The sequence below is a fragment of the Lissotriton vulgaris genome, chromosome 11, assembly GCF_964263255.1.
Source record: "Lissotriton vulgaris chromosome 11, aLisVul1.2, whole genome shotgun sequence".
NCBI classification, from domain to species: Eukaryota; Metazoa; Chordata; class Amphibia; order Caudata; family Salamandridae; genus Lissotriton; species Lissotriton vulgaris.
In genome coordinates this window covers 1,111,752,211-1,112,040,568 of record NC_141699.1, presented here as the reverse complement: position 1 = coordinate 1,112,040,568, position 288,358 = coordinate 1,111,752,211, and the positions used below count along the sequence as shown (strand labels likewise).

General features: G+C 46.1%; 2 protein-coding genes across 2 annotated transcripts in view; one reads left to right on the top strand and one right to left on the bottom strand.

Moving 5' to 3' along the window:
• LOC147684265 (putative cation-transporting ATPase 13A4) overlaps positions 1 to 89,368 on the top strand; it is a 164,376-nt gene extending 75,008 nt beyond the window's left edge. Inside the window, exons 17-28 of the mRNA XM_086942618.1 lie at positions 2,077 to 2,240; positions 8,546 to 8,665; positions 15,540 to 15,619; positions 27,231 to 27,273; positions 28,492 to 28,601; positions 35,495 to 35,591; positions 44,973 to 45,045; positions 51,653 to 51,827; positions 58,541 to 58,728; positions 80,791 to 80,879; positions 86,772 to 86,852; positions 88,710 to 89,368. Of these exons, the coding sequence (XP_086798744.1) occupies positions 2,077 to 2,240; positions 8,546 to 8,665; positions 15,540 to 15,619; positions 27,231 to 27,273; positions 28,492 to 28,601; positions 35,495 to 35,591; positions 44,973 to 45,045; positions 51,653 to 51,827; positions 58,541 to 58,728; positions 80,791 to 80,879; positions 86,772 to 86,852; positions 88,710 to 88,943 (1,454 nt within the window). The 3' untranslated portion in view covers positions 88,944 to 89,368. The remainder of the gene's footprint in view (positions 1 to 2,076; positions 2,241 to 8,545; positions 8,666 to 15,539; positions 15,620 to 27,230; positions 27,274 to 28,491; positions 28,602 to 35,494; positions 35,592 to 44,972; positions 45,046 to 51,652; positions 51,828 to 58,540; positions 58,729 to 80,790; positions 80,880 to 86,771; positions 86,853 to 88,709) is intronic.
• Positions 89,369 to 100,535: 11,167 nt separating this feature from the next.
• On the bottom strand, positions 100,536 to 264,554 carry LOC147684264 (putative cation-transporting ATPase 13A4). The gene is made up of 31 exons (XM_086944658.1): positions 264,435 to 264,554; positions 245,052 to 245,225; positions 243,026 to 243,166; positions 218,024 to 218,094; positions 217,859 to 217,939; positions 211,274 to 211,343; positions 206,589 to 206,723; positions 204,172 to 204,244; positions 202,029 to 202,160; positions 194,145 to 194,315; positions 189,126 to 189,283; positions 185,175 to 185,363; positions 181,629 to 181,690; positions 172,037 to 172,187; positions 169,368 to 169,454; positions 167,730 to 167,886; positions 161,905 to 162,022; positions 149,963 to 150,087; positions 144,409 to 144,575; positions 138,036 to 138,155; positions 136,103 to 136,182; positions 133,566 to 133,608; positions 130,696 to 130,805; positions 129,156 to 129,252; positions 126,821 to 126,893; positions 121,577 to 121,751; positions 117,408 to 117,595; positions 115,275 to 115,363; positions 107,894 to 107,974; positions 102,364 to 103,217; positions 100,536 to 101,960 (listed from the first exon to the last, which is right to left on the bottom strand). The coding sequence occupies exons 1-30, from the start codon at positions 264,489 to 264,491 to the stop codon at positions 102,960 to 102,962; spliced, it is 3,633 nt and encodes a 1,210-aa protein (XP_086800784.1). The 5' UTR covers positions 264,492 to 264,554; the 3' UTR covers positions 100,536 to 101,960; positions 102,364 to 102,959.
• Positions 264,555 to 288,358: the final 23,804 nt, after the last annotated feature.

The following is a 288,358-nucleotide window of genomic DNA, read 5'->3' as shown; positions in this document are numbered from 1 at the left end:
GCCCTTTAAAACATATTTCAGGGCTGCCATTACTGCGTTTGTGGCAGCTTTGAGCTGCCATTTCGACTTGGCAAGATAAAACTTTTGCCAGGCCATACCTTCCTTTTTAATACATATGTTACACCCAGGGTAAGCCATAGCTTAATGTATTTAAAAAGTAGGACATGTACTTTTAATTTTTAAATGTCCTGGTAGTGAAAAACGTACCTTATTTCGTTCATGCCGTATTTATGTAATTTCCAAATGAGAAGATATAACTGGGTTGAGTTTGGTGCCTCTGGAATCACACTTTAAAATCCTAACTGATGGTGAAGTCAGATTTTAAATTGTAATTCTGAAAATGCCACTTTTAGAAATTTGGCATTTCTTGCCTTACCCATTTAGTCCCTACTGCCTGTCTCTGATCACCTGACAGGGTGTAGTTGGCAGTTGGGCTTTGTATATTCCTTCTACTCAGCCACATTCAATGGGAGCTTAGGTGTGACTGAGTGGGCCATCAATGGCAGGATGGGAGGTAGGAGCTGGACCCAGCCTCACTTACACCTGAATAGGCGGTGTCCTGTCCACCGCCAAAGGGCTGCATACCCCCTGTATTTAGTCTGGATCCAGTGCGGAAAGGGAGGACATCTGTGCCCTTCAAGGTCATGACGCTAGGAGCTTCTCCCCACTTCAAAGGCACATCTCTTTGTAAAAGAAGGATCTCCGACACCACCACTTCATTACCCTTCTGGACCTGTGGATACTCTGCTAGGTAGAAGGACTGTGGTGCTGCTGAAGGACTGGCACGCTGCTGGACTACTGCTCTGCTCTGCTGTGCTGCCCTGCTACCTGCTGCCCTCTTGTCTGGGTGAGAAGGACTGGAACTGCATCTCTTGAAACCAGAACTCAGAGTGACTCCAAGGGCTAGCTGGCTGGCCTCCTGAGCTAGAATATATTATTTTTTAATTAGATTTTAGTCTGATGTTTTGAGAGAAGCATGGTGCGTGATTTGTTAAGGAGGGAAGGGGAAGAAAGGTCTCACATAAACACATTGACTGTAGAATACAACTTATTGGAATACCCTCTTGAAACACTAATTCATTTTGTCAATTTTAAATGCAATACAAGTGAAACATTAGAATGATTCTCTGTGCACCGTCAGTTGAATAGCCACATATAATGTGTTAGTTTCTTCATATTTTTCACAGCCACCAGCTAAAATGGCATTACAGATTAAACAAAACCCGCAGGGAATCCTATCAAAAAGCTGAACAACCCGTATAATGGTCTGGAATGAGGTCCAGACAAAGGGCTTATTTGGAGCTGTGCAGATGTGTACTCGGTCACAGTTGTGACTAATGCCCCCCGTGCGCCCTATGACAATCGCATTATGCCCAATTGCTGTTGAAATGAGAGAGTCAGGTCTTCTGTCATGTGTTGCAGAGCAGTCATCTCTTCAAACTCAAGGGCTGACTCTTCAGTTTGAGCAAGTTCTTCCGTCACTTTGTGCTCTTCTCATGTCTTCAGCCACCGCATGTTTATTTTAAATACATTTAATTTAAAGGAGTGAGGAGTACCATGGCAGAGGTGGGGTAGGATGGCAAGTTTCTTTATATTTTTAGTCTGTGTATTCATAGTTGTAAGATAAGCAAGTTGGTGCTGTGACAGAATCAACACCACAGAAGGGCTTTCCCTCTGGGTTCCAATTTAAGGCCAAAAAGTATTTTCTGTGATGTCACTTGGAACCCCTTGGCAGTAATCATCCCTGTTATTGGTGCTACCTACAAATCTATTTGTTTCATGATACATGCACCGTAAAAACTCATCATTTTCTGATCCTGCAAATACAAATAGGATAAATGTTAATTCTCTTGTTGGAATATTAAAACTGCTAACTTTGCAAACTTTGACCATTAATATCTTTCAAAGAATTTATAGGAATAAAAGTGAAATACACCACTTTCCCAGGCACAAGATTTGAACTGAAGCTGATCAGCCAAGTTGGCAGTAAGATAGTAGGAACAGGAGGCTGTCGGTGATAGGATGCTATGGGGATGTGGAGATGCAGTACTTTGTGTCTACTTATGTTTTACTCAGGTGACAACATTCAGACAGCGACCACCGTTGCAAGGAAGTGCGGCATGATCATGAAGCGCAGTCGGGTAATTCTCCTTGAAGCGCACGCCCCAGAAGGATCCACCCCCGCGTCAGTGTCCTGGCAACCAATTGAATATCCCGTGGGGACGGATGACGACACAGATGTGAGTACCGTCTAACTACTTTTCCAAAGGGAAATGTGCAAGCACAAGGTTCACTTCAGTAAAATATCCTCTTTCAGAGAAATGTATAATTGCTATTAGTGTGTATCATCAACTATATTACTATGTATATTTCACCTGTGACAACATACTGGATTCTCGGTCAGATATCTGGCAGGCTAGCTCCTAGAATCAAGTAAAATGTTGATCCAGTTGTCTCATGCTTGTTTCATTGTCCATTTTGTTTTATTTTTTATTTGTGGAGTTTTATATAGCGCTGACCTGACCGGGGGGAATCAGAGCGCTTTACAACAGTGTTTCATAAAAGTTACATAGTAGGGCAGTCTTAAAAGCATAAAGAGTGGCAGTCCAAGAGTGCAGAGGCTTCTTGAGGCATAGGTTTCTTGAGGTAGTGATTGAGTCCTGAGGTAACCTCGTTGAATGCTTTATTGAGGTAGTCCGAGGTCTTGAGGCAGCTCAATTGTTTGTACATTTGCCTAGGAGCGGGCTGAGGTGGATCTGAGTGATGTAGAGTCAGAGAGCATCAGCATCAGGGATAGCGTGCTGGCGGCAGCTATGCATTCGGGAGAGAGCGGTTGAGGAGGAGGGCTTTTAGGTGTTTTTTAAATTTTGGCAAGGAGAGGATAGTTCTGATATCTGTTGAGATGGAGTTCCAGATTTTTGGTGCGTTTCCAGCAAATGACCTTGCGGCTGTTTTGTGTTTGCATGTTCTCAAGGGTATGAGAAGGAGGGAGTTCAAGCTCCTGAGGTTTCTTGTCTGCCCGGGCTTCTTGAGTTTGGCGCCCAGATAATCCGGTTTTCCAGTGTGAAGGACTTTGTGTGTGAGGCAGACTGTTCTGAAGTTAGCTCGCTGTTCGACTGGAAGCCATTTTAGTTCTTTTAGTGCTGGAGAAATGTGATTCCGGGGACCATTCTGGCTGCTGCGTTGAGGGTTGTTTTGAGGGGAGCCAGGTGGGTTTTTGTGGTGCAGGTTAAGGTTGCGTTGCCATAGTCGAGTCTGGATAGCACCAGTTCTTGGGTGGCTTGTTTGATGTCTTTAGCCGGGATGAATGGTTTAATTTTGTAGAGAAGCTTTAGGTTGAGGAAGGCACTCTTTGCAGAGTTTTTGATGTGTTTGGTCATGTCCAGTTTAGGGTCTAGGGTGATTACTAGGGATTTTACGGAGTTAGCCAGGGTGAGATTGCCATTTAGGGCATCCATAGCTTTAAGCCATTCTGCGATTTGTGGGTTCTTTTCTTTGGTGGAGATGAGGAGGATCTCCGTTTTGTCTTGGTTGAGTTTAAGGTGATTTAGGGTGAGTCACTGTTGAATTTCTTTTAGGGTGTTGTTTAGTCTGAGGATGTCGGCTGGGGAGGAAGTTTCCAGATAGATCTGGGTGTCATCAGTGTATAGGTGGAAGGGGATATTCGCCTTTTTGAGTATGGTGGTGAGGGGTTCCATGTATATGTTGAACAGTTGTGGTGAGAGCACTGAGCCTTGGGGTACACCTCTGCTGACGGGGTGGAGGTCAGAGGTGACGTTTTTCATTTTTATCCTTTGCAAGCGGTTCTGGAGGAAGGAGGTGAACCAGCAGAGGACCTTCTCATCAGCACCTACCCTTTCTTGTAGGGCCTTGATGAGAATTTGGTGGTCTACCATGTCAAAAGCTGCCGATAGGTCGAGAAGAATGAGAAGGCAGCAGTGATCGGAGTACAGTGACTTGTGGATGTCATCTGTGATATTGAGGATCGCCGTCTCAGTGCTGTAACCTTTTCTGAATCCTGATTGGTGGGGGTCAAGAAGGTTGATGTTGTCCATGTGTTGAGTCATCATCTCTATACTTATATTTGTATATTTAATAACATATTATTTGGAAAATCAAACATCCAGATGGAGTTCACAGACTACATTATTTTTCTTCAAACAAAGTAATGGCCCTGCCCGCCTTTGCTCTTAGATGCTTCTTCTGGTCTGTGGTTTAATTTCAATATTGAAATATGTACGTTGCCCTTTTTTGATCTGGCCTGATTGAGAAACTGTGTGCAGTACACGGAGAGGACTGTGGTTCTGTCCCAGGGGAGTATTTTCCTCTCGCCTGATGTTATTGCCTCTCAAACCTTGATTGCAATGTCGAATGGACTATTTTACACATATAGATTTATCTCCATCATTGCAAATTAGATTCTTTATGTCAAGGGTGTATTATATACGTAAAGTGATCCTTTTTTATTGTTATAGAAATAAAAACAAGACTGTAAAAAAGGCTTCCTTGCAATCCAGCCTTCAACGGCTCTATTTAGGACTACAATGATGGGGTATAAGGCTTCAATATAATCCAGATATTGTCTCTTTGTGAAACAAAGATCTAAAAAACATTTCACAAGCCTGCCTTTAATATACAAATTCTACAAGCAAAGACCTGTACGACTGTACATGCCTCTTTTTGCACATGTTCCAAATTAAGGCTAGACTGATTGGTTTTGCCAATGCTTGTTCGATACAAGTAACTCAGTACAAGTTAAATTGATTAATCTTAATAACCAGTCGTCAGGGGTAGTAGGCAGTATATAAATGCAATTTTACTATTTCCGATCACTGACAAATTGACGCTTCCTTTGTACGTCATATCCTCCATCAAGGATGCTCAACTTTAAACTATTCTCATAAGAGGTGTATCTGTGAGATTTAACACACTGAAGGCAATCTAAAAAGGAGGTACATGGCAAAATGCGTCCGCATTATAGCATGTCGAAAGAAATGTTTACGTTGGTTTGTTAAATTGGTGCCTGTACTCTCAACCCCAAATCTAGCTTTGTAGCATATTTACAATCTCTTGTGGACAAACACCAGTGATGCTCACAGAGAGGCCTGTTCACAAACTGCAAGTTGTAGTATCTTTTATTGTACCACGTTAGTAGACCTCTTGAGCCACAGAATGCTGTTCACAGACCTCAGCTTCCTCCTCTCTTATCATTTTTGTGTGCGGAAGTCTCCGACATGTGTCCGGCATGTGTCCGGCAGATCCGAATACACCGGTGCACAAGTTACTAATAAATGTGGAGGAATTAGAGAGGGGGGAAGGAGGGGCTTAAGAAGGGACATGCAAACATAAACCCCACCTATAAAACATGGTGCCCATTGCTATTCATAAAATGCACTTCTAAAATTACTACACCCAAAAACAACCCAAAACAGTAGTAAATATACTTCAGTCAAGCCCTAGAGTAAGCCCAGCACTATACATGATCACTCAGACACTACAATACACTCCCATGGAAAATGATTGAGGCAGGGACTTAAACTAACACCCCATAGTAAATATTTTTAAACAAAATGTATTATTTAATTTTCAATTATATATACATATAAAGTGTTAGACATTATATTTAATGCAAAATTAGTTTTACATTTATAGTTAAATTGTTTACAAATAATTAAATATAACTTTAAAACTTTTAATACAAAATAAAATTAATTAAACAAGATAGTGGATTTTTTTTAAATCATCCTAAATAATATGAGTTTGATATATTGCTTGAGGATGCATTATGTGTGTCCCGGGTTGTGCTCTATATCCCTTCCCAACCCAGATTTCAGCTGAGATGTACAGATTAAAAGAAACCTTCCACCATTGCCTTGAGTTCTACAGAAGATAGTCCCAGCCATCAGTTGTGATGCCGTGTTGCGGTGACCATGGCGCTTTGGGTGGTGGTGATGGACCTGGGAACATTCTTAGATAGTGGTGTAAATTGTCCTCTAAGATGCGCCTCCAGCCGGCACCTGGTCCTTCCGTTGCACGGGCTCTTCTCCTTTGTCTGGCATCACTGTTTTTCTTCTCTTGTCTTTGTTGAGACACATTGGTGCCACTGGTGTGGTATCTGGTCTGGTATCTGTGTCACAATTGTCACACAGGAGGTCTACAGAGGCACACTGGGTTGTGCGGTGGAGGGTGTTGCAATAAATACGTAAAAAGTTATATGTTGCCTACACAAAGTCTTCGGTGTGTTCTACACATGCCTTGTTAATGCCTTGTTAATGGTCCGCTTTAATCTCTCAACCTGCCTTTTGGATTGTGTCCAGAGAGTAGAGATTTTGTAATGCATGATTCTTTGTCACTCGAGGTATGACTGAAACTCGAGCATATTTATTGACTGTGTGATAGGGAAAGGACAGGATGCCCCATTGTATGGCACATTCCTGTTGTTTCCAAGCACGTGTGCACAATGTGCTGCCTAGCGCCAAAGCTTATATTAACAACAGGGTTGACCCTGTGTCAATCAGAACCTGGGTAAGTGGTAGTTCAACATAAATTGGTTCTGTCGGGTGCGAACAACAATTACTTTTCTAAGAATATATCTTCTACTATGATTTACAAAACAAAAACAAAAACAAAATACAAAATTCAGACCCCCTCTGAAAAGAAAAAAAATAAGTAGCTCCTTACAATCAATGACAAGAAAGCTTGTGTGTGACTCAATGTTCTCTTTATATATTCATGTCGGTCACACTTTTGCAAAAAATTTCATTTGTATAAACGTGACTGTCAATATCTACAATATAGTGCAAAACACGGTGAAAACAGTGAATGGTGATCATGTGACGAAGACGATATGTACAAGGTTAATAAATTCACAAACGGTCTGTACATATATACATAAAACTAAAAATTCTTGTCTTGCAAAGGCCAAACCACTAACATAAACTTCCTGAACCCTTCTAAATTTCTTTTGAGTCGATGGAGTTCTGGAGTTATGGGGCCAGTAGGAAGATGTCGACGTTTCGACCCTGTTAAGCACCAACTTGTTGGTCGCAGCGGGTCTTTCTCAAGACGGAAAATGCATGACAGTCCTCGGTATCAAGTACACAGATGTCACTTGGATTTGTGATGAGTTACAATCCTCTAATCGATTGTATCTGCACGCTACGGAGTGGTCCTTACGTGGGTGCGTCTGCTCATGAAATCGCTGTTTAACAGGCTGGGTGTCCGTTCGCCAGCCCTGTGAATTCAGGAAGGGTTTCCTGCCGTCATGCCAAAGCAGCATTCTTGTTAGTGGTCCAGTGCTCGTTTCCGGTCCAGTGAAGACCTGGCTTGGCAGTTCGGGCTGGACTGCTCCCATAAAGAACAGGGTCAAGACTGATTCGCATATAGCTGGGTCTGAACTGCGGTGGCAAAGTAAGATAAAGAACGATGATGGAATCAACCCAGATCTGTGACTCGGGGTGAGTGTCTGAAAAGTTTCAGCGCTCCGTCCATCATCTCTTTGTGTTCACCATATTAGAATGGTCAGAGTCTAGAACCAGCAGCCAGAGGCTCTGTGGTGGTGGCAGCCATGTTAGAATGGTCAGAGTCTAGAACCAGCAGCCAGAGGCTCTGTGGTGGTGGCAGCCATGTTAGAATGGTCAGAGTCTAGAACCAGCAGCCAGAGGCTCTGTGGTGGTGGTAGCCATGTTAGAATGGTCAGAGTCTAGAACCAGCAGCCAGGGGCTCTGTGGTGGTGGCAGCCATGTTAGAATGGTCAGAGTCTAGAACCAGCTGCCAGGGGCTCTGCGGTGGTGGCAGCCATGTTAGAATGGTCAGAGTCTAAAACCAGCAGCCAGAGGCTCTGTGGTGGTGGCAGCCATGTTAGAATGGTCAGAGTCTAGAACCAGCAGCCAGAGGCTCTGTGGTGGTGGCAGCCATGTTAGAATGGTCAGAGTCTAGAACCAGCAGCCAGAGGCTTTGTGGTGGTGGCAGCCATGTTAGAATGGTCAGAGTCTAGAACCAGCAGCCAGGGGCTCTGTGGCGGTGGCAGCCATGTTAGAATGGTCAGAGTCTAGAACCAGCAGCCAGGGGCTCTGTGGTGGTGGCAGCCATGTTAGAATGGTCAGAGTCTAGAACCAGCAGCCAGGGGCTCTGTGGTGGTGGCAGCCATGTTAGAATGGGCAGAGTCTAGAACCAGCAGCCATAGGCTCTCTTATGGTGGCAGCCATTGTGGGGAGAAGGAAAGAGTAGCACCTTGGACAGAAGGGGGCAGTAGCACTCTAGCAGCCCTCCCAAAGAAGGCTCCCTTTTAAAAAAGAAGTACACATCCACGATATGCTGTTGACTCTACCAGAATATCGTGGACAACCCAATGAGCTAATATTTAACAAGTCTTGGCCAAAGTAGCGGTGGAACAAAAGGGTGCTCTTTCCTCTATATGTGATATATTTACGTGTGTGAATAGGTCCTTCGAGACACCTAAAGACCTAGAATGCACTTCATAATACTGCAGCCTGAGACATTCATTACCTGCAGCATGTTATCTTTGGTGATCCTTGTTTTACAGGAAGTACTCATTAAAGCGGAGGACGGCTGCACAGTTCACAATGAAAATTATTTCCATTTTGTCCTGAGTGGAAAAACCTACGCAAACTTAGAGAAGTATTTCTACAGTTTGCTGCCAAAGGTAAGTGTGGATAAAGGGTATGCACACCCATACACAGGAAATATTTGCTAAGGAAAATATTGAAATAATTCTGTTTTGACCATGTAAAAATGTCTCCTCTTGCAAATATCAAACATTTCCCCACATTTCTGAATTATTTACATGTAATTGTGATTACTCCAGTATCCCTCCCGCTCACATTATTTACATAGGGGGCTAGGGGCACTTCCACCAGACACCTTGTCACTCAAGAACAGAAAGAACTTTTCTCCCATTGCTGTTGCCTTCCTTCAGACATGCTCCATCACAGGGATGGTGCCATAGTAGCAAGCCACACTCCCACAAGTGCCTGTCATCCACCAGCAAGGAAGGGTCAGGGCAGACAACTCACAATGGTAGTAGGGTAGTAAGTTCTGGGGAGAGGAAAGGATGTCTTATAAATGGGGATTGCCAGTAAGTTGTGAGCCCTTCCTGGTCCCATGTTCTCTGCAATGAGGATTCACCTGAGCAGGATGGCCCCACTCTGTCTCTGAAGAAGCAAGTCACTAAAACCACCCACTTACTGATGGAAAAGAGGGTTCTGACCAAGACGAAGCAGACCTAACTTGACATACAAGTCCACAAACCTCTGATGAACACTGGATTGAAAAGGGAAGTATGCACTTCTGGGTGAGTTCAAATAGATACCGTCCCTTTCCTTGTAGGAAAGAGGTTTTTCAGTGGATGAATGGAGGCATGAAGCCACCACAAACCACTTCTGAGGAACAAAGCACACAAAGCAGGGGAAAGTGCTGGATACAGAACCCTTCACTCTTGTCCAATCTTTGGCAGAAACAAAAGCCACCAAGAAATGTAAAAAGCTCTGACTAGGATAAACTTGAGGGACACCTCTGACAAAGGCCAAACCACAACATCGTCAGGTGGAGATGGCAAAGGTAGAACTTGTCAGTGGCCTGATGCCAAGCAAGAATAATGAAGTATCGTAAGAGATGCAGTACCATCGTTCCAAAAGAAAGTCCATTCTGGAGACTATATCACTAGCCCTGCCCCTAACGTGAGGAACAGTGTCATCCCAGCGACCCTTAAAGGAATTCCATCCTAATACCAGAAGGCAGGCGGCAAAACACAAATTAAGACTCAATCGTAGGAGCTTGTCCACCAAGCGGTCAAGCTGACAGGGGCACGTGCCTGACAAAAGGGACGTACAGGAGCCAATCAGGTTCTCCCTCCAAAAGAAGGCCAGAAATTTACACCACATCATCCCTAAGACAACCCACTTCAGTAATCAGGACATCCAAAGGAGGGCGGCGAATGCAAAGAGCTTAACCAGGAGAACATAGCAACTTTAAAGGAGGCCTGGACCACTGGTCAGCAGGTTCACAGGAACATCCCCCTGCAGCTTCCTGATAGTTTGTTAGCTCCCAAATATGGATTACTGGGGCTGGACTAAAAGTATTCTAATTACCAGTCCATGTTTGTGGTGCCCCTTCATCTGGCAACAAAGAGATGAGAAGTGAGGGGAAGGATGTCTGGCCCGCTAGGTACCAAACTTCCCACAGAACGGATCACTGACAAAATTTCGACCTCTAAAATATCGACCTACAGAAATATCGAGTCTAAAATATCGAGGGCAAGAATATCGACATCCTATCTACAACATGGTAAGTACAAAAATATCGAAAAAATAATATAGATGTTAAAAATATCGATGTTAAAAATATCGATTTTTTTTCTTTTAAAATATAATTGTAAAATAAATTAAATAACACTAATAAATATAATATACATAGTTATAAGTATCTAATAATGTTTAAACTTAATAAATAATACATATATAATAATAATATATTAATTAAATATATACTGTAAATATATAATATATATGTTCTGAACAATATGTTGTACTAATTATTTTAATAACTTATAAATTATTAAAATATATTCTATTTTACTAATACTTTTACAAACATAAAACAATAACATAAATAAATTGTACAAAACATAAAAAATTAAATATACATTTAATATTTTTACAATTAATTATATAAAATGTTGGATAGCGTAGGGGTAAAAATTACTATTCCCACTCCAGATAATGCAACAGTAGGGAAAGCGTTGGATAGCGTAGTGGTCAAAATTACTATTCCCACTCCAGAGAGTGCAACAGTAGGGAAAGCATTGGATAGCGTAGGAGTAAAAATTACTATTCCCACTCCAGAGAGTGCAACAGTAGGGAAAGCATTGGATAGCGTAGGAGTAAAAATTACTATTCCCACTCCAGAGAGTGCAACAGTAGGGAAAGCATTGGATAGCATAGGGGTAAAAATTACTATTCCCACTCCAGAGAGTGCAACAGTAGGGAAAGCGTTGGATAGCGTAGGGGTAAAAATTACTATTCCCACTCCAGAGAGTGCAACAGTAGGGAAAGCGCTGGATAGGGTAGAGGTAAAAATTACTATTCCCACTTCAGAGAGTGCAACAGTAGGGAAAGCGTTGGATAGCGTAGGAGTATAAATTACTATTCCCACTCCAGAGAATGCAACGGTAGGGAAAGCGCTGGATAGGGTAGAGGTAAAAATTACTATTCCCACTTCAGAGAGTGCAACAGTAGGGAAAGCGTTGGATAGCGTAGGAGTATAAATTACTATTCCCACTCCAGAGAGTGCATCAATAGGGAAAGCGTTGGAAAGCGTAGGGGTAAAAATTACTATTCCCACTCCAGAGAGTGCAACAGTAGGGAAAGCATTGGATAGCGTAGGGGTAAAAATTACTATTCCCATTCCAGACAGTGCAACAGTAGGGAAAGCGTTGGATAGCGTAGGGGTAACAATTAGTATTCCAACTCCAGAGAATGCAACAGTAGGGAAAATGTTGGATAGCGTAGGGGTTAAAATTACAGACTTATAAATAAAATCTTTTTATTAAAATAATGATATTAAGTATTGAATAAATTTAAACCATATACAATACCTATACATAATTATAAAAAACATGATTACCTAAATATATTTAAGCAAAAATAAATAATTAAAAATACCATTTTATAATATTTAATTACCAATTACTAATTATTTAACAATTATATTATTTACAAAATAATCATTTAAATTTTTTTTTAACTTAATTACATTTACATTACTTCCACCATATTCCTCCCTAAACCCACTACCCACAACAGAACACATTTATCTATTCATGAATTAATTGAAATTATTTACCAATCAATTGAAATTAATTACCGATTAATTATAAATAATTACCAATTATTTAAATTTAATTTATAATTCCTACTAATGAATAATTAATTTTACATAATTAAATAACTTCGCTCCCTATTCCCCTATAAACCCACAACCCGCTATAAAACATATTTATCAATTAATCAATTAATTAAAATGATTAACCAATTAATTAAATTTAATTACCAATTATTTATAATAATTAATATTAACTACTAATTATTAATCAATTTAACATAGTTAAATTACTTCCCACCCTATTCCCCTATAAACCCACAACCCGCTATAAAACATATTTATCAATTAATCAATTAATTAAAATGATTAACCAATTAATTAAATTTATTTACCAAATATTTATAATTAATTAATATTAACTACTAATTATTAATCAATTTCACATAATTAAATTACTTCCCACCCTATTCCCCTATAAACCCACAACCCGCTCAGGTACTAAAACATATATTTAACTTATAAATACATTTATTAATATATATATATAATACACATATAATAGTACTTATTTTAATTACTTAAGTAAAACATATCACATACATAATAAAAAACAACAGAAATAATACATATATCGATATTAGTGTAATCGACATTAGTAACATCGATATATATGCTATCGATATTACTAACTTCGATATTACTTACATCACTATTAAGTATTTTGATATTACTTACCTTAGGGTCGATATTCTGTCCAACGATATTCTTGTCTTCGATATTCTGCACCTTCGATATTAATGACACGATATTTTGGTACATCGATATTTCCAACTCGATATTTTGACTGTGTACCCCACAGAACACCACAAAGGCCACTGAGGACCGAAGAAAAACATGAATGGAAGGAAGAAATTTGCCAACCAGACCACTCTTCAAGTCACAACCCCTGGTTGGAAATGACAGTGGTAAGCTTAAGATGCGCTGTCGGCCAGCTTCGAATCTGAAAATGAGGACAGCACAAGCTTGTGGCTGTTTTCAGTAAAAACACCAGGAAGGAAATATCATTCCAGTATCCACTGTCTGCCCTAAAATGAGGGCCAAGAATAGAAGTGTCACATATCTCAACAACTAAGAATAGTGTGGACTCGAGGTATCAGATGCTCACAAAGAGAGGGCACTACAAACCCACGGGCGACGTAGAATGAGAACCACACACCTCGAGGTAGACAAAAAGGGACCCCCAGATGAGGTGAGGGACATTTCGTTTAAATCAATCTCCATGGAGCCACTATGATCCCTTCAACTGGAGCCACACAGGGCAGCATGTTTGCATTCATGGGTCAGTCACTGACTAAAAGGCAACCACAGGGGAGAACAGAAGTGCTACCAAATAAAATCCAGGACACAAGAAGATTGCTAACAGGACTGTGGATGTCAAAGTAGGATACACAGCATTCCACAAACAGCTCCTGAGAACATGGCCGTCAGCTCTGGAGTTAGAACATTATGCAGCAATCGTCCAGAAATTTGAGCAGCAGGATACTGGGCCATGGAGACCTGAAACAACCAGAACCTGATTGAATAATTTAAAGAATTATATCAGGCAACCCATGGCAAGGTCAATGAACAGCTTCACTAAGGTGGCTGCATAGTATTAGTCCCTCTCTGCCAGCGGAAGCCAGGACATGGCCTGCATACAGAACTACAGACAGAGACAAAAATACTGAATTTGTGATAGAGCTGCTGCATCCTGATTTTGAGAGAACGCCATAAAAAAGAACTCCCCCTTATGATCGGCCTGAACCAATACAACCTCAAACGTGGAACCGCCAGGAATGGCCAGCCAACCTGGACAACAGAGGATCCCTGACTGGAGACAGAGTAGGTGCTAACATCGCGGCACAGTGGGACACTGACGTGCCAGAAGCCCAGCAAAGGTGCTGCATCAAGATCCTTTTAAGTCTACAGCACCAGCCCTGCCTCCCGCCCATTGGGCAGCCTCGAAGAGCAAGAATACAGCATACTGGAAAACATTGCCCTAAGGCTCAGCTGTACATATCCTACATAAAGCCACCAGCCAATCAATGAGAAGGAAACAGCAGTAGGGCCATCTCCAAGATGAGAGACAACAGAGAGGCAACATGGCTGAAAATTACCAAGTGGAACTATGAAACATCTGCCAGTGTCTCTCTCTCTCTATGAAACATCTGCCAGTATCTCTCTCTATGAAACATCTGCCAGTGACTCCCTCTATAAAACACCTGTCAGTGTCTCTCCATGAAACATCTGCCAGTATCTCTCTCTATGAAACATCTGCCAGTGACTCTCTCTGTGAAACATCTGCCAGTGACACTCTGTGAAACATCTGCCAGTGACTCTTTATGAAACATCTGCCAGTAACTCTCTATGAAACATCTGCCAGTAGCTCTCTCTATGAAACATCTTCCAGTGACTCTATGAAACATCTGCCAGTGACTCTCAATATAGAAAGCCATGTAGCATGTCTCACTCTGGGGGCTCAGCCAGTGACTGTCCCTATGAAACATCTGCCAGTGTCTCTCTCTCTATGAAACATCTGCCAGTGTCTCTCTATGAAACATCTGCAAAGGACTCTCCATATAGATAGCCAAATAGCATGTCTCACTCTGGCGCATCTGCCAGTGACTCTCTCTATGAAACATCTGCAAGTGACTTGCAACATAGAAAGCCATGTAGCATGTCTCACTCCGGGGCATTGTCCGGTGACTGTCCCTAACAGAAACACTGGCCAGTTACTCTCTCTATGAACCATCTACTGGTATCTCTCCTTTTACATCAACATCAAGCAATCTCTCTCTCCTCTCTCAAACAGTCTCTCCTTGAAGATGCTGCCAGTGTCTTTGCATATAATACATTGACCTGCTCCTCTACTCAATAGGATAGCTGCCTGTGCATCTATACTATAGGAAAGCTGCCTGTACCTCTACTCTATAAGATAGCTGCCTGTACCTCTACTCTATAGGATAGCTGCCTGTGCCTTCAATTTATAGGATAGCCACCTGTACCTCTACAATGTAGGATAGATGGCTGTGCCGCTACTCTATAAGATAGCTAAGTGTGCCTCTACTCCATAGGACAGCCGCCTTTGCCTCTACACTGTAGGATAGCTGTCTGCACCTCTACTCCATAGGAGAGTTGCCTGGGCCTTTACTCTATTGGATAACCACCTGTGCCGCTTCTCTATAGGATAGATGCCTATGCCTCTACTCTATAGGGTAGCGACCTGTGCCTCAACACTATAGGATATCTGCCTGTGCCTCTGCTCCATATAATATCTGCCAGTGCCTCCACCCATAGGATATCCGCCTCTCCCCATGAAACACTGGCTACTGTTTCTGCAGGTGGAGAATTCCCACCCTTATTTCCTTCCAGGGTCCCTCTTCATCTGGAGCTCTCCCCCTCCTTTCCTGCCAGGGTCCCTCTTCATCTGGAGCTCTCCACCCTTGTTTCTGCCAGGGCCCCTCTTCATTTGGAGCTCTGCACCTTTATTCCCTTCCAGGGTCCCTCTTCCTCTGGAGCTCTCCCCCTCCTTTCCTGCCAGGGTCCCTCTTCATCTGGAGTCTCCACCCTCATTCCTGCCAGGGTCCCTCCCTCTGTCCATCCTTGTGTCAGATGTCCTCACCTCCTTGTTTCTTGATTTTCTCTTTCCTGCTTTGCAGATACTGATGAATGGAACTGTTTTTGCCAGAATGTCTCCTGCTCAGAAGTCAGTTTTGATTGAAGAATTTCAAAAACTGGAGTAAGTTGAACATTTTAAGAGGGCTTTCCTGTGTGACTGTGATTTATGCCACCTCTCTTCTGGTGGGGTACAGGGGCATTTAAGTTTCATAATCCAGCTGTGTTTTCAAATGAAGCTTGTTTCCTTTCCAGTATAAGAATTGGCTTGGTAGTTTGGTCTGCCCTTTTCCCATGATGCACTGGGCCAGGGACAGACTAATTTCCATGTAGCCAGGTTCTGAGCTGGGATGGTGCAGTGAGCTAAAAAACGGTGTTGGATCAAGCCCTGATCTGTTGACTGGGTAGGAGTGTTCTGCTTAATTCAGATACTCTGTCCATCACACCCCTTTTCTGAATTGTGTTTTCAAATGGAGCAGGTATTAATCTGTAGTTTAAATATTTATATTGATGGAGCCTGTGACTCCAGCCAGTCTTGCGCTGCATTGATGTCCAGTGTTTATGTCGCCTTCAGCGAGTGAAACCAAAAACTCAGAGTTGGGGGACGCGCCATGTTTCCGACAGGGGACAACTTTCATCGTACCGCGCTGAACCATGGGCTTCGGTCAGAGTTCCTCAGACTTTCTCCCATATTTAGGGTGATATTTTAACATCCAAGGGCATTTCTGTTTTGTTTTTCAATAATAAAACTCTAGCTTTTGATGTTGGTTTTTTAAAAACAAAAAACCTTGCTGGACAAGCCCATTAAACATGAAGCCCACTCCACAGTTTCAGTAGCATCAGAGGGGTCAGTGTGACAGGGGCTCTGCTGAAGGCCTTCGTCTGCCTGATGGAAATCACAAACTATGATGGTCAGTCTTTTATCGGGCTGGCTTAGTACATCCCCCGCTGCCCTGGTAAACCCAGGGACCGCGACCTGCTTGGAATTCTCTTGTTCTTTCCTTGTGGTCATTACTGTAAGTACAAATCCTTACACTCATTGTGTATGGAATGAGGTTGGGCATCCCAAGGAAATGGGCATCCAACCTAATCTTTTAAATAAGAGAATAACTTTGAGTGTTGTAGTGTGTACACCCACTCGCCTCTGCGCCGTCTGTTCCGACAGATATAGACCTGCTGGGAATGCTGATTTGGGGTTATCCCTCATTCTGTAATTGAGGGGTTCAGGCCGGCTTGAGCTCTGGTGGTGCCCGGTGTGACAAACCCACCTGTAACCTTCTTCTCCATGGATTCCCTCACTGCCACCCTCCAATGGGGCCCCTCATCTCTGCATAGCCCCTCTGTTACATGTATTAAATTTGTTCTATAAAGCCTGTCATACCAGTGTAGGCTGTCAGACTACTTTACATCACACACACATTATACAGAGACAGTAAAACAAATGCATGCAAATCAATGTATAGAAAATCTTACTTAAGACAGAAGACTACCAGGTGTAAGACTCACATGTCGTCCATACTGTTAGGCATCATGTGTTAAGAGTGCTTGGTCTGGAGTCACTGGGAAGTGGTAATACCTTTTTATTCTCCTAACTTGGGTTTAGGACAACATAACAAAATAGTTCAAATCCGATCTTAAAATGTATTAAAAGCCAAATTCAATGTAGAAGTTGAATTTTTTAAAATAAATATTTAGGAAAAGTAACTATAAAAAGTTTCCTTTTCGCTGAATGAAACTCCGGGAGACTAATTTGCGTTAGGTAGGCCCAGGAGGAGCTGGCGTAGTGCCTCTACGCGGAGTTCCGCAGAGTTTGAAAAAAAGTCAGTGAAACTCCGCTCCGCTCCCTCCCCCTTCCCTAATTAATTATAATTTTTTTTAAAAGGCACCTACCTGCTGTGGCTGCCTCCACTTCACCATGGCCGCTCTCTTTCCTTGTTCTCCCCGTCCTTGTCTATTGGCAACCTCTACTTACGGTGTATGGAATTTAACTATAATAAAAACTGTTTAAAATTGGATAATACTCAAAAATTGCATGGGTGCAGTGCGTGAGGTCAGCACCCGCTTTGGGATTAGCTGACTTATATTTTAACCCCAGTACGTGCCTCAAGATCATGAAAGAGGTAGTTAAGCCTATTTTTTAATCCAAGGCAGTTTATGATCGACAGGAAAAAAAACATGCAAAGTCGTCAGTACAGTTCTATCCATTGACCCCACCCATATCAGTGGAGAGTACTCGAATCTAGAGAGAGTCTGGAACCTACAGCATAGGTTTATTTTGCTGAGGTTTCGTTTGGACCGAACCCCCCTGATGTTGGGTTTTCCCACGAGGACATTTAGTTTTACTAACTGACAACCTGTCCATGTGACAAGAGGTCAGAGCAGTCAGATCTTCATCTATTTCTATTTTATGGTCTTTATAAGGAAGAAGGAGTAAGATTCATTTTACCAATTTTAAGACGTCATCATTTTAGCCAATGCGGACCCGCATTGGACTTTCTTAAAAAACGTAATGATCCATTTCTGTGCTTTCCGATGGCCTCTTTCCTCTGGGCATGTGTAAGAAAGAGGTAACTCATTGGGAGTCATTGGGCGTCTAAGAACTAATTGTGTTGAAAATCATGGATTTAGCTGGAAGGAATTTCACGGGGGTTTATTTCGTAGGTTTATTTTTTAATTAAACACATGTTTTAATGAGACAATCCGCATTTGCTCTCAGGGATCTTAAATCTGGGGGCTGCGCTGATCAGATCCCATTTTTAAGATTCTTTGCCTATGAATCGTCCCACAGCTGATTCATTTATTCTTGCCCACTGTGAGGTTTATTTGTGTGGGTCTGTATGGGATGGAGGAGTTTGAGCTAGCGGAGATTCTTACGCGCTCTAAGAGGTTAATTCATTTGTATAATTTATATTTGTTATCTTTGTAACTGGTAATGTGATCTTCTTGAATTGTTATTTTTAACTTGACTTGTGCTTTTATTTATTTTTTATTTTTTATTTTTTAAAAACCTTTATTGATAAGCATGGATATACAATAGCAATCATACAGCCACCTCGGGTCGGCTGGCAACATTTCCGATGATCATAACCGGATGAATGAACACACAGCCCTTCAGCCGACAACCCTAGGGCCCGGCGGCAATGAAACGAACATGTCATGTCATACATTAAATCGCAGGAGGAATAAGGTCTTTGTTTTATGTTTTGAAAAACCAACCAACCAAGAATAAAGAAATAACTGCGGAGGCTAAACGCAAGGCCGATACATAAGTAATCCTTCTGGGGAGGGAGTACCACATCCACAACTGTTACATAGTAACAAGCAAAATTGAAAAGCTATAAGAAGAGCAGATGGGAGGGGGAAAGGGGGAAGGAGAGCAGGCCAGCGATACATAGACAAAGATCCAAATTGGAAGGAACGTCACATTTAAGGGAAGTGTAACACCTCCGGAGGAGGCACAAAAGGGGAGCACAAATTTCACCACGATACTGGTTCCACTGATTCCACACCCTCCCCCACTTCTTGGGCCTGCCCCGAGCAACGTAGACTGTTTTTTCGTGAAACATGCACCAGTCCATGTTTCTAGACCAGGCCGACAGACTGGGTGCCCTCGATGATCCCCACAATTGCGCAATGTCACGCTTAGCGATCATATTACCCAAGGTGGCCCACTGTGTCTGTGCTACATTATAATCATTGGGCTCCCACACATTCAATAGACACCTTCGGGCCTCCGGCAAAAGCGAAACACACGTCACCTCGGCCCTAACACCATGCACACGATTCCAAAAAGACACTACCGCCGGACACTCCCACAGAATATGTTGGAATGTACCCACCATTCCACACCCGCGCTTACACAAATCATCCGAAGCATACCCCATACGCAACAAGCGAGGACCCGTCATATACACTCAGTGTAGGATTTTCAACTGCACCAATCTCAGACGGGCCAAGATTGCTACCTCCTTCGGGGAGTCCATCACTGGTCTAGGTCGTACGGAGCTGTAGAAGAAGGTCCGCTCGGTCATTTATCAGTTTTTTGTATATAAGTGAGATCGTACTGTCCGGGACATGTCCGTCGAGTACTCTGTCCTCCAGGGGTGAGGATTCTGGAACGAGCGTGCCGGCCGGAAAAACAGAGGAAAGGGCATGCCGGACCTGTAGGTACCGAAAATATTCTCGATTGCTGAGTTTGAATTCAAGTTGCAGCTCTTCAAAAGACTTTATCCTGTCTTTCCGCCAAAGGTCCCCCACCCTACTAATCCCAATGAGGTCCCATTTTTCAAATCCCTTGGTGGTCCACAAACTGCCTAACCTCTCGGCTGCCTAGAGTGGAGTCGCTCGAGTGAGAGTGCTCGACCAGCCCATAGCAGCGTTAGCTGGGTGGTGTGTGGCATGCTGAAAGAGGAGAAGGTTGTGGGATGAACATGAGCAAGAAGCAATATGGCCAACACCCACTGTTTCAATGAGGGAGGTTTGGAAAAATCTATGTTAACCGCAGAAGTGGAAACCATATGTACAAGAGTCCAGACTGCATGTGTACAGCTATAGGTTTACAGAAAAAGGGGCTATTGTGTCTGTTACCTACTCAAACCCTGGAGTAGACAAGGATTTCCAGTTAAGTCATTTTGGTGAAGTGATACAAATATGTTTCATTCCTTGTTTTTGATACACAATACATGCATTATTTAAAAGTGCTCACAATAAAAAAATATATATAATTCTGCATGCAAAATCTCTCCTTTGTTGTAGAGAACCAGGAACAACTCTTTGGAAGAAAGATCGCGCCACCCTTGTTCTATTTGCCAGCTGGGTGTGCTAACCTGACAGCCTTATGCCTTATGTACAAAGGGGCAGATTTACAAGCCCCTTGTGCCACTTTTGCGTCACTTTTAACATGGGAAAAGTGACGCAAAAGTGGCGCAAGGCGCTTGTAAATCTGCCCCATAGGGTTTTAGCATTTGCAAACCGTGCAATCTGTAAATCGGAGAGCAGGTGAATGCTAAAACTCTTTTTCAAATGTACTAAACACATACAGAGATTCTGAAAGGATTTCAGAGTGGCTAAATGGATTTGGAAATGGTTTGAGGATTGCTATTTGGAAGGGGTGTGACCCTGATGTAACAGTGTTTTGCAGCCTTAATCCAGTCATAAAGCGTTGAAAAGTTATCCACTTCCAAAGGGTGGTAATTGAAGTGCAAAGGGAAAGGGGTCCCTTTGAATCTGCTCTGCTTTCGGAATCTTGAAAATGGTTTCAGGGGGATAAACATTTTGATGAAAGAAAACCTTTTTTTTAAAACAGTGCCATTTTCTTTTAGGAAAATGGGCTGCATTTAAAATATTTTTTTCTTTATTTAAACACAATCACAGTCAAGTCAAGTCAAGTCAAGTCAAAGAATTTATATAGCGCACTACATACCCATAGGGTCTCAAGGCGCTTAGGGAGGGGAGGAGGATTACTTGTCAAATATCCATGTTTTAAGTTGCTTTCTGAATGCTAGGTGGTTCTGGGTAAGGCGAAGGTGAGTGGGGAGTGAGTTCCATGTTTTAGCTGCCAGGTATGAGAAGGATCTGCCTCCCATGGTGGTCTTGTTGATGCGAGGTACAGTGGCGAGGGCTTGGTTGGAAGAACGTAGTTGGCGGGGGGGGTGTAGAAGGACAGTCGTGAGTTGAGGCATTCTGGTCCGATGTCGTAGAGTGATTTGTGTGCGTGGGTTAGCAGTCGGAAAGTGATCCTCTTATTGACGGGTAGCCAGTGGAGGTCTTTCAGGTGACCGGAGATGTGTTCGTTACGCGGGATGTCTAATATGATCCTGGCTGAGGCGTTTTGGATTTGTTGGAGTTTCTTCTGGAGTTTAGCGGTGGTACCTGCGTAGAGGGTGTTTCCGTAGTCCAGTCGGCTCGTGACCAGAGCATGGGTGACTGTTTTTCTGGTTTCGGTGGGGATCCAGCGAAATGTTTTTTTGAGCATGCGAAGAATGTTGAAGCAGGATGAGGATACGGCGCTGACTTGTCTGTTCATTGAGAGTGAAGAATCCAGGATAACGCCTAGGTTCCGTGCGTGGTCTGTCGGGATGGGTGCTTTTCCAAGGGCTTCCGGCCACCAAGAGTCGTCCCATGCAGAGGGGGATGTACCTAAGATGAGGACTTCTGTTTTATCTGAGTTGAGTTTCAGACGGCTGTGTTTCATCCATTCGGCAACTTCTTTCATTCCTTCGTGTAGGTTAGTTTTGGCGGTGCTGGGGTCATTGGTGAGAGAAAGGATCAATTGGGTGTCATCCGCGTAGGAGATGATGTTGAGGTTGTGTTGGCGAGCGATGGTCGCAAGGGGGCTCATGTATACGTTGAAGAGGGTGGGACTGAGTGAGGATCCTTGTGGTACGCCACAGATGACTTCAGTGGCCTCGGACTTGAATGGTGGAAGGCGGACTTTCTGGGTTCTTCCGGTGAGGAACGAGGTGATCCATTCAAGTGCTTTTCCTTGTATTCCGATGTTTCTGAGGCGTTGTAAAAGGGTGCTGTGGCAGACTGTGTCGAAAGCTGCAGAGAGGTCGAGGAGGATGAGGGCGACTGTGTCTCCATTGTCCAGTAGAGTTCGAATGTCGTCTGTTGCTGCGATAAGGGCGGTCTCAGTGCTGTGTTTTGCTCGGAAGCCAGATTGTGAGGAGTCGAGGGATTTGTTGGCTTCGAGGAAAGCGGCGAGCTGATTGTTGACAGCTTTCTCGATGACTTTGGCCGGGAAAGGAAGGAGTGATATGGGGCGGTAATTTTTGAGTTCGGTGGGGTCCGCTGTGGGTTTTTTCAGAAGGGCGGTGAGTTCAGCGTGTTTCCAGCTTTCCGGGAAGGTGGCGGAGTTGAAGGAGCAGTTGATGACGTCTCGGAGGTGCGGAGCTATGACGAAGTCTGCTTTGTTGAAGATGTGGTGAGGACATGGGTCAGTGGGGGATCCTGAATGGATGGAGTTCATCAGGCGGATGGTGTCCTCAGTGGAGATTGGGTTCCAGTCGTTAAGGGTGTTCAAGGGGGGAGAATGTTCAACATATGGTTGGGTGGGTTGGTCTCCGGGTTGGTTGTCGAAGCTGTTGTGGATGTCTGCAATTTTGTTGTGGAAAAATGAGGCTAGGGAGTCGCAGAGGGCTTGAGAGGGGGTGATGTCGTTGGAGTTGGCTGAGGGATTGGTAAATTCCTTGACGATGTTGAAAAGTTCCTTGCTGTTGTGGGCGTTGTTGTCTAGTCGATCCTTGAATGCTGTTTTCTTGGCCATTCGGATTAGTTGGTGGTGTGAGCGGGTTGCGTTTTTGAAGGCGTCCTTGGTGCTAGTGTTTGGGTCTTTTTTCCATGCCTTTTCAAGGGAGCGGCAGAGTTTCTTGGACTTCTTAAGATCACCGTTGAACCATGAGGCCTTCTTGCTGCCAGGTTTGCATTGACGTTTTTTCAGTGGTGCTAAGGTGTCGGCGGTGTTGGATAACCAAAGGGTGAAGTTGGCGGCGGCTTGGTCTGGGTTAGAAGAGTGGGCTGGGGTGTTTAGAAGGAGCGATGGGGAGATCTGGTCGATGGTGATTTTGTTCCAGTTTCTTTGCAGGGTTGGTTGGGGGTTGGTGATGGGTCTCGGCTTGTTGTAGGTGAAATGAACGCAGCTGTGGTCAGTCCAGAGGAGATCCGTAGTGTGGCTGAAGGAGACGTGATTGCTGGAGGTGAAGATAGGGTCGAGTGTGTGACCTGCGATGTGGGTGGGGGAAGTGACCAGTTGTTTAAGTCCGAGGTTGGCGAGGTTGTCCAAGAGGGTGGTGGAGTTGCGGTCGTTGTTCTTTTCAAGGTGAAAGTTGAGGTCTCCCGGAAGGATGTAATCTTTGGATGGGAGCGCGTGTGGGGTGATGAAGTCCGTGATGTCCTCACTAAATTGTGCGCGGGGTCCTGGATGTCTGTAAAGGAGGGTGCCTCTGAGTGTGGTCTTGGGGTCGATGTGGATCTGGAAGTGAAGGTGTTCAGAGTTGGTAGTGTGTTTTCCTTGCATGCCACGTTTCCTGTGACAGTGGCCAATCGCAGGGAGTCGCAAATTAGGATCTTTCTTATGAATATTAATTAGGCAGGTCACTCTGCAACCTCCTGTGATGTGGTATTTTGGGAAAGATATTACAGACGCAAAAAGCCAATGCACATTTAGAGACCACTTTTTCTACATTGAATATCATTACAAAAGGCCCCCTGCTCCCTGGCCTGTGCACCCTTCGGGTCCTCCTCTGTGCCGAACCCAACCCTCTAGTTCACAAACTACCCACTCTTTCTTTTACTTGATAGAAGATGTGGCTGAGCTGCTCGATCCACCGCCTTAAGAGCCGGGGGAATCTACCATCTTAAGAGCCGGGGGAATCTACCGCCTTAAGAGCTGGGGTAATCTACCCCCTTAAGAGCCGGGGGAATCTACCCCCTTAAGAGCTGGGGGAATCAACCCCTTTAAAAGCTGGGGGAATCTACCGCCTTAAGAGCCGGGGGAATCTACCGCCTTAAGAGCCGGGGGAATCTACCCCCTTAAGAGCCGAGGGAAACTACCCCTTTAAAATCCAGGGGAATCTAGAGCCTTAAGAGGCAGGGAATCTACCGCCTTAAGAGCCGGGGGAATCTAGAGCCTTAAGAGCCGGGGAATCTACCGCCTTAAGAGCCGGGGGAAACTACCCCTTTAAAAGCCAGGGGAATCTAGAGCCTTAAGAGCCAGGGAATCTACCGCCTTAAGAGCCGGGGGAATCTACCGCCTTAAGATTCGGGGGAATCTACCCCCTTAAGAGCCAGGGGAAACTACCCCTTTAAAAGCCAGGGGAATCTAGAGCCTTAAGAGCAAGGGAATCTACCGCCTTAAGAGCCGGGGAAATCTAAAGCATTAAGAGCCGGGAGAATATACCCCCTTAAGAGCAGAGGGATGTCGGTCGAATTCCTGGCCTCGACCCTAGACCCAACATTGTGCAATTCTGGGAGAAATCACTTAATGCGCGTCAAGTGTTTTCGTGTAACCTCCAACTGATATGCATGATGTACAGAGCTCCGTTGCATCACAGCTAGGTTTGTGCTATATAAATACCAATACGTACATACCTATTTCCCTTCTTGTTGCTTTTTTTTCCTCTGTGGTACCTTTGTTCCTCAGCCTTTTATACACCCCCACTTGACCCCCACTTGACCCCCATTATCCATTCTGCTTCAGCTCATTTTATACTATTTTTTCTCTTATCAGGTGTTTCATTCAGCCTGGTGTGTTATTACAAGAAGGATATATACTCATAAATGTATAACGGTCTATAGTATTTGTTTAGCGCAAACCTCACCATGAGGTAGTGGAGTGCTGTACGTGGTGCCCCAATAATACCTCATGAATACAATCTTCACAAGTTATTCCACGTTCATGGGTAGAAAAGCCTGAATCCATGGGATTATCTAATCCTGATGCTTCAACAGGGTGACCCCTTCGCTGTATTTCCACCGGATTAGTGAGTGCTCCTAAATGAGCGCTGAATGTGGGAGTGACAAATGGTAGTAGAGAACCCACGGTGTGGTCAGGTGGTAAGAGGGATCAGAAGCATGCCATGGTGGGCCAATGTGGGTAAAGGCCTAGGACATCAGAAATGTAAATGACCAATTACTCTGAAACGAGTAGTGTGAAGAAAAAACAAAAAGTAGCTATTGACAAATGTATATTTAATAGGTATTAAAAAATCATATAGAGACGCAGGCTATATGATAGGGTAAAAATACAATTCATAAAAAACACAACAATTATAAATTCAAAAGGTGTCCTATAAGTCATACATTAAATAAAACACAATGCAACTATATTAAAGAGTGACATAAAAGATATGCAAACAATAATCATTAAAAAACACTCGACGCGCGTTTCGGCAGAAAACCGCCTTCTTCAGGAGTCTCTGCTGATAATCTGAGAGGAGAGCATATGTAAAGGAAAGAAAAATATACATCAAATTAAATTAATAAACTTTTAACACTTTACATCATTTATGACAGTACATATAAATGTGGAGATAAAAATAACATAAGGACACCAAAATGATTTTACATCTATCACAATTGTCTAACTTCACAGTAACTCATTTAAGACATTAGATTAGGTCATTTCTTGTCATCTGGTTGACAGATACTAACGACTCTATTGTGCAGAACTTCAACATTCATTAATCATATAGGGACCTCTTTTGATACACAAAGGGACACCTATAGGTTCAGGCTGTGTATATCTGTTATTCACAGCCGACGGCTAGAAATATACAAAGGATTGATAGTTTGGGATTAAAAACCCTTTAACATAAATAGACACTTACATTGATAAGATGCAACGAAGTAATTGATAGCTTCATACATGTAGTTATGTCAGGGTCACTTAATAGAGGCTAATACCTGATTGAAAATAAAAGAAAAACTCTGTTACAACAAAAAGATATAGGTGACAAGAAAAAGGACAAACGATAAGTCACTTTGAACACAATGAACTGCCTGGTTGTAGAACTTGGAATATTTATCATGTGCTACTAGATATCTAGTGAGATCTAGTGCAGAGCAAAAAAAGAAGCTGGTGCCTTCTTTAAATAATTACTGTGGTGAGGGACTGCTAGTCTCACAAAACTAGCGTGACCAAGCTAAGGTTGGGGACCGAACAAACCTATATATAAACAATAACACAGATTAAACCGAAAAAATATAATAGAAACTACTTGTAGCTCAAGCTATAATTCATTGTAGTGTTTATCAGAGCCTCGGTTCTTGTAAATTAAAGATAACGAAAAAATATAACATATACTTGAGGTAAGAATACCTGAGATTGCATAAACATCGTTTTGGATAGAAAACCAAAGGAGATAGCACCAAGAAGGATAAAACCCAGGCTGTAGGATGATCATGGGATCCTCATAGCAGGAAATGCTATATTAATGAGAACAGCAGGTCACATTAGATTACCGTTTTGCCATTTGTGTAAAAATATACCTAAAATTAAGGTTCAGACCTGATATAGAAAATGACCTACCTATCGAGGTCATATGTCTGTATATAAAATCATAAGGGTAGAGATAGGCTTCTTTAGTCTAGCAAAGTAGCTCGTAGCTGTAATGCAAACAGAAAGAAAAAGCAGGGGGATATTAGTCAGTGGAAAGAAGGGTGACACACTCAGAAGTATAGCGGGATCATAGAACTAGCACCCCTGGTGTCAATATGAGTCCCATCTGGTTTGCCTCGCTTGGTACAAAATGGACACGTACCTTATTTTATATAGACAGAGTGATATGTAATTGTTCTGCTATTATCTCCGGTCTACAGCAATGATTCAGGGTAGGCGCCGGATAGTGACAGAAGTGATGTAACTCTGAAATTTAAAAAAGTGAAATGAAGGAAATTAGTAAAACTATCCTCGAGGATAGAGATATCCGGGCAAAAATGCAGAGATCTGTTTGATAAACAGTCTGCATCTAGGTGGGTCCATCTTCACTCATACGTGCACTGCCCTAAAAAGGGGTACGGGAGACAATGGAGGGGTGGTGGATACACAGCGACCACAGTGTGGAGGGGGAGGTGCCTGGAGCTTCAGACACCAACACGCATGTGTTGCTTCTCTACGCTCTAAAGGCACAATGCACCCATCTTTCACTGTGTGCACCATTTCTGGACCCTTGCAAGATGGCAACCAGCATTTGATGTTCTAATTTAATCACATTGTATTTTGAAACTTTTTGTAGTTACTACGTGGGCATGTGTGGCGATGGAGCGAACGACTGCGGGGTAAGTGGAGGCAAGAAATATGTACCATGACGAAGTCTTAAAATTCAGATCAGCTTCGCAGTGCACATAAAAGTTAAAAATTATTGTCAAATTCTAATAGAACTCTAAGAATTATATCATGCATTTGTCCTATGTCTCCTGTTTTAAGTGATGGCATATTTAAATTTACATGAAGAGGTATGGGTAGGTAGGGTGATAACGGTGGACGCCTCTTTGCCATATTATAACGTTCACCACATTTCCAGATCCTCATCTAGCAGTGTCTAAAGTTAGTGCAAAGCATTTGAAAGAACATGAATCTCTAAACAGGAGGACAACAATCTTGCAACGAACAGCGCATTTAAGTGCTTGTACATCTATATTCATTTCATATTTATTTATGGAAATGTAGTCTTAAAATGTGTTTATTATGCAGAGACCACAAAATTCCGTATAACATTTCTCTCTTCCATTGATCCTCCAGCCAACACGTTTCGCCACTTTGGTCAGTTAGTCTGTGACTTCCTCGGGGCAAAGCTGGTAGTCGTACAGCCCTGATCATACAAGGACCCAGGTGTTGAGCATGTACTTAATAGTGCAAGTTTAAAGTTAAACTTTGCTTAACCATTTTAACCTCACAATTTCTGTTACGATCATGCAAAGCGTGAAGGCTTCTTTATATGGTAGCGTTAACAGAAATGTATCCTGTATCATTCTTCCAAAACCACACAAAGTAGATTGAGAACTTTGGGGTTAATTCTAATGTCTGCAATAAACTGATACCGACATACCCCTCAGGGATTTATGAATACCCAGGGGTTTGTTTTTTCCCACGTGCAGGATGAATGCATTGCAAATGGGAAAACTGGTTAATATCCACCGCTTTCTCACTTTAGCTTTCTTGTAGTTTGCCAAATTTGTGTGGGGAATGAACATTGGGTGTAATAATTTTGAACAATTTGTATTCACAATTTGGACACGACCTTCAGTTGAGTCCTGGGTGGAAATCTCCCAAATATTAAAAGGCCCTTGTTATGTTTTTTCACCAGATATTTCTGATTATCTTTTTTTCTGGATTACGAATCTCAGCTCTTGCTGTCCCTAGTTTTGAAGTTGACACCCCTACAGGGAGGCCTTACCATAAACCAGTGTTCTCAAAGGTGATGTGTGCTGTCATTCAGGAAGATGGAGTGATGACTTTGATCATTACTGCTGGCTGGAATTGTGTTTTCTTTCCAGGCTCTGAAAACGGCGCACGCTGGGATTTCCTTGTCGGAAGAGGAGGCTTCGGTAGCGGCTCCCTTCACTTCCAAGGTCACCAACATAAAGTGTGTCCCGGATCTCGTCAAGTGAGTCCAAATGGTGGTGCATTGGGAAGTTTTGTGGGGTGCTGTTGGTTCAGTTGAATAGGAGATGGGGGGGCCTGTGTCGGAATCCCAGATTCCAATCCTTTGGTGCCCAGTGACGTGGTTGGTGATGATCTATGAGAAGTTTAAGGGGAGTCGAATGGTTTACGCCTCTGACGTGGCCAGGTGTCCTTTGCGCGTGCCTTTCTGTCCTTTCCGTTCCTGCCCCCAGTGGTCCTTGGTGAAAAGATAAGCCAGAGTTGCTCACCTTTTGGGATGGACTAAGGGTTCCTCAAAGAAGGACACTTGACACCTACGTCCACTTCCAACTATAATGAGCAGGATGACCAGGCTGGTCTCAGTGGCACGCATAAAAAAAGTTTGATGGAGAGGCAGAAGTTTTACATAAGGTGAGGCCAAAGCCTGGAAGAACTGCTGTTTTACTTAAGAAAGATCACGAACCTCCTAGCTTTCAGGAAAAAGCCCTGGGAGCTTGGGCCCCCCCGCACCGCGTGGGCTGCGGGAGCCTGTGTAACGCCCCTGCGCCAGGACACCTCTGGGAAACAGCTGCGCTGAATTCATTTCATTAACATTAACATTATGTCTGATTTCCTGTTTGTGTGGCTTGAGTCTAGCTGGGAGGCCAAGAGCTGCTGGTTCTTCAGGGGATCTGCGTGTTAGACTACAGGAAATGGGGGTCACCATCTTAATGTGGGCTGTGACAGGAGATCCCTCCTGACCAAAACAATCACACCCCCAGTGTTGGCCTGGTGTTGGTAAGGGTGATTGTGTTCTCAAAGGAAAAGTACCTATTGTCTGCACCCTACAGAGAAGATTAGGGAACTAATGGGTTGCAGCTGAGCTGCCTGATTAGAGCTCTGGCCTGGGAATGTACAAGCAGTGGAAAAGACTCCAGGCGCTTGGGGTCATATTTATCGAGGGGTTGCAGCAACCTACCACCCCTCAACATGGAGCCAAAGCGGGTCAAACCCCCAAAGATGCGATTTATTCAGCCACGCGAGGCGCCCTCGTCTGGCTCTCAGTGGCCTGATACATTGAGAGCAACGCAACGCAGCACACATCGCAGCCTTGTGTTACTCTACTCACACAAGGTGTTCATCAGGTGGGACCTGGGTCTTCCCACGCACCCACTCATGGATTTTTACACATTCGCATATTTCCCATCACTGGTAGAGCTGAGAAAAGCCAAGCCTTCTTAGGGGAGGTGTAATAAGGAGAAACAAGCGTCATTTCTCCTCGTTGTTTCCTCTTTCTGTGTGCGCTGCATTCTGCGGTACAGATAAAAAGAGGAAAATTCTGCAGGGGATTGTTTGTCTGCATGGAGTTGTCCCTTCCTGCACAAAAACAATCCTGTTTACAACGCAGGCATCCTTGCACCTGCATTGGCGCTAGGCACCACATTGTGTGCAAGCTCTGGGAGGAGGCAGCATTGCGCCATATTGTCTTAAATTCTGCACATTCCTGCCTTTTCCCAATAACACAGCGCTGCACAACAAGATGACTTGCACTATGCTGCATTAGATCGAAGGTGTTCTGTGGTGCTGATGCTCCAGCACGAAGCAGCTCGAGGCCAGTGAATGTTAGATGAATGATAGTGGATTCCCTTCCATGTGGGATCAAGCTTTGGCGAAGGATGCGTGAGCCATATGGCTGCCACAATGCTGTGCATATGTTAGTCATTTGATTCAAGCACCTTTTGCAATACCATCTGCTCCAAGCTCCATCGGTTTGTGTGTCTGATCGCCCCTTCTAGGCACAGGTCCGTCACAGCTCCCACAGTACTAGGACAAGTTCCTTCCAGCAGGAACTTTTGTCTCAACTCCCACAGCCCTCATGTTTCTAGGGCTGGCTCCTTCCAGCATGGGCACTCTTCTTAATCCCCCAACCACACTCTCACTTCTAAAGTGAGTTCTTTCCAGCTGGGAGACTCGACCCACCTCCCGACATATAGTGGATTTAATATCATCCTGCAAAATACTGTAGGCAAAATATTTACTACCTGAACATTGTGAAGGTAAGTAGATACATGTAAGTGTACTTTACTATAAATAACATTTCCTGGACATACATGTTGTAGGATGTGATGATGTGCGAGACACATAGGCCCAGATTGCCAAAGAGCTTGCATCACTTCTTTAATGCAACCCAACTCAGTGTTTTGCTGGGATTTATGTAGTGACAGAAATCACTATTTGTTGGTTTCTAACTCGAAGTAATGCAACACACTGCAGTCTTGCATTACTATGCATCCAAGGGCATCCCATGGGTGGTGCATGAGCGTTTCCATGCAATCTCCAATGAGTGTCGACGCATACCCCTAGTACAAAGATTTGTAGATAGAGATTTGTACCAAGATTATGCACCTCCCTGAGGCAGCCGTAGCAAAGAGAAGTGCTTTCATTTCTCCTCATTTTTACCTCTGTGTGCTACATTCTGTGGCACACACACATACATACAAACAGGAACATGATTTTGAGCAGGAAGGGAGCCCTTCCAACATGAAAACTATGTTTAGTACAACACAGACTCCCTTTCACCATGGTCATTCTTGCTGCACCATTGGCACCCTGTACTCTTCTGGTATCAAAGAGGGGGAATAAAAAAGGACGATTTTTTAATGGGGTCCAATGTACTTGTCCTATAAAGTAGTAAGCAAAGTAATTGTACAGAGTTCCCCAGAGGGAGCCGACTTATTGGCTCAAACTAACCTTGCTCTCACTGAGTATGAACGGGGAAGTGCATGATGTGAACCCTTTGCGGAATTTAAGGATACCTCACACAGGTTACCGGTTGGACGACTACTGTCATCCCATCCGATGACCGTCCAGCGTCATCATTGGTTTCCTGCTCCTGCGACAGGCTGGCGGTGCAATGCCCGTCGGGCAGCACGGGGTGCTGCACTTTGGCGGAGTTCTTTTATTCCTTGCCAATGGGTGTGTGAGTGTGAGGGGCCTAAAAAAGTGCAGAAGGGCAATAGTGAGCGTGAGTGTGATTAAAAAAAGTCAGTAGAGTCCATTAAAAATTTTTTTTAATAGCATGGCTCACTGCTTTGTTAAAAAGGAAATTAAGGGGTATTGAGGAGTGATGAGTAAGGCAATCAACCCTCATTCAACCCTTATTGTGAGTGTGGTCGACATGTTTCTTGCCTCTAAGGCAATTCATCAGGACCTATGGTGCTCATATAATTGCATACGGTCCCTCTCTAGTAGGAGGGATCGAGTATACGACCTGAATAGTGTCGCAGAATGACCCTTTTCGTTTATGGAACTCCCGGGAACCTTTATTCCCGTGTGTAGATTCCACAGGCTGACCTGGTGGGGCCAGCAACAAGTGTGGAGCACCTCATGAGTTGCTGGCAGCAGGCCTCTAGGCACCTACCCCTCCCACGTCACGCCGATAGCAGGACAGCCGGTGCCATTGCACCGCCAGCCTGTCGCAGGAGCAGGAAACCAATGATGACGCTGGACGGTCATCGGATGGGATGACAGTAGTCGTCCAACCGGTAACCTGTGTGAGGTATCCTTAAATTCCGCAAAGGGTTCACATCATGCACTTCCCCGTTCATACTCAGTGAGAGCAAGGTTAGTTTGAGCCAATAAGTCGGCTCCCTCTGGGGAACTCTGTACAATTACTTTGCTTACTACCCTGTACTCTTCAGCAGTTGCTTGCGGCACACATGCCTGTGTCGGTGCCTTCATTGTGGCTGGAGGAGCAGTCGTAGTTGTGGTAAACTATTTCCCAAGGAGACCTCCAGCCCCGCTCTTCTCCCTCCTCAAGTGGAGCACCATATGATGACCATGCGTGGTTTAGACCACCCGTCCAGCTCTTCACCCTGTATGATGACCAAGCATGGTGGAGATTTCCTGCCAAGCTCTTCTCCTTGTTCATGCAGAGAACCGTATGATGACCATGTATAGTTGAGACCTCCAGCGTGGCACTTCTCCCTGCTCATGCAGAGCACTGTATGATAACCATGCATGGCGGAGACCTCCCATCCAGCTCTTCTCCCTTTATGATGACCATGCATGGTGGAGACCTCAAGCCCAGCTCTTCTCCCTGCTCATGCGGAGTAGCCTATGATGAATGTGCATGGTGGAGACTTCCTGCCCAGCTCTTCTCCCTGTATAATGACCATCCATGGTGGAGACATCCCATCCAGCCCTTCTCCCTGCTCATGCAGAGCACCGAATGATGACCATGCATGGTGGTGACCTCCCAACCAGCTCTTCTTTCTGTATGATGACCATGCATGGTGGTGACCTCCCAACCAGCTCTTCTCACTGTATGATGACCATGCATGGTGGAGACCTCCCGCCCAGCTCTTCTCCCTGTGTGATGACAATGCAAGGTGGAGACCTCCAGCCCAGATCTTCTCCCTGTTCATGGAGTGCATCGCACGATGACCATACGTGTTGGAGCCTGGCACAGTTAGTTTCTGCTGACCTGTCAGGGCTTGGTGGTCCTTGTTGGTAAGCACAAGGCTAAGCTGATTTACCTCTACAGGCAATAGGGGCTGATCTGTGGAGGCTAAGCATGGGCGGAAAATCCGTTTCGCTCGCGGATTTTGCGGATTTTCGGTAAATTCGCAATCCGCGAGATTCGCGAATCTCCCGCAAAATCCGCAAATCCGCGAGCAGCGGATTTTATGGCTTGCTCGCACTGTTCGCGTGAGTTCGCGGCTTCCCAGTACAACTTCGCGCCCCGCGAATAAGCGCAAAATTGCAGAAATACGATCTTAGCAAAACTGAAACTACTTACCAGGTTCAAAAGTTCAGGCTCATCATTAGTAGCCATTTCCTGTAGTGCTTCCTGAGGGGCCCCTCCAGAGTTCAGTTGCCAGTTGCAACTATTATGTGACCCTGCTCTGAACCTCAGAATAGTTACACATATGCCACAAAGGTCCTGAATTACAGCTAAGGGAGACAAGCAGGAGCCAGGCTGGAAGTTCAAATCCATTAATCAGCCCCTAATTCATTATTGTCAGTTGGGGCAGGGCAGGTGTTGTAACTAATTTTGCAACAATGAAAGCACTTAGCAAGTGCAAAAGATCACTAATCAGGAAGCACTAAGGAAGCAGGTGCCAGCTAAAAAAATATTCTGTGACACATTAATCAGCCCCAAATTAATTCAGGTCACTTGAGGCAGGGAAGGTGTGCTTGCTTTGCCACAATAATTGCTTTGCCACACTGACTGGACAACCAGAGGGTGCTGTGATGAAACAGAGGGTGGCATGGGTGGGCCAGAGGGTGGCATGAGTAGTCAGAGAGTGGCAGTGGTGACAGAGAGTGGCAGTGATGAAGAAGAGTGTCCCAAACAGGCTGGACACGTAGAAACAACAAGTTCGCGAAACTTGCGACCCGACAGGTAAGTTCGCGTTTGCGAAATTGTACAAAACCCTCGCGAACTGGCAGAAACCCGCGCGAACACACAAAAAAAAATCCGCAAATTCGCGAGAATTCGCGGATTTTGCGGATTGCGAGTTCGCAAATCCGCAAAATTCGCGAACGCGAGATTCGCAAAATTCGCCCATGCTTAGTGGAGGCGCACATTCAACGCCTTTGCTTCTTTCTTCTATTGAGCACATGTTTGGAATATAGTTTTAGTGGCTTCTAGTACCTGCATTGCTCCATCTGGCTTGACCCAGTAACCAACTGACCCATCGCTAACTCGCATTGGCAGGTGAAGAGTTTAAGTTCCTTGTGAAGGAAGTGACCTGCTTTGGGCCACTCGAGTCACCACAGAGCACCTCTCGGCCTTTCATACCAAATAAAGAGTCCGAGAAACAGGGGAGAATATACACCAATAATCGTTTATTAGTATACGCTCAGAGCGGGGCTCCGTCTGCACTGTCTCGTAAGAGTACTACAGAGGGAACTGAGGAACAGTAAGCATGAAGATACATTCTGTACATGGCATGGTTAGCTAAGAGCACGCTCACAGTGGAATTTTCCAAACAGATGCTGCCGGACAGTGAAAGACAAAAAAAGTAAAAGGTTTCTACTCTCAAATCTTGCACAGTTCAGGACACTCTCAAGGCTGTTCCATCCCGTGCTGCAATCAAACTACCAGGCAGGTCGGAGAGGCTCTTTACCTAGGAAAAATTATGCACTGGCACAAGCAGCTCTTCATTACAGAAACTAAACTCAGCAAAGGGTATTTCTCGGAATACGGGAGGAATAGTTTCGAACCATACACAAATTAGAGTCTGAAAAAGAAAATGGCGCAGCGAATGCTAACTTATACATGGTATTACGAGAGCATCAACAAGCACAATCTAACATATGGAATCCCAGTTAAATTATAACAGTTAATCAATCAGTGAATTTGCAGTGATGGAAACTGAGCACTGCACTAAAGGGCCAAAAACGAATGGTGGCCTCTGGTCTCAGTTCCTTGGACCGGGTGGTACTTCTCACTCCAACCCCAGTTCAAATCCTAATGAAAACCCCAATTCTAACTCCAGTAAGGATTTATCGCAGTGACCATCCAGATTCCCCTTGTGGTCAGTGTAGGCTTCCCTCGTTCCTTAGAGGAGTCCATCACCTTTGCTACACAGGATACCAATATTTTACTCCTGTAATTGGTGTCAACGTCAGACTTCATAAAGAAATATTCTACCTCATCCATGTTGAGTTTAAGCTTCAACTCAGTGCTCCTGATTTCCCGATGGGAGTTCTTTGAGGAATGCATGCTGTCCTCCGCTGTCTCACTACTTCCATGATGACATCAGGAGTATGTAGCAAAGAGTGCCTAAGCTTCTATTTGTAATGGTTCCATGTTTGTGTGATGTTGTATAGCACAATTGTGTGTGTATGTGTTGAAGCGCATTGAATGCAATGCATTTTACCTAAATCTACATATTTGTGTCTGAACAGGGAAGGAAGGGCAGCGCTTGTGACGTCACTTTGCATGTTTAAATACATGTCAATTACCAGCATCATTGAATACATCGATACTCTGCTTCTCTTCTGGGTAAGGCTCGGACAAACCCTTCATGTCGAAGATGAACTAGTGAATGAACGCCTCATTGCATTGCTGCTTCCACTGCATGGCCCCTCGCTTCTTGTCAGGATTGAGTGTGTGAATGAACGCCCCGTTGCCTTGCTGCTTCCACAAGATGGCCCCTTGCTACTTGTCAGGATGGAGCCTGTGAATGAACGCCCCGTTTCCTTGCTGCTTCCACTGCATGGCCTCTTGCTTTTTGTCAGCATTGAGCCTGTGAAGGAACGCCTGTTGCCTTGCTGCTTTCACTGCATGGCCCCTCGCTTCTTGTCAGGATTGAGTCTGTGAATGAATGCCCCGTTACCTTGCTGCTTCCACTGCATGGCCCCTCGCTTCTTGTCAGGATTGAGCCTGTGAAAGAACGCCCCGTTGCCTTGCTGCTTCCTCTTCATGGCCTCTCGCTTCTTGTCAGGAATGAACCATTGGATGAAAACCTAGTTGCACATCTCCTACCACGGCATGGTCTCTCGTTTCATGTCCGGAATGAACCAATGAATGAACGTCCCATTTGATTGATGCTCCCACTGCATGGCCCTTCATTTCTTGTCAGGATTGACTGGTGAATGAACTCCTGCTGCATTGTTGCTCCCACTGCGGCGACCCCTCATTTCTTGCCCAAAATAAAGTGGTGAATGAACTCCTCATTACATTGTTGCTCCCACTGCAGGCCCCCTCGTTTCTTGTCAGGAATGAACCGGTGAATATATGCCTCATTGTGCTATTGCTGTCATTGCATGGACCCTTGCTTCTTCTGAAGAAAGAACCAGTGAATGAATTCCATGGTGGGTTAATGGTCCCATTGCATGGGGAATGAATGTCTTGTTGCTTTGATGCTCCCACTACATGGTCCTCGTTTCTTGTCAGGATTGAGCTTGTGAATGAACGCCCTGTTGCCTTGCTGCTTCCACTGCATGGCTCCTTGCTTCTTGTCAGTTTTGAGCCCGTGAATGAAAGCCCCTTTGCCTTGCTGCTTCCACAAGATGGCCCCTCGCTTCTTGTCAGGATTGTGCCTGTGAATGAACGCCCAGTTGCCTTTCTGCTCGCACTGCATGGCCCCTCGCTTCTTGTCAGGATTGAGCCTGTGAATGAATGCCCCCATTTCCTTGCTGCTTCCACAAGATGGCCCCTCGCTTCTTGTCAGGATTGTGCCTGTGAATGAACGCCCCGTTGCCTTTCTGCTCGCACTGCATGGCCCCTCGCTTCTTGTCAGGATTGAGCCTGTGAAAGAACGCCCCGTTGCCTTGCTGCTTCCTCTTCCTTTCTCACTGCACCATCAGGATTCAAGCAAGCCGGGCCGAAGACGGCTGAAATGCCAGAAACCGGTCCCCGGTAGCTTGTCTCCTTTCTGGTGAAGAATTGGCTTGGTAGTTTAGTCTGCCCTGTTCCCATGATGCACTGGGCCAGGGACAGACTAATTTGCATATAGCCAGGTTCTGAGCTGGGATGGTGCAGTGAGATAAATAACGGTGATGGATCAAGCCCTGATCTTTGGACTGGGTAAGAGTGGTCTGCTTAATTCAGACACTCTGTTCATCACCACCCCCTTTTCTGAATCGTTTTTGGCCACTATAGGTGTGGCAGGGTATACTCAGACATGAGTCCCTTTCTCACTGCACCATCAGGATTCAAGCAAGCCGGGCCGAAGACGGCTGAAATGCCAGAAACCGGTCCCCGGTAGCTTGTCTCCTTTCTGGTGAAGAATTGGCTTGGTAGTTTAGTCTGCCCTGTTCCTATGATGCACTGGGCCAGGGACAGACTAATTTGCATATAGCCAGGTTCTGAGCTGGGATGGTGCAGTGAGATAAATAACGGTGATGGATCAAGCCCTGAGCTTTGGACTGGGTAAGAGTGGTCTGCTTAATTCAGACACTCTGTTCATCACCACCCCCTTTACTGAATCGCTTCCTCTTCATGGCCTCTCGCTTCTTGTCAGGAATGAACCATTGGATGAATACCTAGTTGCACATCTCCTACCACGGCATGGCCTCTCGTTTCATGTCCGGAATGAACCAATGAATGAACGTCCCATTTGATTGATGCTCCCACTGCATGGCCCTTCATTTCTTGTCAGGATTGACTGGTGAATGAACTCCTGCTGCATTGTTGCTCCCACTGCGGCGACCCCTCATTTCTTGCCCAAAATAAAGTGGTGAATGAACTCCTCATTACATTGTTGCTCCCACTGCAGGCCCCCTTGTTTCTTGTCAGGAATGAACCGGTGAATATATGCCTCATTGTGCTGTTGCTGTCACTTGCATGGACCCTTGCTTCTTCTGAAGAAAGAACCAGTGAATGAATTCCATGGTGGGTTAATGGTCCCATTGCATGGGGAATTAATGTCTTGTTGCTTTGATGCTCCCACTACATGGTCCTCGTTTCTTGTCAGGATTGAGCCTGTGAATGAACGCCCTGTTGCCTTGCTGCTTCCACTGCATGGCTCCTTGCTTCTTGTCAGTTTTGAGCCCGTGAATGAAAGCCCCTTTGCCTTGCTGCTTCCACAAGATGGCCCCTCGCTTCTTGTCAGGATTGTGCCTGTGAATGAACGCCCCGTTGCCTTTCTGCTCGCACTGCATGGCCCCTCGCTTCTTGTCAGGATTGAGCCTGTGAATGAACGTCCCGTTGCCTGGCTGCTTCCACTGCATGGCCCCTCGCTTCTTGTCAGGTTTGAGCCTGTGAATGAACGCCCCGTTGCCTTGTTGCTTCCACTGCATGGCCCCTCGCTTCTTGTCAGGTTTGAGCCTGTGAATGAAAGCCCCTTTGCCTTGCTGCTTCCACAAGATGGCCCCTCGCTTCTTGTCAGGATTGTGCCTGTGAATGAACGCCCCGTTGCCTTTCTGCTCGCACTGCATGGCCCCTCGCTTCTTGTCAGGATTGAGCCTGTGAATGAACGTCCCGTTGCCTGGCTGCTTCCACTGCATGGCCCCTCGCTTCTTGTCAGGTTTGAGCCTGTGAATGAACGCCCCGTTGCCTTGTTGCTTCCACTGCATGGCCCCTCGCTTCTTGTCAGGTTTGAGCCTGTGAATGAAAGCCCCTTTGCCTTGCTGCTTCCACAAGATGGCCCCTCGCTTCTTGTCAGGATTGAACCTGTGAATGAACGCCCCATTGCCTTTCTGCTTCCTCTGCATGGCCCCTCGCTTCTTGTCGGGATTGAGCCTGTGATTGATAAACATGGGCGTAAAATCCGTTCCATTCGCGGAATTTGCGGATTTTCTGCAATTTCGCGGTCCGCCAATCTCGCGAAATTGCAGAAAAATCCGGATTTTCAAAAACTGAAGTGCATGAAGCACTTACAGGGTTACAGCAGGTGCCCAAGTTGAAGCTAATTTCTTTGTAACCATTTACAAAATGGTTACAAAGAAATTAACTTCAACTTGGGCACCTGCTGTAATTCTGTAAGTGCTTCCTGAGCGGTGCCTCCAGAGTTGTTGCCTACTTCCAACTATTCTCTGACCCTGCTCTGACCCTCAAAGCAGGGTCAGAGAATATGTACAAGTATGGCACAATGATCCAGGCTGTCACAAAAATGAAACCACAACAGGAAGCCCTTACAGTTAAGGAAGCAGGTGCCGGACTTGAAGCTCAAATTCAGTAACACATTAACCAGCCCCCGGTTGAGGCTGGGCAGGTGTGCTTTCTCACCATAATCTACAGTGGTGAACCAGAGGGTGCTGTGATGAACTAGAAGGTGCAGTTGTGAACCAGAGGGTGCTGTGATGAACCAGAGGGTGGCATTGGTGAACCAGAGGGTGGCAGTGGTGAACCAGAGGGTGGCAGTGGTGAACCAGAGAGTGCTGTGATAAACCAGAGGGTGGCAGTGATGAACCAGAGGGTGATAGTGATGAACCAGAGGGTGGCAGTGGTGATCCAGAGGGTGGCAGTGGTGATCCAGAGGGTGGCAGTGATGAACCAGAGGGTGTCAGTGGTGAACCAGAGGGTGGCAGAGGCGAACCAGAGGGTGGCAGTGATGAACCAGAGGGTGGCAGTGATGAACCAGAGGGTGGCAGTGGTGAACCAAAGGGTGGCAGTGGTGAACCAGAGGGTGGCAGTGATGAACCAGAGGGTGGCAGTAGTGAACCAGAGGGTGGCAGTGGTGAACCAGAGGGTGGCAGTGGTGAACCAGATGGTGGCAGGGGTGAACCAGAGGGTGGCAGTGGTGATCCAGAGAGTGGCACTGATGAACCAGAGGGTGACAGTGATGAACCAGAGGGTGGCAGTGGTGAACCAGAGGGTGACAGTGGTGAACCAGAGGGTGACAGTGGTGAACCAGAGGGTGACAGTGATGAACCAGAGGGTGGCAGGGGTGAACCAGAGGGTAGTAGTTGTGAACCAGAGGCTGGCAGTGGTGAACCAGAGGGTGGCAGTGGTGAACCAGAGGGTGTCAGTGGTGAACCAGAGGGTGTCAGTGATGAACCAGAGGGTGTCAGTGATGAACCAGAGGGTGGCAGTGATGAACCACAGGGTTGCAGTGATGAACCAGATGGTGGCAGCGGTGAACCAGAGGGTGGTAGTTGTGAACCAGAGGGTGGCAGTGATGAACCAGATGGTGGCAAGGGTGAACCAGAGGGTGGTAGTTGTGAACCAGAGGCTGGCAGTGGTGAACCAGAGGGTGGCAGTGGTGAACCAGAGGGTGGCAGTGGTGAACCAGAGGGTGGCAGTGATGAACCAGAGGGTGGCAGTGATGAACCAGAGGGTGACAGTGATGAATCAGAGGATGGCAGTGGTGAACCAGAGGGTGGCAGTGATGAACTAGAGGGTGGCAGTGGTGAACCAGAGGGTGGCAGTGGTGAACCAGAGGGTGGCAGTGGTGAACCAGATGGTGGCAGTGATGAACCAGAGGGTGGCAGTGGTGAACCAGAGGGTGGCAGTGGTGAACCAGAGGGTGGCAGTGGTGTACCAGAGGGTGACAGTGGTGAACCAGAGGGTGGCTGGTGTGAACCAGAGGGTGGCAGTGGTGAACCAGAGGGTGGCACTGGTGAACCAGAGGGTGGCAGTGATGAACCAGAGGGCGGCAGTGGTGAACCAGAGGGTGGCAGTGATGAACCAGAGGGTGGCAGTGATGAACCAGAGGGTGGCGCTGCTAACTGCCCGGGAGCCCTGTGGGTGTGAGCCCCTGTGCTGCTGAGCTGCCCAGGGGTTGTGAGCCCACGTGCTACTGAACTACCCCGGGGCCCAGTGGGTGTGAGCCCCCGTGCTGCTGAACTGCCCTGAAGCCCTCTCAGTGTGAAAATCATTTGTGCTCAATTGCCTGGGAGCCCTCTGGGTGTGAGCACACATTGTGCTAAGTGTACCCTGGCCCAAGTATATATTTACCCATACCGCACAGCACCATTATGCTCTTGCACCATGAAGCCTGGTGCCTGGATGCTCCTGATCCGTGTAAGTGGTACCACCGTCTGGTGCAGTCAAAATGTAAAGTCATAACTTGCTACACAGCACCAATAAACACGTGTCCCCCCTGGCACCGGTATGCGCATGTACCAGGCGTGGAGCACCCGCATGCCACTGCACCCTATTGCCCAGCGCCAGCATATGCCTGTACGGGGCAGTTTAGTATGAGATGGGACATTGTCCAGCAGCAGCAGCTGCATGCGTCTGAACCCACTGAGCAGGATCAGAATGGCTTTGTACCAGCACGCGCAGCAGAGCTATTTTGGACATCTGAAGGATTCTGGGGTCCTGTGGCAAACGTAATTTTGCATCCATGAGTTTCTCGAGCGCCATCCCCGTGTAGCTCCTGTGACCAGGAGGCTGCTTTCTCCTCATCTGCTGCTCTGCTCGGTCTCTGACCCTTTATAAACAAGATGCATGTGAACTCGCATAGAAGCCCCGCCCGTTTAGCCCCATCCACCACACACTAGCGGTATGAAACGTCTTCCCGCCCGTCCCCACTATAATGGCCAGCTCACTCAAGGGACCTCGGCGCCTTTTGGTGCGCTGGCAAAGTTACAGCACACATGGTCACATATTTGTGCAAATGGCACAAAAATCCGCGAGTTCGCGGGGAAATTCGCGAACTTGTGGTCTTTTTTTGCACTTTCGCACGAATTCACGGACCGCGAATTCGCAAATTTCACCCATACTTAGTGATTGAACACCCCATTGGCTTGCTGCTTCCACTTCATGGCCTCTCACTTCTTGTCAGGATTGAGCCTGTGAATGAATGCCCTGTTGCCTTGCTGCTTCCACTGCATGGCCCCTCGTTTCTTTTCAGGAATGTACCAGTGAATGATTGCCTCATTGTGCTGTTGCTCTCATTGCATGGACCCTTGCTTCTTCTGAAGAAAGTGAAAGAAACCAGTGAATAAATTCCATGGTGGGTTAATGGTCCCATTGCATGGCAAATTAATGTCTTGTTGCTTTGATGCTCCCACTACATGGTCCTCGTTTCTTGTCAGGAATGAACTGGTGAATGAACGCCCCTTTTCATTGCTGCTCCCATTCATGCTTCCTTGTTTCTTGTCAGGAGTGAAAAAGTGAATGAATGCCTCGTACTGTTTCTTCCGCTGCATTGCCCTTTGTTTCTTGTTCTAGGAGTACCCCCTGACTTTTTGAAGCAGAAAAGAGGCATAATTAAGTAGAAATGATCACACCACTCCACTTGCTTCAAGTGAGAAGGGATGCTTTAATTATAACTGGCAAGAACTCCGGCCCCCTTCACCAAGGAGTGCAGTTCCATATATCCCACCGGTGGGAACCCGCACAAGGAGCACCCGCCAATAAAGAGCACAGCCTGTGAGTACAGTGCTTGCTGAACATACCTCCACACACAATCGCTTTGCCATCTACCCAAGCCTTTCGGTCTGTCCTCCCCGATTCCCAGTTGGAAACCCTCCATCGCTGCCCCTCTCCCAAATGAGTGTGTGTCAAAGTCCAGTGCCAGAAAGCCTAATTTAAGCCTCTTCTCAACACTTTCCCTGAGTTTACTACTGAGCCATTCTTGTGCCAAAAATTGGGGCAATCAGTGTAGCCCTCAACCGCGCCCCTGAACCCCCAAAACACCTGTAACTTGAACAAAGGGTGTACCCTTGCCTCACACAGACAGTGTAAGGGCCGCACTGCCCCATTTCCCCTTTGATCACTCTTGGACTTCCTCAAATGCACTTCCAAACCTTTTGCCTTCCAGACCAGGTTGGCCAACACTTAGTGCACCTCCTCATGCAGTCAGGACAAGTCGTCTAACATTGTTTGACCCATTTCACCACTGCCTGGGTCATACTCCCTCAAAATGAGATAGTCACAGATAACCCCTTCTCTATTTGCACCAAGTTGAATTTCAGCATATCCTTGTGCCTCACTCGTCGTCGCGCCCTCTGGCACCTGATGTTATGAAGTCTCTTCAACCCTGTCAATATGTTCTACTTATTGACTCCACCAGCAAATATTGAACTAGTATGTGTGCTTTCACAGCCCAAAGCCCCACAAGTCCTCCAGAACCTGAAGGCCCTCCTTTGCTGCATTTGGGGCCAAATCACAGAACCTCTCCTACTGTGAACGAGAAAGTGCATCAGCCACTCCAAAATCTGACAAGATCCACAATGTGCATAGCTCTAAACTAGATGTTATTCTTCCAGCATAGCAAGAACAATTCTCTCAGAATCTTCCCCACCCAAGCATCAGATGCTGACAACCTGTTCATCACCTGAACCACAGTTGCATTATAAGAGACAAAGGTCACCCTCTTGATCCATAGCTCATTGCCCCATAGACGCACTGCTGGAAGTAACAAAAATGATTCCAAAAAGCCAATACTGTGCTCAAGCTTGAGACTGGGTCTCCACATACAGGTGCCCCTCCCAAAACACCTCAAAACCTCCTGATCCTGAGGCATCTAAAAATCTCTCCTCATTCCACGTGATTTTTCAGCTATATTGTCACTGTTAAACCCACCAAGAACCGCCTCCATACCAACAAATTATCCTTCAATCAGCTGAACAGGCAACTCCTATGATGCGGAATCCCAGCCCGCGCATGGCAAAGGCAATGCTCCTGCAAAAGGCACATACCAGGGCCACTACCCTAAGTGGAAAATTCTGATAATCAAACACCTTTGCTTGTAGACGCAGCTCACTTCCTTATCTGCAGCAGCTCATATTCAGCCAGTTCAGCTACTCCAACTTGTCAGTGGTCACTAACAACACCATCATCACAGAGTCCAACTCAATCCCCAAAAATGTCTCGGTGGTAGCTGCCCCCTCTTTCTTTTCAGCTGCCAGTGGCATACCAAATTGGTCCGCATTCACTGCCAATTTCCCTCAATCTCTCACACTTAACCACTACCTTGAGCTCGCCCCACTAGCTTGAAATCATCCAAGTAATGAAGAACCTGTTTTGATGCGTCCCCCGGACCTCCTCAGCATCCCTGGAACCTCCACATCCCCTGGACCTCAGCATCCCCTGGAACTCAGCATCTCCTGGACCTTAGCGTCCCCTGGACCTCAGCATCCCCTGGACCTCCTCAGCATACCCTGGACCTCCTTAGCATCCCCTGGACCTCCTCAGCATTCCCTGGACTCCCTCAGCATCCCCTGGACCTCCTCAGCATCCCCTGGACCTCCTCAGCATCCTCTGGATCTCCTCAGCATCCCCTGGACCTCCTCCGCCTCCCCTGGACACCCGAATCCCCTGGACACCCGAATCCCCTGTACCCCCGCATCCCCTGGACCCCCGCATCCCCTGGACCTCCGCATCCCCTGGACCTACGCATCCCCTGGACCTCCGCATCCCCTGGATCTCTGCATCCCCTGGACCACCTCCACATCCCCTGGACCACCTCGAAATCCCCTGGACCTCGGCATCCCCTGGACCTCGGCATCCCCTGGACCTCGGCCTCCCCTGAACCTCGGCATCCCCTGAACCTCGGCATCCCCTGAACCTCGGCATCCCCTGGACCTCGGCATCCCCTGGACCTCGGCATCCCCTGGACCTCGGCATCCCCTGGACCTCGGCATCCCCTGGACCTCAGCATCCCCCGGACACCAGTATCCCCTGACCCTCAGCATCCCCCGTTCACCAGTATCCCCTGACCCTCAGCATCCCCTGACCCTCAGCATCCCCCGGACACCAGTATCCCCCGGACACCAGCATTCTTTAGACACATGTCATAACCAGGTCTCAAAGCATCTTCTTAATTTGTTTGTTATTGTGGACTGTGTTCTAAACCTCATTCAGGATGAAGGATATGAGGGCATTTCTATGAAATCATCAAGAAAGTATTAGTCATTTTAACTGGGGCTAACAAGGTATTGGGTACCGTTAGGGAATAGTCGTGAAATAAAATCATGTTTACAAAGATTTTAAAACATTTATTATAAAGAGCTGACAGCATTTGACCTGGTTTTCACTTCATTTCAGAATCACAACATCTATGGGAGCAACCAGTTTCTTGTGCATGACTTTACAATCGTGTTCATCGTCTTCCTGACAAGTAAGTGGAGAAAACCTGGCATTTCACTGTGAAAACCACCCAAGATCATACAGTGCGTCTGAGGTGAGCTGAGACTGCAGTTGAAGCAGCCTCATTGGTGCTCCACTCCCTGGGGAGATGTGCCAGTGACACCTGGTGATCATTAGTTCTCATCTGGTAACTTTGACAAATCTCCCTCGGATCTCAACACAGGTTGAGGGCTCTCTTGCCTTAGAGGTGTTGTTGTAAATGTATAGGCATTTATATAGCGCACTACTTACCCGTAGGGTCCCAAGGCGCTTCGACCGCTGCGAAACCCTTCCTGGCTTCCCTGAGAGATGGTCCCTTAATGGGTATCTCCAGGGTGAGACCAGGCATCCCCGGCGGTCTGGTGGGGCCGTTAGTGAAGATGAGGCAAGCTAATGCCCAGAGTTGCCGAGTGTGATCGCTGATCAGAGTGGGCACCGAGGCGAGAGAATTATCGAGTCCGCTGACCCTGGTACAGAAACCTGCCGCGCCGGGAATCGAACCCTGGTCCCGGGCCGTCCTCTGCTCTCGGGTCTGCCGCCTCTAACCAGTGAGCCACACTACTTCACTGGTTGTGTCTGCTCCTGTAGAAGGTGAGAGCCTGGGGTTCAGTCCAAACCTGCATTACCCCTTGTAAGCTCAGCAGACTGGCTGTGGAGGCTGTGAGACACACTTGCCAGCAGGAGGCGCTCCTGAGCGAGTAGAAAGGGGGGCTTGTTCAACATCTATACATGTTTATTGTGGGACACAGTTCATAAAAGCAAGTACAAATTGAATTACAAACATCTCTTGTTACTACCAATGTTATTGGAAAGATATGAATATAAAGAAATAAAACTAGTTAGTAAGCATTTTTTCTCAAGATCTTTGAGTCAATACTAGCGCTTTGCATTGTCTCTATGAATGTAGGCCCTGAGCGAGAATTCACTATCCTATGTAGACGTAGGCAGTGTCGCCATTAGTAGGCGAAGACCCACTCCTGGCAAGATTAATGGCTGAATCAGTTGGGCGGAGCTGGTTCCGCCCATTTCACGCATGGCACGCAGTCGCTTGACGTCACTCAGAGACAATTTCACATGCCTGCTTCATTTGTGTAACATTCATTAGGTTTCAACTCCGAGTGGCAATTCAAAGGCCAATATGACTTTTTCTAAAATGTGTGCTAAATGAAATATAATGGGTCCATTTCAACAAACTGCCCAGGTCATTTGAGGTCAGTAAATATTTTACAGTGACGTTGCATGATCTGTTTCCTAGTCGCTAATAAATCTCCTAAGCAGACGGGTGCCACTGGCAAAAGGAAGCCACACGTATCAAATATTGAGGTTTGTTTTGGTCACAAGGGTGGATTGCGCACTTCACCTCCATCACCAAGTCTGGCTCCACAGCAGCAATGGCCTATCAAACCTGACTTCTGCTACAGCAGCCCTTTTGCCTCAGAAGCAACAAAATCCAGGCACAAAAATCTCCACCCAAAACCTTACTTGAAATATTTTCTAGCTGTGCCTTCGGTGGAGCGCCAGCATCCGTGTTCTTGGATCCCTTCTGCTTCTCTTGAAGACTTAAAGCAGGATAGGTTTTGCAGCTTGGACCCTCTGAAGATCTCAGACGGGTGATAAAACACTGGCCCAGGGTACCTTCTCCAGGATGGTCTTCGCGGCTGTACTCGTGGACGGCTTATCATAACTTGCTCACAAGGGATCTCAGATCTGGGGAGCGTTAATCTCACAGTGGCCCAGGGTAGCTTTTCCAGGAAGCTCCCTCAGCTGTAAGTCTAGATCCGAATGTATTGGCTTCAGGCTGGTACCCGTGTATGGCATATCGTACCTTGGATCAGAAGGTATATCAGATCTAGGGAGCATTCATCTCACAGTGGCCCAGGGTACCTTCTCCAGAAAGGTCTTCACAACTGTAAGTCAAGTTCCGCTTCTACCGCTCCAGGCTGGTACCTGTATTCAGCCTATCATACCTTGGCTCACGCGATACCTCAGATCTAGGGAGCATTCATCTCATGCTGGTCCAGGGTACCTTTTCCAGGAAGGTCTTCACTGCTGTACCCGTGCATGGCTTATCGCACCTTGGCTCACAAGGCATCTCAGATCTAGGGAGTATTCTTCTCACACTGACCCAGGTTACCTTCTCCAGGAAGGTCTCACAGCTGTAAGTCAGGATCCGAATGTACCAGCTCCAGGCTGACACCCATGTCCGGCATATCATACCTTGGCTTACAAGGTATCTCAGATCTCAGGAGCATTCATCACACACTGGCCCAGGGTACCATGCCCAGGAAGGTCTCACGGCTGTAAGTCAAGATCTACTTGTACTGCTCCAGGCTGGTACCCGTGTACGGCCTATTGTACCTTGGCTCACAAGGGATCTCAGATCTCAGGAGCATTCACCTCACACTGGCCCAGGGTAACTTCTCCAGGAAGGTCTCACGGCTGTAATTCAAGATCCGCTTGTACCACTCCTGGCTGGAACCTGTGTACGGCCTATCGTACCCTGGCTCACTGTTGTCCACAAACGCACAGATCCTACTGATCTAGTGGGAAATACACAACATAAACTTTGGGTGAGGTGCGTAGCCTGATTCCATGCACCCCTGCAGTATATGTTGGCCTAGAGACCAGCTAGCTCACAGTATGTATTTGAGCTTGTAAAGCGCACTGCTACCCGTAGGTTTCCTGGCGCTGTATAATGCTGGGGAACCCGTCCTGGTTTTCCCTGTGAGATGGTGCCTATTGGGCACCCCCAAGGTGAAGCCAGGCATCCCCGGCGTTGATGGGGCCGTTTGTGGAGATTAAGCAAGCTATTGCCTAGAGTTGCTGAGTGGAACCCATGGTTAGAGTGGCACCGAAGGCGAGATTTATCGAGCCCGCTTACATTGGCCCAACACCCTGCCGCATCGGGAATTGAACCCTGGTCCCGGACCGACCTCTGCTTCTGGGTCTGCTGCCTCTAACCAGTGAGCCACACTACTCCACCATAATCCCCCTTAACCCAAACCGGGAGCGAATAGTTTCTGGCAACCACTGAACATGACAACCCTGACCTCTCAGGGATTGTGGTAACTGATCTAGAACCTTTTTGCTCAGCCACTTGTGCACTCTTTTTTTCAGAGATGTTTACAAAGTATACACAATGAGATGTTCTTCAGTATATTAAAGCAAAGTTATTCTTGTATAGAATACAAGTGCTGCGATAATTAGTAGACAAGCAGAGGAAAGTGATTACAAGCACCAGAATAGCAAACAGTAGGTATAGTTCCTCCATGGTGCAATGAACAGTGTATATATGGAGGCATATAAAACAAGGTAGTGATCAGGCGTACTCCTACTATGCAATCCCTACTCTATGCCCGACTAGAGCGTGAGTAGTTGTGTAGATATGTATATTTTTCTGGAGTCAAGAATCTCCCACGGAACGATCCAACCCCATTACCTGGTGGGACAGAATGTAGGACCCTGTCTTGGTCACGAACTGGACACCCTAACCGAGATGTTAGACAGGTGCTTGGTGAAGCAGCAGCATGCAGGGATATCTCGATGTCAGCAGAAGTGTCTCCTCTGGCTAACGACTGGAAATGCTAGTTTATTTACGGTAAAGCATCCTTGCGATGTATATGCAGGAATGTCTGACTAAATATCGAAATCAAAAATATCGAAGTACAAAAATATCGGGACAAAAATATCGAAGTCAAAAATATCGGAATCCTATCCCTAACAAGGTAAGTACAAAAATATCGAAAAAATAATATCGTAGTACAAAAATATCGTAATTAAAAATATCGTTTTTTTAAATGTATTAATAATAATGTAAAAATAATTATAAAATACATATAATGTTACAAATATTAAATAAAAATATTAATACATAATGAAAAAATTAAAACTAATACATATACATTTAAAATAAATTAAAATCTTAATATTTAAATGTAATTTTATATTTTTTTATTTCATTTAATTGATTTAATTTAAATTTATTTTATTTTTACCCTGTACGACTGTACCCCAAAAACACAAAACTGACCCTGAACCCTAAAAATACCCCTTTACCCAAAAACCCAAAACTGACCCTGAACCCAAAAAATATCCCTGTACCCCAAAAACCCAAAACTGACCCTAAACCCTAAAAATACCCCTTTACCCAAAAACTGAAAACTGACCCTGAACCCTAAAAATACCCCTTTACCCATGAACTGAAAACTGACCCTGAACCCTAAAAATACCCCTTTACCCATGAACTGAAAACTGACCCTGAACCCTAAAAATACCCCTGTACCCATGAACTGAAAACTGACCCTGAACCCTAAAAATACCCCTTTACCCATGAACTGAAAACTGACCCTGAACCCTAAAAATACCCCTTTACCCATGAACTGAAAACTGACCCTGAACCCTAAAAATACCCCTTTACCCAAAAACTGAAAACTGACCCTGAACCCTAAAAATACCCCTGTACCCATGAACTGAAAACTGACCCTGAACCCTAAAAATACCCCTTTACCCAAAAACTGAAAACTGACCCTGAACCCTAAAAATACCCCTGTACCCATGAACTGAAAACTGACCCTGAACCTTAAAAATACCCCTGTACCCAAAATTAATTAATATTATTTAATTACCAATTAATTATTAATTAACAATAGCAATAAAGTAAATATATTAGCACATTTGCTGTAATTAATTTAATTTAATAATTAATATTATTTTGCACAATTAATTAATTAAGAATAACAATAAATTATATATATAAAAAATCACTATAATTAATGTAATTAAATAATTAATAATAATTAAATACAAACTAATTAATAATTATAAATATGTTAAAAATTATAATAATTAATTAACTAATTAATAGAAATTAATTACCAATTAATTAATAATTAAAATATGTACAAACATATATCAATTAATTAATTATTATTAAATTACTTCCCACCCTATTCCCCTATAAACCCATAACCCGCTACAGAACATATTTATCAATTAATAAATAAATTAAAACTAATAAAAAATTAATTCTCAATCAATTAATTAATAATTCCTACTAATTAATAATTAATTTAACATAATTAAATTACTTCCCACCCTATTCCCCTATAAACCCACAACCCGCTACAGTAGTAAAAGACAATATTTAATAAAATAACATTAAAAATAAATAATAAAACATAATAAATACAATATAATATACACTAAATTTATTTAAAAATTTATATTAGTAACATCAAAGTTATTAATTTCGATATTATTAACATCGATATTTACAACTTCGATATTACTGATGATATACCAATATCGATATTTAGACTATCGATATTACTTACCTTCGATATTTTTGTATTTCGATATTTAAACTTCGATATTTTTGCATATCGATATTTAAAAATCGATATTTTGTCTGTGTACCATATGCAGATTAGCACTCTTATGGGTTTGCAGATCGTCCTGTGGCCCCGTGGATGAAAATAGGATGACATTTGTACAGCGTGCAAGGCCTTCTAGTGAGTGTTCGAGGCATCATGATGATGATGCTCAAAGCGAAATGTGTAAGCAAAGCAGTTTCAGAGAAACTAATCCAACATTGTCACACATGGAATGCAAATATGTGCAAAAGGTTATAGTAAAATGTTACTGTGCCGAAAGTAGACAATGGAAGAAAATGTGCAACACTGCTTCATGGGCCTAACTCAGACACATAACACAGAGATCTTCACGACTGTTAAGTCAAGATCCGCTTGCACCGGTTCCAGGCTGTGCGGCCTATCGTACCTTGGCTCACAAGGGATCCCAGATCTAGGGCGCATTCATCGCAGGGTGCACCATAATCTGAAGACACCACACAGAACTTTCAGAAGGCTCTGGGAATGTATTTGGGTACTTTTAAGAGCATTTCCTAGATTAAAAGCCCAGATTACGGTCTCATATAAAGCCTTTGCTTCTGATTTGGCATTATAAACGTTCTTGTCGCAGTTTAGCCCAATATTGCTGTGACTTACTCTAGGAGTACCCCTAGCTTACTCCTGAGTTGCAGGAGTAAGCCAAGAGTACTAAAAGGGTAAGTGACATCTACTCATTGCATCATCAAATGTTATGAACAATGCTGCAAAAAATACTGATATAGTAAACCCCTTCAAAGCAGCAAGTCCATGCCAGGTCAAGCCGCCACCTGATGTCTGTTGCTGAGGGGCACCTGCCAGAAACGTTACCAACCTTATTAGAGGCTGGGAATTCACTGGGCACATGATGGCGGGGCCTCAGCCTGTTACTCTTCCACAGGTATGCTGGCATCTCAGCGTGGGAAGACCATCCTTCTGAGGAGGTGCATCTTCCGATTCTGATTACCTCCACCTGAGTCCACTGTGACATGTTCATGGCTTCCACTTGTTACTTGTCTCCTTTAGTGATGCATCATGCAGAGGTGGGTGGTCAAAGGGAATGTGCTCTTTGTGCTGTTCATGCCAGTGGTTGTTTGTGCCCTATTTTGTCCATTCATTAAAAATGGCAGCTGCTCCTCTCATGCTGATTAAAAGGCATGTGTTGGTTTTGTATCATTTGTTTGTCAGTGAAACCTGTGCATTGCTCTTTTTCAGTGAGCTCGACTCCTGCGTGGCCAGTGTTGGCCCCGTACAGACCCCCGGCACAGCTCCTCTCTCCACCCTTGTTCATATCTGCTCTTTTCAACATTCTTTGGGCCATTGCGTTGCACACATACGGCTTCCTTATGGTGCAGAAACAGCCCTGGTACAGCCCGGATGACGTCTACAGGTGCAGTTTACTATTCTGCGTTTGATACTGGTTTGTATGTGTTGATTTTATGCAGCTGCTCTTTACCTGAAGTTGATTTGCTTTTTTCTAAATCTATTTCCCATTCCTAAGTAAGCGCAGTGGCATTGCCAATCTCTCCACTGAGATGGTGATGTGCCAGCAAAATCCATTTCATACGCTCCCTCACCCCTTCCTCTTATTTATATTTTCTCTGAAGTAAAAATCTGGGTAACCGGTGGACTTATGACCCTCACCATAACATAGGATCTTTCCTAGTGCAGGTATGTTTTCGCAATAATTAGATGAGCTTTGAATATTGTGTTTGTGAGTGCCCAGCAGAGAAGGAGAACAGCTGCACCCTTGTTCTCCAAGCGGGGACCGACATTCCGAACCTTAAACAAAGCAATGCCCACACAGCCCTTCATGTGTAAAATGTTGCTTAAAATGGTTCTCAAAGTCCTTCTTGTGGATCTTGTTGTTGTTTTCAATAAACATCTTCTAATTTCAGTTTCTACTCCCAGCTAACACGTTTCGTCATTGGGGTGTACCCAGGGACTTCTTCAGGGTAGGGAAATATGTATAAATACACAATAAATCCTAGTTAAAAATCTTTATGTGCATACCATACTTATGACTCACTCACTTCACCAAGATAAGCAACAATGCCTCAACCTGATTCAATGAGAAAGGCAAATACACATGAATGTACATGACATCACAGAAAGGAAGAAGGGGAGGCTCCTGATTGTTTGTTCAAAGGTGCTCATGGCAACATATATTTGAAATCGCAGTTTATACAGGACAATTGTATCAGCACTGTGGGCATAAATTGCAAAGGATCCCCAAAAGAACTTGGTACACGTTGTGCTCTTGACATAAAAAGTGACAGCGCAAGTGACCAGTGAAACAGACAGCGAAAGGTGACAAAATGATGAAGAATATATACAAGGATCAATGGTTCAACACAGTTGATTATTTACAGTGATTAAGTAAGTTATAATACTTTTTATGAACCAAAGTTGAAAATGCACCATGAGTGGCGCTGATAAATCGGTCGACGGCGTTTAGATCCTAATGATTTAGGACCGGCTTCAGGACCAGGTTGCCACTTTTAAGGTGCTGTACAGGGAAGGAAAGGAAGAGTTTACGGAGGGGACATGGAAAATGGGGGGCGTACGAGCTGGAGTGAGCCTGAGGTAGGGGCAGCCTACCTGTAGGTCGAGAGGTGCAGGTTGTGGGTGGTCGACAGGTAAGCCGTGTGATAAGTCAAGGTGCAGGCGCGAGTGATAGAGATTACTGGTGCTGCACAGCGTGAGGAAATGTCCGCATTAATACAGAAGGACTTGCCTATGGATGGGAGAGATGGGGTTAGCTAACAGAAGTAATGGATGGTGCAAGCGAATGTGCCAGTGAGTAAGCAAACTCACCAAGGGGAACTGGGTTCCGGCGTGAGTCAGGGAACCATGGATGAGCTGCAGCGTGAGGAGGCGTCTGTGTGGAGACAGATAAGTCGGGATGGTTCTAGTGGTGAAAAGAATGAGATTATTTCACTTCAGTGAGAAGTGGTGCAATCATTAGCACTGGTACCAGAGGTAAACTCACCAATTGGCCACCAGAAGAGAACTGGATTTGGCAAGTAACAGGGTTGGAGCCCCGATCTACTGTGCGAGTCCGGAAATGGATGCCAGAGTGTGGAAAAGAGGGGAGCGGGGTGTAATTAGGTTACTGCGGAGATCAAAGCAACTAAACAAAACCATTGAAACATGTTGGGTCCGGTGGGGCCAAAAACTGTGGTACGGGCTTACCGTTATTTGGAGAAGTTCAAGGGAGGAATGAATCCGTTGGCAAGAGAGGCGCTTCGGGCCGCCACTTTGGTGTGCAGTATCCACCAATGTCTCGAGTGACTCAAGGATTCGTGTGGGCATGATAACCGCTGCGCTTCCGGAAACGGAGCGTCAATGCTGATGCAACTGTCCTGTATAAACTGCGATTTCAAATATATGATGCCATGAGCAGCTTTGAACAAAGAACACCATATGCGCCTGAAATACCGTTGGGGATGCTGACGGCCCTCCCCCATGGAGGGGATTGGTCACGTTTGGCAGCCTGGGAGGATGCCGGCTTACAGCTGGTTGGAGATCTGTACGAGGACGGAGTGCTCTTGTCCTTCCAGGATCTTATCGACCGCTTCGAGATCCCCCGTGGTGATTTTCTGCTGCACTCGGCCATTGTCCGAGCAATCCAGGCACACTGGAAGAGCGGGCAGGAGGAACCCCCCTTATCTCAGGTGTGCCAGTACGTGATGATGTCTGCGGGCACGGTGAAGGCGGTCACTTGCCTTTACGGCAGGTTGATTAACGAAGGGTTGGCTCCCCTCACCACTCTGAGAAACCGCTGGGAGGAGGACATTGGCAGGGAGATCCCGGAGACGACCTGGGCCCAGTTGGTGAGACGGGCCTGGAAGGGCACACGTAACGCCCGTTTCCAGCTGGTCCACTATTACGTGCTCCATAGAGCGTACCTGACCCCAGTGAAAATTAGGCGGTATTTTGCCACGAATTCGGCGGAATGCCCTAGGTGCCCGGCTCAGGAAGCGGACCTCCTACATATGTTATGGGCCTGTCCGGGATTGTCATCTTACTGGCAGGAAGTAGAGAAGACCCTGGAGGAGGTGACGGGGAGATCCTTATCATTTGATGCGGCGGTGGGGCTCCTACACTGGTTCCCCCATACCCCCAGGAATAAAATTTCTAGTAAATTTATCGACCTAGGGCTCCTCCTTGCTAAACGAGAGGTGACCAGGAACTGGAAGGCACGAGTTGGTCCGACAGGCAGCAGATGGCACAGTGAGCTTTTGAAGTGGGCGGCGGGGGAGAGCGCGCTGAGATATCAACTGGCTTGGAGGCAGCGTAATGAGAAGGCGCAGGAGGCCGCGTTGGAGTGGGAAATGTTGGTGCAGGCCCTCAGGGATTATTGTGCCCCCAGCGACTCTGAAGGCCCCGAGTCCCGGTAAACATTTGCACTGTTAGTCCTATTGCTTTCCCCGTAGGTCCCATGGCAGATCCTGTGGCGGTGGCTCCCAGGCGCTAGTGGCGGGGTTGGGTGGGGTTTCTTTTGGTTAGTAGTATTTTGAGGGTGGGGGTTTTCTTTTGGGTTTATAGGCTTGTTTGGAAAAGCAGATGACGGACAGTGGATCATCCGGACCAGCTCAAGCATCCTGCTGAGCCCCCATTGCATATCGCCGCCCGACCCCAGGGTTGTGGGCCGGATGGCTGTGTACGAAACTTACCGTGGGGGGCCAGAGGGTTTTACTATGTTGATATTGCTTGTGATACAATGCTGGTCGATATTGTAACGATTTACTAATTCCTGCAATAAAAATATATTTAAAAAAAAAAAAAAAAATGAGCAGCTTTGAACAAACGATCAGGAGTCTCCCCTTTTTCCTTTCTATAATGTCGTGTGCATACATGTGTATTTGCCTTTCTCATTGAATCCGGTTGAGACATTGTTGCTTTTTTTCCGCTTACTTATCCAGATCTCAACCTGGTCTATGGGTTACACTCCTGTTGTCATTTACTACTCTCCTGTTGTCATTTATACTCTCCTACTCCTTTCACCAAAAAGCACAGGAATTCCTCAATGTATTAAAATAATTCACTGCCTATTAAAAGCATGTACCATATCTCTAAAGATTTACTTGTCATGCAAATGCTAAACAACTTAATTGGTGTTCCAAATCTTACTAAAGACAATCTTCAGAGAGTGTGACATATACCTCTTAGTTACACCAAAGTCTACATAATTGCTCATATACTCTCGAGCACCATCTGGCATTCAGCATGCATGTCTGTAACATATATTGGCTTTCTGCATGAGTAATAAAGCTAAATAGCTGATGATTTTGGCAGCAGACAAAATTCTCCAAGATCAAAACGTGAGAGAATAACCTAACAACAGTACTGTGGCTTGAATTGGGCATTGGTGAAGGTATGTGAGTCGAAAGGGTACCAAAGTGCACACACCACATAAGTGAGCAATGATGCATACGTTGTTACATATGTATGTATACGCTCTGCAACGTAAGCAGCCATATTTAATTGAACAACGTAGCATGGAGTACAGTCATATTAGATGGGTAAATTAAAATTTTAAAAACACTCAGACAAGTGTGTGTGTAAATATATTTATACAAAATCTCTGTGGAGTTCGAGATTTGTTGCAGTGTAACCCAGGGTTCTAGTCTCATGCCCACTTAGTTCAACAACACCTTGAGCCATGACCTCAAATACTTAAGGAGGTGGACGTGTCATTCTATCAATATCCTGATTACATTAAAGCATATCTCAAAACCTTAACCACTGCAGAAATGTCTTCTCTACGATTCTGTCTTAAACTGCAGAATTCAATGACTGACTGCTTACTCATTCTGAATTCAAACCAGACACATAGTTTCTCATCCTCTCCCCATCACGTGGTTACAAGCTGGATTCAAAGCTGATGGGTCCTCTGAAATAGGATGGCTACAGCCCAGTGCTCTTGACATCTGTAAAATCCATAGGATTCACTAAAGACCCAGCACTGAATTTTTGCACCTCACATGAACAGTGTGGGCAAATCCACCATCTTCTTCCACCGCTCCCTCCAAATGTGAGCCATCTTATTCCCAAGGAACATTTAAAATTTCAGTGCATACTTGAGTGATCTCCAGACCTCATTTCAGCAAACCCTTTCTGGCCAGAACCCCTCAGTTACACTTGGTCGTGATTGAAGTTATCTTAATTGCCGAAGCCAGATAGGTTTCCATGAACTTAATTAAAAGATTACCCCTGAATGCAAGGATCAAATTCAAGCTTGACTGCCTTGCTTACAAAGTGACTAATCAGAACATTCCTCTCTACTCTCCTATCCTCCTGTCAATATTGAGTGGCCTAAAAAATCTGCACAGTAGGAATATTCTAAAGATTGAGACCTCTAAGTTTAAAACTTCCTTTCTCAGACCCTTTTTCTCTGGAGCGGCAGACTCATGCTAGTAGCCCCCACCTCCACATGTCACAACTCCATCCTCTCTATCCACTTTCAAGACACATCTAAAGACATATCTCTTCTGCCCCAGAACCCTTCCAACCTCTGTTGCTTCTGTCTTTGCTTATTATAATCCCATCATTTCCTTCCCTCTCCTCATTCATGTGATTTGCCCCTGCCCATCACAGTGAAATGCACACCCAATGTATTCTCTTCTTGTGCTCCATATTCTAGCTGGTTTGTAAGTGATCAACTGAATGTAAAATACCAATTGTCTCCGGGTGCTAGTGTGCTATACAGGAATGTTAAATGAATAAATATATAAAAAATGTTGTGGCGTGTCATTTTAAATAGATGTGGAGGAATGAGACAAAATAATTTTTTAGTTTCAAAGACCGTTTTATAGTCCCAATTTCAATTTGGCCCCATATAGAGGGAGGAATTGTTTATTGCCAGACTCCAATTTTTATTTCAGAAGATCAGTGAAATCTAGTAAGAACTTTATCATAACAATTGGCCAGGAGAGTTTTCCAAATGAATAACTGTTTTCCTAACTGTGCTCTTTAATAAGTTACTCCAGAAACACCCATAAGGCCTACTATTTTAGGAATTAATTTTATTTAAAAAGCTACTCTGTTAGGCCTGTCAGATTTTTCAGGTGGGTCATACAGTTTTAAATTCATCCTGTAATGTCTCTCCTCTAGATTGTCAGACTGATTGTTAAAAAGGCAACTCGTATCTAATGTGGCCTGCTTTTATTGTTGGGCATCACTAGTACATTCCTCCTCAGAAATTCAGTTGTCACTGTTAGAACATCTGTCATCAATTTGCTATACATTAATTAGCAGTTTCACCCCTAAATGTCTTATAGATGAAATTCCTTAGAGGAGACCATCTAAAGCTAGCCTAAGAGATGCCTCATTAATAGACAGTGGGTTCACTTGAAGTCCTTTCTTTGTAAATAAATCAAAACGAGACTCTCAAGGACCTGTAATTGAATAGGCCTTTCTGGGGAAAAACCTCAGCCTTCTAAGATTATCAGATGTCAGCAACAAGGATTAGCTCACTGAGTCATCCTGCTCTCCTCATAGCTACAATTTAGAATAGATCGTGTTCCTCTTTTCTTAGCAGATGTCTTCCCTCTGAAGCCTTAGACTTATCAGTTCCACATTCTCTTGTTATCTTCCTTCTATTCATTGGGGAAGAGATTGTGGCAGTTTTCACTCACAGACAAAGGATTTTGAGGTTTGTCCAGGCACTCCTCTAAATGAACCGTTTGTTCCGTTGGTGAGAAATATTTTACCAACATTTTGACATTAAGAACGGTTTACCAACATGCTTTGTAATTTCCTTTTTAAATTTCCACTGAAGGGTCAAAAATCTGAAGTGCAATATTACATAGGAAAGGATATGCAGTTCAACATGAAAATGCAATTTGCACAATGTTTTCTTCTTTTTTACAATTTGTTGCATTTTAATTTTAATGAACTATTTTAATTGTGATATGTTTGTGTGCACATCTTTGGATTTACATGCCTGGAATGGCCAAGTGTAAATGGGAGACTCTGGATGATCTTGTTGAGAATGCACTGATAGTGATGCTAACATGTGGCTTAAATTGAATGCTTTGGAATGACATCACGGATTACCATGGAGCTTCCTCTGATTAAATGACGTTCTTATTTCAGTGCCTGTCACCCAGGAAACACAACCGCCAATATCCTGCAGACCGCATGGGACCGTGAGCCCATCGGGAAGATCAACTTCGCCAGCTATGATTGTACAACGTTATATTTTATAGGATCTAACCACCTGGTGATCAATGCGATTGTGTTCACCAAAGGAAAGCCCTTCCGCCTGCCCCTTTATCGGAATTGTAAGTATTTCTATGACGTAATTTCCTGGAGTACGTAACTCTTGGATGGGTGATGGCACTATCATGGCTGTAGAGGATATTCGTGTATCTGTTTTCATGTCAGCTATGAGGCTTTTAAGGTCTTGTGCTTTACGCAGAAGAGGTCAGTGACTTTGCATTGATGGGTCATCATCATACATGGATTCTTAATTGGTGTGTCTTTGGTTACCTCCTACTAAAAAATACAAGAACTTCCTCAGGCCCTGGTTTATACCCAATTGTTGATGAAAAGTCCACAAGCAGTTGGCACTGTATGAAACTAAAACTTGCCCATGGACTTTACAGGCCAGTATGTTGTGATACAACAAAGCATTTCGGCACAAAGCCGGGTTGGCGCTTGGTGGTATTGTGGCTCCTTCAGTAGGTTGTAGCCACTCAAGTTGAAACCTTATATGTACTATCCAAGAGGCGCTGAAGCCCCTTGGAAACTACAACCACTCCAGCAAGGGAGGGGTACACTTTGTACTTGTAGGACCCCATGCATGAGTGTGTGACTGCTGAATACTGTGAGACAGCAACAGGTATAACTGCAGGATGATAGATATGGACTGTTTTGTGGGATCTCTGCTCTGTCAATCCATTATGGGTGGTTACACCCCCAGTATTCCCCCCTCTGAAAGGAATACAGATGGAGCAAGCTTCCTCCCAGAAGATGCTCAGCCCCTTTGTAGACCCTGGGGCTGCATCTCCTGGCACTAGCTTCAGCAGATCCTGTTGGATGTCCTGGCACTAGTTCAGGTTGGGCCATAGCTTGCAGACTTTGCAGACCACCCTTGTGTCTCATACATGCAGTGCAAAGTACGAAGAGTTGTTGCTGGACCCCGATGTGTAGTTTCTCTTCGTAGACAGCAAGTAGGTGATGTAGAATGAGTTACCTCTGGAGCAGGAGTGGCCACAGCATCCGTTGTGAGCCTTGTTCACCATATCAAGGAAAGGAACCTGCAAACAGACTTCACTCCAAAGTCATTTGCAGAAACCTCACATTTTTTCAATTAGAATTTTGGAGATCGTCTGGCATTAAGCTGGACTCAGAAGAGACGGGGGGACAACACCTGTCTACCTTTTGAGGTGTCACCTGCAGTAGACATAGGACACTTCTAGTGAGATACTGCTAAAGAAAAGGGAGTTGCCCCTTCCAGTGGTGGAGTAAAAAGAGAATTGTATAATATCTATGATGGTGCTCTGTGTGTGTAGCTGTGCGTGTGTTAATGTGCACACACCTCGATAGCTTCAGAGAGGGATGTGCAGTGCGTGTTTATTTTCCTCAGTGTGTATTTGTTGCCAGAGGGCTGTGGTTGTGTATAGACAAGTTTCCAAGTGCTGCCATAGGGTATTGTAAATTAACGTACAGATTATGACACCCAAACAGTATCCCATGTGTGAGTAATCTACTAGTGTGAGACTCACATGGAAGGTTTCCTTGAACAGGGTGGAAGTGCTACAGAGGCCCTTGAAGGACAAGGCTTTCCATCCAGTAGGTGCATGTGCACACCAGAGCAGACCATGACCCTGCCCCTTTAAGGGTGATTTGCAGACTGAACTATGGATAGGGGGATGCTGCTGAGGGAGGTACAGTGCCTGAGTGCTTAAACCACATCTACGCACTGCCCTACAACACCGGAAGTGGCATCAGGCTCTAGTGTGCGATGAAAGCCTCAGAGCCCTTTGGCTCACAAGAAGATCTGAGAGAAGCGGGGGTGACCCTGGGCATGCGCTGGGGCACAGGCGTTAGCAGCCGTCCCAGGCCCTCCAATGGAGGTTCATAGGAGATACGGCTCTCTGCACTGTGGGCTTTGGAGTAGTTACTGAGAGTCCAGTGCAGGGCTGCAGGGAGCTTCACCGGCCCCATAAAGGGCTCCTGCTCCTTCTTGGGTAAGGTTCTGGTCAGTGGGCAGACGTGTTTCATTGCACGGATCTCATTGTGGCAACATTCGTCCCGTTGCTCCTCTTCCGCCAGGGCGGACCACATTGCCTCCGGGCACTCAGTGGGTCTCTGTGCCCAGAGGCAGTGGAAGGCTCAGTTGCTGAGCTTGTAGGCTGTGGGCGAGAACTTGCTGCCTTTCAGTGTCTCTGCTTCCTACAGGTTGTATGTGCTTGATGTCAGAGGACAGAGGCGTGGACTCCCACACCACCATCCGCGTGCACAGAAAAAGAGACAGTAGCAACTGAGCACAAGAGTGTGTCAGAGACTGTCAAGGGAGGGGCCAGCCCAACAACTAAGCACAGTGGGAGGCAAATGAGCACCACAGCATTACTGCAAATTGCTTTAGTGCACATTTTATTTTACATTTTATTTTAATTTCGATTTTGTAGAGCGCTTGAAACTCTTTGTGCCATCTCAGAACACAGTGGATGGGAAAAACAAAAACAAGGAAAGCAGAAGAAAACTATTGTGAAATCAGAAATAAACTGTAGTGAGACAGAGGATCGAGGGTGTCTAGAGGGCATTTGCATCAGTCAAGGACAAAGATTTACAATGGTGTGCAAGCCTTTGCACCACTGCTCCAGTTAGAGGGGTACAACTGTAGACAGGGGTAGACTGCCGTGGACAGGGAGGGGGTCTTATGCCAGGCTGTAATCAGGGAAGGCTCGGTGAAGCCTGAAGAAAGACTTATTGTGATCATTCTAACTCCTTGTGCACTGTTTGCCAGCCCCAGATGCTGGCTGTCAACCTACTAGCGATGGCTATGGGATAGTTCTAACTTGCAATCCATGCACACACTGAGAGCATGGGAGCAGGAGTGATGTGCCCCTCTCCGAAGCTTTGCAAAAGCTGTGACTAAGGGAGGTATTTAGAGATTTAAGGATGCAGTACCTCTGTCAAGAAGAGCAGATGTCCCACCCGCTGCATGCAGAGTGTATTTCTATCTATACTCCGTAAATAGGAGGATGGAACATCAGCCAATGTTTGGCGAATGTCCTTCACCCTCCAATCTCTGGATGACCCCTTCGATTATATTCATAATGCCAAGATTTAGTGCCCTAGAGACCCAGGGCTCCACAAAGAATTCCTCAGACAAAGGACAAGAGATGGATTAGTGCAGCACTCCACAAAAGGATGAGACCAGTCCCTCCATCAAGCCCTTGACAATGAGTGAAAAGATTGAAGACAACTCCACCTTCCATACACGTATGTCAAACAGGCTGAGAACATTGACAGAGAACCACAAGCATCCAGATCGCCTGGTAGTAATGGGGGTTGGATGAGGAGGAGAGGATGCATGGAGAAGTGTTCCCAATAATGTTCGCCGCACACCACTTATCGCATTCCATATCAAACAATGATCTTTACAAAACATAAGTCAATCCATTGGGCTCTTGATGATTTCTTCTTTCTTTTTAACGTACTTCAACTCCAATCCCTTCTGTCGTGCCAACATAAGGCATGACATAAGGGATTGGAGTTGAAATAAATTAAAAATAAAGAAGAAATAATCAAGAGCCCAATGGATTGACTTATGTTTTGTAAAGATCATTGTTTGATATGGAATGTGATAAGTGGTGTGCTGCGAACATTATTGGGAACACTGCTCAATCCGAGGATTGTTGAGAGAGAAGTAGGGTGTTCTCTTCTCCCATATGGTTTGCAAGCCCCCAAGGGAACTATGTTTAAATTTACAAACGAATGTATTCCTAAGTGAGCGCTATAAATCTCCCAAACACCCAACGTTAGAGTGCATGGAGAAGTGGTGGTAAAACAAGAACTGAGAATTTTGTAGCATTTAGATAAGAGAGGCAGAAGAACATCAAGGTGGTCAGTAACAGCTCAACCTCTGTCAGGTCAAGGCTCAGTGTTAATGAACTGAGTCAAAACACTCTGGGCCAGATTTATTCCTGTCCTTTCACTGGCGCTGAATGTACTGCCGAGCGCCAACGCAGGCACCTTTGAATTTGTGCTGTGTTGCATTACTCTAGATTTATCAAGCAATCCAATGTGGACTTGCGTGGCCTGATAAATCTAACATTAAGACCTGCATCGCTCTTGCGCCCCATTGTGTGATGCAAAGGTGATTCAAGTCTTTCATCACACCTTATGGCAATATGTCCACAATTCCTACAGAACAGCTTTGAAGGATATCATCCTGGGAGCACCTTATGATAAGAAAAGCAAATTGTATTTAAATTTACAGTCAAGTGAGCAGAGTGGGGGGCTGCATGTTTTCCATCTGTGCAGCAAAAGGCTGGAACCGTCTTCCAGTATCCCTCCAAATACAAGAACACCCCATGCATCTTAAGGCACAGATGAAAACTCATCTGTTTCACTATCCCTACAATTACTTTGTGTGGGCTCACCACACCACACCACACCACCTCACCACACCACCTCACCAAACCACACCAATTCACCTCACCACACCACCTCACCTCACCTCACCTCACCACACCACACATCACCCCACACCACCTCACCTCACCATACCACCTCACCACACCACACCACCTCATCTCACCACACCACACCACCTCACCACACCACACCTCACCACACCACACCTCACCATACCACCTCACCACACCACACTATACCACCTCACCACACCACACCACACCACCTCACCACACCACCTCATCTCACCAAACCACACCACACCACCTCACCTCACCACACCACACCTCACCACACCATATTACCACACCACACCACCTCACCTCACCCCACCTCACCTCACCACACATCACCCCACACCACACCACCTCACCTCACCATACCACCTCACCACACCACACCACCTCATCTCACCACACCACCTCACTTCACCTCACCACACCACACCTCACCATACCACCTCACCACACCACCTCATCTCACCAAGCCACACCACACCACCTCACCTCACCACACCACATTACCACACCTCACCACCTTACCTTACCACACCACCTCATCTCACCAAACCACACCACAACACCTCACCTCACCACACCACCTCACCTCACCACACCTTACCACCTCACCACACCACTTCACACCACACCACCACACCACACTTCACCACACAACAGCACCTCACCACACCACCTCACCTAATTCCACCACACCTCACCAAACCACAGCTCACCCCACCCCACCCCACCTCACCACACCACACCACCTTACCTCACCACACCTCACCACACCACACCTCACCTTACCACACCACACCACATCACACCTCACCTCACCATACCACACCACAGCACACATGGATGTTCTGCATGCACTGCAGGTCTGATAGCCAGGCATGTACAAGGGTATTTTGCTAGAAAAGTCAGCTTTGGACAGGACCTGCCTGGCCACTAAGGCTTAGTGGGTCTTAGGGACAAAAGGAAGGGTCCTCGTCGGCAGAACATAGAAATGGCGGCTCACCGCTTCATTGATTTGGCAGTATTAGTGATCGATGCCTCATGGACAAGCACAACCCCTAGGGAATGAGCTTTGGGACCAGGGGTTGGAAATACCCAGGGTATGCTGGACTATGGGACAACTGAATTGTTGCATTTTTTGGGGGGTAAAATCTTTTTATTGGCATTTTGTTATTGTACAAGGTCCACACTTTATGATAACAACATCACAGGTCGTTAGTACATTTATTGCAAGCATTTCTGTTATCTGGTTTTATAGCATTGATTGAGAACATGAATTATTACACAACATTCAACTTTGTATCAAGGGGGGATATACTTGCAACTGAATGGTTGTATATCAGATTATGCCAATAAAGGAAACGTAAATTAAGAATGATGTCAATATATGGCACAATGTCACTGTATGCCTCAATATCCCCTCTCAAAAGTCAAAGTCAAAAGTTTTTATTTTTGTTACGGTACTCTTTCGAGGACCACAAAATAAAATATACATTATACTTTCCATTTAATACATTTTCAATGAAATTTTCAAAAACTTAAAAATTCTGTAACAGACGAATTCATTAGGAGGGCTTTTGCATAATAATAAAAAGTCCTTTGAGTTAGCGATCCTACAGGACCGATAGATGGGCTTAAGACATGTTAACCTTGCGTATACTATTTCTGCATTTGGACATATAAAAAGTAAGTGTTCCAAATTCTGGTTGCCCCCTTGACAAAGGGTACAAAGAACAGAACTGTCAGGCCTCCATGAGGAAGTTAGGGTTTGTACAGGAAGTGTTCCCAGGCGCAACATCATAATTGCACGCCTTGCACCGTGTTTCAGTGTATACTCTAAATAAGGCTGGCATTGTTTATATTCCTGGGAGGCTGCATAGTTCTTATACGACGATAGTCTATTGCAATGTAAGTGGTCAATCTCGTAGCTCAGTTTGGGGGTGAAGTTTTTTAGAAAAAGTTTGAGTTGAGCTGGTGACCACGTAGACAAAATTTCCACGCTGACTTTTGCAAGCTGTAGGGCCTCTCGCATATTTTTTAAAAAGGTAAGATGGGTAGAGCTGGTCTTGAATGTCTCTACTTTTAATAAACTTCGTAGAGTGCCTTCTTTTGAATGAAGAAGGTTATAGGCCCACCTTATAATACTGGCTATGGCTGTAGCATATGCACTCGTGATAGTACATTCCAGCCTCAATGCCTGTACTGGAGTAGATGTAGAGATCTTCAGTAGATTTTTTAATATTTTACCTTCTACTGAGTCCATATAGGTCCATTGTTTAAAAGGAATATATTCCGAGGCGTAAGACAGGACCGGTGTAGTTTTGGCTCGATAGACTTGTATTAGTGCAGAGAAATGCCTTTGTCCAGTGGCCGAATATAAGCGGGACAAAGCCCCAGCATGTAGGTCACTTTTCCTTTTCAGGTGATTGATTTGATTGATGTTACTCATGTTTTGTGAGAAAATTCTGCCCAGATATGTATACTCCTTTACTTGTTCTAGCTTCTCACCTCCCAACTTCCATTCGTACCTTACCCTTTTCTTCTGGTTTGAAAAGGCAACCACTTTTGTTTTGTTTGTATTTGGGGTTAAAAAGTTTTTTATAGAATACTGGTATAAAATATCTAAAAGATTTTGTAGTCCGAAAGGTGTTAGGTCAAACATGACTATATTGTCCGCGTACAGCAGGGAGTGAATACATTCAGTGGCTATCTTAGGAGGAGTGCATATCCCTTGTTGTAGTTGGGAAGGTAGGTCACTTAAATACAGTGAGAATAAAATTGGAGCCAGGAGGCACCCTTGTTTCAGGCCATTTGATGTTCGTATTATCTTCGATAGGCCCTTATCACTCCCCATTTGGACACGGCACCAGGTGTCACTATGTAAGTTCACTATCAAATGTAATAGCTGTTCCGGAATGCCCATTCTTCTTAACTTTGACCACAGGGTCGGTCTATCCACTCGATCGAAAGCTGTCGAGTAATCGATGAACGCTGCGTAAATAGTTTGTTTTTTCCCTGATGCATACTTGTCTAAAATAGTTTGGAAGATTGCTACATTGTCGGTGACTGAGTGGTTTGGGCGAAATCCAGACTGAAACTTAGGGATCAGACCCAATGAGAAAGCCCAATTTTTCAGCCTATCCAGGATTTCTGCTGCAAAAATCTTCCCAGCAGCATCCATGAGGGCAATTTGCCTATAGCTTCCCGGTATATTTCTTTTTCCTTTTTTGTAAATCGGGATTATAATACTTCCTTTCCAGGAGTTTGGCATTTGGCCACTGTCGAATATATAATTAAATAGCGGCGAGAGCACCAGTCCCCACTCTTTATGTTCGGTTTGATAAACCTTGATAGGTATCTGATCGGGGCCAGATGCACCCGTGCTCCTTGCCTTCCTGATATTCGTAGAGACTGACACTGCCGATGTTTTATTGATCCTAGTATCTTTGGTTTCCACAATTTGTCCTTCCGCCTCTTCATTTTTAATAGACTTGTTCTGTTTATATAGCTCGCGAAGATAAATATCCCAGTTTTCTTCTGAAACAGGAGTTGCTTCCAGCTTTTTTTTGGATCCCGTCATTATTGCAATCAGTGCCCAATATTTGCGCTGGTTGTTTTGTTTAGCTGCTTGTTGGATTTCAGTCCAATTGAAGTCCTGCTTCAGTTTTTTCTGTTTAGTTTTTTCTCGTCGTATTTGATTCTTTAATCTATTGATTTCCTTTTTGTTTGCTGACGAGAAGTTCAGATACTGGGCGCGTATCAACCTATTGAGTTGCTTTACGACTGGTTGGTTCCAGTTTTTATTCTTACTTCTCCATTTACTTTTTACTGATCTGTTGTGTTCTAACTTACTTTGCAGAGCTTGTTTGAGATTATTTGTTAATTGTTCAAAATTCTTTATAAGATCATCTGAGTATATGGTAGTCAACATATTAGTTTCGGAAATTAATAGCCTCAGATAGTCCAGATTTTCTGTCCCCCAATAAATGCGACGCCTCATTATATTTACTTCCGTTTTTGTCGTATGAAATATTGGCTGGTTATAAAAAGAGGAATGTGCAATCCAATGGGTTGAAAGGTTTAGAAGAGCATGATGACTTTCCTCATTGAATATAATCGAAAGTTGAATCATTTGTTCTTTTTCTTCGATCCCGCATATAAGATAATCCAAGGTAGAGGGAGATCCATTTCCTTTCCTTGTGTATGATGCTGGTATGTCACCGTTGATGTTACCATTTAATATAGTCCCATTAATACTGGAGAGAAAAGATAATAGTGCGCGTCCTCTCTTATCTGATTTAGATCCTTTTGGGAATTCAGGGAGTGATGTTTCCAAAGATTCCTCTTTGAAAAGACGAGCCCATTCCTTTATCTCACAGTTTGAAATTTTAGCGTTCAAGTCTCCCATTATAATATATGGCAAGTGTGATTGATCTTCAATGATATGAGTGATAATCTCCATTAGGCGGTCAAACAGCGAATCATTGTTATTACTGGGAGGTGCATAGATATTGAAAAGTAATATTTTTTCAAGTTTGGCTGACGTTTGAGTTCTAAGGGATACTTTTAAGCATTGTAGATTGTCTATGTTTGTATCAATTATTTCTTGTGACCAAGAGTGATCTTCTTTTAATAATATTGCCAGACCACCCTTGGCGTGTCCCCTTCTAGATCTTTTTGCCAAAGTTTCATATACATAGTATCCTTTTTGAGTAAAGGTATTAGTTAACCATGTTTCCTGGAGGGCAATGATATCAGGGAAGTTGTTAATTGCATGTTTCATTTTTAAATCAGTTTTCCCCGCCAAGTTCCAGGACAATAACGTCAGACCTTTGCTAAACTTGATATTGTTGTGAGTTTACCGTTTTTTTGCTGTTTAAGGTTTCTGGTAACCATGCCCACGATTTTATTGAGTTCTCAGTGTTACTAGAGCTTGAGTTCCGGGACCATACTGACCTCTCACCTTGTATTACTTGTATTTTAAGTGACTCTTTCCTCATAATATTTGATGCTGAATCTCCCCAATTAGAATTGTTGTTTTCTTATTTTCTTCTGTTAATTTGTCCTAATATACCTTTGTTTTGATTGTTGGTTTTAAGATCTTCCACCGAGATTACATCATAGCCATTTTTGTGTAGAATTTCCTTCTCTCTGATTATTATTCCAGGCAAAACTGGGGAATAAAAAGATACCTGTACTAGTTTATTATTTTATTTTATTGGAAAGAGTACTAGGTCAATTTCTTTGCTTGTCAGAGAGTTCAGGGATGGTATTTCTTGTAAGAGATTGATTATTCTACTACGGTTAAACGGCTCCTTATCTGAGGGAAATAGTTCTTCAATAGTTATGTGTTTAGATAGAATTACTTCCCATGATTGAGGTTTATTATCAAGTAGTTCTTTTATGTCCATGATATTTTGCGTTGTTGATCTGTTTTCTATCGGTGGACAAAAATTGTCTGCTTTTGGGTTTAAGGGTTTTGCTGACGGTATTTGTTGAGTTTCTGGAGAGATCACCAAATTTAATGGAATGAATTTTTGGAATTTAAGCTTATTCCCTTTTTTTCTCTGTATTCTCCTCAAAGGTTTTCTCTTCTTCTTCCCCTTTGCTTTTTCCCTAGCATTACTTTTTTCAGACTGTCCTCCTTGGCTGAGATCCTGTTCGGCAGTAACTCCCGATGACTCTGCTTTATTTTCCCCGCTAATCTGATCTCGATTATAATCGGATACTTTATTCGAAAAGATAGGATAATGTTTAGTTTTGCTTTCGGTGATGGTTTCTGATTCTTCTTTGAACAGTTTTTTAAGTGAATATGTGATGAGGTTTTTCCTTGTTTCTTAGTCCCTTAGTTTTAGTCTTAATTATTAGTACGTCGTTCGTTTGCGTGCTTGCTTCCTGTTGTTTTGGGGTCGCACTTCCATTTTTATGAAAATCATCTATTTGTTGTGATTCGACTGCTCCGGGTTGTTTTGGTGAAACTTTAGTTTGATCTTTTTTCTTTTTTTCTTCAACCAGGAATTTAAGTATTCCTATTTGTACGTCTAAAGTATCGTCCGAGTTAGCTAGAATTTGACCAAGATGAGTTAGTACTGATTCCAAGATTTCTTGCAATGAAAAGAGTGCTTTTGACAGGGGAGAGACAGTATTTCCAGAATTAGGATTAATAAAATTAGGGTCAGATAGGTTGGCCAGATTAGTATAAAGTTAGGCGATTTTTCTGGTGAGCTGGTTAGCGGATGTTTTTGACTTGGTGATATTTCAGTTTTTTCTTCTTCGGTCTTCGTGTTATGATTTACAGATACTTCGAAGAATAAGTCGTTGTCCTGGGTTTTTATAGGTGTTATAGATGTTATTTGAGACGTATCTGGGAATGATTTTTGACATTCTTCCAAGAGAGAGATATTTGCCAAATTACTTTCGATTGTTATCTGACCTTGTTTATAGGGTTTTTGATCTGAAAAAAGTAACGAATCATGTTCAACCTTATTTGTTGAGGGATCCAGCTTATTTTGATCATCAATTGAATATGGAGATAAATACTTTTTCTTGGTGAGGGTAGAGAAATATTGACTTATAGCTGGAGTACTTGATATTTGACCAGGTTTCAGTGATTTGTCTACAGATTTTCTTACAGCTGCGTCTGTCCCCATACGCCTCATGTAGATTGTCCGTGAGCGTAGTTTTTTTAGAGCCCTCATAATTGGGGTTGAAAATCTACTTTATAGATTGTAGTAGTCGCAGCTGATTTTGTGTAATTGTAATAACTGTATCTCACAGACACAGTTGATCAGTAAAGAGTGGGGGGACACTATCTTTGGTTTGCACTGAAGCATCTGGGACGGAGCCTTTAACCACAGCACTTGAAGCCCTCATCCCTTCCTACTTCTTGCGGAACCCGCTCCGCGGGTCCCGCTGCGTGTGGGGTGACCTTACCGGCGTTGGAAGAACTTTCACCGGGAGCAACAGCAGGCGAGTGACAGGCGGGGCTGCGAGCGAGTGCAGGCGCTGCGCAGGGACTACGGTTCCCAGGAGCGCCTGCCAGACCCAATTGTGAACACCTGGGCCGCTCTCCCTATCTGCTCCTCCCCCTCCCCTACAGTCAGATAAAGCGACACTGCTATTACCGCAGCGCGGTAGCGCCGGGAGAAGCCCGGGACAAGGGCGGGACCGTTTGAGGCCGTTCGAGGACTAAGAGGACTGGCCTGGCCCACCCCCCTTGGTTCTTCCCATCGTTATCGTGCCTGGACTTTGAGTCTAGTGAGTACCACACAGAAACCGTAACTGTCACACACCATGTGTACCCGGGGGAGTCGCAGTAAGACCGCGCTGGGTTTAACCAAGCCTAAAGGCACCTTGGACGATTTCCTTGTAAAAACAAATTTGGCAATAGATGCTGAAATCACAAAAATGCAGAAGAGGGTTTCAATCGAATTAGATGCTGCACGCAGGCTTTCCCAAACATTTGCTAACTCTAAAAAATCTTCCTTGGGAAATATTGCGTCTGCTGCATCTCCCCAACAGGTGGAACGCCCGCCTCCTTTGTTGATCCTCGCTGACGTTCATCACTCCCCCCCTCCTTCCTCCCCACCAGCATTAGACTCCTCATTTATTTTCTCCCCCATGACCGTCCAACCTAATGAGGGTGACCAACCTGCCGAGCAGGGAAATTCCACCATCTTGCCGGTTATAACTGTCCCCTCCTTCTCTGTAGAAAAAAGTACAAACCCAGGTCGCCAAACCTTGAAGAAGAAAAACAATGTAAAATCTGCCTATGCTCGTAAGAAAGCCAAAGTTGCAAGGCAGCAGTTTTTCAACCATAGAAGACCTCTACCCAACGCAGGGGATCCTAAACAAACACCACCCCCAGCTATCCACCAAATAGGGGGTGATAGCAACCTCACTACTGCCCCCGCGGTAGAGAATCCTATTACCCTTGTAGATAACCCAACACTGGGAGGGCTAAACGAGACAGGGAGGGACAAGGATAAAGCGGGTGATGATGAAGACTTTCTCCAGACAGTCTGGGTCACTTTAAAACAACTATTGACACCTTTTGAACTCAGACTGTCACGTATTGAGAATCATCTACTTGAAATGGATAAAACGTTAGTATCCCTGGCCACGCTTAGCCTAAAACAGCTGGAAGTAACACATCCCCATATTAATGAGAGTCCACCTCTGGCTAGAAAGGCTGGTATCCAAGCTGCTCCAGCCTCTAACATTGGCACCAAAGCAGCTACAGCGCCTAAGGAGGTTCCTCCCGCCCCCTTGATTCTGCCTGCACCTTTACCCCCCTCGTTATCCAAACCTACTCCGATCCCCAAACCTAGGACACTTGTAAATGTCGCTGCAAACCCCCCAAAAACAGTGGAAAAACCCCCTAAAAAACATCTCCAGCCCAAACCCCCTTCTAGAGCCGACCAGAAGGCGAATAATCCCATCACTCCTCTCTTAGAGCGCACACTAAATTTATACCCGAATCACCAGAACTTTCGCGGAGGCTACATTGATCTCCCCCCTGAGGCTGGGCCCTACGTGGTTATCTTGGCAGGGGTACCTCCGCTTGCCCCTGATATTGTTGAAACCCAGTGGTCCTTAAAAAATAAAGTGATCCACTGGTTAAATACCAATAGGCAGATTCCTCACACCAACAGGAGTAGGGTACTAATGGTCAGGAGAGTCCCTTGGGTGGGCCGTACCTACAAATCGATACCAGGAGACTGTATCGTGGTGTCATTCGCAGACCCTCATACAGCCCATCTCATCACCACATGGGACCCATATGTGACCGAACAAACCATTGTCACCAAACCCCTAACCTTTTTCTACCCTCCAAAACAGCTAGCAGAGCATCCTGGGGCTTGGACCACAATCCATAACCACAGATGGAAGGGCCAGGGGCAGGGATGGCAACCCATCAATAATGGGTGGGAAGGTGCACCCACCATGAATAGGTTTGGATGCTTAGATCAGGTGGATTGACTGGGAACAGTCGATCAAACACCCCGATCAAGTGATCAAAACCACGCAATGATTGCCAGTAATAGCAATACATCGCCACCCATTGTTAAAAACTCGACCCATTTGATGGTGGTTCCACCCTCCTCTGCCCAGCACCCGCTCCCTGTGCGAGCCATACAACACCTAGACAGGGCACATCTCCAAGATCAGGTAGAGGTAATAGAGAGTGAGGGCCATACACATCAGGTAGATAGCGAACCGAAACACTCATTATTATCCTGGAATGTAGCAGGACTGGGCAATAAGATCAAGCATACACCCTGGTTGGAGACCGTCCAGAAGCATGGCATACTTTGCCTGCAAGAAACTTGGCTGGTAGAAGAAAGGCACATCATGGGGTATCGAACATTCCATACACCCGCTGCTCCCGCCACCCAGGGCCGCAATAAAGGGGGTCTGTGTATATACGTCTCGAATGTGGGGGATATAAAAGTGTATAATTTCCACTCTGACCAATATTTTCAAATCCTTTCGTTTAAATGGGGCACCACACAAAAGGTCATACTGGTGAACTTCTATAACAATATGCCACTAAATGAAATGGAACCCACTTTAAATAAAATGTTAAACCGTATCCATAAAGTGAGGGATCAAAACGCGGGAGACCATACAGTTATTTGGGTGGGAGACTTTAATTGTGCAGTCTGCCCACTTTCTGAGTTAGGTTTGTGCGGCCTTGCAGATCGTGAGGAGGACGGCCCTTTTCACTTCTCACACACCAAGCTGGGGTCTCTCCTTAACAGTATTATGTTCACTTTTGACCTCACCTTCGTTAATCAGGCATGCTCTCCCCCAGTTCCCTTTGCCCCAACATACAATGGAAGAGGTTGTGAAACCACAATTGACTTTGCACTGATATCCCCCACTCCGCCCGACTTTATAACCTCTTGGGAGATAGGGGATGATCCAATGAGTGACCATTACCCTATTACCTTTGGGGTTAGGCTCCCAGTGGAGAAACCAAAGGAATCTAGCGGCCCACTGTATCCATTGGAGGTCACCTTAACAAAGATAAACGGCTATGTGCTTAAGTGGGAGAAATTGAACCCCACAATCTTCTTCCACAATTTAATATCATCCTGCTTTGCAGACATATCTGTCTGCTTAGAAGAAGATGTGGAACCTAAGGCGATTATGGCAGCTTTCGCCAACATACAGGAGTACATAAAAGGCGTTTTAACTAAGAGCAACAAAAAGAAGGGGAAACGTGCATCCGGGTGGTTTGATTCTAGGTGCACAGCTGCCTTAAAGAACTTGAAGAAAGTTTTAAACGCCACCCCGAAAAACAGGGCCCAAATCTCTGAGGCTAGACGAGAGTACAAGAGAGAAATTAACCTCCGGAAAGCAACCATGAAAAAGGAGGCCTGGGAAGCACTGGGAGAAGCTGCCAGGAATAAGGACACCAACCTTTTCTGGAAAGTGATAAGATCAGTATACAACGCAAAACATACTGATAATTGCATAGATGTAGCAATTACAGCAGAGATATGGGTTGAACACTACGGGAAACTCTACTCCAACAGACAGGGGAACAACATGAATCAACAAAAGGCACTTTCATCCTCGAACAATTTCATGCGAGATCATCAGCCAAGCGATCCCCCAGTTTCGCCGTATCCAATTGACTTGGTCTTTACCACCCTAGAAGTCGAAAATGCAATCAAGGAAAGTCCTTCAGGGAAAGCTCCTGGTCCGGATCACACACCAGTGGACGCCTATAAAACAAACTTGGAATTTTGGGCTCCGTTATTAACGAACGTTTTGAATATGGGAAACAAATGTGGCTTAATTAAGACCTGGTCAGATGCCATTGTGGTCCCCATCTTCAAAAAGGGAAACAGGGACGATCCGGCTTGCTACCGTCCCATATCTTTACTAGACGGCCTCATGAAAATAGCAGGAAGGATCGTCCTAAAGAGGATTCAGCACTGGGAGACAGAAAATAAGGTTATTTCGGAACTCCAATATGGATTTCGAAAGGGACTGGGCACCCAGGAGCAATGTTTAAATCTGTCCTTATTAATGTCCAAATATATTGAGGCCAAAAAAGGGGATCTTTTTGTTACATTTGTTGACCTTAGCTCAGCATTTGATTGTGTGGATCATCTGCAGCTCTGGTCAACATTGGAGCTCATTGGGGTGGATCCCACCATAGTGGTATTTATCAAAGAACTTTATAGAGATGCTGGTGCCAGGGTGAGGTTCGGGACTCAGGGCCAATGCACACAGAAATTTCCCATAAATAGAGGGGTTAGGCAAGGTTGTATACTCGCGCCCCTTCTATTTACTTTTTATATTAATTCTGTTGTAGACCATCTAACAAATTTCCAGAATGACTATCCAGCTGTCAATGGTAGGCCTGTACCCATCCTATTATACGCCGATGATGCGGCCATTATGTCTAGGACTAGGGTAGGGTTGCAGAGAGCGGTCAGAGAATTCTCGTCCTACATGGGGAAAAGAAATTTGAAAGTGAACACCTTAAAAACTTTCTTCATGCCGTGCACCCAAAAGAGCAAAAGGCCACAATGTTCGATATACCTTGACGAGCAAAAAATTGAGACCACAGACACTTTTTGTTATCTGGGTGTTGTCTTTGAGAGAAAAGGAGCCTGGAAACATGCAGTATCGGCTAGGAGGCTTGCCTTTACCCGTGCTATTGGTGCCCTGAGAACTTTTGCAGCGAAAATAGGGGGCAAACCGACTGCTGAGATGATACAGATTTACCAAGCAAAGTGTGTAGCGACAGTCACTTATGGAGCAGGCCTATGGGGCTTTGAAGACGTGTCCTCACTCCAAATTTGTGAGAATCTTTTTATTCGTTACTTATTGGGGGTGAGCAAATCTACTTCAACTTTTATCACTCACATTGAGATTGGCCTCAAATACCTTAGCGACTCTATAAAGCTGTCACCGTGTTTGCTCTGGCACAAAATTTGGACTACCAGGGAATGCCAACTTAACAGAGAACTCATCACGGATTGCATGAACTTGGATGCAGCATCCAAAATAAAATGGCTGCGACATGTCCGGTTGATGTTCGCCAAGATTGGTTGTCCTGAATACTATGATGACCCAGAGTCCCTAGAAAACCTGTCTAGGTCGTCTCTCAAAAAACTTTTAATTACCCACCTGGAAGGCGTTAGATGGGATGCAGAGAAACTCAAAAATACCACCTTGAGCTACCAAAGAATTACTCCCACTGAAGGTTTGCAATTGTACCTCAGGACCGAAACTGCACCTTATCCTCGTATGCTTCTCACCAGGCTGCGCCTAGGCACCTTTTTCCGTATGGTCACTCTCCCAAAACAAAATGACTGGACTGCCCCGAACCTAATTTGCCCATGCGATGATCACTCATCACAAAGTAACATTCATATTATGTTCTTTTGCAATCTGTATTCTGCCCCAAGGAAATTGTACCTATTACCTCTCCTAAAACACTGGGGCATAAGAACATGCAAAGACGCTTACGATAAATTACTTTTGTTAGATGAGGTGTACGCTATCTTTGTCGTTTCTCGTTTTTTAATGTCAGTGATGAAATATAGAAATTCCATGATGTAACCCTTACATGTTTTAACTTTCATACGTTTTTACATGAGGTCAACTGCCGTAATTTCATCATTGACTTTTATGACTTTTTTGGAAAAATGTTTTATAGAGTCTCATAAATGTTTCGTTGGGGATAACTTTTTAAACTTCTTGTATAAAATGTACTTGTATGCTTTTATGATTTTACCAAACAAATCGAATAAAGCTAAATTTGAATTTGAAATTTAAAGAGTGGGGGGTGTTTTCAAGTCGGTTTCAATATTTGGTTGAGTAAGTTCCTCGTGTGCTGGACGTTAGTGGGGTGGCCCGTCCCGTCCTCGGTCGTCCCCGGACGGCCTCAGACGGCCTCAGACGGCCCGCCCTTTGTCCGGGCTTCGTTCCACGCTTGGTCCCGCGCGCGTCCCGCGTCGCGGAAGATTAATTGATTTTTAAACGTTTCGTCAGTGGGCGTGTCCGTGGGCGTGTCGCCTGGGGGTAGAGGAACCACCTGATCCCAGCTTGGAATTCTGGTCCTCGATGTCCCTCAGGCTAGGCGCGCTGTAGTTTTTCGCCCAGCCTCAACCCTTCTGACTCCAGCTGGGAGCGACAGGCAGAGCGTGCGGATTGCAGCTCACGCTCACACCAGCGAGTCAAGGGGAGGCGCGCCACGGAGCAACAAACAAAGACAGCGTCAGCTCAGGCACAGCAGCTCAGAACACAATCGGTAAGCGGAGGTAGAGATCCCTCTCCAGGCACGAGTAAGCAGCAGTTCACAGAAACCAAATAGCGGTGAGTGGCGCCCGCGAAGCGGGTGTCACGAAGCTTTGTCCTGCCTCGTCAGTGGGCGTGTCCGTGGGCGTGTCGCCTGGGGGAAGAGGAACCAGCTGATCCCAGCTTGGAATTCTGGTCCTCGCAGTCCCCCAGGCTAGGCGCGCTGTAGTTTTTCGCCCAGCCTCAACCCTTCTGACTCCAGCTGGGAGCGACAGGCAGAGCGTGCGGATTGCAGCTCACGCTCACACCAGCGAGTCAAGGGGAGGCGCGCCACGGAGCAACAAACAAAGACAGCGTCAGCTCAGGCACAGCAGCTCAGAACACAATCGGTAAGCGGAGGTAGAGATCCCTCTCCAGGCACGAGTAAGCAGCAGTTCACAGAAACCAAATAGCGGTGAGTGGCGCCCGCGAAGCGGGTGTCACGAAGCTTTGTCCTGCCTCGTCAGTGGGCGTGTCCGTGGGCGTGTCGCCTGGGGGAAGAGGAACCAGCTGATCCCAGCTTGGAATTCTGGTCCTCGCAGTCCCCCAGGCTAGGCCCGCTGTAGTTTTTCGCCCAGCCTCAACCCTTCTGACTCCAGCTGGGAGCGACAGGCAGAGCGTGCGGATTGCAGCTCACGCTCACACCAGCGAGTCAAGGGGAGGCGCGCCACGGAGCAACAAACAAAGACAGCGTCAGCTCAGGCACAGCAGCTCAGAACACAATCGGTAAGCGGAGGTAGAGATCCCTCTCCAGGCACGAGTTAGCAGCAGTTCACAGAAACCAAATAGCGGTGAGTGGCGCCCGCGAAGCGGGTGTCACGAAGCTTTGTCCTGCCTCGTCAGTGGGTGTGTCTGTGGGCGTGTCGCCTGGGGGTAGAGGAACCAGCTGATCCCAGCTTGGAATTCTGGTCCTCGCAGTCCCCCAGGCTAGGCGCGCTGTAGTTTTTCGCCCAGCCTCAACCCTTCTGACTCCAGCTGGGAGCGACAGGCAGAGCGTGCGGATTGCAGCTCACGCTCACACCAGCGAGTCAAGGGGAGGCGCGCCACGGAGCAACAAACAAAGACAGCGTCAGCTCAGGCACAGCAGCTCAGAACACAATCGGTAAGCGGAGGTAGAGATCCCTCTCCAGGCACGAGTAAGCAGCAGTTCACAGAAACCAAATAGCGGTGAGTGGCGCCCGCGAAGCGGGTGTCACGAAGCTTTGTCCTGCCTCGTCAGTGGGCGTGTTCGTGGGCGTGTCGCCTGGGGGAAGAGGAACCAGCTGATCCCAGCTTGGAATTCTGGTCCTCGCAGTCCCCCAGGCTAGGCGCGCTGTAGTTTTTCGCCCAGCCTCAACCCTTCTGACTCCAGCTGGGAGCGACAGGCAGAGCGTGCGGATTGCAGCTCACGCTCACGCCAGCGAGTCAAGGGGAGGCGCGCCACGGAGCAATAAACAAAGACAGCGTCAGCTCAGGCACAGCAGCTCAGAACACAATCGGTAAGCGGAGGTAGAGATCCCTCTCCAGGCACGAGTAAGCAGCAGTTCACAGAAACCAAATAGCGGTGAGTGGCGCCCGCGAAGCGGGTGTCACGAAGCTTTGTCCTGCCTCGTCAGTGGGCGTGTCCGTGGGCGTGTCGCCTGGGGGTAGAGGAACCAGCTGATCCCAGCTTGGAATTCTGGTCCTCGCAGTCCCCCAGGCTAGGCGCGCTGTAGTTTTTCGCCCAGCCTCAACCCTTCTGACTCCAGCTGGGAGCGACAGGCAGAGCGTGCGGATTGCAGCTCACGCTCACACCAGCGAGTCAAGGGGAGGCGCGCCACGGAGCAACAAACAAAGACAGCGTCAGCTCAGGCACAGCAGCTCAGAACACAATCGGTAAGCGGAGGTAGAGATCCCTCTCCAGGCACGAGTAAGCAGCAGTTCACAGAAACCAAATAGCCAAATAACCTAATAATGCCTCAGTCGCTTCTCTGTTCATCGCTCTGATATCTAAAATGAGCAACTCCGTGCCATAGAATGCTACAAAATAATAATAATGTGTATATGTATGAGAGTGAATGTATGTGATATTTGTGCAGCACAAACCACGCTAAGTGGCAGCATCAAAGGCAAGAAGCAGTCAAAGATTGTTAAGTGAACTAACTGGGGTCTCTGGGTGGTCAGGACTTTGTTCCTTGTGATTAAAGAGGTGTGTCCAGGTCTTTCCTAAACGAAAGCAAAGTTGCGGTGGTTATGTCAGATACAGTTATGTCATTTCAGATCCCAAGGATAGATTCTCCCTCCACGCTGCACACCGCAAGCATCGTCTAAGGCGCTCAAGTTATGCCACCCTACCACCATTTGACCTGTCTTTCTTTAGGTATTATAGCCCAACCCCAACAACTCCTGCACCTTAAACACCACCACAACCACACCTGATGTAAGGTGGATTGTAGAACCATAACACCACCCTCTACACCTTAAACACCACCACATCCACACCTTATGAGAAGGAGCGTGTAGACCCACACCACCTACCTCTGCACCTTAAACACCACCACAACCACACCTGGGGCCCTATTTATGAACGCCTTGCGCCACCAGTGCGTCACTTTTTCCCATGTTAAAAGTGACGCACCGGCGGCGCAAGGACTTTATAAATAAGGCCCCTGATGTGAGGGAGAGTGCAGTCCCACAGCATCAATCTCTGCACTGTAAACACCACTGCAGCCACACCTGAGTTAAGGGAGAGTGTAGAACCACACCACCACAGTCTGCACCTTAGACACCACCACAGTCACACGTGAGGTAAGGGAGAGTGTAGAACCACCCCACTACCGTCTGCACCTTAAACACCACCACAGCCACACCTGAAGTAAGGGAGAGTGTAGAACCACACCACCAACCTCTGCACCTTAAACACTACCACAGTCACACCGGATGTGAAGGAGAGTGTAGAACTACACCAGCGACCTCTGCACCTTAAACACCACCAAAAAAGAACACCTGATGTGAAGGAGAGTGCAGTCCCACAGCATCGACCTCTGCACCTTAAACACCACAACAGCCACACCTGATGTGAAGGAGAGTGTAGAACCACACCAGCAACCCCTGCACCTTAAACACCACAACAACCACACCTGATGTGAGGGAGAGTGCAGTTCCACAGCATCAGCCTCTGCACCTTAAACACCACCACAGACACACAGATGTGAAGGATAGTGTAGAACCATAACACCACCCTCTACACCTTAAACATCACCACAGCCACACCTGAGGTAAGGGAGAGTGTAGAACCACACCACCAACCTCTGCACCTTAAACACCCCCACAACCACACCTGATGTGAAGGAGAGTGTAGAACCACACCAGCAACATCTGCACCTTAAAAGCCATCACAACCACATCTGGTGTGAAGGAGAGTGCAGTCCCACAGCATCAACCTCTGCACCTTAAACACCACCACAGCCACACCTGGGGCCCGATGTAGGTGGCCAATACCGGTCGGAAACGGCCGAATTCGGCCGTTTCCGACCGGTATTTGGCCTTTTGAGATGTAGGGGACCTTTTTTTCTCCGATTCGGTATTTTACTGATTCGGTAAAATTACCGAATCGGAAAAATACAGAATCGGTAAGTTTACCGATTTAAAAAAATCGGGATGTAGGTGGGACTACTTTCAGTCCCACAGGCCCTTCAGATTCGGTATTTTAACACCCAATCCAATTGGGTGTTAAAATACCGAATCCAGGTGTGCATGCACATGTGTGCATGCACACCTATGCCATGTGACAGACAGACATGCCCTTAGGGCATGTCTGTGTGCCACATGGCACACAAGCCAGTATTGGGGGTGCTAGAGGGTGTCAAAGTGACACCCCCTGCACCCTTGCACAAATCGGTAATTACCGAATCGGTAAATACTGATTCGGTAATGCACATTGATTCCTATGGGCTTCAAGGCCCAAAGGAATCAATGGGGGATACTGATTCGGTATTTACAGAATCGGTAAATACCGAATCTTATAGATTCGGTATTTACCGATTCTGAAATACCCACATCTCCCCCCCCTCCAATTTACCACTTCTTAAATACCGAATCGGTATGATTCGGTATTTAGGAAGTGGTAAATTGGAGTTTAAATACATCGGGCCCCTGATGTGAAGGAGAGTGTAGAACCATTAGAAATGATGTGTGGTCCATCTCACGTTCACAGAGGAACATGTGAAGTGCCTTGTTCTCCCCTCAGACTCATCGCACCAAATTAAAAATGAAAAGAAAATACACACTACAAAATGTAGAAGAATTCAAATAGTCTCCAAAGACAGTGATTCTTTTGACCATAGATGCATTGGCTGTTGACATATTTTCATGGTGAATGAACATCTCACTTCTGCAATATTTTTGTCTTTTCAGACTTGTTCGTTGTTGTGCTGGTCCTCCAGGCCTCCATGACCATCTTCTTTATATTTGCTGACTTTCCTGGTTTCTACAGCGCACTGGAGGTACGTCTGGCCCCTGGCAATGCTACACTCCCAGATTCTCACAATGTAATAATAATGCTTTGCTATGAAAGATCAGGGCATGTTTCTGCCTCTGCTGAAGAACCCTTTGTTTAAATCCCAAGTCACTGTAAAGCATCTCTTCCAAGGACAGACAGAGGGCAGCAGAGGACGTGGGGGGGGGGGTCATTAGGTGGATAGGGGCTAAAGAAAAAATACTTACCTCATTGCCACGTCTCTCATTGTTCCTCCTCGTCGTCCCACCACTCTGTCTGGAACAGGAAGCACCCAGGCTCTCCTAAGCCAACCACCATGCTGCAATACAGCGTTGTGATTGGTCTGAGTGCTGTGGTACAGTGCTCTGCCAGGGAATGGGAGCCTGGGCACATTCTCCAACCAGGCTTTCATGCAGCCTGGGTGGAGAACATGCAAAGTGCCCATGAGTGTTTGGCCAGCCTGAGACAGCCGGACAAACACTCATGTGTACTTAGTGTGCCCAGCACTCCCCCCCCTGCTGTGAGAGTAGAGCAGCCCAAAGCTGCTGCAGCAGGAACGATCACCAGTTATCATTTTAGTCTTCCTTTATTTTCACTGCTGAAAGCAGTGAGGCGGCGCTCCTCCCCCTGCTGTGAGATAGAGCAACCCGAAGCTGCTGCAGCAGGAACGATCACCAGTTATCATTTTAGTTTCCCTTTATTTTCACTGCTGAAAGCAGTGTGGCGGCACTCCTCCCCCTGCTGTGAGATAGAGCAGCCCAAAGCTGCAGCAGCAGAACGATCACCAGTTATCACTTTAGTCTTCCTTTATTTTCACTGCTGAAAGCAGTGTGGCGGCGCTCCTCCCCCTGCTGTGAGATAGAGCAACCCGAAGCAGCTGCAGCAGAACGATGACCAGTTATCATTTTAGTCTTCCTTTATTTTCACTGCTGAAAGCAGTGTGGCGGCGCTCCCCCCCCTGCTGTGAGATAGAGCAGCCCAAAGCTGCAGCAGCAGAACGATCACCAGTTATCACTTTAGTCTTCCTTTATTTTCACTGCTGAAAGCAGTGTGGCGGCGCTCCTCCCCCTGCTGTGAGAGTAGAGCAACCCGAAGCAGCTGCAGCAGAACGATGACCAGTTATCATTTTAGTCTTCCTTTATTTTCACTGCTGAAAGCAGTGTGGCGGCGCTCCTCCCCCTGCTGTGAGAGTAGAGCAACCCGAAGCAGCTGCAGCAGAACGATGACCAGTTATCATTTTAGTCTTCCTTTATTTTCACTGCTGAAAGCAGTGTGGCGGCGCTCCTCCCCCTGCTGTGAGAGTAGAGCAGCCCGAAGCTGCAGCAGCAGAACGATCACCAGTTATCATTTTAGTCTTCCTTTATTTTCACTGCTGAAAGCAGTGTGGCGGCACTCCCCCCCCTGCTGTGAGAGTAGAGCAACCCGAAGCAGCTGCAGCAGAACGATGACCAGTTATCATTTTAGTCTTCCTTTATTTTCACTGCTGAAAGCAGTGTGGCGGCGCTCCTCCCCCTGCTGTGAGATAGAGCAACCCGAAGCTGCAGCAGCAGAACGATCACCAGTTATCACTTTAGTCTTCCTTTATTTTCACTGCTGAAAGCAGTGTGGCGGCGCTCCTCCCCCTGCTGTGAGAGTAGAGCAGCCCAAAGCTGCTGCAGCAGGAACGATGACCAGTTATCACTTTAGTCTTCCTTTATTTTCGCTGCTGAAAGCAGTGTGGCGGCGCTCCTCCCCCTGCTGTGAGATAGAGCAACCCGAAGCTGCTGCAGCAGGAACGATAACCAGTTATCATTTTAGTCTTCCTTTATTTTCACTGCTGAAAGCAGTGTGGCGGCGCTCCTCCCCCTGCTGTGAGAGTAGAGCAGCCCAAAGCTGCAGCAGCAGAACGATGACCAGTTATCACTTTAGTCTTCCTTTATTTTCGCTGCTGAAAGCAGTGTGGCGGCGCTCCTCCCCCTGCTGTGAGATAGAGCAACCCGAAGCTGCAGCAGCAGAACGATCACCAGTTATCATTTTAGTCTTCCTTTATTTTCACTGCTGAAAGCAGTGTGGCGGCACTCCCCCCCCTGCTGTGAGAGTAGAGCAACCCGAAGCAGCTGCAGCAGAACGATGACCAGTTATCATTTTAGTCTTCCTTTATTTTCACTGCTGAAAGCAGTGTGGCGGCACTCCCCCCCCTGCTGTGAGAGTAGAGCAGCCCAAAGCTGCAGCAGCAGAACGATGACCAGTTATCACTTTAGTCTTCCTTTATTTTCGCTGCTGAAAGCAGTGTGGCGGCGCTCCTCCCCCTGCTGTGAGATAGAGCAACCCGAAGCTGCTGCAGCAGGAACGATAACCAGTTATCACTTTAGTCTTCCTTTATTTTCACTGCTGAAAGCAGTGTGGCGGCGCTCCTCCCCCTGCTGTGAGATAGAGCAACCCGAAGCTGCTGCAGCAGGAACGATAACCAGTTATCATTTTAGTCTTCCTTTATTTTCACTGCTGAAAGCAGTGAGGCGGCGCTCCTCCCCCTGCTGTGAGATAGAGCAACCCGAAGCTGCTGCAGCAGGAACGATAACCAGTTATCATTTTAGTCTTCCTTTATTTTCACTGCTGAAAGCAGTGTGGCGGCACTCCCCCCCCTGCTGTGAGATAGAGCAGCCCAAAGCTGCAGCAGCAGAACGATCACCAGTTATCACTTTAGTCTTCCTTTATTTTCACTGCTGAAAGCAGTGTGGCGGCGCTCCTCCCCCTGCTGTGAGAGTAGAGCAACCCGAAGCAGCTGCAGCAGAACGATGACCAGTTATCATTTTAGTCTTCCTTTATTTTCACTGCTGAAAGCAGTGTGGCGGCGCTCCTCCCCCTGCTGTGAGAGTAGAGCAACCCGAAGCAGCTGCAGCAGAACGATGACCAGTTATCATTTTAGTCTTCCTTTATTTTCACTGCTGAAAGCAGTGTGGCGGCGCTCCTCCCCCTGCTGTGAGATAGAGCAGCCCAAAGCTGCAGCAGCAGAACGATCACCAGTTATCACTTTAGTCTTCCTTTATTTTCACTGCTGAAAGCAGTGTGGCGGCGCTCCTCCCCCTGCTGTGAGAGTAGAGCAACCCGAAGCAGCTGCAGCAGAACGATGACCAGTTATCATTTTAGTCTTCCTTTATTTTCACTGCTGAAAGCAGTGTGGCGGCGCTCCTCCCCCTGCTGTGAGAGTAGAGCAACCCGAAGCAGCTGCAGCAGAACGATGACCAGTTATCATTTTAGTCTTCCTTTATTTTCACTGCTGAAAGCAGTGTGGCGGCGCTCCTCCCCCTGCTGTGAGAGTAGAGCAGCCCGAAGCTGCAGCAGCAGAACGATCACCAGTTATCATTTTAGTCTTCCTTTATTTTCACTGCTGAAAGCAGTGTGGCGGCACTCCCCCCCCTGCTGTGAGAGTAGAGCAACCCGAAGCTGCTGCAGCAGGAACGATGACCAGTTATCATTTTAGTCTTCCTTTATTTTCACTGCTGAAAGCAGTGAGGCGGCGCTCCTCCCCCTGCTGTGAGATAGAGCAACCCGAAGCAGCTGCAGCAGAACGATGACCAGTTATCATTTTAGTCTTCCTTTATTTTCACTGCTGAAAGCAGTGTGGCGGCACTCCCCCCCCTGCTGTGAGATAGAGCAGCCCAAAGCTGCAGCAGCAGAACGATCACCAGTTATCACTTTAGTCTTCCTTTATTTTCACTGCTGAAAGCAGTGTGGCGGCGCTCCTCCCCCTGCTGTGAGATAGAGCAACCCGAAGCTGCTGCAGCAGAACGATGACCAGTTATCATTTTAGTCTTCCTTTATTTTCACTGCTGAAAGCAGTGTGGCGGCGCTCCTCCCCCTGCTGTGAGATAGAGCAACCCGAAGCTGCTGCAGCAGGAACGATAACCAGTTATCATTTTAGTCTTCCTTTATTTTCACTGCTGAAAGCAGTGTGGCGGCACTCCCCCCCCTGCTGTGAGATAGAGCAGCCCAAAGCTGCAGCAGCAGAACGATCACCAGTTATCACTTTAGTCTTCCTTTATTTTCGCTGCTGAAAGCAGTGAGGCGGCGCTCCTCCCCCTGCTGTGAGATAGAGCAACCCGAAGCTGCTGCAGCAGGAACGATAACCAGTTATCATTTTAGTCTTCCTTTATTTTCACTGCTGAAAGCAGTGAGGCGGCGCTCCTCCTTAGCGGTAGAGCCGCCACTGCCAGACCCCTTTACAACCAACATCCAATGGCTCGCCCACTCAGCCCACGAACATACAAATCATGTCATAATACGCCATCGTGATTTGCAATTATAATCTATAGAAATGTGCAGGTGCAGCGGGCACTTAGGCACTCTTTTCTGAGATGTATTGAGTCTGGGAAATCCCAACTCAACTCATATCTTCAGGGCTGAAGTGGAAGGGGTCTTATCATTTGTTTGACCATGTGTCGGGGTATGGGGCAGTAGTTTTCCTCATGAGTGAGTTTGGGGTAACAGGGCAATCGAATGGAATGCGGCTTCAGTGTTCTGAGTCAAGGTGGATATGGGCTCCTCTGTGGTTCTGATACATTTTGCATAAGAGAAATCTCCAACTGCATGAGGGAATTCGTTTTTTAAGAGCTGAAAATCCCAGTTTTTAAAAAGAGCAAAGTCCCAGTGCACAATGGACATTTGTTTTTTTAAAGAGAAAACTCTCAGTTCTTCAGGGATTTCGCCTTTAATAATAATGTAATGTTACTGATTCACTGGTAGTTTGCTCTCTTACACACAAAAACTAATGTCCCTCAAGGAGTAGGATTTTGCCTGATGCTCTGATTGTTTTCTCAAAGTGCGTGAGGGGCATTTTAGCCTTTTCCATATCTGGCACTAGTCTCTGTCCATTGCCTTCCAGACAGAAATAAAGCGGGAGGACATGGGATTGGAAATAGAGGGGTCTTCGGCCCCCGTTTCCACCAGTGGATGTTCAGCGGGATGATTTCCCATAACATACCCTGTGGTGGCTCCTCTGCAGGGATTCTGGTGTACCTCCTGCTCAGAGAGTCGGGAGGATATGAGAGATAGGAAATCAGTAAAGGCATTCATTGATTTTTGGCGGCTCTCCCATGAGTTTTTCTGCTCAAATATCTATTACAAATTGTAAACCTATGTAAACTGTGGCCTATTAGAAATGACTGTAGAACCCATAAAACTGAAATTCTACTTTTGTTAGTGGTCTATCTCTAAAGTTTCACATCTTCAAAACAACGACAAATGAATTATTAATGATAAACATAAGTGATATTCCTGTTGTAACTCTCCTCTTTTTTACTTCATAACTCTCTCTTTCTAGTGATCTCCTAGGATTCAACCTCATTGACCGGGAAGGGTCATTGTAGCAGGCAGTATCTAGACTGTGACCATGGATGTCCTATATATTACATTTTTTATTCTGTTATTTCGTCCAATATTTCCTTTTTTTGTTGTGGAGTCATAATCCTTTAAAATAGCTGCTTATTAATGCAGTCCTTGTAATTTGCCATGTGAATTGATGTAATATGTCCTTCTTGCACCAGCGTGTTCTTTTTGTGTCGTTTTATTGGAATGTGGGTAGTTGGAATAAAAAAACAGCCGTTTTTTGTTCCAACTACCCACATTCCAATAAAATGACACAAAAAGAACACGCTTGTGCGACTCCATCCTTGTTCCTTATCTGTGATCAATCATATCACACACACCCTTTGTGTGCACTGGACCTTGCTTACATTTTACTAAAAGGGAGGAGTTTCTCCACCTTTGGTTTTCAGAGTTTAGGGTTTTCTCTGACCAAGTTGCACCAACCATAACCACCATCTCTTTCGACTCAACCACTACCTGTTGTGCGCCTTTTACTTCTGTACACTCGCAAACCCTTCGCTGAACTCTAATATGTCCTTCTCCCTCCCCTCTACAGCTTGTCTGCCTTCCCACCCTGTGGCGGGTTCACATCCTCGTTCTGGTCATAATTTGTCTTTTGGTTCTCTCTTTCATTGAGGTAAGAAGTTTTTTGTTGTATTAGACTACTATCAATGAAAAATTTGGGTACGAACTTTGGAACCAATGTACAAAGCTTTGTGATCATAAAAATGCAGGTCATAGTGTACAAAAGTTACATTCTGAGCTGGGATGTATTTCTGACTCGGAAAGTGCGCCTCACGACCCATAAGAAACCACAGAGGAAAGAAGGCCTGTAATGCACCCCCACCCATTTTGTGTTTCACTTTGCAATGCACCAGGATTGCCTGGATAGTTTTTTAATCATAGAAAGCCTGAAATTGTTTCCCTCGAATGCTGTGGCATACTGGATCAGTAGGGGAGGTACTGAAAAGGGCCGTTGCTTAAAGCCTTTGGTGAAATTGACATTGACTTTCACTTGGTAAAAGACAGCCTTTTTCCATGGGTAAAAGAGGGTGCTGCTGTTTCATTAAAGGGGCTCTTTCCCCTTCCTCTGCATTCTCCTGTGATGAGATATGGTTTTCTTTTATGAGATGACTTGGAATTGTCTTTGGGTCCTTGCCGCTTATTTTCCAGTATGTTTTTGTCTTCTTAGATACTGAACCATTTCATTATAATAGTGGTGAGCATTCCATGTTTCACCATAATCTAGGAGTGTTGAACCCTCCCCCTTTACAGCATCAGCTGAACTCACCAGTAACCACTGTAACTACAGTTTTACACAATTTCTAGCCATGAAATGGCCTTTCCCAGTGGCTCACATGGAAGCAGCAGTGGCCACTCATTGCCCACTGTGCTCTTCTATCTGCAGGGGCTGATATGTTACCTTCTAAAATGTATAAAGTGTGACTGATGCCCTAGAGGGTGTCCCATGCTCTCTCCTCCTGGAGTGCCCCCTATGCCTTCCACCAAGAGCCACCGCTGACTATGTACACACACTGTCCTCCCAGAAGCCTGGCCCACATTAACAGCCCACAGTGCAGCAGCTGTCATTGTTCTGCACTGCTCCATGCATCCTACTTTTATTAAGACGATGTGGCTAGTGTTTGCTCACTTGTGACTAATTCATTCAGTCAGGATTCCCAAAACAGAGTCAGTCTTCACAGATCTTGTTTTGAGGTTTCCAAAAAGTGTGTTTCTTGTAGACTTTCAAAGGTCTCGTGTGAGCCCTGTAGGTCCCTTGAAATATGCAATCAAACTCATGAAGGTTTCTGAGAAGAAAGATATGGAAATAATATTGCACATGAGGTAGATGCAGGGGGGAGATAAATGAGGTGCATCCATTTTGTAGATACATTGGGTAGATACATAGGGTAGATACATGGAGTGGGTCATATGATAGATGCATGGGGTGGGTGGATACATGTGGTGGATACCTGGTAGATACATTGGGTGGGTAGATACATGGGGTGGGTAGATACATGGGGTGTGTACATTGGTAGATGCATGGAGTGGATACATGTGGTGGGTAAATGGGGTGAGTAGATGTATGGGGTGGGAATGTGGTAGGTGCATGGGGTGAGCAGATACATAGGGTGGATGCATGTGGTAAATACATGGGATGAAAACATAGGGTGAATGCATGGTTAGATGCATTGGGTGGATACATAGGTAGATACATGCATTACTGAGTGAGCGAAGACTTCAGGTAGATTGCGTTACTAGAAAATCAAATATGGAACAAACCCTTTCTGTTTAAGTGGTAACGTCACATGTGTGTGAAAGATACTGTTGTGTGCAGCATTTACATATATTTAAGGACAGCCACAACTTCACAGCCTATTGAGGTACCAGGGCCAAAGGGTCCAATGTCTTCTTGCAATAACATTCAGTTCTCTTCAACAAAACCTCTATGAAAAGAATCTCTAACCTATCCCAAACATCTCTCAATTCACAGGATTTGCTCCTCGACAACCGGAAGCTCTGGATGTGGCTGAAAAAAGTTTTCAAGGTGAAGCCGGGAAGTAATTACAAGAAGATGCAACTTATCTTGGACGCGGACCCTGAGTGGCCCCCGGTGAAAAGAGTGGAGTACGCGGCAGACCCCAGCAGCAAGGACGTCAACTGCACCAAGGAAGTCTACTGCAACCCTGCCTTCGATAACAATGAGACGGTCGAAACCCAAGCCTGAGGCCACATGAAGACTCTCTGCCCACAATGGAGCAACGGCCCCTGCGATTCAAGGCAATATAATAGAATATTTATTATTTGCAGATTTCATAGAGGGCTTGTTCTCCTCAGCTACACAAATTAAAAAATCAGAAAGGCAGCGGCCATTATGTGTGGCATCAGTGACCAATAACGGATCAATGCAGAGATACGATGAAGACCTTTGCAGAGGCACAGACATGGGTTGGACATGTTCTTGAATGTTGGTCAGGGTTCACCAGTTTACTGTCACTAGTCCTGAACATGGACCTACAACAACAAATGGAACACCAAAGGCTAAAATGTTAAGATTGTAGAGGCCTCCAAGAGACCTTCTTGTTGGTATCAATGCAACATAAATGTCATGAGTCATTCACTTAAATAATAAGTGATCAGTTTCCCTCAGGTCCTTGCGGTCTTTTACCATCAATGTACAACAAGATGCAGCAGCGATATCCATGTTTTATATAATACGCATAAGCATGACAGTGACTTCTATCTGAATGTAATGTCAACTTATGACAGTGAAAGACTCAGCACTTGCTGATTTTAATTTGTGAACTGACAGGATCCCCCTTTATCAAGAGATAGCTCACCTCTTATTCAATGTTTCAGATCTTATGCAGCAAACTGAGGACACCACCTTTAATGCCGCAGGTCATGGTCTCAGCCTCCCTCCTTCTCACCCAAAACTGACACTTTTACAGTGTTCTATCATGTCTTGATTCAAATTTTAATGTTAGAATTCTCAAATTTAAAGCCATTATTAGTGGAGGTCATGTTTGTAACATGTCCTAATGTGGCTTTTCCACTTCAATTTATACACGGGCGCAATGACTTACTAAAATGATCCCACAGCCATAGTAAAAAGGGCCTGGATGCTTCAACTGGTCTGACGATAAATAAAGTGACACCTGAAAAAAGGCCCAACAATACATGGACTCCCTCTGAATGATAACCATTGAAGCAGCTAGGCATCCATACATTCACAGCAACGTAGGTGGAGAGCCCTTTCCACCCAGAACAAACAAATGTGTATGGCTAAGTAAACCTGGTCTAAACTCCAACCTTGAAAGATCATAGCCAGGCCATATTGATACTGCTCAATCCTTCCCTCAGTGGCGTGTGTTCCTCAGAGACTGATGGCAGCCCCTTTCCCAGCTTCCTGTGACTCAGTGGCCTTGGTCCTACCAAAGTTTCCTGAGACTCCTTGGCCATGATCCTACCCAAGCTTCCTGTGACTCTTTGGCCATGGTCCTACCCAAGCTTCCTGTGACTCCTTGGCCATGATCCTACCCAAGCTTCATGTGACTCTTTGGCCATGGTCCTACCCAAGCTTCCTGTGACTCCTTGGCCATGATCCTACCCAAGCTTCCTGTGACTCCTTGGCCTTGGTCCTACCAAAGTTTCCTGCGACTCCTTGGCCATGATCCTACCCAAGCTTCCTGTGACTCTTTGGCCATGGTCCTACCCAAGCTTCCTGTGACTCTTTGGCCATGGTCCTACCCAAGCATCCTGTGACTCTTTGGCCATGGTCCTACCCAAGCTTCCTGTGACTCTTTGGCCATGATCCTACCCAAGCTTCCTCTGACTCCTTGGCCATGATCCTACCCAAGCTTCCTGTGACTCTTTGGCCATGGTCTGCGAATTTCGACCTTTGCGAATCACAAAAGGCTTCATACATATGGCCCCTTGTCTGATGTGTGTCCTATGTTTATTTACCTCTTGATATATGGGAACAACTTATTGTCAACAACTCCACTGCTTATCTTGCACAGAAACTTGTGATATCCGGAAGAATCAGAAACTCCCGATCCGCCAGAGACCTCCTGCTTCATCCTGCACGCTTCTGGAAAAAAAAAGTACAATCTGGCTTCCTCCGGGGCCGCTCCAAGAATATGGAACTCTCTTCTGCCCGCCATCAGAAGAATCCCTTCTCTGACACGCTTCAAAAAGGAGGCCAAAACCTTCCTTATGGGTAAATTCCTTAGTTAAATGAATACAAGCACTCACCCCCAGTCAACAGATCTGGGTTAAATCCATCACCGTTCTTTAGCCCACTCTGCCACCCCAGTTCAGACATGGCTATATGCAAATCAGTCTGACCCTGTGCCTCATGGGAACAGTCCAGCCCAAACTGCCAAGCCATGTCTTCCCTGGACCAGAAACAAGCTTCCGTGGACCGGTTTCTGGCATTCCAGACGTCTTCAGCCCAGCTTGCTTGAATCCAGTGGCAAAATGAGCAAGGGACTCACGTCTGAGCATACCCTGCCACACTTATGGCGGCTAAAAGCGGTACAAAAGGGGGTGGTGATGGACGGAGCATCTGAATCAATCAAACACGGCTAAAAGCGGTACAAAAGGGGGTGGTGATGGACGGAGCATCTGAATCAATCAAACACTCACACCCAGTCAAAAGATCTGGGTTTAATCCATCACCGTTCTTTAGCCCACTCTGCCACCCCAGTTCAGACATGGCTATATGCAAATCAGTCTGACCCTGTGCCTATCCAGGCTGAAGGAGGCTGAGAGCCAGACACCGGTCCTTGGATGCTCGATTCCGGTCTAGGAAAGACATGGCTTGGTAGTTCGGGCTGGACTGTTCCCATGGGGCACAGGGTCAAGGCTGATTGGTATATAGCCATTGTCTGACCTAGGGTGGTTTGGAGAGCAAAAAAACGATGGATTTAGGCCCAGATCTCTGTACTGGGGTGAATGTAAGACATTGTTCTGCATTCTGTCCATCAACTGTGTTTTTTGCACGTTTGCAGTTAGGCACCTCATCAATTTAAGGCCAGGGTGGCATCACTGGATTTGCCTCAGAGGCTGTGCCATGTGACATATGATGGTCCCAGGTATGGAGAAAGAATGGTGGCCCCCACACTGAAGCAACACCCCCTGTGCATCAGGGTCCATGATTTTTTAACAGATAGTCACTCCTGCTTTGGGAGTTTGTGTAAAACAAAAAGAATTATGAAGTGGAGCAAAGACAATATATCGCCCACTCGACCTTTCAATGAACCTGCGGTGGAGCCGCATTTGAGGCAGCTCAAATGTTGGCTTAGAGACCCCAACCATGCGGGTCTGTATGTAGCGTGTCTGGTCCCTAAATTATGTGTCTGTTGATTCCAAAAATCTGGTGAGGACTGGTAGATTGGACAGGGGCTTGTGGTTTACCAGCAAAAAAAAAAAAATATATATATATATACACACACATATACACACAAGACATATTTGAGGAATAGCAATATGAACGATTGTTTCAGTTTGCCTTTTATTTTGCTGGTCTTAAGAGTAAAGTGTGCCATGCTGGTCACGTCATTTCCAGGGAGAACAACTGCCTCAGGCGTGTGGCAAGAATAGTTCAATAGATACTCTTGGGGCCAAATTTATCAAGGTTTTGCATCGCCCTTGCACCACGCAAGATGACTCAAAATGTAGAATGAGAGTTACCAAGCCACACAAGGCCACCTGCGTGGCTGGCAAAGAACCCATGGTGCTAAAGGGTGACTGCGCTGGCGCTCCGCAGCAAATGTGTGCCAGCGCTGGGAAATGTCAGGAATGCACTGTATAATGTTAAATATGGCGCTTTGCTACCCTTTCTGTCTCACGCAGTGCAGCAAGGCGGCTTGCAGCACTGCATGGTTGTTTGATAAATGTTCCCCCAATCACCTGGGTTTCATCTGCATACATATAACAGAGTCCAGGATTGGAGAGGTTTGGAGAGGGACTGCGCCTAAATGGTAAATAGAAACAATGGTTAAATGTGTTACTGAACTAAGTAAAAGCTTTGTTAATGTGACAGACCGCTGACCCAGAGGGGAGCTTGTCTTCCCATTCTTAATGAATTTATCATATCAGATACGATGCTTTAAAAGCAACCCCCCACGCGTGTCAATGTCATGCATGCACGTGTCTGCGGGACGCATGCACGCGTCTGCGGGAGGCATGCACGCGTCTGCGGGACGCATGCCCGCGTCTATGGGACACATGCTCGCGTCTGCGGGACGCATGCACGCGTCTGCGGGACGCATGCACGCGTCTGCGGGACGCATGCAAGCGTCTGCGGGACGCATGCACGCGTCTGCGGGACGCATGCACGCGTCTGCGGGACGCATGCAGGCGTCTGCGGGACGCATGCACGTGTCTGTGGAACGCATGCACGCTTCTGCCAGACGTATGCACGCGTCTGCCGGACGCTTGGCGTGCAGGCCGAGAGACCGCTCTAAAGGTGCGCCATTGTGGGGGCAGTTTAACACCAGCCCCTTTACCCCTACCTGAGTCTGAGTGAGAAGCTAATTAACAAATTAAATGTACTTGATGTTATGTCTATATTGCTAACTCCAGGCCTCTCTATAATGTGCACGACAATAAAGGTGCACAGGTTTCACCCTCAGTAAAACAGAAAAATATTGTGAAATATTTTCCACCTGCTGGCTTGCTGGTCTCTGTAACTTTCCTTAGCTCATAAGATGTAGCCTTTCAAGACTGGAGGCTGCCCCCTGCTGGCAGGAGTGATGGTTTTCATTGTCTAATCTGTGAAGTTTCCTTCACCACAAAACGTCCAGGAAGAACAATGTGAAGCTGAAATGAACCCCTGCCATGTATCTGAAAGTAGCTATTTTAGTTTTGGTGGAAAGATTATATAAATAATAAATGACTGTATATAAATGTGTTTGATTATATTTTAATCATACAAGTGTCCAGACATAACCATGTGCAACCGCCTTTATTTTTATATCTAACATCTTGTTTTCTAAATCCGTTGCTGGCTGAATGTCATGTATTTAAAAAGGTCCCTGTTTTGTATATAACGGGCATGGTTTGAAACAAGATAAATGGGCTGACGTTACTGGTCAGTGGGGTTCTTTTTTTATTTTTTGGGCTTCATTCTGCTCAGGTTTCTGGAGCTCTGCGCTGCTTTCCCAGTTGGAGCTATAGCGCACCTCCTTTCGGTGCCTTTGCTCATAGTTTGTATATTTGGTTTATTTTTGATTTGCGGCTCTATTGAATGAAGTCTCACTTTACCTCACCTGACCCCGTTGCACTGTTGGCTTATTTTAACTTCATTGACATTTGTACACTTCCTATCTGTGTATGTGATTTACTGCTTCCGTAATGTTTATTTTTTTAATTCTAAATAACCTGGGTGTTTGATTACGCATTGTTAATCAGGATTTGTAGTTTTTTAAATAATTTATGTGCCAAGGACAAACAAGTGAGTTTCTGTTTTGTACTTTTTTTGATGCAACATTAATAAAAACAATGATAAAAAGACCAAGTGTGAGCCTTTTGGGAAGTGATTTCTGGCACTGTGTTGATTAAAGTTTGCCTCCCACTGACGTTGCTGATAGGCCCTTTCTGGTAGAAGGTAAGAGCATCCATACAGGGAGCCTCTAGTCACGCCTCAATACAAGGCGCCTCGGACAAGCCTCCATACAGGGCGCCTCCATCGAGCCACCATATACAGCGCCTCCATACAAGGCGCCTCTAGTCACGCATCAATACAAGGTGCCTCGGTCAAGCCTCCATACAGGGTGCCTCCATTGAGCCACCATATACGGCGCCTCCATACAGGATGCCTCTGTCATGCCTCCATAGAGGGCGCCTCCATCGAGTCACCATATACGGCGCCTCCATACAGGATGCCTCTGTCATGCCTCCATAGAGGGCGCCTCTAGTCACGCCTCAATTCAAGGCGCCTCTGTCAAGCCTCCTTAGAGAGCGCCTCCATACAGGGCACCTCCATACAGGGTGCCTGTGTCGCTCCTCCATACAGGGCACCTCCGTACAGGGCGCCTCCATACAGGGTGCCTGTGTCGCTCCTCCATACAGGGCACCTCCGTACAGGGCGCCTGCGGATTCACGGGGGCAGATTTACTACTTCTGGCGCATCTCTGCTAATCAGCAGGGATGCGCCAGAAGAGTTGCGATTCATCTGCCCACCCGTGCGCCACCACTGATGCGATGCAGTTACAATGCGGCGCACCGTGGGTGCACGGCTGGGCAGATGCGTGTCGCATCCCCCGTCGTTAAGGCGGCGCATTGCTGGAGTTGCATTGCAAGCGGGACGCAGCTCCAGCAAGGCTCGGGGGTGCCGTATCAGTAACATGCTGCGTCAATCCTTACGCCTGCTTCAAGCAGGCGCAGGGTTTTGACGCAGCATGGCCTTAAAAGTGACTCAGTGAAATCTTATAGATTTCACTCAGCCACTTTTAGAAGGTGTTCCTGCGCCGGAACGCCTACTTGTGGTGCAGGGCTTTACAACGTGATGCATCTCCCTAGATGCGTCACGTTGTAAATACCCCACAGCATGGCGCTGGCTTTGCGCCACCGCGTTACAAAAGTGACGCAAAGGCGGCGTAAAAGAGGTACAAGGGGCTTGTAAATCTGTCCCCCGGTTTGTCCTTCGCTCGGCTACCATCATGGCCGTCCATGCGGACTCTCCTGGGGCTGCCATTGTCCGGCCCCTGGTGAGAGAGCGGTCCTTTGTTGTCTTCAGCATCACCTAATGTCCGAGCCCTGATCCTCAGCCTATCAGTGGACAATGATCACACAACTGCCTTTTCTACTACTCCTGAGTACACTGGCTGCACTGATGTTCTTCTATGACCTGCGCTGGGACGCCCCCTTGAGGTGGCTGTTAGCGCTTTACAAATACCAAAGATTACTTCACTTTGAAACATTGCCGTATGCAAAGCTCTGGCCAAGGCTCTGAAGCCAGCAGAAGAGTCGGCGATCTTAGACATTATACGGTTTAACTCCTTTGCTGCGGTGGCTATTCCGCCGCAGCGCTAATGGTCGCGGGCGGGCGCGCGGCTCACCCGCGCTGGTGACAGAACCGTGCCGTCACGGCTCGCGGGTGAGCTGTGCTTGTGACGGACGGTTCCTTCACGGCCCGCCCGCTTAATTAAACCCGCCGCGCAGGCACGAAATCAGTGCAGCGCAGGCGCTGCAGCCGGGCCGTGACGGAACCGTTCCGTCACCAGCACAGCCCACCCAAGGGGCGTGACGGAACGGTTCAGTCAGCAGCATCGAAGGTGTTAAAGCTTCATTTAGAGGGGTGTAGGTTTCCCTTAACGCACAAAACAATCCTGCCTACAACAAGTGGTGCCCTTGCACCCTGATGCAAGGGTGCCTGCATCGGTGCTAGCGTGTCAAAATGGCACCAACACAGGTGGAAGAGACAGGAATGTGTCGTATTGGATAAATATGGAGCATGATTTACATTTCCCGGTGATGCCGGGCACGTGCTGCGCTGCGCCACAATGTTTGTAAATATCCCGAAGCACCAGAACGTTGCATGTTTGGCCCTGGAGGCCTCACTGCAGCGACACAGGTGAAAAGGCCTGTTCACGCCTATTGACCACTACACGGCATGCTGCCACCCCTGCACCAGTGCTTCTTCGCCATCATGAGGATAGTGCCCCGGGCACTCAGAGTGGGGGTTCCCATCCAGCCTCAGGTGGGAGACTTGTTCATCCCAACAAGATTGCTTGCTACAGAACGCAGAGTGTGATTCTGCTTGAGACTGCTGGGATGGTTCCAGATAGTTGGAGCAGATTGCAGATTGGGTGATTGTATTAAGTAGATTTCAGACATTCCTAAAGGACCTGTGAGTACTGGACTGACTGGGATGCGTGGCAGGGGCATGTTTTCTGGATTTTCTTCCTAGAACATGGCACATGGAGAGGCTTTGTAGACCCCCTGCCACTAAGGACCTTGTCGATGTGCCACCCTCCGAAGGAAAGGCAACTGGACCTAAACCACCTGCACCCCACTTAAGCAATATCAGAGAGACGCGTTTCAGGTATCGGTCAATCCTATGGAACGTCACAGGGAGAATTAGCAGAAATTAAACACCCTTTCATTATGGAAAATGACACTCAACCCCACTAAGCAGCCAGTGAAACAGTATAAAGATTTATTTTTAAAAACAAAACCCTTACATCTGTCCTAGTGCATAGAATATGAAAATAAACTGCTATGGATGCAAACAATACAGTGCCTGCAAAATTCACCAGATGCTTGAGCAGCAGAGAGTATTGCGACATATTGTTAAAATTATAAACCTTTTTTATGTCTGTGTTTACGATCCCACCATCGTTTATCTTAGCACCAAAGAAGGGGTCTAATGTGAGTTTCAAAGATGGTTCACACCCTCTAACCTTGTCTGAACAAGGAACCTGTGTTCAGTAGGACAGCAGTGTCTGATATTCTCTTCCGTGTTGGCTGGCAGGCATTAAGCGCATGAAAGAAGGCGAAATGTATCTCTCTTTAGCACTGGAAGGGGATACAGTTCTACAGGGTCTCCATTCCAAGGGGCAGATTTACAAGCCCCGTGCATCACTTTGGTGCCACTGTTTCTGACACAGCGGCAGCATAAATAATGCACCAGGTTGTGGCCAATTTACATCGTGACGCATCTAGGGAGATGCGTCACGTTGTAAAGCCCTGCGTTAGGTATAATGTATGCAGGGTGGCCGTTCCCATGCAGGAAAGCCTCGTAGAAATGATCGAGTGAAATCTGCAAGATTTCACTGCACCACCTCTAGGACGCCACTGCATTAAAACCGTAATGCTGCTTGGAGCAGGAGTAAGGAGTGACGCAGTACCATAAGTATAGGCCTCGCCCAAGCATTGCTGGAATTGTGTTGTGCTTGCAACACGCCTCCAGCAGTGCGTGACTTTTGTGCTGACAGACGCATCATCCGTCAATCCTTGCAACATGGTGCACCATTTTGTAAATACAACGTATCCCTGGTGCGCAAGGGTTTTTATGCCCGCGCAAGGAAACTGACACATTTCTGCTCTAAGGCAGAGATGCGTCAGTTTCTTGTAAATCTGCCCCTAATGTGCCTACTACAAAGTTCCTCTTTATCCCTCACACTCTGTTCTTATATAAAACATCTGATCATTGTTAACTCTTAGCATGCCTTTTGTTGAAGAACAATAAACAAAATAAAAGTTAACTGCTTCCATGAAATTGTGTCATTATTGAAACTGTCACAAGAGCAGGGAATTAGATTCACACTAAATAACAGGAAAATATATTCAAGCAGACCTGATTTCACATTTCAATGAGTATTGACATCATTAAATTGTTCATTGTGTATTCCAACAAGTATATCTAAATAACTAACATATATTTCAATAAAGGGGATAATAAAATTAGAAAAAATATAGAAATGTATGAGATCGGAGTGTGGGATTGTTTGAAGCAGGTCTCAAGGGATGTTTTTAGTTGAAATAAGAGCATTGCCTTCTTTGAGATGTAGAGTAAGATTGTCTGAGGTGAACCTTCAGTGTCCACGTGCTAGAGATGGATGTAATGGAGACATGTTTCAGGTAGAAGAGTCTTTGTGAAATAGCAGGAGGACTATATCAAAGGAACATATTGGTAAGACACATCTTACACTGTAAGTCTGAAGCAGAACTGAGACTGAGGAAAGAAAGGCGGACGCAGATCTCATGGGAAGAGAATTATGTGACACTGATCACGTGGCAAGAGAATGGTGTGACGCAGATCCCGTGGGAAGAGAACGGTGTGACACAGATCTCATGGGAAGAGAACAGTGTGACGCAGATCTCATGGGAAGAGAACAGTGTGACACAGATCCCGTCTGAAGAGAACGATGTAACGCAGATCCTGTGGGAAGAGAACGGTGACACGCAGATCCCGTGGGAAGAGAACGGTGTGACGCAGATCCCGTGGGAAGAGAACGGTGTGACGCAGATCCCGTGGGAAGGGAACGGTGTGGCGCAGATCCCGTTGGAAGAGATCGGTGTGACGCAGATCTCATGGGAAGAGAACGGTGTGACGCAGATCCCGTGGGAAGAGAACGGTGTGACGCAGATCTCATGGTAAGAGAACGATGTGACACAGATCCCGTGGGAAGAGAACGGTGTGACGCAGATCCTGTGGGAAGAGAACGGTGTGACGCAGATCCTGTGGAAAGAGAACAGTGTGACACAGATCCCGTGGGAAGAGAACAGTGTGACGCAGACCCTGTGGGAAGAGAAAAGTGTGACGCGCATCCTGTGGGAAGAGAACGGTGTGACGCAGATCCAGTGGGAAGAGAACGGTGTGACGCACATCCTGTGGGAAGAGAACGGTGTGACGCACATCCTGTGGGAAGAGAACGGTGTGACGCAGATCCCGTGGGAAGAGAACGGTGTGACGCAGATCCCGTGGGAAGAGAACAGTGTGAGGAAGATCCAGTGGGAAGATAACAGTGTGAGGCAGATCCCGTGGGAAGAGAACGGTGTGAGGCAGATCCCGTGGGAAGAGAATGAAGTGAGACAGATCCTGTGGGAAGAGAACGGTGTGATGCAGATCCCGTGGGAAGAGAACGGTGTGACACAGATCCAGTGGGAGGAGAACGGTGCGACGCAGATCCCGTGGGAAGAGAACAGTGTGACGCAGATCCCGTGGGAAGAGAATGGTGTGACGCAGATCTCATGGGAAGAGAACGGTGTGACGCAGATCTCATGGGAAGAGAACGGTGTGACGCAGATCCCGTGGGAAGAGAACGGTGTGACGCAGATCCCGTGGGAAGAGAACGGTGTGACGCAGATCTCATGGGAAGAGATCGGTGTGACGCAGATCCCATGGGAAGAGAACGGTGTGACCCCGATCCGGTGGGTAGAGAACAGTGTGACGCAGATCCCGTGGGAAGAGAACTGTGTGACGCAGATCCCGTGGGAAGAGAACAGTGTGACGCAGATCCCGTGGAAAGAGAACAGTGTGACGCAGATCCTGTGGGAAGGGAACGGTGTGACGCAGATCCTGTGGGAAGAGAACGGTGTGACGCACATCCTGTGGGAAAAGAACGGTGTGACGCAGATCCAGTGGAAAGAGAACGGTGTGAGGCAGATCCCGTGGGAAGAGAACGGTGTGAGGCAGATCCCGTGGGAAGAGAATGAAGTGAGACAGATCCTGTGGGAAGAGAACGATGTGATGCAGATCCCGTGGGAAGAGAACGGTGTGACACAGATCCAGTGGGAAGAGAATGGTGCGACGCAGATCCCGTGGGAAAAGAACGGTGTGATGCAGATCCCGTGGGAAGAGAACAGTGTGACACAGATCCAGTGGGAAGAGAATGGTGCGACACAGATCCCGTGGGAAGAGAACGGTGTGATGCAGATCTCATGGGAAGAGAACGGTGTGACGCAGATCCCATGGGAAGAGAATGGTGTGACGCAGATCCCGTGGGAAGAGAACGGTGTGACGCAGATCCCATGGGAAGAGACCTGTGTGACGCAGATCCCGTGGGAAGAGAACAGTGTGACGCAGATCCCGTGGGAAGAGAACGGTGTGACGCAGATCCTGTGGGAAGAGAACGGTGTGGCGCAGATCCAGTGGCAAGAGAACAGTGTAAGGCAGATCCCGTGGGAAGAGAATGGTGTGGGTGCTGGACAGTGTAGAGCACTGGGTAAAGAAGGTCAAGTTAATGCAGGAGAGTTTAAACAGAGAGAAACTTCCAGCAGTTCCACTACAGTAGGTCATCGTGGTGTCTACAGCTACTAATGCGTGGCCACAGTACTAGTTTGGTCAACTAAAGAAGGCTGTATCAACATGCCCATCACAACTTTATTGTAGCGACAAAACACAACGAGTGCTTGACCAAGGAGACAAAATGTAGGACCCCCACAGCATTGAGACACTTTACCACTTGATTTTACGCAAGCACCATTATGGTAGTCGACTGGTCAATGAAGATAATTTCATGTTTGCACCATTGCGGAAGTCCACTGGTCAATGAAATCCCACCAGTCCCAGGGTTATGCTTCTTAATGGACTAGTGACGGCACTGGCCCTTTCACATGAGTATTCAATCATTTCACCTGAGATATTACGTTATTGTCAGGACCAGGGCCACTGCCTTCATCTCCCCACCGTAGCCTGGTTAGTCGCACAAATCCAGTCAATGTGTGTTTAGACATTTTTTAATTATCTTCAGATGATGGTGGCCGGTCTGACAAAATGAGAAATTCATAAAACAGAAGCACCAGCTTGCAGAGCTCAGGCCATCAATCACTGGTGAAATACAAACAGGAAACTGTTTCTGTGAAGCAAAGTTCTCCCTTCTCAGTGGATTCAAAAATCACAGAAACAGAACTCAATATACCAGATGATGACTTGTGCCCAAGATTCACAGATGACACAGTGTTGAACATATCCCTGGGTTAGTAAAAATCCTGTTAACGTCTAGAGACAGAGGAGTTTTACCTAACTCAGATTAAAGATAAATAATAATAAAACATTATGTAAAATTCTGATTCAAATTGAATATTAAAATTATTCCTTCAATCCTACTTTAAAAACTCTTGGTTTCATCTATGAGCCCACTGTAATGTACAAGAATAAAATAGTAAATCTTATTTACAATACATGTGCAGGGCAAACTATATTCTGTCTGTGCAAAGGTCTGTATTGCTGCATCGCATTTGTTGTTTACTCCTTCAACAGTCATCAAAACAAAAAAGTGTCCACCATGTAGCTTGTGTTACAATGCAGGCAGCACACTCTTACACTGTGGGTTTGTAGTTAGGTGGCGGTTCCAACCTTGGGCTTTGGTTGTTGGGTGGTGGTTTCAGCCACAGGCTTTGGTTGTTGGGTGGTGGTTCCAGCCTCTGGCTTTTGTTGCTGGTTGCAGCCTGGGCTTTTGGTTGTTGGTTCCAGTCTGGGCTTTGGTTGTTGGTTGGTGGTTCCAGCCTTGGGCTTTGGTTGCTGGGTGGTGGTTTTAGCCTTGGGCTTTGGTTGTTGGTTGGTGGTTCCAGCCTTTGGCTTTGGTTGCTGGGTGGTGGTTTCAGCCTTGGGCTTTGGTTGTTGGGTGGTGGTTCCAGCCTTGAGCTTTGGTTGTTGGGTGGTGGTTCCAGCCTTGGGCTTTGGTTGTTGGGTGGTGGTGGTTCCAGCCTTAGGCTTTGGTTGCTGGGTGGAGGATTCAGCCTTGGGCTTTGGTTGCTGGGTGGTGGTTCCAGCCTTGGGCTTTGGTTGCTGGGTGGTGGTTTCAGCCTTGGGCTTTGGTTGTTGGGTGGTGGATTCAGCCTTGGGCTTTGGTTGTTGGATGGTGGTTCCAGCCTTGGGCTTTTGTTGCTGGTTTCAGCCTGGGCTTTGGTTGCTGGGTGGTGGTTCCAGGCTTGGGCTTTTGTTGCTGGTTCCAGCCTGAGCTTTGGTTGCTGGGTGGTGGTTCCAGCCTCGGGCTTTTGTTGCTGGTTCCAGACTGGGCTTTGGTTGCTGGGTGGTGGTTTCAGCCTTGGGCTTTGGTTGTTGGGTGGTGGATACAGCCTTGAGCTTTGGTTGTTGGGTGGTTCCAGCCTTGGGCTTTGGTTGTTGGGTGGTGGTTCCAGCCTTAGGCTTTGGTTGCTGGGTGGAGGATTCAGCCTTGGGCTTTGGTTGCTGGGTGGTGGTTCCAGCCTTGGGCTTTGATTGCTGGGTGGTGGTTTCAGCCTTGGGCTATGGTTGTTGGGTGGTGGATTCAGCCTTGGGCTTTGGTTGTTGGATGGTGGTTTCAGCCTTGGTCTTTTGTTGCTGGTTCCAGCTTGGGCTTTGGTTGCTGGGTGGTGGTTCCAGGCTTGGGCTTTTGTTGCTGGTTCCAGCCTGGGCTTTGGTTGCTGGGTGGTGGTTCCAGCCTCGGGCTTTTGTTGCTGGTTCCAACCTGGGCTTTGGTTGCTGGGTGGTGGTTCCAGCCTCGGGCTTTTGTTGCTGGTTCCAGCCTGGGCTTTGGTTGCTGGGTGGTGGTTTCAGCTTTGGGCTTTGGTTGCTGGGTGGTGGATTCAGCCTTGGGCTTTGGTTGCTGGGTGGTGGTTCCAGTCTCAGGCTTTGGTTGTTGGTTGGTGGTGGTTCCAGCCTCAGGCTTTGGTTTTTAGGTGTTGGTGGTGATGGTTCCAGCCTCAGGCTTTAGGTGGTGGTTCCAGCCTCAGGCTTTGGTTGTTGGGTGGTGGTGGTGGTGGTTCCAGCCTCAGGTTTTGGTTGTTTGGTGGTGGTGGTGATTGTTCAAGCCTCAGGCTTTGGTTGTTGGTTCCACCCTCGGGCTTTGGTTGTCTCGTCGTTGTCAAAGACAGGGTTGCTGTGGAATTCCATGTTGCAGTTGACGTCCTTGCTGCTGGGGTCTGCATACTCTACTGTCTTCACCGGGGGCCACTCAGGATCGGCTTCCAAGGAAATGCGCATCTTTTTGTAGTTACTGCCTGGCTTCACCCTGAAAACCCTTTTCAGCCACTGCCAGAGTTTCCGGTTGTCAAGGATCACATCCTGCAAAGAGGACACATTGTGATATGGTAGATAGAGCGTCTCTTGTTGAAACTCTTTAGTGGTCTCAGCTCTAATGATCTGAACGCAGGAAGCAGCTTAAGGCAATTACAACATAGATTTGTGATGCTGTAGCTGTCCAGAAAATAATGACCATATGAACACTAAAACAAGACTGGTCTCAAAATGGACCCTTCACCACTACCCCCTGCAGGACACCCAGATCCATACAATGTCCCTGTGACTCTCCTCTGCTCTCCACCACATTCTCACCTAGGGATCTATTCAGATATCCCAGCTGTGGGCGGGGACTGGACTTGGTGGAAAATGGAACAAGTCTCATCCACCCCCTCTCTGTTCTTCACCCTCATCTAAACTGTGAGTAAACAGGATGTACAGAAAATGGTTCTAAACTTTCTTCCCAATTTAAGGATTCGGTTGTCTTACCGTTGTCACCTGCAACATCTTCAAGCCTGCTGTCTTGTGCAGAATCAAAACACTCTACCCTGACAGCCTGGGAGAAAAATCGCATCAAATCAGGAGCACTTCTAATTTAACTGCTGGTAGTGGTCCCCCATTTGTTGGCACACTATCAGATCACAGACTTGTGATAACTATTTGCCACACTGTATGGACATTGGTTGAAGCAGAGTGAAGGGCGACCCTCAAGGTAGCCTATGAGATGCAGGTAAGAGAAGCCTGGGGTAGGAAAGACCATCTGTAGATCAGGGAAATGATCATTTGTGAACCATCTGCAGTGGGTGTCAGAGAATAGGAAGTGGGCAGTAGGTGTCAGAGTGTATGATATGGCAGTGGTTGTTAGAGGGAAGAAGATGAGCTGTGGGTGTCAGAGGATAGGAGGTAGGTAGTGAGTGACAACCACTGCCCACCTCCTATCCTGACCGAGGATGGGAAGTGTGCAGCGGTGGTCAGAGGATGGGAGGTGGGCAGCGGTTGTCAGAGGATGGGAGGTGGGCAGCGGGGGTCATCAGAGGATAGGAGGGGCAGCGGTTGTCACAGGATAGGAAGTGGGCAGTAGGTGTCGGAGGGTAGGGTTTGGGCAGTGGTTGTTAGAGAGAAGGAGATGGGCAGTGGACGTCAGAGGGTTGGAGGTGGGAAGTGGGTGTCACAAAATTGGAAGTCGGCAGTGGTTGACAACCTCTTCCCACCGCATATCCTCAGACAAGCACTGCCCACCTTCTATCCTCTGACAACAACTTCCCACATCCTATCGTCAGACATAGGGGAGGAGCTGGGCAGTGGTTCTCAGAGGACAGGAGGTGAGCAGTGGATGTCAGAGGGTGGGAGCCGAAGGTGGGTGTCAGAAGGTGGGAGGTGGGCAGTGGGTGCCAGAGGATAGGAGGTGGGAAGTGGTTGTCAGAGTATAGGAGGTGGGCAGTGGGTTTCAGAGGGTGGAAGGTGGGCAGTGGTTGTCTGAGGATATGAGGTGGGAAGTGGTTGTCAGAGCATAGGAGGTGGGCAGTGGTTGTCTGAGGATAGGAGGTGGGCTGTGTATGTAATAGGATAGGAGTTGAGCAGCGGTTGGTAGTCTTAGGGTGTTAGGTGGACAGTTGTGAGAGTATAGGAAGTGGGAAGTGGGTGTCTGAGGGTAAAGAGGTGGGTAGTGGTTCTAAGAGGATAGGAGGTTGGCAGTGGTAGTCAGAGGTGCAGGATGTGGGCCATGGTTTTAGAGGGGTAGGATGTTGATAGTGGTTGTCAGAGAATTGGAGGTGGGCAGTGGGTGTCAGGGGATAGGAGGTGGGCAGTAGGTTTCAGAGGGTGGAAGGTGGGCAGTGGTTGTCTGAGGATACGAGGTGGGAAGTGGTTGTCAGAGCATAGGAGGTGTGCAGTGGTTGTCTGAGGATAGGAGGTGGGCTGTGGTTGCCTTAGGGTGTGAGTTAGGCAGTTATCAGAGGATAGGAAGTGGACAGTGATTGTCAGAGGATAGGAAGTTGACAGTGGTTGTCAGAGGGTTGGAGGTGGGCAGTGGGTGTCGGGGGATGGGGCATGGGCAGTGGTTGTCAGAGGATAGGAGGTGGACAGTGGTTGTCAGAGGATAGGAGGTGGCCCGTGCATGTAATAGGATAGGAGTTGGGCAGCAGTTGTCAGAGGGTAGGAGGTGGGCAGTGGGTGTCAGAGGATAGGAGGTGGGCGGTGGTAGTGTTAGGGTGGGAGGTGGACAGTTGTGAGAGTGTGGGAAGTGGTTGTCTGAGGGTAAAGAGGTGGGTAGTGGTTCTCAGAGGATTGGAGGTCGGCAGTGGTAGTCAGAGGAGCAGGATGTGGGCAGTGGTTGTCAGAGGATTGGAGGTGGGCAGTGGGTGTCAGGGGATAGGAGGTGGGCAGTGGGTGTCAGAGGATGGGAAGTGGTTATCAGAGGCCAGGAGGTGGGCAGTGGTTGTCAGAGGACAGGAGTGGGTGGTTATTGTCAGAGGGTAAGAGGTGGGCAGTCGTTGTCAAAGGATAGGAGGTGGGTAGTGGTTGTCAGAGTATGGGAAGTGGTTGTCAGAGGGTGGGACCTGGACAGTAGTTGTCAGAGGGTGGGAGGTGGGCAGTGGTTGATTTGTAAAACATGGAGCTCAGGGGCAAAGGACATCCTGAGGTACCAGATGCAGGCACAGGGGGCACACAAGTGGTGTATTCATCTTCAACTACTATTTGTAGGATGGTTCTCATGCAAACATGTACTGGTGTTGTGGGGGGTGAAAATAGTTTATCAGGTGATATGTGTCACCTCCACAAAACCTTGTAGGCAAATTCCTAAGAAGTATCAGAGTGCCAAGAGGGAAAATGCAAGCAAGCCATTTCACTCTCCTTCAGGACACTAAATTACAACTTCGCCAACCAAGACCAAGGCACCAACCGTACATCTCCCTCTAGCAACGCCACCCAGCCGACCCTCCTCACCTGGACCCTGTCACCACAGAAGACACCATAAAGCCTATGAAGAGCAGCCACTCCAGAGCACCCACTGGCCCCTGCCCACTGCATATCTTACGCATGGCTGCCTCTGCCATCACACCAGAACTATAACAGACGATCAACTGCACTCTCGAAACTGGCACGTTCTCTGATGAACGGAAACATGTGGAAGTCAAACCCCTCCTCAAGAAGCCCTCCGCAAGAACTAGAGGCCCATTTCTCTCCTCCCTTTCGAGGCCAAAGTAACAAAGAAAATCGTCAACACCCAGCTAGTGCACTTCATAGAAACCAACAAGATCCTTCACTCATCCCAATCTGGATTTTGCAGCAACCACAACACCTAGACCTCCCTACTAGCCGCCACGGACGACATGCGCACCCTCCTCGATCAAGGCCACACTGCAGCCCTCATCCTACTAGAACTCTCAGCAGCCTGCAATACCATCTTCCACTGCACACTAGGCTGCAGACTCCACAACGCCGGCATACAGGGAACCGCCTTAGACTGGATCTGCTCCTTCCACTCCGGCAGAACACAAAGAATAAGACTCCTGCCCTTCCTCTCCGAACCCACTGAGATCACATGTGGAGTACTCCAAGGATCCTCCCTAAGCCCTACACTCTTCAATATTTACATGGCCCCCCTTACAACCATCGTCACAAAATATGGACTCAGTATAGTGTCCTACACTGACAAAACCCATCTCATCCTCTCCCTCACAAAGGAACCCAACATCACCAGGCTCAGTTTCCAAGAAGAAATGAAGGACATCATATCCTGGATGAGCCGCAGCTAACTGAAGCTCAACTCAGAGAAAACTGGAGTCCTCATCTTCAGATCCACCCATACTGCATGGGCTGACACCTGGTGACCCCGCGCCCTCAGAAGCCTTCCCACCCCCACAGACCATGCCTGCAACCTTGGCATCATACTCGACTCCACACTCACCATGAAACGACAGATCAACGCCATATCCTCCACATGCTTCAACACCCTCTGCATACTCCGCAAAACCATCAAATGGATCCCCCTGAGTCCAGGAAGACCTTTACCCATGCACTCATCATCAGTAGGCTAGACTATGAAAATGCTCTCTACGCCAGAATCAACAAATCTCTCCTTCACAAACTCCAGACCGTCCAGAACGCTGCAGCCAGAATCGTACACAGCATCCGATGACACAACCACATCACCTCTGAGACCTCCACTGGTTCCCCGTTGAAAAGAATAACCTTCAAGCTGCTCACACTTGTCTACAAAGCCCCCCACAATGCCGGACCCCAATACCTCAATGAAAGAATCTCCTTCCATGCCTCCAAGAGAAACGTCCGCTCTGCAGAACTAGCCCTTGTTGAAATCCCCCGCATCCACAGAGCCAGAATGTGGGGTAGCAGACCCTTCTCCTACATCGCGGCCAAGACCGGAACAAACTTCCCCTTAGCATCCGACAAAGCCCTACACTGCAAGCTTTCTGAAAAGACCTCAAGACCTGGCTTTGCTGATGACCCCGGAGCTGCCCGAACTCCCCCCAGCGCCTTGAGACACTTAGAGGTGAGTAGTGCGCTCTACAAAACCCCGATTGACTGATTGATTGATCCTTCCAGAAAGGCCTCACCAGGGGTAAGTCTGGAACCAAAACTATTAATCTACCCAGTTACTCAAAATGAATCATTCACTTTTATGGAATATATTTCTGATTTAATTCCTTATGCTATGAGCTCTTTGTTGTTAGTCTTTAATTTGCTGATAATATTCTTACCTCCACAAAAGACAGCACGACAAAGCAGACGACCAGCAGGACGAAGATGTGCACCCGCCACAGCACCGGGAGACAGACGAGCTGGGGAGGCAGAGGGGAAGCACACATTACATGGGTAGGATGCAAGCATTAACATATATGTTCATTAATTCATTCATTGCTAGTGAAGGGATATTCAGCACCAAGCAAAGTGCACGTGAAATAAGCAACACACAGAAGGAATATAGAACCAAGTCCTGTGCACACGTATATGGGTGAAGGTTTTAGTGTAAAAAACAAACTTCAAAGAACTTTTCTTGCAGAAATTATGAAGGTCGACATCAGGAATATCTTAACAGGGATTTTTATATCAATCCAGATTAATACAGAAACAAAAGACCAGCCGACACATGTTTCGTCACAACGTGGTACAATTGTGAAGAGTGAAGATTGCACTGCTGCTGCCTGTACTGTGCTTGCTGCTGCCTGTACTGTGCTTGCTGCTGCCTGCACTGTGCTTGCTGCTGCCTGCTCTGTGCTTGCTGCGGCCTGTACTGTGCTTGCTGCGGCCTGTACTGTGCTTGCTGCGGCCTGCTCTGTGCTTGCTGCGGCCTGCTCTGTGCTTGCTGCTGCCTGCACTGTGCTTGCTGCGGCCTGCACTGTGCTTGCTGCGGCCTGCTCTGTGCTTGCTGCGGCCTGTACTGTGCTTGCTGCGGCCTGTACTGTGCTTGCTGCGGCCTGCTCTGTGCTTGCTGCGGCCTGTACTGTGCTTGCTGCGGCCTGTACTGCGCTTGCTGCGGCCTGTACTGTGCTTGCTGCGGCCTGCTCTGTGCTTGCTGCGGCCTGTACTGTGCTTGCTGCGGCCTGTACTGTGCTTGCTGCGGCCTGTACTGTGCTTGCTGCGGCCTGTACTGTGCTTGCTGCGGCCTGTACTGTGCTTGCTGCTGCCTGTACTGTGCTTGCTGCGGCCTGTACTGTGCTTGCTTGACTTGCATCAGAGTGAAGCTTGCACGTTGCTGCCTACACTGTGCTGTGCTTACTTTGCCTAGAGAGGGAAGCTTGCCCCACTGCTTCCTTTACTGTAGTTTGTCAGTCTCAGTGGGAGGTTGTGTTGTTGCGGTTACCTTCTTACTTGGTTTGGTTTGTGTACGGCTTTCTTTCTGCCTCCCAGTGATTACACACTGCACCTTGCGCTGCTCTTCCCATAGTGATCCTGATATATTGATGCGCGTAGAGGAAGAACAGCGCAGCGGGCGCATCCTGTCCCGGCATTCTGCAGCACACATAGAAAGAGGACAACTCCTCGAAGGATTGTTTTGGTGCCGGAAGGTGCCCCTTGGTTGTTGTGCAGGAAGGGGCCCCTTGGTTGTTGTGCCGGAAGGTGCCCCTTGGTTGTTGTGCAGGAAGGTGCCCCTTGGTTGTTGTGCAGGAAGGGGCCCCTTGGTTGTTGTGCAGGAAGGTGCCCCTAGGTTGTTGTGCAGGAAGGGGCCCCTTGGTTGTTGTGCAGGAAGGGGCCCCTTGCTTGTTGTGCAGAAAGGTGCCCCTTGGTTGTTGTGCAGGAAGGAGCCCCTTGGTTGTTGTGCAGGAAGGTGCCCCTTGGTTGTTGAGCAGGAAGGAGCCCCTTGGTTGTTGAGCAGGAAGGAGCCCCTTGGTTGTTGTGCAGGAAGGGGCCCCTTGGTTGTTGTGCAGGAAGGTGCCCCTTGGTTGTTGAGCAGGAAGGAGCCCCTTGGTTGTTGTGCAGGAAGGGGCCCCTTGGTTGTTGTGCAGGAAGGGGCCCCTTGGTTGTTGTGCAGGAAGGTGCCCCTAGGTTGTTGTGCAGGAAAGGGCCCCTTGGTTGTTGTGCAGGAAGGTGCCCCAAGGTTGTTGTGCAGGAAGGGGCCCCTTGGTTGTTGTGCAGGAAGGGGCCCCTTGCTTGTTGTGCAGAAAGGTGCCCCTTGGTTGTTGTGCAGGAAGGAGCCCCTTGGTTGTTGTGCAGGAAGGTGTCCCTTCCTGCACAAAAACAATCCTGCCTACAATGCAGGCGCCCCTGTACCCTGACACAAGGGAGCCTGCTTTGGAACCAGGCTGCAAAAAGTGCACCAGAGCAAGGAAAGGACAGGACTGGGCCTTATGATGTTAAATACAGTGCACTCCTACCCTGAACGTGTGGTAAATGTGCCCCTATAGGCAGCAGTTTGTCTCTTTGCCGGTGTCTGTGTGTCTATGTTTGTGCTCGTGTCTCTGTGCCTGTGCTTGTATTTCTGTGTCTGTGGGTGTATCTCTTTGTGTCTGTGTCCTTGTGGTGATGTCTATGTGCCTGTGTCTCTGTGCCTGTGTATTTACAATGTGTGTTTACTGGGGCACTTCAGGAAAACTCGGTGAGTATTTTCTGCGTCATGACGTAAGGTGACCAATATGTGCAGGACTGAGGCCCTAAAACCTGCAGTGTCCATCGTAGACACAGACAGTGTAGGCTTTACTGGGGCATTGTGGGAACGGGTCATGTGGTGGGAGGCATGATACATGTAGATGTTTCTTCTGAAGCCTCCTGAAGAAAGAAGTGGAGCCCGAGCCCTCCCTAAAGACCCCCCAGAAGCTTATAATAAACTTCCTCTGCAGCTACCAATGCATGGTGGCTTCATGAGAGAGTGGGTGTGGTCACTGCCCTACCCTCTCCCTCTGCAGCTACCAATGCATGGTGGCTTCATGTAAGAGTGGGCGTGGTCACTGCCCCACCCTCTCCCAATGCATGGTGGCTTCCTGTGAGAGTGGGCGTGGTCACTGCCCCACCCTCTCCCTCTGCAGCTACACATGCACCGTGGCTTCAAGTAAGAGTGTGCGTGGTCAAAGCCCCACCCTCTTTGGCTCATTTTCTTCTCGGCCTATCACAGTGGCTAGGGGACATGTCCATTAACCAATCCGTTACCACCAGGCCCGCCTCAATCCAACGGAGGATAAGGTGCCTCAGGGTGCTAGATGCAATCCTTCTTCAGCCCTAGGTGTATTATTTAAAAAACACACAAAACCCTTTCAAACTACTGAATAAAACGTATTTAAGGTGAAAGGTTAATTTTTCATTAATTTGGAAGACATAACCATCAATCAATCAATAAATCAGTGATCTTATAAAGTGAGACTACTCCATGAGAGGGTCTCAAGGCACTGAGTGGGGGGTGGGGTGGATCTGCAGTTTAGTCGAAGAGCCAGGCCTTGAGGCTCCTCATTTGCGGCATTGATGGTGATTGCCTGAGGGGCAGAGGCAGGGATTTCCAGGTCTTCGCAGCGAGGTAGGAGTAGGATCTTCTTCCGGCTTTGGTCCTGCGGATCCGTGGGACGGTGGCCAGGGCCACCTGGGCAGAGCAGAGATGTCTTGTGGGAGTGTAGAAGGAGAAGCGGTGGTGAGGTATGCACGTCCTGAGTTGTGGAGAGCTTTGCAGGCATGGGTGAGAAGCTTGAAGGGGATTCTTTTGTTGACAGGTAGCCAGTGAAGATCCCTCAGGTGGCCGGTGATGTGGTTGTGGCATGGAATGTTCAGGATGATTCTGACGGAGGTGTTCTGAACGGTCTGGAGTGGTTTATTTGAGTTTTTGGGTGGTGCCAGCATCGAGTTCATTGCTGTAGGCGAGTCTGCTGCTGATGAGCGCATGAGCGCATGGGTGACCATTGTCCTGCACTCAGCAGGAATCCACTTCAAGATCTTTCGAAGGCGGCAGAGCTAGTGGAAGCAGGAGGACAAAACGGCGTTGATTTGGCGGTTCCTTGGGAGCCAGGAGTCCAGGATGACGTAGAGGTTTTGTGAGTGCTTTGTGGGTGTGGGGGGGAATCAGAGTGCTTTGGGCCACCAAGAGCCATCCCAGGCACAGGGAGGGTGAGCCCAGGATGAGGACTTCGGTCTTGTCGGAGTTAAGCTTGAGGCAGCTGTCCTTCATCCAGGTGGCGTCTGCCTTTATCCCGTTGTGGAAGTTGCTCTTGGCAGCTGCGGGTTCATCTGTGAGAGGGAGAGAATCAGCTGGTTGTAATCAGCGTAGGATACAGTGTTGATCCATGTCTTCTGACAAGGTCTGTGAGCGGGGCCATGCAGATGTTGAAGAGGGTTGGGCTCAGGGAAGAACCCTGAGGCACTTCGCAGCTGATCTCTGTAGGTTCTCAGTTGAACGGTGAAAGTCTGACTCTCTGCGTTCAGCCGGTGAGGAAGGAACGGATCCATTCTAGGGCTTTGTCATGGATGCCGGCGTCATGGAGGCTTGCCCAGAGGGTGTGGTGAGAGACAGTGTCTAAGGCAGCTGAGAGGTCCAAGAGGATGAGTGCTCCATTCGTGCCTCAATTGAGGAAGGTAAGGTTGTCGTCTGTAGCGGCGAGGAGAGTGGTCTATGTGTTGTGGTTGTTCCTGAAGTCCAATTCAGAGAGGTCCAGTATGTTGTTTATTTCAATAAACTCAGAAACTTGAGCGTTGATGGCTGTCTCAATGACTTTGGCTAGGAAGGGGAGCAGAGAGATAGGTCTATAGTTCTTGAGGTCCGTTGGGTCAGAAGGTTTTGTCAGCAGTGGGTTGATCTCTGCATGCTTCCAGTCATCCGGGAAGGTTGCAGACTCAATGGAGCAGTTGATTGTGCGGTAGAGTTCAGGTGCAATGCAGGTGCTGGCTCTGTTGAAGATGTGGTTATGGCACGGATCCCAGGGGGCTCCAGAGAGGATGCTCTTCATGATCCTGAAGGTGTTGTCACAGGTAAGGGTAGTCCAGTTGGTCAAGGTCTGCTGGGAGCTGGAGCCATTGGGTGTGGTGGTTGCGGGTGGGGTGGGTGAGTCTTGGGTTGCGCAGCTCTCGTAGATCTCCCTGATCTTGCGGTGGAAGAAGGTGGCGAGGTTGTCGCAAAGGTCTTGAGATGGGGGGAGGTTTGCTGTCTTTGTGCAGATTGTCCATTGACCCTCAGGCCCTTAGATGCTCTGGAGAGCATCTGAGGAGCCAGATTTTTGGAAAACAAACCCCACTGAATGCAGGAACATCTGTTCCCTTTGTCCAGGCGGCTACTGTGAATCCTGAGAGGAGCTAAGGACACAAGCATCTGATGAGGTATCAGCAACTGAACCATTGTGTTGACAGCCACCACAGGTCTCTGGGCATCGAAGCCTCACCTCAAGATGGCGCCTGGGATATTTTCTGAGCTGGGCTGCGACATCTGAAGCTGAATCCTGGGAGCCTGCCTTCCCACTTCCCTGATGGGTACCCGCAACGGGTTTTATTCTGTTACACAGTATTAGACGGAGTCCTGTCCATCAGACCTGCACCCTGATCGATCCTGACATGATGTGATTTTCCCGCCACTTTTGTGGTCCGATGGCTGCGTGCGGAGAGCTCCCGGCGGCCGCAGCGGACATGCCTGAGAGTTTCCTTGGACCTTTGAGACACTTGTTGCCCAGGATTGAGGTGAGCGCCCCCCCCCCCCCCGCCCGGTTCCACAGCGCGAAGCTGGATGGTGTCTCCTTCCGAGTTGCCTTTAAATAACTCATGAGAGACTGGCACCAGGACTACGCCTGACCTCAAGATGATGCCCGTAATTCTTCCGCCGGATAGGGGGATCAGCTAAGTGCCCTCGGCGAAATTTGAATAATCAACTCACTACCCAATCACACAGCAGAGAACGCAAGAAATAAGTGAGCCTGAGCCTCCCCCACAAACTAAGTTTTACACGAACTCCTAAGCGCAAAGAGACTGATCAACAAGGCCGATGTCCGGTGGAGCTGCCTAGACAGCTATAGAGGAGATCGACTCTGGGTCATCCCCTTGGCCGTCACCTACCCAGCCGGACCTTGGACTTAGTTCTCCTCGTCTCTACCCCTACCTCTGATCCCTTACCTCACCCCTCTTCGTTCCATGCCACATTCATCTTGTATCATGTACCTTTGTAACATTGTTATTTGTTTGTCTTTTTTGAGTATGCATCACCATGCTCCAGTAACTGTTTGTAACCATGTAACTTTTACCGAACTACCTACCCCCTACCCCTCCCCATTCTACTCCTCTCCACTTTCCTGCTACTGACCTCTGCCCTCACATGTCCTGGCCCTAGTCCCCACCCTGTTTACCTGGGAATTTTTCCTGCATCATTTGAGAGCTAGCTATTTTGTCTGATGCCCGATGGAGCTACCTGGTTTAGCTATAGGGGAGACAGGTCGGAGATTCCCTCCTTGGACGTCACCTACCCAGTCGATCTTTAGAGAGGCTTAGGTCGATCTTTAGAGAGGCTTCCTCTCGTCTCTCCTGTTGTCTCTTCCCACATCCTCCCTCTATTTATATCTCTACTTCTCTCCTCTCTCAATGTATTGAGACTGAAGTATTTTGACAGTGCCTGATGGAGCTACCTGGTTTAGCTATAGGGGAGATGGGCCGTGGATTCCCTCCTTGGTCGTCACCTACCCAGTCGGCCTTTAGACAGACTTCATTTCTTCTCTCCTTGTTATCTCTTCCCCTATCCTCCCTTTCTCACCTTCCCTGTCCCCTCCCCTTTACGCTCCATTTATTTTGCCCTCCATGTTCTTTAAATGCTTCCCATTGAGTCCGAGCTATTTGGCCAAAGCCCGAAGGAGCTACCTGATAGCTATAGAGGAGATGGGTTTTGGGTCTTCCCCCCTCAACCGTCACCTACGCATCCGGACTTTGGGCAGACTTTCCTTCGTCTTTCTGCCATATCTCCCTCCCACCCTATTACCCTTATCCCCTCCCCCTCTACACTTCAATTATCTCGTTTTCTATGCTCTTGTAATTGTTTGTCTAGCAACTGATGTAAATTGGAACTGATGTAATCTTGTAATTTTGTGGAACCTCATGTAAAGCGCTCTGATACCTCCGGGTCTAGCCAGCGCTATATAAAACTCTTAAAATAAATAAAATAAATGAAACATGTCAGGACCTTACAAGGACGCAGGGTGCGCATCCCCGACCCCAAGGAGAATGAGGTGGAAGACATATCTTTGTAGGGTTCATCAAAAAAAGTGATGGGCACAGCATTTTTTAAATAGTTGAAGGGCGCTTATCCAAAAAAGTGGGTGGCTGAAGCGGGCTGACTCAAGGTCCCCAGTATATAGTGTTGTGTTGACATGAACTTGTCTGACAGCACAGTGCCAAGCCAGACCTAAAAAGATAATGTTTTATTATTCCTGCATAATTTACTATAATACACTTGTGTAATCAACAGTTCAGGTGTACAGGAGGCAGAGCGATCTACTGGTGGGGGGGGGGTGAGGCTGGAGGGAGGACCCTATACCTCAGGCCTCTTTCCTCTCCGCACCCCGTCGACATGCTACCTTACTGTGGCTTGTGTGCTTACAGGAGCCACCCTCCACCACAGCACGTGTACACTTCACTCTTCTGGGGTAAAACATTATTAACATTTAAGTCTTTGTCATATACGTTCGCCATACATACCTCAAGTGATCTGTAGAGACCACGAATGTCCGCGAAAATGAAGAAGACGGTCATGGCGACCTCAATGGCCAGCACGGTTACAAAGAAGTCTGGAAGAACACAATCAACACATCAGAACAGGGTCCATGGAACATGAAAGATCTGGACAGCTCATGAAGCTGCGAACAATGTCTCTCTTTTTGATTAATGGGATCATATTTTTAGTGCCTCTCTGCAGGTCAGCCAGCCACGACTGTGATGTGACCCACGTGGTGAGATAGGCTGGGTGCCACTCTGGGGGCAGCGCAAAACCTAAACATTTACAGCCATGGCCATCCGGGAAGATGGGCACATATGCTTGCACGTACCACCACACCCACCCACAATTAGACACACATGCATGCACACACAGACACACACCCACCCCCTCTCTCCGTTTCGTGAAATATCCAACTGAAGGGCACATTTATGAAAAGAGACGAATCTCTGGGCAAAAACTGCGATGCGTCACTTTTCACAGCGCCAGCCTTTCGACATCTTAGAAGCCTGTGCAGTCTGAGTCCAGGATCGGAGGAGAGGAGCAAGGCAGCAGCGTCAGAGCAGCAGGTAAGTGTCATGTTCATTATTTTTAGATTGCGTCCCCACCCCCTGCTCCACCACTAATCAATTATAGCAGCCGCCATTGGCCTACACAAAGGTGCTTCAGATCCAAAGACTCCTTTCCATACTGTCTGCCTCCCCGGTACCTCACGAGGGGACCCGTCTGCCTGTGGCTCACACAGTATTAAGGCCAAAGCTGTCCAGTCCTTCTGTCCACAAAGGGTCTGGTCCTCTAGCAAGCAGGGGCTCACTATATCTTGTGTCCGCTCCAATCGATGCCAGTGCCCTTTACTACCACACCTGTCTTATCTGAGAATGGCTCGTAAAGTGGCTCTGAAAAGTGCCGGTCTAGGCGTACACTCAGCACCTCTAGAGGTGTCCCCTCATATCATCTGCTTATGTCAATCATCCTGGAGGTAGAGATCAAATCTATCTCATCCTTACTTATCGAAAGGTGCTACATAGTATGACATTTCTCAAGGTCTCTAAATAATGTTTGTTCTCAGCTCAGAAAACTTCCCAACTGTTGCAGTATCAGCACTCTGAGGCCACAGTGACGCACACCACAGGGCCATAGGACAGGGCCCTGGAAGCGCTAAGAGTGCCCGTCCATCAGCAGCGGTGAGCATAAGTTTTAATGTCAGCTTCAAATTATATATGAGATTTCAGTGCTTCCCAAACCATTCTTTCTACATGGGGAGCCAAAAGTCACTGAAGGGGATAAAGCACATGCCAAACGCTAACAAGCGACACAAAGTCAGTCTATGTTGCGTATCACAGGCAAGTGCCATGTAACACTCACAACAAAGTGCCATGTAACACTCACAACAAAGTGCCATGTAATGCTCACAACAAAGTGCCATGTAATGCCCACAACAAAGTGCCATGTAATGCCCACAACAAAGTGCCATGTAATGCCCACAACAAACTACCAGGTAATGCCCACAACAAATTTCCAGGTAATGCCTACAACAAAGTGCCATGTAATGCCCACAACAAATTACCAGATAATGCCTACAACAAACTACCTGTTAATGCCTACAACAAAGTGCCGTTTAATGCAGACAACAAACTGCCACGTAATGCCCACAACAAAGTGCCATTTAATTCAGACAACAAACTGCCATGTAATGCCCACCTCAAAGTGCCATGTAATGCAGACAACAAACTGCCATGTAATGCCCACCTCAATGTACCATGTAATGCAGACAACAAACTGCCATGTAATGAGGACAACAAACTGCCATGTAATGCCCACAACTTGGCCTCAAGCTTTACTTTGGTCAAACTGCATCTTCATGGACACCTGAGGATATGTCAGGGCCTAGGCAGGCTCTCTCTTCTTTGTTGAGCATTGTATGTGCGGTCATCCAAAGTTACAAACGACACAATGTGCCTCAATTATCCCTCTCCGGCTTGGATGTAAAACACTGAAAATTCAAAGTGACTAGTCTAGTTTATTAAGGTGAACTCCTGCCCTACTAGTGTTGTCACCTTCCCAACAACTTTGATGGTCACGACTTTGTCCCACAGACGCGTCCAACCAGTACTTACAGTTGCGGTACAAGGGCAGGCGGAAGGGCTTCCCTTTGGTGAACACAAAAGCGTTGATGACAAGGTGGCTGGACGTTAGGAGATACAGCGTTGAGCTGTCGTAGGTTTCTGTGTTACTCTTCCCACTGTGCTCACGGTCCCACCTCGTCTGCTCGATGTTAGCCGTCGTATTTCCTGGATAACATGCACTGAAAAAAGGAAAATAAAATATTAATCAGTTAAAGATTGATTTTGAAAACAATTGCTAGCCATTACACATCGGTGGCCTGTGTGTGCCTTGGCCACGGCAGAGGGTTACATTTGCCATTACTGTCCCCTTTAGAGTCCAACACCTTCCTCAAAATGGTTTGGAATGGAGTGAAAGTAGTAAATCTAACCCCTTTATGTCCCAAGGGTGGCTTAGATTGGAGTGGGAATAGTACAGTATGTCTTTTAGTGTGTAAGTGTTTTAAATAAATACATTACATTCTAGTGTTTTAACGTTATTGAATTAACTTTATGTTTTGTGTACTGCGATACCCGAGTCCTCTATATATACATTTTTTATAAGTAAAATGCCCTTTTATTGTTTTTGTTGTAGTTGATACTGGTGCTGTGTTTTTTGGGGGGAATAAATAAAGAGTACAATTTCATATTTTTTAAGATATATTTTCTATGTATGCATTTTTAAATATGTTCTGCAAGTACTTTTCAACTTTATTTTTAACATACAAATTTCTTACACCACAAAACATAGCTGCAGTGTGTTATAACATGTTTTTCTTTGATATGCATGTACATATATGTTTTAATATTTACATATGTTTGGTGTGCAACTTTTATGAATCTGTTGTTTACACAAGTTACACATTTCTTTCTTCACTTGTATTTATTTCACAAAAATATTGTTTACAGATATTATTTTGTAATGGTATGTACACGCTTACTCATATATAATAATTGCTACTGTTGTTTTAAAATGTATTTCTTATAGTACTTTTTAATCTCTTAACAACTGTGCCTGTGACAGGAAAAGTTGCAAAACGTGAGATTGGACAGATCAAACTTTTCCACTCAAAAATCAAACCTTTTTCACAATGTTAGTGGCTGCACCCAGGGAATCCTACCAAACCTACACATTTCTGAAGACTAGGCTCCTGGGAGAGTGTAGGGTGGCAGGCTTCGCATGACTGTCACTCGGTTTTTTAACTTCAAACACTTGCAAACCTCGAAATGTGTCTAAAAATGCACATTTTCCTCATATTTCTGTGAGGGAAAGATCTGGAGTCTGTGGGGAGGCACACATTATTTCCCACCAGCGTTCCCCAAGTCTCCCAATAAAAATGGCATTGCACTTGAGTGGTTGGGCCTAGTGCTCGCAACAGGAAAGGGCCCAAAACTCAATGTGGAAACAACCATTCCCAGTTATTTGGCAGTGGGGGTTGCAGTGGTATTTGGACCCAGTCTGACAGCCACCCAGGCAAAGCTACCAAGCCCAGATATTCCTGAAAACGAAACACAGAGTGGTGTGCTTTGTGTGTATCGTACAAAGTTTTTGTACCCACAATGCCCTGCAAGCCTCAACCTTTGCCTAAATTCATGCATTTTCCTTGCATGTTTGTAACGTTCACTTCCGGATTCGGCAGGGATCCACAATACACCTTCCACTCAGAATTCCCCCGCGCGTCAAAACTTCCCTGAAAAAAACGCTATACTATAAAAAAATAATAATGTACTGTCTAGTCTGTTTCTGCTTCCTGAGGAGTAGATTGGAGGTGAACACCCCCATCCACACCCCAGAGGGGACAGAAAGTCGGAGATGCCCGGTGCAGGGTGAGGAGCAGGGGCCGTTCCTCTTCCCAAAAATACGAGAACCTAAAAATACCTTGGTGTCTAGTGGGCGTTGTGCCGTGGGGTGGCAGATGGGCAGTGAACACCCCATCCACCTCCCGTGTGTGGGGGGCAGAAAGCGGACTAAATACCAGACAATATAGTGTACAGTATTTGTTTTGGGGGGGAAGCAACCCCTCTCAGAATAGGCCTTTGGTTCCATCCAGGCAGAAATACTTAAGAAGCCTGCAGTGTGAGGGGAAACCAAGGCCCCTCACCTGTGGGGCACTCCCCCTCAAAAAGAATACTCTGCACTAAATTTCCTTGAGTCCAGTAGGCTTATTATCAAGCTGGGGGTAGGGGACAGATTGGAGGTGAACACCCCATCAACTCCCCAAAAGGGTTAGAAAGACTTATGGGGCCTGGGGCAGGTGAGAGCAAAGGCCCATGCCCAGAGGGGCCACTCCCCCCCCCAAATATAAAGTACTACATTTCCTGGTATCTAGTGGGCTGTCTGCCTTCGCGGGAGGGCAGACTGGGTGCTAAATGCCCATCAATCCCCCCCGGGGGGCAGAAAGTCTAAAGGGACCAGCGGGAGATGGTTGCACCGGCCCATGCCCAGGCAGGCTGCTTCTCGTAACAATTCTATTCCTGGTGTTTAGTGGGTGAATCCGGATTGGGAATCCCCCTCCTGTGGCAACCCCCAAAGCAGAATTCTACTAGGGAGGGATATCATTGGAAAGGGGAGATTCTACCCTTACCACTCATCAATCATAACACTTGTATAGCGCACTACTCAGCCCGAAGGGTCTCAAGGCGCTTGGGGGAAGGGGTCCGCTACTACTCGAACAGCCAGGTCTTGAGTTGTCTCCTGAAGGCGAGGTGGTCCTGGGTCAGCCGAAGGTGGATGGGGAGGGAGTTCCATGTCTTGGCCGCCAGGTAGGAGAAGGATCTGCCTCCCTTGCATCCTTCATCCCCTGTCTAAATCGGTACTCAGGGGCTGAATTATGCCCCCAAATACTGATTCAGTGAAAGTAAAATTAGCGGATTGCCTAATTTCAGATTTACTTTCACATAACCGACATCACTGCGCCATTCACGCGGATTGTCATTTCCTTCCAAAAAAAAGACTCAGATTTCTAGAGAAACTCTTTCCCAACATGGCATTGACGCACAACGGAGGGAGTGCGGATGTCGGCCATTGGTCAACAGCTGCTCTTAAAAGGTTAATATATACTTGTTACACTGGTATTGCTTTGCCTCTCCTTTAAAATTATTACATATTTTATACAATTTTTTAAAATTACCCAATTGGGGTCATCACTGGGTAGTTACAGTTAGATCAGCGCTTCATAGGAAATTCTGTTTTTTGTTTTGCTAATAACTTTAGCACCGTTTGATCAATCTTTACTGAACTTTCCAAAAGGTTTCTCCGTCTTGCCTTGTTAGTTCATGGAACGTTTCAGGGTTATCTGTCCATTGGGGACCAAGAAAAGGGGGCAAACCAAGGCACAAAATCCCAGGCATTTTTCATAGACGTTCTAACAGCTCTAGCTTCCTGCTGAGTTTGGTGTAATTCTGTTCATCAGTTTTTGAGGTAAATATTGGTCCAGAAAGAATGTTTTTTGTGATATGGCATACACATTTCAGTTCTTTTTGAGATATTAAGGGAGTAAAATATTTGTATATCTGGCCGGTTGGGTTCAAAAGACGCACGAGAGTCCTTCAAGCCAAATTTTAAAATAGATTATTCTGAGTGGCCATGCTCTTTATTTCAAAGATATGGGGCTTTTCTACTCTCTCCTTACACTGTCGCACGGTTCTCGGCCTAGGGCCCATGCAGGCTCCCTTGCCCCACAGTGCAAGGGTGACTGCGTTACAGGCAGGATTGTTTTTGTGCAGTGAAACCTCTGTGCTCCACCCATGAACGCCTCCCAAGTTGAAAGCAGCTGCCTTGCATTGCATTACTTTACAAAGTCACCCAAGGCCACACAAATCATGCCTTGGTTGGCTCTGTAAATATCACTGAAGCTTTTATGTTGTCCTTGCATCGCCTTGCGTGACACAAGAACAACACAGAGGCTTCATAGCCCTGGGCCTATGTGTGGGCATTGCCTTATAAACAAGCAATGGGTTGATTGTGGCCCATACGGTTTTATGAGTCATGCGGAGACCAGGCAGCCAGTGACGCGGATGAAAAACCTATTGGAAGAGAAGGCGTTCATTTGATTGGATTATGTTGGGAATCTTGCTAGCAGCGGTGAGAGAAGCAAAGTCTAGCGCCTTCAAACATCAGAAGTACATGATTTATCATCAACGGAGGAACTACAATAAAAAACCACTGGAACAGAAGACCGTACCTGTAGACGTCATCCGGGCTGTACCAGGGCTGTTCCTGCACCATGAGGAAGGCGTAGGTGTGGGAAGCGAGGCCCCAAAGAATGTTGAAAAGCACAGAGAAGAACAAGGGTGGGGAGAGGAGCTGCGCCGGGGGTCTGTACGGGGCCAGCACTGGCCACGCGGGAGTCGAGCTCACTGAAAAAGGAACGCGCATGTTTCAACTACAAATGATCAAAGACCAGAAGACATTGCTTCCTCATCATGAGGTCAGGAGTGGAGGTGCGCATGCTTTGAGAAGCTCATAACAGTCACTGGCAAGCAAACGTAGTGGACAAACAAGAGCCCCACGCAGCCACTTTCACATGCTGTAAAGTCAATATATTCCCTCGACCATCCAGCCTCTCCAATGCTTTTAGTGAGGAATTCTCCCCAGAATCAAGGCACAATCATTATCAGTGGGAAGGGGCAATTTCCCACTGTCTACCCAAACTTATACCTTATTTCTCTTTTTTCCACTTTAGAGGTAACTTCATGTAGGATTTTTAGAGTTTCACCCAAGCTTGACAACGCATCAAGATATTGTAATATCAAGACATTCCATCTTCATCTGACTCTGAGTGGACAAATGTTCTACAGACCCCACACTCACCAGAAGACCCTCACTAGGGGCCCGATTCACAGAACCAACTTAAGACAAAATCCTAAACTTACTACTTTTGGTATTCACAGAAGTTAGGATTTTGTCTTAAGTCTGTATTAAGACAAACTTGAGACAAAATCCTAACTTCTGTGAATACCAAAAGTAGTAAGTTTAGGATTTTGTCTTAAGTTAGTTCTGTGAATCGCGACCTAGACATCACTGCCATGGCTGAGCAGGTCACCTAAAAAGGACCTAAGCAGACCGGTCCAGGCAAAGCTCACCAAGTGATTATGGAAAGTAAGGCCATGCCATCCAGGTCAGTGAGAGGTGTGGGAGTGCTCGTCATTCAACCTGCGGGAAATGACATGAATGAGGGGAACAGGTGTAACAACGTGATGGTCACGCGTAAAGTCTTGTTTAACCAGGCGTTACCACTATGACATTGGTCAGAGGTCCGCACATCAGGCAGAAGCACACACAAACCTAGATGCTGCAGGAGGGTAAGAGCTGCAGGTGGCTTCATTGTTAAAGACATCAAAGGCAACCTATAAACTAAAAGCTTTCCTCCTCACAATCTTAGTGACAACTACAGTCAAAAACAATGAGTGAAAACTAAGAAACCAACAGACAAGCAGGTTCTGCAAATGAGGAGAATGAATCAATGGTACTTCTAAGACCAAGTGTTCGCAAAAACTGAAACATGTTCAAATATGTATTTTACTGTGATGTATAATATGACCAATGACCCATCAAATCTTTTATTTAACAACTGGTAACCATCTGCATCCATTGATGTCTTGACCATCCCTAGTATAATGTGTGAAGACTAAATGTGTCACCGCAATGCCTTCCAAAAGCTGCATTATCACCAAGAAAGGGCATAATTTTTGTCCTGGCTCCGTCATTCCTCCCCATCTGGTTTACTGGTTCAAGAAATCTGCGCGCTGAACATCTGCTACTCAGTGGCCTTGTGTCCCCCTGAAACACGTATATTGCATTGGAAGACACTATTTTTTTTACCTTTCCTAGAAAGCCACAAAAATGATGAGCCCATGGAAGATAAATGTCATATGTGGGCTGCAAGGTGTACCTACACCACCCAAATATATGGCAAATATATACGGTTTCCAGGACCACCACTGTGTTCTTCTGCGTTGCAGTTTACAGGCGCTGCAGTACCTCATGGCATGGAAATATGCCTTGGCCATGTATGAAAATATATTTGTAATTTATTAAGTGAACCCTAAAGTGTTCCTTGAAAGAACAGAGGGCTAGTGCCTAATATATATAAAAATACGGTACAATACACATTTTTCAGAGGTGTACTCAAAGTGATGGAAGGGCTAAAAACTGTGCCGGATTAGCTAGCTGCAGGTTCAACAGACAAGACTAGGTATAACTAAAACAGTGATTTCACATCTCCGCTTGGGATAAGGCTAGAAGAATACTTCGACATCATTTTCCACTTAGTTTTCAAAATCAGCCTCAGTGGTGAAATCAGAGTTCTAATCAACTCAGTGGAAAAGGACATTTGTAAAAATTTAGGAGCATATTATCAACGGCATTGAAATTATCGTCGCTTTAACGGCAGGAAACTGCCGCTAAAACGGTGATAATGGGCTTGATAATATGCCCTTGTGAATTCCCATAAAATCCCAGGTTCTGTGTCAACCTGGGCATCTATGGGAATTCACAAGGGCATATTATCAAGCACATTATCGCCGCTTTAGCGGCAGTTTCCCGCTGCTAAAACGGCAATATTTTAACGCCGTTCTTGATAATAAGCACCATACTTTGTACTGTCCGAGCTAAAACTGACTTTATTACCGGTTCTGGCACTCATTAATCGCTCAGAGGTCAATACATATTTCTTGCTGGAATGAACAACCTTTCTCTCCAGAAGACAATGGTTTGGCTCTGAGCCCAGGAAGACAGGGATGCTGTTGAAAAGAGGCCACTTAGCAGAGATTAGCAGCAACCTGGGAGTGGTACAGGACGGCTGGCAGAACAGAGGACAGCTTTATCACTTCTTCACTTGACTTTTGACCCCAGATGTGATGGACAGGATCTGCTCTCATCCATTCTCAGAGCACTCAAACCCTCTGGCTACAACCTCAGCATGAGAGAACCTGTCCTGACCCTGATACAGAGGAGGAGAGCTCATTTAGATAGGGAGTGATTAGGGGCCTACCTGGAGCTCTGCCAAAGGAAAGAACAGTTCAGCCATCTTGGAATGAAGGCTTCAGAGAATAGAGGAAGGGTTGAAAAGGGAGTGGGGCATGGGGTGATAAAGTAGACATGAGTGGGCAAGGAATATTTTCCAATCACTGGGTAGTGCACAGGAGAAAATCGGGGTGTCTTCACCACCTTCAGAATAAGGTGGCCTTGGTGGAAGAAAGGCCACGCCTAAATCCGGACTCGTACAGGAAGAAGAAGCCTCAAGGACTCCTTACTGCTGTTTTTATCGAGAGATGGGAACTCCTTGGCAAGGGTCAAGCATTTCCCTCTTCCAGGGACCCAGAAAGACGGCCACCTGACAATACTGACCTCAGTTCAGTTTACTTGTTAATGACCCAATCCCCTCAATAATCACATTTGGTCCTAAAATGTAAGAAGGTGGTTTTTAGCAAATCCGGGAAAATTGCCACTGTTTTTGAGCTTATATCTATTGCCCATGTCTAATAGGTCTGCTATCCTCCACAACCCCTCCAATTGCATGTCAGCCTTTTTGTGTCTTGGCCTATAGGGACAAAGAGATAGTGTCCAGAGTTTTTGAGATGACGTTCAATGTTTCCGGCACAAGGAAAACAGGTGGAGTATCATTTGCACTTTGTTTCTCCTTGGTATTGCTTTCCTGGGCAGGTGTTATACTCCCTCTGTACTTCAGCTCGATTCGCGAAGACAGATCCAAAGGGATCTGGCCTCCCCAGATCTTCTCTTTGGCCTATCATGCCCAAACCCGTCTACTCCCTTGCCTGTGTTATCAGCATCAGTAATAAACATCTCTTCTAGGCTGGTTGAAGATGCCATGCAGAAAGCTGGTCACCATTTTGGTGTCATTGAATCTGAAACCGATAGGTTTTTACAAAATATGCAAGGGGTGGCCAATGCCAGGTCAAATAATTGGGCAGCCTGGCCTTGGGGACTAATATCCAGCTAGGATCCTGGCTTGAAAAAAAGACTCCATAGTCCTCTGGATAAATATAGTAGGCCAGTCTTATCACTGTCAGCTGCTCACACTAGGGCTGGGCACCTGAGTTAAGCCAACAGTTCATGAGAGCTGTAGTAGTTATGGTTGCATTAACAACAATATGACCATTGATAAAACTCACAAATGGTTCCTGTATCTATGTTGTCTGACTTAATGCCCTTCTTAGAACATGTCAACATAGTAAATGTGTAGCGTTAATTTAGAGGTTGCCCCTTTGACGCTTATTGTCCTTTTTCTTTCCCATATGATTTAACCCAGTTACTTCCGTTTACACCAGGATGCAGAGGTGCACAGATGGTTCAGGTATCCCAGCTCACAGTCAAACTGGAGAGTAAAGCTTAGAGGCAAAGGTTGCTCCAAGCAATCATCATCAACTAGCAGAAGCCATCTTAAACTCCAACAATCTACAAATGACTGGCAGATTCCTGGAGAGGTAAGACTAAAAATGCCAAAATAAGAGCAGCATCTGAGCAGGATTCAGACCGGATATAGGTGGGAGAGAAGTGGACGGCAGAGGAGACCGAAGGGCACACAGGGCACCGCCTACCTCACTCCTCAATGCCACTCCAACCCAGCTGGGTTTCCTGCCAAGAACCGCCAATGGCACCAACAGCACCAGAAACTGCCCTCAGCTGGACAAGGAGACCGAAGGGCACCGCCTGGAGAAGCCATGACTCCCTGTGAGCAGCCGACAGCCCAATAAACCTGGAAAGTGACGCTGCAAAATGAAGTGCCCGAAGCAGCGCAGTACTCCGGGCCCAAAGATGAAAGTGAGAACCCAACATGGCTACTTCGGCAGCATCCAGGGCAGAGGCATGAGGATGCTTGGCCACTGTGGCAGTAAGTGACAATGAAGCATGTGGCAACAAATCCTACCATTAATTCTACGTATTGTTCCTTAAGTACCATAAGCCCGCCCTCACATGGCTCATCCTATACTCCAGAATAGGCCTCCTAACTAATATTATTGACAGTAATGCCTCCAGCTGGAGTTCAAGCTGTGTTTATGATTTTATTTAAGAACAATACCACAAACATGGTAAACTTTAATGACATTGTCCACCATCCCACTGGAAGCCCTACCACCCACAGGACCTTGCCTCTGCCAGCACACTCTCCGCACCACCATCATTTATAGTTAGTTATGCTTCAAAGGCAGCCAAGAAATCTCGTGGTAGCCAAAGCCTCCCCCCTTTGGGCCCACCCGAGTCTTACTAAGTTACCCCCAGCTTTGGTACACCTTCACAGGTAGCAGTTATTTATTTTCATTTATGTAGACCCACCTTTCCTTCTCACCATGGAAGGTGATGAGAATTTGTATTTGAGACTTCAGCTGCAATGCCAGCTCACCACTGATACACTGACTAATCTTGGGGCAATTTTCTTATTATCGGTTTAATTTTAGTAACTTACTGGTTAGAAAGATGACAAACATGATTGCAAAGTCGTGCACAAGATACTGGTTGTTGCCAAAGAGGTTACGATGCTAAAAAGAAATGAAAAGCAGAAAATATATGCAGTGAGGATCCTTATTTACTTAAATCAGAAAATGTTCAAATTATTTACAAACTTTTTTTATCTCTGGGATCTGGTGTAACCTGAAATCTGGCTGGCCTGTGACATTGACAACCTTCCTTACTGAAATGGCCTCAAGCCCTACACCACCATTACCTGTATTTTCTAACAAAAGTTGGCAAACACCCCAAATTCTAATAAAATAACCAGGCCACTCCATCCTTTCAGAATTCCACCCCAGCGAGGATTAGATTGTGAAATTGTGGCAGGTGAATGTGGCTGCCATGTGCAACACGTGCCACCTGAGACGCTGCTCCTTGGATGGTCCTCAGTTGGCCGGAGAAGACCCCTACATGCACCCTAGCAGCCCAGGCCTCTCCTATGAACCCAGGTTCCTAAAGGAACAGAGATACTTCCTTTGCTATTGTCATGGGTCATCAAATGACTTGAGAACATTATGTTTAAATAACATTTGCTCTGAGACACTGGCCTCTCATCTTCATACTGTCTCTTGGGATGAAGATAAAGTTGGCTGTGACGCCATCGACCTCCTACAGATGTTTTACGTGGCACGTCTCCTGCTGCTGACGCCCATACTCCATGACTGGTTCAGTAAGGCCTTGGTGGACTTTCAAGCACACATTAGACACATGGCCATTGTAAAAATACTTTCCATTATTTAAGTGCCCAGAAGCTGCTGCTCTGGATTGGCTCCAATATTCTGGAACGCCGTGTCAGCCAATGAAAACAGCTATGAATTCTACAAGGTGGAAACGAGTTGAGAGAAACCAATGTGAGTGACCATCACCGCTCCTTGCAGTCTGAGTGTTAATGTGAGTGTCCGCAGGGCTTTCACACAACATTGGAGCGCTGGTCGGAATAGTCCATGACCACCACCACTTAATCTGGGGACGTTTTAGTATGTTTCGATTGTAACAATAACTTGTTATCTCTATAGACGTCTCACTCTAGCATGTGGGTTCATGGCTCATTAAAGCAATGACTTGAAGGAGGGCTCACAATGCCGTCTCTAAGTGCAATGGCTGGAGCGCCTACATATGGAATGTACCCGACACGATGGAGTTGAACCTGTGACCTGACTCTTGTGCAGGTATGCTACAGCTATTCTCTAATTCAAAGAGGCAGCAAAAACTTAAAGACTTATATAATAATTCTACACACTTCCTTTTGTAAACAGACCATGGTCACAATGGACCTCAATGCACCTGTACATTCTTAACAAGAAGTGAGTAGCCATGCAGCGGGGCAGCGTTACAACATGGCATCTACTCAACAGGTCAGTCTTGTCACTATGCGAGTAGCTGTGCAGCGGGGCAGCGTTACAACATGGCATCCACTCAACAGGTCATTCTTGTCACTATGCGAGTAGCTGTGCAGCGGGGGCAGCGTTACAACATGGCATCCACAAAACAGGTCATTCTTGTCACTATGCGAGTAGCTGTGCAGCGGGGGCAGCGTTACAACATGGCATCCACTCAACAGGTCATTCTTGTCACTATGCAAGTAGCTGTGCAGCGGGGCAGCGTTACAACATGGCATCCACTCAACAGGTCGTTCTTGTCACTATGCGAGTAGCTGTGCAGCGGGGGCAGCGTTACAACACGGCATCCACTCAATAGGTCATTCTTATCACTATTCGAATAGCTGTGCAGTGGGGCAGCGTTACAACATGGCATCCACACCACAGGTCATTCTTGACAAGAGGCGAGCAGCCATGGAGCGGGCGCAGCGTTACAACATGATAGGAGTAGCCATGCACTGAGAACTACAACAAAAATTAGCGTTCCCTCACCAGTTTATTCTTCAAATGAACTGAAAGACCATGCAGCCGGACCGACACAACTACATGGGGCCATGTTCATTTGCCGGCTGACGGGAAGTCGTTGCCCATGTAGATTGAGCAAGATGGCGTGCATTCACAATGTCATTGTTCACAGGAAGCAAGGGTCCATGCAGTGGAAGCAACAAGACAACATGGGGTGCATTCATTGGTTCATAGTTCATTAAGTAGCAAGGGTTGATGCAAATTGAGCAACATTACAACATGGCATCCAGACAATTGTTCACAGTTCACAAATAGCAAGCGTCCATGCAGTGGTAGCAACAGTACAAGATGGTGCACATTGCCAAGAGTGGCCACGCTGTGGGAGTCACAGTACTGCATGGCATCCATTCACAAGTTGTTTGCAAGAAGGGAGTGGCTGAGCCTTACCCAGTACAGAAGGAGTGCGTCAATGTATTCAATGATTTGGAAGAGGGACATGTATTTAAACATACAGAATGACGTCACAAGCGCAGCTCGTCCTTCCCTGTTCAGACACAAATAAACAGATTTGGTTTCAGGGCAGCGTAGTCACAGTTTGTCATTGTATGCGAAAGCCTAGGCTCAACGGCATCCTTGAACCACACCTGCGAAGAACTGTCAAGAACCTCAGATAGAAAAACTGCTTGGTCACTTTTTAGTTCTCAACTCCTGACTACATGGCCTTTTAGTTGCTTTAAATGAAGAAAGTTCACAGCCAGACAACAAGATTGTTGACAATTCTACACCACAGAAAGAGTGCATGATGGTTGGTAAAGTAGGTTAAAAAAAGACAACACAGAACTGTCTGCACTGGAGGATTAAGTGTCCTCCTAGTTACTGAGACAGCGCCTAGAGTTTCTCAAGTTCAGACCTAGCGAGTAATACAGAGAAATTCTGCAGACAGCTAGTGGAATTTCTTAGATGGAGATGATGAGGTTCATGTAACTTGAGCTGTCTAATCAGATTATGAAGTTTGTTTCCAGTCAATTTACAACTAAAATTCAATCAGGAATCAAGCTCATGAACTGGTGAACATGCTGCATACAACCAAAGACTCCTACTGTGTCCACGAGATGCTGACATTGGACGGTGCGGTGTCTTCAGCCCTCGTGATACAGGTAGGCGGTAGAAGAGCTCTCTAAAGAGTGGATTCATCTCTCAATAGTGGATGAATTGACTAATGGAAGTGAAGATATGGCATCTGGACTTCACTATTCCATGCAAGCATTAATCAGCATAATCAGGCCAGGAGAAAGCCACAGTGGACTCCAATGCTGCATGGGTGGTAAAAAAGTGATGGATAAAACATCTTCTGGATGTATTCTATTCCGAGGTGCGTTAGCTCATCTGTGCCGATACAGACTGGCCCCACCCATTTGTAAATCAGCCTTGGTCCTGCCACATCAGGTAAAGTCCACCCCAAAGATCTAGGACACATGAGCTTTGATGGGAAACACAAACACCCCAGATGTGCTTCCAGCTTCGTGGGCCTCCTCAGTGAGGAGTCATCTCATCCCTGGGGCACAGCGAGCTCCGAACGAATGCATGGGTACACCAGTCCCATTTCAGGTTGCCCACATAGGGCATTATCTAGAGGTTTGTGACAAGCCAACAAAAACTGGTAGAAACCACATTCAGCAACATCTTGGTTTTCCAGAATCATTTAGAGGAAGGGGAAACATTACATTTCTGATATGGCTGATGGCAATAAGGGTCTCAGAGTCCTTCAAAGGCAAACACCCTATTCTAATAATCTAGAGTTTTCTGACAGACCCTCCCACTGATCCATCCATGGTGGTCCACAAACATCTCAGACACATGACCAGCCACACAACCAAGATCCACAATGCTCCAAACAAGTGCTTGCAAGAGAGGGCGGCACACCTCCCACTCCAAGGCATCAACTGACTGTCACTGCACATTTCAATGCCCCAAAGTCTGAACTTACTTTATAAGATCTGGGACCACTTTAATGCTGGTGACGTCTGAATTGAAAGGAGCCGCTACTGATGCTTCCTGCTCCGATAAGGAAATCCCAGCATGAGCCATTTTCAGAGCCTGCGAAGAACGTCATTTTTCAATGATCGTCGATTAGCCAAATAATTAATCCATCTTCATTACTAACTGTGAAGTTAATTTTTAACAAACTTATTCAAGGAACAGCATAATCTATGGCTGGTGACCTTATAAGCAGCTTCCCAGCAGGAACCTATGTGTTTACTCTGAAACAGAGAGTCAGAAATATTACATTTTTTTGCTAATTCTTTTAGTTAAATAAACCTTATTACTTTTCGTGCATCTTTACCATAGCGAGCCTCAACAGTAGGAGTGAAGATCCCCCCTTTTTAAACTACAGGGAACATTTAAACAGTTCAAAAAACTTTATATTAAATTAGTAAACATATATTTATATTATGTTAAATATGAATGTAAATTAAATATACCTATCTTTAATTTTAATAGTAGAACAAAACAAACATTCTACAGCACTAATAATTTATTTTGGAATTACATCTTTAATTGATTTAAACATATTAAATAACAATAGTTTTTGGAAGTTTAGATTAATGAATAATTGTCACCTAAAGACATTTTAATTAAGCATTAATAGTTATTAAACGTGATGTAAAGGATCAACTAAAAGCAATTTAATTACAGTTCAACAAAAGAAATGTTGCATTCCTTTTTAAATAAAAAAAGGTTATTCATGATAATATTGATAGACTATTCCAATATTTATAATGATACACTGCCACATATGAACACAATTGCATCACTATTATGAAATTCGCCCACCATGAACTCTCCATCAACCCCGACTCAGAAATACGTGGTCAGGCAGGCTTAGTAACCTACGTCGGAGGTTACAGATTGATACGTCACAGGTGGGGTAGCACGTAGCCGGCAGACAAACGGGCAAACAGGAAACTCAGGTCCATCCCCCAGGTCAGAGCCTCAGCACCACAATGGTCCTGGGAGATTAGCCCCAATAAAGCACACATGGCCAGAGGAGTTAAAAATGAATGTGGGGAATAACAGACCCCTGAGGAGACCCTCATTACACAAGTTTAGAATCTGAAACAAATGAGCATGCTTGGACTTGCAAGGAACACTCACATAAAACAAATCTTGGCTGCTCGAGGAGATGGAGGCGGGAGAGCGTTTACAACCGTATTAATCAGACAATGTTCATAGTGTGTGTGTTGGGGAGATTACGGGGGATGTGGGAGATCACGTTAACGATCAATGCTTGAGCTGGGAAAGGGAGGGTATTGATGGGTGGGGGGGGTTCTCTATGAACTTGAGCAGGGAAGGGAAGTGTATTTGTAAGTGGGCAGAAGATTGAGTGGTGTCTGTTGTTTTTCAGGTTGCAAATGATGTTGCCAAGTAATAAGTAGGGTGTAAGGTGCAAGAACACCCAAAGTGGTGTAAAGCTGGTGAAGAAATGTGGGTTGGAACGAGCAGTTATACATATGAAAATGAATTTTAAGGAGGGGGAAACAACTTTTGGGCTTTGAGTGTTAGTGAGAAATATTATTAGGATCATCCTTGTGGGATGAGTGAGGTAACAGGAACAACATTACAAGGCACATGTGGAGAGCAGCTAGTGAAGCGGTGCCATGAGGTGAACTCATGCTTCTGTTGATGACCTGGAACACCCTCCCCATCCACCTGCGACAGACCCAGGACCTGCTCACCTTCAGGAAGCTCCTCAAGACCTGGCTCTTCGAGCAGTAGCAGCAAGCCCCCCACCCCACTGCGCCTTGAGACCCTCAATGGTAAGTAGTGCGCTTCACAAATCCAATGATTGATTGAGACACAATATATTGATTGACAAAAGCAGGAAGTAAGTAGGATAAACAATGGAAGTTGAACAAATGAAATGTGTAGTAAGCAAGAGCCTTTACGTTGTTGTCAGTATTTAGTTTTCTTTTCATGTTTTTATAGACTTTTAATTTCTGTTAATTTCTTCGCCATAGCCCTTTCACCAGAAATGCTGGAGAAGAGTTGGAGCACAGTACATAAGTTGCAACGTCTGACAAGGAATAAACAAACTCATTTTTACAAGCACAACTGCATTTCCTAAATGCATACTTTTCTTTGGAATGATATGTTTGAACCTTCTTGACAACATTCAGATCTATTGAAAAAAAACCTTTCCAGGAGCGAAGATAGGGATAATTTTACTGTACCACCTCTCTGCCCACTACTAGTGCTCAGGTGGGATTTCCATTCACCTGCCCAGGTATTATGCCAGGATGAAATATGAACTGTCACAAATATTGTATCCTAAAAATAATTGATAAAAATATCACCCCAATGAGTTAATAATTGGAAATGTATTCCGAAAAGGATACTATTTTTGTAAATTATATTTAGGATGCAGAATTTATGTCTTGACAGGTCTTTTGTCACCACTAATGTGACAGATTCACCCCACCTCCTGCACAAATGGTGGCTAGACCTTTGAGTCCTGCAGGTAGAAATATTCAGCCGACAGGGCAAGTCCTAGGCATTAGCGATGCATTTACCCACTGGAATCCTTGACGCGCAGGTGAAGGCAGGACTCCAAGTGGAGAGAGGCTGGACCCAATGTGGCATATAGGTGTGTAAAACTAAAGCTTACTTAAGTGGGAAGAAGTAGGGAAATGTAAATGTGTTTCTCCTGAAAAATGGAATAGGGTAGTCAGAACCCTATTTGCACTTTATTAAGTGATAATTGTTATGTTTTACTCAATGGTTTGGCCCTCCTGCTTTTAGAAAAGTGCAATGAAATTTAAAGAATTAAAATGTTAAATCTTTCTTCCCTCCACTTACCGCACAGTCATTCGCTCCATCTCCACACATGCCTACATAGTAACTACAATAAATAGAAAAAAATACAATATAAGTCTACGTGAATATGTGAAGGGCTAGTTGCTTAGTGGCAACAAGAAATGAAAAAATTCCATTATGCATTTTACACACTGCAAACACAAAACACAGGTTCTCTGCTCTGTGATAAGCCAGCATAACTGTTCATGATCGGCCCAGCGCACCCGTTCAAAATCGGCCCAGCGCACACTTTTAAAATCGGCCCAGCGCACCCGTTCATAAACGGCCCAGCGCACCCGTTCATAACCGGCCCAGCGCACCCGTTCATAACCGGCCCAGCGCACCTATTCATAATCGTGGCAGCGCCTCCGTACATAATCGGGCCAGCGCACCCATTCATAATTTGGTCAGCGCACCCATTCATGATAGGCCCTCAGATCCCCAGATTTCGGTTAAGGTCACCCAATCCAGGCTCAGTGGAACGGAGGTGCCTAGTCCTGCTGCTCATAGGGAGCTGGAAACCTTTTTTTAAATTTTATTCAACATAAGTACGCACATTATGGATCAGTGGTCTCCAACCTTTTCTGTAATAAGAGCCAATCATGCTAGCTGAAAACCATTCCGCCAACTAATATTATTAAAGTTGTAATAGTGACTACATCACGCAAGATTACATAATTGGCCACAAAATGCAAGATTACCAGCAGCAATCATCTCAGTACATCATGAGGGTTGCCATCTTTAACCCGTTCTGTGCTCCCGTTGGCCAACGGCCGATGGGAGCACTCCCTCCCCAGTGCTGCGAACGGCCAGCGGCCATCGCAGCCCCGCTCACTTAATAGAATGCCCGCACTGCGGCGTAATTGCCGCCACGGTTAAGGCGTTAACATAAAATGTATTTATTAACTTGGAGTACCTCTACATTGGTAGTACAGAACAATCATAGCTGCAATGCCCCTGGCATCAAGGGAATGCTGTTAACCAGTATTGCCAATGCCGCATAATTTATCACTAAAATATAAGCTTTAAATATATTTTGGAAATTAATTTTTTTTTTAACAAGCATAACTTACCAGTTCTGAAAATACACACATTTTGGTCTCCAATGCATGCTTTTCAATTTTGGAATAAATGTAATAATTCAACCAAGTAAGAGCTTCTAATTTTGCACACTGAGATGCACTACGGAGAGTTACTTCAAAGTTGCCAAATAAGTACCAGCTTCTCTTTAGAGAGGCATGCTATCGATCAATTGAGGTTAGAGGGCAAATTTATCAAATGTCATGCAGCACCGTAAGACACCTTGTTGCACTGCATTGCATGAGAGATAAACGACGGGAATGCGCCACATCTAACTTTATACAGCGCATTCCTGTCCTCTCCTTACGCTGGCCACTACATGCTGCCTAGCGCCAATGCAGGCAGGATCGGTTTTGTGCAAGAAGGGGAATCTTCCTGAACAAAAACCATCCTCTGAGGCGTTTTCCTCTTTCCATGTGTGCCACAGAATGCAGCACATGTGCAAAGAGGAAAATACGAGGAGAAATAAATAGATATCTCCTTGTTAAGCCTCCCCTGGGAAGGGGTAACATCTTGACACATTCCCAGGTCTACCACTCATGGTAAATCTGTGGCTGCGACAAACTCCATGCGTGGATATGTTGGAACACTCACGCTCACCTATGGAACACCTCCGTGGGGCAGCGAAACGGAAGGCAGCCACTTGCGCTTCCTTGCATTACTTCAGATTTATCCAGCCACACAGGAGGCCACTCAGGGTGCCCTTGCGCGGCTTGGTAAATCTGTCTGGGTTTTGTGTGTCCTTCCACCCCCTTGCATGGTGCAAGGGTGATGCAAATCCTTTGATAAATATGCCCCTTGATTTGCATTTTGATAAACCCTGGGCGTAGTTTGCGTAGTAGCGCTACGCGGAGCTGCGCAAAGTGCACGTCGCACTACACAAGCTACGCGTAGCTACTTGAACTGCGTAGTGCACTGTGCAAAATGCTGTTCGCACTGATTGCACAGTGTGGACAAGCATCCAGCACTGTGCAATCAGTGCAACCCGCATCTTGCACAGTGCAAGCAGTCATTTTCTTCCGCTCTAGTAGATTTCTACTCGAGCGGCAGCTTTCTCAACACAGACTGGTAGTTTCTCATCGCGAGCATACTCGACCACTCGCAATGAAAAACCTGACCTCCCCACGCTGAGAATCTCGCCAGGAGGTTTATTTTCCACGCTCGCGATCAGCAACTCGATCGAGGAAAAAGTCTTGCCAGGATGTCATTATGCTCGCTCGCCGTCGCCAACTTGACGTTGAGGACCACGAGCAAGCAAAAAATGACCGCTATTCTATGCTACGTGTGTTTGCACTGTGCTACGTGCAATTTTCGTAATACGATGTAGCATAAACTACGCGAGCGTAGCGTAGTACTTGGCCCAGGGTTAATTTTGATCGGCTAAACTGGAAAACTCAAGGAAGAGCAGACATAAAACCTCAAACATACATTGGAAAATCGCACTTAAAATATTCACCTACTCTAGTTTTCGAAACTCTTCAATCAAAGATGACTTTTGACCAGGAGACATTCTGGCAAAAACGGTTCCATTCATCAGTAACTGAAAAACAGATAGAAAGACCATAATCAACATATAGAACAGAAAACACCTATGCATAGGGAGGGATCGCTGGAGACTGCTCGGGGTGGATGGTGGCCCCAGGGACCCAGGTACGTTTTTCTGCCTTCAAAATTATATATATATTTATACATATATATTTTTTTAAATCAAGGGTTACGGGGACATTATAGTTATTAAATAGAATATTTATAAACTGTAAAAATTCACTAAAAATCCAAAGGTTGCAGGGAAGTTATAGAAAGGTTCAGATTTTACACACACAAAGCCATAGAAATTCAGCAGTTCTAGTTATACTTATCTAAAAAAACTACAACTAGTGCCCTAAAGTAATTATAACTCACCCCGACATGCACAGTTTTCTCATCAATAACTGTTGCAGTCATTTATCAATGATGTCATAGAAGATATCTTGAGTGATGTAATATGTGGGGTAATTAGCAGTGCATGGTGAGGGCACAAGTTATAGTTATCTTAGGGCATGAGTAGTTGTAGTTATAGTTATAGTTAGGATCGTGTTTCCATAGGGAATGCATTTTTGGCGTTGCTAATAAGTGACCGTTTTTAGGAAAAAACACCAGCTTTCCAAAGCTTCCCCACTGAAAAGGCTGCCCCCGTAAACTATACTTGCTCTTCTGGTACAATAAGCGGCTGGTATTGCCTAATTGCTTAATGCTAACTTGTTTCTTGTATTTAGGTGAAAAAGAGGCACTTTAGGTCCTTCATAATATGGGAGTAATACGGGTTTAAGAAGTTATTGATTGGAGATGTCATGGTCAAGGAAGGCTGATTCTGTAAAGCTTTTAGGATTCCACTGGTGGACTCAAGTATAAATAAAGCGGGTCTAGAAGACAGAATGGTCCTCAAGTGTGCCTCAGGACAGTATTCAATATCACCTTTCCGTAGGATTTTAGGAAAGAATAAAAAGGATACGTAGAGTTTCTGAATGATTCAAAAGAAGAGTTCTGTCAAGATATCTGTGAACAGGGTATATATGAAGAAAACAAAATTATTGGAAGCAGGACAACTGTTGTAAATGTGAAAATAAAGCAAGTGGGCAAAAATATGCCATTGTCATTTCATAGACTCCACCAATTTCAGGATAGTATCGTTAAGATTCCACTGCGTTATAAGGTTAGTGGTAGAGCAGAAGAAATGTTAAAGATGTGGTCTGATCTAATGAATGTTCCAACTTGGCAACTATGGGATGAGAATATTCTGCTGCAAAAACATACTAGATTTCTTTAATGCAGAGTGAGGCTTTGTTTGGATTCTCATCGCAGATATGTTAGTTTATTCGGACATACATTCATATCACTACTTGTTTAGGCGTGTATTAATTCATTACCAAATAATTAGCGAGGTCACCCATCATAATAGGTAAGATCGTTTGATACAAGTTTAAATGCACCCAAGTACATTTTATTAATGTTGAATATTAAAGATGTTTTGTAACAAACATATCCTTTTAAATATTTTTGCTTAAAAGCACATACTTATTACTTTAAAGAAAGGCACATGTTCAGGCTTTCAGTTTGTGCCTTGACCATGAGATAAACTGAAATCTCATCTTGATGGACTCTTAAGGAGGATGTGTGTAGGTTAATCCATAGTAGTTATTTTACACCATGCTATATTCATGGTTTTCACTTATAGCTATAATGTATTAAAAAAAAAAGATGAACAATTGTTATCACTACAAAGAGCTTAACTTAAATTCTTTGCTAAGTAATTCTGGTAGATCATGCAAACATCAAACATGTGCGATGCAAATTCTTGCTACATAACATGACACATTATAGCTGTTTAGTTGCTCACTCATTAGGGGCGCTTACCTTCGGCAGCAAACTGTAGAAATACTTCTCCAAATTAGTGTAGGTTTTTCCACTCATTGCAAAATGGTAATCCTTTTCATCAGTGATGGCGTAGCCACCTTCAGCCTTTATGTGCATTTCCTATAACAAGAGGAATGATCTTGTTATATGAAAGAACGCGGACAAGGTGCCTGGAGACATGTTGTAGTCTTATGTAGATGACTATTTTGCTTCCTCAAAGTTGATGCATGTACCGCCTGTGTGAGGGAGATACCCATTTTGTCTAACATCCCCCTTTCCATGGAAGGCTCCAAGTGTCAAGGTAACAAAGGGCAGGCAGGCCTAGGCATGAACTGCATTTGACAGTTGCAGATAAGGCAGCCCTAAGAAGTCAGGAAGGGGGTGGGGAAGTGCTGAGGCTTCCCTTTGAAGCTCAGGACGGCTGATTACATCCCCCAGGACAGCCTGCTTAAGAGAGGAAAACTCTGCACCAAACCCAAGGCCATTTGTCTCTATGCCTGGAAAAAAAACACAAACACCACAGGAGAGCCGTTCACTGGCAGAAAGGCACATTTGATATAGGTGGCATACTGAGCAATCGGTACAAAAGGGGGTGGTGATGGACGGAGCATCTGAATCAATCAAACACTCACACCCAGTCAAAAGATATGGGTTTAATCCATCACCGTTCTTTAGCCCACTCTGCCACCCCAGTTCAGACATGGCTATATGCAAATCAGTCTGACCCTGTGCCTCATGGGAACAGTCCAGCCCGAACTGCCAAGCCATGTCTTCCCTGGACCGGAAACAAGCTTCCGAGGACCGGTTTCTGGCATTCCAGCCGTCTTCAGCCCGGCTTGCTTGAATCCAGTGGCAAAGTGAGCAAGGGACTCACGTCTGAGCATACCCTGCCACACTTATGGCGGCCAAAAGCGGTACAAAAGGGGGTGGTGATGGACAATTTCCCTTATAAACCAATTTGTGCCCTATCCATTATCACCAAAATCATCAGCATAGATTAGACAAGACACACAGTGATCTCTCATCCCCACTGTAAATGAATGTCATTTTAAATGATCCCTCTGGATATAGAGTGTAAATAGAGTAGGGGCTAAAACACAACCTTTAAGTAATCAATCTTAATTGAGATTTTTCTAGTTAGAGTACCACTTATGTATAATGTAACCCTCGCCCAGTTATCCCTATCTAATTCTTTCAATATTGCTAATAGACCATGGCAATTTTTTAGATCTACGTTGTGCCATAATGTCTCTTGGCTTATTAAATGTTTACCAGGTCAAACAACTGACCTTTTGGGGATCCTATTTTTCCTCATACAGTCCACATTTCTACTTCAACTTGCTGGTGTAGGAACTTGTTAGAAAGTGGGCACCAGAATCCAGTAGGTTGGATCCATAGGTCTCACTGGCAAGGACCGAGGTCTACTGCAGGTTCTGTCTCGTCTATGCGAAAAAGTGAATTTGCAAGGTTATGTTGGCCCATTTTATCAAACTGTTTTCGAGAAAAAAAACACCAGTTTCCCAAAGCTTCTCCTCTGAATAGGTTGCACTTGTAAACTACACTTGCTTATCTGGCACAATAAGTGACTGGTATTGCCTAATTGCTTAATGCTGATTTGGTTGTTACAGTCCACCTACCCCTTTTACTTTATAAATCTCAAGATATCACCTGGCTTTATTTCGTTAAAAACCTATTTGGATTCTTTCTTGTATTTACTTGAAAAATAAACACTTGTTAGGCCCTTATTAATCTGAGAGCAGTACAGGTTTAAGCAGTTTTGGATTGGAGATGTTTGTGGTATATACACAGGTAAGTCTGGTACCAGAACGTTTTTTTAGAGATTCCAGTAGGTATGGACAACAAAACCACAAAACAAACTACTGCATGTTTCAACTGCCTTCTGAACGATCATCCAAAGCCTGAATTAATAGCCGAATGACTCTCTTTGAATTCTCCTTGTTTAACAGGTATGAGATTATGGGCCTCATCCAATCGTTCCAAAACTGGTGTATATCACATACACCTTTGCTGTAACATCTAACAAACAAACTACCAATCATTTTTGGATTCAAATCATCATTCTTATTGTCATAAAAAGACCTAACAATTGTCTCTTTCCAGGAAATGGCCTATTTGAGTGATACTTTGGAGTACCTGAACGAATATCTTTGCCCACCACTCAATATTTAACTTTATTATTATTGTGCGAAGATCATCTGGATCTGCGACTCTTGACATATTAAGAGAGGAAATAATGTTTTGTAAAGAGCTTAAGGGAAAGAAACTCTTCATAAATGAATCAACTGAGGGTCACAACCCTAATCCAATTAGAGTTTTTCAAGTAACCTACCCAAACGCCTTCTGTCACTATACACCGGAACATACTAGATTTACCACTAGACTTGTACTTAACTAATCTCCAAACTTTCAATGCATCATTTCATCTGATTGCTGATTTCATTTGCTCCTAGTTTGAATTATAGAATTGAGCATTCTCCCTTTTTATCCTGGACTTATATTCCGTCTTCATTTCACAATCTACTGTATTAATCCTATCATTGCCCATTTTAAACCCTTTTTTACTTCAAGCTTCTTACATTTTTTTAATATCTTGACATAGGGCCTTATTATGAGCTGTCTGGCCGAACACCGAGCCTGCGAAGAGACCACAGCACCAGCAGTCTCCAGACCGCCTTATTATGAGTTTACCACAGTGCCTGTGGTATGGCTGCAGAGGTTTTGCAGTGGCGGTGAATACTTTCCCAGATGTATCGATGCCTGTGAGTACATTTTGACTGCATGTGTGTGCGGATGCACACATATGCATGATACATTTGGAAAAATACCATCTACCCATTGCCAAAGTGGAGCCCATATGTGACCAGTCCAGGCAACGAGAATATGGTACAAAAAGGATTCACCTGTACATCGCCGCAAACTGGGCCTTAATCCTCGGGGTGAAAATCCTGCTCTGGCGGGGGGACCTGAAAGAGGGGTCCACGTCAATCTCTGTTTCAGTCGAATTGAAGCTGGCAGTTTCACTGGCGCGGTCAGCTTTTGGAAAAGCCAACTTAAAATACGGATAACTGTGAAACTCCCCAGTACTGCCCTATGGAAGCTGTTATTCTCTGACGGCGATTCAGCCGCAGACTTCCCAAATGCAATCTGCACAACTTGTAATATGCTGCTTGGACTGCCAACCTCATGGCGTTCGGACCGTGAACCCAGGTACCACGGTCCATGGACTGCCAAACTCCTAATAAGGCCAATGTGCATCTACCAAACCACGTTCCCTTTTGGATTCATGAATCCACTATTAAGATTATATTTTTTCCTTTTTGAAAATGTCATTAAAACAATTAACAATTGTCCATATAATCTGTTGTACCAATCAATTACATTCATTTAACTCATTACTGATTTCTCTAAATCATTCGTACCATGTATCTGAGAGTGTAGAGCTAATTATTAGCCATTAATACAAGTTGTTAATCATCTTAGAAATGCCACTTTCAGGGATAACATTTTTTCTCCAAGCTTTATTTTTAAATATAAAAATGCTCTCAATGGGAGATGGTCACTGCCTTTTTATATGAACTAACTGAAATTAAAAATTGATACTTGTATAGCGCACTACTCACCCGCAAGGGTCTCAAGGCGCTTGTACGAATACCGCTGTGGAACCCATCCTGGCTTTCCCTGTGAGGCGTCCACTCCTGGGCACCCCCAGGTATCCTTAGCGTTGTAGGGGCTGTTGTGGAGATTAAGCAAGCTATTGCCCAGAGTTGCAGAGTGGGACTCCATGATTGGAACAGGCCCCGAGGCGAGAATTATCAGGTCCGTGGAATTTTTGAGCCCAAGACCCGCCGAGGCGGGGAATTGAACCCTGGTCCCCGGGCTAGACCTCTGCATCAGGGTCTGCCGCTCTAATCATTGAGCCACACTTCTCCATACTCAGTGATAAAACCAGAATGTCACGCTTAAATAAAGAGGTAATCAATAGGACCGTTTTGATTGTCCTGAGTAAAGGTTTGGGCACCAGAAATATCTGATTTATTATGACCACACTGGAACATACAAACACAATTGTCTAAGCCATTTTGCATTTCACCAGCTGCGTAGGCTCTAATACAATTTAGGACTACTGCTGTTGAAATAATAGTAGGAGTAGTTTCTTACCTGTAACTCCAGTTCTGTAGTATGGGTATCTCTGTTATAGTCATAATCTGTGATTAGTCCCGCCCATGTGCGTGGACCCCGGAGCAATCAAAATAGTCTCTTAAGTTATCCTCTTCTGCAGTCCTGCATAGACACTTAAGAGAAAATCAAAGACAAATAATGCAGCCTGAAATTAACAAGGCTACACTGGCCAGCACTTCATCCTGAAGTGAAAAAGAATAGCCAAATAGTATGGAAATTTACACATTTTGCTATGTTTCACACATAGAGAAACTCCCCTTCACAAAAATCCTTTGTCATGATAGAGAGGAAAAGTTGGACAGACAAGCCCCATAGGCCGTCATTATGTGTCTGGAAAAAGGATACCATGCCTTTAAGGAACCCTCCAGAGACCCTCGATATCCCATGATGCACAGCCAAAGGCAAGTTACTTTCAGTTCTTTTTTCCGGCTCCTGCTAGCAGGACCCCCGAGCATTGAGCTCTACCTTTATTGGTATTTCTTAAATATTTGGAGCTTTTTTGTAAAGTTTAGTGTTTCACTCGAAGTCTGGGGCCTTTATCTTCCATTTGCTGTCTTTTTTGGGCAGCTAAGTCACTTAATTCTTGTCAAAATGCCAGCTTTATTTGACAAGTGCCCTGAGTGTGGCAGGAAGAAGGGCAAGGCAGACTCTCACAGAGTTTGCATACTCTGTCTTCCAGTTCCCATGTTCCTGACTCCTGTGTCATCTGCAAGTCATTCTCCAGAAGGACCCTGCCCTGCATGAAAGGGAGAAGATCCGTCTTCAAGGCCTGGAGCTGAAAAGACATCAGATTGCAGGTGGGACATCTGGGCATGGAGGAAACCTTTCCCTCTTCCACTACCCGTGCATCGGCCTCTTGGGGCTCCCCAGTCACAAGAAGGCCCAGAAACGGCACTGGTCGACGTAGAAAGGTATGATGACGATATGCTCCCCGTTGACCCAGGGCTCTGGGTCTAAAGGACGTTGACGATCTGCGTCGAGGGGGAGGACGTCGAGATCTCGGACGAGGTCGACGTCGAGGACATCACAGAAGACGTTGACACATCGTCGTCGATCTGAGTCCTGAAGACATCCGCGCTTGCCGTCGAGGCGACACCACCGCTCGCCGTCAACGTGGAGAAGGAGATCAGCGCCGTCTAGGGGCAAGTTGACGTCAAGAGAGAAGTCGACGTCAAGAGAGAAGTCAACGTCAAGAGAGAAGTCGACGTCAAGAGAGAAGTCGACATCAAGAGAGAAGTCGACGTCGAGAGAGAAGTCGACGTCGAGAGAGAAGTCGACGTCGAGAGAGAAGTCGACGTCGAGAGAGAAGTTGACATCAAGGAGAAGTCACCCTCTGTGCTCAGCATTTCCACATCGGACAGTCCTCGGTCACAGCGGCACCCTCTTTGAGGCCTGCTCGCAAGAAGACGAGAGTGATTCGGACCTCGGACCTGGAATACTCCAGGACTTATTCACCATCTAGGTCTCCGGAATTAGCGCAGCCGGTGGTTCCTCGCCTGTCGCCTCCACAGCCTCGAACACCAAAGCCTCCTTCACCGCCTCCTCCCTATTTCGATTGCTCCAGGGTCCACACACATGGGTGGGACTATTCACAGATTATGACTATACACAGAGATCCCCTATTACAGAAGCTAATAGATCATACTTGCATAGACCTTCCTTTGTAGGACTCAGACGTAAATTAAAATCCCTCATTATCATTATCAGCTTATTTGGAAACATTGCACATATATTACTAAAGTCTTCATTAGAAAAAAATCTCTATTATTATTGGAATATTTTTCACCTAGAATCACATATACGTTCACAACAATCATATTCACAATTGTTGCAGAATTGATAAACAAGCCAACCTTACATTCCTGTATCCAATCACATTTTGTGTGTACTTGTTTGATGATTCTGACTAGCTTTGTGGCTAATAGAGGTATTAAACCCCCTGAAGGACGTCCAATACCAGTAACCCTCTCTCTAGAAAACTCATGGTCTCACAACTGATATTCATGTTCACGCAAGTGATATTGTTAAAAATCTAATTGTGAATTATTTTTTTTTAAAAAACAATCACTTCAAAATGAAGTCAAATCCCAGAGTTTTCCCTGAAAAGGACTAGTTACACAAATTAACACGGGTTAGGAATTTCCTGTTTGCAAGGTAGTAAGACACTACTCACATTTGTGTCCTCATCTTCAGCCTGCTCAGGGTATTCGATTGGTTGCCAGGACACCAATGCCGGGGTGGATCCTTCCGGGGCACGCGCTTCAACAAGAATCACCCGACTGTACTTTGGAATCATGCCACATTTCTTTGCAACTGTAGTAGCTGTTTGAATGTTGTCTCCTAATCCATGGATAAACAACAGTAAATAATGTACATCATCTATAGTTAGGGTCACTGAAATGATGCAGAAGCAGATTATGCTGCCGGGTTCACTAAATTATGTGGGAAGAAAAGGAAAATTAAACCGCACTGTGTCAGTATTACTTCAATACTTTGGCATTTGTACACGTTATTACTGTCAGGGCAAGGGTTTCACATCATTATTGCAACGTTGACACCTCAATGCAGAAGTAAGCAACAGAAAGGTGACCAGGCAACCTTTGAAAATGACCTTCAACTGTGTGTGGCCATGATTTTATTAACTTTCAACCCATTTGAGCTAGAAACAATTTGTTTTTGCTTAAATCTGCAGATTATACATGAAGTGATGGCTTATGTGGCATATTTGGCAGATCCACAATTTTGTGGGAAACACAGCAGCTGCACAATTGCATAATTATAGTGGACCTGTCTGTCGTAAAGTTATTTTATTGTTTTTGCAGACTTCACTTCACAAATCAATGACAATTTATAATGGTGTATTTTTAAAAAATTATAGTGTATATAAAAAATAGGGGTATTTTGTATTCTTATTCTCTTTAAAAAGTACGTTATTCTAAGGGAATAGTCAAAACATTTAACAATTATCTTACTTATACTAATGTAATTTATTGAATCAAAACATCTGTGTATACATGAATGAATGAAATATAGAAAATTGTAGATAGACGGATATCAATATTGAAGATATGCATTATAAGAGCAAGAGAGAGCAGTGAAGACAGAGAGCATGAGATAGAGAAACCAAGAGACAAAGAGAAAGGGGGAGAGAGGAGCAAGAGAGAAAAAATAGCAAGCGGGAGAAAGAGAGAGAAAGAGAAACAGAGAGAGAGGGTGGGGGAGAGAGGTCTTGGTGCATCCACTGAAGGGTGTTTAAAGCCCATTTCCCTGAGGAGTGTCTACTGAGACTTGCGGTAGTATTTTCAATATGGGTGTTTACGAGTTAAACTCTTGCCTGACAATTGAATACATGTGTCACTGCTCCCTAAATCTAAATTCTGATCAAATCCTATCTATTCCTGGGACTATGTGACGTCAGGAACAATGAGCAAGAGAGAAGACATTACAGTGCCTCAAGCTCACATGTGTAGAGCACACTATAAGTGATGTCATCTAAGACTTCTGGCTGTCATCTCCACTGCCCCCTTTCTCCCTGCATCAAATCCACCAACGCCATGCCCCATCTTACTGTTACAAACATACAAATTCCTGTTCAAACTGCAACTAACTTCCCAATGACAGAATGACATCAGTGTTGAAATGTGGGGACCAGCAAGTTGTACTCAGATTTAACTATTGTTAGCCTCACAAGGCTGTTAATATCATTAGTAAAATGTTTACACTGTTAACTTGCTTCCCTCTTCTAAGCAGAAAACTAACAATGACAAAAAACATTATCAATAAAAGTAAAAGGAACAATAACATCAACACTGGTAACAAAACTAGCAATTGTAGTAACAATGGAGTAACATTAAGAAAAGCCAATACCAGCAATGGTAGCAGTCGTGACAATGTTAACAATATTAATAGTACAATAATGCTTCTACCCTTGACCCTGTCACCAGGCAGGTCGTCTTCTCAGCGCCACACAGCTCCTTATGTGTGCCCTGAGCCCGCTGCTGCTGCCGCTCGCTTGGTTCATGCCCCGCTCCTCCTCACTGCCTGCATCCTGCTGTGCCAATGTTTATTTTGCTCACTTTGCTCACTGCTGTACTTTTTCACATCTCATTGCTGCTCATTGACTTTATCCTCTGTGCCCTCTAATTTTTGCCTTCTGATACCGCTCCCCCCTTCGTTTCCTGCCGATGTGTTTCCTGCGGCCCTCCCCCTTCACTCCCATTAGCCGCCTGCTCCGCCTCCCAGCTGCTCCCCCCTCCCACATCCCCTCATATGGAGGCCGGACGAGCAGCGGGTGCGCCACTGGCCCGCCTAAGGCAAGCTCGTCTGCACCCGTCCGTGCCTGGACCGAGGCCAGCGCCAGGACCCCTCGCAAACGCCATGACGCCCACCTCTGCTACAACTCCAGCACCCTCAATGCACTCAACGCCGGACGATCACGCACCTGCTGCCTGACCGCCCCAAAGCGCACCTAATGACCCTTCTCCTGCCGGAAATGCAGCTTCACCAGCACCCGGCCCGCCAACCCACCTACCGAAAAACCCAGCTTCCTCAGATGCATCCTGCTCAACACCCGCTCCCCCAGCAAACACGCCGTCAAACCGTGGACCTACTCGACACCAACGCCCCAGACGTCGCCTTCCTGATGGAGACCTAGCTGAACCCCACCTCGGCACCCGACATCACCATAGCCATCCCGGAAGGCTACAAGATCACCCGCAAGGAATGCACCAACTGAGTAGGAGGAGGAATTGCCATCGTCCACAGAAAGACTCTCAAAATCTCGACAGACACAGACGACACCCTTAGCACCACCGAACACCTGCACTTCCAGATCCACACCGACCCCAACACCACCCTCAGAGGCACCCTCATCTGCAGACCCCCCCGGACCCCGACCACAGTTCAGCGACTTCATCGCCGACTTCATCAGCACACACGCCCTCGCGTCAACGGACTGCATCCTCCTCGGGGACCTGAACTTCCACCTCGAGAACAACAACGACTCCAACTCTTCCACCCTGATCAACAACCTTGCCAACCTTGGACTCCAACAACTCATCACAACACCCACCGACTCCGCTGGCCTCACACTTGACCCCATCTTCTCATCTCCTACGTCTTCTTCAACCGCACCACCGTACTCCACTGGACCATCCACTGCTGAATCCACTTCACCTTCCGGAAACCCACCACACACCACCGCACCCAGCAGATGCCTTGTTGCCACTGGTGCAAAGTCACCAAGGACCAGCTAACCACCGCCCTCGCCCAGAGCCCACACGCAGACCCAACCGACCCCGATGCCTCAGCCCGTAGCCTCAGACAGTGGATCAATGACTGTGCCAGCACCCTCGCCCCACTCAAGAAGCCCTCCAACAATCACACCAGAAAGAGAGCCAGCTGGTTCACCGAAGCCTCCAGGCCTCCAAGCAAACCTGCTGAAAACTCGAAAAAACTGGATCCATGAACGATCACCAGAAAGCTACACAGCCCACAAGAACGCCACCTGCAGAACCACCACCTCATCAGACCCGCCAAAAAAACCTCCTTCAAAGACCGCCTAGACAACAACGCACACAACAGCAAAGAGCTCTTCAACATCGTGAAGGAACTCTCCCACCCCAGCTCCAACACCAATGACATCCCACCATCACAAGACCTGTGCGACTCGCTGGCCACCTTCTTCCATTGCAAGATCAGACATCCACAACAGCTTCGACGCAGTCACCAACCTGGCAACTGGGGAGACCCCCTCTCCCACGACCACCACCCGCACCAACCACCTGGACCAACATCAACAACAACGACACCATCAAGATCATGATCACCAGCAACTCCGGATCCCCAGAAGACCCCTGCCCCACCACATCTTCAACAAAGCCAGCAGCATCATCGCACCCCATCTCCGGAAAACCATCAACATCTCCTTCGAGACAGCAACCTTCCCGGAGACCTGCAAGCACGCAGAGATCAACGCCTTACTCAAGAAACCCAAGGCGGACCCCAAGGAGCTCAAGAACATCCGACCCATCTCCCTGCTCCCGTTCCCGGTGAAGGTCATCGAAAAGGCAGTCAACAAACAACTGACCAGCTTCCTCGAGGAGAACAGCATCCTGGACCCATCCCTGTCCGGGTCCCGCAGCAACCACATCACCAAAACTGTGCTCATCGCCACCACCGATGACATCAGGACCCTCCTTGACAACGGAGAAACCGCGGCCCTCATCCTCCTGGACCGGTCAGCAGCCTTCGACACGGTCTGCCAATGCACACTAGGAACAAGCCTCCACGATGCCGAAATCCAATAGAAGGCCCTGGACTGGACCACTTCCTTCCTCTCTGGCAGAACACAGAGCGTCCGCCTCCCCCCCTTCCCCTCCGAAGCCACAGAGATCATCTGCGGCGTACCCCAAGGCTCACCCCTCAGCCCAATGGTGTTCAACGTCTACAGGGCACCACTCGACCACGTCGCAGGACGGCACAACCTCAACATCATCTCCTATGCCGACGACACCCAGCTGATCCTCTCCTTCACCAAAGACCCCCACACCGCCAAAACCAACCTCCACGAAGGAATAAAGGCCGTCGCCGGCTGGATGAGAAACAGACTGAAGCTGAACTCGGCCAAGACGGGGTCCTCATCCTCGGATCCACCCCCTCGGCCTGGGACGACCCCTGGTGGCCGACTGCACTAGGAGCACCCCCCACACCCACCTACCACGCATGCAACCTATGGGGTCATCCTGGACTCCTTCCGTTCCATGACAAAGCAGGTCAACGCTGTCTCCTCGTCCTGCTTCAACACCCTACGCATGATTCGCAGGATCTTCAGGTGGATCCCCACCGAAACAAGAAGGACGGTCACCCAGGCCCTCGTCAGCAGTAGACTGGACAACAGAAATGCACTCTACGCAGGAGCCCCGGCCAAACTCCTGAAACGGCTCCTCGACATCCCTCGCCCCAGCCACTCACACACAGAAGGCTCTCTACAACACCGGACCAGCGTACCTCAACAGCTGATTCAACTCTACACCCCCACCTGCCAGCTCCGCTCCTCAAACCACCCCCTCACCACCGTCCCCCACATCTGAAGAGTGACAGCTGGCGGCAGATCATTCTCCCACCTCACCGCCAAGACATGGAACACCCTCCTCATCCGCCTGCAGCAGACCGAAGACCTCCTAACCTTCAGGAGACTTCTCAAGACCCGGCTCTTCGAACAGTAGCAGCTTCCCGCCCCCTAGCGCCTTGAGACCCTCACAGGTATGTAGTGCGCTTTATAAATGCTATGATTGATTGATTGATCTAGTCCTATGACTACTGCGGAGTCTATTAATATTGCTACTTACTACAAATACTACTGCTAATACCATTGTATATAAAATAATAGTAGTAGTAATAATAATAATTCAAAGATTTAACCACACACCCCTGTAAAGAACACTACTTCACAGTGAAGTAAGAAATCAATAAAAGCTATCTCTCCCATTAATTGTTGAGGGACCACAATACATACATTCATACATACAGAAATATACATACATACACAAACAAAAATACACTAATGCACACAGATATGCGTACATACATGCACTTTCATACACATACATGCACACAAATACAGTCAAACCTACCTATATAAACACATACATAATAACAATTAACAAACCTATATCTATCTATATATATATATTTATAAATACATACATAATAACAAACAACAATACCCGTGATCATTACAGTCCGCAGGTTGGCAGCCCTCAGCTCCTTCAGGACAGGCTGGCTCTCTGGTTTCAGGCGATTTTCCAAGATCAATAAACCAAGGAATAATAAGTCTGCTTCCACATTTTCCCTAATGGTGAACACAAAAATATTGAAATGAAAAATCTGTTTTACCCCAGATTGCAAGTGACACTGACAATATGCCGGCCCATTGAAAAAGTACCTTTAGTTTAGTCTTCTCTAAGAACCTTTTGGTGCCCGAAAAATGACAGAAAGGTGTTCTTATTTTGAGAGGAGCCATTTTCTTAGCCCCCCCTGTAGTGCCAAGGCTGCCCCAGCATGAAGGCTCTCAGCAGACATGCCAACTACATTCTACTGAGGAGGTGGCAGACAGTTTGTGGACAAACTTGCGGGGGGAGTTGGAGCGTCTCAGCCTCACCTATGGATCCCTCACACAGACTATAGTATCAGACACAAACAAAGGTCGGTGTACACCTTAGTAGTACAGGACTAATGCTATTAAGAAAGGACACATCCACAGAATAACACCTGAAGTAGTACAGGACTATCACTATAAAGCATGGGCACATGAACAGTATAAGGTCTTACGCTTAACACACGTTTTAATGGTTTATTGTTGTGTGAGGTGTAAATCCTAAACTATGCAGAGGGTATGCATACATTCTCGTGATCCTTGGTATGCTAATCTATTTATGGTCTCTACACATATTCATGAGCGAGTGCTTGAACTTTTGTGACTGTGAGAGTTACAAATACCACCATTTTGGAAAGACCATAATACAGACCCTGGTGTTCATATGTTTCTCTTTCACATCATATTACAAAAGTAAGAATTATCTGTGGTGCCACCTATTTAAATTGAATCGACTAAGTCAGGACCCTAGTTTCAACACACGTTTCTTCTCTCAACTTGCACCTCATCAGGACAAACAAAGCAACTACTAATAGAAAGGAAACTGAAAATCACCAAAACAGTCTGAATCTATTTTAATCAAGTCAACAACTGCAAAGGTTATTCTGGGATCAGCGAGGTTGAGTAATACCTGCACTGTTTGGTGTAACAAAATGTGCATTTCCTACAGAAGAAGTCAGATCAGTGGCGTCAGCTGATGTTGTGGCATTGCATGATGTTTTATTGTTCTGAAACCACTGGAAAAAGGAGTGAATCTCCTACTACTAGGTAAAATTAAGCAAACTCACCGAGCCAGGCTTGCAGATGCAAAACACATGTATTTCTTTCAAATTCATTCTCCCTATAAATATTGACTTCACATTGAATAACTGTTCCACCTTCTCAAACCTTCTGGCAATGCCCACTAACTCAGACATCATACCTCACTGGCTCTTCAGCAACTTGTCAGCACAGAGGCACTATCCTCATTTATTTGATTTATTGTTAATGTATAGCAAGAACAAGGCCTGTGAGCAACGCAGGTCTTCAAATAGTCTGGCAATAAATAATAAAAAATAATAAAAGTGAGCTGTGCATCGAAACACTCATTGAAGGAACTCAAATGTATCACAAGCAGACTTGTCACGTTGTCGATGAAGGAAGGGAGAGACGACTGAAAAGGGATTGTTTTAGGGATTTTTTGTGTTCTGGAAGTGATGTAGTAGAGTGGCTAGTAAGTGAAACAAATATCCAGAGTTTTGGAGCAACGCACGAGAAAAGATACTTCAAGGTACTTATTTGTTGAAGACTAACATTTCATGTGTAAGGCTGACAAGTTGCAAAGTGATCAAGAACCATCTGTGAGCTCCTGCTTCTTGTCAAGGTAACGTGCTTGACTGGTATGTTGGAAACTAAACAGTCAAGTTTATATGTGGTCAGACCATGAAAGGTAAGTCAGCTCAAAGGGTGCACGAAAAGGGCAATGTGTTAAAGAGGACAATACCTTCTATCGGATGAGCTGGTTCATCAATGGAAGCATTGAGAAGGGCACAATTGCCCACATGCATCAAAGTCAAATGCATTCGCAAACGGTGCGAAACGCAATTTTCTGCCGTTTGCGAATGCAATTGACTAATTTGGAATGCATCATGCATTTCGCAATTTTAGGAATCACAACCATGTTGCGATTTCTAAAATTGCGATTGCATTTAAGAAATCGCAATTTCAGATTTCTTAAATGCAATGCATGATTATTTTTTAATTTCGAATTCGCAATTTGGAAGTGGTAAATTAGCATGAAGTTGAACTTCATGATAATTTACCGAAAACTTTCAAATATGCACAAATGGCATTTTTGAAAATTTTAATTTACACACACACATGCCCTTGGGGCATGTGTGTGTGTAAATTGCATTTAAAGTTACATTTCAGGGGTGCAGGGAGGGGTTCTTTGGACCCCCCTGCACTCTTGAAATTGCATTCACATTTTGCGAATCGCATTTTGAAATTCGCAAAATGTGAATGCCTTCCAATTCATTCCTATGGGCCTTTTGGCCCATAGGAATCAATGGGAAGAGTTTTCCTTAATTGCGATTCACAAATTGTGAATCGCAATTAAGGAAAAATACTGAATCGCAAAAATAAATGCAAATTGTTCATGCATTGCAGTTTGCGATTTCTAAATTGCGATTCCTTAATTTTCGCAATTTAGGAATCGCAAACGGGTGCAATGATGCATGTGGCCGAATGAGTTTTAAGGATACAAGAGAGGATTGCATTCTCTTATTCTAATATCAGGATAACCGTGACTTGGACTACCTCTTTGATGAAATACCTGCCAAGTTTTTAATAGGGTAAACCACCCATCAGACTACATATAGCCCTAAGTTTCTATGATAATAATTGACATTTTCAGTCATGTGGTTGATGTATTCTTGAGGATTGAGTCATTTGTGAAGAATAAATCAGCAAGAGAACTTTCGATATTGGTAGGGGAAAACTACTAGGGGCCTGAATTAGAGTTTGGTGGATGAAATACCCCATCACAAATTTGACAGAGTACCCTGCCTACTAAACCTGCTGTACACCCTCTTTATTTTGAGTTGAGAGGACCGTCAAGATTTCCAGCTGTGGTGCCCACACTCGCTTCCCTGTCAGAAACTTCATTCAACTGCCAACCTAGTAGGTGCTGACAGAGTAAGGATATTAGACCACCCATCCTATTTAGCATGGACGTAGTGATGTCCTTTTTCCCTCTCCTGCACGAACAGAATGAAATTATAATGACCTTCACATCTTAGGAGAAAATGTCCTCGATGTGGTGGGCATTATTGTTTTTGGTTTTTGGAGTCTGTTTCTAAAAACAAAAAGGTTTGGTATGAAGCCACCTAAGACAGTGGTCACACACCAAACTTTCAGTGCCTGCATATGATTTGCCATGGTAGTGGCTGCTCTGAACATAGATCACCACTGGGTCAGCCGTGAACTCAAAATATTGCAGTCCATCAGGGTGCTCTGCCACCTTGACAGACAGAACAAAGACCGCTAAGAGCTAAATCATCCTCTAAGATATCATTTTTGAACCAGCATGGAAGTAGAATTAGAAAAAATAAGTAGAAATTCAGGTATGTTTCAATTGATTTGGTGATGAGAAACCAACCCTGATTGTATGTTCGAAAGGGTTAAAGTCAGTAAAGCGAAATTCTTCAGAGAGAGTAAACCTTTTACATAGCTTGGTATAATTTGCATAATGGCGATAGGAAATGGCATACTCTTAGGTGATGTTGTGCAGTGGTACAATAGAGTAAAGAGGGCATGGCCTGAGACAGACCCTTAAGTAACTTCCACAGTCACAAGAACAGTGTTTTTTTAGCAATTTTGATCTGTTACAAGCGATGAGTTTGTCATCAAAACTCATGCTGTGTTTTAGAGTTCAGGAAATGTTATGGAAAGCCACGAACAAGTCACATAAAAGCAGACAGGATGCACCACTATCCACAATTCCTAGAATCTCGCCTATGATTTGTAAGGTAGCTCTCTCCTGGAGACCCTCTCATCTTCTATTTCTTTCTCATCACAGCTTGCTAGCTTTTGAGCCTCAAAGTAGATCAGCGCTACCTTCACAGAGGGACAGGGCCCACTCCTGGGCTGTCTTTCAATGGCACTACATTGTGAATAGGATTCCCCACTATAACACCCCTCTTGCTAGGATGATGCCCCTGCAAATTCTCTAATCATGCTCTACAACTATTATAATTCATACCAACTGATTATACAAGGAAGATATGGAACAATCAGTTCTAATATAAATGAATAAAAAATGACTTATTAAGCTGCCATTCATCCATGCTAAAAGTTCCATTGCCACATGAGGCATGCCCTAGGTGCCATACCAGGCTCTTCACAGAGTCCCTAAATTTCTTGGGAGGTCCGTTTGAAGAGCTGCCTCCCGCAGGTGGGTGAGAGACAGTGCTCTGTACTAGTTTTATTTCCGTTGCAGAAAACGAACAAGCAGTGCTGTGCTTTCTTCCTGTTTATTAGCTAGTCAGACTCTCAAAACGTGTTTGTGCTATTGCAAATGGAACCATCTACATTTGATTTACAAGCGTTACTTGTGTTCCGATTGGATTATGAAATTGCAGTGGACCTGGGCCTGCCCAAATATATCTTTAGGGATGAGCAGATCATTCAAAACCATACAGCACACTCAATAACATATTTCTCTGTACCTGTGTGCAGGCCACTGCTTACCAGTGCAAACTATGGGCATTTTAAAATGCTTGTGCATTTTCCACAAATCTTCAACTAATTCAAATCTAACCTTTCTCTTACCTCTCTGTGTCGAAAAAGCGCCTGCTTGCCAGCTTAAAACCTTGGCTGCCCACTCTTAAAGACGTATCCATTTAGCATGCAAGGCAGGGTGGCCAATCCTTTTAATTTTTGACAGCTGAGACTTGGAATAACACTTTCCATAAAGCCTTGAAAGTTTGGATTTTGAATCACCAGAATTTTTGGTTCAAATCAGTTTTCTTCTGCCATTATCTCAGGACCAGAATAACCTGGGGAGATGCTAGTTTGTGTTTCTCAAAAATACTCCTTTTCTTTCTTTCTTCCATTGTTGGTAATAGTGTAATTTATCATTGATGCTACAGTCTGTAATTTATAGTAGAATTTATCTTGGATATAAATTTAGAGCTCCCGGTTCTATGGTATTTATGTTTTTAACATTCCAGTCTGTATTTATCTATATTTATCTTTCAGTCATTTTATCTGTATTTATCCATATTTATTTTGTGTTTTGCGTATAAATGAAGTTGTAAAACTGTACATTTCCACATTTAACTGATAGACGCGCCCATATACTTTGATGTCTGTCGTGTTTTAGCTACTTAAGCTGCCAAATATTATATAACAATACATCTACTTGTAAAAACTAACATGTATATTGTTTATTAACTCATGCAGTTATTTAAAGAAATGTCATTCTGTTTTTAAATTTCCCATGCTGTCTGTCTGCTCAGCTGTTAGGCTATAATTTGTGAAAGACAGCATGGAGGGTCACTTAAAAGCAGCACAATTTTATGTATTTATCTACTTTTAAAAATAAATGCAGACAGAATACACATTCTTTTCTGTCTGTATTTATCTGTAAAAATCCGTAAAAACGGAAAACAGTGAGCCTTATCTATATTATAGTTTGTTATTGATACTATAGTCTTTCACTAATAGCATAATTGATCATTGATGGTAAAGTTTGTCATTAATAGTACAGTTTATTATTTATTCTGTATTTTATTACTGCTAGCATAGTATATCATTGATAGTGTCGTTTATCATTTAATCTATAGTTTATTATTGAGAGAATAGTATGCCCCTGAGTGTAGTTTATCACTCATAGGGTAGTTTGAAATTTATACTACAGCCGATCACTGATACTTCAGTTTATATATCAATATTATACATTGCCATCTTTGCTAAGGTCAGTCATTGCTGTTGTAGATTGTCATGGACACTATTGTTTATCATCGAAACGATAGTCTCGCACTGTTGTATAATGTATAATTAATAATGTATAATGTCATTAATACTATAGTTTGTCATTGATTGAGTGGTTTATCATAGATACTATCTTTAATCATTGATACTATGGTCTATCATTCTTATTGTTGTTCATCATCAATACTATATTTTGTCATCTTTACTGAGGTCCGTCATTAGTCATGTAGTTTATAATTTATTCTATAGTGTATTACTGATAGCATAGTATGTTATTGATAGTGTAGTTTATCATTTATTCTATAGTGTACTACTGATAATGTAGTATGTCATTGATGGTGTAGTTTATAATTATTCTATAGTTTATTTCTGATAGCATAGTATGTCATTGTTAGTGCAGTTTATAATTTATTCTATAGTTTATTACCAATAGCATAGTATGTCATTGATAGTGTTGTTTATATGGTATTCTATAGTTTATTACTCACAGCATAGTTTGACATTGTTAGTTTAGGTTATCATATATTCTATATATTATATCTGATTGCAAAGTATGCCATTGTTAGTTTAGTTTATCATTTATTCTATAGTTTATTACTGATAGCATAGTATGCCATTGATTGTGTAGTTTATCACTGGGTGTGGTTTGAAATTTATACTACAGTCTGCCATTGATACTTTAGTTTATCATCAATATTATATTTTGTCATCTTTATTAATGTCTGTCTTGGATGGTGTAGCTTTTCATTGACACTTTTGAGTATTATTGATAGTATAGTCTATCAATGTTGGTATAATGCATCATTGATAAGACATAATGTCATTAATTCAATAGTTTGACGTTGATAGTGGCGTTTATCAAAAATACTATCATTTATCATTGATACTAACGTCTGTCATTGATACAATCATTTATTTTTACTGAGGTCCAACATTGATGGTGTAGAATAATCATTTATTTTATAGTGTATTACTGATAACATAGTAGGTCATTGTTATGGTAGTTTATCATTTATGCTATAGTTTATTTCTGATAGTGTGGTTTGTCATTGTTCGTGTAGTTTATCATTTATTCCATAGTGTGTTACTAATAGCATAGTAGGTCATTGATAATGTAGCTTATAATGTATTGTATAGTTTATCACTGATACCATAGTATGTCATTGATAGAGTAGTTTATCACTGATAATGTAGTTTGAAAGGTATAGTACAATCTGTCATTGATATTGTAGTTTATGATCAATATTATATTTTGTAATCTTTACAAATGTCCATCATTGATTGTGTAGTTTGCCATTGACACTATTGTTTACCATTGATACTATATTCTGCCATTGATAGTATAATGTATAATTGATAATGTATGTTATTAATACTATAATTTGTCACCAATAGTGCAGTTTATCATAGATACTATCCTATATAATTGATACTGCAGTCTGTCATTGATAGTAGCATTTATCATGGATACTGTGGTTCTCACTGATGGTCTAGAGGGTAATTTCTTCCAAAGTTTTGCTGATAACATAGTAGGTCATTGATACTGTAGTTATTCATCAACATTAAATGTTGTCATCTTTACTAATGTCTGTCATTGATGGTGAACTTTGTCATTGACACTGTTGTTTATTATCAATACTACAGTCTTTCACTGATGGTATAATGTGTTATTGATAATGCATAATTTCATTAATACTATAGTTTGACTTTGAGCATGTAGTTTATCACTGATAATATGGTTTGAAATGTATACTACATTTATACTGTAGTTTATAATTAATATTATATTTTGTCATCTTTACTAATGTGCTTCATTGATGGTGTAGTTTGTCATTGACCCTATTGTTTACCATCGATACTAGAGTCTGCCACCAATAGTATAATGTATCATTGATAATGCTTATTGTCATAAATACTATAGTTTGTCATTGTTAGTGTAGTTTATCATAAATATTATCTGTTATAATTTTTAGTAGCATCATTCATTGATACTATAATGTATCCCTTATACCATAGTTTATCGTGTATGTTATAGTTTGAAATCTACATTATAGCTTGGCGTTCATACTACAATCATTCATTGATACCATAGATTATTATCACTAGTATATGCTTTCACTGATAGCATCATTTTTCATTGATGGTATAGTTCGCAATTGATAGTATAGTTTATCATTTTTTCTATAGTTTATTACTGATAGCATTGTATGTCATTGATAGTGTAGTTTGTCACGGACATTCTAGTTTGAAATTTATACTTCAGTCTGTCACTGATACTGTAGTTTATCATCCGTGTTATATTTTTCCATCTTTAGTAATTTCCGTCATTGATGCTGTAGTTTGTAATTGACACTATTGTTTATCATTGATACTATAGTCTCTAGTTGTTAGTATAATGTATCATTGATAATATATGTAATTAATACTATAGTTTTCATTTGATAGCGTAGTTTACCATAGATAATATTATTTATCATTGAGACTGCAGTCGGTCATTGATAGTTAAATTGATCATGGATACTATGGTTCATCATTGATGGTCTAGTTTGTAATCTATATTATAGCTTTTTGTTGATTATGAGCTGGGTCTGGTGGCTCAGTGGACTAATGAGTCCACTGTAGGAGGCCTGCGTTTGACCTCATTATCACAGGTTCAAATCCCAGTGGGTTTACTCAGCCTTTCATCCTTCTGAGGTCGATAAAATGAGCACCATTAAGTTGGGTAACAATAAACATCTGTTTTTCAGCATCAAGAGGCCTTTCAGAGTGAACATGCGCTTTACAAATACAACTTCTATGTGTATATTATGTAATTATAGCTTGTTGTTTATACTATGGTCTACATTGATGCCATAGTTTATCAACAATACTATAGTCTATCACTGATGGCATAATTTATCATTGATGGTATAGTTTGTCACTGATAGTATAGTTTACCATTTACTCTATAGTTTGTTACTGATAGCCTTGTATGTCATTGATGGTGTAGTTTATCACTAATAGTGTAGTCTGAAATGTATACTACAGTCGGTCATTGATACTGTAGTTTAACATCCATATTATATTTTGTCACCATTACTTATATCCATCCTTAATGGTGTACTTTGTCATTGATACTATTGTTTAATATCGATACTATATTCTGTCAATGATGGAATTATGTATCATTGATAATGTATTATGTCAATAATACTAGAGTCTATCATTGGTAGTGTAATCATAGATATTACCATTTATCATTGACACTAGAGTCTGTCATTGATAGTATGTTTTCTGACTGATACCATCGTTTATCATTCATGGTATAGTTTGTAGTATCAATGACAAGCTATAATATAAATTACAGTCTCATTGATACCATAGTTTATCATCAATACTATAGTCTTTCCCTCATTGCATCATTTATCACTGATGGTAAAGTTTGACATTGATAGTGTAGTTTATCATTTATTCTATATTTTTATTACTAATAACATATTATGTAATTGATATTGTAGTTTATAATTTATGCTATAGTTTATTACTGATAGCATAGTATGTCAGTTAGTGTAATTCATCATTTAATCTATAGTTTGTTACTAATAGCACAGTATTTTATTGATAATGTAGTTTATGATTTATTCTATAGTTTATTACTAACGGCACAGTATGTCATTGATAGTGTACTATATCACTGATAGGGTAGTTTGAAAATTATAGTACAGTCTCATTGATACTGTAATTTAAAATAAATATAATACTTTGTCATCTTTACAAATGCCCATCATTGATTGTGAAGTTTGTCATTGACACTATTTCTTACCATCGATACTATAGTCTCTCACTGATAGTATAATGTATCATTGATAATGCATAATATCAATAATACTATCATTCGTCACGGATAGTGTAGTTTATCATAGATACTATCATTTATCACTGATGTTGCAGTGTGTCATTGATGGTAACATTTATCATGGATACTATGGTTTATCATTGATGGTCAAGTTGGTAACCTATATTATAGCTTGTTATTGATTATAACTCATCGTTGATAGTGTAGTATATTGTAGATACCATAGTTTATCATTGATGTTATTGTTTGTAATCTAAAATATAGCTTGTCATTCATACTATAGTCTACCATGTATACCATACTTTATCATCAATACTATAGTCTTTCAATAATGGCATAATTTATAATTTAGTCTACAGTTTATTACTGATAGCATAGTATGCCATAGGTAGTGGAGTTTATCACGGATAGGTTACTTTGAAATGTATACAACAGTCGGTCATTGATACTTTAGTTTATCATCAATGTTATATTTTGTAATCTTTAGTAATGTCTGTTTTTGATGGTGTAGTTTGTAATTGCTACTATTGATTATTATCCTACTGTAGTCTGTCAATGATGGTAAAATGTATCACTGATGCTGTATAATGTCATTAACACTATAGTTTGTCATTGATAGTGTAGTTCATTATAGATATTATCATTTATAAGTGATACTACAGTCTGTCACTGAATTTGATTTATCATTGATACCATAGTTTATCATTTATGGTATAGTTTGTAATCCAATTTATAGATTGTCGTGATACCATAGTCTAACATTGATACCATAGTTTATCATCATTACTATATTCTTCACGGAATCATCATTTTTCATTGACAGTATACTTTATCATGTATTCTATAGTTTATTACTGATAGCAAAGTATGTCATTGACAGTGTAGTTTATCACTGATAGTGCAGTTTGTCATCGATATTATATTTTTTCATCTTTACTAATGTCCTTCATTGATGGTGAAGTTTGTCATTGACACTTTTGTCTATTATCACTACTATAGTCTGTCACTGATGGTATAATGTATAACTGATAATGTATAATGTCATTAATACTATAGTTTGTCATTGATTGTGTAGTTTGAAATGTATTCTACAGTGTCATTGAAACTGTAGTTTATCATAAATATTACATTTTGTCATCTTTACTAATGTCCATCTTTGATGGTGCAGTTTGTCATTGATACTGTTGTTTATTATCAATACTATTGTCTGTCAAAGATGGGATAATGTATTGTTGATAATGTATAATGTCATTGATACTACAGTTTGTCATTGATAGTGTTGGTTTTCATAGATATCATTTATCATCGATACTGGGGTCTGTCATTAATAGTATAATTTATCATTGATACCAATGTGTTATCGTTTATGGTATAGTTTGTGATCTACATTATAGCTTGTCATCGATTTTGGCTTGTTGTTGATAGTTTAGTCTATCATTATTACCATAGTTTATCATTAATGCTATAGTCTTTCACTGATTGTATAATGTATCATTGATGATATAGTTTGTCATTGATAGTAGAGTAACATTTATTCTAAAGTTTATTACATATTGTAAAGTATGCCATTGATAGTGTAGCTTATTACTTATACTGTAGTTATTCATCAATATTCCATTTTGTCATCTTTACTAAAGTCCGTCATTGATGGTGTAGTTTGTCATGAACACTACTGTTTATCAAGAATACTATAGTATGTCACTGATGGTAGAATGTATCATTGAATATTACAATGTTCTTAATACTATAGTTTGTCATTGATAGTATAGTGTAGGATATATACTATCATCATTGAAACTACAGTCAATACATTTCATTGATGCCCAGGTCCCTTCACTCAGACAAGTGTCCCGCACCACGGGTTGACAAGATGTGCTATACGTGCTTCAGCAGGGCTCTTCGCCCACTACAGTACCAAGGATATCTAGGCTCTGTAGTCCTGCACCAACTAACTTCACTCAGGCAAGTGTCCCAAATATCGAAACTATAGTTTGTCGTGGATAATTTAGTTTATCATTGATAAATGATTTCAATCTGTGATTAAAAATATAATTTATAATTGATGAGATTGCCTAATTTGACTACATCAGCTCTGTAGGTAGCCAGCAGAATGTTTCTAATGTGGGTTTGATGTATCCGTGATTTTCATACAGAGTTGTGAGAAATAACCAGCAAATCTACATGAGTGTTACAAAACAACATACCTTGGCATGCTGTCGAAGTCATCATGACTGCCAACTTCAATTGCCTTGTACGCCAGGCCGATTACTCTGAAACCTTGAAATGTGTAAAGCTCAAGTTCTTTTGTAAAGGTAGAAGGTACTATTGGAGCGAGAAAGACAAGAAGACAAAGAACCACATGAATTTTAAAGTCAGGAAAGAAAGGATTAATTTTGAAATTTTTACAAGACTTCCAAATCAAAAAATAGGTTAGTGTTCAAAAGGTTATACATAAACCAAAGTAGCAACACCAGGAGAAAAGCAGCTTTTTGAACGTCACTAATGTTACATCAGGGGTCATACTACATAAAGTGCAGCAGTAGCTCACCAGGTGTTTGCGTCCATTTTTCACGCCTTGGTGCACTTTGATATTAAAGGAAGATGCGCCATCACTTGTTTGACCCCTTCTGTAATGTGGATCATATTGGTGTAAAGACCCAATAGGGTCTTCCTTCATCTGCAACGGGGCATGGCCTTTGCCCTTGTACCCGCTCTAAATTACGGAAGTCGGTGCAGGGCGGACCGGCTATCAGTGGAACGCCTTCATTATGCCATCTAAGGACAACCCTTGAGAGGAGGGCAGGGGTCTTCAGAGACTTTTGACATCCCCCACTGGTGGTGCAGTCATACACTGTACGTGCCAGTAGAGAGCTCTCAGTCACTTCTAACCATGATGCCAGATCTGTTTACGGTGAAAGACAGAAGTGTGCTTTCAAACTGCAGCTCTGGTTTCATTGATACACCATATCCCAGGGCTGGTGTGAACTGCCAATTCTTGCTCCTGCACTCAGGATAGTACATTTTTCTGTAGTCGCTGTCTCTGTCCCAGTCTGTGCCACGTGCATCCAATTTAAGGATGTGAAGTATGGGGAAAGGGAGTGTTCACACCAGTATTTTTTTCTAAGTTTCCACCAGTGGAAGTTATGAATGAATAAATGCACTCTGAAACCCTACTGAGGTCACCATTATCATGTGCTGTGCATGCCGATAAATGGAGCCTGCATAGGGAAGACCTCACAGATAGAAATGTTACCTTTGAACACCAAAAACCCTAATAACTCACATTTATTGTAGGGTTAATTATTTTATAGCTTCCAGTGAACTTTTACTTTGTAAACGTCATTCCACTTATTACATTATTTTTAAAGTTTTGCAGGACCACTTTAATTAATAGGAATGCTTGAACTGTTTCTAAATCTCCTCAAACATTGTGAAGCTTTCTTCGAAACTTCAAAAGTTTAAATTATGAGAAAACAACAAAAAAAGTTCGTTTTGCAAATAAAGATGGAAAAAACCATTTTAGCAGCAGTATCATGCTTTTGCAAGAAAACTCTTCTGCCAGTTCCGTTTGGAGAAATGTTTAAATCTTTGCAACTTTGGCAGAATGCTATGAAAAACTCCACATACAAAATGTATTTTTTTTCCAAGCATAATTGCGACTCATGCAATTGTTTTATATTTATTTTACGAAGCCTAATGGGGTTCTTGGATCTGAGGTGACAGCTTATTTAGGTAGCCTAATAGCCTAATGGACTCTGAGGGGGGCAACGTGATAAAAAGCTCTAAGTTTGATATGCAAAAACTAAAGCTATCTGAAGTTAGAGAGGGACATGTTAATTTTTCTCCTATAGTTATGCTGATGTATTTAAAGCCAGATAAATAATTTCTTGTGGGTACCATCAAGTCAGATGAAATGTTGCTTCTCTGAAATCTCCTAAGGTTCGGACTCGGGGATCTTTGTTTAGAATTAACATCCATGGATGTCAATGCCAGCTTTAACGTCCATGTACAGTATTTTTCTGAAGAAGCAGTCTAGTGTTGGCAATAGTTTAGTGAGTGTTGAGCAGTTGGTCAAAACTAGAGAACACTTAATTCAGGAAGTTGGATGCTTGACAAGAGTAGATTATGATTCTAGCAGACTGTTTATGGTTATTTGTTTTAGAGAACGTATTGTTCCCTTGGTCTTTCCAGATTTTATGCTTTCCTGGAACTGGTTTTGATTGGCCACTTTGTGCAGTGTATGCACGACTAAGCAGTTCCAGTGCATATACTCTGATTAACAAGATAGTGGTATGTTGGCTAACCCCAATTGGCTTTACTTACCTTTGAAGTAAGGCCACAGTTATGCGGTTCTCGGACTGCACCACTGACATTAAAGGTATATGGCTCATGTGCATTGCATTGTGATGTTTACATCACCCATATGAGTGGCTTTAAAAGCATTATTTCACGTCTGCCACTATAGCCCTGAACTACTGTATGCAAAAATGGATCAGCACCATGCCAAAGGAAATCGTTTGACAAGTTTAAAAACCTAGATATTACTCATGTTTGCACAGGCTAGCCTCTGCAGTACCAGGATACAAAAGCAGGTTCACTCTATGGGCTAAAATAGATTGTCCTATAGTACAAAACTACGTTTGAATTTAAGTCAACATTTTCATGAATCAGATTAAGTAACTCTTCAGAAATTATACATGCAATGTTAATAATGTTTGTTACAAAAAGTAATATATTTGCAAACACACTTTAAAAACAATATGCAGTCATAATTTAATAAAACTTCCTGGTCTCAGACTGAGAATCTGAACTTTATTAATTCAATCTTGCCAGGCTGTCCTCCCTCCAGGGGCTCTGTGATGAGACATGAACTTTCCTTTATGGGAGAAGGCAATGGATTTATTGTACTAAGACCCATCATAAACTAGGAGATGCAGTTTCCACAGACACTGATGTGTGAAAGGGTTTGCTATGCGACCAAAGGTCTCACTGCAAACTACATTTGCAGGAGTCCGCAAAATAAGCTTCCTATGGAATATTAGTTAAGCAGGTCACAATTTGTGACCACCTGTGAATGAGAAGGGCTATGAATGCACGATGGAAAACTGCAAGAGACAGCAAGATAGCAGACTGCAAGAGACAGCAGGATAGCAGACTGCAAGAGACAGCAGGATAGTGGACTTCAGAAGACAGCAGGGTAGCAGACTGCAGAAGACAGCAGGATGGGAGCCTGGAGAAGATAGCAGGATGGTAGACTACAAAAGACAGCAGGATGGGGGGTAGCAGCAGGATAGCGGGCTGCAAGAGGCAGCAGGATGGCGGGCTGCAAGAGGCAGCAGGATGGAGGGCTGCAAGAGGCAGCAGGATGGCGGGCTGCAAGAGGCAGCAGGATGGCGGGCTGCAAGAGGCAGCAGGATGGCGGGCTGCAAGAGGCAGCAGGATGGCGGGCTGCAAGAGGCAGCAGGATGGCGGGCTGCAAGAGGCAGCAGGATGGCGGGCTGCAAGAGGCAGCAGGATGGCGGGCTGCAAGAGGCAGCAGGATGGCGGGCTGCAAGAGGCAGCAGGATGGCGGGCTGCAAGAGGCAGCAGGATGGCGGGCTGCAAGAGGCAGCAGGATGGCAGGCAGCAGCAGGATAGCGGGCTGCAAGAGGCAGCAGGATGGCGGGCTGCAAGAGGCAGAAGGATGGCGGGCTGCAAGAGGCAGAAGGATGGCGGGCTGCAAGAGGCAGAAGGATGGCGGGCTGCAAGAGGCAGCAGGATGGCGGGCTGCAAGAGGCAGCAGGATGGCGGGCTGCAAGAGGCAGCAGGATGGCGGGCTGCAAGAGGCAGCAGGATGGCAGGCAGCAGCAGGATGGCGGGCTGCAAGAGGCAGCAGGATGGCGGGCTGCAAGAGGCAGAAGGATGGCGGGCTGCAAGAGGCAGAAGGATGGCGGGCTGCAAGAGGCAGCAGGATGGCAGGCAGCAGCAGGATGGCGGGCTGCAAGAGGCAGCAGGATGGCGGGCTGCAAGAGGCAGAAGGATGGCGGGCTGCAAGAGGCAGAAGGATGGCGGGCTGCAAGAGGCAGAAGGATGGCGGGCTGCAAGAGGCAGCAGGATGGCGGGCTGCAAGAGGCAGCAGACTAGCATTGTTGCATTTCTTATTACAAAAAGCAGCCAGTGTCCCCTAAAGCAATCTATTAATTTATTAGTTTGATAAAACTGGAATAAAACAGACAACAAGCCTCACAAGAGCATTTCTGTAAAATATATTTTAAATATTTTCCAAATTTAAAAACCAAATAAACAATAAAAAAAATGTTTGTGCGTCCGTCAGTGTTTTTGGACTAAAGGCATAAAAGAGCTTGTTTTTGCATTTTTCACTTGCTGAATAACAAAACCTTATTTTTAAAAATCATCGATGCAGAGCTTGGCAAAGAAATATAAATTGATTGAGGTCATGGCTCCCAATCTACATAGAGGGCACATGTCATTAAAGTACTTGTCCTTGTGTAATTTTGATTAAGGAACCTGTAGCCTTGTCTATTTGTTCTAGGATTAAAAATAAATCCACATAGTTCATGGTTCACTAAAAATACAAATAGGATTGAATTGTTTTGGCTGAGAAGTATCCTGAATTAATTAATAAGACTGAGAAAATGTACAGGGTCAATATTTCAGAAGAAGTTGTTTGTCAAGGTCATTCTCTTAATGGATGATGAAAAGGTTTACAAGACAGCTTGGACCTGGGATGGGAGCTAAATTGTGCCAAGACTAATTTCAAGGGTTAAGTATTGTATCCACCTCAAAACAGTCATCTCCAGTACACTGTTAATTGCTGCGCCTAATTAACGAAGAGCGTCTTACTAATTGTATGACCCCCATTTTAATTAAACACACTCTGTAAGACTCAATTCCAGGCAAATTATGTGTACAGAAATACACTATTATAACACACAAATTGGGGAGGGCCTGAGTTAAAACACTTAATTCTTTTCAGCATATCTATCTGTTGCTGAGAAAGAAGTTAATTTCCTGACAAGCTGCTCAGATGATAGACCCATAGGTTTGTTAGGTTGTTTGCTTACAGAAATACACTGACATATTTAGAAAATAATTTAAAAATGTACCTTCCACTTTGTTCCCAAAATGTAATTTGGAAAAGAGAATAAATTGTACACCGAACAAGAGGTCGAGGGAAATCAAACATTAAAAACCTTAAGAGCATGTACCAGAAATTGTTTTTTTTTAACCTAAAGTGACAGGGCTAGCTTTAACCATTTTTCCCTTTTGGAACAGATTTTGACAGCCCTGGAGTGGTCTTCCTGAGACTCACAGACAAGATTCCCATTTCCAGACCAATTACCAGTGTGTCTGAGGTGTCTGTAACTGTTCAATGATTTGCACCTGCAATTGTTGTTGCAAACAATTAAAATATTCCACTGCGAGTCACAACATGTTTTGATTTGTTAGGATTTCCAAAACCCCCATTTGAGTCAGAACAGATTTTTTGACATGCACAGGAGTTCAGTACATGGTGCAGCCCTGTTTTCCTGTCGCAAACCCTGTGATTTTGCAAATCAAAGGTCTGCAGCCTCAAACTGGCTTGGTATGCTTCACCCAACAAGCTTGGTCTGCTTGCATCACAGTCCATCCAGTGATTATCTTGAATGTGAGAGACAGAGGAGTGGCAGACACCTCAGGTGGACTTGTCCTTGGGCATGTGAATAGTAAACAGGGTTCTAGAGTATGAAAGATGGGGAACCCTGTGGAGCTCTGCAGATGACTGAACCACTTGGTGAGAAGTTCTTACTCTGGTTATGGTTATAAAGCGAGGGTGTTAACCAATTATAAGGGTATCTTGTGAGACAATGACCACAGACTGACTCCATGTAGGAGGGTTTTGTAATTTACAGGGTCAAGGGATGCCTGCAAGATAAGCTAACATAACAGATGTAGAAAGTGGCAGTCAAAAAAACACTATGAGGAAGAAGCCTGAAAAAAGCTCTGAAATCTCAATGATCACACACGAGCACAAATACTATTTTCTCACCTGTTTCAGGTTTACAAAAACTGGCCACCATCTCTGGAGCTCCCTTCATGTAAACAGAGCACGCGCCCTCACCAATGACCTGTGCCACCACAGTCATCCTCTGAAGTGCGGAGGAGAACGGATACTGAAACACAACAGCGATGCCCTCTGATGCTTTCTAGAAAGAAACAAAAATCATATTGCAGATAAGCGTGTCACCTCATCTGCATGCCTCTCAAGTCACCTGTGTGCCAGTACCGTCACCTGCGTGCCACTCATGTCACCTGCGTGCCACTCAAGTCACCTGCATGCCACTCACATCACCTGTGTGCCACTCACGTCACCTGCGTGCCACTCACGTCACCTGCATGCCACTCACGTCACCTGTGTGCCACTCACGTCACCTGTGTGCCACTCACGTCACCTGCGTGCCACTCACGTCACCTGCATGCCACTCACATCACCTGCGTGCCACTCACGTCACCTGCGTGCCACTCACATCACCTGCGTGCCACTCAAGTCACCTACGTGCCACTCAAGTCACCTGCGTGCCACTCAAGTCACCAGTGTGCCACTCAAGTCACCAGTGTGCCACTCACATCACCTGCGTGCCACTCAATTCACTTGCTTGCCAAATCGCCTGTGTGCCACTCACGTCACCTGTGTGCCACTCACATCACCTGTGTGCCACTCAAGTCACCTGCGTGCCACTCACGTCACCAGTGTGCCAAAGTCACCTGCGTGACACTCAATTCACTTGCTTGCCAAATCACCTGTGTGCCACTGACCTCATCTATGTACCACTAACTACAGCTGTGTGCCACTCACGTCATCTGTGTGTCACTTACATCACCTATTTGTTACTTACGTCATTTATGTGCCACTCACATTATGTGTGCCACTCACCTCACCTCATGTGTACCACTTACGTCACCTGTGTGCCACTCACTTCATCTCCGTGACACTCACCGCATCTGCATGCCACTCACCTCATCTGCAGGCCACTCACCTCATTTGTGTGCCACTCACCTCCTCTGTGTGCCACTCACCTCATCTGCGTGCCACTCACCTCATCTGCGTGCCACTCACATTATATGTGCACCACTCACCTCAAATCATGTGTGCCACTCACTCATCTGTGTGCCACTCACTCATCTGTGTGCCACTCACTCATCTGTGTGCCACTCACCCCATCTGTGTGCCTCTGATGTCATCTGTGCACCACCCATTTCACCTGTGTCCCTAACACGTCTTCTATGTGCCACTCACATCATGTGTGCCACTCATGTCACCTGCATGCGACTCACATCTGTGTCATTTTCCACATCTGTGTGTGACTCACCTCACCTGTGTGAAACTCACATCACCTGTGCAACTCATGCCACCCGTGCGCCACTCACATCACCCGTGTGCCACTCACGTCACCCGTGTGCCACTCACGTCACCCGTGTGCCAATCACTTTTTGTCCCAGTCAAAAGTTATTTAAATCAGAGCGTAAACATCTCCTGGTCTCCCTTGCAAGGTAAGTTGATGAATCACATAGGTCACATGCTGACATTTAAAGAGCATGGTGACATTTGCCAGGACAGGCAGCACGAACTGGCCAAGAGCTTGTTATTGAGATGTCAACCATCAACGCCATGGACAAAGGGACTTACAACCTGGGCAGAGGGTCCTGGCCTGACGACCATGCACTGCGACGAAGCACCATCCCCACCACTCTCTGCCCCACCATCTTCAATCACCTGGAATTGAAACAGACATTTAGAACAGGTTCAGGGTCCATCATGGACGTGATTGATAACATGCACACTGCCAGTGAAGAGCATCTAAGCACAAGAACAAGTACCATATTGATTGAAAAATAATAACTAATACATAAAGAAAGAGCACATGGAAGCCTACATGTGCCACCAGTGCCTATGAGTAGAGAGAAGGGAACAGACTCCAGATAATAATGTAAGAGTTTCTAGCAAATGACAGACATTGCTTCACTCTCTGGCGGAGGTTACCTTGTATCATTCTGTGGAAAACCAGCCATTGATGACAGATACTCATCTATAGTTATATTTATTGAAGTAATGCAATAAAAAAATAAATGGAAAATCACCTTTCAATCAAAGCATCAGAGTTTGCATGGTGCAGTATGCCAGTGGCATGATCATAGAACCATGATCGGGAGAAGGTTCGTCAACAGACAGGTGACCATGGAGGATTCAAGAGCCATCATGATGAAAGTAATTGATACACTGACACTGATAGTAATAGGATCACACTTCACTGGGTCACGCGTGCTTTGATGGGTCACTTGATGGCAGGTCATGAGGTCCTCTCTGTGTGAGTGCCACAGAGAGGGACCTGAAGGGAGGAGAGCAAATCAAGATAAAGAATAACAGATTCTTGTGCAACGTCGGAACAGAAGTGTTCATGGCACACATTGTGCCAGCGTGTGGTAAGGTGCCCTTATTCCTGCCGCAGTCTACATTCACAGTAGCAAGGAATTTTGGGCCTCATTTAGAGCTTGGAGCAAACTGAAAATTCTCTATTTTCTGGTGAAAACTCTAAATATGGAATAGAATCCATCATCCACATTTTCTCCACCTTCAGGCTACTTCTGTGGAGTAAATTCAGCAGGCACACTCTACTCCATATGTAGAGTAAATGAGGCTCTTAGACCAGTGTTGACTCAGCGTCCACTCTTGTTCAGCAGTAACAGCAAAACACAGCACACACCGATCAATTATTCTTCAATGTGGCATCTGCGAGTGTCCAACAAGAGTGCAAGTAAAGTGTGGGTGTTGAGGTGCAACACTGCTGGTTTAAGTCAGGTAACTGGAAGACAATTGATTCTGTACCACAGTGTATCTGAATGTCATGAGCTCCAGAACTGAAGAACTGGTCTCACTAATCCATGAGTTTTCCCAGGATAGAACATCCTTCATGATGCAAGGAATGACCTCTGTGTGTTACAGCTGTCCAGGGCATGGTTTTGTTGGCTATGGTGTGATATTCATCAGGTTTCAAAGGTTGTCCAAAGCGGACTTAGACCTGCACCCTTTGTTCTTCACAAGTTTCTGGGATGGTGACTTAAAGAGCTCGGCAGACAGGATCACTGCTGCGGAGTATAATGTTTGAAAACACCCAGTCCTACCAAAAGCCCACCACTGGACAGGGTCAGTTGAGTTTCATAGACCACCTGACACGGCGAGTTATTGCAATACACTGGAATGCTAACACAATCCCGGCACAGCAAATTGGCAGGCAGCGACTATTAAAGGGGGCAGAATCCACTGCGCTCCATCTTGAAGAAGCATGTGGATTGGGGGAATACCCCATCACATCCGAGTGGGACGACCTACTATCCCCCCTTCAAAGGAACGATGGACAGCGTCACCACCTCGGGCTAACCAAACAGAATAGTATAGTTGATCGGGGGTAGTATGGCCCCTTCTCCCTCCTCCCCTCCTCTTTTATCATTACTTTCCCCATCATATGGCCAAGACTCCATTAGTGCAGGGCCCCCCAATGTCTCAAAGCGCTGTAGGTCAGTCTGCACATCACTACTGCACACTGCATGACACGAAGTTTCCTCAAGGCTCACACTTCAACTTGTTTGTTGCGTTACGTAAGCCTGTGCTGTCAAGCCATCAAGCATGTACAATTGTAACTGTGGTAAGATGATGTACTGTACCTGTACTAATGCCGTTTAAACACTTGTATGGATTAACATGCCTACTGTACAGTATAAAACAAAAATCTCAATAAAGATGATCTAAAAAATAAAAATTAGTAAAAGAAACCCTTTCCCACTTGGGGGATCCCTACACTTGGTGCCTAATTCCTCATTTCTCAGGAGACACTCAAGGGTAATCTCATGATCCTGCACATTATGGCCATCTCTACCCCCACCATCAGGTTTAAAGATGCCCCCGGCAACAGTAGAAAAGCATGTCAATGTAAGGCAATCTTGTAATGATGCCAAATAGTGCGGTGTTCTGAAGAGGCATCAACTTTATGCAAATTTTTCAAAACTGAACTTCGAGGCCTCTAACCTGCAACAAGATTCCAAACTCAGCACATGTGACAAAAATATAGAGTGTTAGAAAAAGAGAGTAAAAGAAGAAGTCTGATAGAAAAGCAGACTGGGGAGTTGAAAAGTAAACAAGTGGCAAAACAAGAAAAAAACAAATTCGGAATCTGAAAAAATTATTTCAAGTCTCCCTTATGCACACATGGCGATGATAGGCCTGTCCTCTGCCATGGGTGAGTGACAATGAACCCTGGTCAGTCATGTCTTTCTCCCTTCATAGCAGAAGCTAGAACTCACCCAGCCGGTGGCTTCAAACATCTTCAGGTCCAGAGGGTCCCCCTGCAGTCGGCCGTCCAGGAAGATCAAGGAGTGACAGCTCACCATGGACCCGAAGAGTGGTCCCCAAGAGAGAGAGGACCCAGGGGTGAATCGGAACATCTTCTGAAAACTGGACCATTTTCAGGGATTAACATATTTTATGGTAAAAACAGACATATCAATTACTCAAGGTAGAACACTCCCTTAGATCTGCCTAGAAATTGAATTGGATTCTTGTTTTTCAAAAATGGAACTCCACTTTTAGGTTTGGTTTTTGACAAACAAAAAAAATGCAGATCACCCAGCCATGCTGACAGGAACGAAGGGATATTCAGCTTATGTACTTTTGGCAAACAATCCTTACCAGTCTCTTATCTGGTAGGTGGGTTGTGTGGTCTAGGGGAGGCAGGGCTTCCATCACCTGAGTGGTGACAAAACCCTGTCTTGGTCTAAGTCAGTGGTTCTTAACCTTTGGACTTCTGTGGGCCACCACTTAATACTGCAACCCAGGGATCCCCACTGATCCATTATTGGAATCCAGGGCACCTGAATGAGTCAATACTGGAAGTCAGGGACCTCAGCTCAAGCATTTCAATGATTTGAACCGCAAAATACCCAGAAAATAGAGAAATAAACATTCATCAAATAAATTCTCAAATTATTAAATATTTATTTAATTCACAAACCAATATAAAGAAAAAAATATACTTTTAATTGGCAAGGGTAGAACTTTTCTAAATTACATTTCGGACACTCATCGTCCTTACTAGATTCTGTTTGAAGCTCTAACACTGCTTCCATGAACCAATCTGAGGATACAAACTTAACTTTGAACCTCCAATTTTAAATCTTTTGACAGAGAGAAGTTCTCAGTTTCCAATTCGAAATTTTGCTTCTTCATTTATATACACTTTCTGTTGCTAATATTTACATTTCTGAACAGTTATGGCCCTCCTGAGTGGGCTTGGTGGACCCTCAGGGATCCCCAAACTCAGGTTAAGAAGTACTGGTTTACATCGTCAGCTCGGATATCATGACTGCCCGCAGATCCTACATGAAGAGCGGGCGTGGATCTGAGGAGGTCACGCACACTTACAATAGCGATGAAGGCGGATCACTCTAAAACAAACAAGAGAACAGTAACCTGAAGAAAGGAAGAGGGGAAGATGGTGTAGCCAAAATACCATTCAGATAGTTAGCACTTAAGGAGGATTCAGTGGGACAATGATCCGCTTTACATGGATACTGAGGGAAAATAAGGACAAAATAAGGGTGGAGGTGTGGGCTAGCGGCAAGAGCTGCTGTCTTTGGAACTGGGGATCCAGGCTCAACTTCTGGCCTCAGCTCAACTTCCTGTGATTCTGGGCAAATCAGTTAAACTCTCAGGGACTTATTTATGAAGGCCTTGCGCCGCCGGTGCGTCACTTTTTCCCATGTTAAAAGTGACGCACCGGCGGCGCAAGGCCTTCATAAATAAGGCCCCCTGTGGCTAAAAACCATGAGTTACTAGTGTAAAGTGCTCTAAAATGCTTGGACTAAGTTCACTCCACATAAAAATATGATGTGATAATAGGCTTTTTGTGGGGTAGGACTTCTCCCTCAGTGAACCCGAACAAGTTCCATGCCATGTCTGTCATTTGATGGATTCAGAAAGTACAGAAGGGCCTATGAAGTGCTGCATATAATAGGTTAATACTATTATTAATAAATGACATCAGGTACAAAGCAAAAAATTAAAAACTGGAGCCATTTTAATGAAAAAACTTGAAATTAAGAGTAGAAAAGTGAGGTTATCAAGATAAAGGAAATAAAGTTTGCCAAGTGTCAGCCACAAAATGTAGGAGCCTAAGCATTAGAGGTGGGAATGGCACACATTTTAATACACTATATTTCCGTACGTTATGCTTAGGATTATTGGTTAGTGGTGAAGGGAAACTATGACATACGGATTAATCCACAAATCAACTAATCAAGACACAACAGCCCATATTGACTTATATTTGGTGCAATGCAACACAGCAAGACAGCTTGCTCACAGTGACACTTCAAATGGAGAGAATAAAAATGTGCCATATTGACTAATGCACCCATGTAAACACTCATACAGCCTCTCACACACCCATTCACAGACCCACCCTGCTGGTCACAGATGAACTGAAACACCCACTACACACTCAGTCACTCACTTATGCACCGACACACCCACTCACACCCACCCAGGTTACAGGGGCATTAAGGTTAGGAAATAGCATTAAAAAATAGAAATTCCCTGAAACCACCAAAAGTTACAGGGCAGCATAATTAGGAAACAGAATTTTAAAATACCTTAAAAATCCCCCAAACAAACAAAGATTAAAGGGACGTTCTAGTTAGGTTCAGATTTTACACTCATAAAAACACAGAAATTATGCAGTTATCATTATAGTTATCTCAAGTAACTATAATTCGTACCCTAAAGTAACTATAACTCACACACTCACATGTATTGCTTGATTGAGTCTGCAGGAAACCAGGCTAAAGACATTTTTTAAATAGTTAAAAGTTTTTCCTCCCCAAAGGCCATGATGAGGATATCCCCCCCCCCCCCGTCCTTGGATTGGACGAAAAAATTAGCTAACTTCTTCTACTCCAAGATAATAACCATTCAATCCTCTTTTGACACCCTTGAGGTGACCGATCCTACAACCTCCCCTCGGATTTTCCCTCAGTATGACAAGGACAAGGCTTCCCTTCGCTCCTTTCCCCCTCTGTCTCTGGAGGCTTCTTTGACAATCATGAAGGGCTTGAAATCAGGATCACCGGTCAATCCTTGTCGGGCTAAATTTTGAGCAGAGGCTGAGATTTTGAATCCTGCAGCCAACAGGGTGATGAATACGTCACTTTTGTGCGGGAAGGTCCCGGCCGTTTGGAAGTGTGCTGAAATCATTCCTTTATTAAAAAAAAACAACGGCTGATCCTACCTTGCTCACCAATTACAGACCTATTTCTCTGTTGCCCTTTTTGCCAAAACCATTGAGAAACATGTTCACTCAGTAATCTATAATTTTGTGGAAACTAATAACCTCTTCCACTCTAGCCAATCAGGCTTTTGCCAGAACCTTAGTACGGAGACAGCTTTGCTGGAGATTTTGGACGCTGTTAAGGAGACACTTGACAAAGGTGGCAAGGCGGTACTGGTTTTGCTTGATCTTTAAGCGGCTTTCGACACTGTGCCCCATGATTACCTACTTCGGAGATTGCAGGAGTGTGGGTATGGGGGCACGGTGTTGAAGTGGGTGTCCTCCTTTTTGGAGGCGAGACAGCAAGAGGTGTGGTTACCCCCTTTCTCAGCGGGTCTGCCCCCTCTTAATGTGGGAGTGCCTCAGGGATCCATTTTGAGCCCTGTGCTCTTTAATCTATATATGGCCCCTCTGGCGACACTGTTGGAAGCAGATGAGGCTGTAATTATATCATACGCCGACGACACCCAGCTGTTGTTTACGTGCAAAAAGGACGAGGCGTTCAATGGGGAGAAAATTTATAAATGCCTGAGAGATGTCTTCTCTTGGTTCCAATTGAACCATCTCAAATGCAATTCAGAGAAATCTGAAATCATCTTCTTTGGCACCCCCCCCCCCCCCCCAGGACGCCTGGAAACAATGGTGGCCCCCTGATATGTCTCCTCCCCAAACAACCAGTTAAGGCGGTAAAGAACTTAGGGGTAAAGTTGGATGAGACATTATCCATAAATTCACAAGTACAGTCAGTCGTAGGCACCTGCTTTGGCTTCCTGAAGATGCTTCGCAGGTTTCTGTTCCTGCTACCTATTTCTAATAGGAAGACAGTTGTACAAGCCCTTATTACCTCTAGGTTCGATTATGCAAACAGCCTTTATTTGGGCCTTCCGGAGTTTCTGCTCAACAGATTACAAGTTGTGCAGAACGCGGCAGCAAGGGCAGTCCTCAGCCTTGTGCCTAGAGACCAGATCTCTCATCATTTGAAGACACTGCACTGATTGCCAGTCCGCTGCAGAATACTCTTCAAAGCTCTGGGTCTGGCCTTCAAAGCCCTACATTGTATAGGGGCACTTTACACATGTAAAAGAATTTCATTCTATACCCCTGGCAGATCTCTTAGGTCTGCCTTTCAACATCTGGTGGTAACTCCTAAATGTGCTAAATCCCGCTGTGGGGATCGCTCCTTTCCGGTTCTGGTGGCCAGGTCCTGGAATAGGCTACCTTTACCGTTTAGGCAAACAACTAATATTCTGGCTTTTAGAAAGCAACTGAAAACCTGGCTGTTCCAACAAGCAGGCTGACCACCTCACTCGTAGGGCCCCTTCTTTCTTTCACGGACTGTGTCTCTGCATCTTTCTATGTCTCAGCGCGGGACACTCTTTGAGTAGCTGTGCGTTCTATAAATCCGCCTTAACATAACATAACACATTATGTCACTCATGACATCTTCTTTGACATCACTGATAACATCACTGCTAAATTTGCAGTGAAATCATTGATGAGAAAACTTTGCATTGCAGGGGCATGAGGTGTAGTTACCTTAGGGCATGAGTTATAGTTACTTGACAAAAGTCCCCGTAACCTTTGGCTTTTTTAGTGGATTTCTAATGTTTTGTTCATTCTATTTCCCAACTAGATCATCTCTGTAACCTTTGTGTGTATATATATATATATATATATATATATATATATATATATATATATATATATGATCAAGGGCCGTTAGGCTTGAAACGTGTTGTGGCGGAGGTGCGGGGAAAAGCACAATAAAAATCTAAGCACTTCTAACCTCTGGGTCCGCGGTCGTCCTTTGGAGTTGGTGATTTGGCGACTTTTGCTGTATTTATATATAACAATATGAAGCCAAGACATATGAAATTAGGTCAGCTACCAGGTGTATATATATATATACATTTTTCTGTATAATTCACTAGACGTAATGTATATATGTGTATGTTTATTGGTGTATTTGCTCTTTGATTTTCATGCCAATATAAGCCTCATTCTTATAACAGCAGACTAATAATGTAAGGACTGATGCCGATCCACGGCTAGATGTTGACACATTATATAATTTGTATAATTATTACTTTTGGCATTTACCACTTGTTTTTCTAACCGATACACGGTTTGATTATTTTGGAAGGGTAATTGTATGTGTTAATGTGCACATCTTATCCATTACAAGATGGCGCCCATATTAAACCCAGGGTTTGTCCTTCACCTATGTCTGCTACCATGAGGGAGGTTTAAAATGATATCATGTGCTTAGTGTCATTGACACTGACGAAGGCTGACGCCGAAACGCATTTGTTATTGACTTTCATCTAAATAAACTAAGACCGCTGTGAAATTCATCACCCCCAGAGTGCTGTCGTTCCTTTGAGTGAAGGGACCTTTGAGCGTGTATATATATATATATGATTTTTTGGGGAAGTTAAGTTGTATCACCTGGGGTCCTGAGTTATGTTTTCTGGTGATGGACATAGAAGCACTCTACACCAGCATTAATCATCACCAGGGTTTGGAAGCAGTTCAATATTTTTTGGATTCCCGTGAGGCAACTATGAGGGATCACAACCAAATGTTATTGGATATGATCCGCATCTGCCTTTGCAACAACTACTTCCAATTTGGCAAGGAGATATATCACCAGGAGCGCGGGGTGGCAATGGGTTCATGCTTCTCCCCCAGTTATTCATGCTTGCATGTTGGCTGGTGGGAGGAGCATGTGCTTGGCGTCACCCATGCTCATTGGCTCCCCCATTTGTTGGCCTATTGGCGGTTCATAGACGATATTTTTATCGTCTGGAAAGGATCGCAAACCTTAGCTGCTGAATTTGTTAATGAAATCAATGTGAACACCAGAAATCTTAAATTCACTGCCACAATCACTGATACATCAGCTGAATTTTTAGATGTATTGGTTTACATTGAGAATAACAAAATCCAATCCAAGCTGTTCAGGAAGAGCACTGCGGGCAATTCCATCTTACATGCCCGTAGTGCTCACCCCCGTCATACTATCAACAGCATACCCCTGGGTGAATTTATCAGGATTAAGCGCATTTGTAGTGATCCAGTTGTCACCGAACAATGTCTAACAGAATCTAGGGATAGATTCCTTCGGAGGGGTTACAAAAAAGCAGTTTTAGATAAGGCCTTTAATTCAGTGTCTATACGCACACGAGAATCACTGCTGACCCCTAAGACAACAGTTGATATTGATGTTAACAAATCTACAACTGCTAGATTTATTACTACTTTTTGTGCTCAAAGCTCCAAGCTCAGCCAGATTATTAGATCTGAATGGCCAATTGTTTTAACTGATGTGATTCTTGCTCCTTTTTTGCCTAAATCTCCTGCAATAACTTTCAGGAGGGCTCCCTCAATGAAAGATTCCCTTGACCGTGCACAACCAGAAAACCAATTGAAAACAACTTGGCTTCATAAATCTGGTTTCTTCAGATGTACCTCATGCCGTGCCTGCACGTTTGCAGTCAACGGCACGGAATATACATCTGCATTCAGCAATCGGCCTATACCAATCAGGGAACACCTGACATGCCGCAGCGACTTTGTTGTATACAAATTGACCTGCACATGTTCATTATCGTATATAGGGAGTACAAAGTTGCAAGCAAATCAACGCATCTTGCAACACATCCGGGCAATAGTAAATTCGGACATGAATTACCCGGTTGCTCGCCATTTTAAATCTGTTCATGACAAGAAATTGAAAGATCTTACATATACCTTGTTATGCTCAGTGGCTAATCCAGTTAGGGGGGGTGATCGAGAGAGACTTCTCCGTCAAAGAGAGGCTTATTTCATCGCCCTGCTCGATACCAGATCCCCTAACGGATTGAATGCTTTTGATGAATTGCACCATTATTTATAATTTCAGTAAGTTTTCCTTGATGCATATCAAAAAAATGTGTACTTTTTGTTATCTTTGATGAGGGAGAGTTTTTTGCAGTCTTTTTCAGTTTTTTCAGATATTCATAAAATGAAATAACAGCTGGGCTCAGTATAGCCATGAAATCTGAAGTGTGTTTGTGTCAAACTTCCATGAATGGAAGTCTTTGCCGCCGTTTGTTTCCCCATATATATAACATCCTAAAGGATTTCTTTTGGTCTAAATTAGTTGACTTGTATATATTGGCAACCTGTGATGTTCTATTGATGATGGTGAGGGACATGATGCATTTACAGATCTGTAAAGAAAAATATTTCACTTATTGCACTTGCACATTAATTCATTGGTTTCATTTCTATTATGAATTTTTGTCATTTTTCTTAAAGTAGATATGTTATATTATCCCTGATCGCCTATGAGCACTATGCTCTAATTTTGCTGCAAACTTTTCATTAATTTTGGGAATTGTTTGTTTATGTATCGATCATCTCATATATTGTATTGCCAATTGATGTCGTTATTTTACCCTTACAACCTGTTTCTTTAGGTGTTTGGGCTTTTAATTTTATTTAACCCACCGCCTACTCCTGGCGCGTCATGTGACCTAGCCCCGTCCGCGGGGCGAAACGCGTCATGGAGGGCACTTGCTCTGCACTTTCCACTGCTAATTAAAATGCACTGCTTCAACTAACAGCGTTGGTGTCTGGCTCATCTATTGCCTGTTGAAGATTGAGGAGTTGTTTCGAGGTCTGCGCTCGCTAAATACTGCGACCATAGCAGTTGGGAGTCTGCTGTTTTTATATATATATATATATATATATATTTTTTCAACGATTTGGCTCCGTCGCACAATCCTTTGGCGCTCAATCCACCGATGCCGTGACTCCTAAGCAGAGCCCCGCTTTGGAAATATTTTATGCAAATCCCTTTCCTCAAGGGAATGAGTCAGCACTCACGGACCAGTCTTTCCCAAAGTACTTTATTTCTTTTTGTTCAATCTCCAACGATTAACACAAACCAAATTAAAATATATATATATATATATATATATATACACACACACACACACACACCCAAACACACACATATATATATACATACACATATATTTGCACGTATGTGAAACAAAACAATCCTTTAAGTTATTTGACATTGCTTTGTTGATTATTATTATGTATTAAAAATTGCTATTTAAAATAGGTTTAATAGTTTGACCTGTGTTCTGACATTTTACTATTTTTTTCTGATTAGGATTTATGTTTATCACCTGCACTAAGCAAACACAAGGAGATAATGGACGGAGCGCTGAAACTTTCCAGACACTCGCCCCCAGTCACAGATCTGGGAAGAATCCATCATCATTCTTTAGCTAACTTTGCCACCCCAGTTCAGCCACAGCCATATGCAAATCAGTCTTGACCCTGTGCCTCATGGGAACAGTCCAGCCCGACCGGCCAAGCCAGGCCTTCCCTGGACCGGAAACAAGCATCCTGGGACCGGTTTCTGGGTAACACCCTTCATCAGCCAGGCTAGCTTGCACTAAGCAGGTGGTAAATTTAGGAACAATTTCCTCATGTTCACAGGTTACCACTCAACTTACAAAAATAGTTTTACCTTTTACAAAATGTAGTTGTAGCGCACAGTGAATCCATTTATCTTAAAGTATGCAATTATTCCTCGTAAGATTTTACGGAGCAAGGTTTACAGATGTGAAAAATGTGATAGACCGAAACTCATGCTTAAAACTATTTGGTTATTTGTCTCCACCTAACTCCTAATCCGAGCCTTAGGGCTTTAATTAAAAAAATTATACAGAGGCAGATCTGATAGCAGGAATGTGCACATGTTGTACTATCATTAGTAAACAAGCATCTGAGCACACAGAAAACCATAAAAGTCAGATGTTATAAAACCTATAAATCATTATAGTTGAAATCCTTTGTGGCAGCAAAGAACGTAGATCTAAAAAGAAAACTAAGGAAGAGATTCAGAGTTTTGCTGTAGATTTCATAGTTCAAAGGGATGTTTGGCAGTAAACAAAGTATAATTAGACATCTTGGCAATGGCTCAACAGAATTTCCACCAGTTTGATGGAAACCTTTTGCTAGCAAATATACAGTCCATGGTCAATCTCGCTCTAGAAATTTCTAGCAATACCTGCCCTTGCCGGCAGAAGTTCCATCAATGTGTGCTGGATAGCAAGGGGTCCTTCATTACCTTTCTCCTTTTAGTGGGAAAAGGTTGAATAACCTTGGGAGCCTTCATGATATGTCTGCTGTGATTTTCCATGTCATAGAAACAGAAGCAGGTCTACAAAGAAGGCTTCCCCTGCTAAGAGGTCCATTACTGGACCATGGGATGTTGGATGAAACACTTCTTTTAACTGGAGGACAGCTGGCTTTCAAAAGTCAAACAAGAAGGCATGGATGTGGTGGCCAGTACCTGGATTCATTACATGTCACTGCAGAATAGCTATGATAAATCTAGTATGTAAAAGCACCAGCAAACCATTACAGTGGTGGTCACACATTTACATATAAACTGGAGCGAGCGGCTGTCCTGAGGAGACACGTCTATGAACACAGAAACAAGCCTTTGAGCTCCACAACTCAAAACAACAGTCACAACCCAGCACATTGTCATTAAAGGTAAGTACCTGTCTCCACCTGAAGGAACGATGCCCAGAAGATCCAGCCCGTCGTCTGTCAGAGTGCCAGTCTAAACACAAAGAAAATTCAAGGTCCCTTTATTTGCATACTGAGCTGGATGCAGAAATAGCATTAACTTCACAAGGTTAGCAATATACAATAGACCTCACTAGTTAGTAAAGAAGAAGGGCACGATTCACAGAACTAACGTAAGACAAAATCCGAAACTTACTACCATTTTCGCATTCACAGAAGGCACTTACTCATTTCGAGTATTCACGGAAGTTAGGACTCCTAACTTTAGGACTCCTAAATGCCTTCTGTGAATACCGAAAGTCTTAAAATTAGGATTTTTCTCAGTTTACACTTCTACTGACACCTAAACAGCTTTCCAGGTGGATACTGACTTGTATTTTGGAAGAGGTGTTATGTACGCATCCCTGGCAAAGTGTGAATTAATATGGAATCTATTCATAATTTGCCAGCATAATCTGGTTGCAAATCATTGAAAAATTACCAAACAACGAGGTGGTATTGCATTTACAGAAGTTAAGGGGTTCCCTTGGGACACTTTTCCTTAAGTGAATCTTAAAAAAGATTTCCTTTGGAGTAGGCAGGGCCCAGGGGATACTTTAAGGAAAATGGGCTGCATTTAAAAAGAATATTTTCTTTATTGAGAGCTAATCCGGTAGTCTTCTGTTTTAGCGGGCCACACTCCCTGTAGGGTCTCCCAATCAGGGTGAGCCATAATCTGAGAATGACCTCATCCATATTGATGAGAGAGGTTGGATTTCAACCTACTCTGAATCCTTTTTCTTTTTCCTTTTGCATACCAACTTTTTTACACATAGGTGGATTCACAAAAGAAAATTCCTCACTCTCGGTTATTTTACACTAACAAGTGTCAGCTTTCCCAGCAGATGCTGTTCAAAAACCTTACAGTCCATCTTAACGCATCCGCCCAGAAAGTGGTAAGAACTGGAGCTATTGGTGCCAAAAGTAGCATTTGTATTTTACATCTAAGAGAGGGGGGGGGGGCACAGGCCCTGCAAGAGCAGCTACATTGAAGAGAGGGTCAACAACTGCAGATCTGGGACAAGATGGCAACAGAGGGCCATATGCACACAATGCATTTTATAGTATGTAAAGCAGTTCTACAGTGGTTCTGCCTATTACAAAATACAATTCACAAACTCTGCAGATGTAAATCTTCACTTCCACCTCCCATATCTTTTCTGTGGTGAGATCTGCACAAGTAAGTTTATTATTTAGGAGTAAATGTGGGAGGGGCAGGGAAGTGGGTAATACTTACAACATAATAGAAAAGATTTAGGGAGGAGTAAAAAGGGGTATTAGAGAGAGGCGTGCCTTTACACACACACACACACACGTATTTGTATATATATAATTTGTATTTGTATATACATATTTTTCACTTAAGACAAACAAAGGTTTAAGTGACGTTACCATTCTATAACTCGCACCCCCATGCACAGTGATGTCACCAGTGATGTAATTTAAGATATTATAAGCAGTGTTAATATTTATGTCAAAGAACATGTCATGAGTGATGTCATACCGAAGGTCAAAAGCAGTGCATGGCGAGGGTGTGAGCTATAGTTACTTTGGTTAAGTATTATTGATGAACTGTAGTGTTTTTTGAGTTTAAAATGTGATATTTAGCTGACATTTTCGCCTATGTTCATTTTTTGAGAGAATGTTTGAGATTTTTTTATGTAAAGTAAGACATTATTAACCTAGCTGACTAGAATGTCACTTTAACCTATTTTTTGTGAATTTATGAGGTAAAGTGACATAATAAAGAGGTGTCATTTTAAGTGAGGCAGACTTATTGGCTTGGTCAAAGGGTCAGCACACCAAAATAATAAAAGCAGGGCAGTTGGCTTATCGGGGGGTCAGTCAGCACATCGCCATATATAAGGCAGGTCTATTGGCTTTGCCAAAAAGCACCACAATAATTTATCAACAACTATAATCCAATATATTGCTTATTAACATATGCAGCAATGTTCACTAATTGCCATAACATTATTTAAATTAAAGCATTTTTATTCAAATTATTCAAAACAGCCAGAAACGTGTTTGAGTCTTTCTTCAACATTCTTCAGACCATAAAATGCAGCCTTAGGACCAAGCACAAGGGGTCCCCAGACTCCAGCCGACGAGCACACAGCTCCAGCAGCCGACGAGCACACCGCTCCAGCAGCCGACGAGCACACCGCTCCAGCAGCCGACGAGCACACCGCTCCAGCAGCCGACGAGCACACGACTCCAGCAGCCGACGAGCACACCGCTCCAGTAGCCGACGAGCACACCGCTCCAGCAGCCGACGAGCACACAGCTCCAGCAGCCGACGAGCACACGACTCCAGCAGCCGACGAGCACACCGCTCCAGCAGCCGACGAGCACACCGCTCCAGAAGCCGACGAGCACACCGCTCCAGCAGCCGACGAGCACACCGCTACAGCAGCCGACGAGCACACCGCTCCAGCAGCCGACGAGCACACCGCTCCAGCAGCCGACGAGCACACAGCTCCGGCAGGGAGTGCTTTGGAGATGTTGGTACACTCTCCTGGGATCATCCAATCAATGATCAGGGAGACTTGAAGTTGTTTTTTAAAAACATTGCTGGGGGGCTGCTGTGCTCCTTGCAGCCCCCCAAACCTGTGCATGAATTGCTGGTGGTGTCCCTGTTTGAAGCATCACAAGAAGTATAATATGTCTTACAAAGTTCACGTAGGGCATTCTAGTGAATACTCAATGAGTAACCTGACCACTTCAATACTGATGCAGCGAGGATGGGACCATCTTTTATCGTTTTCTTTTATGTTTATCGTGGGTGTCCTGGTCCCACCCAGGGCACTCATAGCTTTCCTTTGTTTTTTAACTAGAAACACAGGAAACTCATTCCAGCATTGCCGGTTTTGCTGCCCGACACAGTTTTTTTCCTTTCAGTGACCCATTTCTAAACTTGTAATAAATGTGTAGATTTAAAGTACATTGGTTAAACACCTAAATGTTAAATATATTTACTGAATAATAATTAAATATTAAAATGCTAGTGCGGGTTGGATACACTGATGAATTGAGCCTCAGATGTCTCCACTGCCTGGTTTCAGAGGAGGAGGCATGTAGATCCACACTTTGGTTTAACATTTCAAGCATGAATGGTAAACAGCATAAAAGGTGTGTAGATTTACACCTAGGTGCAAGAGTACTTTTACACAAGAGTAAACCTGCACATATACATTAACCTTTGTGAATAGGACCCTTATATTCTAAACTGGGACAAAATGGCAGAAACCAGGCTGGAGAAGTAGGCTGATGCATTTGGCAACTGCTCTCCTCATATAATAATCCATTTTTGTAGACCAGATAACTTAATATATTTGATGAAATGTGTTTTAATGCCACAGAAAGTTATGAAAGCTATGGTTTTTACAGCTGTGCATCCTGTGAAATAAATCTCAAATACTGTTCACTGCTCGCAGACAATGAGTTCCATAAAAGCCAATGCAGTGTACGGTCCAGACCTTGTCAAAGCAGATGAGGTTTAGCTGCCCGCACATGTTGATCCGATGGGGGCTCATACTGAAGATAGACTTCTGCTTCAGTCGTCTCTTGGCGTAGAGGATCCCCACAGTCACGGCCGCTGGCATGATGGGACAAATGGCGATGGTCATAAGGACGATGGATTGAAGGATGATTGATCCCACAGGAACCTAAAAACACAGAAAATGCCAGTTTTATCACCGTTATCCTGTGGCTTCATGAGCTACTGTTACAAAAGTGTATCTGGCTCCACCTTAGAAATAGCTCCAAACTTTGACTATTTGCTGATAGTCGGAACATAATAAATTAGACATTTAGTGACTCATTATTCAAAATCTAAATTCATCTGCAGCACAACTTAAGACTCTACAGCTTCCATGGATGAGATGCGAGGCATAGAGTAGACTTTAAGTTTAAGTAAGTTTCATGATGAAGATGGTGGGATTTATGGAACCAGGTGAGCTGGGGGCAGAGTCACATATATCATGGAGTTATATAAAGTAATAGCAGTGTCAGGGTGCATAAGATTGCTTAGGAGTGTTTGCACAGGATTGTTATAAAAGCCAAGTTTGAGTTCTTTACAGCCTCAGACATGGTTGCCCTAGTGAAGTAAGGCTGATGCAACAAGTTCCAGAATATGGCTTGCACTGGAGCAAACTCCCAACCATCTCAAAGACATTTTCTTGAAATATAGCCTGGCCAAAAGGTGTCTTCCACAGACATCTTTGGAAAGGTAGATAGTGAGGTTAGCTGTTATAGAAGCAGGGATTGGAAATACATGCCTCCTTGAAGCTATCCTGCATCTCATTGGTCATCGTGAAGTCTAATCAGTGTAAGGTCACCTAAGCTCTCCTGGTGAGGATCAACAGAAAGAACCATCACAATCAGTGCATTATGGGATCCTCTTTCTGTTAATATCAAACAGACGCAGCTGCCTTATTTCAATCCAGCCTTGATGAGATTAAAGCAGTAAGAGCCGGAGGTCAATGGCAGTGATGTAAATAAGACCCCTACTCTAAAAGCTGACCAAGCAAAACTCAACTACAGCTTCCCTCAGACAAACGTTCAGCAGCCGGAGTACACAGGTTCTTCATGAGTGGCCCTGCAGGAGCCACTCATGAAGGACCAGCATCCGGAGCATCCGGAGTACCCTAGTTCTTCACTCATGGATCAGTCAAGAGCAGTGGCCCATTGACCGAGGCCAGAGTTTGAAGGACCAGCATCCGGAGTACCCCACTTCTTCACTCATGGATCAGTCAAGAGCAGTGGCCCATTGACTGAGGCCCGAGTTTGAAGGACCAGCATCCGGAGTACCCCACTTCTTCACTCATGGATCAGTCAAGAGCAGTGGCCTATTGACTGAGGCCAGAGTTCGGAGGACCAGCATCCGGAGTACCCTAGTTCTTCACTCCTGGATCAGTCAAGAGCAGTGACCCATTGACTGAGGCCCGAGTTTGAAGGACCAGCATCCGGAGTACCCCACTTCTTCACTCATGGATCAGTCAAGAGCAGTGGCCTATTGACTGAGGCCAGAGTTCGGAGGACCAGCATCCGGAGTACCCTAGTTCTTCACTCCTGGATCAGTCAAGAGCAGTGACCCATTGACTGAGGCCCGAGTTTGAAGGACCGGCATCCGCAGTACCCCACTTTTCACTCATGATTCAGTCAAGAGCAGTGGCCCATTGACTGAGGCCAGAGTTCGGAGGACCAGCATCCGGAGTACCCCACTTCTTCACTCATGGATCAGTCAAGAGCAGTGGCCCATTGACTGAGGCCCGAGTTTGAAGGACCAGCATCCGGAGTACCCCACTTCTTCACTCATGGATCAGTCAAGAGCAGTGACCCATTGACTGAGGCCAGAGTTTGAAGGACCAGCATCTGGAGTACCCCACTTCTTCACTCATGGATCAGTCAAGAGCAGTGGCCCATTGACTGAGGCCCGAGTTTGAAGGACCAGCATCCGGAGTACCCTAGTTCTTCACTCATGGATCAGTCAAGAGCAGTGGCCCATTGACTGAGGCCCGAGTTTGAAGGACCAGCATCTGGAGTACCCTAGTTCTTCACTCATGGATCAGTCAAGAGCAGTGGCCCATTGACTGAGGTTCGAGTTTGAAGGACCAGCATCCGGAGTACCCTAGTTCTTCACTCATGGATCAGTCAAGAGCAGTGGCCCATTGACTGAGGCCCGAGTTTGAAGGACCAGCATCTGGAGTACCCTAGTTCTTCACTCATGGATCAGTCAAGAGCAGTGGCCCATTGACTGAGGTTCGAGTTTGAAGGACCAGCATCTGGAGTACCCCACTTCTTCACTCATGGATCAGTCAAGAGCAGTGGCCCATTGACTGAGGCCCGAGTTTGAAGGACCAGCATCCAGAGTACCCTAGTTCTTCACTCATGGATCAGTCAAGAGCAGTGGCCCATTGACTGAGGTTCGAGTTTGAAGGACCAGCATCCAGAGTACCCTAGTTCTTCACTCATGGATCAGTCAAGAGCAGTGACCCATTGACTGAGGCCCGAGTTTGAAGGACCAGCATCCGGAGTACCCTAGTTCTTCACTCATGGATCAGTCAAGAGCAGTGGCCCATTGACTGAGGCCCGAGTTTGAAGGACCAGCATCCGGAGTACCCTAGTTCTTCACTCATGGATCAGTCAAGAGCAGTGGCCCATTGACTGAGGCCAGAGCTCGGAGGACCAGAGGTTACAATTCCCAATGCATTGTTCACCCAGCTGCCCCTGCTGTAACCTTGAGTAACTGTCAAAAGCATGTAATTGTATATATAAATAAATTAGTTTTAATAAATTCTAGACTTCACTTTTAATAATTTTCAATCCATAATCAAACATGTGGTTTTTAACTTTAGGCGGTAGTATTTTAGGTGCAAATGTATGTTCCTGCCTGCTCCATTCCTTAAATCTATGCCACAGTCAAGCCAGTTTGGTGACAGGCTTCTTGTGCTTGCATCCTATGTTTGGGTGCAGGATGAGCAGACACAGATCAAAGGCAGCTTTGATGGGAGGAACAAAACCTGCATCTAATGCCTACTGAGGTATGTTTTTGTCAGATTCACAAAGGGGACCCCTTCCAGTTTGCGAATGGGTTACCCCTACATGATTTTGGTCACAAAACATTAAGACATACCATTCCGATTCCGTTTTCCGAAGGGACGCCCTAAATACCCACTTTCCAAATGCTGAATCTGTACTTGGTTGCAAACCCAGGTCATGTTTCTTCCATAGCCAAATGCCTTTTTGTGGTCACAAAGGGCCCAATTCTGCAAAATGGACATTTGTGAACGCAAAACGTCTTGGTACATCTGGCCCTTAGATGTCAGAGCTGCGGACATAAGAGTCCATTTTGATCCAAAGGCGTGTCCAATAAGACTTCTGTCAACCCAGAAGGTAAAGCTGTCAGTGCTTTCTACAGTCAGGGCTGCGGGGTTTATGAGTAGAGGAGGAGAGATGGAAGGCTTAGCTGGCCGACTCAGCAGCATCTCTCAGACTGTCCATTTCTGTCTGGCAGTGCCACAGACATATTTTTCCCCTTAAATGGCGGTACCATTTCTATGGATGATGCGTAGGCCGGCATTGACATGCTAAATATTTGGGGCTTAATCAGTGCTTAGAACCATGGTTTCTTCGACGTTTGCAGCATGGGCTTGGCTGACATGTTTTGAATTCTGTTGCATGGTCCATTGAATTGGCTTCTAAGAAATTTTACTTCAAGTCAACTGAGCAGTTAAGTCACTCTGGCCCACACCGCCAGCCTCTGCAAACATAACTAAGTGCACCTTGTCCATCATTAAGGTTTGAGGTTGAAACTTGAGTGCCTTTCCAGCATCATGAGGTGCGTCCATCAAACCGCTTTCCCTCAAGATCCGGTTCTTACAGATATGGTACCAGACACACACAAACGGATCAGCAGGATCACTTACCCCTCTAGGCGCCATAATGCTGATCGCATAAATGACACCGATAATAGCGATGGCGATAAAGAACATAAAGAAACGTGCAATGTCCCGGTACAGCTTGAAGTTCACCGGCTTGGGGTACAGGATGGACCTCACCATGTCCCCTTTTGTTGTGTTGAACCCTAAGGAAAACAAAGAATAAGTGTTTGCCAACTTATGGTTTCATAAAAGAGGCAACATACAGCGACAAACCCCATCGGAAGGCACATATAATAGACAATGATCAATGCTTGATCAATAGTGCTAGCTTGTCTAGAGCCACTTTCAGAATCTAATGTGTGATGTTCATTTTTTTCCACTTGTACAAGATCTGCTTTCAGTCAACCAAGCAGCCACTCGCACACCACTACATACTGCCAAGCCAACATGCAAGTGCTCTCAGACCATGAAGGAACTGCCTGTAACATGTCAGGGATCAGATTCGTTTTCAAGACAGAAGAATATATTTTCAATACACAGAGCGCACATTGTTTGCATGTATAAGAAACATGACATTTCTCCCAGAGCACCGTGGTCCACATTTCGTTCTAAGTAGTTCTCACGAAAACCACAGTTTTACATGGGTGATGGGGTTTATTATGACCACCATCTGCAATGATATCGTTTTACATACCTCACCCTCAGGGAGGAAATCCTTTGGTAGGGATAGTTCCAGTTGACTTCCTTGCTTTGGAAGGTGGTTGGTGCCATTTCCACCATCAAATCTGGGCCCTGGAAATGCACCACTAAAGTGGGGCATATCACCTTCTGGCCACGGTTGGACTGTTTCCAAGGTGGTCTCCCACACACTCAAATAGACGTGGTAATCGACGATATTAGCACCATTTGGTTGACACAGAATATTGGAGCACATTGTGCCTGCAATGGCGCCATCTCTGCTGGTGGCACGGCCACTCTTGGAAGGACTCTACATGGGGCAGTTTGACTCTGGGAGGTGCGGATGGAAGTTCTACCATGCTTTGTGGAACGCTTGTTGTTGTTATCATCTTAATCCGGAGCGGAGCAAAACAAAGCATCCAGATAGAGACAAAAATCTGAATTGATAGTTAGAATTACAATTAATCTAAAAAAAAAAACAATATTCACGCCGACCATGGAGGCAAAGATACCATCGCTCATATTTCTCTCCCACCGCACTCCAAAATGAAACGTATGTAACACCGCTTTTAACATAGTTATTTAACCGCAGAATTGAAAACAGCTTGAAAGGCAAATATCAAAGTCAATTGCAGAAAATTGAGACAACACATTACAAGAGAGTGGACCAGGTGCACACATCTCCATTAACTTCGAGGCCTAAACTGACTATAGGTGTTAGCCTCATTTATAGTAATCTGCAGCTACTGGTTCTCTCACACTCAACAAGTTCAATGATGAACACAATCTTACGTCAAGCGTCTGAGAAACAGAGTACGATAGTTACTGCTGTTCTTCAAATGATAGTGTCTAATCTTCAATGCCACAATCCTTTTATTCTAAATAAATTACTTTCTTCAGTTGGTGTTTCAACTTAGAGGAATTCAGTCTCCTTTGCTGGTTACCTACCACCGATCACATCCCTTCCTCAAGAGATTGAGCCAAAGAGTCCTATGGTCGGTGATCTTCACAACCAGTCTTTGCCTTAATGATCACCTATCAAGCCCAGCCATCCCTCATTGTGTCACTATCTTCAGGAAAGACGCTCAGTCATTGCAGTCAATCATTCCTCTTCTGGTATAATCTCTTCTAGTTGTGAGGTGAGTGGTTCATGGATATGTTGTATGAGGATCCGATCTGTCATGTCTGAACTCCAAGATTTTGTTTTTAGTTTTATTTTCATTTTTACCCTCTTTGTAACCAGTACATTTTGTCTTTTTCCTTATTTTTTTGGTGTTGCTGATTGATACAAACCTGCCCATATGTGTAGGAAACAAAAATAGTAGTTATTTTGAGTGAGAGAGAAAGAGATTGCATTATTTGTGCCTGAGCTCTGGCAACAAATGATTAGTGAAGGAAGAAGAACCTCATGTGTGACTTCCTTCATGCCTTCGTGTTCTGACAGAAAACTCCTCCATTCGCATCACACAAACAAAACATCAGTGCCTACGACAGTAGAGAGGATGGTGCCAGTTGGATGGTGTGGAAGAAGACTCCTTACCGTACGCCGTGTATGAGAATCAAAAATATGCTGAGAAGTGAAGGGCCAAGATACCACACCACCACCTCTGGGGAGTCTTGTTATGAGATGTAAAAGATACTTATTGTTGACGATCTTCACAGACAAACACCCCCTGTACCCGCCTAGGCTGCTTTTAGAGTAAGCTTAGCACTTTGTGTCCATCATTCAAAGAACATTTTGAAAGCCCCAACTTTAGGGAAATGTCTTTAATCCTAAAAGAACCCAACTTTCAGGAAAATTTCCTTGAATACCAATCTGCAAGTTCTTGATGTGAAACGGCTGCTCACAAGTTCCAGTCAATCCCGCTGGCGACTGGTTTTCTATCAGAAAAGTGCAGTTTCCACTGTCTCCAAGATATTCAACACAGGCCTAGCAAAGAGGGACCCAGTAAGGAACTGGTCCACATTAATCTTATAGGACACAGCTCACAGAAAAGGCAACCCTTAGACTTCCTTGCATTTCACTCCCTCTCTCGACAAACTGCCCCCAAGACCAGCCCACGCCTACCACCAGAGGATCAAAGGAAAGTTCCAACCCTCCAGTGCACTTCTGCCCTCGCTGTCTAGGATGCACAGTTCCAAGACCAGGCCCTCTCCAAGGGACAGAGTGTCCTGGATCCTAGTGAAAGGCAGATGGGTCGTGGGAGTTGCTATAAAGAATAAAGGGCAGTCGATCTGAGGAACCTTCGGAGATATAAAATGTAAGGGGTACTAAGAATGTCAAACAGGGTGCAATATTCATGGACCATCGTACTGCATGGATACTGTGCGGATAAAAGTACTGCATAGATTTTATCAAGGTTGATACATTGATAATTGGAAACAAATTGTTATAAGCTCCTAATTTCAGTACAATTCATAGAGGACTTCGAATATCAGTTTGGGATTTCTTTGTTCCTGTGAAATGAACTAGGATTTGATCTGTGGTCACATTGTTTTTCGGGATGTTTTCCTGCTAGTTGTTTAATACTAGTTTCATCCGACCATGATATAACTACATCACCAGACAAGAGTTTTGCCCTCATGCAGTTTGCACCTGAAGATTCTTCAATGTTCTTCAAGGTTGGTGTATAATGATTCAGGACAGAAGAACTGGTATTTGACCAAGTGATTAGTTACAGATGTGGCAAAGGACAGGATTCCTTCTCACCCGGTGAGGGTTGTGTGGTCCAATCCCCATTGCAGCTTCTTTACGCCATGCTTGTTTCTTGAAAGTTCACTGAACTGATGGGAAGACCATTGTGTTGCTAAAGGTTTGACATTTGTTAGTTGGGAGCTCAGCTCTGTCTTCCACAGAAGAAGCAAGAGACCACAAATGAAGTAGATGGTTCTGCCCTGTTTTTTTGACTGACAGCTGACACTTGCAGAGCCCACCACAGATGCACAAAATGCAACTGGAACTAAGGGAGATGTTGAAATTTACAGCGAGTACAGGGGAGAAACCCCTGTTGGAACCTCTGAAGATTTAGGAATAGGATAGGAGTCAAGCAAAATAAGTTTTTCAGATGTTGCTATTAACATTAGGCAATTTTTTGATGTGCCTGTTAGAAACTGGCTGTTACTGTTTGAAATGATACATTCCAGCTGAAACAGTGTTTAAGTGCTTCTGCCGTTGATCCAAGTTTATCCAGGAGGAAGCCAAGCTTTAGCTGCTTTTGGTGGGCTTTAAGTGGGCCTCGGCATAGACATATGTGAAAAAAAACAGTTGGGGAGGAAGGAGCTTTATCACCTGCACGGCCAAGGCTTGGAACGAGCTTCCGTTCTTTCTGGGAAATGCCGTAGACCTTCTCCCCTTTAGAAAGCGTCTGAAAACCTGGCTCTTTACTCATTGAACGCCCTCTGACAATGGCTTGAGCAGATCTCCGTGCCAGGACACCCTAGGGTAATTGTGCGCTTTTATAAATGTAATTAACATAACACATTAGGTGGGTTATGTCTTCTCATTCACTGCCACACAGCCAACAGCAGTGAAACAAACCAAAGAACATTCTCATTGCCAAGGATCAAGTCTGTATTATCAATCTTAGCAGACAGAAGCTCAGCTGACCATCGCTGACTGTCTGGGAAACTGAGGTATTTATGTAACTTCGAATCTCTTTGAACTACACAGTGGATTAAAGATTGTGTATCCCCCTGGAAAATACTTTTTAGAGCTGCCTTCAAATATGTGTCTTTAGGTATAGCAAGCTGGTAAAATTGTCATTCCAAAGTACAGTCAACATAAATCTACCAATCAGGTTTTCAAAATTACATGCACAGGGGTGATTTTGTCCTGGTACCTATAGCTGGAAAAATAAATTGTATAGATTATCCCAGCTCTACTTCCTCAGCTATTAAGGATAGGTTTTGTGGGCCACATTCCAGCCTGATTTGTGCTTGTGGAATGGACCTGTTCAGTTGAACACAACACAACTCAACAATTTTGGCTAATCTCCAAAAGGCTGTTGACAATTACACAATGCTGTCATGCTGTAGACAATTGAGAACAATGTTTAGCCTCAAATACCATCAGAACTTGAGTTGTTGAGAAGTGCTGTAGATTTTATGGTCTTGCCGCTCCACTCAATTAAAATGGACTCCATCTTTAGCTTTTCTCAGTTAGCTTTGGTTCCCAAAATGACACAAAACGTAACCCTTATGTTTTCCCTTCCTATGTACGCCTTACCAGGTGCAGTCAGCGGTGTTCAGGTAGTTCTATCCTATGAACACCTTTCAATCTCTTTAACTAAGGGAGAGCACGCTGCTTTCCTCTCTTTGATGTTTCTTTGAGTACACTTCAGGACTTTGAACATGGCCCCATAAGTAAACTACTTGTCGTGCACTCACCTGTCCTCAGCACCACGGCCTTCGCTGGACCCTGGCCCGTGGACTCTGCTCGGATGACCTCGGTCCCACAGAAGAGCACATGTCGCTTATAATCTTCTCCACTGAACTCCTTCCAGGACATTGAGTTGTCCAAGTGAGGCAACTGGGTCTTCGTCACAGGGATGCACTCACCTTTAAAAAGCGACAAGGACGTGTATGTGAATCAATAGATTGTTTATTTTAGATCAGACTTAAATGAATGCTAAAATTAACCTAAAAAATTCACTCAGTTTTATAATATATGTCGGATAAAAGATAATATTAATAAAGTGAACACTGATCATAGACTAAAGTGTATATTGAAAAAAGAGAGCGGAACCCTTGGTAACCCAAAGGACTGGGGTTCAAAGAAGACATTTTTATACAAAGATGTCCTCTTGGAAAAATGTCAATATCCAACTTTAACACACATTCATAGTCCACATCACGTTCATTCAGGTCCACTATTAGATACCACCCCAATCTTGAGTCTGTTACGTATTGGCACAAAAACCTGTAGTTAGTGGATAGATGGCTGAAATGTATTAAAAATAATATGATTTTTTCAAGAGCATTACAAAAAGACCATTTTTATGAAAAAAATCACAGTAAAACAATTACAATACATTACATATTAAAACCAATTGATCATAGTAAAAATTAAAAAAAAATATTGCACAAGAGTTAAAAAAAAAACAGTAACATTTGTCATCAGTTGCCACATCCCAGAAAAGAATTAAACCACATAAATCCAAGTGCTTTACAAATTATATGCATCTGAGGTCATGTTGCATACAACCGAATTTGTGGCTACAATAGGAGCGTCGACGCATTTCGAAGGAATAGTCATATAATACCTTCTTTTTCAAGACACTAGTATTGTTACTCCCGTTCTTTTCAAATTAGAGGCGATGAATCCGCCCCGACCCATCAAAAGTCCTTCAAGTAAACGAGTCCTGATTACTCCATTTCTTGTCTAATAAGTTTTGTATAACTCAGGTATCTGGTGCACAGGGGCAACCTGGCCTTAGTTAAGCAGTCACAGCATCCGCCTCAGCCCTGTTCTCATTATTAAAAACAATGTTCGTCCGCCCATTGGGTAAGCTTCCTCTTCAAATTATGGGAAGTATTATACCAGAATGTTTTCTTTCAACTGTTCTTTAAGGGACCTGCTATAATTTCTTATTCAAATAGAGCTTTTCTTTAGTAATATCGAGCTCTATTTAATTTCAAGCCGAAGACCTACAGCGTTTACGTCTGTCCGACCTGCTGCCTTATTTTTTTTTTAAACTTTAAAAAACAGGCCTGAACTGTTCCCATGAGGCACAGGTCAGACTGATTTGCATATGGCCATGTCTGAACTGGGGTGGCAGAGTGAGCTAAAGAATGAGAATGGATTAAACCCAGATCAGTTGACTGGGGTGAGCGCTTGCAATTTTCAACACTAGGTCCATCATCCCCTTTGGTTTTGCCCCAATAGGGATAAACAGTGCTCAGAGACCTACGAGGCAAGACACCGCCCAAGTGACCTAATAGGCAAGACACCACCTAAGAGGCAAGACACTGCCCAAGAGACCTAAGAGGCAAGACACCACCTAAGAGACCTAGGAGGCAAGGCACTGCCAAGAGACCTAAGAGGCAAGACACCACCCAAGAGACCTAAAAGGCAAGACAAAGTCCAAGAGACCAAAGAGGCAAGACAACGTCCAAGAGACCAAAGAGGCAAGACACCACCTAAGAAGCAAGACACATCACCCAAGAGACCTAAGAGGCAAGACACCACCCAAGAGAACCAAGAGGCAAGGCACTGCCGAGAGACCTAAAAGGCAAGACACTTCCCAAGAGACTTAAGAGGCAAGACAATACCCAAGAGACCTACGTGGCAAGACTCAGCCTAAGAGGGAAGACATCATGCAAGAGACCCAAGAGGCAAGACACCGACCAAGAGACCTAAGAGGCAAGACACCAACCAAGAGACCAAAGAGACAAGACACCAACCAAGAGACCAAAGAGGCAAGACACCGCCCAAGAGACCAAAGAGGCAAGACACCGCCCAAGAGACCAAAGAGGCAAGACACCGTCCAAGAGACCAAAGAGGCAAGACACAGCCCAAGAGACCAAAGAGGCAAGACACCGCCCAAGAGACCCAAGAGGCAAGACACCGCCCAAGAGACCCAAGAGGCAAGACACCGCCCAACAGACCTAAGAAGCAAGACACCGCCCAAGAGACCAAAGAGGCAAGACACCACCCAAAAGACTCAAGAGGCAAGACACCGCCCAAGAGACCCAAGAGGCAAGACACTGCCCAAGAGACCCAAGACACCGCCCAAGAGACCTAAGAGGCAAGACACCACCCAAGAAACCTAAGAGGCAAAACACCACCCAAGAAACCTATGAGGCAAGACACCTAAGAGGCAAGACAGCACCCAAGAGACCTAGGAGGCAAGACACCGCCCAAGAGACCTAAGAGGCAAGACACCACCTAAGAAGCAAGACATCGCCCAAGAGACCTAAGAGGCAAGACAGCACCCAAGAGAACTAAGAGGCAAGGCACTACCCAAGAGACCTAAAAGGCAAGACACTGCCCAAGAGACCTAAGACGCAAGACAATACCTAAGAGACCTAAGAGGCAAGACACTACCCAAGAGACCTAAGAGGCAAGACAATACCCAAGAGACCTAAGAGGCAAGACTCAGCCTAAGAGGCAAGACACCACGCAAGAGACCCAAGAGGCAAGACACCGACCAAGAGACTTAAGAGGCAAGACACCGACCAAGAGACCTAAGAGGCAAGACACCGCCCAAGAGACCAAAGAGGCAAGACACCATCCAAGAGACCCAAGAGGCAAGACACCACCCAAAAGACCCAAGAGGCAAGACACTGCCCAAGAGACCCAAGACAGCACCCAAGAGACCTAAGAGGCAAGACACCACCCAAGAGACCCAAGACACTGCCCAAGAGACCTAAGAGGCAAGACACTGCCCAAGAGACCTAAGAGGCAAGACACTGCCCAAGAGACCTAAGAGGCAAGACACCGCCCAAGAGACCAAAGAGGCAAGACACCGCCCAAGAGACCAAAGAGGCAAGACACCACCCAAAAGACCCAAGAGGCAAGACACTGCCCAAGAGACCCAAGACAGCACCCAAGAGACCTAAGAGGCAAGACACCACCCAAGAGACCCAAGACACTGCCCAAGAGACCTAAGAGGCAAGACACCACCCAAAAGACCCAAGAGGCAAGACACTGCCCAAGAGACCCAAGACAGCACCCAAGAGACCTAAGAGGCAAGACACCACCCAAGAGACCCAAGACACTGCCCAAGAGACCTAAGAGGCAAGACACTGCCCAAGAGACCTAAGAGGCAAGACACTGCCCAAGAGACCTAAGAGGCAAGACACCGCCCAAGAGACCAAAGAGGCAAGACACCGCCCAAGAGACCAAAGAGGCAAGACACCACCCAAAAGACCCAAGAGGCAAGACACTGCCCAAGAGACCCAAGACAGCACCCAAGAGACCTAAGAGGCAAGACACCACCCAAGAGACCCAAGACACTGCCCAAGAGACCTAAGAGGCAAGACACCACCCAATAAACCTATGAGGCAAGACACCTAAGAGGCAAGACAGCACCCAAGAGACCCAGGAGGCAAGACACCGCCCAAGAGGCCCAAGAGGCAAGACACCACCCAAGAGACCTAAGAGACAAGATACCACCCAAGAGACCTAAGAGGCAAGACACCACCCAAGAGACCTAAGAGGCAAGAGAAGTGTGGCTCACTGGTTAGAGCAGACATGCCCTGAAGCAGAGGTCAGACCCGGGATCAGGGTTCAATTCCCGACGCTGCAGGGTATGAGCCCAAGTGTCCACGGACTCGATAATTCTCACTTCGGTGCCTACTCTAATCACGGGTTCACACTCTGCAACTCTGGGCAATAGCTTGCTTAATCTCCACTACGGCCCCATGCGGCGGGATGCCTGGTTTCACCTTGGGGATGCCCAGTACGGGTTATCTCACAGGGAAAAGCCAGGACGGGTTCCCAATGCAAGCGCCGAGATGCCCAAGGGTAAGTCGAGCGCTATATAAGAAAACACATACATATATAAGAACACACATACATACTACCCAAGAGACCTAAGAGGCAAGACACCGCCCAACCAAGAGACCTAAGAGGCAAGACACTACCCAAGAGACCTAAGAGGCAAGACACCGCCCAAGAGACCTAAGAGGCAAGACACCACCCAAGACACCTAAGAGGCAAGACAGCACCCAAGAGACCTAGGAGGCAAGACACCGCCCAAGAGACCTAAGAGGCAATACACCACCCAAGAGACCTAAGAGGCAAGACACCACCCAAGAGACCTAAGAGGCAAGACACCACCCAAGAGACCTAAGAGGCAAGACACCACCCAAGGGACCTAAGAGGCAAGACACCGCCCAAGAGACCTAAGAGGCAAAACACTACCCAAGAGACCTAAGAGGCAAGACACCGCCCAAGAGACCTAAGAGGCAAGACACTGCCCAAGAGACCTAGGGGGCAAGACACCACCCAAGAGACATAAGAGGCAAGACACCACCCAAGAGACCTAAGAGGCAAGACACCACCCAAGAGACCTAAGAGGCAAGACACCACCCAAGAGACCTAAGAGGCAAGACACCACCCAAGGGACCTAAGAGGCAAGACACCGCCCAAGAGACCTAAGAGGCAAAACACTACCCAAGAGACCTAAGAGGCAAGACACCGCCCAAGAGACCTAAGAGGCAAGACACCGCCCAAGAGACCTATGAGGCAAGACACCACCCAAGAAACCTATGAGGCAAGACACCTAAGAGGCAAGACACTGTCCAAGAGACATAAGGGGCAAGACAGTGTCTAAGAGAAAAGATACCACCCAAGAAACTTAAGAGGCAAGACAATACCCAAGAGACATAAGAGGTAAGACACCGCCTAAGAGGCAAGACAGCACCCAATCACATGCTTGTGTCGCACATACAAAGAAACCACAGAATACAACTGGATCAGACCCCGGCTCAAGTCTTCTTTGGGTACCCAAGCAGACTATTTAAATTGAGCTGAGATTAAACATCTCTCTAAATGCTGTCAAACAGCATTTACCACTTACTATACCTTTCATAATGTAGAAAGCGTGCAATAATACAGAATTCTTATAGAGCTAATAACGATTGGCTCGATTAATATAAATATGTGCTGTAATGCATATTACCAAACATATCACTATTGCAAGTTCTGCAGTGAACTCGGTCACTCTGCAATTTTTCCCAGGTAATTTTTGCCAGTTTAAACTTGCCAAAATTACGAGAGAAAAAATGCCTGGAAAATACTGGGTCATGCAGAGTTTAGTGAGGAAAGCACCAAAACGTGCATGTTATCCCGGTATCCATCAAGAACTCCCGAACCCTACCCCAACTCAGAAAAGAGTTGAAGATGCCCTCTTTAAAGAGTACTACATACCAGTTCACTAGATATCCACAACCATCTCCCTCTCCGATCACTCGTTAACTTTATGCTTGTCTTGAACCATGTATAGTGCTCCCCTGCCTTATGGGTAGGTTCGAGCTATAGAAATACTGCATATATACATAGATAACCCATTTATATGGCAGTAATTATCTATACTACTATAATAAAGGAAGAACTTTCAGCCTTTGAGGCAGGTAAACTCGGAAACCACAGCGCCAATCCACACACCCGATACACCGTTGGAATCGTCAGGGGGTGTAGATGGTTATAGGCTATATAAATTAAAAAAAAATGTTATTTCAAAAATGTACAGAAAAAAAAAAAATAGTCCCTCCAAAGTAGCGCCGGCCGCGACGTGCGTGCTCACGTCAGGAGCGCGGGGGGAGAGGCGTCCAGGAGCCAGACAAGGAGCGGCGGACATGGCGCGGGGAGGAGTGGTGACGTTAGGAGCAGCGGACAGGCCAGGGGCGGTCAGGTGAAGCGGCGAGGAGTGGTAAACTGAGCAGCGGCGGCTGAGGTAAGGGGACCCATGTCGGAGCAGGCAGGGGTCGGGGCAGGCGGGGGACGGCCCGGGCAGGGGCTGGGTGGGGGCCGGGCTGCTGTAGGGGCAGGCGGGGGTCGGGGCAGGCGGGGGTCAGGGCAGGCAGAGGACAGGCTGGGGACGGGGGCCGGGCTAATAGCTGTGGACCAGGACTCTCCAGGGCGTAGGAGACAGGTCTTAAAAGAACAACTATTTGGTTTAAATCCCCTCCACCACCGTATGTTTATGCCTCCCGGAAGTGAAAGGGAAGCTTACTAATACTGGCGCCTACGCGCTTTTCTATACCCCGACTGCTGCTCTCATGGAAGGTGTGGAGACGCACAAAATCCTGTTTCTGCGAATATGTTTAAATGCATCTTTGTACTTCTCCGAACTTTGTGGTAGTGGAATTTTGCACATGAACATTCTGTTGTAAACTATATTTTCAATGGGGCGGGCGGGCGGGGGTCGGGGAAGCCTGATTGCTCCCGGACAAGGTCGGGACGGGCTGCTAGTAACTTTATAATTGGGTGCTATTAATCAAACTTGATAAATTCCAAATCATGCAACATCAGGAGATGTCTTGTATGATAAATAATGTACCCTTTTGTGGGAGAACCATAATTGGAGCCAACATTGGAAACTGACTTGACATTCTCAACTGCAAAGACAGTGTTGTGTTTGGAGAAAAGCATTTTGTAGATGAGGAAGTCAATGTGCATGACCTAGAATGGAAACATGGTGCCATTAATAAGGTTATACAAGAATCAAAAAAAGATCTGTATGCCATATCAAAGAATCATTCTCCTAAAGGTGAATAATTGTGCTTTGCAGCCATTCCATCAATACAGAGACCACAGAAAGACCCATAGGTCGTTTATTGGAGGGGCTTTGGGCATATGGTGCTCTTAAACAATCCTCATTTCATTTTCCCTTCATTTTTCCCAATTTTCTTCAAAGATAAAAATAGCATTCTCTTTTCCCTTTTATCGCTCTTGCAAATTTATAAAAAGTTATGAGAAAATGTATGCACTCACTTCTAAAATGATAATATTATTAGTTATATCAATAATCATATTGATCATACAAACTGAACTCACTAAAATGTAATTCTTTCATGGCAAAGAAGCATTAGGTTTTATTTTACCCTTGTACATGTTACTCATATATACACCTCAGAAGGATAAAACTGAGTTAACTGCTTTGGGATTTTCAGAAATCATATAGCCAAACCATGGCAGCATCTTAGGATGCTGCCCCTCCTCTCCTTCACTGCAATCTAGTCTAATACATATAAAAAAATATTCCTCTTGCTTTACAAATCCCTGATAGTGCAAGGCTAACCCAACAAAGAGACCGAATCCCCAAAGTACGGGTCTCATATGAATGTAAGCATTCGATCAGTGACCGGCTCTGCCGTAGTGTCAATGATAATGCGTGGGGGCCTCAGTCATCTCCTGTGCATCCGTGAACCAAGCCCCACAGCCCATCGCATCAACATTGCTCAAAAGCACAGAACCAAGAAATGCTCCAGGTTCGATCAATACTGCAGGAGAGTAGAACAAGCTACTATTCTGACACAGCAGCAACAGCCGCACAACAGAAATACTAACAGGGAAGGAAGGTCGAGAGACAACTAAAAAAGGTTATATCAGTCCTGGCAGCATTGGTGTGATTTGGCACTGGCTCCAGAGAATCTTGATCTGATTGTGAGATGGTTCTGAAGCAACAGCACCCATCACTGCAGGAAGATCTTCTAATGTGTTTAATTTAGGACAATCCACATCCATGGAAACTGTACCCAAGAACCCTGTACCTTAAAGCTTTGGTCATATGGAGAATTATTGAACATGAATCCAAGCTTTACCTGTGACCATGCCTTCATTCAAGACGCAGGTGCCGCTGATCAGGATCGCGTCACAGGATAGGAAGAAATTCTTTCCTGTTAGGACAATGACATCTCCAGGGACGAGGAGCCGGGATTCCACTTGAGTGCACCCTGTTGAAAATTATAAAAAAAATATGCAGTTAATCTTCTTCTTACTTGTAAAAAGAGTGTAGGACCATTTGAGTGGCCCCCATTGAGATGACTGTACGAGATACAATCCACTAAGATGGCCTCCATGTGTGAACACGCTAACAATGTTAACTAATAATGTGGACAATCTTCGCAAGAGCAGGAGTATCTTTTTTGGTAAACATCTTAGACTAGAAGAGGGCTAAGTCTTAAAGCACGTCTTGCCGTCCCATCAATCGTTGGATAGGAAGTCCAACTATTACAAAGCCAAGAAGGACGCATTTGCAAATCTAAGTGATTGAGCGTCTGTGAAGCTTCCCGAGGCGGTCAGGAAAGATCCGCTATTGTGTGTTAAGACTGTGGCAAGTGTGTCTTATGGTAAACTATAGTTGAGCAGTGAGGCTGCCTTTTTTCTCCAGTAAAAACAATTCAGAATGAAGATTGAAAGATGGGGTGTGGGGGGGGCACAATACCAATGCTCATGGGATGTGGCTGTGAAGCGAAAAACGGGTGCCGGCCTGGAAAGCTCCACAATGTAATTTGAGAAATCTTGGTTATTCCAGAGCCTTATTTTCTTTCCTTCTCCTTCTGTCCCCATTATTCTCTTTGTTCATTTTTCCCTCTTCCATATGTCCTATAGCATTCTGTTCATTTAGTTTTGGTCAGGTGTGAGTTGTATGGTGTCCTGGTAGGGATATTTGGCTCAGTTGTAGAATTTTCCATTGGTGTTTGTTCTAGATCCCTAAATGCAGAAGAGAAGTTGCATTTGAAGAGGGCGGTGCTTTCTCAGCTGTGGTGAACTCTGAAATAAAGACTGTGTCATTGGTATAGAGTCTACGTGGATGTTTCATAAAGTCCTTCTGACTCTCCATGAATAAGAGGCCATTTTGAAAGGCCCAAGGAGAAAACAGATCTTGAAAGCGGATCTCTGAAGTTTACGGCCTTATTTACCAGGAACATGGGAGATGAAAGAAACTATTTCATGAACTATGGGTATCATGGTGTCCACGCAGAGTGTCATGGCCTAAGGAAGTTCTAGGTGCATAGCAAGGAGAATAGCCTAGCTGATTAAAGAATAATTTTGTATTTTCTGTTATTCATGGGGGACACCTCAACTTGACCATTTAGTCCAGTTCTGCAGTCCATCTGCACAGACAAATTGTCATTCGGTCCAAAAGAACTTCCCTGAATTTTAATGTCTGAACCTGAGATTTCAGAAAAGCGTTTATTGCAGTTGATAAATTAAAATCACTGTTAGCGCCAAGAAGCAACAGAGTACTTTACAGACAACCTTGTTTGGTAGCTGGACTGTAGGGAGCATGTGGAGTTTTATTGAGATTGGAGGTAGGATCCAGAACAGGAAAACTAAAAACATGTCATTGGACCCCACAAGATAGCCCTCTGTGCAATTTATTTTTTACATATTTATAATTCCCAATGTTTTCAGTTTTATTTAAAGTAATAAGATGGTTAGTCAGAAATCAAATGTGTTGGTCAAGTATCAAGGCTGGGATCAGAAGCAAAGCTTCAAGGTTGCAACGCCAGGAGCCTAGCCCTTCGTCCACTTCTTCATTGGGGAACATTTTATTTTTTTATTCATTTATGGTTGTGCTTCTTTAATTAGCATATTCAAAGTTACTCTTGATTGATTAGTATTTAAAATACAATTTAAATGTAATGAAACAAATCATCCTTCCGGGCTCATAAGAAATGGCTCGACCGTATCACTTCTGACCACCTAGTATTAAAAGAAGGATATCTGAAGAACTGATTCAACGAGCAGCAACTTGCTCCCATCTCCGCCAACCTTTTCATATATATTTTTTTATTTCTAATAAAAAGCATTCACTAACACCAAATCACCCCTTTTTCTACTGAACCCCTCCTATTGCACATTCTTATTCCTAAGAATAGAGTTAAACTAACAGGAACTCTGTTCTTATCTTTCAGCCCCTGATATTTCCGATTCTAATCTCTATCTTGTGACACTCACCTCCATCTCTTGTGAGCACAGACACTTTGACATTATTGTGCGCCTCCACCAGTCTGGCCAGTTTGCGAGCTTGCTATGAAGTAAGAACCATAAAGGCAGATGTTAAACCTGAGACAATATGGGTATAGAGTAATTTTAGCAACACTTCAACTATCAATTTACTAATAAAAGCTGAGATAGTGAGTTTTTAGTACAATTAAAATCTATGTTACTCTTATAAGATAGTTTCATTGCTACATTAGTATCTTGTGCTAAGACATGGAACTAATTAACCCCTTCGATGCGGCCGCGATTCCCCTGGTGTGCTGTAAACAGCACTAACAGGGGCGGGCCGTGACGAACCCCAGCCGTCATCAGCACACGAGCACCGTACTGCATGACGGCTGGGGTTCGTCATGAGCATGGAAGGGGTTAAGACACAAACACAATGAACACATGTAATAAAATTGCATCTATTCTAGGAGAGACAATGGAAATGTTATGTTAGAAGATTATTTGTTTCTTTGGTAACTTCTTAACCCCACCCAACAATTTCACTCAGAACCCTCATCAGCCTCCAAGGGGTGCATTGTTCCATCTGGGATGGTTTTCTTCTTTTTTAATCTTGTTCACTGCAATGACTCATCAGCGTATCTAAGCTTGTGGTACCACACTTAAATGAAGGCTTGAAACCCTCTCTACTGGGGATGTTCAGGGGTTTACGTGTCCCCATTCGAAGAGGCTTTGAGACCCTATCACTCTGGATGTTTCAGCAAGATGAAACCCCACCGGACAGAGCCATAAGACCACACGCGGGAGGAAATCTGAGCTTGTGCATCTTTATTGGTTGTAGCCCAAAGTCCCTCTCAATGGTGGGATTGGGAGCTTGTACATGTACATAGTATGAATTTTCAAGACCTTGTCTTAATCTGGAGATCTGTGCATGCAGCTCTTCTTATTGGCTGAGGCCTTGAGACCCTCTACGCCCAGGAGGCTTCTGGACCCCTCTCTGTAGGTAGTCTTGACTTCCTCTCTGCGTTAGATGTTTGACCTTGTGGATGTCTTATTGGATGAGGCCGTGACACCACCTCTGCATAAGACGGGCGCCGTCTAGAGTGGGGCGGGGGAGGTGGGTTGGAATGACGGTCATTGGTTGGACTTTTTGTCATCATCCATCTCCTCACATTCACGTTGTTCATGTAACACCTTGAGTGGCCACGGGTCGGCACCGTCAGCGGTCCCTTCCTCACTGCTCTACAGGATCCAGGTTATACCTCAATGAAGAGGCCTTTGAGGGGTTACACTGATATGGGGTTGCTTGTAGTCCCTTTTATAGGGGACCCAGCTAGGCAGTGTGGGATGTGTTGTGTCTATGAAGAGCAGGGTGAGTACTGTTGGGCAGAAGGCGGGCCTCTCTCTGGAGGGGAAGATCAATGATGGGTTGGAAGGCTACCCTGAGTGACTGCCAGTAATTAGAGCATTCCTCCCATCATCCATTGTGTGGTTGTTGTGAACAGAATGGTTATTGCAAGTATATTTGCATTTAAAACAGTGTTCTTAGAATGTATTGCTTTTATCTATTCCTTCCCTTTTCTCCTTTTTAATTCACATTTTTCACTGTATATCTATATATGCTGCTATGGTAACCTCTAAGCGGTACAAAAGGGGGTGTTGATGGACGGAGCATCTTCAAACACTCACACCCAGTCAAAAGATCTGGGTTTAATCCATCACCGTTCTTTAGCCCACACTGCCAAGCCATGTCTTCCCTGGACCGGAAACAAGCTTCAGAGTGTTTGATTGATTCAGATGCTCCGTCCATCACCACCCCCTTTCGTACCGCTTGTGGCCGCCATAAGTGTGGCAGGGTATGCTCACACGTGAGTCCCTTGCTCTCGTTGCCACTGGATTCAAGCAAGCCGGGCTGAAGATGGCTGGAATGCCAGAAACCGGTCCTCGGAAGCTTGTTTCCGGTCCAGGGAAGACATGGCTTGGCAGTTCGGGCTGGACTCTTCCCATGAGGCACAGGGTCCGACTGATTTGTATATAGCCATGTCTGAACTGGGGTGGCAGAGTGGGCTAAAGAACGGTGATGGATTAAACCCTGATCTTTTGACTGGGTGTGAGTGTTTGATTGATTCAGATGCTCCGTCCATCACCACCCCCTTTTGTAACCTCTAAGGCATAGCAAGACCACAATAGTTCACCATTGCTACACCCCCAGAGTATGCTGCATGCAGCTATAACTGTACAACATAAGTTCACCACCACCACAGACCACAAGATAACATTCATGCAGAGTAGGATTACACCGGTCAGTCACACATTGTCATACTGGGAGGCAGGTCATGTATTTCAAGTAATAACCATCAATGTGGGCACATACCTGGCTTCACCCATGTGTTGCGGCTTTGCAGGAATGATTTCATGGAACGTACCTGTCGTAGCTCATTGAGCGAAAGGGTGATGGTGACCGCACACAGAAAGAGGATCGCTATACCATAGCCCAGGTACCCCAGACACAGCCAGAGGATGGTGGTGAAAATCTGATAGACGTAGAACAGATCCATGACCTGACAAAAGACAATCAGCAGGCTCAGATCATCACCACAGATCTCCAGATGCACCAATGATGTTCTGAAGTCATTGTCCTCTAGTACAGTTTCGCAAATGTACATGCACATGTATGTCGTTGTAGAGGGATAGCAGCGCTTGACAACTTTAATTCACATTAAGACACTGTTTGAATAATTAGATAGTTGGATGTATATGGTTTCCAGAAGAACTTATAGAATTGTAAAGGAAAGAAAAGAAGGTATCCGGAATAGTTGCGAAAGGAGGAGGTGGAATAAAGAGAATGCGGTTAGCAGTGGCCACTGGCGGTGACATTGTACGTGGAGACATAGGTCTTTGATAGTGCTATGACCAGGAATATGTGAAGATATATGTCTACAGATGAACTAAAGCAACTACAATACTCCCTTTACACTACACCCTCATGATGAGCATGAGGACACACTTATGCACCCACAACGCAAAACACACAGTGGCAAATGCGTTGATGACACTTTGTAAAGGCTGTCCAGTAAGTATCCCCAGAAGTACTGACTTGGTTCTTTGAAAGCACTTGGAGGCTAATTTAATAATAAGGTTTAACGATTAGTTACTCTACTTGCTAATAACCAAATCTTGATGTTTTGAGACCAGCTGCAGCCTCTAGTCAGCATTAAGCTCAAAAACCAGGATGGCGGGCTAAAGGCGCTGATGGCAATGTCGCCACATGGGTACAGAGAGACAACATGCCTGAAAGACTAAAGCACAAGGTACTAAATTACCTTATGGAAGGTCCTCCACCTCTCAGTGAGGGGTGGATGCCCACCTAACCCCGACGAAGGAGAGGTCGAACGACCCAAGTTTCCTACACAAGTGCTGGGATTTTAAGTACCAAGGATTCGAAGCACAGAGTACAGCCGGCTGGTTGGTGATTATCTTAGGGTTCTTAGAAGTCCGTGACCATTGAGCAATTAGGAAGAGTCCACCTGTAGCTCCCTTTGGATGGTGGGAGGAAACCAAGAGACGGTGGCACAGGGGGCAGATAACACCAGGAGGAACCTCTGGAACGCAGCGGCCAATAGCAGTCCAGTGACTCATGGCACTAGGCTTAGCCAGATCATGGTGGATGAGAGGTGTTCATTCATATGCTTAAAGCCTCAGATGCATTAGCACTGCACCTGCAAAACTCAGAACAAACCTGCTCTACTATTGAAATGGTTCCCAGGTGTTTCACCGCCACACGCCACAACGGTTTCAGCCCCTCACAGCACATACTATGGATTAAACATTGGCAAAGCCCCTTTGTCTGAACCTTTATATATGACAGTGCTTCTTCATTCATTGGCAATCTTGTGTGTGGGTCTAGAAAGGGTTAATGGAGGAGTGCGAGAAAGGGTACATGCATTGGTAAGTTGGTATTTATTACATGAAAGAGTATGTTATTGAGTGTGGGGACCAAAGAGTGACAGATCACATCATCCATGCTTCAAGAAGTTAATTATTCAGATATGTATTTAATCAGTTGCTCTTTCATCCATTTATATACCTTTGGTTACTCGCCTATTCATTCATCTGCACTCAAACGCTCACCCATTCATTCATCAATGCAGATACTCAGCCAACCATTGATTCACCTTTCCCTAGATTTTGTATTCACCCACTGACAGCTTTACACAGACATGCATCAGCAGAAATGATCAAGCTATAAAAAGGCAAGTTTCTTTTTAAAAAAAATTAAAAAGCGCACTCCTGATGCACCAGCTCTTCTGAAGGGACAGTGATAGATAAAGGATAGGAAAGTTCAGGGGTGCATATATAACTGGCGGATAGGTTTAGGGTCTACCTCTAGTGGCCTAATGTGGGATTCAACACTCTGGTTTGAGGTGAACTTGTCTGACTAGCTCATCTCGTTTGATAGTCCACCTCAAATCAAATAACCCCACATCTGACGCTAGACAACAAGGCTCATGAAAAGGTCTAAGGTGAGTGCCACACTCTCACCCGCCATTCCCTACAGCTCCTGTGCTGCTGGATCTCAGCCAGCTGGCATTCAGCTGCTTCCTGATTATGGTTATATAGTAATGGGGTACCCCGGTAGGCCACTGGACTCAGGTAAATTATGATGCAAAGGTTAATGTCACCGTGACGAACCGTCAAACCACATACAAAAGCAGAAAACATTACTTTGTTAGCTAACCAAATTTAGACATCACCATTAAATTATACCAACTAAGGCTGTGATTTTAAAACAGGAGATAATCAACTCGTAAAGCATAATGTATTTCATGTTTACACAATTTTTCAAAGAACAGGTGAACAAGGGATGGGGTGGCAAGTGCATGGGAGGGCTTTGAGATAGTGATGTGAAGAGGGAAGGTAGTGCGCATATATACATCAGCAGTCATTATTTACAACCTATCCAGCCAGATGACTGGCCTGCACACATGACAAATCATAACATAATTAATGCGTATATCAAATTTGTCATCCATGTTTGACAATAAAGCAAAACAACTGTCAAGGTTTCGACCCCTATAGAGAACAGGAAACATTGTGCCTTGGGGTGGGGTCTTCATCAGGACTGACGTGAGGGAAATTGGGAGGCACGAGTAAAGAGCAATGTCACTCCAGGCTGAAGATATGAATGCTGAGCCTCATGGGCTCTCCGAATGTTTGTCGGTGTTCGTGGGTTAGCTGCCAAATCGTCTCCTGCCAGCAGCCTGCAGCCACAGGTTACTAACCAGCCATGGCTTCTGTAATCTAACCCACGAATCTCTACGAACATTCTGGCACAAAGTTTCTTGTGCTTGCCACCCCGCCTTTGTGCACCTGTTCTTTCAAACATTGAAGGACCTTTGTAGGGCATGGGTAGGGTGTCTCACAATTGCAGACCTTTGAAGGCAGGCAGCAGCAGAAGAGAAGAGGGACAACCTTGGCTTGTTTCCGGATATACTAAAATCTAATCGTATCACAGAGTTAAAGGTGGTCCTCGATTAAAATGGAAGAGGAAGATTATTTGGCTTGATGTCCCTTTTTGCCTGGTCCCTGCATTTTGTTTTTGCTGATTTTTATTGCTGTTTTAGACACTCCATGCTGGGGCACAGCTGTCCAGTACTCACTGTATGTTCTCTTACCTCTAAAGCATGCAGACATTGGCTTATCCCTGATTGGTGGATTTAAGTCTCCTATAAAGCCATAGAATGCTATGTAGAAACTGCACCCTTGGCATAGACATGTAAATGCCAGCTGTGAACGGCAGCACTTATTGTGCCATCCACCAGTGTGGCAAGAAAAACATTGCTTCAGGCCGAACACTGTACCCTGACTGCTCCGGTTCATGCCTGCAATCGGGCCTATTAAACTAACCTTTTTGACAGGTAAAACCTCTCATCTCATTTAAATATGCGTTTAGCATCCCTAGGTTAGCCTTGTAACCCACAAGTTAGAGTGCATAGTATATAAAAGTGGGACATGTAGAAAAGTAATGTTGTCATGTAGTTACAGTGACCTAGTTTCAAAACAGCAGCATTGGAGTAAAAAAAACAAAAAAAACAGATTCTGGTCACTAAACAAACTTGTCACGTGCTACAACAGACAGCACTCCTGCTGCAAAGAAGTGCAACCATGAACATTACCAAGGCCGTACCATATATAACATCCAATACAAGTTCATGTAGAATGCATTGGATATTAAAATTGCATTTTGTACCACGAGTGTTATAACTTTTTATGTCAAATAAAAGAGGGTCTTCAACAGAAATGTTAACTACAATTAGTCATGACTTTATAATTGAAATTGCTTTGTTATCCAGACTTGTTTTGGATGTTGTCACAGTGACAACGCCCTAAAAGCTATTTTCACTGCGGCAGGTCTAGCTGTCCTATTTAGAAGATCACAGTATAGATTAAAATACCAAAGCTGTATCTCTGGAAAGGGACCAGCTACAGAAATAATAAAAACACTATTTTTAATAGTTAGTAAACATCCAATTCTATGGTGATGTTTTTTTATGAATTTAGCCCCATCACCTACCCTAGTGTAGGTAAGAACAGAACTGGACCTTCATATTTGAGGCAAAGCTCTCCTTCATGCCCAAGTCAATGTTGTTGTCACAGGTGTCAACTTGCAGCTCCTCCTATTGCAAGCTACTTCCACTCCTCTAAGCCAACCACTGAGAAGAGGCTGACAGCGTGGCTAGATGAATGCCACATTGTACATGTTGGTGCTCCCAATGATGCCCATCAACAGGTTTCAAAATCAGGCAGCACAAACTTTACGCTCGTTATAGACCTCTTGCTTCAAAGCGTTCAAAGGATGGAGATAACATCACATGGTCTGAAGATGTCCCGTAGCACGAAGGGCTTTCTGAGATTAGCAAAGCGAGCTGGCTCAGAGACGAAGTGGACTTCTGTTGTCTACCTACAGGCTGACACTGAGGTGCTACCTGTTTTGCCTAATTTAAGACAATACCTGTATGTGACAGGGTTTTGTCTGCAAATTCTCTTGTAAAATATTGTATAGTTTCCAAGCACACACAAAAACCTTTTTGGTAAATAAAGTCCATCTTACCTTCAGAAAGAAGAGCTTCCAGAGCGGGGCCACCTCCACTTCAATGACGTTGTGACCACACACCAACCTCCTAAAAGACACAACGTCTCAGTTACGGCTCATCATTCCATCCGTTGAGCGTACACTTCTAGACATGATTACATTCATAGTCCGTTTCATTCATACTGGTAGGGTGACCAGATGTTTAGAACTAGAAGCTGGTTTGGCCACAGGCATAGTAATAAATGTTGGCACCAGCTGTGGTGCTGAAGGACCACAATAACTCCCACGAGCTAGAACCACACAGACGCACCCCACAAACCTATAGAAAAAGCAATAGGAAAGCAAATAGGTCTGTGGTTGTCTGTCTGCCTTTTTGTAAAATGTTATAGTAAGGAATGGAACCAGGCCAAAGCCCACAAAAGCAAAAATAATATTTTGGTCTCATAAAGCAGTCGTTGCAGTATTAGCCACTGAAGGAAAAGCATTTGTGTGTGGATGTGCTCCCTGTGAAAGAGCAGAATGCCACCGGTTATATTGAAGCCACCCAACGGATGATATGGGTGGGCCCATGCTGCCATGGAGTATGCTGCAGTAGGGGAAAGAAAAATGGGAATGACAACAGCAGGTGAATGGATGAAGGGGGGGAAGGCTGAAAGCCCAAGTAAGTAAGTATATTTTATATATCATTTTAATAAAATCAAAATATGTTGCTTACATCAGTCAAAAAAATGCTTCATATAGGAAACATTAAACAACTAAATACATCAGTGCTCTAAATATGAAAAGATTAGACTAGACAAGGAAGGAATAGAGATATTAAAGTGCATAGTGTCACAAATAAGCAGCTCTTTTAGTCTGGTCTTCTTTGCATTCTGGGACTTGTAATCCTGCCTTTGCAAAGGTAAAACAAGACTACAAGTACCAGAAAGTGAAAGAAAAGTTCAGAACTGGATAAGCTTTGAGTTTCTTCAAGGGGGAGAGAGAGCTGCTGGAGAGGTGCCCAGACCATGGTAGGTATGGTAAGATCCCTCTTTTCAGTTTTATGTATAGAATGGTGCCAACGTATATGAAACCCATCATATGGAAGCCTGCTGCCTACATGCTAGTGCTTCCCCTGTGCCAGGATGACTCTCCAGGGCATGCCTGGCCCTGGCTGAAGGGTCCTGATTCACCCCTGGTTTATATTTGCTGGGCTATGTGAACGAGACGAGGCAGTAGACGATTCTATGCCTTAGAGAACTTTTTTGTCTCAGGTGTGAGAAGATGGCCGCTGGAAGCAAGAGCCTTCACCACACTGTAATTCATGTGTGCCCTCATCCGACCAGGACTCACAAACTGGGACAAGGATAACAGTCCTTGAAATTCCAGGGCTGTCTGGATAAACCCAGGACATCAGGCCACTCCAATACCAGTTATGGGTGCCTGTAGTTATATATATATATATTCACTGAAAAAACCATAGGTTTCACACAAGTTATAGTTAGGAATTAGCATTTTAAAAACCTATTAAATTCACTGAAAAAACCATAGGTTTCACACCAGTTATAGTTACCTGGAAATTTTACTGACATAAAACTATTGAAATTCCCACGTTATAGTTAGTTGGACTCACTATAACTTGCGCGCCTGCAATGCACTGCTGATGACGTCACATATTACATCACTCATGACATGGTCAGTGACATCACTCATGATATCACTGATGACACCATCCAGTGAATGTGTGTCTTTCTGAAAAATAAATATGTTTTATATATGTATATTCCCAAAGTTTGCCCATGCAATGAGGACGCCACTCCACAATGGTAAGTTCATCCGAACTCTTTATTTTCAAACCGGCTTTTGTTTCTGAAAATGTCATGTTTCTCTAATGCATTTCGGAGCCGGCTGCTCCTTCCTCCGAGGGAAGCCTGTCACAGAGGAACGCTGCACACCTTGCGTTAATTAGTTTTCATTTCGCCCGCCTTTGGGCTTTCACCAAGAGTTATTGCCTTCTGGGGTTTGTAGTTCATCATATCGTGCAGTGTTAATTTTCTGTGCGCTTGCAGGTCAAATTTAAATCATTTTACAAGCCCTCCAGTGGGCCTCAGAAATTCGTGCCAGTTTGCATTGTAAATACCTTTGTGCTGACAACAGGAAAGAAAGGTTCATCCTTGCAGACCTCTATGCTCTATGGCGGTGCATCCTCCGCGGCCGGGCTGCCGCGCATTAGTATTCCCAAAGTTTGCCCATGCAATGAGGACGCCACTCCACAATGGTAAGTTCATCCGAACTCTTTATTTTCAAACCGGCTTTTGTTTCTGAAAATTTCATGTTTCCCTTATGCATTTCGGAGCCGGCTGCTCCTTCCTCCGAGGGAAGCCTGTCACAGAGGAACGCTGCACACCTTGCGTTAATTAGTTTTCATTTCGCCCGCCTTTGGGCTTTCACCAAGAGTTATTGCCTTCTGGGGTTTGTAGTTCATCATATCGTGCAGTCTCCGAAATGCGTCGAGGAGGTTGCTGCTGAATTAAAAGCTCATTATCTCAAAAAGGATTGTGGCCTGGATTTCGTTTGTTTGTGTTGGAAATAATTTGAACGAAACTCTGTGGATATATATATATATATATATATATATATATATATATATATATATATATATATATATATATATATATATATATATATATATATATATATTCTGAACTAGACAAGTCCCTTTCGTAAACTTTGACAGATTCTTTGCTGCAATCATTTATATCGCACACCCGGATGGAAAAGGTGTTACATCAAACATGGCAGAAAGAAGAGGGATTACAGAATAAGATTAGGGGAAATGAGTAATAGAGAGGACAGAGGAGAGAACAGACTGAAGAATACCGTTTGTAATTAGTGGACGACAAACTACGGGCACCAGACACTGAGAGCTCCAATAGTGTCTGAAGAGATGGGCTCAGAACTGGCTCCTGAAAGAGGTGACCACAGACAGTCTAAGCTCTGATGAAAGAGGGTTCTAAGCTGTGGAAGCTGCTCCGGGTTATGGAAGTGCTTCCTTGCAAGGGAGGTTCTGAATTTGGCCACCTTGAAGAGAAATGTTTCTTGACTTGAGATTTCTTTAGACACCAGGAATACTGGGTCCTCTAGATGGGAGGAGGGGGTTCTGGTCATGATGAGGGGTGGGCGGAATTTGCGTAATCGTGTTACGCAAATCTCTGCGAAGCTGTAAAAAATCTCTGTGAACACGCAGAAATTCTGCGAAAACGCGGAATTGCTTGTTCGCGATGCTTTTTTCCTGTTTGCAATGGCTGTTTGCGTGCTCGGGGAGAAATATCTCACAAACACGCATTTTGAGAACGTGAACAAGCAAAAAATTTCGTGAAGTCGCAGATCGCAGAATTATGGGCAATTTTGCGTTCTCCGCGGAACGCGATATTACCCGAATTCCGCAAATTCCACGAGCGGAACGGAATTTGCCGCCCAGGCCTAGTCATGATTAGTCTTATGGGATATACACCAGATTGGACTCTAGTCATTATGAGCTGCAGGTGGAGGTCAGAAACGAGAGAGATGTTGTGAATACATCTGGTTGTTGAGTGGACATGCTTGGCCTCAGAGGGAAGCATATGAATGGGTGGGAAGTACCTGCTAGGATGGCATCCTCAAAATCCAATCGGCTGAAGTCCGGCGAATGAACAGCTGTTTTGAGGTTTTTGTTGGGGCATCAAGTTGGCAACCTTTATTTAAAGCGGGGAGATGGGTATTACCGACATTTACTAGCTTTCTGATGTAAATGATAAGTACGAGACCCACGTTAAAGATGAACTATGGAGTGAACGATGAATTAAGTTAACAATGCAGAAGGTGGGAGCTGAGGGATAATCCGTCCCTTCAACTTCAAGGAATTTAAGATCGAGGAATCATGTTTGTTCTTGAAAGAAGTTGTGAAGAGGAGAAATCAATTTTCTGGGGATTCAGAAAAAGAAAGATATCCACTATCCTAACTTGACGTTGGGTGAAGCAATTTCTCAGGATAGCGATGTCTTTGTAAGGTATTTAGGTCCACCTGTGCGTGGTTGGCACGTTGAAGCCCAGCGATGCCAGAGTTACTAAGAATCGGGCTGAAGTGTTCCATATAAAAATCACATAAGTGGGAGCGATGACGTAGCTCAGGAGAACAGTTGTAGTGCTTTTTGAATTTGATGTCTGTTGCCAAGAAAGGAAGTGACATCAGAATCAAGAGACCAGAAGTTTCTATTCAGTCAGGGGTGAGTGTTAGCTCCCAGAGTTCGTGTATGTGCCTGATCCTATTCGGGATAACAGCTTATTGGTCTATCATCCAGATAACGAGAGTGAACTATTACCACACCAACCCTATCCCTAGGTGGCACGCTTCATCGTGGGGTCCTTCACCGCCAGCACTTTAGTGGTGCAGGACGGCTCACCCAGAGCTCTTGGAGGATTTGTGTGGTCCTCTGCGAATGAGACATAACTATTTACTGTGGAGGGTCTGAACTTACAGCTCATACATTTGTATTGGGGTAAGTGTGCTAGTAGTAGTCGTCTTTACGTTTATTTGTGGACTCCCCAGGTTGGAAGCAAATTTAAAAAGACCATCCACTGACTGTGGGAATTCTACCTTCGGGAGCTTTCAAAATGGGAACCAAAGAGTTTGCATCATTAAAACCAATTGCCAAAAAATTAAAAGCCCAGACTTTAACCATTATAGCGCCATTTATATAAAACAACTACTAGCACAGGTATTCCTTGTCCCAATAGAGATGTGATTTTGAAAAGTTTGTTTTTAAAACCATTTGTTAATAAATGTCACATTCCCTCCTAGAAGCCTTTGCAGCCCATTTGCGGTCAGTGCTAAGTTTACGGCACCATCTGCACGCAGGACTGCCACATCCCTTGCGCCCACTGTAGGGTTGACCTGTTTGAGCGAATTAAAAATATTGCCAATCTATTGGTGTATAAAATAATAAAGTGGGGGCCATCACTCAGTCCAGTCTACCCCTCCCCCTCAAAGACCAAACGGATGAGTGCATTCTCCACTTGGACCAAAACCCGACTTCAGCAGATAAATCCACATGTCACTTGCTTAGGAAAGAGATGTCCTCTGCCCCAGTCCTCAGGTCTGCCGGAACACTCCACAGTTTACCCCTTTAAATAGAATCCAAAGCCTGAGGGAACCCATGAGGAGCAGATGAATCCTGCTCTTCATGGCCACAGTGCACTTGCTTATCAATAATCTGAGAAGAGACACTGTTCTACTGTGTCCAAGCAGCTTCTGAAACTGGACTGTGTTCCAGGCAAAACATTATTAGAAGTTAGAGGAGATAAGATTTTATCATGTATAATTCATTAAGACGCTGGTCTGTATCTTTGCACGTCGCTCTGATCTCCCTTCGTGGGAGGTCTTGAATTTCCTACGTTACATTAGTTATTTTCGGTTGTATAAGATCCAGAATTGTACTTTTATTTTCTTTGTTCAATTAGATTGACGGGTGGTGTACAGCCAACTTGTGTTCACCTCCCAGAGGCGTACATGCCTGGTGGTTTGTCAAGGCGGTTACCAGCTGTCTTGTTCCATAAATGCAAGCCCCAGCCGTACAGACTTCCGCTGGTACCACGAGTGACCAGTCTTCGGCAACGATTCCTCCGTGCACCGTGCCTTCAGGCTTTGCTACTTAATCTATTACAGTTTTCACTCCTTCTTCCAACTAGATACAAAGAACTTGCATTCATCCAATAAAACAATTGGCAGTCTCACTTTAACAAACTGCCTTGAAAAAGACCCAACTTGAGTGCCTGTAGGGGGCGAAACACGTGGGGGCTGAATGTGCATCGTCAATCTAATTGGACAAGCAAAAAATAAAATAAAATAATAAATCTGTATTTTTACATTTAAAAATGTGCAATCCTAGCTTTCATTTTGGATTTTTCACAACCTAAATTACCCACTACAAATGTATCAATTATACTTGGATTTGCTGAGCTACTGTGTAAATGTGCACGTTACGGTAGGAAAGGGGGTCTCGCCCACTGTAGGGAAATGCAGGCTAAAATACCTTTAGTATGGTCCAAAAAGGGGGAGGCTCCAGGGGATCCCCTTTTTCTCTTAAAACACCTACTCTGCGACCAGTCCAATAAAACCTCGAGTACTACCTATATTTAGAGGTTTGAACAGCGCTAGCGCGTGTGAAGCAACTCATTTCTGACTCACCGCTGCTAGCCCACCGGTACATTTAGAATGGCAAACTATCTCCTCTCTGCTACACAGCACGGTAGAGTGTGGTATTTGTGCACTTGTTTCCCCGCTCTCCTACTACCAGTAAAACCTGGGTTGGTCACATAACACACACCTGTGCACACCAAACACCCATGTGCACACACACCCACACGTGTGCACACCCACACGCAGATACACACCCCATCCATGCATATGGGCACACACAGGCACACACATACGCACGCATAAACACACAAACAGACATGCACCCACACACACACACCCCCATTCATGCGTATGGGGACACACAGGCACACACATACGCACACACACACATGCGCGTGCACGCACACACACACCCACACAAACTTCGTAGATAGGGTTTACTTTACTGGATATCCTGCTCTTCCTTGGACAGCCCGGACCCAAACTTGGAATGTATGTCTGCACAGGAATGCTGCTCCTCCAGAGCCCTGCAATAGGAATTCAGGAATTAAAAAGGTGATATTTCCACAGATCCAGTTAAAAAACCATGAAGTATTCCAGGTGATGCTCACCCAATTTTCTCAAATCGTTCCCACGTGTTGTCCCAAATGTACCTGATTTTCTGTACCCGGATGTATTTAACCTGTGGAGGAGACAGCGTGTGGTTAGTGTCTTTGGTTGTTGCTGAAGCCACTACAGTACTGAATAAATCCAGACCCCTCATTCTAGGTCCGCCCATTTCCCTGCTGACATTTCAATGAGATGAGGATGTGCATTCTGCCGACTCCTCCCTCTTCCACAGTTCCTGGGTGCAGGGATGCACCACAGGTGCTGCGAGCTCCTCTCTTGTACTCAGTCATTGCCACAAATGCCCCCCAATGACCCTATGTTTCCATGCCACCTGCTGTCCCTAACTCTCTCTGATGCACTTTGTGACCTTCAGCATCTTATTCTTCCATCAGTACTGCACATCAGGACTGGTAAGACCCTCTGCAATGTAGGTTTCCACACACTGCCCTCCTCCCCTGAGACTAGCCTCCTGAACCTCTCCCCATTGGGACCACTGCTTTGTAACATCAAGTAGCTTTGCTTCTCCCTCATGGCTTCTTCTTCTTTCTAAACACTTAGAAATTCTCATTTTCCTTCGGTTAGGACCCCACACGTTTCTCTTTTGTATATTTACAGCTGAAATCAACATTCCCATTTCCAGGGCCTCATTTAGAGCATTGATCTCCACCGGGGACAAAAACTGCAGATGAATTGCCAATTTTGCTGGAGTTCACCTCCCAAGTTGGCCCTGTCCTTTTTTAAGCCAGGACTGTTGTGTTTGGAATGTGTAGAGGACAAAGCGAAGATATTGAGCCAATGTGTGGGGACCAAGCATCACGGGAAGAGCTGGAACCTTCTGATGGATCCTGACTCAGATCCAATGTATCCTACCTGCAGAACAGAACCCTTGCGACAGTAGCTGGTTGGTTATTCCAACTGGACGAGTTTCATGGTTATTGTATGTATTGCACAGTTGAGGCGTGCACAAACAGCAACACAACCCGCAGAAGTCTCAAATAAAGGTCCACTTAGGGAATATTCCAATAGAAAGTAGCTATGATAAGCCACCAGCCAAATAAAATCAACCATAAAGACCCTTTATCCCAAGGGAGAATTCCAAAAACTGATCACAAAAGGGGAACATGATCTAAACATCGGGAATCTTCTTGCGGATTCGGATTGCTCGTTGCAGAATTTTCAAAATTGATTCAGGGTTTACCAATCTAGACGCAGAAGAGGTTTGTCTAAAGATGAGCGCCTTCTTGTTCGTCTCTTGTGTTGTTCAAAAGAGAATTTATCCAAAAAACATTTGTCAAGAGGGACCTGGAAGAAGGGCAGGAGAGGTACAGCAGTAGTAGTACTGCAGGTAATCTTAATGGTGCTTATGTACTCCTAGTAGAGGTAAGAACTGGAAAGGATAGGCTGAATCGTACAATACCAGGCCCATCTTGTCCAACCTGTATCTGGATAATGTATCCATTTGAGATATTTGGGTTACAACAAAAAGAGGTAGAAGTTATGGGCACCTCAACAGTTGTCCTACCTCCTCTCTCCTCCCTCTCATCCGGGATTCTAGAACAACCCCCCCAAGAAGCTAAATCCATTGACTTCCTATTTATTAAAGTTGCATTTTTACCCTGTTTTCAAGCAGAATCAAATAAAACTGTAGAAAACGTATGTTTTAAGTATTTATTTGCTCAAAAGAAAGCTTTATCTTTTGGATGTAGTAGTTTAAAAACACAAAGAGGCCATATAGACCCAAACTTTACTCCTGGATTTACATCTCTGTGCGGGCGCAGATTTCCTTCTTTTTACATCTCTGTGCCTGTACCGATTTACTTCTTTTTACATTTCTATGCGGGTGCAGATTTCCTTTATTTTACATCTCTATGCGGGTGCAGATTTCTTTCTTTTTACATTTCTATGCGGGTGCAGATTTCCTTCATTTTACATCTCTATGCGGGTGCAGATTTCTTTCTTTTTGTTCTCCACCATTCCTCCCAGTAGTATGCGTGTAAAGCAGTGCCCAGTGTAGGTTTCAAAGCCCACTAGCAGGAATATCGCGTGACTCATCCCCACAATGTTATTCGTGCTGCGCGGACTTCTTCGTAGTGACGTTACACATAGGGAGAAGGGAGACCTCCAATTATTTCTTACTTTTCTGCATTGGGACAGTATGTTTTCCTCACACCCCCAGCAAATTTAAGACTGATCCGTTCCCTTTTCCAACCTGGAAGGGGAGTTGCTACAATCTCTGGCTGGAATAAATCTCTTCTCTACCCTCAAAGATCATACTAGATCAGTAAAGGCAATACACAGACTAATTACTCCTTGAAAGTGCATTCCATAAGATGAAACAACACCTACTAAGAAATAATTCGTCTTGTTTCAAATCAATATAATTAATTCACAATACAGATTTAAATTCGTGGAACACAAAAATGATTCCTAAATCCAAAAAGCCCCCACCAAATGTCCACGATAGTAAACCAATACAGTCCAAAACATTCATTAAAAACAAAAAACCTGTTAGAAACTATGAGTCCTAGAAGCAAGTAGGAAGTCAAATGAATATCCAGTTCCGACTTTCACAGGTCGCAACAGTGGACATTTACAAAACATCGAGGCACGTTTCGGTGCACCGTTAGTGATATATATTCAGACTTCATCAGGACAAAGGGTCAGATGAATGATGAACAATAAGGGACCTTGAATCAATCAATATGTGTAGAGGGTCACACATTCAGAAGGGAGTATAGAACAGTCATCACATCTCGCACACACACACCGTCGGAAAACATAAACCGCAAAAAGGTTTATGGTCACAACCAGCCACTTCTCAATAAAAAACAAGAAATCTAAATAGTCTGTGATTATTTTTGTGCATTGCACTTTCCACAACCAGGATGTGAAATGTGACAAGCCTTTTGAGAAATAACCAGACATCAATGTGTAACATCTGGAGGACAACAGCAAATAAAAGCTGTAAAACAGAGACAGATTTGTAGGAGAGACAAATGAGACAGGAAATTGTACAAAAATTCTTTACTTGTAAGTTCCACGAACAAATCTACACATTTTCTGAATGGTTCTCTGAACAACATCTGTAGTTACAGACATGAACATGTGTAGGTATGACAAAATTGACAAGAATAGTCACACAGAAAAATAGCCATACAGATGCAAATCTCATCTAAAGTGTCAGAATTAGAAAAACTGGGGGCCTTACCTTCAAAACTATTTTGCGGTCACAAAGGCTCTCATTCGCAAAATTGGGGCACAGGAGACCTGCAATTGATTTTTGTTATGTACAAAACCTAAACTGTGATTAGAAACTTGTTACAAAATTGCAAAATTCGTTTCTAACTACATGCCGAATTTCAAATTAGAAGGGACGTGTTTAAGGCGTCCCTTGCAATTTCTATATCCTTATGGTATGTATCAATGGGCCTTGGTAACCCATTCAGACATGGGAAGGGGTCCCTTTGGAACCCCTTTCCTTTTGTAATTATTGTCTAAATCATATTTAGGAATAGGCAGTGGAAAGTTGGGACCACTGCTTACGCGTAAAAGAAGCTTTTGAAACTTTATTTTTTGGAAAATGTATTCAGTTTTCAGTCAAAGAACTCAGGCTGCATTTAAAAAACAGATTGCTTTATTTATTAACAACCACATACAATCTCTGTGATGTCAGCAAATCATAGCAATTCGCAATTTGTAACCTACCTCGTTAATATCCATGAGATCGTCGAATTGTGACCAAAGATGATTCACTCTTTTGTGAACCGACCGAGGAGTATATAGGTCGGTTCAAAAAATACAACTGCATTCGGTAAAACTCGGAGCAACTACTTTCATAGAATGCATTGTATGAACATAAAGTCTCGAATTCTTACTGTTGAAAAATTCTTCCTGAAAATATAAAAGCCACCGTCAAGCATGTGATATTTGCACCCTTCATTGCAGGATATACTGTTCTCCTTCATATCTAGGAGGTGCTGGTTGTCCTCGTTCACTGGACGGGTTGATGAAGAGTCTGATGGAGGGAATGAACTCCCTCCAGGCCAGAGGTCCAACTGAGCAAGCCATTCACCTTCAGGAAGGCCAGTGACCATCTGAAGACCACTTGTGATGGGAAGGCATGATTGCCCAAGCTATGCCTAGACAGCACGTGCATCCCGCGGATGAGCTTCCAAACCAACGGAATGGCTACCAGGGTCTTCCTTTGAATCTACAGACTCTGCAAATGAGTAACAGAGCACATTATGAATATAAATAAATAAATAAATAAATGCGTCTAAAGACGTTGTGACATTTGTAAAGAGAAGACTAATATTATCTACAACTGGCGGATCTGATCTGTTGGATTTTTATTTTATTTTTTATATATATATATTTTTAAATTATTTATTTACAGAGTTTTATATAGCGCAAACTTGACCCGAAGGTATCGGGTATCAGAGCGCTTTACATAGCACCAGTTGCTTTACATGAGGACACCTTCATTTTTGTTAGGCACGGGGAGATTAAGTGATTTGCCCAGAATCAAAGGATGTTCAGCGTTGTTGCCGAGACTCAAACCCGGTTCCCCAGATTCGAGGTCGACCGCTCTAGCCGTTAGGCCAACTCCGCTCACTGATTTGGCGGTGCATGGTCCATATGAGTTCACCGACGCCTGTGAGAGAGCGCAATTTGAATGAAACTTACGTATACGCCATATGTACAAGCCCATGGCGTAAAGTTAGCTAATGTAACTTGAGAAATGAGAAAATGTATCTGTACTTACTCAAGAGTGTTTTAGTAGAGATAGAAAGCCCCTATAGAGTATGGGCTATAATAGAAATGTGTGGAAATGCTTAGAAACATTAGACGTGATTAATCAGGATCCATGTTATGTAGCTGCTAAAGGAGGAATGTCATGCTGCAAAGCATAGAAGGGAACAGGCCTCATGGCCAGGGCAAAGAAGATTGGAAATGTACACTTATACATGACATGGATTGCACTATGTTATTTAGTAATTCTGTTTATTCGTTAGATTTATATTCCATAGAAGTGTTTCTCATAATTAAAGAATAAGGTGTTAACATGTTATTATAGTTCTCGAAAGGATTTGAAGAGAATAGAACCTCTGCGAGAAGGGTTGTAGGCCTGAAGAGAGAAAAGGGTTTTTCTAATTTGCACGTGCTGGTACATGTCGAGTTGTGTCGAGAAATAAGTTGCAAACTTCTGTTAGAAGTCTATGAGAAATGGGATCCAAGTTGCGGATGTCTGTCTGCAGGTGCGAGGGGGGTTCCAATCAAAAGTTTGATGAATAGAGCTCTGTTCGAGGAGACTGGTACAGACATGGAGGAGGATTCAGGAATGTTTAGGGGGTATCAGCGAGCTGGAGAAGAAGCCTGGGAAGCAAGGTCAACGCTAAACACGAGGCCTAAAGGAAGATCATCATGGAAAAAGCCAGAACCGACACCACGTGAGGGGCGTCTCTTGAGGGGCGTTTCAACTGTAATTATGATTTGTATTAGGGACAGCACCCCTGGGTGGAGAGAGAGCAGATGCCTGGGGACCTTTCAGAGAGCGGATGGGTAGGCAGAGAGGGGTCATGACTGGAGATCATAGGTTTTCACCTGAGACTAAGAGTGGGTGAACTTCTTAGGAAGTCATTCACAGCTGACACCTTTGATAGGTTGGGACTTTGTTAAGTAGGGATACCATCCAGTACAGAGTAGGGACAGCCTAACCTGATTCCTTCCTTCCTTTGTAAATGACGGATAGATTACTATTTGTGTCTATTCTTGCAACCCTGATGATTTTGGAGTTAATTATAGTGATATTCTTTGGTCGCCTAAGAATTTTTAGAGAACATATGTTTGTATTAGTGCCTCTATATCTTTTGAATCTCGTTTTGAGATGCCTGTATTTGCAGTTATCCGTGACTCTATAATAAACCTTTGAAACTTAGAAGTAGTATGTGGTTTTTCAGAGTCGAGCCCATTATTAGTCAAACTAACCTGGTATTGGATGCACTTTCTTTCCTCAATGACAGGCAATAAAGATTCAGTCGACCTGAACGGGGTTTAGATCTGGAGTGGTAAACTAGAGATCAAAAATCCCGCCCTCCCACCTGTTGAGGTATTATCCAATGAAATTAGGAACATGTTGCTGTCAGTGAATGCTGGACTGTGACATTGATGGACTGCAAGCTAGTGAGGATGTGTCCAAGCCATCTTGGGTGCATGCAAGGCCGCTGTCCTCAACAGAGGAGGGGTCTATCTGGCACCGAATGATCCAGAAGGGCTGGTGTTTCAGTGGGATCCTGGCTGTCTTCTCTTTGGGGTCACACCTTCCCAGTCACAGATCTAGATTTGTTGTACGTGATGGCCTTAAGTTCATGGTAGCTATTTCTAACTCTGGTGTTCAATTTAGGACATTCAGCAACAACATTTGTGACTGCAGTTCGGGCTTCTTGGCTCTGACATGGCGCCATCATCAGGGAGTGCGTGGTATTGTCTACTTTAAGGGTGCCACAGTGACAGACGGGGTAGATTAGATCATGTCAAGTGCTTTACATCCTGTACATCGTCTTCAGGGCGTGCACATGGAGAGGACCTCCGACATGGAGCCATCACTTTCCAATGTTCAGTTTCTATTTGTTGTGAATCCTGGTGTGATTTGTTTGACACTGCCTTCAACGTTTTCAAAAAATTTTAAAATCGTGGTCATCAGTGTTTGCTGTTTTTTGCTTCACAAAATCACGGGGATGGTGTTTTTCAGATGCTTATACATTTTTGGGCTTTATTTCCTTTCTTCCCTTGTTCATTCCTATTATTAATTCTTCCTGGTTTCTTTCCTGCTCCTAATTCTCTTCTCTGTAGCCTTTCCTAAAACTTGCTCTTCCAAGTAACTTTTCATTATTTCCTTCACATTCGTCCTGTGGTTTATCGCAGGATTCAACCCCCTTTCCAGACATCCTGTTCCACCTGGAGTCCAGGATGCCCGTGGGTGGGGAGATGTTTGCAGACACATTAATATTTGAGTGCAGCACATAACAAGGTAATGTGAGCATTGAACACACCTTCCGGCGACTCTGTTTATCACACCAATGACAAACAATAAATGTGAAAGCAGTGTCTGATCTGGGCTCTGTTATCGCTCACCAGTGTCACACCGAGTGGTTCACCGTCCCGACATACCAAGAAAGGACTTGGGCAGGGCTCGAGTCGGGGTTCCACGCGGGTGGACGGCGTCCCCCCACTTATTTTACCGGGTGGACGTCGTCCCCCCTGCACAAAGCTGGACTTATACGAAGGCGTTACTTGCCCGCACGGCCGCCCCGTCATCTCCCAAGTACAGGGATTCAACCAGCAGCGCTGCTCGTCCGCCCCCGCCTCGGGCAGGGAGGATTTCTCACGTCAGGAAAAAAGGCTGTCTCGCATTAGACCCACGTCCCTCCTCGTGCTCTTTAGTAAAACACGCTACATCCCCTCCCCACCCTCCGCCTGGGAAGGGCTCTTTGAACAGCCTTCAGGTAGGGCTTTTTACGTTTTTAACTGACTCTCTAATGCTACAGGCGTAGGTGACGTATGTAATGCCATGTTAACAGGTGTGTATAGGGCTGCTCAAATAACATTGCAAGAGTTGATTCTACACCCTGCAAAAACCCTTGGGTCCACAGTGCTAGGCTGCCAGTGAAATTACATAAACATCTTTTATTTTTTATTCTTGTTCAAAATACATTTTCAAATCGAGGCTCTCTTTCTTCAACATATATGTACTGCACTATAGGACTAATTTGCATAGATGTGTTTTGGAAGTGCAGATATTTGTGAAAGGAGTGCTCTACTTTTTACCTTTCGTGGCGTCACTTCTGGTCGTGACAGCACGCCATGCCTCTGAGCGTCCCCCCACTTCTATGTTTTTACCATTCGTGTCTTCACTTCCTGTCGTGAAGTCACTTCCTGTCTTTGAGCGTTCCCCCACTTCTTTCTTTTGGACTTGTGCCCTGGACTTGGGTAATAAATGGGGTAGTACTGTCTGACAGTGGCATCTCCTCCGCTAAGGCAGGGGGATGTGCAGCGTGGGATGGGGCGGGGCGGGGCTGGCCAGGGCAGGGGAGGAGTGGTATGCACTCCCGAAATGTGCATAAATTGTTTGGCCGTCCCTCTAAAGCCGACCAAACAATTCATTCACACTTTGCATGCTCCCCACCAGGCTGCATTACACAGCCTGGTGGGGGACATGCACAGGCTCCCTGCTCGACTCGGAGCGTTGATCCACGGCGCTCAGACCAATCACAACACTTGTGTGCCACGTGCTTCCTGCTGCCGGCCGGACTGCAGGAAGGATGAGGACGCAGGGGAGGCGGCAGCCGGCTGTTCTACGGCAAGTGTATTTTGTTGTTAATAAACATCTCCGCCTCACCACGCCCGTCCGGCAGCAGCCGCTACTGCCGGCGGATTAGGGCTCTGTTATTGCTAACCAGTGTCACATTGCCCTGATCTCTGTCCGGGGATAACCAGAAAAGGTTGCGTTAATAAACGCGGCTGGACTGTGTGATCTGGCGTATTCCTGCTCAGCCTGTTATAAGGGAGACCTCTGCTGAGGATTAATAAACATGGTTTGCTTCAAAGGCTTTGCCGACATCAAAGTTCTCACTGTGCAACGGAGGCAGCAAAGAAACGCCATTGCTGTAAAATGCCTGGGGTTGTTTGCCTGTGCAGTTCACAGCAGAAGTTTGTTTGCCATTGTTGGGCCTGCTGAAGAGATTTTGTGTTTATTTGAAAGACATCAGAAGGACTTGTAAGAACTGATTTTTATCAAGTGTGAAGGCCTTTGTTTATTCTCATATGCAAAAGAAATAATTGATGGACGGAATGCTGGACAATGCAGACATTCAACCCAGGTCACAAGGATCTGGGTTTAATCCATCATTCTTTTTCTCACGACAACACCCCAGTTTGGACCCAGCCATATGCAAATCAGTCTTGACCCTGTTCCTTGTGGGAACTGCCAAGCCAGGTCCTCCCTGGACCGGAAACAAGCATCCTGGGACCGGTTTCAGGGCATCACCCTTCATCAGCCAGGCTAGCTTGAATCCAGTGGTGTAGTGAGCACGGGACCCACGTCTGGGCATTCCTTTCCCACTTAGGGCGACATATGCAAAATAAACAATTGATGGACAAAATGCTGGACAATTGGCGCAAGGTCAATACCTATTTGCATATGGCTGGGTTCAAACTGGAATGGCATGGGGGGCAAAAAAATCTATGGATTTAGGCACATATCTCTGTACTGGGGTGAACGTATGACATTGTTCTGCATTCTGTCCATCAATTGCTCTTTTTGCATTTGTCACCCCGAGTGGGACGGGTATGCCCAGACGTGGGTCCCATGCTCTCCATGCTACTGGAGTCAAGCTATCCTGGCTGAAGACGGCTGATAGCCAGAAACCGGTCCTAGGATGCTTGTTTCCAGTCCAGGGAGGACCTGGCCTGGCAGTTTGGGCTGGACTGTTCCCATTGGGCGCAGGGTCAAGACTGATTTGCATATGTCAAGTCAAGTCAAGTCATAAAATTTGTATAGCGCACTACATACCCAGAGGGTTTCAAGGCGCTTAGGAAGGGGAGGAGGATTATTTGTCAAATATCCACGTTTTAAGCTGCTTTCTGAATGCTAGGTGATTCTGGGTGAGGCGAAGGTAAGCGGGGAGTGAGTTCCATGTTTTGGCAGCCAGGTATGAAAAGGATCTGCCTCCCATGGTGGTCTTGTTGATGCGAGGTACAGTGGCGAAGGCTTGGTTGGAAGAGCGAAGTTGGCGGGAGGGGGTGTAGAAGAACAGTCGGGAGTTGAGGCAATCTGGTCCGATGTCGTAGAGAGATTTGTGTGCGTGGGTAAGCAGTCGGAAAGTGATCCTCTTATTGACGGGTAGCCAGTGGAGGTCTTTAAGGTGACCAGAGATGTGTTCGTTGCGTGGGATGTCTAATATGAGTCTGGCTGAGGCGTTTTGGATTCGTTGTAGTTTCTTCTGGAGTTTAGCGGTGGTGCCTGCGTAGAGGGTGTTTCCGTAGTCCAATCGGCTCGTGACTAGAGCGTGGGTGACTGTTTTCCTTGTTTCGGAGGGGATCCAGCGAAATGTTTTTCTGAGCATGCGAAGAATGTTAAAGCAGGAAGAGGATACGGCGTTGACTTGTCTGTTCATGGAGAGTGAAGAATCCAGGATGACGCCAAGGTTCCGTGCGTGGTCTGTCGGGATGGGTGCTTTTCCGAGGGCTTCCGGCCACCAGGAGTCGTCCCATGCAGAGGGGGATGTACCTAAGATGAGGACTTCTGTTTTGTCTGAGTTCAGTTTCAGACGGCTTTGTTTCATCCATTCGGCGACTTCTTTCATTCCTTGGTGTAGGTTAGTTTTGGCGGTGTTGGGGTCCTTGGTGAGAGAAAGGATCAGTTGAGTGTCGTCCGCGTAAGAGATGATGTTGAGGTTGTGTTGGCGTGCGATGGCCGCGAGGGGGCTCATGTATACGTTGAAGAGGGTGGGACTGAGTGAGGATCCTTGAGGCACGCCGCAGATGATTTCAGAGGCCTCGGACTTGAATGGTGGGAGGCGGACTTTCTGGGTTCTTCCGGTGAGGAACGAGGTGATCCATTCCAGTACTTTTCCTTGGATTCCGATGTTTCTGAGGCGTTGTAAAAGGGTGCTGTGGCAGACTGTGTCGAAGGCTGCAGAGAGGTCGAGGAGGATGAGGGCGACTGTGTCTCCATTGTCCAGTAGAGTACGAATGTCGTCTGTTGCTGCGATGAGGGCGGTCTCGGTGCTGTGTTTGGCTCGGAAGCCAGATTGTGAGGGGTCGAGTGATTTGTTGGCTTCGAGGAAGGCGGCGAGCTGGTTGTTGACGGCTTTCTCGATGACTTTGGCCGGGAATGGAAGAAGCGAGATGGGGCGGTAGTTTTTGAGATCGGTGGGGTCCGCTGTTGGTTTTTTCAGAAGGGCGGTGAGTTCAGCGTGTTTCCAGATTTCTGGGAAGGTCGCGGAGTTGAAGGAGCAGTTGATGACGTCTCGGAGGTGCGGAGCTATGACGGAGTCTGCTTTGTTGAAGATGTGGTGAGGGCATGGGTCTGTGGGGGATCCAGAGTGGATGGAATTCATCAGGCGGATGGTGTCCTCAGTGGAGATTGGGTTCCAGGCGTTAAGGGTGTTTACGGGGGGAAGATGGTCAGCAGATGGTAGGGTGGGTTGGCTTCCGGGTTGGTTGTCAAAGCTGTTGTGGATGTCAGCAATCTTGTTGTGGAAAAAAGAGGCTAGGGAGTCGCAGAGGGTTTGAGAGGGGGTGATGTCGTTGGAGTTGGCCGAGGGGTTGGAAAATTCCTTGACGATGTTGAAAAGTTCCTTGCTGTTGTGGGCGTTTTTGTCCAGTCGATCCTTGAATGCTGTTTTCTTGGCTTTTCGGATCAGTTGGTGGTGAGTACGGGTGGCGCTTTTGAAGGCGTCCTTGTTGCTGGTGGATGGGTCTTTTTTCCAGGCCTTTTCAAGGGAGCGGTATAGTTTCTTGGACTTCTTGAGATCATCGTTGAACCATGAGGCCTTCTTGTTGCCAAGTTTGTGTTGACGTTTTTTCAGTGGTGCTAAGGTGTCGGCGGTGTTGGATAACCAAAGGGTGAGGTTGGAGGCGGCTTTGTTGGCGTTAGAAGAGAGGGCTGGGGAGGTTCGAAGGAGTGATGTGGAGATCTGATCCGTGGTGATTTTGTTCCAGTTTCTTTGTAGAGTTGGTTGGAGGTGGATGATGTGTTTCGGCTTGTTGTAGGTGAAGTGAACGCAGCTGTGGTCAGTCCAGATGAGATCCGTAGTGTGGCTGAAGGAGACATGGTTGCTGGAGGTGAAGATGGGGTCGAGTGTGTGACCTGCGATGTGGGTGGGGGAAGTGACCAGTTGTTTAAGTCCGAGGTTCGCGAGGTTGTCTAAGAGGGTGGTGGTGTTGCGGTCGTTGACCTTTTCAAGGTGGAAGTTGAGGTCTCCCAGAAGGATGTAGTCTTTGGAGGGGAGCGCGTGTGGGGTGATGAAGTCCGTGATGTCTTCACTGAATTTAGCGCGGGGTCCTGGTGGTCTGTAGAGGAGGGTGCCTCTGAGAGTAGTCTTGGGGTCGATGTGGATCTGGAAGTGAAGGTGTTCGGAGTTAGCGAGGTTGGCGTCGGAGCTGGTAGAGATGCGGATGGATTTCTTATGGACGATAGCGATTCCTCCTCCTTTATGGTCGGTGCGGTCCTTGCGTGTGATCTTATAGTCATCAGGGATAGCGATGGCGATGTCAGGGGCGGAGGAAGCGTTCATCCATGTTTCCGTTAGGAAGGCGACTTCAGGAGAGATGGTGTCTAGGAGGTTCCAGAGGTCAATGGCGTGCCTGTGGACCGAGCGGGTGTTGAGCAAGATGCATTGTAGGTGATTGGGGTCGGGACTCTGTGGTGTGGTCGTAGCGGAGATGTTGTTGGTGCCGCTAAATTTGCAGGAGAGGCAGGAGAACGGACCATGGGTGCGTCCAGGAGCGGCTTGGACGCAGTTGGGGGCGCGACCAGGGTTGAGGGCTAGGAGGGTGGTGGCATCGTAGGTAATGCGGGGGGGCTGGGCAGCGCGAGGGGCAGGGGGTATGGCGCTGGGCGCGGTCCAGGCGCGGACGGGCGTAGACGGGCTTACCTTTGGCGCACCTTCGGCGCGGATTGGGCGCGGTCGCTGCGCGTGAACGCTGCGCGCGGGAACTACTGTCATATATGGATAGTGGAGGGGGAGGGGCGAGGGCTGTTCAGCTGGGAGGCGGGGCGGGCTCAGCAAGCACAACAACAACAACAGGGACAAAATGGAGGGGGGAGCAGAGCAGGGCGCCGGGGGTATATCGCGCTGAAATCGAATTGCGGAGCGGAGATGGTACAGGCAGGCAAGCGCTATTAAATATCAGGCAAAAACAAGAGTAAACAATGGCACACTTAAATCAAAGCAGCATGTACGATACCGAGTCTCGGCAGAGACACAGGGGAGCGAACCACTCAAGGCAGAGGCAGAGAGGGGTCCAAACTAGAATGGCAAGGTGAGGGAAAAAAACGATGGATTTAGGCCCAGATCTCTGTACTGGGGTGAATGTATGACATTAAAAAAGCATGAAACATCAAAACTTGGCTCTTATAGATGATCAACCATAAAAATAAAAGACATTTAAAACTAAACATTTCATATAAAAATCTAAAATCCATTGAGGAATCGTGAAAAGGAAAGTCCATAGTAGCCTTCATGATAATGAGATGTCATATACTTTAGAATATGCAGTTGTAGATGCACTCATAGTTATCAGCAAATTGCTCAGATTAGATCATAGAAAGGTATAACCAACAAAGGTAAGAGGCGTGTCGTGGGGGAGGAAATATAAATAAAAAACAATCACATGATCAAGTCCCCTGACAACCCTCACAAAAGAGGCAAAGCTCTTTCTACGATTGTGGCATCCTTCTACGATTGCGGCATCTTTCAACGATTGCGGCATCCTTCCACGATTGCGGCATCTTTCAACGATTGCGGCATCTTTCAACGATTGCGGCATCTTTCAACGATTGCGGCATCTTTCAACGACTGTGGCATCCTTCCACGATTGCAGCATCCTTCTACGATTGTAGCATCTTTCAACAGTTTCGGCATCCTTCCACGATTGCAGCACCCTTCCACAATTGCGGCACCCTTCCACAATTGCGGCACCCTTCCACAATTGCGGCACCCTTAAACGACTGCGGCACCCTTAAACGACTGCGGCATCCTTCCACGATTGCGGCACCCTTCCACGATTGCAGCACCCTTCCACAATTGTGGCACCCTTCCACAATTGCGGCACCCTTCCACAATTGCGGCACCCTTCCACAATTGCGGCACCCTTCCACAATTGCGGCACCCTTCCACAATTGCGGCACCCTTCCACAATTGCGGCACCCTTCCACAATTGCGGCATCCTTCCACAATTGCGGGATCCTTCCACAATTGCGGGATCCTTCCACAATTGCGGCATCCTTCCACAATTGCGGCATCCTTCCACAATTGCGGCATCCTTCCACAATTGCGGCATCCTTCCACAATTGCGGCATCCTTCCACGATTGCGGCATCCTTCCACGATTGCAGCATCTTTCTAGAATTGCTCCAACTCCAGTGTAGGAATTTAGCAACTGCACAAATGGCTGACTGCCAATGCTCTGAAGGAAGGACCCCAAGGACTACTTGAAACTGTCTGCAACAGAGTTGGTTACAAATCGGAATAATCCAGGCTTTTCTGTGCCTGAACATAGTCAGGGCAGAAGACGATGAATTGAACCAGAGACTCTTCTGCCTGCCGGCATGACGGGCAGATGGTACTCAGAGCAGATTGGGGATTCCATTTGGCTTGTAGAGAAAGGAGTGGTAACGTACTATATTGAAATTTGAGATGCAATTGTCTTGCTGCAAACAAACGGATATAATCTAGGAATGGTTCAAATTCAATATCAGGCTTGAAATCTAAAATGTTGCAGGTTTAAGAGCCTTGACTCGCATTCCTCATTCCGTTGCCATATATGTGCTCCGAGAAGGCATCCTTAAAGTGGGCACCTGGTAAGTTTTTCATAGAGGGGTGGTGGACCCGAATTCTCCCAGCCCGATCTTGGTCAGGAAATCCTTGGCATAGCTGACCCACTTGACCCTACCAAATTCATCCAGGACCACCACTTCTTGCAGAGCTTCACGCTGGTCCTTTAGAGCCGGAGTCGATTCCAGCCAGCACCAGTACAGTTGTGGTCTAAGCTGGGACTTGTGGGCCACTGGTTTAATACCCATGTCTTGATGTAATGGGCCTAGCTGAGTATTTTTAGGGAGGCTGACTAGGGATCTCAAAAAGGTGTTCTCGGCTACTCCGAATGAGGTCAGACTAGTGGAGCCCCATATTTCCGCCCATACTTACACTTCCCACTGCCTTTGCCCTGGATGCCTTTAACGCTGGTGAGACATACATGACTTGGGAAGTCTTCTAGAGTCTTCGAATAGCTGCAGAGTGCTGGGTTAGGTTCAGGCTGCTCTTGGGGCAACGATGACATTGAACTAGTTAGTTTGCTTACTAAGTAATGAAACTCGGGGACCTTGTTGAGTGCATCGCCCTCAAGCATTGTCGTACCGCCCAATGATTTACGTGGGCTACTGGTCAAAAACTTTGTTCTAGAGTGATTGATCACCAGCACAAAAAGCCACACACCCATCCACCAGGTGTTGCAAGCCACTAGGCATCTTCGACACCAATAAGGTGTGTACTGCGAAGAGTTAAATGGAACCCTTGTGACCAGCCACTAAGGGGGCATCACTCGCTCCATCTCCAAATAGGAGACCACATCATTAAGATATAAAGAAAATTTGGTTGGAGCGAGGACATACCCCTGACAGACACCTCTGTAGACGTCTGACCGTTTAGTCAGCTCGCCTCCCGAGCCCCCTCGAACTTGGGCAAAGGTGTCCTGATGCAGGTGGACCAGGACGCCTAAGGGGTCGAGCAGGATCCCATTTTCAATCAGGACCACACACAACTTGCCTCAGGGGACGAAGTCAAAGGCGAACTTTAGGTCCACGAAGACTAAGTAGAAATGGGCCAATTGGAGGACTACGGTCTTCCAGCAAATGGTGCGGAACCTATAGACCTGATCAATCATGCTTATTATTCTCCTAAACCCGACTCTCAGGTATGAAAGGGTCTGGTGGTCATCGATGCAAAACTCCAGTTTTCCTAAGATCTGCCTAGATAAAACCTTTTGGGCTAAATTGACGAGGCTTATTGGTCTATAGTTTAAAGATGAAGCAATTCCTGCTGCCTTCTAACTACAGGGAATCCTGGCCACCTCCAGAATACAATTTAACAATTTGTTAAGATACAAAGCCCGGCCATCAATGTATCATAAAGAGAGTTCATTCGGGACGCCATCGGGCCCGGCGGCTTTACTAGTCGCTATAGCTTTTATTGCCGCACACAGGCTCACGCCTCTCCATCTAAATTGGGTGGATGGACACTGGCTCTCTAAGATTGTCTGGACCTCTACTTCAGATGCCTGCCCAACGAATGGTCATAAAGGCCAGAGAATTGTGTGTGCCATACGTCAGGGGTGATGGAATCAGCTAAAAGTTTGGGTGCCCGCCACTGGCCACCAACCTCCAAAACTTTTTAGTATCTTTAAGAGTGGCTGCCTCACATATATTTTTCCAGACTTGTGTATCCCATTCCCAGAGTGCTTTGAGTTGAGCCAGTTTATATTCCTTTCTCCAAATTTTGATAAGGCCAAGTCACCACTCTCGAGAGCTCGATGACGCTCAAGTGAGCTCAGGACACAGAGTAAGACATTCCCCTAAATTTTAAACTGGTTTCCATTTATCCAAGCAACCGTGGGACTCTGTACCTGATCCGCAGCCCGCATGAGCGTGAAGCCGTCTTACCCCTTTGTACCACCCATGAGAGCCTGGTTCTTATGTCCCTAATATCCGGGTTCACAGCAACACAGCCCCACTTTTCCCTACGTCTACCATTCGAGGGAAGCAAATTGGTAGTAAGTGTTAACTAAATGGCAAAGTAATCCTTTTATTGAACAAAAGAATGTGGTCTGGTCGGTATCTACCCTTCCTAGTACCTTCATGTCGACCAGACAACCTCAGAGAGAAAGGGGGTTCGAAAAGAGTCGATTCTATTAATTGAGCAGAGTCGATTATAGGTATGGCCGGCTCGCGGATCGAATAGTGTACGGCTGTTGCAAACCCTCGAGCCATAGGATAACATAAAAGACAAGAGGTGGAGGGCAGCACACGACCATCGGTTCACTGGGGCAATATGGGCATCTTTCGCAGCAATGGAAGAAATGCTGCCATTGGCTCATATGTGGTGGTGACGTCGCCAGCAATGTTGACAGAATCAAGGGAATCAAAAAGGTCCCTATGCAAAATGAAACCTTGCGTCACCTGTGTCCCACCCCCTTCCCGCCGACCACTGGATTGTAGACATTATACAGGTAGTAGGTGCGAGAACCCCCCCGTGATGGTAATACCTAAAAGGTCATGCGAGACGGGAGTAAGTAGCCGTCGGCTTTTGCACTGGTGGCGCCCAGTGCGGCAATGTTTGTTGCCCCCCCCCCCCCCCCCCCCCCCCATGACCACCTCCACCACGGATCCCCTCACTGCCACCCTATCACAGCGCCCCTGAAGTCTCCAAAACCGCTCTCTCTCTCATGCATTTAATGAATTTCATAGCGCCACTCACATCAGTGTAGGGTGTCAGAGCACTCTACATCACACACACGACACAGAGGCAAGCATAGGTTTGTAAACCTGTGTTTAGGAGATGTTACATAAGACAAAGGACCACAAGGTGCAGGAGTCGCTGGTGGACAGCATAGTTTAAGAGGGCTTGGTCTGGAGAAGCACAAACTCAGGATTTAAAACTGAACACCATGGTTGGGGTTCCCTTTAACAATCAGAACCGAGTTCTACCCAAATGAACCCTTTCCTACATTGGGACAATGGAAGACACGGAAAAAATCATAACTTTCTAATCTATACCTTGTAGTTTGCACACAGCTCCTTGATAACAGGTAGTAGCTCACTTTTCGATGTTAGAATTTTAACTGCAAGTAACAAAAGGATCTCAGACGAAACCAGTAACCCTCTGACCGAATTATATTATATGCATTTAATTACCTGCGGGGTGTCCGTTCTTTGCAGCAGGCACATTAGCCCTGTGCGCTACCTTACCAGGAGTCAAAACTTCCAGTAGACAAACCTACGATCCCTCTCTGGGAAGAACTTTCCTATAGTAAGAAAGAATTTCTTTTAATTTATGTTCCTAACATAATGTTGCAACATAGCTCGGGCCAGTTTTGGGTGTTCAGTAATCTTGTGCTTTTTAATATAGTATTGTGCAATATTTTTTCTTTTTGTTTGATTTTGTCACGTTTTATATAGCGCGAACTCCACCCGAAGGTGTCAGGGCGTTTTACACGGGCATCGGGTGCATTTTTATTTTACTACACGTGCTTCCAAGCATTTTGATTGGCAGCCGCCTATATGTGCCTGCAAACAAATGAATGCTGACATTTGTTAGCTGTAGGAGAATTGACTCAAACAAAGGCCTCTGGAGGTTATCGAAGATGGGTTGAAATATTGCAGGATAACTTTTGCTGCTCCCTGCCCCTGGCAGTGCGCGGGCACCGGGCGTGCGTGGGCTGCGCCGGCACCGGGCGTGCGTGGGCTGCGCCGGCACCGGGCGTGGGTCGCGCTGGCACCGGGCGTGCGTGGGCTGCGCCGGCACCGGGCGTGGGTCGCGCCGGCACCGGGCGTGCGTGCTGCGCTGGCACCGGGCGTGCGTGGGCTGCGCTGGCACCGGGCGTGCGTGGGCTGCGCCGGCACCGGGCGTGCGTGGGCGGCGCCGGCACCGGGCGTGCGCGGGCTGCGCCGGCACCGGGCGTGCGCGGGCTGCGCCGGCACCGGGCGTGGGTGGGCTGCGCCGGCACCGGGCGTGCGCGGGCTGCGCCGGCACCGGGCGTGGGTGGGCTGCGCTGGCACCGGGCGTGCGTGGGCTGCGCTGGCACCGGGCGTGCGTGGGCTGCGCCGGCACCGGGCGTGCGCGGGCTGCGCCGGCACCGGGCGTGGGTGGGCTGCGCCGGCACCGGGCGTGCGCGGGCTGCGCCGGCACCGGGCGTGGGTGGGCTGCGCTGGCACCGGGCGTGCGTGGGCTGCGCTGGCACCGGGCGTGCGTGGGCTGCGCCGGCACCGGGCGTGCGTTGGCTGCGCCGGCACCGGGCGTGGGTCTGGGGAGGGCCTTTGATATAACGGGGGAAGGAATGCTCACGTGACAGGTGCAGAGAGCCCTAAGATGTGGAAGCCTCTTTAGAGGAGCCGCCTCCGTTGCATCGCTTGCATTCACTTCAGGAGAAAGATGGGCGATTCCCGGCAGAGCCTATCAACATAGTGAGGTGGGAGGATGGCTCAGCGAGTTGAACACTCACCACTGAAACAGGCAGAGATTGGAAGGTCAAGAGGTCAAGGCTGATTAAGGTCGTTTGCATTCCATCCTTCTGAGGTCGGTACATTCAGTACCAGTAAATTGTGTAATAGTAGAAGCATTGCATTGGGTGATGGCAATACTGGTCATTTAAAGCATTTAGAAAAGGTAAGAGTGTGCTACACACAATCAGCATCTTATAAGAGAGAAGGACCTCGCGGCGAATCACGAGAGCGATGAACAAGAGCCAAGAAGATGGGGATTGCATTTTAACAGCACTGCTGCATCCCAGAAGGCACAGGTGAATTAAATGTATTCTGATAATTACACTCCGTTTGCAACTTCTAGCCCCCCCCCCCCCAAATAAATACCACTATGTAACCTTCCTCAAACTGGCAAAGTGTGCTCAACGACATAACCACTTGTAGTAACAATGTTGTGGCATCTGCAAGCCACAATTTAAAATCCCAACGAGACCAAATTCGTTTTTTATCCTTCTTTCTAAGATGGTAAATTAAGTACCATTAAGTTGTTTAACAGTAACACTTGAACTAAGAAGAACACCTTTGAATAAAAAATGATTACCGCATTACCAACACCATTACCCTACTATTGCCAGCATCATCACCGCTGTTACTACCAACAGTACAGCACCTGAACATCTCCCACTTTATCCTCACATTTAAATACACAGAGTACATGAAGTGAACAAACCTGACCCTCCTTAGGAAAGATCAAATTCACCCTTCCATCCGTCCGTCCGTCCGTCCGTCCGTCCGTCCGTCCATCCGTCCATCCGTCCGTCCATCCATCCATCCACCCACTCACCCACCCACCCACCCATCCATCCATCCATCCATCCATCCATTCATATACCGTGTAGTGATCGGTAGTAGTAGACAAGTCTTTTACCTTGTGTCACAGGAGTGATGTCTACAGGTTCACTCATCTTTTTAGAAGTTCTGCGGCTGTGTGCTTAACTCACCCTTGGCCTTCTTCAGGTAGTTGTGGGGTGCTGCGCAGCATAGGAGTAGTGATCAGTGTGGGATGTGTGTGTGCCTGGGAAGGGTACAGTGCAAGGATGGGGCATGCTGTGCAGTGCAGGTGTTGTTAGTACCTGTACTAAGGGTATGCATGCCTGTGAAGAACACATTACGAGAGATGCAGTGCTCTGCAGTGCACGTGTGGCTCCGGCATGTGATGGGTGCGAGTGTGCCTGCGTGGAGTACGATACATGAAAGGTGAAGTCTTATGCAGTGAACACATGGTGAGTGTGTGTGTTAAAGGTAGAAAGGCTTCTGTGCTGAGGTACTTGCTGAGTGAGTGTACTGAATACATGGGTCCAATGCAAAGCAGTAACTGTGCTGGACAACGTGTGCTGGGAATGCACAATGAATGAGTGTTCCTGCAATGATACATTACATGGAGGACCCTGGGTTCCATTTTGGGAAGCCGAGGCCTGGGTAGTGAAGACACGAGGAGGAAAAACATCCTCTCTGACAAATTTTAAGCATGGATAAGAAGTAATTCTAAAAAACAACTTTCAAATCTATGTCACTGACATACCACATATTTCCACTATGCAACCTCACACCACCCAAAACCACAACAAACAATTCCAATCCAATGCATCTCTCCCTTCCACTAACCCTGTCCACTCTCCCTCACACAGCCACTGCCCCCTCATCTCTCCCTCACACTGCCACTGCCCCCTCACCTCTCCCTCACACTGCCACTGCCCCCTCACCTCTCCCTCACACTGCCCCCTCATCTCTCCCTCACACACCCACTGCCCCCTCATCTCTCCCTTACACACCCACTGCCCCCTCATCTCTCCCTCACACACCCACTGCCCCCTCATCTCTCCCTCACACTGCCACTGCCCCCTCACCTCTCCCTCACACTGCCCCCTCATCTCTCCCTCACACTGCCCCCTCATCTTTCCCTCACACTGCCACTGCCCCCTCACCTCTCCCTCACACAGCCACTGCCCCCTCATCTCTCCCTCACACTGCCACTGCCCCCTCACCTCTCCCTCACACTGCCCCCTCATCTCTCCCTCACACTGCCCCCTCATCTCTCCCTCACACTGCCCCCTCATCTTTCCCTCACACTGCCACTGCCCCCTCACCTCTCCCTCACACTGCCCCCTCATCTCTCCCTCACACACCTACTGCCCCCTCATCTCTCCCTCACACTGCCACTGCCCCCTCACCTCTCCCTCACACTGCCCCCTCATCTCTCCCTCACACTGCCCCCTCATCTCTCCCTCACACTGCCCCCTCATCTCTCCCTCACACACCCACTGCCCCCTCATCTCTCCCTCACACACCCACTGCCCCCTCATCTCTCCCTCACACTGCCACTGCCCCCTCACCTCTCCCTCACACTGCCCCCTCATCTCTCCCTCACACTGCCCCCTCATCTTTCCCTCACACTGCCACTGCCCCCTCACCTCTCCCTCACACAGCCACTGCCCCCTCATCTCTCCCTCACACTGCCACTGCCCCCTCACCTCTCCCTCACACTGCCCCCTCATCTCTCCCTCACACTGCCCCCTCATCTCTCCCTCACACTGCCCCCTCATCTTTCCCTCACACTGCCACTGCCCCCTCACCTCTCCCTCACACTGCCCCCTCATCTCTCCCTCACACACCTACTGCCCCCTCATCTCTCCCTCACACTGCCACTGCCCCCTCACCTCTCCCTCACACTGCCCCCTCATCTCTCCCTCACACTGCCCCCTCATCTCTCCCTCACACTGCCCCCTCATCTCTCCCTCACACACCTACTGCCCCCTCATCTCTCCCTCACACTGCCACTGCCCCCTCACCTCTCCCTCACACTGCCCCCTCATCTCTCCCTCACACTGCCCCCTCATCTCTCCCTCACACTGCCCCCTCATCTTTCCCTCACACTGCCACTGCCCCTCACCTCTCCCTCACACTGCCCCCTCATCTTTCCCTCACACAGCCCCCTCGTCTCTCCCTCACAGTGCCCCCTCATCTCTCCCTCACTCAGCCACTTCCCACTGCCCCCTCACCTCTCCCTCACACTGCCACTGCCCCCTCACCTCACCTCTCCCTCACACAGCCACTGCCCCTCATCTCTCCCTCACACACCCACTGCCCCCTCATCTCTCCCTCACACTGCCACTCCCCCCTCATCTCTCCCTCACACTGCCCCCTCATCTTTCCCTCACACAGCCCCCTCATCTCTCCCTTGCACTGCCCCCTCATCTCTCCCTCACTGAGCCACTGCCCCCTCATCTCTCCCTCACACTGCCCCCTCATCTCTCCCTCTTACTGCCCCCTCATCTTTCCCTCACACAGCCCCCTCATCTCTCCCTCACACTGCCCCCTCATCTCTCCCTCACTGAGCCACTGCCCCCTCATCTCTCCCTCACACTGCCCCCTCATCTCTCCCTCACACTGCCACTTCCCCCTCATCTCTCCCTCACACTGCCCCCTCATCTTTCCCTCACACAGTCCCCTCATCTTTCCCTCAGACAGCCCCCTCATCTCTCCCTCGCACTGCCCCCTCATCTCTCCCTCACTCAGCCACTGCCCCCTCATCTCTCCCTCACACTGCCCCCTCATCTCTCCCTCACACAGCCCCCTCTCATCTCACAATCCCACAGCCCACTCTCACCCGACCCACTCCCTGTCTCCTCTCTGTACCGCCGCTTCACACATACTAAGCACAGTTTCTTTCCTGTGTCTTTTCAATGTATCTCTCCCTCAAAGCCATGCTCTCCTCCTCTTCTTCGGGTCTCTTTTGTGTACCCAGACGCTCTCTCTTTATGTGTCTGTGGCCTGTTCTCCCCTCTTTCTCTCTTTCTCACATACTCTTTCTGCAACTGTCTCAGATTCATTCAAAGTTTCATGCATGAACTACCTGTCCCTCTCTATCTTCCCTTCTATCTATTCTTTACAGCTTTCACACCCATCAATTCACCATGCCACATGATTCCACTCCACAAATCCACTCCACACAAATCCACAACTAACCATTCCAATAAAACCCCCATATTTCCATCCACTCCACACCACATACATCCACTAAACTCCACACCAAAACACATAGGTAAAAGATTGTCATTTACAAACTTCAATAACTTTGGCAAATGCGAGACCTATTGCATTGCAGATGCTTGTCCAGTCTGTTTCTTTTGTCTATTAGAGACACATAAGAAGGGTGAGATACTTGTAGGGAGAATCTAGGGTCTGGTGGCTTTACAGGAGATACCAGTTCCCCAATCTCCAGAGAGTTTAGCTAGTTTTGATCTTAGATCAATCACCTCGGCCTGGAGGATTTCCACCAGGTGGGCTGTACTAGCAGTGTCCGGTACATTATGCGTATTGACAATGGTGGTGGCCGCTAACGGAAGCAAAGTGCGCTGGATAATAGAAACTGTGGCCTCTCTAGACTTCAAAGAGCCCTTCTTAGAACAGGGGCTTGGTGGAGGAGAGGCAAGAGTCGAATATCTGTTCACACAAGTTACCAGAGGGGCAGTGGCACAGAATTGTGATCTTTGATAACAGTATCCAGAGGAATAACCTTAGGGTCAACCACCGGGCCATATAAACTCCCTTTTATTGCATATAAGTGACCCCTGAGACAGGCCCTAGATAGCCCATAGGGCAGGCTGCATTGTAATTAAATGGATGGACATGCACTTTTAAGTTTTACTTGTTCTGGAAGTGAAAACCTTCTACATTATTTTTTCAATACTGTGAGGCCAACCTGTTGAATAGAATAAAATTGGGTTGCCTGATCACATTTTTATAAGTGCTATTTTTTTTAACTGGGGACATGTGAGCTCTTTGCACTTGGTATCTATGAATTTGTTATTAAACTCCTCTACAAAGATAAAGCCAGATTTTAAATTACCATTTTAAAAATGGCACTTTTAGAAAAGTTGTCAATTTCCTTCTCTTTTCTCTTTGGCGCCCATCGCTTGTTATAGGTCACATGACTGTATGTAGTCGGCAGTTGGACTTTGTGGATCTTATTTACAAGCCCCTTGTGTCGCTGGTGCATCAATTTTAATACAGGAAAAAGTGATATACTGGAGGTGCAAGGGGCTTGTAAATAAGCCCCTGTGAATTCCTCCCAGACTGTTACACAATAGAGGGTTTAGGGATGCCTGAATGGGCCATCTGCTGGCAGGATGGGGGCAGAGCTGGGCAGAGCCTGGCTAGCAACGAAATAGACTGTGCTTTACCTTCACACACATGACTTGTCACCACCGCATTTTCTCCGCAGCCTTCTTGGAGCTAGGGCAGATGAAACAGAAAATTCCAAGCACTTCAACGAGAAACTTCTAGAAACTTCTCCAACTTCAAAGAAGCCATTAAGTATAAAAAAAGGGATCCTTAGACCCACTCTTCAGCTCCATTTTTTGACCTGCGGAAGGACTATCAGAGGGCTGCTGCTGGTTTGGCCTGTTGTTTACTGCCGAAGATGGCTTTACTAAATCTGAAAGGACTTCTGTGCTGCCTGGAGAATTACTATTTTTTTCTGGCCCCCTACAAATCTTGCTTAAACTCAAATGTTACCAATTGGGCTGCTGCTAGGCATGAGCCGGGAAAAGTCTTATATCACATACTGGCTTCTTCCATGATGATTTGCATCAGCAATAGAGGGTCAAAAAACCAAACACATCCTTTATTTTATCAAAAATACTGTAGCTTTGACCACAGCCTTGCATCAAGTTTCGGTCCTAACATGGACCTTCATCAGACATCTAAAAGGGTTTGCAAAATTCATTGAATTTAATATTCTTTGTGCTGAACTCAACAAAACAGTGAAAGAACAATATCAATTTCATGATACACGAACTGCCAGTCTTGAGCGAGAAAGAACAGTTCACTACACGTCAATATTTAAATTTGGTATCAACCTTACAATGAGTGATCATGTATTTCTACATTTTATTCAAGTGAAAAGATAATGTGAGAAGAATCAGGAGACACAATGAATGTTTATTCATCCAATTCCTTACTTTCAGGTCTGGCTTCCTGATTGCCCGATTTACGATCGACTTCTCATCGGCAATGACCGGGTGATCAGTGCTCAGCAAATCTCTGAACTTTTTTAAGTGCATCCACTGCACCTTTTTTCGGGTGTACTTTTTTAAGTAGTCCTAGGAAATTAAACACATATGTTAAAAAATAAAATTAAAAAATAAAAATTAAGCAAGAGGTAAAGGCAAGATATTATTATCATTAAGAAATAGAACCCATGTAAGGAAGATGAGAAAAACTCAGACACTTCATAGTGAGCAACGTCTTGGTGATTTCAGTAGAGCATTGTTCATCAAGGCAACAATTTCCCCATCACATTAAATGCTCATATCTAACCCTGGGCAAAGCACTACACTACGCTCGCATAGTTTGCGAAGTTTGCGCTACTTCGCACAACGCGGATTGCAGGTAGCACAGTGCAAACCCCGCGTAGCAGTCATTTTTTGCTAGCTCACAGTCCTCAACGTCACGTTGGCGACCGCGAGCAAGCAAAATGACACCCCGGCGAGACTTTTTCCTAGTTCGCGATCAGCAACATCAAGTTGCCGATCGCAAGCATGGAAAGTAAACTTCCCGGCGAGATTCTCAATGCAGGAAGGTCAGGTTTCTCATTGCGAGTGGTCGCGTATGCTCGCGACCGCTCGCAATGAGAAACTACCAGTCCGCGTTGAGAAAGCTGCTGGTCGAGTAAAAATCTACTCGAGCGGCAGAAAACGACAGCTCGTACTGTGCAAGATGCAGTTTTCAATGATTGTACAGTGCGGACAAGCATCCGGCACTGTGCAATCATCGCGAACAGGGTACTACGCAGTTCGCGTAGTGCAAAGTGCACTTCGACTACCTACGCATAGCGCTACTTCGCGAACTTCGCCCAGGTTTACTCATATCCTATTGGTTGAGCCACTCTGGGGAATCAACTGCTTTGCTAGTTTGGCAACGCATTATATGGTGGTTTATATATATGGCACACCCGTGTTCCATTCAAACCATGAGCAAGAGACATTTTGAGTGTATGGCGTGGGAACTGGGACACCGGGCAATGAAGCAGAATTCTCAGTTTTTAGGTGGCTTCCCATTGGTGCAGGGTGAAGAGGCGGAGCATGAGCTGAGGAGAGGCTGCAGCGTAGTCCTCAGGAACTGGGGGAAAAGAGGTGCTCAGCTAATAAAATGCTTAATGGCATTCTGTAATATGGGAGGGTGGAATTTCAAGGTGAACGGGCAAGTGGTTGAAGGTGAGTGAATGTGGTTGGGCGAATGTGGGAAATAGGTCAATGGGATTAGAGGGTCGGTGAACAAGTTGGTGGATGGATGAGGGAATTTTCAGGTGAATGGTGAGAAGGTAATTGAAAGCAATTTGAAGAGCCTGATAGGTGGCATACAGCACATGATATGACTTTCCAATATTTAAATAAATAATAGTGTGTAATTTGCTCAACTGGGTGAACAATAGAAAGGTGGGTTGATGGCACTCTATAGGTGGGATGGTGGATGTGAGAGGGTGTGTTTGAATATGGAATGGTGAGGTGTTGTAAGTAGACTGCAGTGACTGGATGAATTGTTACTAATGAGTGAATGTTAACGAGTGGGTGGAAACAATTCTGCTCATTAACCCCTTAAGCGCTGCGCCCGTCCAGCGGCCGACGGCACCGCTACCTCGGGAGTGCTGCCGTCGGCCGTTGGACATTCCAACTGCACCTGCGCAATGGAACGTTCAGCACTGAAGCTGGACGTTCCAAAGCAGCTAAGGTGTTAATAGGATCCTCTCCTGTCCAAAAGCGTGAGTTTGTTGAAAGTATAAAACATGGGAGTCCACAGTCTTCAGGCTCAGTGATACCACAGCAAATGCGTGAGTGATGCAAGAACTGTGTTCACATTTAACGCTCAAGCTTTTCTTGATTTCTATTCTCATACACAGAAGCAGAGATGTTATGTTATTATCACTTAATATAGCGCAACGACTCGCACCCGCAGGTGTCTCTTGGCTATAAATGCAGTGATACCTACCGTTGTTCTTAGTAAGACCACATTGGCTTCCTTCAGGGAGCAGGGGGTGCAGTTCGCCCACACACTCCACTCTGGCTTCCAGTAGAAGATCAGGAGAAGGACTCCCCCGGACAGGATGTACCCCGCAACACACAGCGCAATCCAGCCGGCGCTGGCTCGGTACCCAAAGATCTCCTGCGGAAAGACAGACAGACAAACCCTTATATTACTTTGCTCAATGCTGTGCAGATTTCGATGTTGTGAGACCCTACATCTTTGACATGGTCATTCCCCATACTTTTTGCCTTCCCCCTATATTTGCTGAAGTCATTTTTGTTGGTATTAGGACTCTGTGCACTTTACCCTGCTAACCAGTCAAAGTGCTTGTGCGTCCTCCTGTTAAACAAGGCATAATTGGCCTACACCCAGTTGGTATATTTAATTTACTTCTAGTCCCTAGTAAATGGTCCTGCATATACCCAGAGGCTGTAAATTAAAAGCTACTAGTGAGCCTGCAGCACTCATTGTGCCACCCACTAAAGTAGCCCTGTAAACATGTCCCAGGCCTACTACTGCCATTTCAGCATGACAAAATAACCCTTTTGCCAGGCCCAAACCTTCCTTTTTAATACTTATAAAAGCCAGCCCTAAAGAAGACCCTAAAGACTCAGTGGTATTTAAAAAGTAGGGCATGTGTACTGAAGTTTTAGATGTTCTGACTGTGAAAATCTCTTAAAGTCGATATTTCCAGTTGTAAAGTTCTCTCTCCCATATGCCAACACTGGGTTAACAAATTGTGCTTAATAAGTGATAGCTTCAGTTTGGGAAAAGATAGAGAAATGCTTCTCCCACTCAACTGAATTGTAATTAAAGATCCGCCTGAATGGTAAAGTAGGATGTTAAGTTATTATTCTGAAAACCCCACTTTTAGAAAGTTGACAATTTGCTGACTAAACAAAATGTGCCTTTCTGCCCGTGTCCATGGTCACAGGAATGGCTCATTGTTCGGGTGTGTTGTGTGTGGTTTCCAGGCATAGGAACAAAAGGGTCCGAGGTGTGGAGGGAGAGGCACCTCCTGACAGGATGGCTGGGGAGGAGTTGTGTCCTGACCTGATTACCTTTCAAAGGACCCCACCGGCAGCACACCCCATTGAACCAGACACCTGGCCTTCCCAGTGTCACCCTAGTCCGGTGGTTCTTAACCTTTGGACGTCTGTGAATCCCCACCTGATCTTCACAGGAATCCTGGGACCCCACGGGATTATTAATGTTGTCCACCTTAACCCCAAGTCATTACTGGAAGCAGTTGACCCCCACACTGAAGTTCTGTCTATGAACCATAAAACAATACACAAAAATACAGAAACAATCACTCATCAAACAAATACACAAATGATGTAATATGTTATTCATGCTCGAACAAATGTAAAAAAATGTAATCTGAATGTTATTGGGAAGATCGGAGTTTTTCTAAATTCAATAGAGTTTGACGCACTTGCACTGCTCCCACGAATCAATCTGAGAATACCAAGTTAATTTTCAGACTCCAACTTCCTTCCCATTTACAGATTAACATTTACTCTATTTATATCACTGTATTAATTTATTAATAGCTTTTAGGCAGTCATGGGCCCCAGGGTAGGTGCCGTGGACCCCAGGGTGGGTGCCGTGGACCCCAGGGTGGGTGCCGTGGACCCCAGGGTGGGTGCCCTGAACCCCAGGGTGGGTGCCATGGACCCCAGGGTGGGCGCTGTGGACCCCAGGGTGGGCGCCGTGGACCCCAGGGTGGGTGCCGTGGACCCCAGGGTGGGCGCCGTGGACCCCAGGGTGGGTGCCGTGGACCCCAGGGTGGGTGCCCTGAACCCCAGGGTGGGTGCCGTGGACCCCAGGGTGGGCGCTGTGGACCCCAGGGTGGGCGCCGTGGACCCCAGGGTGGGTGCCGTGGACCCCAGGGTGGGCGCCGTGGACCCCAGGGTGGGTGCCGTGGACCCCAGGGTGGGTGCCCTGAACCCCAGGGAGGGTGCCGTGGACCCCAGGGTGGGTGCCCTGAACCCCAGGGAGGGTGCCGTGGACCCCAGGGTGGGCGCCGTGGACCCCAGGGTGGGTGCCGTGGACCCCAGGGTGGGTGCCGTGGACCCCAGGGTGGGTGCCGTGGACCCCTGGGTGGGCGCTGTGGACCCCAGGGTAGGTGCCGTGGACCCCAGGGTGGGCGCCGTGGACCCCAGGGTGGGTGCCGTGGACCCCAGGGTGGGTGCCGTGGACCCCAGGGTGGGCGCTGTGGACCCCAGGGTGGGTGCCATGGACCCCAGGGTGGGTGCCGTGGACCCCAGGGTGGGCGCTGTGGACCCCAGGGTAGGTGCCGTGGACCCCAGGGTGGGTGCCCTGAACCCCAGGGAGGGTGCCGTGGACCCCAGGGTGGGCGCCGTGGACCCCAGGGTGGGTGCCGTGGACCCCAGGGTGGGTGCCGTGGACCCCAGGGTGGGTGCCGTGGACCCCAGGGTGGGTGCCCTGAACCCCAGGGAGGGTGCTGTGGACCCCAGGGTGGGCGCCGTGGACCCCAGGGTGGGCGCCGTGGACCCCAGGGTGGGCGCTGTGGACCCCAGGGTGGGTGCCATGGACCCCAGGGTGGGTGCCGTGGACCCCAGGGTAGGTGCTGTGGACCACAGGGAGGGTGCCGTGGACCCCAGGGTAGGTGCTGTGGACCCCAGGGTAGGTGCTGTGGACCCCAGGGAGGGGTGCCCTGGAGCCACAGGAGTGCCTGATTCACAGGTTAAGAACCACTGCCCTAGGCAGGTTGGAGCCTTACCCAGGAAAGGAGAAGTCCCGACCAGAACCAGTTTGGGAGAAGGCCAGGGACACCCCACACAAAGACTGACACCGGGTATAAATGTGTGACCTTCAGACCCTCTCACCAGATACTCTTTGACCTGTGGAATATTCAGGAGAAGGTCTGCCCTGCTGTCTGAAGGAGGAAGGCTGGGCCTGCTTGCCTCGAACCCGGGACCCACCAAAGAGACTACAAGGGCCCTTTTATGACCTCCTCTTCAGCTACTGTGACACAGCAGGCTTTCAGAGGCCATCCCTGCATCAGTCCAGTTTGCTGCAAAAATTGGACCTGCTTGAATGCTGCAGACCCCTAAGAGGCTGTTGCAGGGCCTGGACCCTTGGCTGGCATCAGCATGTAAAAATTACTAGAAAGGGAAAAATTATAAGAAATAAAAAAATTACAAGAAAGGGGAAAATTACAAGAAAGGGGAAAATTACAAAAAAAGGTGAAAATTACAAGAAAGGGGAAAAATTGAAGAAAAGGGGAAAAATAGATGAAAAGGGGAAATTACAAGAAAGGGGAAAATGACAAGAAAGGGAAAAATTACAAGAAAATGGAAAATAATAAGAAAATTGAAAATTATAAGAAAGGAAAACAATCCAAAGCTTTGGGGCTCTTTGCGGCCGCAAGTGGGCTCTTCACGTCAACAGCGACGGCCTGGTTCAGCTGCTAATGCGAAGTTCCAGTGAGGTCTGCTCCTCATGCCGACATTGACCTCCTTACTGTCCCGCCCAACACAAATCTCTCGCTATACTGGTCTTGTGGACTTCGACTTTGAAAAGGTAAAATCTCCACTGGGCCAATCCTGGTCCCTGTGTCAGACCCGTGCTCCACCGCGGTCAGCCTGAACGTTCGACTTTTACCCAGTCTAGAGCGACCAGATACCCGCGAATGCCACTTAGTGCATCCTGGTTCTATTTTTATCTAACACTTAAAAAAAATCATAACTCTTGTTCTACTTATTGGATTATTATTGCTTTAATGTTATTTTATTCATTACATTTTACTAGGTTTATCGAAATTGTTGCGGGATTGGTCTTGTGTTGTGTTTTCACTTTATTACTGTTTAAGCGCCGCGTAAATACTTTACACATTGCCCCTAAATAAAGGCCTGACCGCTTTTTGTCACAATACTAAAGGGTTAAGTATAGATTTCTTTGGGGACTTTTGTTGTTGCCCCGGCGAGGGATTGTTTTGACTTGAGTGAGGCTTTCACCTCAGTCAACTAATAGCTCAATGTTTCACATCCCCTTTTCTTGTTTGTTGTATTGGTCAGGTTTAGATAAAAAAGTTTTGAGGCTGGTTCGCGTCCTCAAACTACAACTGGAGTCAATCCCTCCCTCAGACTTCAAAAGCGCAGTCCCTCATTCTCACTCCTTCCCAGAAGACAGGGCCCTCACCGGCCCCTCCACAGGCTCTACAGCTCCTAGAAGGCTAGACCGGTCCGGCTCATCACAGGGGCCAAAAGCATCGGACCCCATCACGCCCACCCAGCATCAGACCCCATCACACCCACCCAGCATCAGACCCCATCACACCCACCCTGCATCAGACCCCGTCATAGACCCCATCACACCCACCCAGCATCAGACCCCATCACAACCACCCAGCATCAGACCCGTCACACCCACCCAGCATCAGACCCCATCACACCCACCCAGCATCAGACCCCGTCACACCCACCCAGCATCAGACCCCGTCACACCCACCCAGCATCAGACCCCATCACACCCACCCAGCATCAGACCCCATCACACCCACCCAGCATCAGACCCCATCACACCCACCCAGCATCAGACCCCATCACACCCACCCTGCATCAGACCCCGTCATAGACCCCATCACACCCACCCAGCATCAGACCCCATCACAACCACCCAGCATCAGACCCGTCACACCCACCCAGCATCAGACCCCGTCACACCCACCCAGCATCAGACAGCGTCACACCCACCCAGCATCAGACCCCGTCACACCCACCCAGCATCAGACCCCGTCACACCCACCCAGCATCAGACAGCGTCACACCCACCCAGCATCAGACCCCGTCACACCCACCCAGCATTAGACCCTGTCACACACACCCAGCATCAGACCCCGTCACAGACCCCGTCACACCCACCCAGCATCAGACCCCGTCACACCCACCCAGCATCAGACCCCGTCACAACCACCCAGCATCAGACCCGTCACACCCACCCAGCATCAGACCCCGTCACACCCACCCAGCATTAGACCCCGTCACACCCACCCAGCATCAGACCCCGTCACACCCACCAAGCATCAGACCCCGTCACAGACCCCATCACACCCACCAAGCATCAGACCCCTTCACAGACCCCATCACACACACCCAGCATCAGACCCCATCACACCCACCCAGCATCAGACCCCATCACGCCCACCCAGCATCAGACCCCATCACACCCACCCAGGTTCAGACCCCATCACACCCACCCAGCATCAGACCCCGTCACAGACCCCATCACACCCACCCAGCATCAGACCCCGTCACAGACCCCATCACACCCACCCAGCATCAGACCCCGTCACAGACCCCATCACACCCACCCAGCATCAGACCCCATCACACCCACCAGCATCAGACCACGTCACACCCACCCAGCATCAGACCCCGTCACACCCACCCAGCACCAGACCCCGTCACACCCACCCAGCATCAGACCCCGTCACAACCACCCAGCATCAGACCCCGGACCCCTTCACACCCACCCAGCATCAGACCCCTTCACAAACACCCAGCATCAGACCCTGTCACACCCACCAGCATCAGAACCCGTCACACCCACCCAGCATCAGACCCCATCACAACCACCCAGCATCAGACCCGTCACACCCACCCAGCATCAGACCCCGTCACACCCACCCAGCATCAGACCCCGTCACACCCACCCAGCATCAGACAGCGTCACACCCACCCAGCATCAGACCCCGTCACACCCACCCAGCATCAGACCCCATCACAACCACCCAGCATCAGACCCGTCACACCCACCCAGCATCAGACCCCGTCACACCCACCCAGCATCAGACCCCGTCACACCCACCCAGCATCAGACAGCGTCACACCCACCCAGCATCAGACCCCGTCACACCCACCCAGCATCAGACCCCGTCACACCCACCCAGCATCAGACAGCGTCACACCCACCCAGCATCAGACCCCGTCACACCCACCCAGCATTAGACCCCGTCACACACACCCAGCATCAGACCCCGTCACAGACCCCGTCACACCCACCCAGTATCAGACCCCGTCACACCCACCCAGCATCAGACCCCGTCACAACCACCCAGCATCAGACCCGTCACACCCACCCAGCATCAGACCCCGTCACACCCACCCAGCATTAGACCCCGTCACACCCACCCAGCATCAGACCCCGTCACACCCACCAAGCATCAGACCCCGTCACAGACCCCATCACACCCACCAAGCATCAGACCCCGTCACAGACCCCATCACACACACCCAGCATCAGACCCCATCACACCCACCCAGCATCAGACCCCATCACGCCCACCCAGCATCAGACCCCATCACACCCACCCAGCATCAGATCCCATCACACCCACCCAGGTTCAGACCCCATCACACCCACCCAGCATCAGACCCCGTCACAGACCCCATCACACCCACCCAGCATCAGACCCCATCACAACCACCAGCATCAGACCACGTCACACCCACCCAGCATCAGACCCCGTCACACCCACCCAGCACCAGACCCCGTCACACCCACCCAGCATCAGACCCCGTCACAACCACCCAGCATCAGACCCCGGACCCCTTCACACCCACCCAGCATCAGACGCCTTCACAAACACCCAGCATCAGACCCTGTCACACCCACCAGCATCAGAACCCGTCACACCCACCCAGCATCAGACCCCGTCACACCCACAGCATCAGACCCCGTCACACCCACCCAGCACCAGACCCCGTCACACCCACCCAGCATCAGACCCCCGTCACGCCCACCCAGCATCAGACCCCGTCACGCCCACCCAGCATCAGACCCCCGTCACGCCCACCAAGCATCAGACCCCGTCACAGACCCCATCACACCCACCAAGCATCAGACCCCGTCACAGATCCCATCACACACACCCAGCATCAGACCCCATCACACCCACCCAGCATCAGACCCCATCACGCCCACCCAGCATCAGACCCCATCACACCCACCCAGCATCAGATCCCATCACACCCACCCAGGTTCAGACCCCATCACACCCACCCAGCATCAGACCCCGTCACAGACCCCATCACACCCACCCAGCATCAGACCCCATCACACCCACCAGCATCAGACCACGTCACACCCACCCAGCATCAGACCCCGTCACACCCACCCAGCACCAGACCCCGTCACACCCACCCAGCATCAGACCCCGTCACAACCACCCAGCATCAGACCCCGGACCCCTTCACACCCACCCAGCATCAGACCCCTTCACAAACACCCAGCATCAGACCCTGTCACACCCACCAGCATCAGAACCCGTCACACCCACCCAGCATCAGACCCCGTCACACCCACAGCATCAGACCCCGTCACACCCACCCAGCACCAGACCCCGTCACACCCACCCAGCATCAGACCCCCGTCACGCCCACCCAGCATCCGGCCCCGTCACGCCCACCCAGCATCAGACCCCGTCACGCCCACCCAGCATCAGACCCCCGTCACGCCCACCCAGCATCCGGCCCCCGTCACGCCCACCCAGCATCAGACCCCGTCACGCCCACCCAGCATCAGACCCCGTCACACCCACCCAGCATCAGACCCCCGTCACGCCCACCCAGCATCCGGCCCCGTCACGCCCACCCAGCACCAGACCCCGTCACACCCACCCAGCATCAGACCCCCGTCACGCCCACCCAGCATCCGGCCCCGTCACGCCCACCCAGCATCAGACCCCATCACGCCCACCCAGCATCAGACCCCGTCACGCCCACCCAGCATCCGGCCCCGTCACGCCCACCCAGCATCAGACCCCGTCACGCCCACACAGCATCAGACCCCGTCACGCCCACCCAGCATCAGACCCTGTCACGCCCACCCAGCATCAGACCCAGTCACAGCATCAGACCCAGTCACGTCCACCCAGCATAAGACCCCATCACTCCAACCCCGAGGCACGTGCGCTGGTTCCATCACAGCCATCACTGGCTTCCAGGTTACTCCAAGACCAGGCACAGGGCTCACCGTCCTCCTCGAAGAAGAACCTTCGACTCGCGGGCGGACTTGGGAAAGGAGGAGCAGACAGAGCTCGAACCCCTGCAGCCAAAGAAGCGTGAGAGCCACGCCGGCCACTCATGCCTTACCCACAGACTGTGGCCTTGGTGCCCGGGCTCCTTCCACAGACCAGCGGCGCCATTGGCTCATCAACAGGGTCTGGGAATTTAATGACATTTGTGATGCGACCTATGTACTAATCGGTTGCATCACATTTGCACCTTCACAGGGGTTTGCAATGTATATTAATGAGGCGGCTCACACCTCTTAAGGGGGCCGTGCAGTGACGTAGAAGCGACCTTTGACCCTGCTCGCCGGCAGGTCGCTCCTCACGCCACAACACAGCCGCCAGCTGCCTCGTTCCTCCTGCTGCCTGCCTCCATCTCCTGCTCCTTCCTTCCCACCGCTGCGTCCCTGCAGCCCCGCCCCCCTGATCCCCATTGGCCACCCCACTCCCGCCTCCCAGCTGCTCCTCCCTCCCTTTCCACCTCTTATGGAGGCCTCACAGCGGCCAAGCAGCAGACATGCGCCGCTGGCGTGTCAAAGGCAAGCCCGTCTGCGCCCGTCCGCGCTTGGACCACGCCCAACGCCAGAACCTCTGGACCCTGCAAACGTCACAACACTAGACTCCGCTACGATGCCAGCACCCTCTACGCACTCAAAGCCGGCCAAAACCACACCTGCTTCCAAGCCGCCCGTAACAGACTCAATGACCTTTCTCCAGCCACAACTGAGACAAAACCACCAAACCTCCAAGGACTGGACCCAACCACCTCCGCTGTATACTCCTCAACACCCGCTCCGCACACAAACACGCAGTCGAACTCTGGGATCTGCACGACACCTCCGCCCCAGTCGTGGCCTTCCTGACTGCGACCTGGTGGAACGACTCCTCGGCGCCCAACATCGCCATAGCCATCCCGGACAGCAACAAGATCACCCGCAGGGATCGCACCAACAGAATCGCAGGAGGAATAGCCATCGTCCACCCTCTAGGTCGCCACCCACGCAGATGACACCCTCAACACCGCCGAACACCTGCACTTCCAATCCAGACCGACCCCAATACCAACCTCAGAGGAACACTCATTTACAGACCACCCAGACCCTGAGCTCAATTCAGCGACTCCATCGCTGACCTCGCCAGCACCCACGCACTCGCCTCCACGGAAGTAGTGTGGCTCACTGGTTAGAGGCGGCAGACCCGAGAGCAGAGGACGGCCTGGGACCAGGGTTCGATTCCCGGCGCGGCAGGTTTCTGGACCAGGGTCAGCGGACTCGATAATTCTCTCGCCTTGGTGCCCACTCTGAGCAGCGATCACACTCGGCAACTCTGGGCATTAGCTTGCCTCATCTTCGCTAACGGCCCCACCAGACCGCCGGGGATGCCTGGTCTCACCCTGGAGATAACCATTAAGGGACCATCTCTCAGGGAAGCCAGGAAGGGTTTCGCAGTGGTCGAAGCGCCTTGGGACCCTACGGGTAAGTAGTGCGCTATATAAATGCCTATACATTTACATTTACACGGACTACATCCTCCTCGGGGACCTGAATTTCCACCTTAAGAACAACAACAACAACACTAACTCCTCCACCCTGATTGACAACCTCACCAACCTCGGCCTCAGACAACTCGTCACCGCACCCACCCACGCCGCTGGCCACACACTGGACCCAATCTTCTCCACAGGCACCCACATCGTCTTCGACCACACCACCGAACTCCACTTGACCGACCTCCGCTGCATACATTTAACCTTCAACAAACCAACCACGCACCACGGCACCCAATAGCTGCCTCAGCGCTGCTGGAGCAAAGTCACCGAAGACCAGCTGATAACCACCATAACCCAGAACCCACCAACCGACCCCACCAACCCCAGACAGTGGATCAATGACTGCGCCAACACCCTCGCCCCACTCAAGAAACCCTCCAACAACCACGCCAGCAAGAGAGCCACCTGGTTCACCGACGAGCTGCAGACCTCCAAACGCGCCTGCCAGAAACTAGAGAAGATATGGCCCCACAAACACACTCCGGACAACAACGCAGCCAACGAGGACGCCACTCGCAGACATCACCACCTCATCAGAATAGACAAGAGATCCTCCTTCAAAGACCGCCTGGATAACAACGCACACGACAGCAAAGAGCTCTTCAGCATTGTAAAGGAACTCTTCAACCCCAGCGCCAACGCCAACGACATACCGCCCTCACAAGAACTGTGCAACTCACTAGCCATCTTCTTCCACCGCAAGATTGCTGACATCCATGACAGCTTCAACACCATGACGGCCCCGACTACGCCAGACCCCACCTCCCCTGTGTACACCACCAGCACCAACTGAATGACCTCCTGGTCCAATGTCAATGACGATGAGACACGCAAGGTCATGAACTCCATCCACTCAGGATCTCCGTCACACTCGTGCCCACACCACATATTCAACAAAGCAGACGCTGCCATCGCACCCAAACTACGGAAGGTCATCAACATCTCCTTCGAAACAGCGACATTCCCGGAAAGCTGGAAACATGCCGAAATCAACGCCCTCCTCAAGAAGCCCAAGGTGGACCCCAAGGACCTCAAGAACTTCTGGCCCATCTCCCTGCTCCCGTTCCCAGCGAAAGTCATCGAGAAAATCGTCAACATGCAACTGGCCCGCCACCTGGAGGACAACAACATCTTGGATCCGTTCCAGTCAGGATTCAGACGAAACCGTAGCACAGAGACAGCCCTCATCGCCGCCACACATCAGCCTGGACCTCTTGGACCTGTCAGCTGCCTTTGACACGGTCTGCCATCGCACTCTAAAGACACGCCTCCTAGAAGCCAGAATCCAAGGAAGGCCCTTAACTGGACCACGTCCTTCCTCTCCGGCAGAACCCAGAGAGTCCTCCTCCCGCCCTTCTGATCCGAGGCCACCGTCATCATCTGCAGCGTCCCCCAGGGCTCATCCCTCAGCCCGACGCTGTTTAACGTCTACATGGCCCCCTCACACAAGTGGCCCGCCAACACGACCTCAACATCATTGCCTATGCCGACGACACCCAGCTCATCATCTCCCTCACCAAGGACCCGCACACCGCCAAAACCAACCTCCATGAGGGAATGAAGGCCATTGGGCAAGATGGAGGTGCTCATCCTCGGATCCACCCCCTCAGCCTCCGACGACTCCTGGTGGCCGACCACACTGGGAACAGCACCGACACCCACCGACCATGCTCGCAACCTAGGATTCATTCACGTCTCCTCCCTCTCCATGTCTAAACAGGTCAACACCGTCTCCTCCTCCTGCTACAATAACCTCTGCATGCTCCTCAGGATCTACAAGTGGATCCCAACCGAAACAAGAAGAACGGTGACACAGGCCTTCGTCAGCAGCAGACTGGACTACGGCAACGCACTCCACTCCGGAATCCCAACCAAACACCTACGACGACTACAACGCATCCAAAACGCCTCCGCCCGACTGATCGTCAATGTCCCCCTCCGCAGCCACATCACCCCCCACCTTAGAGACCTACACTGGCTCCCCGTCGACAAAAGGATCACCTTTAAGCTCCTCACCTACGCTCACAAAGCACTCCCCAACGCCGGACCAGCCTACCTGAACAGCAGACTCAGCTTGTACACCCCCACCCGCCAGCTCCGCCAGCCTCGCCCTCGCCGCTGTCCCCTGCATCCAACGAACAACCTCCGGTGGCAGATCCTTATCCTAGCTCGCCACCAAGACCTGGAACACCCTCCCTACCCACCTACGGCAGACTCAAGACCTACTCGCCTTCGGAAGACTCCTCAAGACCTGGCTCTTCGAGCAGTAGCGGCACCCCCTCCCCTCAGCGCCTTGAGACCCTCACGGGTAAGTAGCGCGCTTTACAAGTACTCTGAATGATTGATTGACCATTCATCTCTCACAGGAAAGAGTTCAGTTCTGTCCGGCTTAGAATGGGTCATCCGTCTCTCACAGGGAAGGCTACAGTTGTGACCGGCTTAGAGTGGACCATTTGTACCTCAGAGAAGAACACAGTTTTGTCCACAGCGTCTCTTAAAAGAGTTTGGGTCCTGGATGGAGAAAAGGTACTTGCTCCTCTAAAACAAAAAAAAACACCAAACCACTTGACACCTTATTGTCAGTTCTGGCTGGAGACCAGTGTACTTCACCTCAATGCTCCCCTGACCCAGATTCCTGGAAACCATAATCCATGTTTAAAAGGGGTCTCTGGCATTATGAACTGCAGGTGGTGGCAGCCAAGAATCGCCTCCGTTTTTAGAGTAGGTTCACAGGTGCCTTTTATTTCATCCAATCCCTGCCTTCGCCTGCCTTGTGGTGTGAAATGCAGATGGAGGCTACAATGTGAGCTGCACATACTAAACCGGTTTAAAGATGAAAGGAGCATCTTAGGTCAACCTCAGACCTTCCCCTCCCTGTGCTGCACAAGCCTCAGGTGATTCCAACCCCTGGATGCGACACCCTGAGAAGCAGCAGCCAAGATTACTTTATGCAGCAAACACCAGCAGATGGTGCGCAGGGGGCGGAATCCATTACAAAATCCGCTCAAATAAACACAAAAGAACTGTTCAGAAGAAAAATGTTTGTACAATGTAACAGATAAAAGCAGTTTTGCAGCAATAAAGCTTTTTTTTCTCAGGCCTACAACTCCGCACATTACCAGACTCTAATAGAGATAACCTGAGTACCCCGATCACCCTAGAACTGAGATCTTCAAACTTTAGAATGCCGAGACCCCCCTGTCAGCATTTGCAGGCGTAAGGACCCGTCCCGAAAGAAAATTCTAAACCTGTCGGCAAGGCTACTGGAATTATGAGGCAGGTGAGGACCAAATTACGCGACAGGCTTAACCAAATTGTGTGGGAAGAAAATGTAAATAATGTTATGTGATGCCGCGTATTTTGGGTTAGCATTGCTTCATTATTTTTACACACAGTAACACTGAGAAACAATTTCACCCCATCAGTACCAGTTTATAACCAAACTACAGCAATTAACATCAGAAAGATGTCTATTTAACCTTTGTGACGGGCCTTCCACTCCACAGGAATATGTGCTGCCACATTAGAAGCTCACCTGGCCCTGGCCGGGACCAGTAAGGGACCCTAAAGCCCTGGCGGTCGTGTGCAGAGTTGAGCAGTTCACCTATGCCGCTTTCCTCTCACCCCCTCTCCTCTCCTAATCCTGGAACCCTCTCTCAATTTGCAGGCCACTTCAATCACCCCTTTTTACAATTTCTGAACTCTCTCCATTCAACCGCTCACTTCACCTTTAACCACCTTCTGCCATTCTGTCTTTTCACTGCCCTCATCTCGAATAGTCTCTCGCATTTATCTCATGGCCTCTCTGGCCCAGTCACCTCTCGTGCCCCTCAGCACTCCTCATTCACCTCAAGTCTCTCCATTTACATTTTTGTCTATTTGTATCTTACACCTGTTCAGTTCCGATATTAATCTTCCACACCTTTGTTCTTCCACACCTCTTGAACCAACGTCCCTCTCCCCTGTTACCTCAGCACCAGTGCCTAATTTGAGCAGGTGGTTTCCGGTGCTCGGCACTGGCACCTAATTATGCACACTAGCACTATGAGAGTCTGCCACATGGGGGCTCTGTCTAATGTATGTAATTTAGAGATGAGCAGAACAGCTGTTTATTAATTCAATATACATTAAAAATGATAAACTCTTGACACCCATGCCATTCTTATAGCATTGGAGGCTTGCAATAGTCTGAATAGTCACACTTGTGCAAGTGTTATGGTTCGTAGTTGCATAGGTATGGTCATTGACCGGGCAAGCAAGGCAATGGGTGGGTGGTTAAAGTTGCAGTGGTCTCTGGTGAGGGCCCTGACACATGTTTTATTACAAACTAATCACTGCTCAGCACCCACCCCAGTACTCCCCATCTTCCCCCATCACTGCTGTCCCGCACCCAGTCCTTTGATTAGGGTTGCCAGCTCATTATATTGATGTCCCAGATGGTACAAAAAGAAGCAGTCACCTAAAGCTGTATTTTCAGCACTTATCTGTGCATACTTAGAACAGCAAATATAAATAGAAAGCACTTTTAATTGTGTTCTAGGGCTGCCTCAGTGATCCATGACTGATAATTAAAGGGAACAAAGACAGAAAAGTCACATAACCAATGAATACATCTTTTTTTATGTATAACTCTATTTAGTGTCAAGAGGACCTCTTTGCAAGCTCTTTAAACAGACCCCCCAGGATATTGCGATATAGATTTTCAAATTTAGCGGCACAAAAATCGACATTTAGCGGCACAAACTTTTAAATTTTGCGGCATTATTGCAGCACTTTATTTTGCTCATAATCTTCAGTGGAACCTGTTTTAGCAAGGATTCCACTTTGAAAAAGGGATATTTAAAGGTTCTGCAACTCTACAGAACCACACCCCCTATCCAAACCTCATGGGAGGAGGGTGTATTTCTCCCAGCGATGATCTAGCTCACATGTATGCAGCCCTGTCAGGGCACCACTCTCACCACTCTCTTTCTGGTTTCAGTCACACAGACCCCTTCGCTCCCTGGTTTCAGTCACACAGACCCCTTCGCTCCCTGGTTTCAGTCACACAGACCCCTTCGCTCCCTGGTTTCAGTCACACAGACCCCTTCGCTCCCTGGTTTCAGTCACACAGACCCCTTCGCTCCAGACCCCTTCGCTCCCTGGTTTCAGTCACACAGACCCCTTCACTCCCTGGTTTCAGTCACACACACCCCTTCGCTCCCTGGTTTCAGTCACACAGACCCCTTCGCTCCAGACCCCTTCGCTCCCTGGTTTCAGTCACACAGACCCCTTCGCTCCCTGGTTTCAGTCACACAGACCCCTTCGCTCCCTGGTTTCAGTCACACAGACCCCTCCGCTCCCTGGTTTCAGTCACACAGACCCCTCCGCTCCCTGGTTTCAGTCACACAGACCCCTTCGCTCCCTGGTTTCAGTCACACAGACCCCTTCGCTCCCTGGTTTCAGTCACACAGACCCCTCCGCTCCCTGGTTTCAGTCACACAGACCCCTTCGCTCCCTGGTTTCAGTCACACAGACCCCTTCGCTCCCTGGTTTCAGTCACACAGACCCCTCCGCTCCCTGGTTTCAGTCACACAGACCCCTTCGCTCCCTGGTTTCAGTCACACAGACCCCTTTGCTCCCTGGTTTCAGTCACACAGACCCCTTCGCTCCAGACCCCTTCGCTCTCTGGTTTCAGTCACACAGACCCCTTCGCTCCCTGGTTTCAGTCACACAGACCCCTTTGCTCCAGACCCCTTCCCTCCCTGGTTTCAGTCACACAGACCCCTTCGCTCCAGACCCCTTCGCTCCCTGGTTTCAGTCACACAGACCCCTTCGCTCCCTGGTTTCAGTCACACAGACCCCTTTGCTCCAGACCCCTTCGCTCCCTGGTTTCAGTCACACAGACCCCTTCGCTCCAGACCCCTTCGCTCCCTGGTTTCAGTCACACAGACCCCTTCGCTCCCTGGTTTCAGTCACACAGACCCCTTCGCTCCCTGGTTTCAGTCACACAGACCCCTTCGCTCCCTGGCTTCAGTCACACAGACCCCTCTCATGTAGCATGCGCTGACTCCCTGTCCCCTCCCATGTCTGGTCTGAGCTCTCTTCCATGGCCTTGGAAGCTTTAGGGTGTCTCTCAGCCCCCCACCCCCTGATGCTGAGAGGCTGTGCGGGGTTCAAGCAGGTTGATTAAGAAGTTTGCCTCTTTCGCCCTCCGCACCACAGATGGAGACTGAGAACCCACACCCCATGGCACGACCTGCTCCTGGCACCCCCTTTGAATACCTGCTGTTGATCCCACTGTTGTGTTGTTGCCAGGCACCCGACTGTCTCTTGAAAAAGGTAAACAGCATTCACAATTGAGTAGTTTTGTTGTGAACATCTGGGAACCAAGTAGTGTGAAATCTCAAGGCTGCCACTCACAACATAAAGAATCCGATCTACTTTACTTAAAAAACTACTCTTGAAAACCCGGAATGTAACCGATAATTTATGATACAATTCTCTTTGATGGAATAAAAAATGCATGTCACTGACACAACTTTTGGCAGATTTGAGATCCATGGACCTTGTTGCGTTTTGAAGCCCTTTACACAAAAGATCCATGATGCTCTTCGGTGTAAAGGTCATAAATGGAAACCGGGTGCAAGAAAGAATAATCTCCTGAAAAGGCTGTAACAGACGTATCTACCTTCTTCACCTGAGGGATTTGAGTTTGAGATGCGAGTTAACTAAGGACGCAAGTTATACTAAATGCAAATACACTCCCTGCCCTTCAGTGTAGATTACCTGAAGATATTTGTTTTTCCAGCGATATTTGTTTTTAGGGTGTGAAGGGTAATATTAATAAATATATATACATATATATATATATCTGGAGCAAAAGACCTTCTGTTAGGAAGACGCCGCACACCACTTCAAAGGTTTTCTTTAGTTATTTATTTCCTGTAGGTTTCCCCACCTACGCGTTTCGGACATAAATGTCCCTGATCACGGTTATACAAACATTTGCCCTTCATTTGTGTTGTTTATTTATACTATTGACTCCATGTGGCTTGTTAAGATGCATTATGGGCATAGTAGTAACAAATTGCTTTATTCAAAGCTTATCCTTATGTTCGGAAGCCCGGTGTCTGGCAGTTCTCGTCACATTGGGGAATTGATTGAAAGCTTATAACGGATTGTAAACAAAAAACGCACATTATGTAAGTCATTTATACAGTTACATGGCTTAATTTGCAGTATTTACGAGATAAACAATTTTACGCCTTAAATAATGACTGTGTCTATATGTCAATTTTGGCTAAGTGCCTTTGTATGACTTTGTCCCCAATCTGTCGTTCATGCCGTTCTCACAGACTTCCCAACTTCGGATAATAGATAATTATTAAAAATATTCACTAGAGCAGTCTCATTATTACAATCTGGATTTCACATTATGTTTCATTTGGAATTCTGCAATTCAAATATTCATTCAACAAATTCAATATTTTTCCTCTCAAAACAGTCTTTTAGTTAGTTCGGGGCTTTAAAGGTGCACGTGCATTTCTTCGTCCCCATTCAATCCCCATGGACTTCTAGTTTTGAATTATTATTAGTTTAGATTCAAGGCGTCTCAACTTTTTGGTACGGTCTCCACCTTCCTGCATATTTAATGTTTTCCAAAGTCTTTCCTGGGTGAATTTTCAGATGTTTTGCAATCGCGTAACTGTGATCATTATTCTGGATCGATCTTATGTGCCCTAATATTCTCTTTTTGAGAGGACAGATGGTCGAGCCAATGAGAAGAGAGAAGAGGCAGAGAGAGAACTGAGGGGTAGAATAAGAGAGCCAGTGACTCTGAGGGCAGAGATGGGGCAGAGAGAGAGAACTGAGGGGTAGAATAAAAGAGCCAGAGAGTCTGAGGGTAGAGAGAGAACTGAGGGGTAGAATAAGAGAACCATAGAGTCTGAGGGCAGAGATGGGGCAAAGAGGGAACTGAGGGGTAGAATGAGAGAGCCGGGGAGTCTGAGAGGAGAGAGAGAACTGAGGGGTAGAATAAGAGAGCCAGAGAGTCTGAGGGCAGAGATGGGGCAAAGAGGGAACTGAGGGGTAGAATAAGAGAGTCAGAGAGTCTGAGAGGAGAGAATGGCAGAGAGAGAGAACTGAGGGGTAGAATAAGAGATTCAGGGAGTCTGAGAGGAGAGAATGGACAGAAAGAGAGAGAACAGAGGGGTAGAATAAGAGAGCCAGTGAGTCTGAGGGCAGAGATGGGGCAGAGAGAGAACTGAGGGGTAGAATGAGAGAGCCGGGGAGTCTGAGGGCAGAGAGAGAACTGAGGGGTAGAATAAGAAATTCAGGGAGTCTGAGGGCAGAGATGGGGCAGAGAGAGAACTGAGGGGTAGAATAAGAAATTCAGGGAGTCTGAGGGCAGAGATGGGGCAGAGAGAGAACTGAGGGGTAGAATAAGAGATTCAGGGAGTCTGAGAGGAGAGAAGAGGCAGAAAGAGAGAGAACTGAGGGGTAGAATGAGAGAGCCAGTGAGTCTGAGGGCAGAGAGAGAACAGAGGGGTAGAATGAGAGAGCCAGAGAGTCTGAGAGTTGGAAGGGGCAGAGAGAGAGAACTGAGGGGTAGAATGAGAGATTCAGGGAGTCTGAGGGCAGAGATGGGGCAGAGAGGGAGAACTGAGGGGTAGAATGAGAGAGCCGGGGAGTCTGAGGGCAGATATGGGGCAGAGAGAGAGAACTGAGGGTAGAATGAGAGAACTGAGGGGTAGAATGAGAGAACTGAGGGGTAGAATGAGAGAACTGAGGGGTAGAATGAGAGAGCCGGGGAGTATGAGGGCAGAGATGGGGCAGAGAGAGAACTGAGGGGTAGAATGAGAGAGCCGGGGAGTATGAGGGCAGAGATGGGGCAGAGAGAGAGAACTGAGGGGTAGAATGAGAGAGCCGGAGACTCTTCCTGATTTTTTAGTGTCTTTCGATAAACCAAGCTCTAAAATAAACACCGAAAAACAAGAAAACAATGCAATGCACGACAGACTTAACACATTGTGGCATTAAACCAAATGTTAAAGAGGACATCAGAGAGCAGGCCTGGGGTTTTCCCCCAGCGGATCCGCAGGCCTGATCGTGGCAGGAAAAAGGAGTGGCCCGAGTGGCCTCCCAACCCAGGCATGGCTCAGAGATGCTCCTGCAGGTGCTCCCCCGTCGGTCACACGCCCGACCCCTTCTGTTATATACATCAGACAGACCTAAAGTGTATGAGAGCGCGCGCCACAATCACAGCAAGAACAGGAGACAGTGTCAGTGTCTCAAATAGTGCCACAGATCGCACAGGCAGTGAGACAAGCGCTGCCGTGCTCACAGCCAGAGAGTACAACAGATCACACGGCGCTGCCGTGCTCACAGCCGGTGAGGTGCCACAGATCACACAGGCAGTGAGACAAGCGCTGCCGTGCTCACAGCCGGTGAGGTGCCACAGATCACACAGGCAGTGAGACAAGCGCTGCCGTGCTCACAGCCGTTGAGGTGCCGCAGATCACACAGCGCTGGGCTGACGCCGTGCTCAAGGACACAGATCACACAGCGCTGTCGTGCTTACAGCCAGAGATCACACAGCGCTGCCGTGCTCACAGCCAGAGAGGGCCACAGATCACACAATCACGCACCAGTCGCCGTGCTCAGAGCCGGTGAGGTGCCGCAGATCACACAGCGCTGGGCTGACGCCGTGCTCAAGGACACAGATCACACAGCGCTGTCGTGCTCACAGCCGGTGCACCTTCTGAGCAGCTCTTACCATCTCGTTCTCGTCGCCTTCATTGATTATCGATCGGTTATCGCCCTTCAGCCCCATCTCTTCGGCAGCGCCCCCTGCTGTCGGGGTTCAGGGACCTTTGAGGGGTACAGCTGGCGCACACAGAGCTCTGCAGACACTGACTCCAGGCACAGCCTCACGCACAGACACGTGCGGGGGGCGGAGCCTCCACCCACAGGCCCCGCCCTCTCGTGAACGCCCAGGGACAACCCCTCAGGGTGGGGGTCTGTTACAAGGACCCCTCCCCCCCCCCCCACCTCTTCAAAAAGGTACAAGGCCTCTCTCCTCCTCCCTCGTCGGCCCCGCCCACAAACTGTACCTGACCAGGCGAGATCGTCTCGGAAACTGCCAGGGCTTAAATTGAGCCGGGTCCTGCCGGCAGAGCTTAAAAGCAGGCGCCGAGACGTCTCCATTTTTTACCTTCGGGGTGGGGGGAGCTTATTTCTTCAGTAGCCCCAGCCCGGCCCACGTTGCTTTTGCTCTCACTTCAAAGATACTCTTATTCCAGTAATATCTTGGAGCCAACTGGAGCATCAGATGATCACAGGATGCGGAGCGGGTGTGCGGCCCCAGCTCCGTAGTCGGCAGCTCCAGCCGCTACGCCACAGTCCCTCCCACAAGGGCACCCTCATGATCACAGGATGCGGAGCGGGTGTCAGGCTCGAACCTGCGGCCCCAGCTCCAAAGTCGGCAGCTCCAGCTGCTACGCCACAGTCCCTCCCACAAGGGCACACGCATGATCACAGGATGCGGAGCGGGTCTCAGGTTCGAACCTGCTTCCCCGCCCCAGCTCTGAAGTCGGCAGCTCCAGCCGTTACACTACAGTCTATCTAACAAGAACCGATGATTTTTACTATTATGTACCATGAATGGACATGTGGTGCTCATTCATCTTATGTCATTTACAACCATTGACAAAGCCAATAGTCCTGGCTTGTGGTAGGTGTAATGTTACTTGTTGTGTCATATATCTGGCTGAATGGACAGAAGCAGCGATATACCAGTCGGGCGGCACACTATTCCAAGCCACGCCCTTAATTGCATCGGCCACGCCTCTTTGAGAGACCCCCAGATTTGTTCATCCCCCTGAAAAGCCCTGCAGAAGGGGCGGGGTGAGTGCGCTTAGGGGCGGGTCAAAGGCGTGGCTAAAAAACAGATTATTCAGTAACTTTTTTTGGTCTTTCACCTTCAGGTAACTACATATGAAATAAGTAACTCACCTTAAATGCAAGTTAAGGTAAAACCTCTGTGGGTTAATGTGAGAGCTGCAGAGGACGGTATCACTAACTAGAAAGCCACAGACTTGAGCCTCGGTTGATGCAGCCGTGAATAGGGACTTGTGTTTGCTTAGTGCTAGGAGGCCCCAGGCTGCGACAGCAAGCACTGTACATCTGGAAGTCATTACTTTTGAGTTGCATTACACTCAGTTTAAGATATGCTGCTACAAAATACACAAGTTTAACCTAATACAGTGTTCCAAAACAGAGATTTGAGTAATACCCAGGCTACAATGTGCATTTTTGGGACTGTCCATTAAAGGCGCACACTTCACAGCTCAGCTGGTAACGCCCTTGCAATGCCACTCAAAAGAATGCAGCTGCGGCACCAGGAAGCTTCGAGTGATTCAATCATTGAAAGCCAGGACCTGCTTCTAAGCGCTCTTTACATTTACAGAGTGACCAGTCGTGCACATTTACATTTCTTTTAGCAGGCGGGCACCCTGGCAAGAAGGCGTGTTTACCTGTCTGCCCCTCCCCCAGCTTTACGGAACAAGAGCATCCTTGTCAGTGCTTAATTTGTAAAAACCATAAGTGCCAGGGCCCTCGTCAGGGGGTCACTGCAGCGTGTACCTCCCATGGACCCCGCCAGCGCTCCAACGACACTCTCTGCACAGCGGGTCACCAGCACACTGCGACAAGCGTGGCCCCCAAAGACGCAAGAATGGCTTGCGCAACAGGAATGAGTTGTTTTTAATGCATATTAAGTGGATAAACAACTGCTGTTCTGCTCATATCTAAATTATACAAGCAGCGCCACCATGTGGCAGCTGTTATAAGTACCGGTGCTGACAAATAAGTGCCGGTGCCGAGCACTGGAAACCACCTGCTCAAATTAACCACCGCCTGCCCTACATTTCGGCTGAAGCATTTCAACACTCGCAATTTACCGTCCAAAGACGATCGTCTTTTCACAAAAAGTAGGGGAACTGTTTATCTTAAATTAAAAATCATGGGCACATGGCACCCCTCAGATCCCGCCCACTTCGACCTCTGGTTTTTACCGTACAAGGCACCTCAGATATCTCCACCTCACTAATACCTTTCCAAGGAAATGCTTGAAATAACATTATTGCCGTTCTAACAGCAGACACGGTCAGCCTGACCCAGACGTCACACGGCCCTGGGCGCTGCGGCTACTGACCGACCAAGAGCGAGAGAGCAAACACACCCTTACCTGAAAAGGAGGACCTACTGCAGAAACCGTGGCATCTGCCTGCATGTATATGGGACTTCTATAGCACAAACACAGCCGAGGGGCAGCCGAGCCAAAGTCCAGCATAGAGTCACTGAGTGTAGGAGGGGGGCTGGTTGTGGAGTGCAGTGGCGTAACGAAAGTTGAGGGGGCCCCCCTGCAAAGTACATGGAGGGGGCCCTCTCCCGGGTCACCACCTGCCACTTTTGCAGAGGAGACCCCCTGGAGCGTGAGGGCCCACCCTGCACCGAGGGGGCTGCGGGGGCTTATTTTACAACTCTGTGAAGATGCCAGAAAAGCCTCGTATTCCAGTTATGGAGCTATCTCATTAGAAAAACAACTGACCTACCACTTTGGGCCATAAGTCCACTTTAACACCAGGTAAAAAAGAGAACAAATTAATTTTGCACTGACATAGCAACAATAATTAGCCCATAGTAAGCTTATTCTATTTTGGCCACAGCACAAAAATAGAAAAACGTTCTCATATGCCCCGGCGGTGAGGTCTGTGGGACTGGCAGATTTTTGGGCCCAGGAAGGTCTGTGGGACTGGCAGGTTTCTGTGCTCGGGGAGGTCTGTAGGACTGGCAGGTTTCTGTGCCTGGGGACGTCTGTGGGGCTGGCAGGTATCTGTGCCCGAGAGGTCTGTGGGAGTGGCAGGTTTCTCAGCCTCAAGAGGTCTGTGGAGCTGGCAGGTTTCTGCGGCCAGATGTTGGGTGATCTTGTTACACCCACGGATCCAGCACAACCCGCCCACAAGAACACAACCGAACCGAAGACCCTGCAATGCATCCTCCTCAACGTCCGAACCCTCCAAAAACACGCCACAGAAATCTGGGACCTCCTCGACAGCACCACCCCAGACGTAGCATTCTTCACCGAAACCTGGACCAACACCACCTCGGGACCGGACATCGCCATCCCCCAAGGATACAAGATCTCCCGGAAGGACCGCCCCACCCACCCAGGAGGAGGAATCACCATCGTCCCCAAATCCAGCCTCCGCCTGAGCACACTCCCTGACGAGTCCACAGAACTGATGAAACACCTTCACTTCAAGATACTGGCCAGCCCCACCGCCGCCCTCCGAGGAACCCTCATCTACCGACACCCTGGACCCCGCGGACCCTTCGCCAACTCCATCACGGACATTATCTCCCCGCAGGCCATCGCATCCACCAACTACACCCTGCTGGGAGACCTCAACTTCCACCTCGACAATCAACTGGACCCCAACACCACATGCCTCCTGGACAACCTCCACAACATTGGACTCCGGCAGATCGTGACCGAGCCCACGCACTGAGCAGGACACACCCTCAACCCCCTCTTCACTACAGGAAACTCCATCACCTTCAGCCAAACCACTGAACTCCCATAGACCGACCATCGTTGGGTCCACTTCACCTTCAGAACACCCACCATCCACAGACACCAGTACCTGCTTCCACAAAGAATCTGGACCAAAATCACCGATGACCAGCTCACCTCCTCACTCAACAACTCCACCCCAACCATCGCGGAAAACGACGACCCCAACACTGCAGCCCGAACCCTGCATAGATGGATCTCGGACAGCACCAACACCATAGCCCCCCTCAAGAAAAACAACAATACCCGTGCCAAGAAAGCCAGATGGTTTACCACCGAACTTCAAGAGTCCAGACGCACATGCTGCCGCCTCGAAAAGGCCTGGAGAAACACCAAATCCACAGAAGCCCACAACTTCAGAGCCGCCACCAACGCCCACCATCAACTCATCATAGAAACGAGGAAAAAAGCGATTGAAGACAGAATCTCCACCCACGCACACAACAGCAAGGAACTCTTCAGCATCATCAAGGAGTTTGCCCAACCCACCACCGAGTCTACCGACATCCCTCCCTCACAAGACCTCTGCGACAAACTCAGCATCTTTTTCCACCACAAAATCAAGAGCATCTGCGACAACTTCGACGAAGACAACCAACACACTGAACCCTCACCAACCACCCCTGACACCCGGAAACCAGCGATTGATGACTGGACAGCCCTCACCACCAAAGACACACTGAAGACAATGAAGTCAATCCACTCAGGGGCCCCCACGGACCCCTGCCCCCACCACATCTTCAACAGAGCCGCCAACACCATCGCACCCATGCTCCGCCAAACCATCAACCGCTCCCTGGCGACCGCCTCGTTCCCCGACGACTGGAAACACGCCGAGGTCAACCCCCTCCTAAAGAAACCCTCAGCGGACCCCACCGACCTCAAATACTACAGACCCATCTCCCTGCTCACGTTCCCAGCGAAAGTCATCGAGAAAGCCATCAATAGCCAACTCGCCACATTCATTGAAGAACACAACATCCACGACTCCTCCCATTCCGGCTACAGAAAAAACCACAGTACGGAAACCGCCCTCCTCGCCGCAACAGACGACATCCGCACCTTACTGGAAAAAGGAGAAACAGTAGCCCTCATCCTCCTCGACCTATCAGCGGCGTTCGACACAGTCTCCCACCGCACCCTAATACGCAGACTCTACGATGCAGGAATCCAGGACAAGGCCCTCGACTGGATCTGCTCCTTCCTCTCCGGCAGGACGCAGCGGGTCAGACTCCCCCCTTTCCTCTCGGACCCCACACCTACCACCTGCGGAGTCCCCCAGGGCTCCTCCCTCAGCCCGACGCTCTTCAACGTCTACATGGCTCCACTTGCCCCCATCGCCAGAACCTACAGACTCAACATCGTGTCATATGCAGACGACACCCAGCTCATCCTCTCCCTATCCAACGAGCCCAACACCGCCAGACGCAACTTTCGAGAAGGCATGGAAGCCGTCGCCAAATGGATGAAATACAGCTGCCTACAACTAAACACCAACAAAACAGAAGTACTCATCATGGGCCCAAACCCCGACGCCTGGAGCGACACCTGGTGGCCCACCGCCCTCTGAAACCCGCCAACCCCCACAGACCACGCACGCAACCTGGGAATCATCCTGGACTCCGAGCTCAAAATGGACCGCCAGATCAACTCTGTCTCATCTTCCTGCTTCCACACCCTCCGCCTCCTTCGTAAGACCTTCAAATGGATCCCCCTCGAAAACCGAAAGACAGTAACTCACGCCCTGGTCACCAGCAGACTCGACTACGGCAACGCACTCTACGCCGGAATAAACAAAAACCTCATCCGCAAGCTACAGAACATCCAGAACGACGCCGCAAGACTGGTCCTCAACCTGCCAAAACACTGCCACATCTCCCAGCACCTGCGCACACTCCACTGGCTCCCCGTCGAGGCGAGAATCACCTTTAAGCTGCTCACCCACGCACACAAGGCCCTCCACGGCACCGGACCAGCATACCTGAACAGCCGACTCAAATTACGCGCACCCCAAAGGACCCCACGATCAGCCCAGCTTTCCTACGCCGTGGTCCCCCGCAACAGAAAGACCAGATCGGGAGGCCGCTCCTTCTCCTTCCTCGCGGCCAAAGAGCATGGTGTTGCAAAATAGTATGAAAGTCTCCAGAAGAAGAAAGAAGCAGAATCCGTTAATGCAGTAAGTGGAGCTTTTTTCAGCAAGTAAACTCCAGCAGCGCACAAGTTAGAATAATCGTAAACCGTCAGTCATACCATTTATACATGCCACTCTCATTCAAAGCACAACACACACACGAGACACCAGATCTACATACGCACCGCACGCGAACCACAACACGTGACATACACACATTTGAATCACAACAGCACGCATATTGTTTGTGGATGACGTTCGTGCATACACGCGCGTCATTCCAAACAATAACATTATACCACACACCTCCCTCCTTTTCTTTTTTTTTTCTTTAAGTAAGCACAAAGTCTCCGAACCATACTGGAGCCCTGCGACTTCTTGAACCTCTCAACAACTCTTGTGTATTAGAATCACAATTGACAGAAACAGCAGCTGATTCAGATAACCCTGAACTATCTGCAGTGACATCCAAAAACAAATTAGATGAATCATCTTCATCCAAAAACACATTAGATGAATCATCTTCAGAAAAGTGCTTGCTATTATTAAACTTTGAAACTCTACTAAAATGCCAAACACTTCCATCTAGTACTCTTACAGCATTCTTAAATACTTCAATTACCTCAATTGGATCAGACCACTTTGCTAATCCCTTATGTACATAACTTCCTTTTCTTAATCTCACAAAATCTCCCACTTGAATGGGAACACAACTTCTTGTCTCCATTTTTGACAAATCATTCTTCATTTTTTCCTTATAAGCATCAACTTTCTTGCGAATTTCTCCAAAGTCAACCTCTGCAAAATCAATGCGACCACTATCCTTGTTCTTTAACCACCAAGGAACCAGATTAGTGCTGGGTTTACGCCCTCTCAGCAACTCAAAAGGAGATAACAAGATAACAGCATTAGGAGCAGTTCTGTAGGACAATAACATGGACTGTAACACCCTGTTCCAGCATAAACCACCTTTGACAGCTAATTGAATACCCTCCTTGACTACTCTATTGAATCTCTCTATCTGGCCGTTGGCCTCTGGGTGGAATACGGCTATTCTTCTATGAAAAATACCACACCTACTAAAATAACTCTCCATTTGCTTACTAACAAACTGTGGGCCGTTGTCCGTTACCACCTCTTGAGGAATACCCTCTCTACAGAAAATATCACCCATAAACTGTATAATTGCATCACTGGTAACCTCCCTAACCATCTTTATTTCTGGCCTTTTTGAAAAGTAATCTATCAGCACTATGCCAAAAGAATGCTGTTGTGGCAGCACACCAAATGGTCCAATAATGTCAATACCAAGTTTGTTCCAAGGTGATGCAGGTAATTCAACAGGTTGTGGTACACTAGGTAAAACCTTAGCTGTTTTATCACTCTTAGCACACAATTCACATAATTTCACCTGTTGTTCTACAAAATAATCAATACCAGGCCACCAAAAGTTGTTTTTTAATCGCCTCCTAGTGATTGATATGCCGAAATGCCCTCCATGAGCTAAATCCAGAAACTTCTTCCTAAAACCAAAAGGTGGAATACATTTATCACCTCTTAATAAAATGCCATTTTCTATGGCCAGTTCATCTTTAATTTTATTATAGCTCATTAAGCCTCCGGTAAAATTTCCTCCTTCAGGCCAACCCTTCAATACATATTCTTTCACCTCTTTAAGTTCTAAATCCTTGTTCATTTCTTCATTCCATGTCTCTTCTTGTACTAATGAATTTTCTCCAAACACTAAATTGACATCACTGAAAACATGTGCAACTTCACACTCATCTTTATCAACCACATCCGATTCCTTGCATGCCAATGGAAGTCTTGACATGCAATCAGCATGAACATTGGATTTCCCAGGAATGTATTAAAAGGAATATTGAAAATTTTGTAACCTAGAAGAAAGTCTTGCTAATCTAGACGAAAGTGCACGTCCTCCACCCGGTGACAATATGTGCACCAAAGGTTTGTGGTCTGATTTAATGATAAATTTTGTCCCCCACAAAAAAGGTCGAAAATGTTCCGCTCCCCAAACACATGCCAAAAGTTCTCTTTCAGTTACAGAATAATGTCGCTCCGACTCCCTCAACGTCCTTGAAGCATATGCTACAATCCATTCTTTACCCCATTCCTCTTGAATCAACACAGCACCCAATCCACAATTACTTGCATCGACCGTCACAATACATTTCTTTCCAATCACAAATGGCTTGAGACAAGGTGCATCAATGATCATTGACTTTACAGCATTGAAAGTTGCAGTCCTAGAATCTGTCCACACAAATTTGGCATTTTTCTTCAAAAGCATCCTAAAAGGTTCAATTACACTTGCATAGTTTTGAATAAATTTAGCATAAAATTCCACAAGTCCCAAAAAAGCAACCAACTGTTCTTTGTTTTGAGCAATAGGTGCTTTGCTAATGTTTTACAAATGTGAAGCTTTAGGTCTAATGCCATTTCCACTAATACAATGTCCAAGATATTCTACTTCCTCTCTCCTGAATTTACACTTGGAAGCACGAAGTGTTAGACCTTTATCTGATAGAGCATTTAACACTTTAAATAAATTTTTGTCATGTTCAACCCCATCTTTCCCAAAAACTAAAATGTCATCTTGAAATGCAATTGCCCTAGTTAAACCAACTAAAGTCTCTTTCATCAATCTTTGAAATACCGCAGCTGCGCTCGCTAGCCCAAAAGGCATCCTGCAAAATCTGTATAAGCCCTCAGGTGTAATAAAAGCAGTTAAGTCTCTTGAGTCTTCATGTAGAACCACCTGATGATACACACTTGCTAAGTCCAAACAAGAGAATACATTAGCATTGTCCAAAGTGGAAACCATTTCATGCAGATTAGGTAAAGGATGTGAATCCACACAAATAGCATTGTTCAAACTGCGTAAATCTATGCATACACGAAGGTCTCCCCCCGATTTGATCGAAATCACAATGGGTGAAACCCAAGGAGATGATTCGATAGGTTCTATTATTTTCTTCTCACACGTATCATTGAGAATTTCTTTTAATTTTTCTCTATAAGAAAGAGGAACATTTCTGACTTTATGACGGACAGGCAAAGCATTTGCATGTACCTTTATCCGATGTTCAAATCCTTTAAATCTTCCTAAATCATTGCAGAATAATTTAGGGAATTTTCCTTTAATTTCAGAAATCAACATATCTTCTTTCCCTTTGCTTGGCAGAGAATTACTTGGCTCAGAAGCAATAGAGTAAACAGGAGCATCGGCATTTGGATCAAGCTTCATTCCAAGTTGTTCTTGGTATGGCCAACCTAATAGTGAATCACCAGATTTTGTAATATACACTTTTCCATGTGTAGAATGACTTTTAAATTTAAGTTCAGCTATGAAATAACCAATAAGTTGCAGTCTATGACCTGTATATCCACTTGGTGAAATATCTGGTTGCATTAGATTAACATTAGGCCAATTGAATTTAAATAAAGTGACAGGTAGAATAGTGTACCATGAGCAAGAGTCTACAAATACTTTAGTAGATATTCCATCAATGATGATATCACACGAGGGAATTTTTTTTACTTTAGGTTCCTTAGTTATGCACATTATAGTATTAACATCAAATTCACAATCACTTGAACCTTCATGCTCTTGATCTTGTACTAAACTGACTTTCCTTGCTGGAGATCTACAGACTTTTGAAAAATGCCCCTTTTTTCACATCTTGAACATATTTTATCTAAAGCTGGGCATGACTTCGAGTGTCCTAAATGGTAACCACTACCACATCTAAAACAATACATATTGTACACTCTTGAGTCTGGTCTTTGCCACGTATTCATCCTTTGATCTGATCTTTGCCAAGTATTCATTCTCTGATCAGGTTTTTGCCATCTATTTCTATTTTCACTCCTATACTGGTTATCATTCCTTGGATTAATAGTTTTCCTATATTTTTCTGAGTCCTTAAGTTTGTCATTTCTTTATTAAGAATTCACACATCTGGTTTATTGTTGTTTTGTGATCGAATTTCATCTACAAATTTCTCAGAGTGCTCTATTGACCTGGCTATCTCAATTGCAGCATTCAAAGTCATATCAGAAGTTGTCCATAACCTTTGTTGTATCTTTTTGTTGTTGGTACACATGAGAATTTGATCTCTTAGTACTTGATCATAGTTAATATGTTCAAAGTCACATGTAACCACTAATGCTCTAAATGCAGAAACATAGTTGTCAATAGACTCATCTGTTTGTTGTTTCCTTGAATAGAACTTAAATCTCTCCATGACCATGGTAATTTTTATTCCATATCTAATAGAAAGTTGTTTAGCTGCAATTTGATGTACATTCAAATTAGAAGTATCATTTAAAGGAGGTAAACTTTTGAATTATTTAAGTGCAATCCCTCCAAGACAATGCTTTAATAAAGCTAACTTCCTTTCTGCTCCGCAATCCTCTTTTTCTAGAACCTCAACATATTCTAAAAACATAGGTTCCCAAATGTCCCATTCAACTGGGGGATCACCTTTAATGGTTAAAAAGGATGGAGGAGGTTGAATCCCCGTTATAGTTGTATAGAAGTTAATTAACAAGTCAATTTAAACAAATAAATGTAAATAAGTTAATTTACAGTTTTCCTTTCCTTTTAAAATAAGAGAAAAAAAATGTGACTCGCAATTTTGTGTGAGAATCACAGAAGTCACTTACTGTTCATTGTATCGTGGCACAGAAGATTATTTGTGTTTTCTTCTTGTAAATATTCTTACTGTAGATATGCTCGAATTATCTACAATCCTTGGTCAGGTCAACTGAAATCATTTCCTCAGAAATGCAATACTGCCGATCAACATCCAATAAGAAAGACAGTTTGAAATCTGTTCTTGCTATTTTCCAATGAGAAGGATAAAATAACATCCAATAGGGAAAGCCAAAAGAAAAAATAGCTGATGTGAACAACCAATGAAAACAGACTATAAACAAAATTCAGTAAATCCTTCGAAAATCCGTTTTAGGCACACATAGGAACGTGTTCCCAATCGTCGCCAGTGTTGCAAAATAGTATGAAAGTCTCCAGAAGAAGAAAGAAGCAGAATCCGTTAATGCAGTAAGTGGAGCTTTATTCAGCAAGTAAACTCCAGCAGCGCACAAGTTAGAATAATCGTAAACCGTCAGTCATACCATTTATACATGCCACTCTCATTCAAAGCACAACACACACACGAGACACCAGATCTACATACGCACCGCACGCGAACCACAACACGCGACATACACACATTTGAATCACAACAGCACGCATCTTGTTTGTGGATGACGCGCGTGCATACACACGCGTCATTCCAAACAATAACATTATACCACACATGGAACGCCCTTCCGCTCCACCTCAGACAGACAATATCGCTCCCCATCTTCGCAAGAAACCTCAAAACCTGGCTCTTCGACAGACCCCCTCCTTGATGAAATGGAACCTGCAACCCCCCCACCCCTAGCGCCTTGAGACCCTTACGGGTGAGTAGTCGCGCTTTAACAAACTCCTGATTGATTGATTGATTGATAGTTCAAAGGTTGCAAGTGAGGTAGATTGTGCTGATGTTAAAAAAAAAAGTCCAGAAAGTGAAGAGAGTTACACGCGCTGGTGTCTGTTTCCACGCAAGTCACGAGCAACCTCTGGTTGAACATGCTTCGTAACGTAGAAAGGCTGTAAATGTTATTTTTTTCCTTTCCTATCAATGGGGTAGGATTGGTGGCTCTTAGCGGCAGCAGTACACAGAGGGGAAGTACATGGTATGCAGTGCCATGAGAATTATGTTGCAGGTACTCATTTATGCAGCAGGAAAAGGCAAATTATGCGGTCTAATGCCGTACATTTTGTGATACTTATACTTAATTGTTTGTAATTTTTATACCTTTTAACCCCTGCGCAGCGGGGCTAATTCCCCCGTGGTGCTGGGTGGGAGGGGGGCACGCGCATCGCCACGGTGCTTGTGACGAGCTCAGCTCGTCACACTGCACGGTGGCGCTGTGCTCATGATGAGCTGATCTTGTCATGACCACGCCCGTTTCCGTGGAACGTTCAGCACAGCAGGGGAATTATCCCCACGTGTGAGCGCCGCGCGGGTCATGACGAGCTCAGCGCCACCGTGCCTCATGACGAGCTGAGCTCGTCATGAGCACGGAAAGTGTTAAGACTGTTCACCTCAGTCTCAGTTTAACAGCCAAACAGCAAAGAGTAACTCAAAGGGGGCCTGTCAATTTTAGCGAAGGGCATTCGACTGTGCAGCAATGCATGTTGCTGTATTTTAGTAACTTTTATCTGTCTTAGCTAGAAACCATTTTTTTCTGCAAGCTGCAATTTATGTAGCACCACTGCCACCACAGCCCCAATCCTCACCCTCTCTGCCCCAACCCTCCCCCCACTCCACCTACTCACACCTTGATGTCCAGTTCTGCTGGACCCGCCCCAACAGAACTGACAGCACCCGGCAACTAGAAATCAACGACAAAAGAAATCGGGTCAGTTTTGGGGGGAAGTGGGTACCACTTTGCCTTGATAAAGTCGGGCGAAACCGGGAAACTTCTCCCAAATTCACAGACGAAGGTGTAAATTCATAGGTGAAGGGTAAATTTTTTAGCGCCCACAAACTTCAATAACGATTTTTGAGTTTTCTGTAAAATCCGCAAATCAACATAAATCGCAGGTGAAACTGATGACACGCACTTTTAATCTTTAATGTGTAACATAAACCCCCCTCTTTTCCAAACAACCTTCATGTACCAAAGGCGCCTTTCTTTTACTAAATAACTTCACTCTAAACTGGAGACCTTATGCACATAAGTAGTCGTCGCAATTAATTTTGGGTGGGGTGCACTTGTCTGCAGGGGGTGGCATAGACTGGGGGAACAGATAGACTCACCTGCGCAGGCCGCAGAAGACAGGGCAAACAAGGCTAGCCAGAGAAATAATTAAATTATTGCCGGTGGTCGACGTCGCACGTTACCTCTCAATTGGCTCCACTGTGGCCTCTGGGTTGCCTCCTCGCTTCACCAGTCAGCAATGCGCATGACAATTGGTCACCAGCCCCACCCTAAGGGTGAAGAGTAAGACCGCGCAGACATGGCGGTGGAGACATAGGCACGCTGCGCAGTGTGCACCATTATCATTTTGTTACATTTTTCCATTTAGTTTGTGAAGAAAGGTCTAGAGCGAGCGTAAGTTACATAACCTACCTATATTAATTAATTACCTATCCCAGACCGTCACTGATGTGTAGAGCTTGCTGGCACCACTGAGGGGGCCCCTGGAGCACAGGGTCCCCGCAACACGGGGGCTGCGGGGCCAGTGTTACGCCCCTGAGGCCTGTCTTACGCCCCTGCTTATAATTCCACGCCACACAATTCAACTACAAATAATTTAACCCTACAACTTTCCATACCACATAACTATAATCCTAAAAATACACATATTACCACTTCACTCCATACCACATAATTCCACATCACAGAATATCATTCCACACAACTTAATACCACTCCCAACCAAATAATTACACTCCACACAACTCAACTACACATAATTCAACTTCAATCTATATAATTCCACTTCACACAACATATTTACACTCAACTCTAAAACACATAATTAAGCTCCACAAAATACAACTCTGCAACATGTTGCATAATTCCACTCTGCATAATTATAAACCACGCCACATGATTCCACGTCACACAATTCCACAATTCATCTACATGCCATTTATCAGACACCGTAACACTCCACATTTACCACTCAGTTCCACATAATTAAGCTCCACATAATTATGCTCTACTGCATGCTGCATACATACACTCCACATAAATCCAGTCTATGCGACGTTGCAACACTCCACATAGCTACACTTCCCACCATGCCTCATAATACCACTCAACATAAATTCACTCAACACCGCAACTTCCATGTCACACAATTCAACTCTACACATTTCCATTTCACAACACATAATTCACAACAAACTACAAAATTCAGACTAACACCACAAATGCACAACACACCACATACATCCAATCTACACCACAAAATTCCACATCATGCTACAATATTTAACAGCACACCACATAAGTAAACTCTACTACATACCACTCCATAACACAAAATACCATTCCAGATAATACCACTCCAAGACACACAATCCCACTCCACTCAATACCACATAATTACACTGCACACCATGCCACATTATTTCACTACACAGTGAGTGGTTATGCATGGGATGTAGTATTCTTTGAGGAGGCGAGTCTTCAACTCTTTGCTAAAAGGCGGGGGCACTGAACAGGAGACAGACAGGCACACAGCCAATGAGTGACAGGGGACAGACAGGCACACAGCCAATGAGTGGCAGGGGACAGACAGGCACACAGTCAATGAGTGACAGGAGACAGACAGGCACACAGTCAATGAGTAACAGGAGACAGACAGGCACACAGCTAATGAGTGGCAGGGGACAGACAGGCACACAGCCAATGAGTGGCAGGGGACAGACAGGCACACAGCCAATGAGTGACAGGGGACAGACAGGCACACAGCCAATGAGTGACAGGAGACAGACAGGCACATAGCCAATGAGTAACAGGAGACAGGACTGTGCTGTGGGCAGTTAATGCACTGAGAAGAGGTGCGTCTTTAACTCTTACCTAATTTGGAGCAGCGTTGCCGCATTGTGGGGGTACACTGCCCTGTTCTCTGTCCTGAGATACCGAGAAAGGAATGGGTTAGTAAACGTGGTAGAACTGTCTGATCTGCGCTCTGTTATTGCTAACCAGTGTCACACTGCCCTCTTCTCTGCCCTAAGGTTCTAAGTTATTACTTGGTTAATAAATGCATTGCTACTGTCTGATATAGGCTCTGTTATTGCTAACCAGTGTCACACTGCCCTGCTTTCTATCCTGAGTTACCAAGAAAGGACGGGATAAGGAATGTATTAGTAGTGTCTGACAAAGGCTCTGTTATTGCTAACCAGTGTCACACTCCCTTGATCTCTGTACCGTGATTCCTAGAAAGAACTAGGTTAATAAATGTGGCAGCACTGTGTGATCTTGGCACATTCTTGACCTACAACTGGATATCCAACTCCATGTATATGCCAGCCATGCCAACTCCATCCAGGTTCTCTATGGAATCGTCTTCCAAGCCCTGGTTTACCCCAGTCTTCTCCGCTCTTGACCAAGAATGTAAAAAACTTGAACGTGCCTGGCGCCTTAGCGAGTACAGCCCCCTGGCTAAGGGTAATCGCGGGTGCAGGCAAAAAATCTACGATGCCGCGATAACACAGGCTAAGAAGCATTATTTTGCAGCCGCATTGAGCAGGCACATAACAACTCCAAGGGGATCTTTGCTATAGTCCTGAGTTTTACGTCCCCATCGGCACAATCAGGCTCACTCCTGGCCACAGAGGGCTCGTGCCGTACTCTGTCCTATTTTTTCATGGATAAAATCCGCACGATTAAGGTGGCTTTTATTTCCTGCCCTGGACCTTGTTCTAACCGCGTGCTGAGTGTCTCTATGCCTGTTACTCCCAGGCACTTTATGCGTGTTTTCTCTTCAGTGGATCTGCCTAGCTCTCTTAAAATCTTGAATGGCTTGAAATCGGGCTTGCCTGCTGACCCCTGCACGGCTAGATTCCTAGCCGCGGTCACGAAGATTATTACCCTCAAAGTAAATACCATCATAAACGCCTCCCTTCTCTAGGCCCATGTACCAGAGGCCTGGAGGAGGCAAACATCATCCCCCTTTTGAAAAAGCCTACCCTTGACCCCAGGGAATTACCGCCCCATCTCCCTCCGGCCCAGCCTAGCTAAAGTCTGTGAAAAGGTGGTGACCTGACAATCTACGGAGTTTTTGGAAGAGTTAGATGTCCTGCATCCAGCACAGTCGGTGTTTTGCTCCTCATAGCACTGAGAAAGCACTGGTGGAGGTTTCCGAGGCCATTCGTGAGTGTCTCGATGCCAGTGGGAGAGCAGCCTTAGTAATGCTCGACCTATCGGTGGCATTCAACACCGTCCCACACTCATTGCTGCTTGCCCGGCTTACTGAGAATGGTGTTGAAGGCTCTGCCTGGGGCTGGCTAAGGTCCTTCGTAGAAGGGCGGGTTCAACAGGTCTGGCTGCTGCCGGCCACATCAGCCCCGCAGCCGGTCACCACAGGGGTCCCACAGGGGTCTTCCCTTAGCCCCCTTCTGTTTAACATCTATGTCACTCCCCTGGCATACCTGGCCGAGGACCTGGGGGCTAAGGTGATTGCCGAGGCAGATGACACCCAGCTTCTGTTCACCTGGGAAAAGGATGAGGATTCTGTTTCCTTCGTTCAGCACTGCCTGTCCTCGGTTTTTGAGTGACTTGCTGCCGCTCAACTCACATGTAACGAAGACAAGTCAGAGATCCTCCTCTATGGTCAATTCCCCTGGCTTCAGAGACACGATCTGGCCTCCCGGGTTCCCCTTATCAACTTCCAATGGAAAATCTGTGAAGAACCTGGGAGCGTGGTTTGAGGATAACCTTTCTTTTTCCACCCGGGTAAAGAAGCTTTCAGGCAGCTGCTTTGGCCTCTTTAAAACAGTAGGGAGCTTTCTTCCTCTTCTCCCAAGGCCTACTAAAGAGACGTCATCCGTGCCTTGAACCTCTCCCATTTGGATTATGCCAACGCTTTGTATGTGGGTATACCGGGATACTCTTAGAATAGACTCCAGAGCATCCAGAATGTGGCCGCCAGGCTTCTCCTTGGAATCAAACATTTCCGCTCACTCCACTGGCTTCCTGTGGCTGATCGGGTCAAATTCAAATCCCTTGTGACTCCCATTGAGCCCTCCATGGTCACGGCCCTGCTCACCTGCAGAAGCGGTTTTCCTTTTATGTCCCATTGAGACAACTACGTTCATCAGCTCTTCTCTTAGCTAAAGTGCCCCGCTTCCCCCGCCACAAGATGGGCGGCTGCTCCCTGGCCGTGAAGGCTGCCCAGGCATGGAATGCCCTTCAGTTTCCATTGCACAATACCTAAGACCCGTTGGCCTTCAGGAAACTTCTAATACCCTACCTCTTCCCTAGTGACAGCTTGGTGACTCCTCTTGGACTCGCGCCTAGACACTCCCCAGAGAAGCTGCGTGCGTTATAAGAGTATATAACATAACATTGTCTACATGGAGGTCCATCTGGACACAGGGCTGATGCTCTATATTCGGGGTGAAAAGATGGTCCCGTTGCCTCTGTTTTCTTGTTTACACTTCCTCATCACCAGTCTGATTGTGTTCTGCTTGTGGGGGTGCCGAGAGCCACCAGAAGCAGTGAGCTTGTCAGCGGATGACAGGTGGAGCGCCCAGTTGTGTTGATGTTGTAGAAGGCACAGCAGGTTTTGAAAATGATGCTGACTGACAGGGGAAGCCGCGGGACTTCCATCAGGGTGGGGTGATCCAGTCAGACATCTTCAGGCCCTTGATGAGGCGTGATGGATTCATGTAGATTGCCCTTTAGAAGTCACAGATGAGGCATGGAACAAATTAAGGCAAACATCCAGATGCAAGAATGTAAAAGTTTTGAAGGTATGTCTGAAATGGATTGCTGGGAGGAGCGGTGTTACTTTCTTCCGTAAAGCTCTCTGGTACCAGACGGTCTTGTTTTGTTTTACAATCTTTTCCTTGTTGGTGAATTTGGCGTCCATGGTGAATCCAAGTGACTTTGCACCCTCTGAGTCCTCTGTCTCCCCTGACACGCTTGTTTATCCTTCCCTTGGCACCAATACCTCCAATCTAAGTAGCTAATTGAACGCGTTCATCCTGACCTTCATTCATAATTACCCTCAAGGTGTCAGCATGTTTCCCATTCCACCTCAGAAGTACTCGGCTCCTCTCCTCTGTGTCTTCAGCTCAGGGCCGAGGCTAGTCATGACACTTCTAGGCTGATAATTATATAGAACAGTGGTTCAGAGTAGGCCTTATGCGGTCCTTTAAAGAAAACAGAGGGTGTTAGCGAGTATTTAATAAGTCGCTAGGGAGCATTGGAAGTAGGAAAAAATTGGAGTTTTATTATTTTGACTCTTTTCTCATAACAATATATAAAAAATATATATACACTGTATTGCAGGTGCTCAGGTGAATAGAACGGTGCAGGACGTGACATAGGTGATCAAAGTGAACGAACTGTCACACACAACAAGGATAAAAACACACAACAATTATATACAATGGTACACGTGAAATTCCTTGGGTAGGTCGACGGCGTTTCGATCTATATTGTTTTAGATCTTCATCAGGACAGTTGAGCCTCCTGAAACTTGCCAGTGGAGAGGGCAAGGATGGTTATTCGTGCAGTACAGCTGGGCAGGTGTCGCAGCGTTTCAAGGAATCTTGCCAGTGGGGAAGGCAAAGATGGTTATTCGTGCAGTTCAGCTGGGCAGATGACGCAGTTTTTCAATGAATATAAAACCAGTTAGATTCCAGTCTTTTAGTAGGGATTCCAAGTGGCGATTGTTCACTTCTATGTAGGCGGGATTCTACTTGGACTAGAAAAATGGCTCAAAACATAATCAGTGCCAAAAGCGCAAGCGTCGCTATGGTAGGGAAACGTGCCTGAAAGTAAATATTTTGGGTTCACACAGCGCATTCGTCGCTATGGGCGCCTGAAATCAATTATTGCAGGTCGGTGCGGCATGCAGGGGTCCGAGTGCCTCCTTACAGCAGCTTCTAGGCTGAGCACATTATGTTGATAAGACATGGTTCCTAGTCCCTCATGTTCCTGCTTGTTTGCTCGCAGGATTCTAATAGTTATTGTTTGTCTCTGCGCTCTATCGAGATCACCGATGGTGCTGGGTCGGCTTTGAGATGATCTGAGTCTACTCGTGGCCCCATTTCGAACCAGTGTCTCAAGTGATTGATTCAATTCCCCTTTTTTGCCAAAGATCCCTAAACAAATTGAATGTTTTCATTATAAGCATGGTTTTTGGTTTTCTATTAAACCCGAATTTAACTGATAAAACACCACTGAAGGGAATATTTGCTTTTCAGTAGAAATTGTAAAACACTGGATTTTGCTGCACATTTTCTGTTTTGGTGCCCTCTGGTATCTAAGCAATAAAACTGCAGGATCTATCTCAAAGCACCTTTCTGTGATGGCTGCTCCCGGTAGGACCTTCCTGAGCCATGGAAAGCCCCTTGATATGCCCTTTTGACCATCTGCAAGGTCCCTGGACTCCCTGGACCTACACTGACTTCCATGTTGGGAGCATGGCCCACCTCCTATGGATTCAGCTTACTGTTCACTGTACATTACCCTGTAGGGGCAGCAGGATTACAGCTGCACTTTGAGCAGGGTCTTGATCCAGGGCGCGACGCGTCACCATTATCTCATTCTTCTTCACTGAAAGTGGGATGAGCTTCTCTTTCTGAAAGCACAGGCATCAAGATTGTGGCAACAAAGATCCCTGCTTGTGAAGACGTCTCTAGAACCAATGACCTCCCATAAAGCGCGATAACCAACACGCCTGCTCTTAAGACATGCATATTGACGGTCTGATAGCGGTACAAAATTGGGTGGTAATGGACGGAGCATCTGAATCAATCAAACACTCACACCCAGTCAACAGATCTGGGTTTAATCCATCACCGTTCTTTAGCCCACTCTGCCACCCCAGTTCAGACATGGCTGTATGCAAAATCAGTCTGACCCTGTGCCTCATGGGAACAGTCCAGCCCGAACTGCCAAGCCATGTCTTCCCTGGACCGGAAACAAGCTTCTGAGGACCGGTTTCTGGCATTCCAGCCGTCTTCAGCCCGGCTTGCTTGAATCCAGTGGCAAAGTGAGCAAGGGACTCACGTCTGAGCATACCCTGCAACACTTATGGCGGCCAAAAGCGGTACAAAAGGGGGTGGTGATGGACGGAGCATCTGAATCAATCAAACACTCACACCCAGTCAACAGATCTGGGTTTAATCCATCACCGTTCTTTAGCCCACTCTGCCACCCCAGTTCAGACATGGCTATATGCAAATCAGTCTGACCCTGTGCCTCATGGGAACAGTCCAGCCCGAACTGCCAACCCATGTCTTCCCTGGACCGGAAACAAGCTTCCGAGGACCGGTTTCTGGCATTCCAGCCGTCTTCAGCCCGGCTTCCTTGAATCCAGTGGCAAAGTGAGCAAGGGACTCACGTCTGAGCATACCCTGCCACACCTATGGCGGCCAAAAGTGGTACAAAATGGGAAGAAGCCTACATATAAAAGCTGCACCCTTCAGACGGGAGGACAAGGACCATGCCATGAGCATCTTCAACCACCAATAGTGGCCCAGAAGTGCCCTGTGCGCCTAATACTGAACCTGAGCTGCCTCCAGGGCTCACATTCACTCAGATACACTGCAGGCAGAGCAGTCCAGAAACAAAGAGACAGACATTGCTGTGTGTTTATCCAAGATGTGCTGCAAACAGCACCTTTAGAGCACAAATAGGTGCAAAATCCAATTTGAGCCATTATACTTAAGTAGAACATGTTTATGATTCGGCCTCAACTCATTCCAATGTTCATTCCTGTTCTCACTTTGCCAAAATGAAGCTTTGAACGAATGCCACCGAAAGAAGACGTAAGTCTTAACAAAACCACCCGCACAAACTACAGAGACGTGTAATGGATTCACATTGAGCTATGCTTGTTCTCTTCTTCAAGACAGAAAATGCACTTACACTTGGGCATCGCTCACCCGTGAGTGAATGGAGAAGAGTCCCGGCATTGCTTTCAAAGACACAAAGCCGTGCTTGATGAAAATAGGCTCTTAGAAGTCCTTGTGGTGTATTTCAAACAAACACAAACCCCCTCAGGCAGGGCCAAAAATGGCGAATAAACTTTAGTGATGTGTGAACTGCTCAGGCAAACAACCCCAGGAATCTTGCAGGCCATGAAGTTTCTTTGCTGCCTCAGTTGTTGTCACCAAAGATTGTGAAGCACACAATGCATATTAATTCCTCAGCAGAAGTCTCCCTTATAACAACGTAGGGCAAGAATGTGCCAAGATCACACAGTGCTACCACATGTATCAACCCAGTCATTTTGTGGCATCTCGGGTGAGAGAACAAGGCAGTGTGAGGCTGGTGAGCAATAACAGGACCCAGATCACACAGTGCGACCACATGTATGAACCTAGGGGCATATTACCAACAACTAGCGATATTTATCGCTAAATGGGCTTAGCAAACTATTTTTTATCGCCAAGCATCGCCGGATATTATCGCAGAGATAACGTGCTATTAGCAACGTTTATCTCTAAAGCGATAAAATATCCGGCGATAGCAGCGAAATATGTGAATATCGCTGAGAATACAGCGACATTCACGCATTATCTCCAACAGGGTCTTAGCCATTATATCCACCTCCCATTGGATATAATGGCTAAGAACTGGTCTGAGCAGGCGTTAGCTTTTGGAGATATTCGCGCTTAGCGCGAAAATTTCTATCGCTACGCCTGCGTTGATAATAAGCGATAGCGATGTTAGCGACTGCTTTCAGTTGCTAACTGGTTGGGTACGCCCACTTTGCATGTCATTAGCGATAAATATCGCTGACATGCAAAGCGGGCCCCAAACCCCTCGCTATCTCCTCAAAGCTGTCCCTAACATCAGTTAGCGACAGCTTGCTAATAGGGCGATATAATTATCGCCGCTTAGCGGCCGAAAACGGCCGCTAAAGCGGCGATAATCTAATATCGCCAGGTTTGGTAATATGCCCCATAGTTCTTTCTAGGAATCACTGACTGGGCATACATCAAGGCAGTGTGACGCTGGTGAGAAATAACAGAGCCGGGATCAGACACTACTACCACATTTATTGAAGCAGACCTTTGTTGATATCTCGAGACGACGAACAGGGCAGTGTGATACTGGTGAGCCATAACAGAGCCCAGATCAGGCACTACTACCACATGTAGTATTAACCCAGTCACTTCTTGGCAACTTGAGACAAAGAACAGGGCAGTGTGCTGCTGGAGAGGAATTAGTGAGCGCTGAGCACGCCACAATATATATATCTCATGTCCCAAGAAGAAAACCTTCATTCAGTCGCTCTTTGTCATTTGTGTGATGAACGGAGATGCAGGAAGGTGTGTCAATGCTCCGCATGAGCCTTTTCTGTGCTGCAACCACATTTTATTGTGTCTGCAAACAGCTCTGCGCGGACAGGGACAGATATACCAGTTTGTCAAGATGTACCGAGATGTTACAATGCCATGTACTCGTTAACTTACTGAGTGTGTACGCATATTTACAAAATGAAACTCAATTAAAAATTGTGGTTAAAAAAAAATGGTGTCTGCAAACATCTCCCCATCCATGTGCATCCTGACACAGGGTAGGACGGGACTACTGGAAGTAAGAGTGCTGGGAATTAGAAAGGTAAGGGTGTGAGGGGTGAACAATGAAAAGTTACTTGGCAGAGCAAATTCAAGGAATCACCACAGAGAAGAGAATTAGGAGCAGCAAAGAAGAAGGGAAGGAGTAACAATCGGTAGGAATGAGGGAAGGAAGGAAATAAAGCCACATTCTTTATAACCCCTCAAAAAAACACCAGCTCAATTAATTTTTGTAGCGCAAAAAAAGTCAACTTTGATTAACACTGATTTTAACCATTTTTGAAAACGTTGGAGAGCAGTGAAAAATACCTACCTGAGTTCGCTACAAAATAGAAACAGGAAAGCCTAATTGTCTGCTTTGCTCATTAGAGGCGATGCTTGGGTGTTGGTTAGGGCCACGTTGATGACATTAGCATGCATTACTAGTGCATTTATACTTTTTAGCAGTTAATTTGTGGACCTGGAATCAGAAAGCTAAGTCTGAGGAAGATGAAACAGCTAGAGAGTTCGAGAGGGAGAAGATAAGGCTAGCTCATCACGAACAAGAGGAGACGAGTAGGTAGAGACAAGAAGAAAGGGTCTGAGAAGAGAAATTGCTAGAGAAACAAAGAGAAATAGAGGAAAAACAGAGCGAGTAGAAGGAAAGATAGAAAGAAAGTGAAAGGTAGCTGGAATGAGAAACAAATAGCCCTTGCAAGAGAGGAAAGTAGGACGGCAGCAATGGGGCATGCCATTGGAAGGGGCCGTCGTCACTGGCGGATGCCTGTGGCAGACCAGGCGGCCTGTGAGTGGAGGAAGGAACCTCTCATTGGTAGGTTTGGGCTGAAGCCAGTTCAATACATTCAGAGACTCTCTGACTGCAGGAGAGCAAATGGTGTGTCTGTTTGAGACTTGAATTCATGGTGTATTGCGTAATTGGAACGAGTAAGTAAGAGGGACGGAGGCCATGGCTTTTCAGTCCCTTCACCAGTTGATGTTGACACAGTGACTCAAAGAGGAGCGCTCTGCCCCAGTTAGGCAACACCCGTCTGATTGGACAGAGAGAGATCCAACAAAGTGTGCTGTGTTAGCTGATACGTGATTGGCTAACAGAGTTCACAAACGATGGAGCAGCAGAGTGCTAAGCCAGGGGAGAAGAACTCGCCACAGACCGGTTCCAAACTGGAGGATACGCCCCAGGGTAATTGTCATGGGGCATAAGGAGGGCCCAGGAAACATGGTAATGGCGATGGTGTGGCCGAGCAGGAGCATCATGCGAAGCGAAGGCAAGGAAGCCCTTCAAGATTCAAGGTGGAGGCTTACTCTAAGTGCCGCAAGGGGGGACACACCAAGAGAGACTGTCAAGAGAAGGAACTTGACCCAGTGACATCTGTGATAGCAAACATGTTACACGTGGGTGTAGGGACACCAGAGGGACTGGTTGTGCTCAACCTAGTAGCGATGGACTTTTGGTCTAGGGATTTGTGTAGGAAGTGAGTATCAGTGTGAGGAAAGCGCCTTCCACCGATGGATATTGGAGCCTTCCTCACAATTGGTTGAGAGGAAGTACCTGAAGTCTGAGGAGACACTCCCTG

Coding starts and splice junctions, on each gene's coding strand:
- LOC147684264 (XM_086944658.1), bottom strand. CDS start 264,491: ATGGGGCTGAAGGGCGATAACCGATCGATAATCAATGAAGGCGACGAG. Junction 107,975..115,274: donor GTCTCTACAGATCACTTGAG/GTATGTATGGCG, acceptor CTGCCTCCCCAG/CTCGTCTGTCTCCCGGTGCT. Junction 103,218..107,893: donor TCGTGCTGTCTTTTGTGGAG/GTAAGAATATTA, acceptor TCCTCTTTGCAG/GATGTGATCCTTGACAACCG.